Raw genomic sequence first — 288358 nt, forward strand, 5'->3', positions numbered from 1 at the left:
AAATTTCAAAAGAAATTCCAAAGACTTTGAAATAAGATTTAAATTTGATTCTATAGATTTTCTAGATTTGCCAGAATGTTTTTTGAATTTTACTCATAAGTTTGAAGAAATATTTCACAAATATTCTTCGTCGAAAAAACAGAAGCTAAAATGAAGAAATAAATTAATGTATTTATTATTCTATACAATAAAAAATAAATTTGCTTTAACATTGATTTAAATTGTCAGGAAAAAGGAAATAATTTAAAAGGTTAAAAGGTATATGTGTTTAAAAATCCTAAAATAATGTTTAAGGTTGTATTTTTTTCTCTAAAATTGTCTCTGAAATTTATAAGAAGCAAAGTAAAAAAAAAAAATTAATTTATTCAAACAAGTGAAGACCAAGTCGTTAAAATATTTTCTTGGATTTTCAAATTCTATTTGAGTTTTGTCTCTCTTAGGTGTCAGGGTTATTTGCTGTCGAACCCCAAGATGCAGAGATGGAGGCAGGCATGGAGCGAGCAAACATGATTTAATAAAGATACTAAGACAAAATCAAACAAAAGGGTACTAACACAAAACGCGCACGAGGCGGATAACAAAGGGTCTTTAGCATAGAAGCTAGCAAGAAACAAAAAAGGGCCTAGCGTGGAAGCTAGCGGGTAGCAAACAGGAAAAACTGGAAACAGCTAATTGCTAACAGAAACAGCTTACCGCTACGACGACCAGGACAAAATGTAGCACAACAGGTAGTAGCTGTAACAAAACGACACGACACAATAGCAACGACAAAAGCGACATGTGGCAACGACAATACAATGATCCAGCAACTGACACAAGACAAATCTGGTACAAATAGGAGCGGGCTGATTGGCAACAGGTGGGGCCAGGTGCCAATCAGCCTCAGCTGAGGAGGAACACACCACTCAGGGAACAAGACGGGAAGCTGACAAAATAAGAGCACTAGACAGGAACTAAGGACAGGAAATACTAAACATACAGAGGAGAAACGAAAACACAAACTGTCGAGCAAAGCGAGACCAGCTTGCTAGTAAATAAATACAATTTAAAAAAATACAGGCAGCTCACTGGTAAGTGCTGCTATTTGAGCTATTTTCAGAACAGGCCAGCTGGCTACTCATCTGGTACTTACCGGTTACCTGGTGCCCGCGGGCACAGCGTTGGTGACCCCTGCTCTATAGTATCTTTAACCGTGTCCATGTGATGACATAAATTAAGGTATTTTGAGAGGTGAAGTCGGACAAAGTAGGACATCGCTGAAGACCGAGGTGAGAAACGCACGGCCCACATCTGCATTTTAGTCATATATTATGCAACATTCGAAAACAATGCTTCATTTCAGTTCAAATAATAACATACAAAAAGGTTTGTTTGAAATGTACCATTGAAATATATGTTGTGAACTTAGTTTTTGAGAAGTCAACTTCAAATATGCTTATACTTTGTATTTTAGTCGACAAAATAATCTGTAATTTTAGTCGACTAAAATGTTAAAACTGAATTAATTTAGATGACTAAAACATGACTAAAACGAAATTTAAAACCTCTGTCAGAATGAACACTTGTCATGATCCGTGTCCCGGTTCCAGTTTTGTAATGTTCTGTTAGTTTTGTTCTCCCTTAGTTCCTGTTTTGTGCACCCTTGAGTTTGTTTTTGTTACCATGGTTACTTATTATTTTCACCTAGTGGTTAGAGCAGGGGCGCTCACACTTTTTCTGCAGGTGAGCTACTTTTCAATTGAGCAAGTCGAGGAGATCTACCTCATTCCTATTTATAATTTATATTTATTTATTTATGAAAGAGACATTTTTGTTAAGAAGTTAATGGTGTTTAATGATAATACAAGCATGTTTAACACACATAGATTCCTTTCTTTCATGAAGACAAGAATATAAGTTGGTGTATTTGATTCTGATGACTTGCATTGATTGGAATTAGACAGTGGTGCTGATAACGTCCGCATTTTCAAATGGAGGAAAAAAAAAGTCTTCCTTTCTGTCCAATACCACATGAAAGTGGTTGGATTTGGCATCTCATTTGTCCAACTTGCATACTCGTTTTTAAACACTTTGTTATGAGAGTAGCATTTGCGTGTAGCCCTTTAATGTCTGGCAGCAGGTGAGTGACGTCAGTGACTGTGCGGGTGGGCAAGCAAGTGAGAAAGCGGTCGCTGAGGGCGGGGGAGAAATACATTGGCATCAAACTCCGTAGCTTGCTAGCTTGTGCACGCTAGCTTTATGAGACTCTTATTTTGTTAGCACAGGCAGGATGAAACAGGTCTTTTATGGTGAAGACAGGAACTGTGCAGTCGGTCTTTAGAGTTTTGATAGTAGGTACGGAGTCTCTAGAAATAAAATGTGTTTCTCTGCGTCCGCCCTGTTAGTGATTTTTTTCTTAAATATGAGCTCGCAGCAGCCAGCGTCATCTCACAAGATCCTCGGGTGCCGAAAATGTCAAACAACTGACGAAAGTGAAGTCTTGGTATGATTGATGATTGCTCATTTTTATGTCTATTTTTTAATGCCTGGCTCGAGATCGACTGACACACCCTCCGATATCGACCAGTCGATCGCGATCGACGTAATGCCCACCCCTGGGTTAGAGTGTCCGCCCTGAGATCGGTAGGTTCGGAGTTCAAACCCCGACCGAGTCATACCAAAGACTATAAAAAAATGGGACCCATTACTTCCCTGCTTGTCACACAGCATCAAGGGTTGGAATTGGGGCTTAAATCACCATAAATGATTCCCGGGCGCGGCGCAGCTGCTGCCCACTGCTCCCCCCCACTTCCCAGGGGGTGAACAAGGGGATGGGTCAAATGCAGAGGACAAATTTCACAACACCTAGTGTGTGTGTGTGACAATCATTGGTACTTTAACTTAACTTTAACCTGCCTCTGATTGGTGTTCGGGACGCTCACCTGTTTCACGAGCACTAATCAGAGGCAGTATTCAAGCCTGCCTTTGCTGTTCAGTCGACCTGGCTTCATTGTTTGCTTTTGCTACAGTTACGTGAGTATTCCTTGTCTTCTTGCCTTTGCTAAGTGTTAGCCTTAGCTTCCAGGTATTGGCACATTTTTCCCTCTGGCTTGTTTTCAGTTTTTGGTACTTGTGACTTTCGACAAATAAAACCTGTTCCTACCTGCACGTCCTGTCCGGAGTATTCCGTCCGCATCCCGGGAGATCGAACCCCGCAGTAAGCTTCGACCCACCCCACACGTGACAACACTGTTCCTTGCTACGGCATATTTTAAGAACGCTGACATTGTTTCCATAGCAACATCTCTTACTTCCTCCATGAAAAGTCCAATTCTGCCATGTCGTACTTGGTGCTTTGTAAGATTCTGGGTACCAGACAGTACCAATTAACCGCTCACCCACTTATAGAAACTTAACCAAAGCCCACAATGCCTTCATTCAAGAGAGAGCAAAGTTGATCTCTAAGTTGGTCCGAGAGCTCTAGTGCTCCGGTTTCCTGCTTCCATTTGAGGCCCGTGTATTAGCTTTCACTGGCGGTCAGGCCCGCTGAGGCGCTTTTTTCAGCCCTTTTTTATGCGGACCACTTGCCATCTGCTTGATCTGGTCGTGTAGGCAGCTCTGATAGTTGTGAATGGAAATCTTCTGCTCAACTTTCAGCTTCTTTGTGCCACCTGACAGCAGACGGGGGAGAAGAAGAGGGAAACATTCCCCGGGAGAACTGCAGGAGGGGGTTTTGCTGCGGGAGTCGACGTTTTCATGGTCGGGATACTTTGTTCTAAAAGTGGCTCGAGAAACAAAGCCTGAAACAAGCTTTCTCACAGAGTAACATTTCTCTCCACTTTATCTTAAAACATCCCTCCCACTGACAGTATTACATTGGGGGGGAGAGCCAAGATGCCTGTTCCTCGGTGAGGAATGCCAAGGGCCTGTGGGAGAACGCTGGAGGCCAATCTTCCCGCTGCTTTGTCACAACGTTTTTCTTGTCAGAACTTTACATGTACATGGAGTCCCTCGCCTCTCTCGCCACAGTTTGTAAACACAACACCCACCTGACTGACGCCTGCATGCTTTGCCACTGTTGACTTACCACTTGTTTCTCACCACCCGCGTCTCCTTGTCATATTGTGTCGAATGTGGTGCACCAGAGAGTCTGGCAGGTCAAGCTGTCAAATGGTCAACTCTAGTACCATGAGGCCTCCATGTAGAAACTAGGCTTGTACGGTATACCGGTATTAGTATAGCACCGTGATACTAATCAATCATATTCGGTACGAAATCCGCCTCTGAAAAGTACCAGTCCACCATCGCCCCCGTCGTTGTCACGTCATGTCATTGCTGGTCTACGAGCAGATGAGCATGTTCGGCAGCGCACAATCACGGAGTACTTACAAGCAGACACAGTGTGTAGACAAAAAAGAGAGAACGGACGCATTTTGGCTTAAAAACTTACAATAAAGGTGAAATTATAACCCTGAAACGCCCCCAGTAAGAGGTCCTTTAAAGGGGAACATTATCACCAGACCTATGTAAGCATCAATATATACCTTGATGGTGCAGAAAAAAGACCGTATATTTTTTTAACTGATTTCCGAACTCTAAATGGGTGAATTTTGGCGAATTGAACGCCTTTCTGTTTATTGCTCTGGTGGCGATGACGTCAGAACGTGAGGTAATACAGTCGCCATTTTCATTTTCTACACATTACACACATGGGTCTCAGCTCTGTTATTTTCCGTTTTTTCGACTATTTTTTGGAACCTTGGAGACATCATGCCTCGCCGGTGTGTTGTCGGAGGGTGTAACAACACTAACAGGGAGGGATTCAAATTGCACCGAAGATACGAAAGTGTCTGCCGCCAGACCCCCATTAAATGTGCTGTAGTGTCTTTACATTTGACCGGCATAACAGACATGATACAGAGATGTATGGATAACCTGCAGATGCATTTGTTGAGTTTTGTATTTGACTTATGTGCTAATCAGAAATATTTGGTTGCGGCGTGACTGCCAGCTAATCGATGCTAACATGCTATTTATCGGCAGTGCTAAAGCAGACATGGCGCAGAGATGTATGGATAACCTGCACATGCATTTGCAACTATATTACGTTTCCTTCCACCCACATTTAATGCGAAAAAAAAACTTACCAATAGACGGATTTAAGTTGCTCCAGTGTCACGAGATGCGAAAGTCCTGATCGTTTGGTCCGCACATTTTACCGGCGATGCCAACGCAGCTATTCGGCCATGCTATGGCTATGAATAGCGTCAATAGCTATTCGCTCAATAGCTTCATTTTCTTCTTCAATACTTTCATACTCCAACCATCTGTTTCAATACATGCGTAATCTGTTGAATCGCTTAAGCCGCTGAAATCCGAGTCTGAATCCGAGCTAATGTCGCTATATCTTGCTGTGGTATTCCCATTGTTTGTTTACATTGGCAGCACTGTATGACGTCACAGGAAAATGGATAGTGATTTCGAAGATAGCGAAAATAAGGCACTTTAAAACTTTATTTAGGAATATTCCGGGACCGGTAAAATTTTGAAAAAAACTTCAAAAAATACAACAAGCCACTGGGAACTGATTTTTATTGTTTTTAATCCTTTTGAAATTGTGATAATGTTCCCCTTTAAGACAGGGCTAGGTAGCGGCTAACGTTCAGCCCCAGATGGCAGTGTTTTAGCTACTTCTAAATCACTAATCCTGGCCTCCATGGCGACAAATAAAGTACGTTCTTTACAAGTATCATCCCTGCAGGACGAGGAATAGCTAAACATGCTTCACTACACACCGTAGCTCACCGGCGTCAAAATGTAAACAAATCTACACATAATTTCCATTGTAATGATACCAAGTACAGGACCGTATCTAGTCGATACTACTATGATTACCTCGATATTGTTTGGCATCACAACATCTTTTTTCATTTAAAAAAAATGTATGTTATGTTTATAAACTCAGAAAATATGTCCCTGGACACATGAGGACTTTGAATATGACCAATGTATGATCCTGTAATGACTTGGTATCGGATTAATACCCAAATTTGTGGTATACCCATAATGAATAGAAAGCATCCAAACAACAGAAGAATAAATGATTATTTGAGGTGACGATTTGTCCATTATCCAGTTTTCCGCGAACTCCTGGAAAACTGGACAATGGAATCAATGAATGAAGGAGTGAAAATCAGCATACAAAACAATAACATTCCCCCAGTGAAATCATGTTTCAGTTTCAATGTCCATTTGTTGGTTTAAATTCTGACACAATGGTTCTCTTCTTTACACACACCAGTGAGCAACATCTCACACCCTCATATTCACAGAAATCCTCATGTATTTACAAACATAACCATCACTCTTAAGTGCAATCATGTCCAATAAATTTTTTCATCTCGTAGGGAGAACGGTTTAGCTTATAGCACATTTTCCAACTCAGACCGGACAATATAACTTCCCCTTTAAAACTTCAGGAATCACTCTATAAGTTGTTAACCGTATACATTGCTTTCCTTAACATTAGCAATCATACAATACATGTCAAGATACCTTGAAAACCAAAATAATGACAGCCGGGATTTAGGACATCAGCTCAGAGAATTGCGATTACACAGACACAATACACACGTGCTAAATGGTGGCTAACGCCGTCGTCTCCAGGAGCTAGCGTTTTAACTAGAGATGTCCGATAATGGCTTTTTTGCCGATATCCGATATTCCGATATTGTCCAACTCTTATTTATCGATTAACACGTAACATCTACCGCTTTTCACACACACAAGTGAGCACAATGCATACTTGGTCAACAGCCATGCAGGTCACACTGAGGGTGGCCGTGTAAACAACTTTAACACTGTTACAAATATGCGCCACACTGTGAACCCACACCAAACAAGAATGACAAACACATTTCGGGAGAACAGCCGCACCGTAACACAACATAAACACAACAGGACAAATACCCAGAAACCCTTGCAGCAGTAACTCTTCCCAGACACTACAATATACAGCCCCCGCTACCCCCTTCCCCCCTAACTCAACCCTGCCCACCTCCACCTCTTCATGCTCTCTCAGGGAGAGCATGTCCCAAATACCAAGCTGCTGTTTTGAGGCATGTTAAAAACAATAATGCACTTTGTGACTTCAATAATAAATATAGCAGTGCCATGTTAGCATTTTTTTCCATAACTTGAGTTGATTTATTTTGGAAAAGCTTGTTACATTGTTTATTGCATCCATCACAACATAATTAGGCATTATAATGTGTTAATTCCACGACTGTATAAATCGGTATCGGTTGATATCGGTATCGGTAAATAAGAGTTGGACAATATCGGATTATCGGATATCGGCAAAAAAGCCATTATCGGACATCTCTATTTACAAATAGAACAAGCACATTCGGAAATTGTACGAATCATAATGTTGTTGAGTTTTCCACTTACATTTTGGGGTTAATAGTATTCTATCTTTATTTGTCGTTATTTATATTTTCTGAATAAATTATGTGATAATGTTCATCAGTCAACTCATTGGCCTTGATTTTCAATCTATCAAGATAAAAAAATGTATATCAAAATTAAATTAAAGGATGTTATTTATGTAGTTTGATCGTTTTCCTCGACTGGTGCACTAACACCATGTGGTCTATTTTGTACATATGTAGCATCATTTACAAAGATACAAATAATTGCTATTGCGACATCCAGTGGACACATTCAGAACCGTTGTTTCTTTCATTCAAAAATTTCAGGTTAATTTTTATACTTAGCAAAGTCATCCAGCGAGCCGGATAAAACCTGTCCGATGGCCGAAACAAAACTTGTTGAACGCTCGCCTCAACCGCAAGGACTCACTGGTAACCGCCGCTTTGTCCCAGCTCAAGATTGAATTGTAAAGTCAAGGAAGAGATCCAGGCACTGTGTACAACCGGCAACGCTGCAGACATAATAGGTCAACAGGTGTATTAGTAGATGACTTTCCAACAGCCTTTATACAGGCTTGGTGGCCCCTGATTCTGAGGTTGTGCCAAACAAAGCCAAGCTGCCCAGGGACGTCTCTATGATGCCAAAAAACGACTTCAGGGAAAAAGCCGCAAGTAAGACCACTAATATATCCCTGCAGCAAACGGCTACTTTAAAGCACATGACCACAATATAAACTTTTACATACAAATGACCAAAGACAAGAAAGTAGGTGTAGTCCACCAACTAACCAGTGCTTAAAGGCCTACTGAAACCCACTACTACCGACCACGCAGTCTGATAGTTTATATATCAATGATGAAATATTAACATTGCAACACATGCCAATACGGCCTTTTTAGTTTACTAAATTGCAATTTTAAATTTCCCTGGAGTTTCTTGTTGAAAACGTCGTGGAATGATGACGTGTATGCTTGACGTCACGGACTGTTAGGAAATATTAGCGCTGCGCACACACACAGCTAAAAGTCTTCTGCTTTAACCGCATAATTACACAGTATTTTGGACATCTGTGTTGCTGAATCTTTTGCAATTAGTTCAATTAATAATGGAGAAGTCAAAGTAGAAAGATGGAGTTGGGAAGCTTTAGCCTTTAGCCACACAGTGATTCCTTGTTTAAAATTCCTGGAGGTGAAGCTTTACAATGGATCAGAGCGGTCAAGCGAACATGGATCCCGACCAAATGTCAACCAGCAGTTTTCGGTAAGAAAATTGTGGTAAAAAGTCGCCACTTACTGGAGATCAGCTGAGCTTGTGCCGTCCATAATGCTGTCGACGACTTCCATCAGACGCTGGCCTCAAGACACCCGTGGATACACCCTTCTGACTATCAGGTACTATTAAACTCACTAAAACACTAGCAACACAATAGAAAGATAAGGGATTTCCCAGAATTATCCTAGTAAATGTGTCTAAAAACATCTGAGTCCGTCCCAATGCAATCGTGTTTTTTTTTGTTTTTTTCTAGTCCGTTGCTATCAATATCCTCAAACACAAATCTTTCATCCTCGCTCAAACTAATGGGGAAATTGTCGTTTTCTCGGTCCGAATGGCTCTTTTTGTTGGAGGCTCCCATTAAAAACAATGTGAGGATGTGAGGAGCCCTCAACGAGTGACGTCGTCGTCTGCGACTTACGGTAAAGGCAGGGCTTTTCTGTTAGCGACCAAAAGTTGCGAACTTTATCGTCGATGTTCTCTACTAAATCCTTTCAGCAAAACTATGGCAATATCGCGAAATTATCAGGTATGACACACAGAATGGACCTGTTATCCCCATTTTAAATAAGAAAATCTCATTTCAGTAGGCCTTTAAGGGACATACTGTGGCATACAATTAGTGAGCCAAACACTCACTAATTGTCATCTCTGGGATCATGTTTTCTTTAAGTTATGTCCTTTTTGGTTTTTGGACTCTTTTTAGTTCCTGCTTTTTAACTCCCTCGTCTTGTTTCCATGGTTACCCATTAGTTTCACCTGTCATGTCACGCACCTGATTTGTTTTGACTCACGCACCTGTTCAATGACCACAGTATTATTTAAGCCACAGTTGCCAGGTAGTCAGCCTGGCGAGATCACCCTCGTTCACCCTCTACCACCCTCTACACACCCTTGCTCTTTGCCGATGATCCAAGCCCATATCTCGTTGAATGAAAGTTTTTTGTTATTCATGCCATAGTGTTAGTTTTTTTGTTTTCATAGTCAAGTCTTTATACCTCCTCTGTGAGCGCTTTTTGTTTGTTCCTTTTTTTGAATAAAATTAAAATGTCATTACCTTCACGTCGTGTCCGGTCCAATCGCTTTGCACCACGGGAAAACAAACTGCACCCAAGTCCACTTCATGACACTAATAAGCTAGGACAACAGGGATCCTGCTTCAATATTGCTCCAGTCGCTCATTTGGATGATAATAAGAGGGGAGTAATTGACTTCCGTAAAAATGTTATCAAACACGTTTTGTTCCCATTTATTTGCTTTGGTAAAACAAACAAATACAGTATTTGGAGTCTTTCTTACATTCTACTGTATTTTTATGTAAAGTAAATGTTTTTGGCTACATTCTGACAAGCAGACCAGCCAGTAAGCCACGCCGTCATTCTCTCCATCGTCAAGTCAGTTGTCAGAAAAGCCATTGCATCTGTTGACCCTCTGGTTGAACCTCATGTTAGGTTTGTGCGCACATGTCAGGTTCAAACACTGATGACATCTAACAATCAGACAAGAAGCAAGGAACCGTGCAGAGACAGAGTAAAAATCAAGCCCTTTCGCCTTATCTATTTATTAAGAAAGTCCCTATTATGTCACTGTCGCTGAGGGAAGGGGGTAAACTCGACAACTCCAGTTAGACACAATATATGATGATACAAAAATACAAATATGTTGACACTTGATGCTATCGCCCGGTCTCTGCTCTGTCTGATCCCGGAACTCCAACATTTGACAACCAAACAATTAAACAAGGCGACACGGTAAAGAATCTGGGTATTATCTTCGACCCAACTCTCTCCTTTGAGTCACACATTAAAAGCGTTACTAAAACGGCCTTCTTTCATCTCCGTAATATCGCTAAAATTCGCTCCATTCTGTCCACTAAAGACGCCGAGATCATTATCCATGCGTTTGTTACGTCTCGCCTCGATTACTGTAACGTATTATTTTCGGGTCTCCCCATGTCTAGCATTAAAAGATTACAGTTGGTACAAAATGCGGCTGCTAGACTTTTGACAAGAACAAGAAAGTTTGATCACATTACGCCTGTACTGGCTCACCTGCACTGGCTTCCTGTGCACTTAAGATGTGACTTTAAGGTTTTACTACTTACGTATAAAATACTACATGGTCTAGCTCCATCCTATCTTGCCGATTGTATTGTACCATATGTCCCGGCAAGAAATCTGCGTTCAAAGGACTCCGGCTTATTAGTGATTTCCAAAGCCCAAAAAAAGTCTGCGGGCTATAGAGCGTTTTCATTTCGGGCTCCAGTACTCGGGAATGCCCTCCCTGTAACAGTTCGAGATGCCACCTCAGTAGAAGCATTTAGTCTCACCTTAAAACTCATTTGTATACTCTAGCCTTTAAATAGACTCCCTTTTTAGACCAGTTGATCTGCCGTTTCTTTTCTTTTTCTCCTATGTCCCACTCTCCCTTGTGGAGGGGGTCCGGTCCGATCCGGTGGCCATGTACTGCTCGCCTGTGTATCGGCTGGGGACATCTCTGCGCTGCTGATCCGCCTCCGCTTGGGATGTTTTCCTGCTGGCTCCGCTGTGAACGGGACTCTCGCTGCTGTGTTGGATCCGCTTTGGACTGGACTCTTGCGACTGTGTTGGATCCATTATGGATTGAACTTTCACAGTATCATGTTAGACCCGCTCGACATCCATTGCTTTCTTCCTCTCCAAGGTTCTCATAGTCATCATTGTCACCAACGTCCCACTGGGTGTGAGTTTTCCTTGCCCTTATGTGGGCCTACCGAGGATGTCGTAGTGGTTTGTGCAGCCCTTTGAGACACTAGTGATTTAGGGCTATATAAGTAAACATTGATTGATTGATTGATCCCAATGTTCGGCCATGGCAGTCAGCAGGCCGAGTCTGGACACAACACTGATAAAAGGGGCTAGCAATATCTTGGATTGCTAGCTCTGCACAAATACAGAAATACCACTTCAGCATAAATTGACGATACTTTATAGGAACGGCCCTTAAGCATAAAGTTATGATGATAATATATACACAATTATTCTAACAGCACACTCTGTGATTTTAACTCAATTAAAGGCCTACTGAAATGAGATTTTCTTATTTAAACGGGGATAGCAGGTCCATTCTATGTGTCATACTTGATCATTTCGCAATATTGCCATATTTTTGCTGAAAGGATTTAGTAGAGAACATCCACGATAAAATTCGCAACTTTTGGTGCTGATAAAAAAGCCCTGCCTTTACCGGAAGTTGCAGACGATGACGTCACAAGGGTGAGGGCTCCTCACGTCCTCACATTGTTTATAATGGGAGCCTCCAACAAAAAGAGCTATTCGGACCGAGAAAACGACAATTTCCCCATTAATTTGAGCGAGGATGAAAGATTCGTGGATGATGATATTGATAGAGAAGAACTACAAAAAAAAAGGCGATTGCATTGGGACGGATTCAGATGTTTTTAGACACATTTACTTGGATAATTTTGGGAAATCCCTTATCTTTCTATTGTGTTGCTAGTGTTTTAGTGAGACTAAATAGTACCTGATAGCCGGAGGGGTGTGTCCACGGGTGTCTTGAGGCCAGTGTCTGCGGGAAGTCACGGCAGATACAAGGACGGCGCAAACTCCACAGATCTCCGGTAAGAGGTGACTTTTTAACACAATTTTCTCGGCGAAATCTGCCGGTTGACAAGTGGTCGGGATCCATGTTCGCTTGACCGCTCTGATCCATTGTAAAACTTCACCTCTGGGAATTTTAAACAAGGAATCACCATGTGTTTGTGTGGTTAAAGGTTAAAGCTTGCCACCTCCATCTTTCTACTTTGACTTCTCCATTACTAATTGAACAAATTGCAAAAGATTCAGCAACACAGATGTCCAGAATACTGTTTAATTGCGCGATGAAAAGAGACGACTTTTAGCCGCAAATAGTGCTGCGCTAATATTTCCTGACAGTCCGTGACGTCACGCGTCATTATTCCGCGACGTTTTCAACAAGGTTCTGCGTGGGAAATTTAAAATTGCAATTTAGTAAACTAAACCGGCCGTATTGGCATGTGTTGCAATGTTAATATTTCATCATTGATATATAAACTATCAGACTGCATGGTCGGTTGTAGTGGGTTTCAGTAGGCCTTTAACTGTTCAAAAAAGATTGTCATCAGACAGAAAGAACATTTATAACACAGTTTAATGGACAGCTATTTATTGACATTGAGACTGCTTCATCTGCCCACTGGGACCACACATCCCTGGCAAAATCTAATGAATCCGATTCAGCTATGACAAAGACAGCCCTAGAACATGAACACCACATTTAATTATTTGTAGAGTGGGGTCGTAGTGCGCTCCGATTTAGACCATTTTTATCGTGTGTCATTGTTAGAATAATCATGTATATATATTATCATACAACTTTAGTATGCTTAAAGTCTGTTGCTAAAGTTATTAGCTATTGTGCTCTAGCTGCATTATGTCTATCTGTGTAAGGAAAAAACTTCTTGTCTGAGGGGTGGCCTCAGCCGAGATAAGATGTCAGTCCGCAGACGAAGCAGAAACAAGGCAATCACAAGCCCCCAGCACATTCCGTCACGTATTGTGTGTACTGGACCTGCTTTGCATGATATATGTGACCACTCCTTTTAGAGGCGGCCTCAGTGATGTTGACTGTTGAACTCCTGAATAAATAGAGGGACACGGGAGCTGTACCTTAGAGCGTAGGGCGAGACGGTGACTAAGTGTGCAGCTCCATGTGTTCTCCTCATGAGCTAAATTGAACTCTGCCTCTGCATGGTTCCTTGCTTCTTGTCTGTTCAATAGATGTCATCAGTATTTGAACCTGACAGTCATGATGTTCAGAAACCCGCCATGTCTTTGGGTGTTCTTTTGGATTTTGTAAGCAGAGTCTACAGTGGCGGGCCGTGCGTTTCTTACCTAGGCCTTCAGTGATGTCCTACTTAGTCCGACTTCACCTCTCAAAATACCGTAATTTATGTCACCACATGGACACGGTTGGAGATACTATACAGAAACACACTTGCACACTTGCTTATTATGGTATTTATTTATTATTGAATTGTTCACTGTTCTGTTACAGAGAAGAAGGACTTTGGATAAAATTGCTATGGTATGAAAAGGGGTAGGATTAAATAAGACCGGTTCTTCCTATTCCTTTCCGGACGGGCTGTAGTGAAACAACTGGAATTATGTGATGCGTCACATTGTGTTGAAAGCATGTTCGAAACAAACTGAAACTGAACTGAACTGAACACTACTGTGCATTGAATCCCCTAAACAGGGTGTACAAAACGGTCTATTTTTTGGTGCATTTAACATTCAATAAACCCGTTTTAGCAATTAAAAACATATCTTACGTGGTACCGGGAAAATTAAAACAATTTTATGAAACAAATGAAACATGAAAAATTTCAGAAATAAAATATTTGAACTCACAATTTGTATCACCTATTCGACACCGTATACGCCAGTGGTACCGTCGTAGTCAGTAGTTGATCGTAGTCTGTTGATTTGTGTGAAAGTTAGCGGGCAAACCATTTCTCCGGCGGGATAGCTTCCGGTGTCGGCCGACCTCGTCTCACAAGATCTAGTTTGTCTTACGTAGGCTTCTTGAAAATGTTCTTGCCATTTACCGCTTTTAAATGGTCATGTGGGTTGTGCCTGGGTGGCCGAGGTTCTGTACCAGGGCATAGCATAAAAATTATTCATACACAGCTAAGATTTCACTTTTAAAAGTAAAAATTGAAAACACCGTTGCCAAATTTAGATATTTGGTGTCGTTCTTTGTTGACACAGGATTCTTAGCGTTTTGGACCATGTTTGAACTTTTGGCTTGAGCTTCTTTCTGAGTTGTTTGACCATCAAATCCTGCCAAGTTGTGTCTATGCCTCAGTGTGCAGTACGTGTCAAGGTCTCAGATTCCACGAAATTACGACTTCTCATTGCTGACTGTGTAGCAAAAGCACCAATGTTTGACTTCTAGTACAAAATACAGTTCTCGCAATTGCAACACGTATAATAAATCTCGTCTGACGGTTTTGAAACGTGGTTGTCAGACGTCAGGCTAATGAGACGAGCGTCTGGTGGGACAGTTTTTGCAGTTGTATGCCACACTGTCAGTCCTGCAGAGTCCAAAAGGGCTGGTACCCGTCCACGCTCCAGCCCAGCACATAGCATCCACGTGTTGTCCGGCCTGCATCCTTGTGGAGGACTTCACAAATGGTCGAACATACGTGTGAAGGTGCACATGCTGGTCACTTTAAATGTCGCAAGCTACCGCGAGAAAATCATAGTGTGGGAAACAGGAGCTCAAACACACGCTCATGGCGCTCTACCTTTCGGGAAGTAACTTGTTAGCTTTGGACTGCAGAGCAAAAACAAATGTTAGCACTAATTGCTGTAAATATTGAGAGCAGGACCAGACGGAGAGACTTAAATCAAGCTACTTGTCAGCTTTGGGTTGCTGACATAAAAACAAATGTCAGCACTAACTGCCCAAAATATTGAGAGTGGGACCAGAGCGAGAGACATAAATCAAACACCTTTGGCCACTTTCCGATCATCCTTCCTTGGGTTCAGGTAAGGTTTCGCAGTGGTCTCCAACAAAAACAGACAGATTTCCCTGCAACTACACCTGGGAACACTTCACCGTCAACCGCAGGCGACTCGTAATGACTTTGCCTCCACATCTCGTCGCGAGCCAAAACTCTGCTTGGCTTGCAAACCTGATAACCTCAGCGAACAGGAGATGACGTTTGCTCAGTTGACGGTCTTGCAGGTCCAGGAATTGTTCACAAAATAAATAGTGAGCTTTCGAGAACAGTCACTAGTGTCATGGCACTCGCCCAAGCTCAGATCCTTGCAGGAGTTGGCCAGTTCCAAACCATACAGGGTAGAAGTAGCGCTGCCCTAGAGAACAGACGTACTCCTTCATAATACTGCTGACCACCTGCTGGATTCTCCACTTGACCTTTCCATTCTTTCTCTTCACTGTGAGCTCGTCATCGTTCGAACAAAATTACAGTCGGACTCCAAAGCCATTCCCAAGTTAATCCGTCCTTGGCAAATTGACTGAGAAATAGTTCAGCGGAGGTCCCAGCTGTTTAAGCATTGACAAAGAGAATATTGTTAATTGTCCTAATGAGATGAATGTGCTGCTTCAGAAAAAAGGACGTTTACCAGCTGGGAAAACATTGCTGAAGACACTTGGATGGACAAACTACGATATAGGATGGGCTGACCTGAGTGCTTGTGGGCTCTTCAAAGCAAAGTTGAAATAATGCATTCGAAAAATAGCAAGATCTGATCGCTCAGTTACAGCTCATGTTATTCTATTCTGTCTTATATGTGTTTTATGTTGCACGATTGCACCAAGAAAAATTCTTAGTTTTTGAACCTGTTCTCATAAAATGGCAATAAAAACTATTCCGATTCTGTTCCAATAGGCTTTAATATTAAGCTACCAAACAAATGTTTTGCTCAGTATCACGATCACAGTTTTGCTCTTGCTATTGACATAAGTTGATCACTGGAGGACAGGGTCCTCAATTTGTTTAGGGGCAGATTTTTTGGGCAGATGGTGTGAGGGGGGGTCATTTGCTTAAATGGGAACATTATCACAATTTCAAAAGGGTTAAAAACAATAAAAAAAATCAGTTCCCAGTGGCATGTTGTATTTTTTGAATTTTTTTTCAAAATTTTACCGGTCTCCGAATATCCCTAAAAAAAGCTTTAAAGTGCTGGATTTTCGCTATTTGGGATGCGACTATCCATTTCCCTGTGACGTCATACAGTGCTGCCAATGTAAACAAACAATGGCGAATAGCACAGCAAGATATAGCGACATTAGCTCGGATTCAGACTCGGATTTCAGCGACTTAAGCGATTCAACAGATTACGCATGTATTGAAACGGATGGTTGGAGTATGAAAGTATTGAAGAAGAAACTGAAGCTATTGAGCGAATACCTATTGACGCTATTCATAGCCATAGCATGGCCGAATAGCTGCGTTAGCATCGCCGGTAAAGTGTGCGGACCAAACGATCAGGACTTTCGCATCTTGTGACACTGGAGCAACTTAAATCCGTCGATTGGTAAGTGTTTTTTTCGCATTAAATGTGGGTGGAAGGAAACGTAATATAGTTGCAAATGCATCTGCAGGTTATCCATACATCTCTGTACCATGTCTGCTTTAGCACCGCCGGTAAATAGCATGTTAGCATCGATTAGCGTAGCATGTTAGCATCGATTAGCTGGCAGTCAACATCAACAAAACTCACCTTTGTGATTTCTGTGACTTTATCGTTGCAAATGCATCTGCAGGTTATCCATACATCTCTGTGCCATGTCTGCTTTAGCACCGCCGGTAAATAGCATGTTAGCGGCGATTAGCGTAGCATGTTAGCATCGATTAGCTGGCAGTCATGCCGCGACCAAATATGTCTGATTAGCACATAACTCAACATCAACAAAACTCACCTTTGTGATCTTGTTGACTTTATCATTGCAAATGCATCTGCAGGTTATCCATACATCTCTGTGCCATGTCCGTCATCGCCGGTAAAACGTGGAGGCACTTTGGTACATTCAATGGGGGTCTGGCGGAAGACACTTTCGCCTCTTCGGGCCAGTGGTGCAACTTGAATCCCTCCCTGTTAGTGTTGTTACACCCTCCGACAACACACCGACGAGGCATGATGTCTCCAAGGTTCCAAAAATAGTCGAAAAAACGGAAAATAACAGAGTTGAGACCCAATGTTTACAATGTGTTGAAAATGAAAATGGCGGCTGTATTACCGCGGAGACGTCACATTCTGACATCATCCCCTCCAGAGCGATAAACAGAAAGGCGTTTAATTCGCCCAAATTCACCCATTGAGAGTTCGGAAATCGGTTAAAAAAACATATGGTCTTTTTTTCTGCACCATCAAGGTATATATTGACGCTTACATAGGTCTGGTGATAATGTTCCCCTTTAAAAGAAAAAAGGCTGAATAAAACATTATACATTGTGGGGAGGATTTTTTGCCTCTGATCCGATGCAATCCGATACTGAAAATGATTTGTTGCAATTAACTAAAATATACATAATAGTGCTTTTGTGAAACTTGCCATGTTGTATTCTGAATTTGCTAGTATTGTAGTAAATTGGATGATGTGTGGTATTGAATTCTACATGAACACATGGATGACAAAAGTAACTAAACTAAGCAAAAAAAACTACTGTTAAAACTAAGCTGTTGCATATACCGTAATATTGTACATAATCAATCAATCAATCAATCAATGTTTATTTATATAGCCCTAAATCACACGTTTCTCAAAGGGCTGCACAAGCCACAACGACATCCTCAGTTCAGAGCCCACATAAGGTCAAGGAAAAACTCACAACCCAGTGGGATGTCAGTGGGAATGACTATGAGAAACCTTGGAGAGGACCGCAGATGTGGGTGACCACCCCCCCAACCTCCTCTAGGGGAGACCGAATGTGGGTCTAACATAATAGTGTGATAGTCCAGTTCATAGTGGATCTAAAATAATAGTGTGAGTAGTGTGAGAGTCCAGTCCATAGTGGATCTAACTAAATAGTGAGAGTCCAGTCCATAGTGGATCTAACATAATAGTGAGAGTCCAGTCCATAGTGGATCTAACATAATAGTGTGAGAGTCCAGTCCATAGTGGATCAAACATAATAGTGTGAGAGTCCAGTCCATAGTGGATCAAACATAATAGTGTGAGAGTCCAGTCCATAGTGGATCTAACATAATAGTGACATAATCATTGGGATTTCTTATTTTTTATATATTATTAAAAATACAATGATATAATATACATATCAGTATATATTATATACTGTATATATAATATGTGCCCTGCGATGAGGTGGCGACTTGTCTAGGGTGTACCCCGCCTTCCGCCCGATTGTAGATGAGATAGGCACCAGTGCCCCCCGCGACCCCTAAGGGAGTAAGCGGTAGGAAATGGATGGATGGATATAATATGTAAATATTACATATATGTTATATTTTATATTGCTACTATGGTACATTTTTAGTCTACTTTACGCCTTTTGTTTTCGCCCTCTTTTTGTGCCCTTGTGTGCATTTTCATTTCCATCCTTTGTTACTGAGCTATTGTGTGGAACAATTTCCCTTGTGGGTCAATAAAGTTTGTGTAAGTCTAAGTCGATTGGCTACCATGTAAATCAGAGCCTTCCTATATACAGACTTACTTCCAGTGTTTAATAACAAAACTGACCAAAAAACAGGTGTTTGTAAAAATAGGAACAACAAAAAGTAAAAGATCGACCTAATCACTTTAGTACTCTGGAATGCCCTCCCGGTAACAGTTCGCGATGCCACCTCAGTAGAAGCATTTAAGTCTCACCTTAAAACTCATTTGTATACTCTAGCCTTTAAATAGACTCCCTTTTTAGACCAGTTGATCTGCCGTTTCTTTTCTTTTTCTTCTATGTCCCACTCTCCCGTGTGGAGGGGGTCCGGTCCGATCCGGTGGCCATGTACTGCTTGCCTGTGTATCGGCTGGGGACATCTCTGCGCTGCTGGTCCGCCTACGCTTGGGATGGTTTCCTGCTGGCTCCGCTGTGAACGGGACTCTCGCTGCTGTGTCTTGGATCCTCTTTGGACTGGACTCTCGCGACTGTGTTGTATCCATTGTGGATTGAACTTTCACAGTATCATGTTAGATCCGCTCGACATCCATTGCTTTCTTCCTCTCTAAGGTTCTCATAGTCATCATTGTCACCGACGTCCCACTGGGTCATTATTGTCACCGATGTCCCACTGGGTGTGAGTTTTCCTTGCCCTTATGTGGGCCTACCGAGGATGTCGTGGTGGTTTGTGCAGCCCTTTGAGACACTAGTGATTTAGGGCTATATAAGTAAACATTGATTGATTGATTGATATTGTGTGTATACTGATAGTATTCTAGGTTTTGATAGTATTGACACCTAGAATTTTACATTGAATTTCACTTCATTCTTTAGCAGTTAGCTTCTTGTGTCGTTCTACTCGTGTGTGTGTGTGTGTGACATGTTTAGCCATTCCTTTTCTTCTAGTCCTCAAGTGATAACACTACAGGGAAGAAACTTAGTTTATTTTCTGCCACGGTGGTGAGGATTAGTATGTTTCATAAAAGCCTACTGAAATGAGATGTTCTTATATAAACGGAGGGTAGCAGGTCCATTCTATGTGTGATACTTGTAATATTTTGCGATATTGCCATATTTTTGCTGAAAGGATTTAGTAGAGAACATCGATGATAAAGTTCGCAACTTTTGGTCGCTAATAAAAAAGCCTTGCCTGTACCGGAAGTAGCAGACGATGTGCGCGTGACGTCACTGGTTGTAGGGCTCCTCACATCCTCACATTGTTTATAATGTGAGCCTCCAGCAGCAAGAGCTATTCGGACTGAGAAAGCGACAATTTCCCCATTAATTTGAGCGAAGAGGAAAGATTCGTGGATAAGGAAAGTTATCCAACCGTCCGGTGAATCTTCCATGTGAGTACAATCTTTGGGTATGTAAAGTTGTAAACACTGGGTCCCAGCTGCAGTAAAGATCGGCTTGGCTCGGCAGATCATCAGCCAATCGCCGATCAGTTAAAAAAGGCAAATACCGTCCCTGATCTTATCCCAATATCCGGTTCGGGTCTCTAATAAATACACTATATTGCCAAAAGTATTTGGCCACCTGCCTAGACTCTCAGATGAACTTGAAGTGCCATCCCATTCCTAACCCATAGGGTTCAATATGATATCGGTCCACCTTTTGCAGCTATTACAGCTTCAACTTTTCTGGGAAGGCTGTCCACAAGGTTGCGGAGTGTGTTTATAGGAATTTTCGATAATTCTTCCAAAAGCGCATTGGTGAGGTCACACACTGATGTTGGTCGAGAAGGCCTGGCTCTCAGTCTCTGTTCTAATGCATCCCAAAGGTCTCCCGTCCAAAGGCAAAACCTAATAACTCACTTCTAGCTGATTTTGAGAAAACAAAGGAAAACCTATCTATCTTGATGCTGTCTTACAAAGATCTACAAAGTCATCAAACGTATAGATCAGGGGTGCCCATTACGTCGATCGCGAGCTACCAGTCGACCGCGGGGGGTGTGTCAGTCGATCTCCAGCCAGGCTTTAAAAAAGAAATAGACCTAAAAATTAGTGATCATCAATCTTCACCAAGACGTCACTTAAATGACATTCACGGTACCGGAGGGTCTTGTGAGATGACGCTGGCTGCTGCAAGATCATTATTATGAAAATATGACCGAGAACAAGGCGAGAAACACTTTTTATTTCAACAGACTCTCGCGCCGTACCTTCCGTCAAAACTCTAAAGGCCGACTGCACATTTCCTATCTTCACAATAAAAGCCCTGCTTCATGCTGCCTGCGCTAACTAAATACAGAGTCTCGGAAAACTGGCGTGCACAAGCGATCCCTCAGAAAGCTGGCGTGCACATCACTTGTGCACGCCAGCTTTCCGAGACTCTTATTTTGTTAGCGCAGGCAGCATGAAGCAGGGCTTTTATTGTGAAGATAGGAAATGTGCCGTCGGCCTTTAGAGTTTTGACGGAAGGGACGGCGCGAAAGTCTGTTGAAATAAAAAGTGTTTCTCGCCTTCCTCTCTGTCATTTTTTCATAATAATGAACTGGCAGCAGCCAGCGTCATCTCACAAGACCCTCGGGTGCCGTGAATGTCAATCAAGCAAGCTACGGAATTTGCCGCCAATGTTTTTCTTGTAAAGTGTATGGAAGCTGGATGAATTAGATGCCAAAAACCAACCACTTTCATGTGGTATTGTACAGAAAGGACAACTTTTTTTCTCCTCCATTTGAAAATGTGGGCGTTATCATCATTACTGTCTGATTCCAATCAATGCAAGTCATCAGAATCAGGTAATACACCAACTTATATTCTTGTCTTCGTGAAAGAAAGACATCTATATGTGTCACACATGCTTGTATTATCATTAAACACATTTAACTTGTTTACGAAAATGTCTCTTTTATAAATAAATAAATATAAATTATATATATAAATGAGGTAGATCCCCTCGAGTTGGTCAATTGAAAAGTAGCTCGCCTGCAGAAAAAGTGTGGGCACCCCTGGTATAGATGTTTTCTTGAGCTTTCATTTTCTTGCCGATTGAGCCATGGATTGAATCTGCTCTCATGCACGTGTGCCCTTTCTCCAGATATTTTATCACAATCTCGGGTGGGCCCCATTCTGCGTTTGCACATTGGGCAAGAGCCGTGTACAGCGTCCAGTTTTTATTTTGACCTCCACAGTTATCTGCCCAAAAGAGTATGCAAGGGGATGAATAAAGAACAATACATTTAATGAAGGTGCTTGCAACGTCCTGGGCCAATCTTCCAAATATCCCCTCGTGCCATAATATCACATAATCAGGTTGACCGTCGGCCCCCATTCCTGCAAATGTCTCATTAAAGACAATAAGGCGACTGACAAAGAAGCTCCGATTAGTCCCTTGAGATACTAGGTTTTTCTGTTGTATCTACACGGTTATGTGGTAGTTGCTAGGTCCTGCCATGCGCGTAACAGCTTACCTACGGAACAAATTGCAATTTCGCATACACTAATGTAAAGCATATCACCCAGGAACTCCAAAATTATTATCAGCTCAGTTTTGACCAAAATTGAGTCACTGGGTTTTGCCTTTGGACGGGAGAGGTGTTCTATCGCAGTGGTCCCCAACCTTTTTGTATCCGCGGATCGGTCAACCCTTAATAATTTGTCCCGCGGCCCGGGTGGGGGAGGGGGGGGATTCTTTTTTTTTCTTTTTTTTCTTTTTTTCTTTGTCATGAAAAAGGGACGTTTTTGTCATGAAAAAGGGAGGTTTTTGTGGTCGGTGCACTAATTGTAAGTGTATATTGTGTTTTTTATGTTGATTTTTTTTAAATAAAACGTATAAAAAATTATTCTGCGGCCCGGTACCAATCGGGCCACTACCGGGCCCCGGCCCGGTGGTTGGGGACCACTGTTCTATCGAGTTCAGGTCAGGACTCTGTGCAGGCCAGTCAAGTCGATCCACACCAGACTCTGTCATCCATGTCTTAATGGACCTTGCCTTGTGCACTGGTGTGCAGTCATGTTGGAAGATGAAGGGGCCTGTTCCAAACTGTTCCCACAAGGTTGGGAGCACAGAATTGTTCAAAATGTTTTGGTATCCTGGAGCATTCAAAGTTCCTTTTACTGGAACTAAGGGGCTTAGCCCAACTCCTGAAAAACAACCCCACACACCATAATTCCTACTCCACGCCTAAGTGTTTGATTTTATACACCTGTGGGGCCAAGTGATTAGGACACCGGATTTAGATCATTTGGATGGGTGGCCAAATACTTTTGGCAATATAGTGAATATTTGAATGACCAGTCTTTGTGTTATTGTTAACTTATTAGTAGCGATGTCAGACTTTTCTTATGACATTATGCCAGGGGTACGCAAATATTGGAGAAAAGGGACGGCGTGGCGCAGTGGAAGAGTGGCCGTGCGCAACCCGAGGGTCCCTGGTTCAAATCCCACCTAGTACCAACCTCGTCATGTCCGTTGTGTCCTGAGCAAGACACTTCACCCTTGCTCCTGATGGGTGCTGGTTAGCGCCTTGCATGGCAGCTCCCTCCATCAGTGTGTGAATGTGTGTGTGAATGGGTAAATGTGGAAGTAGTGTTAAAGCGCTTTGAGTACCTTGAAGGTAGAAAAGCGCTATACAAGTACAACCCATTTTAAAAGAGGACGCATGGTCAGTTTATGCTAAAAGCAGCTGTTTTTTTTTTTTTATGAAGGTCTGAATCGATCGGAGAGAGTGTAGGTGTTCTTATTCATCTATGGAGTGTATGAAGTTTATTTTTCACTGTGTTTGAAAAAAAAACACTTCAATATTTGTATATTCAAACAGTGTGCATTTTCAAAAGATAAATGATGATGCTTTTGGAGAGGGTGGAGCATGTTTTCACATCCAAGTGGACTTGTCTTGCACGCTCCTGTGACCGGCTAACTCTGAAGTGGCTTTTGGGAGCTGGCTAATGGAAGCCAGACAAAACATTTCAAATGGATGACTGTGTGTGTTTGCATAAGCGCACCTAAATGGTCGCCCCGATGCCAGAGCGCACGAGGACGTACTTGAGACGCAGCGGAAGATAGAAGTGAGTGGGCTGAAAGTCCGTGAAAGCATCTGGTGCAAACTTCATTGGGTACACTAGCTTTCAAAAAATGATTCCTTAACAGAGTTACAGTGGAACCTCTCAAGTCTGGCATAAAACTCCACCACCCACAAAGACCAGCATCTGGCTCCTTGACCTTTAGCAACCCCTATTTGTCAGGTCACTCACCATCTGGGCCAGTCTTGGCCGTCGGGTCGAGGGAGCCTAGCCTCTATTTCAGGGGTCACCAACGCGGTGCCCGCGGGCACCAGGTAGCCCGTAAGGACCAGATGAGTCACCCGCTGGCCTGTTGTAAAAATAGCTCAACTAGCAGCACTTACCAGTGAGCTGCCTCTATTCTTTTTATTTTATTTATTTACTAGCAAGCTGGTCTCGCTTTGCTTGATATTTTTAATTCTAGGAGAGACAAAACTCAAATAGAATTGTAAAATCCAAGAGAATATTTTAAAGACTTGGTCTTCATTTGTTTGAATTAGTTCATTTATTTTATTTACTTTGCTTCTTATAACTTTCAAAAAGACAATTTTAGAAAAAAAATACAACCTTAAAAATGATTTTCGGATTTTAAACACGTGTTCCTTTTTACCTTTTAAATTCCTTCCTCTTCTTTCCTGACAATTTAAATCAAGGTTCAAATATTTTTTTTATTGTAAAGAATAATAAATAAATATATTTAATTGAATTCTTCATTTTAGCTTTTGTTTTTTCGACGAATAATATTTGTGAAATATTTCTTCAAACTTATTATGGTTAAAATAAAATAAAAATATTCTGGCAAATCTAGAAAATCTGTAGAATCAAATTTAAATCTTATTTCAAAGTCTTCAAATTCTTTTAAAATTTTTGTTCTGGAAAATCAAGAAGAAATAATGATTTGTCTCTGTTTGAAATATAGCTTGGTCCAATTTGTTATATATTATAACAAAGTGTAGATTGGATTTTAACCTATTTAAAACATGTCATCAAAATTCTAAAATTAATCTTGATCAGGAAAAATTACTAATAATGTTCCATAAATTCTTTTTTAATTTTTTTCCCAAAAATTCGAATTAGCTAGTTTTTCTTTTCATTTTTTTCCGTTGAATTTTGAATTTTAAAGAGTCGAAATTGAAGATAAACTCTGTTTCAAAATTTAATTTTCATTTTTTTCGTGTTTTCTCTTCTTTTAAACCGTTCAATCAAGTGTTTTTTTCATCATTTATTCTCTACAAAAAACCTTCCGTAAAAGTAAAAAAAATGTACGACGGAATGACTGACAGATATACCCAATTTTCTTATATATATAGATTTATTTATTAAAGGTAAATTGAGCAAATTGGCTATTTCTGGCAATTTATTTAAGTGTGTATCAAACTGGTAGCCCTTCGCATTAATCAGTATTCAAGAAGTAGCTCTTGGTTTCAAAAAGGTTGGTGACCCCTGCTCTATTTCATCACTGATATCACTTTTTTTGGTATTTTCCATATCGTTCACAAGCATTTTGAAAACATGACGACTGATGTATATTTTTAATGTATTCTAACTCATAAATAAAAGTCCACTTACAGCAGGTCTTCTGTTCTGCCCATAAAAAAAAACAATTAAAAAACACCCAAAAAGCGCTAACAATACCTCATTTACATTTCGGGACTTGAATATTAACCAAGTATAGTCATACTAAGGACTCTAAAAAATGGGACCTATTACCTCCCTGCTTGGCACTCAGCATCAAGGGTTGGAATTGGGGGTTAAATCACCAAAAAATATTCCCTGGGCGTGGCCACCGCTGCTGCTCACTGCTCCCCTCATCTCCTAGGGGGTGATCAAGGGTGATGGGTCAAATGCAGAGAATACTTTCACCACACCTAGTGTGTGTGTGACAATCATTGGTACCTTAACTTTATTAGTGATATTGTTATTATGAGCGCTAACGCAGACAAATTATTTACATCACAAGCTTGTGTGCCAATGTTGAAGTCATCGACTGATCAGCTGCTCCCTCGTTTCTTTGCTCGTCCAAACTTTATTGTAGATCATGAATCATGCCTCTCACCTAGATAATAGAAGGGCAATTATGGACGTATTTTGACATGTTGTTACATTTTGACAGCCAAATTAGACCTGGAAAAAGCGAGAACGACACTAAAAGATGCCTGGCTCCACCTCGCTTTTCTTCGCGAGTATCAGGCTTGTCCCTGACAGATTGATTGTGTTTTTGTTTTTCCTCTGTTGGTTGTATTTCCTGTCAGCGCTGTTGTTTTAGTTCTGTTTTTTGTTTGTGTCCCTGAGTGCTGTGTCCCCTCAGCTGTGGCTGACTGGCACCTGGCCACACCTGTTGTCAATCAGCCAGATACTATTTAAACCTGCTTTATCCTCCATTCGGGGTTGGAGTATTGTCCTGTCGTGTCGATGTCAACACTACGTTAAGGTAATGTGTGGAGTTCCCCAGGGTTCGGTCCTTGGCCCTGCACTCTTCAGCATCTACATGCTGCCGCTAGGTGACATAGTACGCAAATACGGTGTTAGCTTTCACTGTTATGCCGATGACACCCAACTCTACATGCCCCTAAAGCTGACCAACACGCCGGATTGTAGTCAGCTGGAAGCGTGTCTTAATGAAATTAAACAATGGATGTCCGCTAACTTTTTGCAACTCAACGCCAAAAAAACGGAAATGCTGATTATCGGTCCTGCTAGACACCGAACTCTATTTAATAATACAACTCCAACATTTGACAACCAAACAATTAAACAAGGCGACACGGTAAAGAATCTGGGTATTATCTTCGACCCTACTCTCTCCTTTGAGGCACACATTAAAAGCGTTACTAAAACGGCCTTCTTTCATCTCCGTAATATCGCTAAAATTCACTCCATTCTGTCCACTAAAGACGCTGAGATCATTATCCATGCGTTTGTTACGTCTCGCCTCGACTACTGTAACGTATTATTTTCGGGTCTCCCCATGTCTAGCATTAAAAGATTACAGTTGGTACAAAATGCGGCTGCTAGACTTTTGACAAGAACAAGAAAGTTTGATCACATTACGCCTGTACTGGCTCACCTGCACTGGCTTCCTGTGCACTTAAGATGTGACTTTAAGGTTTTACTACTTACGTATAAAATACTACACGGTCTAGCTCCATCCTATCTTGCCGATTGTATTGTACCATATGTCCCGGCAAGAAATCTGCGTTCAAAGGACTCCGGCTTGTTAGTGATTCCCAAAGCCCAAAAAAAGTCTGCGGGCTATAGAGCGTTTTCCGTTCGGGCTCCAGTACTCTGGAATGCCCTCCCGGTAACAGTTCGAGATGCCACCTCAGTAGAAGCATTTAAGTCTCACCTTAAAACTCATTTGTATACTCTAGCCTTTAAATAGACTCCCTTTTTAGACCAGTTGATCTGCTGTTTCTTTTCTTTTTCTTCTATGTCCCACTCTCCCCTGTGGAGGGGGTCCGGTCCGATCCGGTGGCCGTGTACTGCTTGCCTGTGTATCGGCTGGGGACATCTCTGCGCTGCTGATCCGCCTCCGCTTGGGATGGTTTCCTGCTGGCTCCGCTGTGAACGGGACTCTCGCTGCTGTGTTGGATCCGCTTTGGACTGGACTCTCGCGACTGTGTTGGATCCATTGTGGATTGAACTTTCACAGTATCATGTTAGACCCGCTCGACATCCATTGCTTTCCTCCTCTCTAAGGTTCTCATAGTCATTATTGTCACAGACGTCCCACTGGATCATTATTGTCACCGACGTCCCACTGGGTGTGAGTTTTCCTTGCCCTTATGTGGGCCTACCGAGGATGTCGTGGTGGTTTGTGCAGCCCTTTGAGACACTAGTGATTTAGGGCTATATAAGTAAACATTGATTGATTGATTGTCGATATCGTTACAGCTACAACCTGTCGTGCTACTACTTGTCCTTGTCGCTGTCGTTGTAGCGGTAAGCTGTTCCTGTTAGCTATTTGTACTTTGCTTTTTCCTAGCTCTTTTGTTTCATGTTTTTTTGTTAGCCATTAGCTGTTTCCAGTTTTTCTTTTTGCTGGTTGCTGTTTTCAGTTTTGGCTATACCTAGTTCCTGGTTTGTGTTTTTTACCTTTTATTTTGAACATTAAATCATGTTTACCTATTCACTGCCTGCCACCATCTCTGCATCTTGGGGTTCGTCACCTACAACTCCTGACAGCGAGTAGTCATTTTTCACCTACAGTCATGGTCAAAAGTTTTACATACCCTTGTAAAGAACATAATGTCATGGCTGTCTTGAGTTTTAATAATTCCTACAACTCTTATTTTTTTGTGATAGAGTGACTGGAGCACATACTTGTTGGTCACAAAAAACATTCATGAAGTCTGGTTCATTTAATAATTTATTATGGGTCTACTGAAAATGTGACCAAATCTACTGGGTCAAAAGTATACATACAGCAATGTTATTATTTGGTTACATGTCCCTCAATTTTTGTTTCATCTAACCACAGAACCGTAGTCTAGAAGGTCTCATCTTTGCCCATGTGAGATGAAACAAAAATTGAGCTGTTTGGCCACAGTACCCAGCAATATTTTTGGAGGAGAAAAGGTAAGGCCTTTAATCCCAGGAACACCACACCTACCGTCAAGCATGGTGGTGGTAGTATTATGCTCTGGGCCTGTTTTGCTTCCAATGGAACTGGTGCTTTACAGAGAGTAAATGGGACAATGAAAAAGGAGGATTACCTCCAAATTCTTCAGGACAACCTAAAATCATCAGCCCTGAGGTTGGGTCTTGGGCACAGTTGGGTGTTCCAAAAGGACAATGGTAAAGGAATAGCTAAATCAGGCTAGACAGAAGGTTATAGAATAGCCTTCCCAAAGTCCTGACTTAAACGTGTGGACAATGCTGAAGAAACAAGTCCATGTCAGAAAACCAACACATTTAGCTGAACTGCACCAATTTTGTCAAGAGGTGTGGTCAAAAATTCAACCAGAAGCTTGTGGATGGCTACCAAAAGTGCCTTATTGCAGTGAAACTTGCCAAGGGACATGTAAGCTAATATTAACATTGCTGTATGTATACTTTTGACCCAGCACATTTGGTCACATTTTCAGTAGACCCATAATAAATTCATAAAAAGAACCAAACTTCATGAATTTTTTTTGTGACAAACAAGTATGTGCTCCAATCATCCATCCATCCATTTCCTACCGCTTAGTCCCTTTGGTGTCCTTTGGTACCTATCTCTCTGTCACAAAAAAATACAGTCGGCATTCTGATGACAGCAGACCTTGCACAGTAAGTGATGTTTTATCATGTCTTTTGGCTCTCAAAAAGTCTTTCATGGAGTTGGGCAAAAAAAGCGAACGTTGTGATGCATTTTTGAAATTATTGTGCTGCCATATGGGAAAAATGATTAAAAAAACACGTGCCTGTTACTACATTACATATAGACGTACAAGGTGTATATAAATGTTTTTAAGGGCTTTATAGTCAGAATAGGGCGACTCCCTTAGGCTCCATTGTAAGCAGACTTTTGATCGCATTTATTTATTATTTAGAATGCATAAAAAGAAATTAAAAACAAGACTCAAAGACACATTACAGGATAAAAAAATTCAAATATAAAACAGTTCAAAGTAATAGAATATAATACAGGAAATATAAAAACAGTATATTGTAAAATACATAATTACACGGTGGAACAGGGGTTAGTGCATGTGCCTCACAATACGAAGGTCCTGAGTAGTCCTGGGTTCAATCCCGGGCTTGGGCTCTTTCTGTGGGGAGTTTGCATGTTGTCCCCGTGACTGCGTGGGTTCTCTCTTCCTCCCACCTCCAAAGACATGCACCTGGGGATAGGTTGATTGACAACACTAAATGGGCCCTAGTGTGTGAATGTGAGTGTGAATGTTGTCTGTCTATCTGTGTTGGCCCTGTGATGAGGTGGCGACTTGTCCAGGGTGTACACCGCCTTCCGCCCGAATGCAGCTGAGATAGGCTCCAGCACCCCCCGCGACCCCAAAAGGGACAAGCGGTAGAAAATGGATGGCTGGATAATAACACAAGACGGGACATTAGAAGACACAGAACGCAAATCTCAGGTTCAAAGCAGATCTGAAGAGGTGTGTTTTGAGAAGGCTTTTGAAGGTAGGAAGGTCTGGGCAGTCACGGATGGGTTTGGGAATTGAGTTCCAGAGGGTGGGAGCAGCGATGGAGAAGGCTCTATCACCCCAGGTCCGGAGCTTGGTTCTGAGTGGAGGGGAGAGGAGGTTGGCATCAGAAGAGCGGAGGCTGGGTGAAGGGGTATGGCGTTGAAGCAGGTTGGTGAGGTAGCAAGGAGCCTGGTTGTGGAGGACTTTGTGGGTGAGGAGGAGGATTTTAAAGTGGATCCGGTGAGGAACGGGGAGGCAGGGGAGTTTCTGAAGGACTGGGGTGATGTGTCCACGGGAGCGGGTGTGGCCAAGCAGGCGGGTGGCAGAGTTTTGAATGTATTGGATTTTATTGAGGATTTTGCAAAATGAGCCGTTGAGGATGCTGTCGCAGTAATGGAGTCTGGAGGTGAGGAAGGCATGGATCAGGGTTTCAGCGGCAGAGAAGGAGAGGAATGGACGGAGACGGGCAAGATTTTTGAGGTGGAAGAAAGCAGTTCTTGTAATGTGGTTGACATGGTATTCAAATCAATCAATCGATCAATGTTTATCTATATAGCCCTGAATCAAAAGTGCCTCAGAGGGCTGCACAAGCCACAACGACATCCTCGGTTCAGAATCCACAAAAGGAAAAATTCACAACCCAGTGGGACGTCAACGTGGATGACTACTAGAAACCTTGGAGAGGAACCCCCTGGCCCTCTTGGGGAGATCGGATGCAATGGACGTCGAGTGGGTCTAACATGATATGGTGAAAGTTCAGTCCATAGTGGATATAACATAATAGTGGGAGTCCAGTCCATGTTGGGGCCAGCAGGAGACCATCACCTCCGGGTCCCGACTCTTGACAGCACACACTTCATCCATGGCCACCGGACCTGTGCCCCCCTCTCAAATCACAATAACCTCTCAAAAGATAATGACTCCGAGGTTGGGGATGTGAGTAGATGGGGACAGAGTGGAGTTGTCGACAGAGAAGTGGAAGTTGTGAGCAGTTTTGGTGAGGGATTTGGGGCCGATGATGAGCATGTCAGACTTGTCACAGTTGAGTTGGAGGAAGTTGGAGTGCATCCATGATTTGATTTCAGTGAGGCAGTGGGTCAGGATGGAGAGAGTTATGCAGGAGATGGATTTTGTGGAGATGTATAGCTGGACGTCTTCTGCGCAGCAGTGGAATTGGAGGTGATAGCGGCGGTCGATGTTACCCAGAGGGAGCATGTCCAGGATGAAGAGAATGGGACCAAGCACCGAACCCTGCAGGACACCTTGTGACAGAGGGGCAGTGGAGGAGGTGCAGTGCAGTAAGATGAGACTTTAAGGTTTTACTACTTACGTATAAAATACTACACGGTCTAGCTCCAGCCTATCTTGCCGATTGTATTGTACCATATGTCCCGGCAAGAAATCTGCGTTCAAAGGACTCCGGCTTATTAGTGATACCCAGAGCCCAAAAAAAGTCTTCGGGCTTTAGAGTGTTTTCTGTTCGGGCTCCAGTACTCTGGAATGCCCTCCCTGTAACATTTCGAGATGCTACCTCAGAAGAAGCATTTAAGTCTCCCCTTAAAACTCATTTGTATACTCTAGCCTTTAAATAGACCCCCTTTTTAGACCAGTTAAACTGCTGTTTCTTTTCTTTTTTCCTCTGTCCCACTCTCCCTTGTGGAGGGGGTCCAGTCCGGTGGCCATGGATGAAGTACTGGCTGTCCAGAGTTGGGACCCAGGATGGACCGCTTGTCCAGAGTCGGGACCCATGATGGACCGTTCGCCTGTGTATCGACTGTGGAAATCCCTGCGCTGCTGAACCGCCTCCTCTTGGGATGGTTTCTTTTTAGCTCCACCATGGATGGAACTCTCGCTACTGTGATGGATCCACTTTGGACTGGACTGTCATGGTTGTGTTGGATCCACTATGGATTGAACATTCACAGTATCATTTTAGACCCGCTCGACATCCATTTCTTTTGGTCCCCTGGGGGTGTGGTTGGAGGGGGTTGCCCACATATGCGGTCCTCTTCAAGGTTTCTTATAGTCAACATTGTCACTGTCACCGACCTCCCACTGGGGTGAGTTTTCCTTGCCCCTATGTGGGCTCCACCGAGGATGTCGTTGTAGTTTGTGTTGTGGTTTGTGCAGCCCTTTGATACACTAGTGATTTAGGGCTATATAAATAAACATTGATTGACTGATTGATTGAGTTGTTTATACTGATGTATTGTTGTCTGACATCCATGTAATGCTTCTACCTGTGAGGATCCGGTGCCCGGATTATAGTTTGTTTGCGTTTTCGATTCACTTGTGTTTTCAGCACCTTTGAGTTTGTGTCTTTCTGTTGCCATGACGGCAGATTACTCCCACCTGCCTCTGGTTAGTGTTCGGTACGCTCACCTGTCCCCCGTCTCTGGGACGGGGGACGGGGGGTACTAGGATGACAGGGGATGCAAAACATTAACAGTGCAATACGTTTTCATAACATGGTCACTACTGCCTACTTTGTCTTGTTATATTCTTATTTTACTGTTATATTGTTATTCCCATTGTTTTTATTCTTTTTGTAATATTTCTCTATTTTGTTTCCTTTTAAACCCCCATTATTTACTTTTAACTTTTTTTTTTAAATTGATCTCAACTCTGTACACTGCTGCTGGAATTTTAATTTAATCAATAAAGTACTGTCTATCTATCTATCTATCTATCTATCTATCTATCTATCTATCTATCTATCTATCTATCTATCTATCTATCTATCTATCTATCTATCTATCTATCTATCTATCTATCTATCTATCTATCTATCTATCTATCTATCTATCTATCTATCTATCTATCTGTTCCCGGGCACTAACCAGAGAACTATTTAGTCCATGCTTTGGAAATGTTATTGTTGTTTAAATGTACTATATAAATAAAGTGGATTGGATTGGATTGATATGCCCTGGCCTCACTCGGTCTGCTGGTTGTGTTTGCTCCCATGCAACAAGTTAGGTTCTCGTTTACGCTCCTAGTCTGTATTGTTATTAGCATCTTTTGGCTATCCATCTTGTTGTCCGTGTTGTGGGCACCACCGCGTCATATTTTTGTCTGCATCTAGAATAAATCATTTCTTCTCACCTGCAAGCCGCTTCCTGACATCCTTCTGCATCTTGAAGAGACGACCTCCGGCATCACAATGCCAGGGCAGCGTAAAACTCCCTGTGGCATTGTGAGATTTACCACCTTTTCTGGACATTTTATAAGCAGTCCTGTAGTGTATCTGCAATGGAACCCACTTTTTTTGCATGCTGAAGGTGTGACCAGGGAGATGCTTTTTATTATTTGATTGAAACAATAGATGTCCCTGCACTATCTTTTCAATCGATCAATCAAAGTTTTGCATTACCGTTAGTTTTTAAGGCAAAATGCATCCATTCTCCCCTTTTTTGTCTACACACCGTGTCTGCTTGTAAGTACTCTGTGATTGTGCACTGCCTAACATGCTCCTCTGCTTGTTAAAGCAGCAATCTCATGACAAGATGACGCGCTGTGATGTGGCAAACCGGTACTTTTCAAATAGAGTATCGTACCGTTTTTGATTCATTAGTACCACAATACTATACTAGTACCGGTATACCGTACAACCGTAAAATCTATGTGTATGTAAATGGTAAATGGGTTGTACTTGTATAGCGCTTTTCTACCCCTTTTTAAGGAGCCCAAAGCGCTTTGACAGTATTTTCTACATTCGCCCATTCACACACCGATGGCGGGAGCTGCCATGCAAAGCGCTCACCAGGACCCATCAGGAGCAAGAGTGAATTGTCTTGCCCAAGGACACAACGGATGTGACTAGGATGGTAGAAGGTGGGGATTGAACCAATAACCCTCAGATTGCTGGCTGAGCCACTCAACCAACTTCGCCACGCCGTCCCAATGTATATGTATATATATATATATATATATATATATATATATATATATATATATATATATATATATATATATGTATATATATACAGTATGTATATATACATACTGTACATATATATGTATATATACATATATAAACATATACAGTATATGTATATTTATGTCTATATATACGTACATACATACATGTATATATATATGTATATATGTATATATATATACAGTATGTATACATACATACTGTACATATATATGTATATATACATATATAAACATATACAGTATATGTATATTTATGTCTATATATACATACATACATAATGTATGTGTATATATATATATATATATATATATACATATATATATATATATATATATATATATATATATATATATATATATATATATATATATAAGTTAAAGTACCCATGATTTTCACACACACACTAGGTGTGGGCGAAATTGTTCTCTGCATTTGACCCATCACCCTTGATCACTCACTGGGAGGTGAGGGGAGCAGTGAGCAGCAGCGGTGGCTGCGCCCGGGAATCATTTTGGTGATTTAACCCCCAATTCCAACCCTTGATGCTGAGTGCCAAGATTTAGTCTTTGGTATGACTCTGCCGGGGTTTGAACTCATGACCTACCCTCTAAACACTAGGCCACTGAGTAGGTTTTAACTGTTAGGTTGAATCAGACTCCTCCGAATGAAATCGGTGACTTAACGACCATTTGAAGACCCCCATAGTGGATAGTACAGCACATCCTCGTTGTCTCCTTCGAGGGGTTGCGGGTTTAACGGTCTCTTTACCCGAGCAAGAACCGTGATCCATTTTGGATCAACTTGCTCCTGTAAGGTTTTGGACGTACATGATTCACTACAAGTCGCTCTGCTTTCGAGCAAAGCACGTAGTACTCAGTAACAAGGGCGTAGGACTTAGGGGTCAATGGTTTGGTCGGAAGCTTTCAGTCAGCCAATGCCGCCGTCAGTGTTTTATTGGCCTGGCGGTGTCTCTCTCACACATACTTCCCATTCTCACACTGCGAGGCCATAACTTCATTCTTGGTGGCGCTCCAAGGGGACTGCTGCTTGGCGGGAGAGGGACCTCATGTATTCTGTTAAAGCAATCAAAGGTCCATTCATTCCTCTACCAGCCCATAGTGCCCAATTCATTTGCAGCCAGTAATGGAGAACCTGTTGTAGTTTTGGTGTCAAAGACTTGAACCTCCCCTTCTGGAGGCAGAGTGGAGCAAGGCAGCCTGGATATTTTGGACCTGCAAAGAGAGCATACAGTGTATGGAGCACATTGACAAGCCTTTTTTATGATGCAGTCTCCCATCATTACTAACATATTAAACACAAACTCCTGAAAATAATTCACGCTGTTGATGGACAACTGAATATTTATCACTTTTGGCTTTTAATGAAAACTGTGTTCTTTCTGGACTTCAATAGTGTTTCTCACCTTCTTTATCAAAGTGCTGATTTTCCTTGGCCGCATTGTAGCTTATTTTGGAGTTGTACACAATACAAAAAAAATCTTACAGTCTTGTGGTGTGACAAAGTTATTTAGCAAAGAACTAAAGAGTTAATCGACAGGCGGATCGGTGCGGCGTCTTCAGTAATGCGGACGTTGTATCGATCCGTTGTGGTGAAGAAAGAGCTGAGCCGGAGGGCAAAGCTCTCAATTTACCGGTCGATCTACGTTCCCATCCTCACCTATGGTCATGAGCTTTGGGTCATGACCGAAAGGATAAGATCACGGGTTCAAGCGGCCGAAATGAGTTTTCTCCGCCGTGTGGCGGGTCTCTCCCTTAGAGATAGGGTGAGAAGCTCTGCCATCCGGGAGGGACTCAAAGTAAAGCCGCTGCTCCTTCACATCGAGAGGAGCCAGATGAGGTGGTTCGGGCATCTGGTCAGGATGCCACCCGAACGCCTCCCTAGGGAGGTGTTTAGGGCACGTCCAACCAGTAGGAGGCCACGGGGAAGACCCAGGACACGTTGGGAAGACTATGTCTCCCGGCTGGCCTGGGAACGCCTCGGGATCCCCCGGGAAGAGCTAGACGAAGTGGCTGGGGAGAGGGAAGTCTGGGTTTCCCTGCTTAGGCTGTTGCCCCCGCGACCCGACCTCGGATAAGCGGAAGATGATGGATGGATGGATGGATAAAGAGTTAATCAGGGAGGATGTCATCAGAGGGCGACGGAGCATTGGGGAGGAGGAGTTGGGGAGAGATGAAGTCTGGGCTACTCTGCTGCCCTCGCCACCCGACCTCGGATAAACAGAAGAAAATAGATGAATGGATGGACTGAGAGCAGGCTTACATAGGGATATTATTATTTTTTTTTTTTAATTATTGATTCCAAAACCATAATACACGATAGTACCATAATACCATAATAGGGACGGCGTGGCGCGGTGTGAGGGTGGCCATGCGCAACCCGAGGGTCCCTGGTTCAATCCCCACCTAGTAGAGATGCGCGGATATGCAATTATATCATCCGCATCCGCATCACCAAAGTCGTAATCCACCCGCCGTCCACCCGAACCAACATTTTATCAGGACCGCACCCGCCCGCCAACCGCCCGCTGAAATTCATCAGAGGTTGCCCGCCCATGCAACTCACAGAGCTATTTAAACCTGTTTCACAGAGTAATGATGACAATTGGAGCCGTTAACGTTCCGATGACTATCCAATAGCGTTCATCCTGATTAAAAGAATATGGGCGTGCTGTGAAGCCATTGACTTAAACATCTTCAACGACATGTAGGAACCGATTGTTGGTCTGGCAACATGGTGTGTGCAGCTTCCGCAATTACACGTTCAAGATTGAAAGGCATACTGGGTGATACAGATTACACTGATGGTTGTGATATAAACAACTTTAGCACTTACTAATATGTTCCATGCCGTGAAGCCACACCCAACAAGATTGACAAACACATTTCGGGAGAACATCCTCACAGTAACACAACATAAACGCAACACAACAAATACCCATAATCCTTTGTATCCGCGACACTCCCTGAATATATTTTACACCCCCTGCGCCCCCAACCCCGCCCACCTTACCGACGCAGGGGTGGGGGGGGTTTGCTGCTAGCGGGGTGTATAAAATAGTCAGGACTTGTCATGAATACAAAGGATTATGGGTATTTGTTGTGTTGTGTTTATGTTGTGTTACTGTGAGGATGTTCTCCCGAAATGTGTTTGTCGTTCTTAATTGGTGTGGCTTCACAGCATGGCACATATTACTAAGAGTGTTAAAATTGTTTATATCACAACCATTAGTGTACTCTGTGTCACCCAGTATGCCTTGCAGTCGTGTGCGTGTTGTCGCCGGAAGCCACACATAGCATGATGCTGGACCGACAAGCAGATCAAACATGTTGTAGTAGGCGACAAAGTCAATGGCTTCATAGCACGCCCTAATACTTATTAACTGGGTGACTACCGGCAGTCATTCAAGAGAATAATAGCGTCTCTTATTGTCTTCTTCGCTTTATGACACGGGTCTTAAATGGCTCTTTGAATGGCAAAGGATACCGATCACAGAACCATGTATATCAAATATTTTCGGATGCTTCAACCGCCACCCGCCCGAATCGAATTAAAATCAATTTTTTCGTCATGTCAACCTTCCGACCCGCGGTTTATCCGCGGACTCCGCGGATGAGACCGCAAACCGCGCATCTCTACCACCTAGTACCAACCTCGTCACGTCCATTGTGTCCTTGAGCAAGACACTTCATCCTTGCTCCTGATGGGCGCTGGTTAGCACCTTGCATGGCAGCTCCCTCCATCAGTGTGTGAATGTGTGTGTGAATGGGTAAATGTGGAAGTAGTGTCAAAGCGCTGTGAGTACCTTGAAGGTAGAAAAGCGTTATACAAGTACAACCCATTTATCATTGATTTATTTAATAATACAATTCCATTTCCAAAACCAAGCAACATTCAGAATAGCAATCAACAGAGCAATTGAGGACACACAAACATGACACAAAATAATCCAAAAGTAGTCAAACAAAAATGAATAGTATCAACAACGGTATCAATATTAAAAATAATTCCAACAAAGCAGTGATTAGAAATCCCTTATTGACATTATCATCACAGCCATTTATTAAAAAAAAAAAAAAAAATTAACTATTGTGTCACAGTGTCACACTTGCATCGCATCTCATAAGCTTGACAACACATTGTGTCCAATATTTTCCACAAAGATAAAAAAAAGTCATATTTTAGGTTCATTTAATAGTTAAAACAAATGTAAATAATGGATCCCATATTCCAATATATGACTCATTATTATGTAAACTAAATGCAGTATTTTTTACTGATATGATCTCCATAGCTTGTGTATACCAGTCAATATGAGTTAATTCTTTTAGTATTACCCTTTATGTTATGATGCATATTAAAAGAAATGCATTTTTACTCGTTCACGATATGTTACTAAATTGTTGCAGATCACCAGGAATACACATTTGCAGTGTCATGTTTTTGCTTCTTTTGTTGTTTTCAACCCTCTCTTTTATTCTCTGACATTCCCACAATAAATGAACAAGAGTTCCCTTAGCTGCCCAATTTTAAACAGCTGAGAAGATGTCAAATACAATCTGTTCAAGATCTTAAATTGACTCAGCTTATTTTTAATGCTTTTAGAGGGCAATATGGCATTTTACCAAATATCATTCCATGATATTTGTCTTTCATCTAAAATGTTCAACAATTTCCAAACACACGCATCATTTGCCTTTCTAGTATTGTCACACCTGGGTGAAGTCTTGTCTGGGTTTTGTTTGGGTTCATGTGGTCTTGTCATTTCCTGTTTTATTTTGAAAGGTTAACTCTCCCTCTCATTTCAGGTCACTTGCTCTTCCTCCTGTTTCACTGGTCTGATGTCTCTCCTGATTGCCTGATTGTGCCCACCTGTGCCACCCTCCCGAGGTGCAAAGCGACTGGATCGGACAACGGTCGAAGGTACAAACATTATTTAATTTTAACACTCAAAAAAGGAAACAAAAAGAAAGGCGCTCACAATGAGGTACAAAACTTGGCTGTGAAAACAAAACTTGCGCTAAGGCAAAACTATGGACATGAACTAAAACTTGCACAATGGCAGAACTATGAACAACTAAAACGAAAACATTTACTGTGACCGAAAAAAGGGTATGAAAAAAGGCAGCATGGATATCATGGGTTTGTCGAGGGTAATAGATGGCGATGTCGCCAGCTGACTACCTGGCAATAAATAAATACTATGGTGATTGAAAACAGGTGTGGCACAGGTGAAAACTAATGGGTTGGCATGGAAACAAAGCAAACAAGGAAGTGCAAAAACAGGAAACAATGGAGTCTTAAGCAAATATTTTGATTAATTTCTTCATTGTATGTGGATTAAAAAGTGCATCTTCCAGTTAATGGCTACTTAAAGACATACTTTTTAATAAAGATGAAATGAGTTTGACTCCATCCATGTTCTATACCAAGGGTCGGCAACCCAAAATGTTGAAAGAGCCATATTGGACCAAAAATATGAGATATAAATTGAATTAAGAGGACTTAAAGGAAACTGAATGACCTCAAATATACCTAAAAATGAGGCATAATGATGCAATATGTACATGTAGCTAGCCTAATTAGCATGTTAGCATCGATTAGCTTTCAGTCATTCAGGGACCAAACATGTTTGATTAGCACTCCACACAAGTCAAAAACAGTAACAAAACTAACGTTACAAGTTTGGTGGACAAAATGAGACGGAAAAAGAAGTGGCATAAAACACGTTCTAGAAAGTCGGAGAAAGTTGTAAATTAGGGGTCTCAAACTCAATTTACCTGGGGGCCAGTGGATGAAGAGTCTAGGTGAGGCTGGGCCGCAAGAAAATATTTCTTATTAAATGTTTTGCATATTCCTCAGCATTAATGTTATTTACGCAATGTGTGTCGTTCCGCTTTTCCTCCCTACAGTAACACGGCGGTCGGCGGATAATAGCCGGGAAAGTACCTGGATAGCGAGTGCAAAAAAGTGACGGCCCCTGGAGTGCTTTCAGGCGTCCTATAGAAATATGTGTAGTAGAGATGCGCGGATCGGCAATTATATCATCCGCAACCGCATCACCAAAGTCGTCATCCACCCGCCGTCCAGCCGAACCAACATTTTATCAGAACCGCAACCGCCCGCCACCCGCCCGTTGAAATACATCAGAGGTCGGCCACCTTTACCACTCAAAGAGCTATTTAAGCCCGTTTCACAGAGTATAGAAGACAATGAGCGCCGCTAACTTTTTCGCGAATATCCAATGGTGTTCATCCTGATGACAAGAATAAGAGCGTGCTGTGAAACCATTGCCTTTCACACCTTCAACAACATGTACAAACCGAATGTTAGTCCAACAACATGTTGTATGCAGCTTTCGCAATCACACGTACAAGATTGAAAGGCATACTGGGTGATACACAGTACACTAATGGTTGTGATATAAACGATTTTAACACTCTTACTAATATGCGCCACGCTGTGAAGCCACACCAAACAAGAATGACAAACACATTTCGGGAGCACATCCTCACAGTAACACAACAGAAACGCAACACAACAAATACCCAGAATCATTTGCATCCGTGATGCCTGCGCCCCCAACCCCGCCCACCTTACCGACGCACGGAGGGGGGAGGGGGGTGGCGGAGTTTGCTGCTAATGGGGTGTATAAAATAGTCAGGAAGTGTCATGGATGCAAAGGATTCTAGGTATTTTTTGTGTTGCGTTTATGTTGTGTTACTGGATGGATTTTCTCCCAAAATGTGTTTGTCATTCTTGTTTGGTGTGGCTTTACAGCGTGGCGCATATTACTAAGAGTGTTAAAATTGTTTATATCACAACCATTAGTGTACTTTGTGTCACCCAGTATGCCTTGCAGTCGTGTGCGTGAGTCTGCGGAAGCCACACACAACATTTTGCTGGACTGACAAACGGTTCGAACATGTTGTAGAAGGCGACAAAGTCAATGGCTTTATAGCACGCCCTAACAATTATTAATTGGGTGACTGCCGGCAGTCAATCTAGAGAATATTTGCGTCTCTTATTGTCTTCTTCGCTTCGAGACATGGGTCCTAAATAGCTCTTTGAATGGTAAAGGATACCGATCCCTGAACCATGTATATCAAATATTTCTGAATGGTTCAACCGCCACCCGCCCGAATCTAATTAAAATCTATTTTTTCGTCATGTCACCCGCCCGACCCGCGGTTTATCTGCGGACTCCGCGAATGAGACCTCAAACCGAGCATCTCTAATATGTAGTATTCATTGTGTGAGGCAATGCAAATTATACAATAAAGAAATCAAATAACGGTTTGAATTGGTCCAGGTTACCGGGGACTGTTATAACTGACGGACAGGTGTCGCGGTGTGACTGCAGCCAGGCACGTAAGAAAACCCTTGTCTCTATGGCAATGTCTCTGTTGCTTTTACTCATTTGCCGCTTTTCCACTAACGCAGGGGTAGGCAACCCAGAATGATGAAAGAGCCATTTTGGACCTAAATAACACAACGCTATGTCGAGCGCCGTTCATATAAAACTTGCGGGCCGCACTAACGTTAAACTTTTGCGTGTCTGAGAGCCCTGATGTAAACAAACCATGGTGAGTTCAAGGACCGCCAAAATTAGTAGGACAAAACGGCGCTCGCCAAATATTAGAATCAGTGAAGCATGTTTAATAGAAACAGTGTGCTTTATAACAATTAAGGAGGTTTGTGTCATGTTTGTCCTCCTGCGGAAACCATATTAAAACAAAAAACGTATTTTCTCCCCTCATTTATTTGCATTTTTTTCATACATTTTCGACAGGAAGCTAAAGTGTCTCAAAAGCCGCGGTTTGCCGACCCCTGTTCTATACTGATTGTCCTTATTAGTGTCACGGGTAGGCTGGAGCCTATTCAAGCAAGCTTCGCACTTTCAGCCCATCGCAGCTCAACTTGGAGATCCTGTGCGATTGCTCGAGCCGGAAAATCCTGTTGTTGATGAAAGCTGATATTTCGCAGGGATGTAGAGGTGTGTTCTTTCAGTGACTTTGGCACAGATTGCGAGGTTTGCATAGGGCGGGATCACGGTTCATTGTTCACCTTTTTTCCATTGTAGAACATGGGTGTCAAACTCTGGCCCGCGGGCCAAATCTGACCCAACGTGTAATTTAATTTGGCCCTTGAGACAACATCAATTTAGCATTAGAGCTGGTCCGCCGGTGTTATACAGCGTCGGTGCCGCTCTAACACCGCATTCACCACTAATACTAATACTTGTCAACCCTCCTAATTTTCCCGGTAGACTCCCGAAGTTCAGTGCCCCTCCCGAAAATCTCCCGGGGCAACCATTCTCCGGAATTTCTACCGATTTCCACCTGCACAACTATATTGGGGACGTGCATTTAAGGCACTGCCTTTAGCGTTCTCTACAACCTGTCGTCACGTCCGCTTTTCCTCCATACTAACAGCGTGTCACATAATATTTGTGGCTTTTACACACACACACACACACACACACACACACACACACACACACACACACACACACACACACACACACACACACACACACACACACACACACACACACACACACACACACACACACACACACAAGTGAATGCAAGGCGTACTTGGTCAACAGCCATACAGGTCACACTGAGGGTGGCCGTATAAACAACTTTGGCACTGTTACAAATATGCGCCACACTGTGAACCCACACCAAACAAGAATGACGGACACATTTCGGGTGAACATCCGCACCGTAACACAACAGAACAAATACCCAGAACCCCTTACAGCACTAAGTCTTCCGGGAAACTTCCAGCAAGCTGACCAATAATTAACGTTTTATTCATGCATTTTCTCTTGCTACTTCAAGGCTTGAATGTTTGGTTCATTCATTATTGTTATTTTATTTTCAAATGTATTATTAGCCTGTGGAAAAAAATTGATATTTACCTCAGAAAATTGCAAATAGATAAAAAGGCATAACATTTTTATTTAAATTTTATTTGATATGCCCTTGATATTTTTTTAATTATTATTATTATTATTATTTGAAACTGGATTTTGCATGTCACTAAAGTTATATAAGCCTTGCTTGTTCAATATTTAATGCAAAACTTGTTTGGGTCCCTATTAAAAAGTTAATTTGTCCAACCCTGGCCCGCGGCTTTGTTCCGTTTAAAATTTTGGCCCACTCTGTATTTGAGTTTGACACCTCTGTTGTAGAATAAAGTTGCGATCAACATGAACCAGAACCCGCTGAGGGTGGTCCAGACATATGCAGAGATACTAAATTCCTTCCAGTTCTTTCTGGACCTCCCACAGTCTGAATAACAACTTTTTAAACTACATATGCAGCTTTCATTCACTGTGCAATACTAGTTATAATAATGATGATAGTAATATCACCATGGCACCGCTTCTTCCCAGTGGGTTGGTTTCTTTTTCCTGGCTTCCTAACAATGTGGGACGGCGCAAAAACAAACACGGCGAAGACATATTAACCTTGACGCCATTGATCTGCACGGAGCATTAACTGAGGGCTTTCACGGAACCACCATGAAATCAATATGAAGCAACGTGGAAGCCAATGTGAAAGACTGCGAGCTGGAAGCCACCGTTTTTTTCCATTTGAAATAAGCGTATCTGTAATTTGTCAGGTGTTTATGTGGGAACATTTTAAAGCGCGTGAAGAATACTTGAAATACTGTGTTTCCACAAAAAGGCAAACCGTGGAACAAATGCAATTTTAAATACTATTCAAGTATTTTTGCATGGAAAACTCTGCATTAGGCTTTCAGAGAGACCCATGAACACATTAAAGTAAACTACACTGCAAAAACTGAAATCTAAGTAAGATGAAATATCTCATACAAGGGTGATATTTGCCTATTTTCTGTCTGATAAGATAATTCTTCTCACTAAGCAGATTTTATGTTAGTGTTTTACTTGTTTTAAAGGCCTACTGAAACCCACTACTACCCACCACGCAGTCTGATAGTTTATATATCAATGATGAAATATTAACATTGCAACACATGCCAATACAGCCTTTTTAATTTACTAAATTGCAATTTTAAATTTCCCGGGAGTTTCTTGTTGAAAACGTCGTGGAATGATGACGTGTACGCGTGACGTCACGGACTGTTAGGAAATATTAGCGCTGCGCACACACACAGCTAAAAGTCGTCTGCTTTAACGGCATAATTACACAGTATTCTGGACATCTGTGTTGCTGAATATTTTGCAATTTGTTCAATTAATAATGGAGAAGTCAAAGTAGAAAGATGGAGTTGGGAAGCTTTAGCCGTTAGCCACACAAACACACGGTGATTCCTTGTTTAAAATTCCCGGAAGTGAAGCTTTCCTATGGATCAGAGCGGTCAAGCGAACATGGATCCCGACCAAATGTCAACCAGCAGTTTTCGGTGAGAAAATTGTGGTAAAAAGTCACCACTTACCGGAGATCCGCTGAGCTTGTGCCGTCCATACAGATGCCTTCGACTCCCCTGAGACACTGGCCTCAAGACACCCGTGGACAAACCCCTCCGACTATCAGGTACTATTAAACTCACTAAAACACTAGCAATACAATAGAAATATAAGGGATTTCCCAGAATTATCCTAGTAAATGTGTCTAAAAACATCTGAATCCGTCCCAATGCAATATTCTTATTCAAGGTATTTTTGGGATCATTGAAGTTAGCTCATTTGACTTGTTTTGAAAAGTCTTGACAAGCCGAATTTTCTTGTTCTATTGGCAGATCATTTTGCTTAGTTCAAGTGAAATACCCCTCATTTTTGTATTTTTAGGGACCGATGTCCCTTTGGGACAGAGGACCCTATTGAATTTCTAACCTTTTATTACTATTCTTTATTATTTTTCCTTGTTTTTTTTAACACTGACTTTTTGCAGTGTCGAAAATAATGTAATTGAACAAACATAAGCGGCATGGCCAGGAACCAACAATGAATGACCGTGACCTTGTTGCTGAGATTTTATGACCTATATTGAGTAAAACACTTCAAGCATGGACAAAAATAAATAAATCATGATGCCGAGCGCATATTATCTCAAGATATTGGCACTAGCATTTACTTAATTTAAGAATATTTTTCAACTTAAGTCTCATTTTTTTCTATCAAGAAAAGCGCACTTGTTATTCGTTAGAATATTCTTATTTTAAGGTATTTTTGGGTTCGTTGAGGTTAGCTCATTTGACTTGTTTTGAAAAGTCTTGACAAGCCGAATTTTCTTGTCCTATTGGCAGATAATTTTACTTAGTTCAAGTAAAATACCTCTCATTTTTGTATTTTTAGGAACCGATGTCCTTTTCGGACGGAGGACCCTATTGAATTTCTAGCGTTTTATTATTATTCTTTATTATTTTTCCTTGTTTCCTTAGCTAATTTAACTTGTTTTGAAAAGTCTTGACAAGCCGAATTTTCTTCTTGTATTGGCAGATAATTTTGCTTAGTTCAAGTGAAACACCCCTCATTTTTGTAATTTTAGGAACCAATGTCCCTTTGGGACAGAGGACCCTATTGAATTTCTAGCGTTTTATTATTATTCTTTATTATTTTTCCTTGTTTTTGAACACTGACTTTTTGCAGTGTCGAAAATAATGTAATTGAACAAACATAAGCGGCATGGCCAGAAACTAACAATGAATGACCGTGACCTTGTTGCTGAGATTTTATGACCTATATTGAGTAAAACACTTCAAGCATGGAAACAATAAATAAATCATGATGAAATTAGTTCAAGTGAAATACCCCTCATTTTTGTATTTTTAGGAACCGATGTCCCTCTGGGACAGAGCACCCTATTGAATTTCTAGCGTTTTATTATTATTCTTTATTATTTTTCCTTGTTTCCTTAGCTAATTTGACTTGTTTTGAAAAGTCTTGACAAGCCGAATTTTCTTGTTCTATTGGCAGATAATTTTGCTTAGTTCAAGTGAAATACCCCTCATTTTTGTATTTTTAGGAACCGATGTCCCTTTCGGACAGAGGACCCTATTGAATTTCTAGCGTTTTATTATTATTCTTTATTATTTTTCCTTGTTTCCTTAGCTCATTTGACTTGTTTTGAAAAGTCTTGACAATCCGAATTTTCTTGTTCTATTGGCAGATAATTTTGCTTAGTTCAAGTGAAATAGCCCTCATTTTTGTATTTTTAGGGACCGATGTCCCTTTGGGACAGAGGACCCTATTGAATTTCTAGCGTTTTATTATTATTCTTTATTATTTTTCCTTGTTTTCTTAGCTCATTTGACTTGTTTTGAAAAGTCTTGACAAGCCGAATTTTCTTGTTCTATTGGCAGATAATTTTGCTTAGTTCAAGTGAAACACCCCTCATTTTTGTAATTTTAGGAACCAATGTCCCTTTGGGACAGAGGACCCTATTGAATTTCTAGCGTTTTATTATTATTCTTTATTATTTTTCCTTGTTTTTGAACACTGACTTTTTGCAGTGTCGAAAATAATGTAATTGAACAAACATAAGCGGCATGGCCAGAAACTAACAATGAATGACCGTGACCTTGTTGCTGAGATTTTATGACCTATATTGAGTAAAACACTTCAAGCATGGAAACAATAAATAAATCATGATGAAATTAGTTCAAGTGAAATACCCCTCATTTTTGTATTTTTAGGAACCGATGTCCCTTTCGGACAGAGGACCCTATTGAATTTCTAGCGTTTTATTATTATTCTTTATTATTTTTCCTTGTTTCCTTAGCTCATTTGACTTGTTTTGAAAAGTCTTGACAATCCGAATTTTCTTGTTCTATTGGCAGATAATTTTGCTTAGTTCAAGTGAAATAGCCCTCATTTTTGTATTTTTAGGGACCGATGTCCCTTTGGGACAGAGGACCCTATTGAATTTCTAGCGTTTTATTATTATTCTTTATTATTTTTCCTTGTTTCCTTAGCTCATTTGACTTGTTTTGAAAAGTCTTGACAATCCGAATTTTCTTGTTCTATTGGCAGATAATTTTGCTTAGTTCAAGTGAAATAGCCCTCATTTTTGTATTTTTAGGGACCGATGTCCCTTTGGGACAGAGGACCCTATTGAATTTCTAGCGTTTTATTATTATTCTTTATTATTTTTCCTTGTTTTCTTAGCTCATTTGACTTGTTTTGAAAAGTCTTGACAAGCCGAATTTTCTTGTTCTATTGGCAGATAATTTTGCTTAGTTCAAGTGAAACACCCCTCATTTTTGTAATTTTAGGAACCAATGTCCCTTTGGGACAGAGGACCCTATTGAATTTCTAGCGTTTTATTATTATTCTTTATTATTTTTCCTTGTTTTTGAACACTGACTTTTTGCAGTGTCGAAAATAATGTAATTGAACAAACATAAGCGGCATGGCCAGAAACTAACAATGAATGACCGTGACCTTGTTGCTGAGATTTTATGACCTATATTGAGTAAAACACTTCAAGCATGGAAACAATAAATAAATCATGATGAAATTAGTTCAAGTGAAATACCCCTCATTTTTGAAATACCCCTCATTTTTGTATTTTTAGGAACCGATGTCCCTTTGGGACAGAGGACCCTATTGAATTTCTAGCGTTTTATTATTATTCTTTATTATTTTTCCTTGTTTCCTTAGCTCATTTGACTTGTTTTGAAAAGTCTTGACAAGCCGAATTTTCTTGTCCTATTGGCAGATAATTTTGCTTGGTTCAAGTAAAATACCCCTCATTTTTGTATTTTTAGGAACCGATGTCCCTTTCAAACAGAGGACCCTATTGAATTTCTAGCGTTTTATTATTATTCTTTATTATTTTTCCTTGTTTTTGAACACTGACTTTTTGCAGTGTCGAAAATAATGTAATTGAACAAACATAAGCGGCATGGCCAGAAACTAACAATGAATGACCGTGACCTTGTTGCTGAGATTTTATGACCTATATTGAGTAAAACACTTCAAGGATGGAAACAATAAATAAATCATGAAGAAATTAGTTCAAGTGAAATACCCCTCATTTTTGAAATACCCCTCATTTTTTGTATTTTTAGGAACCGATGTCCCTTTGGGACAGAGCACCCTATTGAATTTCTAGCGTTTTATTATTATTATTTATTATTTTTCCTTGTTTCCTTAGCTAATTTGACTTGTTTTGAAAAGTCTTGACAAGCCGAATTTTCTTGTTCTATTGGCAGATAATTTTGCTTAGTTCAAGTGAAACACCCCTCATTTTTGTAATTTTAGGAACCAATGTCCCTTTGGGACAGAGGACCCTATTGAATTTCTAGCGTTTTATTATTATTCTTTATTATTTTTCCTTGTTTTTGAACACTGACTTTTTGCAGTGTCGAAAATAATGTAATTGAACAAACATAAGCGGCATGGCCAGAAACTAACAATGAATGACCGTGACCTTGTTGCTGAGATTTTATGACCTATATTGAGTAAAACATTTCAAGCATGGAAAAAATAAATAAATCATGATGCCGAGCGCATATTATCTCAAGATATTGGCACTAGTGTTTAATTAATTTAAGAATATTTTTCAACTTAAGTCTGATTTTTTTCTATCAAGAAAAGCGCACTTGTTATTCGTTAGAATATTCTTATTTTAAGGTATTTTTGGGTTCGTTGAGGTTAGCTCATTTGACTTGTTTTGAAAAGTCTTGACAAGCCGAATTTTCTTGTTATATTGGCAGATAATTTTGCTTAGTTCAAGTGAAATACCCCTCATTTTTGTATTTTTAGGGACCGATGTCCCTTTGGGACAGAGGACCCTATTGAATTTCTAACCTTTTATTACTATTCTTTATTATTTTTCCTTGTTTTTTTTTTAACACTGACTTTTTCAGTGTCGAAAATAATGTAATTGAACAAACATAAGCGGCATGGCCAGAAACTAACAATGAATGACCGTGACCTTGTTGCTGAGATTTTATGACCTATATTGAGTAAAACACTTCAAGCATGGAAACAATAAATAAATCATGATGAAATTAGTTCAAGTGAAATACCCCTCATTTTTGAAATACCCCTCATTTTTGTATTTTTAGGAACCGATGTCCCTTTGGGACAGAGCACCCTATTGAATTTCTAGCGTTTTATTATTATTCTTTATTATTTTTCCTTGTTTCCTTAGCTCATTTGACTTGTTTTGAAAAGTCTTGACAAGCCGAATTTTCTTGTCCTATTGGCAGATCATTTTACTTGGTTCAAGTAAAATACCCCTCATTTTTGTATTTTTAGGAACCGATGTCCCTTTCAAACAGAGGACCCTATTGAATTTCTAGCGTTTTATTATTATTCTTTATTATTTGTCCTTGTTTCCTTAGCTCATTTGACTTGTTTTGAAAAGTCTTGACAATCCGAATTTTCTTGTTCTATTGGCAGATAATTTTGCTTAGTTCAAGTAAAATACCCCTCATTTTTGTATTTTTAGGGACCGATGTCCCTTTGGGACAGAGGACCCTATTGAATTTCTAGCGTTTTTTTATTATTCTTTATTATTTTTCCTTGTTTCCTTAGCTAATTTGACTTGTTTTGAAAAGTCTTGACAAGCCGAATTTTCTTGTTCTATTGGCAGATAATTTTGCTTAGTTCAAGTGAAATACCCCTCATTTTTGTATTTTTAGGAACCGATGTCCCTTTCAAACAGAGGACCCTATTGAATTTCTAGCGTTTTATTATTATTCTTTATTATTTTTCCTTGTTTCCTTAGCTAATTTGACTTGTTTTGAAAAGTCTTGACAAGCCGAATTTTCTTGTTCTATTGGCAGATAATTTTGCTTAGTTCAAGTGAAACACCCCTCATTTTTGTAATTTTAGGAACCGATGTCCCTTTGGGACAGAGGACCCTATTGAATTTCTAGCGTTTTATTATTATTCTTTATTATTTTTCCTTGTTTCCTTAGCTCATTTGACTTGTTTTGAAAAGTCTTGACAAGCTGAATTTTCTTGTTCTATTGGCAGATAATTTTGCTTAGTTCAAGTGAAACACCCCTCATTTTTGTAATTTTAGGAACCAATGTCCCTTTGGGACAGAGGACCCTATTGAATTTCTAGCGTTTTTATTATTATTCTTTATTATTTTTCCTTGTTTTTTAACACTGACTTTTTGCAGTGTCGAAAATAATGTAATTGAACAAACATCTGGAGCGGCAGCATTCAGGAGCCCAGCAGGAAGTCTTGACGAGAGGCTGCTGAAGGATGATAATTGATGACCGGGAAGCGTCGGCGTCCCTGAGGACGCTCTGACCTCAGCAATCATGATTAATCCGTGTGCCGCTCAATGGCTCCCAAATGGCAGCAGGAATAATAAAGGCAGTTTTCAGCGGTATAGGAATGTGCTCACCAAGCCTCTTTGCTTATTTATCTGGAAGAGTGAAGGCACTTCTGTTTCCTGCGCCGTTCTGCATAGGGGTTTTCCTCAGTCTTCCCAATCTATTGAGTGGTTAGTGTTGAGTCTTGCAGAAGTGTCAGCAGAAAATCTCTTTTCTCTCCTCTTGTGTCTTAGGTCTCTTTCAAACACTGCTGTTTGGAGAGCATTCATCATTTGTCCACAGGCTGTCATTCCTTCATGTTTTTGGGACGCTCTACTTTTACAAGCTCCTACCGTGACCAAAGAAAACACATCGTCGAAGCTATTAGGAGTCGATGAAACCTGCCGTGTTGTAACCAAACTGTACGTGAGGGGAGGGTGGAAAAGGAAACCTGCACTTTGATGCGCTTTCCTTACTCTTCAGAAAAGTGGAGGATTATTCATTATTTCATGTGGATCTTAGGGGTGTAACGCTACACAAGAATTTCGGTTCGGTACCTCCCCTCGTTTTAGAGATCACAGTTCGGTTCATTTTTGGTACAGTACCAAAACAACAAAATATACATTTTTTGGTCATTTATTTACCAATTTTGTAAACAATGGCATAACATACATATAGACACAGGGTCCATTGCCAAGGTTGATGTGGTCAACATATCAATCAATCAATCAATGTTTACTTATATAGCCCTAAATCACTAGTGTCTCAAAGGGCTGCCCAAACCACAACACAAACCACTACGACATCCTCGGTAGGCCCGCATAAGGGCAAGGAAAACTCACACCCAGTGGGACGTTGGTGACAATGATGACTATGAGAACCTTGGAGAGGACAAAAGCAATGGATGTCGAGCGGGTCTAACATGATACTGTGAAAGTTCAATCCATAATGGATCCAGCACAGCCGTGAGAGTCCAGTCCAAAGCGGATCCAACACAGCAGCGAGAGTCCCGTTCACAGCGGAGCCGCGGAGGCGGATCAGCAGCGCAGGGATGTCCCCAAGCCGATACACAGGCAAGCGGTCCATCCTGGGTTCCGACTCTGGACGAGCGGTCCATCCTGGGTCCCGACTCTGGACAGCCAGTACGTCATCCATGGCCACCGGATCGGACCGGACCCCCTCCACAAGGGAGAGTGGGACATAGGAGAAAAAGAAAACAAACGGCAGATCAACTGGTCTAAAAAGGGAGTCTATTTAAAGGCTAGAGTATACAAATGAGTTTTATATCAAATAAAAACTAAATAAGATGAGGCTCAGAATGGTTTCTTAACAAAACCTTTCTACATATAAAGTGCTTTTTTTGATTGATTGATTGATTGAGACTTATATTAGTAGATTGCACAGTACAGTACATATTTCGTAAAATTGACCACTGAATGCAAACACCCCAATAAGTTTTTCAACCTGTTTAAGTCGGGGACCACGTTCATCAACCATAGAAGTGGGTCAAAAATCTAGTTTTTAATGCAATACAGCAACCCCCTGCGACCGCGAACGGTACAAGCGGTAGAAAATGGATGGATGGATGGTCTTAAATCTGCTGCTATAAAAACATTTGTTATTGCTTCAGCCCTGCCTGACTCCCCGAGGAGAGGCTGCTTGAATACGGTGGTGACCCTTCAAAAGAGTTAGCAGAAGCGTAACCTACTGCTGCTGAACAATGTCGGCAAACCTCCATCCGCCATTGTTGTATCGCACCGCGCAGCCAAAGTGTTCCCAAACGGGAGATGTTAACGAGGCAGGAGGGTCTTCCAGCTCTGGCTTTTACATGTTGTCCTAGCCCGGTCGCTGCTAGCCTGCCGTGTGTTGTGCCTCCCTCTGCATTGTTTACTCAATCTGCGGTGCACTACCTAATATGTCCGTGTGGAAACTGGTTCGGTACACCTCCGAACTGAACCGAAACCCCCGTACCGAAATGGTTCAATACAAATACACGTACCGTTACACCCCTAATGGATACTGTATGCCAACGGTTCAAAATACACTTAAATGTGGATATGCCGTGCGTTTCCCATCTCGGCCTTTAGTGATGTCCGACTTCAATGATTACCTCTCAAAATACCATCGTTTATATCCCCAAATGACCATTGCTTGAGAAATACTATACAGAAACACGTATATGCACTACTGGTAAAAAACAAGTTATTTTCTGGCGCATTTAAAAATCAACACACCCACATCAGCAATTAAAACATATCTTTATGTGGTAGTGTCAAAATTTAAATAGAAAAATACAAATTAAATGTGAAAAAATAAAATAAAATTACTGTAAATATTTTAACTCCCAGGGCTTCACGGTGGCAGAGAGGTTAGTGCATCTGCCTCACAATACGAAGGTCCTGCAGTCCTAGGTTCAAATCCAGGCTCGGGATCTTTCTGTGCGGAGTTTGCATGTTCTCCCCGTGAATGCGTGGGTTCCCTCCGGGTACTCCGGCTTCCTCCCACCTCCAAAGACATGCACCTGGGGATAGGTTGATTGGCAACACTAAATTGGCCCTAGTGTGTGAATGTGAGTGTGAGTGTTGTCTGTCTATCTGTGTTGGCCCTGCGATGAGGTGGCGACTTGTCCAGGGTGTACCCCGCCTTCCGCCCGATTGTAGCTGAGATAGGCGCCAGCGCCCCACGCGACCCCGAAAGGGAATAAGCGGTAGAAAATGGATGGATTTGAACTCCCAATTTCTTGCACCCATTGAACGCCGTAAAAGCCAGTGGAACCCTTCGTCGATTCGAGTGGAAATGGCGGGCATTTCCCCATTTTTTTTCTCCGACATTGTCTCACAATATGTAGTTTTTCTTTGAATATCTTTCTTGAAAATAGCCTCGCAAATATATATCTGCCACTTAATAAACATTTTGTTCTCCTTCTTTGTGGGTCAACTCTTCCTGCTTCCTGCTAATGACAAGGGAGTATCCAATCACAGTCTCGTCAACATCAGGCTATCTAGATAGGCTACTGTCAACAACTTGTGATCTGATTGGCTATTGCAACTGTCTATCAACTCTATGTGTTCTCAAGTTCATCCGCCAATGGTCCCGGTGAGTATCCAATCACAGGTTGCGTAAATGTCACGTTCAACGTCAGGCCTTACTGACACAACAACTCAATATCTGATTGCCTATCGCAACTGTCTATCAACTGTATGTGCCTGTTCACTTAAAGTGCATTGACTCCTGCATTGTTGATTCTGAAGGCCCGGGGCAGATTTCGTACAGTATGGCAACATCAGCTAGCTGGGGGGGGGGGGGCACGGGTTTGGTGGCCACGGATGAAGTGCTGGCTGTCCAAAGTCGGGATCCGGGGTGGACCGCTCGCCTGTGAATCAGTTGGCGACATCTCTGTGCTGCTGACCTGTGTCCACTCGAGATGGTCTCCTGCTGGCCCCACTATGGACTGGACTCTCACTATTATGTTAGATCCACTACGGCAGTGTTTTTCAACCTCTTTTGAGCCGAGGCAGTTTTTTTGCGTTGAAAAAATCCGGAGGCACACCACCAGCCAAAATCATGAACTCCGTTCACAGTAAAAAGCCATTGTCGCGATTGTTGGATATGACTTTAAAGCATCACTATAGCTCTTGTCCCAAAGTAGGCGTACTGTCACCACCTGCCACATCACACCTCGACTTATCGGGACTTTTTTGTTGTTTTCCTGTGTGTAGTGTTTTAGTTCTTTAGTCTTGCGCTCCTATTGTGGTGGCTTTTTCTCTTTTATTGGTACTTTCCTGTAGCAGTTTAATGTCTTATGTTTCTCCCATCTACTTTGTTTTATCAATCTAGAATATTTCAGTTGTTTTTATCCTTCTTTGTGGGGGACATTTTTGATTGTCATGTCATGTTTGGATACTGCTCCACAGTAAGTCTTTGCTGTCGTCCAGCATTCTGTATTTGTTTACTTTGTAGTCAGTTCAGTTTTAGTTTTGTTCTGCATAACCTTCCTTAAGCTTCAATGCTTTTTCTTAAGGGCACTCACCTTATGTTTATTTTTGGTTTAAGCATAAAACACCTTTTTACCTGCATTGACAAAGCAATTAGCTACCGGCTGCCACCTACTGATATGGAAGAGTATTACATGGTTACTCCTCCGAGCTCTGGACACTCAACAACAACACTTCATTTGCAGGTTATAATTACTGGTTTGCAAAAAAATGTTTTTTTTTTATGTGAAATATGTGAAATTAGATAAACTCCCAAGGCTCACCAGACTGTATCTCACGGCTCACTAGTGGTTGAAAAACACTGCACTATGGAATAGACTCTCACAATTTTATGTTAGATCCACAGATCTAACCGTTCCTTTTCGAGGTCTTCAAGGTTTCTCATTGTCATCCCATTGGGTTGAGTTTTTCCTTGCCCTGATGTGGGATCCGAACCGAGGATGTTGTTGTGGCTTGTGCAGCCCTTTGAGACACTTGTGATTTAGGGCTATATAAATAAACATTGATTGATTGATAAAGAGGCTTCACGGTGGAAGAGGCGTTAGTGCGTCTGCCTCACAATACGAAGTTCCTGCAGTCCCGGGTTCAAATCCAGGCTCGGGGTCTTTCTGTGTGGAGTTTGCATGTTCTCCCCGTGAATGCGTGGGTTCCCTCCGGGTACTCCGGCTTCCTCCCACTTCCAAAGACATGCACCTGGGGATAGGTTGATTGGCAACACTAAATTGGCCCTAGTGTGTGAATGTGAGTGTGAATGTTGTCTGTCTGTCTATCTTTGTTGGCCCTGCGATGAGGTGGCGACTTGTCCAGGGTGTACACCGCCTTCCGCCCGATTGTAGCTGAGATAGGCGCCAGCGCCCCCCGCGACCCCGAAAGGAAATAAGCGGTAGTAAATGGATGGGATGGATGGATGGATGATTGATAAAGATTAAAAACTGCTCAATGCCTGATTTATTATCTTTATTGGTGGGGCCTTACAAATTTCTTCAGATTTAAGCCACTGCAGGAGGAGAAGTCTTTCCTTAAAAAACATCTTAGCAACAATGTGTCAGCATGTTGAGGACTTGGTCTTGGTCTGCAGAATAGGATATAGTAATTGTTCTCCCAATGAATGGTAAAAAAATACAAATACAAGCAAATATAAGTTAGGATGTATTCACTCTCTTTGGACCATATGCCAACTGATGAAACATTTAAAGGAACCTAATTGCCATGACAACACAATTGCCGGGTTTTGACGGATGGATTGTGATTGAGGATGTTAATAACGTGTCAAAGCTACAACTACTGACGTGACTAATGAAGACTGATCATTCCCATTTTTTGTTTTTCTGAAAGTATCCCGCAGGGGAACTCTCACGTTGGAATGCCTAAAAAGTCCCAACATAATTACCAGAACACAATGAATGTGCATGTTCCCTCCACGTCCAGCCAGTCCCGTTAGCGCCTTCGCACAGCAAGAGGCAATTTCCTGTGCTGCCCAGCTGATGAGGTTTGGGAGCGCAGAGGCTGGGTAATTTAATCTCGGAGCTCTTATTAAAAGTGCAGCTGTCGATGGCCAAGCGCCGTATGAGCCCAGTGTGAATTCTTGTGTCGTGGTGCAATCGGGCCACATGTGCCAGCCGGAATGAGCAACAGCTTCCTGTCGGTGTTTTCCGAGTCCATAACGTGCATCAACGCATTTTTAGTCAATGGCTGTATTTGTCTGTAAACTGCAAACAACACGTTTCAAGAAAGAAAAAAAAGTCCCATTTAAGCTAAAGTTTTTTATTGTTTCCTTAAAATAAAAAATATATATATATTAGGGGTGTGGGAAAAAATCAATTCGGATACATTGTGCAATTCAGAATCGTTTCTCATTTGAAAAAAAATAGATTTTTTTTTTTTTTTAACCAATCCAACAAACCACTACACAGCAAAACCACAACAATGCAATCCAATTCCAAAACCAAACCTGACCCAGCAACACTCAGAACCGCAATAAACAGAGCAATCGAGAGGAGACACAAACACGACACAGAACAAACCAAAAGTAGTGAAACAAAAATGAATATTATCAACAACAGTATCAATATTAGTTATAAACCTCATTGACATTATCATGAGACATTTATAAAAAAAGAAAAAAAAAGAACAATAGTGTCACAGTGGCTTACACTTGCATCGCATCTCATAAGCTTGACAACACACTGTGTCCAATGTTTTCCCAAAGATAAAATAAGTCATATTTTTGGTTCGTTTAATAGTTAAAACACATTTACATTATTGCCATCAGTTGATAAAACATTGTCCTTTACAATTATAAAAGCTTATTAAAAAAAAAAAAAATACTACTCTGCGAGCATGTCAGCAGACTGGGGTAGATCCTCCTGAAATCCTATGTATTGAATGAATACAGAATCATTTTGAATCGGAAAAATATAGTTTTTGAATCGAAAAGCGCGTTGAATCGAAAAAATCGATACATTATCGAATCGTGACCCCAAGAATCGATATTGAATCGAATCGTGGGACACCCAAAGATTCGCAGCCCTAATATATATATATTTTATAGTAATTTTTACAAGAGAAAAATAATCTTATGTTAATGTCGTGATCTGTCAGCAGGTCATGTTCTGTTATTTTTTTGTAATATTGATCTCCTAGGTTTTGTATTTAGTTGTGTTCCTAGCTCTTAATAGACTTAGACACACTTTAATAATCCACAAAGGAAATTGTTCCACTCAGTAGCTCAGTTACAATGATGGAAAGGACAATGCAGGTATGAATAGACTAAATATAGCGATATAAAATATAACATAAGTACATAATCTGCGATGAGGTGGCGACTTGTCCAGGGTGTACCCCGTCTTCCGCCCGATTTTAGCTGAAATAGGCACCAGCGCCACCCACGACCCCAAAAGGGAATAAGCGGAAGGAAATGAATGGATATATACATAATATTTACATAATATATGTACAGTATATTATATATACTGATATATTATATTATGTTTAAATCATATATACAATACATAACAATTACCATGTACAATATTACAGTATATGTGACAGCTGCAGCATAAAATAGAGAGGAATTCCAGCAGAAAATAGAACATGGACAATATAAACAAAGAGAAGTAGCTAACATAAAAGGTGTCAGGTAATAGACAGATATCATCTATGGCTGTATGGCAAGATTTGGAAGCTCGGAACTCGCTGATGTCCCAAAGGAGGATGAGGAGATCGCTTCCTTGAACATAGTTTGCAGTAAGCGCTCGGATCAGTCACAGCCTGATGAGACCAACGCCAACAGCGAACGAGGTATGCTCAGATAAACCAACTGAGGCTTAAGCGGGTGGAGGCGCGGGTAGCTCCTCCAAGTAGGGGATCCATAGACGACGGCAGCTCAAGCCTAGCTCGCCCAAGCAGCGACGCCAGCTCAAAAACATTTGATCCATGCAGCGATTCCAGCTGTGCAGCCGGCTACGTCTCCAGCTTTGATATAAATCATCATCACCGACGGTCACTCGAACAAGTATGACGATGGTCGTGGTAGAGGTGTATCCCTTTACGGAGGATGCCTGTGCATGACTTTGTTTAACGTGGGGAGACTGGTTCACAGACAGTCACCACACGATCCGTGACAGAAATCGGGTCAGGGTCCAGTGGCAGGGAGTCCAAGACGACTGGGGAACCCTTTTCTGCTGCAGCCTTCTCCCGCCATCGTAACCGTTGTGGTAGTTCTTAAATCTACCGTCTTCCACCTGCTCCGTCGTTGAGGTCTTCACCGTATCCCTGGCTAGGGGGCAGTCAGGTACTAGGCCTTTGCCAAAGGCCACCTGGGGTAACAGTAGTAAAGGGGTTAGTCTCCGAGTGCCCCAAAACCCTTAGAGGAGTTTCCACTGCCGGATGCACTTTAACGTCATGCCCAGGACGAATGATATATATATATATATATATATATATATATATATATATAAAGAGACGAAGTAGTCTTATGATTTTTCCCACACATACATATATATATATATATATATGTCTGTAAGCACCTTCCGTTGAGAGGGCAATCAGGTTTCTTGCGACAGTTACATTCATTATTGGTTTCAGAGTCGTTTAGTCTGGGGGTAGGCAGTCCTTTTGCAATTGCTTTGTTGTGGTTTGAAATGATTTGTTGTATATATATATATATATATATATATATATATATATACACCTACATATATATATATATATATATATATATATATATATATATATATATATATATATATATATATATATATATATATATATATATATATATATATGTAGGTGTGGGAAAAAAATCACAAGACTACTTCATCTCTACAGATCTGTTTCATGAGGGGTTCCCTCAATCATCAGGACTGCCTACCCCCAGACTAAACGACTCTGAAACCAATAATGAATGTAACTGTCGCAAGAAACCTGATTGCCCTCTCAACGGAAGGTGCTTACAGACATCAGTCGTTTACCAAGCAAAGGTAATACGCAAGGACATTAACACATCCGACACGTACGTAGGATTAACCGAAGGAGCGTTCAAAACAAGATGGAATAATCACAACGCCTCCTTTAGAAACCAGACTTTGCAGAATTCTACAGAACTCAGCAAACACATTTGGAACCTCAAAGACAATAATGTTGAATATTCAATAACATGGCAAATTCTTGCATCCAGCTCACCTTACAACAGTGGTAATAAAAGATGCAACCTATGCTTAAAAGAGAAACTGTTGTACCCAGATGAAGTAGTCTTGTGATTTTTTTCCCACACCTACATATTGCGCTCTACCACGGTATCGAGCACTATTCTCTGGATAATCCAATCAAGACATATATATATATATATATATATATATACAATATCGTACAAATGGTCATCAACTGTAAAGGGAACATTAAATACCTGGGTATGATTATTTCTTCCACCTTTTCAGATCTGAATCCCTTGAATTACTCCCCAATCTTAAAGGGGAACATTATCACAATTTCAAAAGGGTTGAAAACAATAAAAATCAGTTCCCAGCGGCTTGTTGTATTTTTTGATTTTTTTTTCTAAATTTTACCGGTCCTGGAATATCCCTAAAAAAAAGCTTTAAAGTGCCTTATTTTCGCTCTCTCGAAGCCACTGTTCATTTTCCTGTGACGTCACACAGTGTTGCCAATGTAAACAAACAATGGCGAATAGCAGAGCAAGATATAGCGACATTAGCTCGGATTCAGACTCAGATTTTAGCGGTTTAAGCGATTCAACAGATTACGCATGTTTTGAAACGAATGGTTGGAGTATGAAAGTATTGAAGAAGAAACTAAACTATCGAGCGAACAGCTATTGACGCTATTCATAGCCATAGCATGGCCGAATAGCTGCGTTAGCATCGCCGGTAAAATGTGCGGACCAAATGATCAGGACTTTCGCATCTTGTGACACTGGAGCAACTTAAATCCTTCGATTTAAGTGTTTTTTCGCATTAAATGTGGGTGGAAGGAAACGTAATATAGTTGCAAATGCATCTGCAGGTTATCCATACATCTCTGTGCCATGTCTGCTTTAGCACCGCCGGTAAATAGCATGTTAGCATCGATTAGCTGGCAGTCACGTCGCGACCAAGTATGTCTGCTTAGCACATACGTCAACAACATCAACAAAACTCTCCTTTGTGATTTCGTTGACTTTATCGTTGCAAATGCATGTGCAGGTTATCCATACATCTCTGTGCCATGTCTGTCATCGCCGGTGAAATATGCAGACACTCCTGCACATTCAATGGGGGTCTGGCGGCAGACACTTTCGCATCTTCGGGCCAGTGGTGCAACTTGAATCCCTCCCTGTTAGTGTTGTTACACCCTCCGACAACACACCGACGATGCATGATGTCTCCAAGGTTCCAAAAATTAGTCGAAAAAACGGGAAATAACAGAGCTGAGACCCGGCGTTTGCAATGTGTCGAAAATGAAAATGGCGGCTGTATTACCTCGGTGACGTCACATTCTGACGTCATCGCCAAAAGCGCAATAAACAGAAAGGCGTTTAATTCGCCAGAATTCACCCATTTAGAGTTCGGAAATCGGTTTAAAAAAAAAAAAAGGTATTTTTTCTGCACCATTAAGGTATATATTGACACTTACATAGGTCTGGTTATGATGTTCCCCTTTAAAATCAACAGAGGATAATCTGGCGCGTTGGAAGGCACTGCCCTTAAACTGCACATATGGGAGGGGTTCTTACCGTGAAAATGAAGGTCTTGCTTTGGGTTAATTATCTTTTTTTTAATGATTTCCACCAAACTTTCACAAAATAGGATTAAATCACTGGACTTACACATCAATCAGTTTCTTTGAAAAAGTAAACCAGCACAAATCAGCCATAAAACATTACAAAAACCCAAGGAATATGGTGGTCTCCATCCATCCATTTTCTACCGCTTATTCCCTTTCGGGGTCGCGGGGGGCGCTGGCGCCTATCTCAGCTACAATCGGGCGGAAGGCAGGGTACACCCTGGACAAGTCGCCACCTCATCGCATGGTGGTCTGTAACTCCCAATTTTTTCCAGCACTTCCTTGCAAATAAACTACAATACATATTAAAATGGAACAAGCCCATCCTATTAGATCAGGGGTGTCTAAACTTTTTCCACTGAGGGCCACACACAAAAAATTAAACCATGCGGGGGCCGTTTTGATATTTGTCGTTTTCAAATCATAACAAAATATATGGATTCTTTTTTCTTTTTTTTTACCTTTAGGACACCCAGGGACCATAGAGAGTCTCCGTCATTAACATGTTAAAAATAAGTAAAATTATTATTTTTATTTTTTAGGTAACCCTTACAGTAAATCTCTATATCAACTTCAGGTTGATATAAAGTTGAAAAAAAAAAAGGTTTTATGCCTTTTCAGTCAAAGACAACTTTGTTTTTTATAGTAAAACTGAAATATGCAGTATTTCCCCCATTGCCCAAAACATTTAGAAAGCAATGTTTGAGTTGAATTAATTGGAGCCCTAAAAAGATCAATAATGCAGGACACCATTTTTTTAAATGTATTATTATTTATGAGTAATCACAGTTAAAACCATAAATACAATCCCACTAAATATCCTTGGGATCCAAAAGGTCCCCCACTCATAAAGTGATACATTTTTATTATTATTTGTTTTACTTTCAACACTTAAGTTACGAGATCAACTTCAGATATCTCTGTCAATTTTACGTTTGAATTATTATTTTGTTTGTTTTATGCTCTTTTGTCAAAGAAAACCGTTTTTATATGGCAACCACACAATATATGGACATAATATTTTCCACATAAAACATTATAAAGTGAAATAATTGAAGCAACTGGAGCCTTGAATAGGTCAATAATTCATTATATATTTTTTTGTACCTTTTTTTTTTTTTTAGCACTGCAATAAGAGCAAAATACAGAACGACAAAAGAAAAACAAATAGCCTGCATGGCAGCTTTGTGTCAACATTGCAACTTTTCACCGTTAGATTTCACCTCATTCTACTTTTTTTGGTGTTTTTTATTTTTATTTTTTTCAATAGCAATTCCAGAATGTGTGGCGGGCCACTAAACAATTAGCTGCGGGCCATTGGCGGCTTTGGACACACCTGTAGTAGATCAATTAACGTTAGATATTGAACAATCACTTAGCCAGGAGATCCCAATTTCTATCTTGCCCTTTATTAGCCAAATTCTTCAAAAACACAACTACTTTAAAAGTATGAATATTTTTCCACTACCGTTAACAGCTTGTTGGTAATTTTTGAAACATACTTGGTCCTCGCTGACTCCCTACCAATTTACGTCCAATTCTGCTTAACAAGAAATATCATGAATGGAAGCAGTTGTATCTCTTTTAAATACTTAATAACACAGTATGCAATACATCCTAAAATCCATCCATCCATCCATTGTCTACCGCTTGTCCCCTCTGGGGTTGCTGGAGCCCATCTCAGCTACAATCGGGCGGAATGCAGCGTACATTCTGGACAACTCGCCACCTACATCCTAACACATTCCAAGAATATATACAGTACAAATCAAATCTGTAATCAGTCAAGATTCAACAAAACAACACGTGAAAGTAATCTGTGGGAGCGTATGCACCTTTATTTGTGGGTAAGTACCAATGTGTGCGAGTATGTATGTATAGATTAATGTATTTTTATATGTATGAATAATTGTGTGTATGTGAGTACTTATGTGTATTTGTATGTACTCTGGTTGTACAGTATACCAGTACTAGTAAAGTACCGTGGGAATAATTAATACAAAACAGTAGTATACTCGGCCGTAAAAGGGTGGAGTGCCATCTACAGGTTGGGGAGGAGACCCTGCCCCAAGTGGAGGAGTCCAAGTACCTCGGAGTCTTGTTCACGAGTGAGGGAAGAGTGGATCGTGAGATCGACAGGCGGATCGGTGCGGCGTCTTCAGTAATGCGGACGCTGTATCGATCCGTTTTGGTGAAGAAGGAGCTGAGCCGGAAGGCAAAGCTCTCAAATTACCGGTCGATATACGTTCCCATCCTCACCTATGGTCATGAGCTTTGGGTTATGACCGAAAGGACAAGATCACGGGTACAAGCGGCCGAAATGAGTTTCCTCCGCCGAGTGGTGGGTCTCTCCATTAGAGATAGGGTGAGAAGTTCCACATCGAGAGGAGCCAAATGAGGTGGTTCGGGCATCTGGTCAGGATGCCACCCGAACGACTCCCTAGGGAGGTTTCTAGGGCACGTCAGACCGGTAGGAGGCCACGGGGAAGACCCAGGACACGTTGGGAAGACTATGTCTCCCGGCTGGCCTGGGAACGCCTCGGGGAAGAGCTGGACGAAGTGGCTGGGGAGAGGAAAGTCTGGGCTTCCCTGCTTAGGCTGCTGCCCCCGCGACCCGACTTCGGATAAGCAGAAGAAGATGGATGGATGGACGGATGGATGGACTATACTCCCTTTGAAAAATACTGGTTCCCTTTTTTTTAAAACGTCGAGCAATTGCTAGTTTTACAAGCAGAGGAGCATGTTCGGCAGCGCACAATCACGGAGTACTTGATAAATAAACGAGAATGGACGCATTTGGCTTAAAAACTCACATTAAAGGTGACGTTATAACACTGAAGCAACACTCAGCAAGAGGTGCTTTAAAGGCCTACTGAAATGAGATGTTCTTATTTAAACGGGGATAGCAGGTCCATTCTATGTGTCATACTTGATCATTTCGAGATATTGCCATATTTTTGCTGAAAGGATTTAGTAGAGAACGTCGACGATAAAGTTCGCAACTTTTGGTCGCTAATAAAAAAGCCTTGCATGTACCAGAAGTCGAAGACGATGACGTCACCCCTGTGAGGGCTCCTCACGTCCTCACATTGTTTATAATGGGATCCTCCAACAAAAAGTGCTTTTCGGACCGAGAAAACGAGAATTTCCCCATTAATTTGAGCGAGGCTGAAAGATTTGTGGCTGAGGATATTTAATAGCGAAGGACTGAAAAAAAAAAAATAAATAAATAAAGTTAAAAAACAAAACAAAGGCGATTGCATTGTGAGCGATTCAGATGTTTTTAGACACATTTACTTGGATAATTCTGGGAAATCCCTTATCTTTCTATTGTGTTGCTAGTGTTTTAGTGAGATTAAATAGTACCTGATAGTCGGAGGGGTGTGTCCACGGGTGTCTTGACGCCAGTCTCTGAGGGAATTAGTCACGGCAGCAGCAGCACGACAGAAGTTCCGCTGATCTCCGGTAAGAGGCGACATTTTACCACAATTTTCTCACCGAAACCTGCCAGTTGACAAGTGGTCGGGATCCATGTTCGCTTGACCGCTCTGATCCATAGTAAAGCTTCACCTCCGGGAATTTTAAACAAGGAAACACCGTGTGTTTGTGTGGCTAAAGGCTAAAGCTTCCCACCTCCATCTTTCTACTTTGACTTCTCCATTATTAATTGAACAAATTGCAAAAGATTCAGCAACACAGATGTCCAGAATACTGTGTAATTATGCGATTAAAAGAGACGACTTTTAGCCGCTAGTGGTGCTGCGCTAATATGTCCCCTGCAACCCGGGACGTCACGCGCATGCGTCATCATTCCGCGACGTTTTCAACAAGAAACTCCGCGGGAAATTTAAAATTGTAATTTAGTAAACCAAACCGTCTGTCATGATCCACATCTTGGATCATGACATATTCTGGCTTTGGTTCTGTTTATCACATTCTGTCTAGTATTTGTCTTCCTCAGTTCTTTCTGGCACTTCCTGTTTTTTTCCCCCCATTGGCTCACCTGCACTGGCTTCCTGTGCACTTAAGATGAGACTTTAAGGTTTTACTACTTACGTATAAAATACTACACGGTCTAGCTCCAGCCTATCTTGCCGATTGTATTGTACCATATGTCCCGGCAAGAAATCTGCGTTCAAAGGACTCCGGCTTGTTAGTGATTCCCAAAGCCCAAAAAAAGTCTGCGGGCTATAGAGCGTTTTCCGTTCGGGCTCCAGTACTCTGGAATGCCCTCCCGGTAACAGTTCGAGATGCCACCTCAGTAGAAGCATTTAAGTCTCACCTTAAAACTAATTTGTATACTCTAGCCTTTAAATAGACTCCCTTTTTAGACCAGTTGATCTGCCGTTTCTTTTCTTTTTCTTCTATGTCCCACTCTCCCTTGTGGAGGGGGTCCGGTCCGATCCGGTGGCCATGTACTGCTTGCCTGTGTATCGGCTGGGGACATCTCTGCGATGCTGATCCGCCTCCGCTTGGGATGGTTTCCTGCTGGCTCCGCTGTGAACGGGACTCTCGCTGCTGTGTTGGATCCGCTTTGGACTGGACTCTCGCGACTGTGTTGGATCCATTGTGGATTGAACTTTCACAGTATCATGTTAGACCCGCTCGACATCCATTGCTTTCCTCCTCTCCAAGGTTCTCATAGTCATCATTGTCACCGACGTCCCACTGGGTCATTATTGTCACAGATGTCCCACTGGGTGTGAGTTTTCCTTGCCCTTATGTGGGCCTACCGAGGATGTCGTGGTGGTTTGTGCAGCCCTTTGAGACACTAGTGATTTAGGGCTATATAAGTAAACATTGATTGATTGATTGTCATAGTTACCCATTTAGTGTCACCTGTCTCTGCTTTGATCACGCGCACCTGCCCTTGATTATTTATCTCCCTATATATGCCCGCCTCTGTTTGACATTCAGTCTTGGACTCTTGTTTGCTACACGCAACAGCTGACGCCGCTCTTCCAACATTGTGGTAAAATCTATGTTTGTATACTTGTTAGCTTATATGCTATTTTGTTTGTTTATGTCCCTAGCTTCCACGCTAGCGCCCTTTTTTCTTTCTAGCTCCCAAGCTAGTTCTGTTGGTTTATGGTTAGTGCCTTTGTGCAAGTGTTTTTGTTCTTAATTTGTTTTATTATATATATACATTCTTATCCCTACCGTCACGCTGTGTTCCATCTTCCGCTGCACCCACGAGATTACAACTCGTCACCACAATGCCACCGAGACGTCACACCGGCCGTATTGGCATGTGTTGCAATGTTAATATTTCATCATTGATGTATAAACTATCAGACTGCGTGGTCGGTAGTAGTGGGTTTCAGTAGGCCTTTAAAACGTGGCTAGCTAGCTAACGGCTAAAGTCCATCTGCAGTCTGCAGTGTTTTAGCTACTTCTAAATCACTAATCCTCGTCCCCAATGGCGACAAATAAAGTACGTTTCTTACCAGTATCATCCATGCAGGACGAGGAATCACTAAACATCAATCAATCAATCAATCAATGTTTACTTATATAGCCCTAAATCACTAGTGTCTCAAAGGGCTGCACAAACCACTACGACATCCTCGGTAGGCCCACATAAGGGCAAGGAAAACTCACACCCAGTGGGACATCGGTGACAATAATGACCCAGTGACAATGATGACTATGAGAACATGATACTGTGAAAGATCAATCCATAATGGATCCAACACAGTCGCGAGAGTCCAGTCCAAAGCGGATCCAACACAGCAGCAAGAGTCCCGTTCACAGCGGAGCCAGCAGGAAACCATCCCAAGAGGAGGCTGATCAGCAGCGCAGAGATGTCCCCAGCCGATACACAGGCGAGCAGTACATGGCCACCGGATCGGACCGGACTCCCTCCACAAAGGAGAGTGGGACATAGAAGAAAAAGAAAAGAAACGGCAGATCAACTGGTCTGAAAAGGGAGTCTATTTAAAGGCTAGAGCATACAAATGAGTTTTAAGGTGAGACTTAAATGCTTCTACTGAGGTAGCATCTCGAACTGTTACCGGGAGGGCATTCCAGAGTACTGGAGCCCGAAATGAAAAAGCTCTACAGCCCGCAGACTTTTTTTGGGCTTTGGGGATCACTAATAAGCCGGAGTCCTTTGAACGCAGATTTCTTGCCGGGACATATGGTACAATACAATCGGCAAGATAGGATGGAGCTAGACCGTGTAGTATTTTATACGTAAGTAGTAAAACCTTAAAGTCACATCTTAAGTGCACAGGAAGCCAGTGCAGGTGAGCCAGTACAGGCGTAATGTGATCAAACTTTCTTGTTCTTGTCAAAAGTCTAGCAGCCGCATTTTGTACCAACTGTAATCTTTTAATGCTAGACATGGGGAGACCCGAAAATAATACGTTACAGTAGTCGAGGCGAGACGTAACAAACGCATGGATAATGATCTCAGCGTCTTTAGTGGACAGAATGGAGCGAATTTTAGCGATATTGCGGAGATGAAAGAAGGCCGTTTTAGTAACGCTTTTAATGTGTGACTCAAAGGAGAGAGTTGATGACTTTATGCAATTCTTTAGTAAGAAAATGGAAGTCATTAGAAAGGAGATTAAAGACATTGCGTCCCAGCTACAACGGGGTTCTATTAACACTGACACGATTGTATATACGGCATCGTTTCACTACGCTTGTTATATCAACCCGAGTACAGGTGGGACGTTGGTCTGGCGGCAGTGTGCACGTCTGATGTTGCTCACATGTGGTCGACGCAAGTTTGCGCGTTTGCTCAGACTTACGAAAAATAAATAAATAAATAAATGGGTTGTACTTGTATAGCGCTTTTCTACCTTCAAGGTACTCAAAGCGCTTTGACATTACTTCCACATTTACCCATTCACACACACATTCACACACTGATGGAGGGAGCTGCCATGCAAGGCGCCGACCAGCACCCATCAGGAGCAAGGGTGAAGTGTCTTGCTCAGGACACAATGGATGTGACGAGGTTGGTACTAGGTGGGATTTGAACCATGGACCCTCGGGTTGCGCACGGCCACTATCCCACTGCGCCACGCCGTCCCTAAAATAGAGGGAACGTTGCTCGGGTGCGCGATGCTCATATCGCCATCGTACGTAGAGCATGAGAACGACCCGCCCGGGTTAAAGGTCAGCCAGGGAGATGAAGAGGAAACAGGCAATATGCTCGCCATCATTATCCTGCTCTGCTCAATTAGAGCGTTGTTAATCAGGCATCAACTGAAAAGTCACATTTTAGCAAGAATTTGATGTTCCACTTTCCTGCGTGGAAGTTGTTGACGCTGTCTTTGTTTTGTGGGCACAAATGTCCCCAATGAGCTCTGCCAACTTTATTTTGCATCCGTCAGTCAAAATGTCTCAGGGAAGTCATTCTGAGGCTTGCCTTGAAGCTTTAATAGTGTGATTTAAAGTTGCATGTCACAGCCCTGTGATGCTGCTTTCGCGTGTGTGTGGGCGCGCGTGTGTGTGTGCGTGTGTGTGTGTGTGTATAAAGCGCGGAGCCAGGAAACAATCAACACAATTCAATAATCACCTCGCCTGTTTAGACCCAGCATGCAGGGAGGCCCTTGGCCTGTTTATTTTCTTTGTATCGTCTTGCATTTTCTCTTTAATTTCATGGCCACCCTGACATCCTGCACCCCCCCCCTCAACCTAACCCGCACCAATATGCCCCTCCCCTAAAGCCCCTTCACCCTAACCCCTCTCTATCTTATGGTTCTAAAGACCTCCACTCTTCAAATTCCTCAAAGGTCACACTGCTCTCATAGAGTCCACATGCACACACACACACATACTGGTTATCATTTGGAATGGGGACCGAGTTTTTGATCATCACTTGTGGGGACCACCCTTTCTACAGGTTGTGGAGGCATAATAAAAAAAAAAAAAAAAAGTAAAACGGCCACTGCCCAGTTAGCTCATACACGTCTTTAAATCTCTGGATTGATGAAGTAATGTGCTGATCATTCTTACTGGGGACCCTGGGGGGAAAATAGTTAATATGGTTCATGGGGACCAAATTTAAATAATTTTGCATAATTCACACAAATATGTACGTGACTACTGAGGACCATTTAAAAAAAAGAAAAAACAAGTTCAAATTAAGTATGACATGATCCTCAGAATACAGCACTACAGCTGTCCTCTTATGGGAAGTTTCACCACTTAAATGTTAAAGCAAATCCTGCATCTTCTGTGACATTGATGAAAACTGCTATTTAGCAGTAATGAAGTTGTCTGCAACTCCAACCCCCATATATAGAAGGATGAAACATTCTGACTGTGAATCATACCTTAAAAGCCTACTGAAATGAGATGTTCTTATTTAAACGGGGATAGCAGGTCCATTCTATGTGTCATACTTGATCATTTCGCGATATTGCCATATTTTTGCTGAAAGGATTTAGAAGAGAACATCGACGATAAAGTTCGCAACTTTAGGTCGCTGATAAAAAAGCCTTGCTTTTACCGGAAGTAGCAGATTATGTGCGCGTGACGTCACTGGTTGTAGGGCTCCTCCCATTCTCACTTTGTTTACAATCATGGCCAGCAGCAGCTAGAGCTATTCGGACCGAGAAAGCGACAATTTTCCCATTAATTTGAGCGAGGATGAAAGATTCGTGGATAAGGATAGTGAGTGAAGGACTCTAAAAAAAAAAAAAAAATAAATAAATAAAAAAGGCGGGGGCAGCGGGAGCGATTCAGATGTTATTAGACACATTTACTAGGATAATTCTGGAAAATCCCGTATCTGCTTATTGTGTTACTAGTGTTTTAGTGAGATTATATGGTACCTGAAAGTCAGAAGGGTGTGGCCACGGGTGTGGTGACCGCCCGTGTCTCTGAGGGAAGCCACGCAGCTGCAGGAGGACGCAATCTCCGCTCATGTCTACGGTAAGAGCTGACTTATTACCACAATTTTCTCACCGAAACCTGCCGGTTGACATGTGGTCGAGAACCATGTTCACTTGACCGCTCTGTTCCATAGTAAAGCTTCACCTTTAGGAAAGTAAACAAGGAAACACCGGCTGTGTTTGTGTTGCTAAAGGCGGCCGCAATACACCGCTTCCCACCTCCATCTTTCTTCTTTGACTTCTCTATTATTAATTGAACAAATTGCGAAAGATTCAGCAACACAGATGTCCAGAATACTGCGTAATTATGCGATTAAAGCAGACTACTAATTGCTTGGGTCGGGCTGGAAAAAAATGTCCGCTACAACCGGTGATGTCAAACGCACGCAACATCATACCATGACGTTTTCAACAGGATAATTTGCGCGAAATTTAAAATTGAAATTTAGTAAACTAAAAAGGCCGTATTGGCATGTGTTGCAATGTTAATATTTCATCATTGATATATAAACTATCAGACTGCGTTGTCGGTAATAGTGGGTTTCAGTAGGCCTTTAAATCACCTAATGATTCCTAAACACGGCCACCGATGCTGCTCACTGCTCCCCTCACCTCCCAGCGGGTGAACATAGGGATGGGTCAAATGCAGAGGATAATTTCACCACACCTAGTGTGTGTGTGACTATCATTGGGACTTTAACTTTTAACTGTTTTGGCAGGGACTTTTGCTAAGTATACCACACACACACACACACACACACACACACACGCACGCACACAAACAGAGCAGAATGACGCAAGAAGTTAAGGTATGTCAATACCTAGGTTAGTATCAGTATAGAACAGGGCTCTAGAGCCAGATGTGGTTCTTTTGATGACTCCATCTGGCTCTCAGATAAATCTTAGCTGACATTGCTTAACTCGATAAGTAATGAATAATTCCGCTGGGAATCACAGTGTCAAAAATAACGTTCAAAATATAAAACATTCTCATATATTCTACCACACCTGTTCAAGAAGTCACATTTATGGTAAGAAGTATTTTATTTATTGTTGGTTAGCTTCAAAATAACAGTGTTATTAAAAAGAATAAGAGAGGGTAAACTGGGTAACATAAGGCATATTGACAAAGCTTAACCCATTGTTACTATAACAATCTACAAGATTAATATAGGTTGCCTCTCTCTCTTCCCCTCCATCTTTCGGTATTCCTTTTTTTTATTTTATTTTTTTTTTATTATTCTATCTAGCTATCATTATGTATACGTATTGTTGCATTTGAACAACTGTATTGTTGAAAATAGAGGTAAACTATTGGTATTGTTCATGATCAATAGCGCTTTTTCTATTGGTATTTGTTTGGCTCCAGTTTTAGTGTAAAAATGCTCATTGTCATTTCTATATTATTATTTATTTCACTAACTGCTTATTTGCTATCACTTTTACAATCATTTGTGTACATATCGTATATGCTGATGTTGTTCTATTCTTGTTGTTTTTGTTGATGTTTGCTGTTGTTGTTTTTGTCTCTCTGTCTAATCCCATTCTTGTCCCCACAATTTCCCCCTCTGTCTTCCTTTTTTTCTCTTTCTATCCCCGCCTGCACCAAATGATAATATAAATACATTTAATAAAGTCAGATTCAAATAAGGCAACAAGAGAAGTATCCTACACTTCCCTTTTGTAAAGTAAATCTGAACAGCTAATATGGGCATCTACATCAACTATATGATTTGCCTGAGAAGCTAGACAGGACAACAACAACAAAAAAAGGAATAAGAGACTTATTAAACTCTAAAAATGTTGGTCTTACTTAACAATGCAAACATTTAGTTGTATTCAGTCTTAAAAAAATATTATATGGCTCTTACGGAAATACTTTTTAAAATATTTGGCTTGTATGGCTCTCTCAGCCAAAAAGGTTCCCGACCCCTGGTATAGAACAATACTAAAGTAGTTAGATCAATATTTTTTTGTTCGTTTTGTTATTGTTTACAAACTCCGGAAGTTAGTCTCTGGACACAGGAAGGCTTTGAGGGCAAAACTCAAAAGTTTCAAATCCATCTATCCATTCATTTCTACCGCTTGTCCCAAATGGGAGCCAATAATTGTTTTTGCTTATGTTGAGGTATTGTAAACTAGCCTCTTTACTTAATTTTTTTTTCATGTATGTAGCATTCAATACCACACATTTAATACATCATTTATTATTTTCGGGTCTCCCCATGTCTAGCATTAAAAGCATTAAAAGATTACAGTTGGTACAAAATGCGGCTGCTAGACTTTTGACAAGAACAAGAAACTTTGATCACATTACGCCTGTACTGGCTCACCTGCACTGGCTTCCTGTGCACTTAAGATGTGACTTTAAGGTTTTACTAATTACGTATAAAATACTACACGGTCTAGCTCCAGCCTATCTTGCCGATTCTATTGTACCATATGTCCCGGCAAGAAATCTGCGTTCAAAGGACTCCGGCTTATTAGTGATTCCTAGAGCCCAAAAAAAGTCTGCGGGCTATAGAGCGTTTTCCGTTCGGGCTCCAGTACTCTGGAATGCCCTCCCGGTAACAGTTCGAGATGCTACCTCAGTAGAAGCATTTAAGTCTCACCTTAAAACTCATCTGTATACTCTAGCCTTTAAATAGACCTCCTTTTTTAGACCAGTTGATCTGCCGCTTCTTTTCTTTCTCCTATGTCCCCCCCCTCCCTTGTGGAGGGGGTCCGGTCCGATGACCATGGATGAAGTACTGGCTGTCCAGAGTCGAGACCCAGGATGGACCGCTCGCCTGTATCGGTTGGGGACATCTCTACGCTGCTGATCCGCCTCCGCTTGAGATGGTCTCCTGTGGACGGGACTCTCGCTGCTGTCTTGGATCCGCTTGAACTGAACTCTCGCGGCTGTGTTGGAGCCACTATGGATTGAACTTTCACAGTATCATGTTAGACCCGCTCGACATCCATTGCTTTCGGTCCCCTAGAGGGGGGGTTGCCCACATCTGAGGTCCTCTCCAAGGTTTCTCATTGTCAGCATTGTCACTGGCGTCCCACTGGATGTGAATTCTCCCTGCCCACTGGGTGTGAGTTTTCCTTGCCCTTTTGTGGGTTCTTCCGAGGATGTTGTAGTCGTAATGATTTGTGCAGTCCTGTGAGACATTTGTGATTTGGGGCTATATAAATAAACATTGATTGATTGATTGATCTGATTTACAACAAGACTAGCAAATTTTAATGTCAAAAAAATAAGCTTGTGTTATTATATTTACTTCACTTTAGTTACTTTCTATAACACATGTTTACTTCTATAATCTATCGTCAAAGTATTTGATCGGGTCTCAAAATTGAATCGGATTTGAAGGGCTTAAGGGACACCCTTATCTGAGGTATAAAAACACATAACATCCAAATGGTAGCATGAAATCCTGTGAAAATATGATTAGTCCAATCCCAGATTTCTTTTTTTTTGTTGCTGGAATGTGTCCAACTCAGATCATGTGGACCAGATGTTCCATCCACCAGCAGCTGTGCAGGGAAAATGTGAGCTCTCGTACATGTAAGCTGGTAGAAATAATACATAATACAGTAACATATTCAAGACCTATTACACACAGCATGAACATACAGGACAGCTGGAAGGCCTGCGCACTTGTGTGTGTGTGTTCTTCTATTTCTACCCTACTTGAGACATCAACAATATAATATGAGGACCAGTGAACAACTTAGGACCAAAATCATGGTACCAACACGGAAAACCATTGCATCTAATAGAGAACCAAATACTACAGTCTGTGAACATTGCTCCAAAGTTAGTTTTATTTTGTTGATCTAATGTGCATACAAAAGTAAACATTGACAGGTGCAAATGCAGCAGTATATGATAAAACAAGACAGCAGCTAAAGAAGGACTTTCCTATTCATCCCCCCGAAAAAAACCCGCAAGGTGAACAGCAGATTTTTACGACTTCCGGTGCTGATGTAAGACAACCCGCATCCCATATGTGACCACAGTGTCAAGATGGGGGGGGGGGGGGGGGTCGCAGCTTGCTGCGGGGTCGTTCACCCAGGAAGGCAGACGGACTACTCGGGACATGACGTGCAGGTAAAAAAATGATTTAATTTTGACTAAAAAAGGCACTAACAAAAAGCGCTCACTGCGGAGGCACAACTTGGCGAAGGAAACAAAACTAACACTTTAATGTAAACTATGTGAGCATAAAACAAACAACTGTGGCTTGAAAAGAGCAGCATGAACTTTGGCATGAAAAACTAGCATTGACAGAGCATGAAAAGAACAATGACGCCAGGTGGACTGACTGGCAAAGACTAGCTTAAATACTGCCTCTGATTTGTGCTTGGGAAGCAGGTGACCGGGCGAGCAATAATCAGATACAGGTGAACACAATAAGTAACCATGGCAACCAAAACAACCTCGGGAGTCAAAAACATGAACTAAAGGAGTCCCAAACTAACAGAAAATACAAAAACATGATCCAGACCACGGATCATGACACATAGGATGAACAAGTGTGTCCATCCATCCATCCATTTTCTACTGCTTGTCGATTTTGGGGTCGCGCGGGGTGCTGGAGCCTATTTCACCTGCATTTGGGCGGAAGGCGGGGTACACCCTGGACAAGTCACTACCTCATCACCCGGCCAACGTAGATAGACAGACAACATTCACACTCACATTCACACGTTAGGGTCAATTTAGTGTTTCCAATCAACCTATTCCCAGGTGCATATCTTTGGAGGTGGAAGGAAGACGAAGGGAACCCACGCAGTCACGGGAAGAACATGCAACAAGTGTGTGTCGGTTTTAAAAGTGCTCCCCCTCTGGTCAACATATGAAATAACAAGTGTGTGAAAGAAATTGAAATGCGCCCCCTATGGCCAAAATTTATAAAAATAAAATCTAATATGTATATAGAGACATACTGTAATAACTTGAAGTAAATAATGAAGATTAAAAAACAACTACAAACAGAAAATTCAAGAAAAAAAACAACAAACTAAAACATACCTTTTTTATATTTGCATAGTATGTATACATTATTAATGTTGCAAATACTAACCTTTATGTATCTAGAAAGGGTGGTCCTAAAGAGGTAGGCATTTTTCGGAGGTCTCAAGAAGGTAACAAATAGAGGAATGTGTGTGTGTGTGTGTGTGTGTGTGTGTGTGTGTGTGTGTGTGTGTGTGTGTGTGTGTGTGTGTGTTAAAAGCCTACTGAAATGACATTTTCTTATTTAAACGGGGATAGCAGGTCCATTCTATGTGTCATACTTGATCATTTCGCGATATTGCCATATTTTTGCTGAAAGGATTTAATACAGAACATCGACGATAAAGTTAGCAACTTTTGGTCGCTAATAAAAAAACCTTGCCTTTACCGGAGGTAGCAGGCGATGTGCGCGTGACGTCACGGGTTGTAGAGCTCCTCACATCCTCACATTGTTTACAATCATAGCCACCAGCAGCTAGAGCGATTCGGACCAAGAAAGCGACCATTTTCCCATTAATTTGAGCGAGGATGAAAGATTTGTGGATGAGGATATTGAGAGTGAAGGACTAGAAAAAAAATGTAAAAAGAAAAAAAATGATAGGGCAGTGAGAGTGATTCAGATGTTATTAGACACATTTACTAGGATAATTCTGGAAAATCCCTTATCTGCCTATTGTGTTACTAGTATTTTAGTGAGATTATATAGTACCTGAAAGTCGGAGGGGTGTGGCCACGGTTGTGGGAGGAGGTAATAGTTTGCGGTTGCAGGAGGACGCAAGCTCCGCTCATAACTACGGTAAGAGCCGACTTATTACCACAATTTTCTCACTAAAACCTGTCGGGATCAATGTTCGCTTGACCGCTCTGTTCCATAGTAAAGCTTCACCTTCGGGAATTTTAAACAAGGAAATACCGGCTGTGTTTGTGTGGCTAAAGGCTAAAAGCTTCCCACCTGCATCTTTCTACTTTGACTTCTCCATTATTAATTGAACAAATTGCAAAAGATTCAGCAACACAGATGTCCAGAAGACTGTGTAATTATGAGATTAAAACAGACTACCTATAGCTCGGATCGGGCTGGAAAATAATGTCCGCTACAACCCGAGATGTCGAACGCACGCGTCATCATACTGCCGTTTTCAACAATTTGCGGGAAATTTAAAATTGCAATTTAGTAAACTAAACCGGCCGTTGTGTTGCAATGATAATATTTCATCATTGATATATAAACTATCAGACTGCGTGGTCGGAAGTAGTGGGTTTCAGTAGGCCTTTAAGTTGTCATCAAACAGGAGTTATGAATTATTGCCTATTCCGTGTATTATTGTTCAATGTTGGGTCATGTCTATTACTACTACACTGTTATTATTATCACTACTAATGGAAGCGCTAAATTTAATCCGCGCTGTAGACACATTTCTGGAAGTTGTTCCACTAGATGTTGGACTATGTCCATTCGTCAGCCCAGCGGTCACTGATGTTGGACATGTTGTTGTTGTTCTTCCACACCAAACTCCTCCATTGTTGCCTTAATTATGGACGTTGCTTCATGCACTGGGCACAGAAGACTGTCTTTCCCACAAAGTTGGAAGCATACGACTGTCCGAAATGTCGGTGAAGATGAAAAAATAAGTTTTAGGGACCGCTCTTGTTGGTTCATTCATTCATTCAGTAGTGGTTTTACATATGGACCGCATTATGAGGGAGAACAATCATATTCTAATAACCTGCTTGTGTTAGAGCGGATGTTCAGATTTCCTAAGCTCCTGAATGCACCTTGCCGTGATTGTTGGCTATAGAAGTATTGTATTCATCCTGCAGAAAGCGATGGGAAAATGCGCGTAATAGTGCGTTTTTGTTGTGTGCGTACTGGATTTAATTAAACTTGAATTAAATTTGATGCATGTTTTGTTCTAAAATTAAATCATAGAGAAGAAATTGTTAAATAGAATGGACTCCGGCTTATTAGTGATTCCCAGAGCCCAAAAAAAGTCTGCGGGCTATAGAGCTTTTTCATTTCGGGCTCCAGTACTCTGGAATGCCCTCCCGGTAACAGTTCGAGATGCCACCTCAGTAGAAGCATGTAAGTCTCACCTTAAAACTCATTTGTATACTTTAGCCTTTGAATAGACTCCCTTTTTAGACCAGTTGATCTGCCGTTTCTTTTCTTTTTCTTCTATGTCCCACTCTCCTTTGTGGAGGGAGTCCGGTCCGATCCGGTGGCCATGTACTGCTCGCCTGTGTATCGGCTGGGGACATCTCTGCGCTGCTGATCCGCCTCCGCTTGGGATGGTTTCCTGCTGGCTCCGCTGCGAACGGGACTCTCGCTGCTGTGTTGGATCCGCTTTGGACTGGACTCTCGCGACTGTGTTGGATCCATTATGGATTGAACTTTCACAGTATCATGTTAGACCCGCTCGACATCCATTGCTTTCCTCCTCTCCAAGGTTCTCATAGTCATCATTGTCACCGATGTCCCACTGGGTCATTATTGTCACTGATGTCCCACTGGGTGTGAGTTTTCCTTGCCCTTATGTGGGCCTACCGAGGATGTCGTAGTGGTTTGTGCAGCCCTTTGAGACACTAGTGATTTAGGGCTATATAAGTAAACATTGATTGATTGATTGATTAGATTAGATAGTACTTTATTTATTCCGTCAGGAGAGTTCCTTCTGGAAAATAAAAATTTTCAGCACAATCCCATTCAAGATCAGACAAACATTACAGGGAGACAGAACAGGATCGCTGACGGGTCTGCCGGATTCCAGCGCCCCTTACAAAAAAGATGAGATACAGGTAAACAAGGGGGGGGATGGGAGAAAAAAATTAAAGATTAAAATAAAAATAAAAAAATAGTTTCATTTTCAGTAGAAAAAATATAACAAATTTAACATAACTAAAATTTAAACTTGCAATTGTTTTCGACACAGCTTCAACCGGGGATCGAAGCATGCAACTGCCTTAGGGCCGTTCTACTCTATGGTTATCCGGGTTAAACCCCACCTAAACTTGTCCTTGTCCCCACAGACACAATGGTCGTTTAAGACCCCCTTGCCCCCCTACGTCATAGTCACCTCCAGTGTTGATTTGTGTGCAAGTTCTTAAATTTTATTCATCTATACAATATCCATTGTTGTGGTATTTTATTTAACTGGAATCCAGTGTGCTGTGGGGCCCTATTGCAGTGAATCACACCTGAGCCATCATAAATTAATTATATCTTTAAATGGACAGGCGAAAGTAAACAATGGGATAAAGAACATTTTACATCAATCAAATTAGGGATCTCGATATCTGGTCAGGACACTCCTCACTCTTTTGCCTTCATTTTCATTGTCCATTCGTTTTTCAATCAATCAATCAATGTTTACTTATATAGCCCTAAATCACTAGTGTCTCAAAGGGCTGCACAAACCACCACGACATCCTCGGTAGGCCCACATAAGGGCAAGGAAAACTCACACCCAGTGGGACATTGGTGACAATAATGACCCAGTGGGACGTCGGTGACAATAATGACTATGAGAACCTTAGAGAGGAGGAAAGCAATGGATGTCGAGCGGATCTAACATGATACTGTGAAAGTTCAATCCACAATGGATACAACACAGTCGCGAGAGTCCAGTCCAAAGAGGATCCAAGACACAGCAGCGAGAGTCCCGTTCACAGCGGAGCCAGCAGGAAACCATCCCAAGCGTAGGCGGACCAGCAGCGCAGAGATGTCCCCAGCCGATACACAGGCAAGCAGTACATGGCCACCGGATCGGACCGGACCCCCTCCACAAGGGAGAGTGGGACATAGAAGAAAAAGAAAAGAAACGGCAGATCAACTGGTCTAAAAAGGGAGTCTATTTAAAGGCTAGAGTATACAAATGAGTTTTAAGGTGAGACTTAAATGCTTCTACTGAGGTGGCATCGCGAACTGTTACCGGGAGGGTATTCCAGAGTACTGGAGCCCGAACGGAAAATGCTCTATAGCCCGCAGACTTTTTTTGGGCTTTGGGAATCACTAATAAGCCGGAATCCTTTGAACGCAGATTTCTTGCCGGGACATATGGTACAATACAATCGGCAAGATAAGATGGAGCTAGACCGTGTAGTATTTTATACGTAAGTAGTAAAACCTTAAAGTCACATCTTAAGTGCACAGGAAGCCAGTGCAGGTGAGCCAGTACAGGCGTAATGTGCCAGTACAGGCGTAATGTGATCAGACATACATGGCGGACAATAACTGATACAGTCTGCTTTGCCAGTCCAAATGTATTTGCCGTTTTTGTCGTCAGCCAGGTAATACAAAGCACAGGCTATCTTTTTTTTTTTTATCACATCCACGGGAGCTCGCATTCTAGTTGTCTCTCCTTTGACAAATGGACAGAGTTTTTCAGTAAGTAGAATCACAGCTGACCTGGTCATTCGAAAGTTCTTTTGCCGTCTGAGACGTGTTGTATCCTAAATAGCTGCAATGGCACGTTTTCTTCTCCTAAGGTATTCATGTGTGATTTCCACAAGGGTCTCTACATGTAGACGAAGAAGAAACACGGGCATGTCTGGATGACTCGTCTCCATATTCCCAGTGGTTAGCTTCGAGTTACGAAACCGCTTTATTACGTAGCTGGCTGTGGCGCGTTCTTTCTGACGTCACTTCCTGTGTGGGGTGCGGTCTTTCTGGCGTCGCTTCCTCTCCTGAATTCAGTTTGTAAACGATCAATACGTCCATACAAAGCTAAGAGCCGGAGATTCAAGAAATAGACGGCGCACTTACCCTTGTAAAAAATGATCTAAGAAGGGGAACTTTAAACGTTGAATTAGTATGGCCGAAACAGGGCTTAGGCTAAATAATTATTTGTTTAAGGCAGTGGTTCTTAACCTGGGTTCGATCGAACCCTAGGGGTTTGGTGAGTCATCCTCAGGGGTTCGGCTTAGCCTCCGCCACAGAGGTCAAGACACACCCGACTCATCGTGTAAATCATGGGTGTCAAACTCTGGCCCGCCGTTTAATTTCAGTTGGCCCTTGAGGCAATATCAAATTAACATTAGAGCTGGCCCGCCGGTAACACCAAATTCACCGCTAATACCCATACTTGCCAACCCTCCCGATTTTCCCGGGAGACTCCCGAAGTTTAATGCCCTTCCCAAAAATCTTCCTGGGCAACCATTCTCCCGATTTCCACCCGGACAACAATATTGGGAGCGTGCCTTAAAGGCACTGCCTTTAACGTCCTCTACAACATGTCGTCACGTCCTCTTTTCCTCCATATAAACAGCATGCTGGCCAAGTCATATAACATATGCGGCTTTCGCACACACATATGCGAATGCCATGCATACTTGGTCAACAGCCATACAGGTCACACTGAGGGTGGCCATACAAACAACTTTAACACTGTTACAAATATGCGCCACACTGTGAACCCACACCAAACAAGAATGGCAAAACACATTTCGGGAGAACACCCGCACCTTAACACAACATAAACACAACAGAACAAATACCCAGAACTCCTTGCAGCACTAACTCTTCCGGAACGCTACAATATACACCCCCTGCTACCACCAAACCCCGCCCACCTCATTTTCATTTCATTTTCGAATTTATCAACCTGTGGAAAAAGTTAATGTTGATATTTACCTCAGAAGGCTGCAAATAAAAAAAAGAGGCATTATTTTTTTTAAATAACATTGTATTTAACATACCACTGATGTTTTTTCGTTTGTTTTTTGAAAGTTGATTTTGCACTATTACGTTACATAAGCTCTGCCTGTTCCATGGGAGGAAGCCCGAGTACCCGCAAGGGAACCCACGCATTCACGGGGAGAACATGCAAACTCAACACAGAAAGATCCCAAGCCCGGGATTGAACCCAGGATTACTCAGGACCTTCGTATTGTGAGGCAGATGCACTAAACCCTGGTCCACCGTGCTGCCCTATTTAAGCCTTGCTCGTTCAATATTCATTGCCAAACTAGTTTGGGTTCCTATTAAAAGGTTAATTTGTTCAACCTTGGCCCGCGGCTTTGTTCAGTATTAAATATTGGCCCACTGGTGTAAATAAAAACTTTTCCCTATCGCCGTATTATGTCTACCCCCAAACAATGTTCCCTCTAATTTTCCATATGCGTGAGCAAACTCAAGAACTCGTTAAGCATTCAGTGGAGCACATGTGAGCAACATCCGATGTGCACACACACTGTGGCCACAGCAGCAGCACACCTGTCCCAAACCTGACTAAATAACAAGTTCAATGTTTTATTATTACAATCAAATGACAGCATGAGATTATTTTCTAATGCAAGTGTTTTGGCCCACCTACAATGACAATAACAAAAAATATTGTTTTTCATGAGCTGTGTAGTAGTATTGTATAGCTGGGTGGAAAACGAAGAAAAGGAACAGACTTTGCTGTGAAAATGACTTGAGAGTGGGACTTGCCAAGGTGAAGCCACACACATATCTGAACTGGTCTCAAAATGCAACAGCAGAAGCCACACTGATTTGCAAGTGTGTACTTTTTTGTGTTGGTTTTGTTCTTTGAACAAGGTGATGGTCATGCACGCTTCATTTTGTGCACCAGTAAAAAAAAAACAACATACAATTTTGTCTTGAATTAAACAAAAACCCAAAACATTTTATGTTTCACTAAAGAAGGGTTCGGTGAATGCGCATATGAAACCGGGGGGGTTCAGTACCTCCAACAAGGTTAAGAACCACTGGTTTAAGGGGTTATCCGACTTAGTGTAGACATAGCCCAGGGGTCGGCAACCTTCAGCAAACAAAGAGCCATTTGAGCTCATTTCCCCCCATATAAAACCCAACTAGAGCCGCAAACTCTGTTCGATTCCTAAAATTACGATAACACCACTTATATTTTTGTTACACTTGTGCTATAGTATTTATGAAATCAAACACTTGATAAGCAAATCACCAAATTATTTTGAACATTCTAAAAAAAAATACACTTTGCCCTCCCCTTAATAAATTTGAAAAAAATCAAGTCGCGCCGATATTCTGAAGACATACAACTGCGGCATATTTTATTTGACTTAAAAAGGGAAAAGAACAAACTGGTCATCAATGAAAGCAAAATAATCGGTCCATGAAGCGTTAAATGTTCTATTTTTTGATCTGTCCATTGCTAGCTTACCGGGGTTTGACCGCTAAAAACAATACAATTGCTTGATAGCAAGAGATGAAGTACAGAGGCTGTGACATAGGCGAATCCCTTAGAGGTGATGGACAACTGGGCAGCGCCGAGTTGCTTCAGCCTGCCACCATAGCCCCCACTCCCTCCTCTGTGTTGAAAGTCTCCAGATTTATGTTGTAATATATATGTGTGCTTTGCTATGGAGTTTTTTTTCCCACTCCAGACTGGGCCCTCTTAGGAGCCCAGTCTAGATTGCATTTTTTTACTCATCCTCCCCCAGCATTGACATTGTTCCTATCTTTTACGGGGCTCCTTGCGGCCACCCATCAGCGTTCTTGTTCTGTAACCCTGTACACTGTTTGTCTAATTTTGAACGGGTTTGTGCTGAAAACAAAGTTTCATTGTACTTATGCAATGACAATAAAGACCAACCTACCTGCCTTCAATCGACAATATATTAAAATGTTTTATTATCATATGATAAGATACCGGAACTCTCCAAAATAACAACTGTTTGATTAAAAATAACTAAATAAAAGTAATTAATTAAAGGGGAACACTATCACAATTTTAAAAAGGTTAAAAACAATAAAAATCAGTTCTCAGCGGCTTGTTCTATTTTTTGAAGTTTTTTTCAAAATTTTACCGGTCCCCGAATATCCCTAAAAAAAGCTTTAAAGTGCTTGATTTTCGCTAATTGCTATGCGCCTATTCATTTCCCTGTGACGTCATACAGTGCTGCCAATGTAAACAAACAACGGCGAATACCACTGCAAGATATAGCGACATTAGCTCGGATTCAGACTCGGATTTCAGCGGCTTAAGCGATTCGACAGATTATGCATGTTTTGAAACGGATGGTTGGAGTATGAAAGTATTGAAGAAGAAACTGAAGCTATTGAGCGAATAGCTATTGGCGCTATTCATAGCCATAGCATGGCCGAATAGCTGCGTTAGCATCGCCGGTAAAATGTGCGGACCAAATGATCAGGACTTTCGCATCTCGTGACACTGGAGCAACTTAAATCCGTCGATTCGTAAGTGGTTTTTTTGCATTAAATGTGGGTGGAAGGAAACGTAATATAGTTGCAAATGCATCTGCAGGTTATCCACACATCTCTGTGCCATGTCTGCTTTAGCACCGCCGGTAAATAGCATCGATTAACATAGCATGTTAGCATCGATTAGCTAGCAGTCAACATCAACAAAACTCACCTTTGTGATTTCGTTGACTTTATCGTTGCAAATGCATCTGCAGGTTATCCACACATCTCTGTGCTATGTCTGCTTTAGCACCGCCGGTAAATTGCATGTTAGCATCGATTAGCGTAGCATGTTAGCATCGATTAAGTGGCAGTCAACATCAACAAAACTCACCTTTGTGATTTCGTTGACTTTATAGTTGCAAATGCATCTGCAGGTTATCCATACATCTCTGTGCCATGTCTGCTTTAGCACCGCCGGTAAATAGCATGTTAGCATCGATTAGCGTAGCATGTTAGCATTGATTAGCTGGCAGTCACACCGCAACCAGATATGTCTGATTAGCACATAAGTCAACATCAACAAAACTCACCTTTGTGATTTCGTTGACTTTATCGTTGCAAATGCATCTGCAGGTTATCCATACATCTCTGTGCCATGTCTGTCATCGCCGGTAAAATGTGGAGACACTCCTGCACATTCAATGGGGTTCTGGCGGCAGACACTTTCGCATCTTCAGTGCAACTTGAATCCCGACGAGGCATGATGTCTCCAAGGTTCCAAAAAATAGTCGAAAAAACGGAAAATAACAGAGCTGAGACCGAATGTTTGCAATGTGTTGAAAATAAAAATGGGGGCTGTATTACCTCGGAGACGTCACGTTCTGACGTCATCGCAAAAAGAGCCATAAACAGAAAGCCGTTTAATTCGCCAAAATTCACCCATTTAGAGTTCAGAAATCGGTAAAAAAAATATATGGTCTTTTTTCTGCACCATCAAGGTATATATTGACGCTTACATAGGTCTGGTGATAATGTCCCCCTTTAAGTAACCATTATTTGTTGTCATTTTGTTTCAAAGCCGAAGGGAGCCACGGCGGTGGCATGAAAGAGCCGCATATGGCTCCAGAGCCGCGGGTTGCAGACCCCTGACATAGCCTTGCCAAAACCACTAACACTCCACACCAAAAGGGACAGTGGCAATGTTGAGGGAAATCTGCCATCCTAGTCGGAGCAGGAAGGGGCTAGGAATAAGTTTGCATTAAAATGCTATGTGAAGTGCCCTATCATTAATAAAAAAAATAACATCTTCCATGGGCTTCTTCACTCAAAAATTCTTCACATCAGCTAGTTCTACACCATCTGCGCTCTGTGCCTAAAGGTCCGAAAGGTAACTTTGCCCATAAGGCAATAGAAGCTCCAGTGGCCACTGCGTTCATCGACTGTCGGGTTGGACTCGGTGGAGTTCAGCTGCACGGTCATGTTGCAGGGAATGGCGCGCAAAGTTTACACAGAGGTGAAAAAGAGAAGACATCAAAGAAGACGTGGAGCACCTTTTGAGTGTCAGCAGACGCGTGACAGCTGTCAGTCACTCATGCACTCCGCAGGGTGCAGCCCACAGCGAATTTAGCATTACAAGCACTCTTGTTTGTCAGACAGGTGACAAATGAGATGCTCACGTGCATCATTGTTTCCAAATTTCATCTTAAGTCAATATGTCTAAATCAGTGGTTCTTAACCTTGTTGGAGGTACCAAACCCCACCAGTTTCATATGCGCATTCATCGAACCCTCCTTTTTGTTTTTACAAATTCAAGACAAAGTTATTATATGTTTTTGGTAACACTTAAGTATGGGGAACATATTGTTAGTTAAAAAGACTTAACTTTGAGTTTTTTTGGACACTAGGGCAAGGGTCGGCAACCTAAAATGTTGAAAGAGCCATATTGGACCAAAAATACAAAAACAAATATGTCTGGAGACGCAAAATAATAAAAGCCATATTACATACAGATAGTGTGTCATGAGATATAATGTGAATTAAGAGGACTTAAAGGAAACCAAATGAGCTCAAATATAGCTACAAATAAGGCATAATAATGAAATATGTACATATAGTTAGCCTAACTATAGTTAGCATCGATTAGCTTGCAGTCATGCAGTGACCAAATATGTCTGATTATCACTCCACACAAGTCAATAACATCAACAAAACTCACCTTTGTGCATTCATGTACAACGTTAAAAGTTTGGTGGACAAAATGAGAAGTGGCATAAAACACGTCTTAGAAAGTCGGAGAAAGTTATACATGTAAACAAACTATGGTGAGTTCAAGGACCGCTAAAATTAGTAGGACAAAACGCCGCTCGCCAAATACTCGAATCAGTGAAGCATGTTTAAAAAAACAGTGTGATTTATAGCAATTAGGGAGGTTTGTGTCATGTTTGTCCTCCTACAGAAACCATATTAAAACAAAACATATATTTAAAATGTTTTTTTTTCCCTCATCTGTTTCCGTTTTTCATACATTTTTAAAAAGCTCCAGAGAGCCACTAGGGCGGCGCTAAAGAGCCGGATGCGGCTCTAGAGCCGCGGTTTGCCGACCCTTGCACTAGGGGAACATATTCTAAGTCAGTGGTCCCCAACCACCGGGCCGCGGCTCGATTGGTACCGGGCCACAGAATAATTTTTTATTCTTTTTTATTCTTTTTAAATTATTTAACAATTTTTTTTTTTTTTTTTTTTTTTTTTTTAATTAATTCAACATAAAAAAACACAGGATACACTTACAATTATTGCACCAACCCAAAAAAACTCCCTTTTTTATGACAAATTATCAAGCGTTGACGGTCCGCAGCTACAAAAAGGTTGGGGACCACTGTTCTAAGTAACAAAGACTTAATTTAGAGTTATTTGGTTGGGGTTAGGGTTACAGGGTTACAGCCAGGGTTAGAGGGTTAGGGTTATAATAAGCCCATGCCGAATAAGGCATTAATAAGTACTTAATAATGACTAGTTAAGAGCTAATATGTTACTAATTTGCATGTTAATAAGCAACTAATTAATGGTGAATTTATTCCCCATAGGGCAGCACAATGGCAGAGGGGTAAGTGCGTCTGCCTCACAATACAAATATCCTGAGTAGTCCTCGGTTCAATCCCGGGCTCGGGATCTTTCCGTGTGGGGTTTGCATGTTCTCCCCGTGACTGCGTGGGTTCCCTCCGGGTACTCCGACTTCCTCCCACCTCCAAAAACATGCACCTGGGGATAGGTTGATTGGCAACACTAAATTGGCCCTAGTGTGTGAATGTTGTCTGTCTATCTGTGTTGGCACTGTGATGAGGTGGCGACTTGTCCAGGGTGTACACCGCCTTCCGCCCGAATGCAGCTGAGATAGGCTCCAGCGACCCACCGTGATCCGAAAAGGGACAAGCTGTAGAAAATGGATGGATGGATGGTCCCCATACTAAAGTGTTACTATGTTTTTTTTTACTGGTGCACAAAATGAACCGTGTATGAACATCACCTTGTTTGAAGGGGAACATTATCACCAGACCTATGTAAGCGTCAATATATAACTTGATGTTGCAGAAAAAAGACTATATATTTTTTTAACCGATTTCCGAACTCTAAATGGGTGAATTTTGGCGAATTAAACGCCTTTCTATTATTCGCTCTCGGAGCGATGACGTCACAACGTGACGTCACATAGGTAGTCAAGCCGCCATTTTCTCAAACACATTACAAACAACGAGTCGAATCAGCTCTGTTATTTTCCGTTTTTTCGACTGTTTTCCGTACCTTGGAGACATCATGCCTCGTCGGTGTGTTGTCGGAGGGTGTAACAACACGATCAGGGACGAATTCAAGTTGATTTACGTGGCGTGTGCATCGATTAGCACGGCATGCTAATCGATGCTAACATGCTATTTAGGCTAGCGGTATGTACATTTGTAGCTATATTTGCATCCAGCCTTGCCCTCCACCCACATTTAATGCCAAACAAACACTTACCAATCGACGGATTTAAGTTGTTCCAGTGTCATAAGATGCAATCGTTGGTTAGAAGGCGATCGCCGAATAGCTTCAATAGCTATTCGCTCAATAGCTTCAGTTTCTTCTTCAATTTCGTTTTCGCTATCTGCCTCCACACTCCAACCATCCGTTTCAATACATGCGTAATCTGTTGAATCGCTTAAGCCGGTGAAATCCGAGTCTGAATCCGAGCTAATGTCGCTATATCTTGCTGTGCTATCCGCCATGTTGGCATTGTCACGCCAAATTTCTTCCCCTCTACAAAAACTTTCCCCCCCCATTTACTTCTGGGGTCATGATTAATACAGACGTTTTGTTAACGCTATATTATAAAAATGTGAAGCTATATTATACAAATATAACGCTATATTAGAAAAATACAGACGTTTTGTTAACGCTGTATTATAAAAAAATTTAAAAAACAATTTACAAACACAAGCTATGGGATGACATAAGAGGAAACGGGACCCCGGAAGTAAATGCATCATCCCATAGCTTGTGTTTGTAAATTGTTTTGTAATTTTTTCTATAATATAGCGTTAACAAAACGTCTGTATTTTTATAATATAGCGTTACATTTTTATAATATAGCGTTAACAAAACGTCTGTATTAATCATGGGGAAGTAAATGGAGGGGGGGAAGGTTTTTGTAGGGGGGAAAAAATTTGGCTAGATGACGTCACAGGAAAATGGACGGTGGATTTACAGATAGCAAAAATCAGGCACTTTAAAACCTTTTTTCGGGATATTCCATGATGGGTAAAATTTAAAAAAAAAACTTCGAAAAATAAAATAAGCCACTGGGAACTGATTTTTATTGGTTTTAACCCTTCTGGAATTGTGATAATGTTCCCCTTTAAACAAACAAAACCAACACAGTGCATAAACTCACAACAAATTGCACACCTGCAAATCAGTGTGACTTCTGCTGTTGCCGTATCCGTAATACGCTGATAGGGAGAAGTTTTTAGTTTACACGATGAGTCGGGTGTGTTTTGAACCCCTGAGCTCTACTCACCGAACCCCTAGGGTTCGATCGAACCCAGGTTAAGAACCACTGGTCTAAATTATGTCTGCAGATTAGCAAATAAGGCTGGGGAGGGGATGCAACAAACCAACTATTCTTATTGGGCATTCCTCCCAAGCAGGGCGTCAACGTGCAACACGGCGTGCTGTGAAAGGACATTGATAAGATTCATTTATCAACTGCATCGGCCCACAGGGAGCAAAGGTCAGGCTGGGAATGTTGGCTGGATAAAAATAGTTTGCTGCAGCTTTGCTTTGGCCAGCTGAACATGTTTTCATTTTCAAACACACAATTATTTGCTGCCACAGTGAAAGACGGCGTCTTTGTCGCACCGCAGCAACAAAAGCAAGCAATTGTATGTGCTATTGTGTGCTGAGGTGTTGTGTAGCTGCTAGCTCCTAGTAGCCTATGGACTACCATGACTAACTTTTCTGAAAGAGGTAACTAAGAAAAGACCATTTAGGCGCTCTCCTGCTTTGCACAACTAAATGCAGGACTGCTGGAAAAAAGAGCTTTTGTTGGACATTTTAGATGCAAACCAATGAAATTTGGTAACCCATCCAAAAAATCCATCTTCTTCCGCTTATCCGAGGTCAGGTCGCGGGGACAGCAGCCTAAGCAGGAAAGCCCAGGCTTTCCTCTCTCCAACCACTTCGTCCAGCTCTCCCGAAGCGTCCCCAGGCCAGCCGGGAGACATAGTCTTCCCAACGTGTCCTGGGTCTTTCCCGTGGCCTCCTACCGGTCGGACGTGCCCTAAACACCTCCCTAGGGAGGCATTCGGGTGGCATCCTGACCAGATGGCCAAACCACCTTATCTGGCCCCTCTCGATGTGGAGGAGCAGCGGCTTTACTTTGAGTTCCTCCCGGATGGCAGAGGTTCTTACCCTACCTCTAAGGGAGAGCCCCACCACCCGGCGGAGGAAACTATTTTCGGCCGCTTGTACCCTTCATCTTGTCCTCTCGGTCATAACCCAAAGGTCATGACCATAGGTGAGGATGGGAATGTAGATCGACCGGTAAATTGAGAGCTTTGCCTTCCGGCCCAGCGCCTTCTTCACCACAATATGGTAACTGTTTTTGCTGGTATCTGACTTAATCTCGATATCAACAGAAGTGGGTAGAGTAGCCAGAAATTGTACTCGAGTAAGAGTACTATTACTTTAGAGATTTATTAAAGAAAGGAAAGGTTACTGGCAAATTCTGCTTCTCACTTGGCACCACCAAAATACCATCACTCACCGAGGAACCTGTGAAGAGCTTGGGAAAGGTGTTTAATTGCAGCCTGAGAGACGCAGCCTCCACAAGATCGACCAACCAAGACCTGGAGACCTGGCTGACCGTGGTGGATAAGTCTGGCCTTCCTGGCAAGTTCAAGGCCTGGATTTACCAGCACGGGATTCTCCCTCGGATCCTCTGGCCCCTCATGGTGTACGAAGTCCCCATTTCAACGGTGGAAGGCTTTGAGATGAGGGTCAGTAGGTTCCTGCGCAGGTGGCTAGGACTGCCGCGAAGCCTGAGCAGCATTGCTCTATACGGGCATAACAACCAACTGAAGCTCCCCATCAGCAGCCTGAGCGAGGAGTTCATGGTGACACGGTCCAGGGAGCTCCTACAGTATCGGGAGTCCAGTGACCCAAAGGTTGCACAGGCTGGGATTGAAGTCAGGACGGGGCGGAAGTGGAGAGCTGTCGAGGCTGTGGATCTTGCAGAGGCAAGGCTACGGCAAAAGGTTTTGGTGGGAACAGTGGCGCAGGGGAGATCTGGCTTAGGTAGCAGAAGAACACCTCGCTATGACAAGGCGCAGGGGAAAGAGAAGAGGTCACTGATCCTCGAGGAAGTGCGAGCAGGAGTTGAGGAAAGGCGAGCCTGCCAGATGGCGGGAATGCGGCAACAGGGCGCCTGGACGAGATGGGAACAAGTATCAGAGCGTAAGGTCACATGGACCGAGCTCTGGAAAGCCGAACCCCATCGAATAAAGTTCTTGATCCAGGCGGTCTACGATGTGCTGCCAAGTCCATCCAACCTCTTCACCTGGGGAAAGGTGGAGACACCAGGGTGCCCCCTCTGCCAGAGGAGAGGAACCTTGGAGCACATCCTAAGCTGTTGTCCAAAAGCCCTGGGTGAAGGGCGGTACCGCTGGCGACATGACCAGGTCCTGAAGGCCATAGCTGATGCCATCTGCAGGGGAGTCAGTCACAGCAAAAGCCTCCGCCCAGTGAAGAGTACTGCTTTCATCAGAGCTGGGGAGAAGTCAACACCGGCTGCCCGGAACACCTCGTCTGGCCTGTTGGCAACAGCACGCGACTGGGAGCTGTCAGTTGATCTGGGAAAGCAGTTGAAGTTCCCTGACGTGGTTGCTAAAACAACACTAAGGCCAGATATTGTGCTCACCTCAGTGGCCTCCAAGCAGGTAATCCTCTTGGAGCTCACAGTGCCTTGGGAGGACCGTATGGAGGAGGCCAATGAGAGGAAGAGTGCAAAGTACTCTCAGCTTGTGGAGGAGTGTCGGAGCAATGGGTGGCGAGCGATGTGCCGGCCGGTTGAAGTGGGGTGTCGAGGGTTTGTGGGCAAATCTCTCTGCAGGGCCTACAGAATGCTTGGCATCACAGGGGCCAGCCAGCAAAGGGCCATGAAGTTAGTCACAGATGCAGCAGAAGTGGCATCAAGGTGGCTGTGGATCAGGAGGGGAGAGGCGTGGCATGTAGGGCAGTAGCGCTACCTGGACACAGGCTGGGGCCTGATCAACCCTGGCTGGGTCGCCTAGGGGAGGGGGTCTGATTGTTGAAAGACCCGAAACCCCCTGTGATCCTAGGTTACATCACTGAGGATGTGTCCAGTTGCACCATTGGTGTATTTAAAAAGTTACTCAAGTAAAAGTAAGGAGTATTTACTTGAGTAAAAGTAAATAGTATGTTGTGAAAAAACTACTCAAGTACTGAGTAACTGATGAGTAACCTGTTCGTTTAATGATGACGACAACAAGTAATGCACAAAAATATAAAAATAGCAATGAACAAATTCAGAGCAACTAAAATATATATATATATCAAGTAATATATATTTGGTTTTGCACTGTATTGAAACAAATTTTGAAAAGGAACCTCATTATAATATTGGCTAAGTTTTATATTCGTAAATGTAAGTTTCTCAATACCCGACCTGTTTTTTGTGCCTTTAAAAAATATTTAGAACTCTACATTAAAACATTCTACCTATAACAACCAAAAAGCTGTGAAAACAATGATGCTGTGTTCCAAATTTAAAGTTATTTACTGAGATTGAGTGAGCCTATGCTTTGCACTTTGTTTATTTTATATATATTTATATCGTTTGCATTCTATTTTAGTTACTTTGAATTTACAACCCCCTGGCGCTGTTTTGTACGGTTTTTGTACTTACTTTGATTATTATTTTCAACTCTTTGTAAATGTTGAAATTTATAAATAAAGGTTTATAAAAAGAATAATAAAAAAAATGTACAGTTAATCATGTGACCGCCTGGCTCTGTTTGATTGGTGAAACGGAGTCAAACGTCACCAGTGACTGCATTTGATTGGTGAAATGCAGGAATGTGATGGATCCTACTTTGAAGGTCTGTCTGACAAACCAAACAAACAAAGCGTGCATTAACAGATCGATAAAAATCAGTAGCGAGTAGTGAGCTGAATGTAGATAAATGGAGCGGAGTAAAAGTAGTGTTTCTTGTCTATAAATATACTAAAGTAAAAGTAAAAGTATGTTGCATTAAAACTACTCTTACAAGTTCAATTTAGCCCAAAAGTTATTCAAGTAGATGTAACGGAGTAAATGTAGCGCGTTACTACTACCCACCTCTGGATATCAATATTCAATTAATCAATCAATCAATGTTTATTTATATAGTCCTAGATCCCAAGTGTCTCAAAGGGCTGCACAAGCCAAAACGACATCCTCGGTTGAGAGCTCACATAATGGATGGGAACATCCCCAATTGTAAGCCATAATACCAGTTTGGTACGCTCCTCTGTTTTGAGTTCTCGGTTGGGTTTATTTTAGTGCAGTAAGAGTACAAAATGCAAGCTTAGCTTTTTTGTGAACAAGTTGAATGATTTTCAAAATAAAATGTAAAAAAATATTGCAGGTTTTCCCCCCAGCTCACCAATATACTTGGCCAGTGGCATAGTCAATATGATGTCATTGTTTGATTTGCACGCTTGGCAATGAGGCATAGTTTCTTTAATAAGGCTAAACAATTGTGCATACATTTAAAACACATCTGTAAATAGTATGAACATTCACGGTGGCAGAGGGGTTAGTGCGTCTGCCTCACAATACGAAGGTCCTGCAGTCCTGGGTTCAAATCCAGGCTCGGAATCTTTCTGTGTGGAGTTTGCATGTTCTCCTCGTGAATGCGTGGGTTCCCTCCGGGTACTCCGGCTTCCTCCCACTTCCAAAGACATGCACCTGGGGATAGGTTGATTGGCAACACTAAATTGGCCCTAGTGTGTGAATGTGAGTGTGAATGTTGTCTGTCTATCTGTGTTGGCCCTGCGATGAGGTGGCGACTTGTCCAGGGTGTACCCCGCCTTCCGCCCGATTGTAGCTGAGATAGGCGCCAGCGCCCCCCGCGACCCTGAAAGGGAATAAGCGGTAGAAAATGGATGGATGGATATATATTTCTTTGTTTCAATCAATCAATGTTTATTTATATAGCCCTAAATCACAAGTGTCTCAAAGGGCTGCACAAGCCACTACGACATTCTCGGTTCAGAGCCCAGGCTCAAATAGAAGCGGGCTGATTGACATCAGGTGTGGCCAGGTGCCAATCAGCCGCAGCTGAGGGAAAACGGCGCACAGGGAAAAAAACAGGAAACAGACAAAATAAGAGGGCTCACAGGAACTAAAAACAGGAAATACTAAACACAGAGGAAACCAAGACAAATGCAGAGGAAAAAAACTAAAACACAAACAAACTGTCAGTGGCAAGCCTCACAGTTTGCTCCCTAAAGAAATTGCTGGTAATGTTAGTTATTGAAATATGTATTTTCCCAGGATATACTTGATGCCTGTCCTTCCTGGAACAGTTACTGATGTGTGTACGTTTTGTATATTAGCTTAAAAATTGGATCCACATTCTTCTCATATAAAATCAGAGCTCATGTAAACTAAATCATTGCGTAACACCTAAAAAAAAAAAAACTAAAACCCAAATGTCTCCACGCTGGTCTTGCTCCTCCCTGGGTGTCCAGGGTTTGTTGGTGAACTCCTCTGGAAAAGGTCAACTTTGTGGAACGAGGCCGGCGCTGGGAGCCAACACAAGCACAGACGCTGTCCTCCAGGACCGTCCTCTCTAAGTGGACCTCGCTTAGACCCAACGTGCACTTTAAGCTCCGCTAATAGCATGCTCAGCTTTGGCCAAGACAAGCTGTTTTGAGTCCAGCTCTGCCTCGCCAACACGCACACGTGATTTCCCGTGAAAGCACACGCTTTATTTTTTTTACGATCAATTTAGACTTTTGGACTTTGAAGCTTCGATGTTGCCAGGTTGTGCGCTGGCCAGGTAAGTAAGTAAGTACATTTTATTTACAAAGCGCTTTTCACAGATAAAATCACAAAGCGCTGTACAAAACATAGGTGAAGTAAAACAACAATCCATCCATCCATCTTCTTCCGTTTATCCGAGGTAGTGTCGTGGGGGCAGCAGCCTAAGCAGGGAAGCCCAGACTCTCCTCTCCCCAGTCATTTCGTCCAGTTCTTCCCGGGAAATCCCGGGGCATTCCCAGGCCAGCCGGGAGACATAGTCTTCCCAACGTGTCCTGGGTGCCCAAAACACTTCCCGAGGGAGGCGTTCGGGTGGCATCCTGAGCAGATGCCCGAACCACCTCATCTGGCTCCTCCATCCGGCTATACTTTCAGCTCCACCCGGATGGCAGAGCTTCTCACCCTATCTCTAAGGGAGAGCCTCGCAACCCGGCAGAGGAAACTCATTTCGGCCGCTTGTACCCGTGATCTTATCCTTTCGGTCATAACCCAAAGCTCATGACCATAGGTGAGGATGGGAACGTAGATCGACCGGTAAATTGAGAGCTTTGCCTTCCGGCTCAGCTCCTTCTTCACCACAACGGATCGATACAGCGTCCGCATTACTGAAGACACCACACCGATCCGCCTGGCGATCTCACGATCCACTCTTCCCTCACTCGTGAACAAGACTCCGAGGTACTTGAACTCCTCCACTTGGGAGCAGGGGCTCCTCCAGTCCAACTGACTAAAACAACAATTCAATTAAAAGAACGGGGGCAACATCATAAAAAAGGATACAAAGTGGATTAAAAATGAGAGTTTAAAAGGTGCATTAACTAAAAGCTTTACTAAAAACAGAAGTTTTCAAATGTTTCTTAAGATTTTCAACACAGTCAAAATCACGGAGGGACTGGTGCAAGTTGTTCCAGAGTCTGGGAGCTATAGCCTGGCATGCCATGTCTCCACAGGTTTTAAAATGAGTATTTGGGATTGTGACAGACTCGTGCCGTGGGGTTCTTTTTAGGACCGATATAATTGAGCCAAGCGATGTTGCCAGGTTACAATCTTATCTTTATTATTGTTTTAAAGTCTCTCTTTCTCTTTCTTGCCCTGCCTTGCGGCTGTCCTATCCAGCTTTTCAGCTCCTCCTCTGCGGTCCCCAACGCTGTTAATAAAGAGACAGGTGATTAGATAAGCTGATTCCAGCTGAGGTATCCACTCACTTGTCATCTGCTTCCAGCCGGCTCCTGCACATGCCATTCCCGCAGGTGGCGTGGACCACGCCCCTTCCACAGGGATCTTTAAAAGACCGTGGCCTGCAGACCAGAAGCTCCGCCCTGAAGAGTAGGGGCATAACCATACTTGCCAACCTTGAGACCTCCGAATTCGGGATATGGGTGTGTGTGTGTGTTGAGGGGTTGCGGGGGGTGTATAAATGTTCAAGTATTTCTTATACATATATATAATGAAAGTATATCCGTTCGGCCACCGTGTTCAATGGAGAAGTCTGATCTACAAAATTTCAGGCAGCATACCCCTTTCCCTTCGAGCTGTCCTGGATAAATTTTTTTCCAATCATTTAGGAACTTGCGAGCGTACTTCTTCTTCTTACTCGTCATCGCCATATCTCTTCTTCCTTCTTCTGCTTCGTCTCTGTTATGTTTTTGGACATTACTACTTGCAGTAGTTTTAAAGCAATGCTTGATAGATATACTGGCCCCCAGATGTTGTGTGTCAGTGTGTTAACGTGCCGGCTGGAATAAACACATGCTGAGAAACAGCTCCGTGCCTGCCTACTTTATGGCTTGTAGATAAACCTATGGATAAAGGAGACATATATAATTGTCTCCTTTTTAGGTGAGAGAGGACGCTAAAGGCAGGGCCTTTAAGGCACGCCCCCAATATTGTTGTCCGGGTGGAAATCAGGGGAACGGTTGCCCCGGGAAAATCGGTAGGGTTGGCAAGTATGGGCATAACAACTCAGTGATGTACTAAGGAGCCCCACCATGCAACGCACGGAATGTCAGGACTTAAATTGTGACGATCTGTCACTCAATTTCAGTTTGTTTCCTTGTTTTTGTATTTACTTCCCATCAGTGCTCTTATTTTGGTTTCCACTTCTTGCTCGTTCCGCTGAGCACTATGTTTGTGCACTAGCCGGCTGTTGATTGGCAGCTGGTCCACACCTGCTGCCAATCAGCACATGTTCTATTTATGCTTGTCTCTTTATGTTGTGGAACGTTTACATGCAAGACTGCTTCATTTCTGTTTTGAGTAAATTAAAACTCATCTTACCTCCTCTCCGGTTCCTGCATCTTGGGGTCCCAAAAATCTTAAACTCAATACGTACTGGACACTGGCCAAGAGTGGAGTCGGCTGTCTTGGTTGCTTTGTTGGGTCTGCTTCTGTCTCTGGCCATGCTCCCTCATCCCCAGCTGACGATGGCGTGGAACACCGCAGAGGCCACCACAGTGTATATGTTTATTTTACTTTTTATTCATAGCTGTATGTAGAAGTGTCTGGTTGTATCTGCTGCTTTAATGTCTTTAATGTCCTCTGTGTTCTTTGATGTTTGATGTTTCCCTCTTACACACATGGAAGAGGGATGTGTACTATGGCTATGAGTTGTTGTTTTTTTTTTTTTTTTTTCCCTTGGCCTCAGTCTGCACCCCCACTCCAGGGCCTAGGCTAAGACCGATTTTTTTAAAATTTTATTTTAATCTTTTATTCCCCCCCCCATGTGTCATCTTTTTTGTAAGGGGCGCTGGAAGCCGGCAGACCCGTCAGCGATCCTGTTCTGTCTCCCTGTAATGTTTGTCTGATCTTGAATGGGATTGTGCTGAAAATTGTAATTTTCCTGAAGGAACTCTCCTGACGGAATAAATAAAGCACTATCTAATCTAATCTAATCTAATTTGAGTGGAAGCCAATGAAGACTGGATACAACTGGGGTGATAAGGACTGTTCTGGGTGCAGCGGTCAAAAGTCTGGCAGCGGCATTTTGTACGGTCTGAAGTCTCTTTAGCGTTGACTTGTTGAAGAGAGTGAAAAGTGAATTGCAATAGTCAGTGTGAGACAAAATGAACGTGTGAATGATCATTTCGAGATCCAATTTTGACAACAAATTTCTAACTTTAAGAAATATTTCTGAGATGATAAAAACAGTTTTTGGTCAGTTGACGGCAGTCACCCTCCAAAGACCTGGACTGATCCAACACAACCCCAAGGTTTCTGAGGCTGCTTTTAACAAACCTACTCAGTGGCGTAGTGGTTCGATTGTCCGGCCTGTGTCCTGGGCATGACGTTAAAGTGCATCCGGCAGTGGAGGCTCCTCTATGGGCTCTTGGGGCACTAGGAGGTTAACCCCTTTTATTACTGTTACCCCAGGTGGCCCTTGGCAAAGGCCTAGTACCTGACTGCTCCCTAGTCAGGGATACAGTGAAGACCTCAACGGCGGAGCAGGCGGAAGACAGTAGATCAGACCTCTGCAAATTAAGGCCCGGGGACCACATGCATCCTGTTAAGCTTTTCAATCTGGCCCGCCGGACATTCCCGAATAATTTTTTTACATCTTTAAGATGGAAAGTGTAGCTGCCATTATGAAGTGCAGTGATGTTTTTTTAATGACCGTAAGTCTTGAACTTTACAAAGTATTTCAATGGTTGGTGTGACGCATCTCCTGCCTTCATCGTGTGGGGTGCAGTGCCGATCATTACAGGACGCATCATAGCAGGTTTGACTCTCGTTTATTCTTTCAACAAACATCGTTTCTTGCCAGTCTGTCTTGCCAATTTCTGACTTGCTGGCTCTTCCTGCTCGTCGCGGCGCACCATTCGGTGTCCGGGGTGCTGCGTCTGCTGCGGGGGCTCATCTTGATCTGTGTCTCGCTCGTTGTGCTCGTGGTCGTCGTTTGCCGTCGTCTTCTCGCCTACTTCTGCCTCGAGTGTTCCTCCTTCACCCCTTTTATGCTGCAGCAGAAGATGCAGAGATTGAGCACAGGTGTGTCGCTTACGCACCTGACTTGGCTGGCTGCAGCGTCGCTCCGAGTACGTCCCGCCTCTACTCCCCGCCGCATGCCCCGCCTCCTGGCCGCCATCTCGGGTAGGACCGCCGTCCGTCCTAACCCGCTGTCGGCTCGTCGGCTCCGCCTCTCCACAGTTAAAATCTGTGCTTATGGCGGATATACCAGTTACTATGGTAATCTAATTAGTTACTATGGTAATCTAATTAGTTACTATGGTAATCTACTTCACAGTAGCACAGACGAGGCACCAAGCAGCGTGGGCGGGAAGCGTTTCCACAGACGCAGAAGGAGATTTTCACAACAACTTTCCAGAGCTTAGTGCTATATCAGATATATCAGATTGTAGGTGGGTTTATTTTGTACCCTTCGCGTTCATATTTTGCTGTTTGTTGCATTTTTCTTGCGTTTCACTTGATTGTAAAACATTGATCGAAAGGGGATGTGACGCTCATATTTTGTCAATATTCAGTGTTTTATTCTTCATAGAAAAAATGTAAAATTCCATTATGTTTTTTAAGGCGTTCTGTCATAACGTTTTTATCATTCAATCAGACATTATTGTGAAGTTTTGTACTAGTATTCCGAAAAGTAGATATACCGGCCCCCAGACGCATTTTTTTCTCTAAATGTGGCCCCCGAGTCAAAATAATTGCCCAGGCCTGTGGTAGATGTATGAACCACCACATCGGCTGCGATGGTGGAAGAAGGCCCCCTCACATCCATGTGGGCCCAGTTATGGGGAAATAACAACCCAAGACCTCAACGGAGGAACAGGCGAAGAATGACTGCTAACCCTATGGAGCGTCACAACGACTGGGATGGTGGATGAAGGCTGCAGCAGAAAAGGGTCTCCAGTCGTCTCGGACACCATGCCACTAAACCCTTACCCGGATCTGTCAAGGATCGTGTGGTGACTGTCTGTGCACCAGTCTCCCCATGTTAAACATAAAGGGATACCCTCCTACCAGGAGGACCGTCATACTCGCTTCAAGTGACTGCCTATGAAGAGAGTGTCCGCCCTGAGATCGGTAGGTTTTTAGTTCAAACCCTGGCCGAGTCAGACCAAAGACTATAAAAATGGAACACTCAGCATCAAGGGTTGGAATTGGGGGTTAAATCACAAAAAATTCTTCCCGGGCGAGGCCACAGCTGCTGCTCACTGCTCCCCTCACTTTTTAGGGGGTGATCAAGGGTGATGGGTCAAATGCAGAGAGTGTAACAATCATTAGTACTTTAAAGGCCTACTAAAATGAGATTTTATTATTTAAACGGGGATAGCAGGTCCATTCTGTGTCAGTCTTGATCATTTCGTGGTATTGCCATATTTTTGCTGAAAGGATTTAGTAGAGAACATCGACGATAAAGTTTGCAACTTTTGTTCGCTGATAAAAAAGCCTTGCATGTACCAGAAGTAGCAGACGATGTGCGCGTGATGTCACGGGTTGTAGAGCTCCTTACATCCTCACATTGTTTACAATCATAGCCACCAGCAGCGAGAGCGATTCGGACCGAGAAAGCGACGATTACCCCATTAATTTGAGCGAGGATGAAAGATTTGTGGATGAGGATAGTGAGAGTGAAGGACTAGAAGAAAAAAAAAGGCTTGGGCAGTGGGAGCGATTCAGATGTTATTAGACACATTTACTAGGATAATTCTGGAAAATCCCTTATCTGCTTATTGTGTCACTAGTGCTTTAGTGAGATTATATGGTACCTGAAAGTCGGAGGGGTGTGGCCACAGGTGTGATGACCGCCAGTGTATCGGGTGGTAGGAGGTTAGAGGGTCCGCAGCTGCAGGAGGACGCAAGCTCCGCTCCTGTCTACGGTAAGAGCCGACATATTACCACAATTTTCTCACCGAAACCTGCCGGTTGACATGTGGTAGAGAACGATGTTCGCTTGACCGCTCTGTTCCACTTTCGGGAATGTAAACAAGGAAACACCGGCTGTGTTTGTGTTGCTAAAGGCAGCTGCAATACACCGCTTCCCACCTTCATCTTTCTTCTTTGACTTCTCCATTATTAATTGAACAAATTGCAAAAGATTCAGCAACACAGATGTCCAGAATACTGTGTAATTATGCGATTAAAGCAGACGACTTTTAGCAGTGATCGGTGCTGGAAGAACATGTCCGCTACAACCGATGACGTCACGCGCACCCGTCCGCGACGTTTTCAACAGGATATTTCGTGGGAAATTTAAAATTGCAATTAATTAAACTAAAAAGGCCGTATTGGCATGTGTTGCGATGTTAATATTTCATCATTGATATATAAACTATCAGACTGCGTGGTCGGTAGTAGTGGGTTTCAGTAGGCCTTTAACTTTAACTTAACAGATGCACCCAGAGCACCAAGGGAGTTCTTGATCAGGGGGGTCTTTTTATCAGAGTTTCCGTTTCGTTTGAATTTATCTGGAGGAAATTTGAGGACAACCAGGTAAAAGGACAAATGGTGCGGCAGGTCCATGAAGTGACTCGCTAAATCCACATTTCATTTCTTTTATTGAACAAGCACCGGAGACATTCTGAAGCACTTTGGTGACTCACTTGCACGCCCTTTGCGAAGCACAAGTGGCTGAAACAAAACTCCAGGAGCAAACGTTGACAGGTGTCAGTCAAGTTGCCGTGTTGATGTGACTCCTTGTCAGTCACCGGAACACAGCGGAGGGAGCGAGAGGCGCCGAGTGGGCGAAGAGCAGAAAAGGATCTTCTGCATTAAAAGAGCTTGTCGGTGTGACGAGGGAATAGCGAAGGTAGCTGCCGCCTTCAGGTTGCCAGGCGGATCACAGGACGTGGCTGAGGAGGGAAGATGTTCAAGTGCCTCACGTGTGACTCACTTTGTGTCTGATGCCTCACAGCATGAACATGTCAGTAATGACTTGTATTCTCACCTTGGGGAGCTCTTCTTGACTGCTGAACTCACACCTGTTGTTCACATCTGGGAGAGCAGAATTGGAGTCCACCTTTAATTGAGTGGAAGTACGGTCCTCACCGCATTATAGCCAAAGTTGGTTCCAATGATTTGGCTAAATGTGTTATCAGTATGATAATACTTGAATTTTATTTACAGTTTAGTAAAAGGCCTACTGAAACCCACTACTACCGACCTCACAGTGTGATAGTTTATATATCCATCCATCCATCCATCATCTTCCGCTTATCCGAGGTCGGGTCGCGGGGGCAGCAGCCTAAGCAGGGAAGCCCAGACTTCCCTCTCTCCAGCCACTTCGTCTAGCTCTTCCCGGGGGATCCCGAGGCTTTCCCAGGCCAGCCGGGAGACATAGTCTTCCCGACGTGTCCTGGGTCTTCCCCGTGGCCTCCTACCAGCTGGACGTGCCCTAAACACCTCCCTAGGGAGGCGTTCGGGTGGCATCCTGACCAGATGCCTGAACCACCTCATCTGGCTCCTCTTGATGTGGAGGAGCAGCGGCTTTACGTTGAGTTCCTCCCGGATGACAGAGCTTCTCACCCTATCTCTAAGGGAGAGCCCCGCCACCCGGCGGAGGAAACTCATTTCGGCCGCTTGTACCCGTGATTTTATCCTTTCGGTCATGACCCATAGCTCATGACACTGTTATGCTGATGACACCCAACTCTACATGCCCCTAAAGCTGACCAACACGCCGGATTGTAGTCAGCTGGAGGCGTGTCTTGATGAAATTAAACAATGGATGTCCGCTAACTTTTTGCAATTCAACGCCAAAAAAACGGAAATGCTGATTATCGGTCCTGCTAGACACTGAACTCTATTTAATAATACAACTCTAACATTTGACAACCAAACAATTAAACAAGGCGACACGGTAAAGATTCTGGGTGTTATCTTTGACCCAACTCTCTCCTTTGAGGCACACATTAAAAGCATTACTAAAACGACCTTCTTTCATCTCTGTAATATCGCTAAAATTCGCTCCATTCTGTCCACTAAAGACGCTGAGATCATTATCCATGCGTTTGTTACGTCTCGCCTCAACTACTGTAACGTATTATTTTCGGGTCTCCCCATGTCTAGTATTAAAAGATTACAGTTGGTACAAAATGCGGCTGCTAGACTTTTGACAAGAACAAGAAAGTTTGATCACATTACGCCTGTACTGGCTCACCTGCACTGGCTTCCTGTGCACTTAAGATGTGACTTTAAGGTTTTACTACTTACGTATAAAATACTACACGGTCTAGCTCCATCCTATCTTGCCGATTGTATTGTACCATATGTCCCGGCAAGAAATCTGCGTTCAAAGGACTCCGGCTTGTTAGTGATTCCCAAAGCCCAAAAAATGTCTGCGGGCTATAGAGCGTTTTCCGTTCGGGCTCCAGTACTCTGGAATGCCCTCCCGGTAACAGTTCGAGATGCCACCTCAGTAGAAGCATTTAAGTCTCACCTTAAAACTCATTTGTATACTCTAGCCTTTAAATAGACTCCCTTTTTAAACCAGTTGATCTGCCGTTTCTTTTCTTTTTCTTCTATGTCCCACTCTCCCTTGTGGAGGGGGTCCGGTCCGATCCGGTGGCCATGTACTGCTTGCCTGTGTATCGGCTGGGGACATCTCTGCGCTGCTGATCCGCCTCCGCTTGGGATGGTTTCCTGCTGGCTCCGCTGTGAACGGGACTCTCGCTGCTGTGTTGGATCCGCTTTGGACTGGACTCTCGCGACTGTGTTGGATCCATTGTGGATTGAACTTTCACAGTATCATGTTAGACCCGCTCGACATCCATTGCTTTCCTCCTCTCCAAGGTTCTCATAGTCATCATTGTCACCGACGTCCCACTTGGTCATTATTGTCACCGATGTCCCACTGGGTGTGAGTTTTCCTTGCCCTTATGTGGGCCTACCGAGGATGTCGTGGTGGTTTGTGCAGCCCTTTGAGACACTAGTGATTTAGGGCTATATAAGTAAACATTGATTGATTGATTGATATCAAATAAAATTTAAATAACAATGTTATGCCTTTTTTTCTATTTGTAGTCTTCTGAGGTAAATATCAATTTTTTTCCAGAGGCTAATAATTCATTTGAAAATAAATTAACAATAATGAATGAACCAAACATTCAAGCCTTGAAGTAGCAAGAGAAAATGCATGAATGAAACGTTAATTATTGGTCAGTTTGCTGGAAGTTTACCGTAAGAGTTAGTGTTGCAAGGGGTTCTGGGTATGTGTTCTGTTGTGTTACGGTGCGGATGTTCACCCGAAATGTGTTTGTCATTCTTGTTTGGTGTGTGTTCACAGTGTGGCGCATATTTGTAACAGTGCTAAAGTTGTTTATACGGCCACCCTCAGTGTGACCTGTGTGGCTGTTGACCAATAATGCATTGCATTCACTTGTGCGTGTGTGTGTGTGTGTGTGTGTGTGTGTGTGTATGTAAACGCCACAAATATTATGTGACACGCTGTTAGTATGGAGGAAAAGCGGACGTGACGACAGGTTGTAGAGAACGCTAAAGGCAGTGCCTTAAATGCACGCCCCCAATATAGTGTTCCAGGTGGAAATCGGTAGAAATTCGGGAGAATGGTTGCCCCGCGAGATTTTCGGGAGGGGCACTGAACTTCGGGAGTCTACCGGGAAAATTAGGAGGGTTGGCAAGTATGAGTATTAGCGGTGAATGCGGTGTTACAGCGGCACCGACGCTGTATAACACGGGCGGGCCAGCTCCAATGCTAAATTGATATTGCCTCAAGGGCCAAATTAAATTACACGGCGGGCCAGATTTGGCTCGCGGGCCAGAGTTTGACACGCATGTCTTATAGGAAGTTTCACCACTTAAATGTTAAAGCAAATCCTGCATCTTCTGTGACATTACTGAAAACTGCTATTTTGCAGTAATGGAGTTGTCTGCAACTCCAACTACCACATATAGAAGGATATAGAATGGATCTGACTATCATTTAAAAATGTTTTGCCCTTTAGGGCAGTGGTCCCAAACCACCGGGCCGCGGCTCGATTGGTACCGGGTCGAAGAAGAATTTTTAATACATTTTTATTATTATAATTTTTTATTTTTTTATTAAATCAACATAAAAAACACAAGATACACATACAATTAGTGCACCAACCCAAAAAACTTCCCTTTTTCATGACAAAGGAAAAAAAAAATTATCAAGCGTTGACCGGTCCGCAGTTACAAAAAGGTTGGGGACCACTGCTCTAGGGCAGTGGTTCTCAACCTTTTTTCAGTGATGTAGCCCCTGTGAACATTTTTTTAATTCAAGTACCCCCTAATCAGAGCAAAGTATTTTTGGTTGAAAAATAGATAATAAGAAGTAAAATACAGCACTATGTCATCAGTTTCTGATTTATTAAATTGTATAACAGTGCAAAAATAATTTTCATTTGTAGTGGTCTTTCTTGAACTATTTGGAAAAAACGATATAAAAATAACTAAAAACTTGTTGAAAAATAAACAAGTGATTCAATTATAAATACAGATTTTTACACATAGAAGTAATCATCAACTTAAAGTGTCAGGCTTGGACTGTGGGTGTTTGTGCTTCCTCGATGCAAGGATGATGTGGGACGAATCAGGCATGAATGTAAGTACATTTTTATTTGTTACTAAAATACAAAAGGCAAAACAAAAAGCACGCTCGATGGCGGATAATAATCTATGCTAAAACGTTAACAAAAACAGCACAATGGCATGGCTATCTATAAAAAGAACAAAATATGCTAACAATAAACCAAAAAAAACAGCACTTAGGCGAAAGAATACATGGATCTTACGTGGCGTGGTCCAAATTTTTAGCAGCATAGCAAGGCGTGGAGTTTTGTGATAGAAATGTGGCATGAAGCAGAATGCAAAAATCCCAGACTGATGGACAGAAAGAAAATTATTTAAATAGTGGCTGTGATACTTAGGAACAGGTGCGGGACTGAGGGCAGGGGCGTGACTAGGAGGGCAAGGTGAAAACTAATAGGTTGGCATGGAAACAAACAAAACCAGCAAGTGCAAAACGTGACTGATTGTCCAAAATCAAATCAATCAATCAATCAATGTTTATTTATATAGCCCCAAATCACAAATGTCTCAAAGGACTGCACAAATCATTACGACTACAACATCCTCGGAAGAACCCACAAAAGGGCAAGGAAAACTCACACCCAGGGGGCAGGGAGAATTCACATCCAGTGGGACGCCAGTGACAATGCTGACTATGAGAAACCTTGGAGAGGACCTCAGATGTGGGCAACCCCCCCCCTCTAGGGGACCGAAAGCAATGGATGTCGAGCGGGTCTAACATGATACTGTGAAAGTTCAATCCATAGTGGCTCCAAGACAGCAGTGAGAGTCCCGTCCACAGGAAACCATCTCATAACATAACATGACAAAACAAAACATGATCCATAGGTGTGACATAGAGTGCCCTCTTTGGGGGTTGTAATAGAGATCCATCTGGATTCATGAACTTAATTCTAAACATTTCTTTACAAAAAAATAAATCTTTAACATCAATATTTATGGAACATGTCCATAATAAAATCTAGCTGTCAACACTGAATATTGCATTGTTGTATTTCTTTTCCCATTACATTACATTACATTCATATTTTGTCAAAGGATTATTCAATAAATACATTTATAAAGGTATTTTTGAATTGTTGCTATTTTTACAATATTTAAAAAAAAAATCTCACGTACCCCTTTGCATACCTTCAAGTACCCCCAGGGGTACGCATACCCCCCATTTGAGAACCACTGCTTTAGGGGACCTGTTTTTTTAGTCCCCATACCAACAGAGGTCTCCTAAAGGTGTGTAAACAGAGCGATTTCCCCATTAAGTAAGCATAGCCAGAACACACACACACACACACACACACACACTGACAGTGGCTGACGCTAACAAGGTCAAGGCCGCCAATAAAGCTCTCAAATCTGCGACAAAGACTACAACTTTTACGACCTCCTCTAACTGTCAAATGCATCGCGCTGCAGTTTGGATGATTTGCTATCAACAGCAGCTGGACTTCTCTTCAACTTAACCTGCTGATGTTTGTTAAATGAATTCTGGACCACAATTTTCATATTGTAAATGCACCTGGACTGACCTTGTGTCTTCTCCCTGACAGAGCTTTTGTCTTCGGAGCCACAGTGATAGATGTTACCATGTGTGGGAGGACATCACAGGGACGTTGCCTCACGAGATGGTTCGTGCATGATGGACTCAGACAGTACACACAAAAAGTCACACGCAAGGTCCAAGTCCAATTGCCTCCAATACCCATGAAGACCAAAGGAGTCCAAACTTTAGGCCCACTTACTGTAAAACTCAAAGGATGCCAAGGTCATTTTGAGGTTTTCACAGAACAAAGGATATGCTACCAAATAATATTGATCATGTATGTCCCAATCCAATATTGTTATCAAATACACTGTATGTCCGACGACAAGTTTCAGATAATATCGGCTTGCATCTAAACTCTCCGATACAAGTTTCGATAAAACCTCCAATCAGCGCACAGGGTTAGTAATTTCTTGAATTTTAGTCAAGTCATTTAGAAAAGGTACACATGGCAAGCTATAGACTACTACAGGGTTGCAGCTACACAACAGTTAACTACACAATAGCACAAAATCTAGACCAACATAATACATGTGCTTAGTCAGTGCTTCTCAAATATGTTATGTTGCGTCTCCCCTTGGAAGAAGATAATATTTTGACTATTTATGTCAGGTTCAAACACTGATGACATCTATTAAACAAGACAAGAAGCAAATCATTAAACAGAGACAGAATTAAATTTGGCTCAATTTGAGGAGAAACGTCAGGGGTGTACTTTTGTACAGTTTCCAGCAGGCTCCGGCGAAAGATTGTACGCCTTCTCTTTTATTTGGACTTTCCCTGATTACATGGCAACAGCTGTTTCTACGGGACATGGGTCGTAAACAGCCATCGCCTTTGGTTACAGAACGTTTTAAAGAAAAGGTAGTAAAAAAGTTCACAGAAAAGGTCGTAAAACAGTTCACGGAAACGGTCGCCTTGAGGGAGGTCAGCCCTGCTTCTTCTTCGCTTTGTAGTTCTCTGGTCAAGACAATATATTTCTGTTGATTACAATACATGAAAGAAACAGAACAACTTCATGTTGCTTCCCATCCTACAGAGTGGAGTTTTACAAGCCTTCATCTTGGACAGTTCAAAGACAGCTTTTGTCTTCTCGCCGGGATTTCATTTCAACACAAAGTTTTGTGAAAACTTAGATACAAATATTCTGACAATTTTGACCACTTTAACTATAAGTAGTATATTTTTTAAATACAATTGTTAATTATACCCCTGCATAACATTGTAAGCTTACTAACATAAATGGAAACAACACACTGGTATTTCCTTATCTCCCACCGTGGTTACAGTAAAGGCAAGTGCTACATATATATATATATATATATATATATATATATATATATATATATATATATATATACTCGGCCAATATTCAAGGCTCCATTAATGGTACCGTATCGGAAGTAAAAAAGTTGATAGTTGTAATAGGTGTCTTATTGTTGTTATAATTACACTATATTTGATTAATCAATGTTATGTTCACAATATTGTCAAGGCGTGGACCAGTGTCTGGTTTGTTTTCCCATGGTGCAAAGCGACTGGACAGGACATGGCGTGAAGTTAATGACATCTTTTATTATCAACTCGAAAAAAAAAGGAACAAACATAAAGCGCTCTCAGCAGAGGTACAAAACTTGGCTATGAAAACAAAACTATTACTACAACGTAAACTATGGACATAAAACAAAATTTGCAAACTATGGCATGAATAACGAAAACTTACTTGGAACGAGAAAGGAGCATGGATCATCGGCATGGATAACAATGGTGTGTAGAGGTGATGTCGCCAGGCTGACCGCCTGGCAACTACAGGCTTAAATAGTGCTTTGGTGACCACAAAACATGACAAATACAAACCCCGTTTCCATATGAGTTGGGAAATTGTGTTGGATGTAAATATAAATGGAATACAATGATTTGCAAATCGTTTTCAACCCATATTCAATTGAATGCACTACAAAGACAAGATATTTGATGTTCAAACTCATAAACTTTATTGTTTTTTTCAAATAATAATTAACTTAGAATTTCATGGCTGCAACACGTGCCAAAGTAGTTGGGAAAGGGCATGTTCACCACTGTGTTACTTCACCTTTTCTTTTAACAACACTCAATAAACGTTTGGGAACTGAGGAAACTAATTATTGAAGCTTTGAAAGTGGAATTCTTTCCCATTCTTGTTTTATGTAGAGCTTCAGTCATTCAACAGTCCGGGGTCTCCGCTGTCGTATTTTACACTTCATAATGCGCCACGCATTTTCGATGGGAGACAGGTCTGGACTGCAGGCGTGCCAGGAAAGTACCCACACTCTTTTTTTTACGAAGCCACGCTGTTGTAACACTTGTCTTGCTGAAATAAGCAGGGGCGTCCATGATAACGTTGCTTGGATGACAACATATGTTGCTCCAAAACCTGTATGGACCTTTCAGCATTAATGGTGCCTTCACAGATGTGTAAGTTACCCATGCCTTGGGCCCTAATACACCCCCATACCATCACAGATGCTGGCTTTTGAATTTGGCGCCTATAACAATCAGAATGGTTCTGGAGGACACCACATCCTCTGTTTCCAAAAATAATTAGAAATGTTGACTCGTCAGAACACTTTTCCACTTTGCATCAGTCCATCTTAGGTGAGCTCGGGCCCAGCCCAGCCGGCGGCGTTTCAGGATATTGTTGATAAATGGGTTTGGCGTTGCATGGTAGAGTTTTAACTTGCACTTACAGATGTAGCGACCAACCGTAGTTACTGACAGTGGTTTTATGAAGTGTTCCTGAGCCCATGTGGTGATATCCTTTACACACTGATGTCGGTTTTTGATGCAGTACCGCCCGAGGCATCAAAAGTCTGTAATATCATCGCTTATGTGCAGTGATTTCTCCAGATTCCCTGAACTTTTTGATGATTTTACGGACCGTAGATGGTAAAATCCCTAAATTCCTTGCAATAGCTCGTTGAGAAATGTTGTTCTAAAACTGTTCGACAATTTGCTTACAAAGTGGTGACCCTCACCCCATCCTTGTTTGTGAATTACTTAGCATTTCACGGAAGCTGCTTTTATACCCAATCATGGCACCCACCTGTTCCCAATTAGCCTGCACACCTGTGGGATGTTCCATATCAGTATTTATTGCCACCTCTCCCAACTTCTTTGTCACGTGTTGCTGGCACCAGATTCTGAAGTTAATGATTATTTGCAAGAAATAAAAAAAAATGATCAATTTGAACATCAAATATGTTGTCTTTGTAGCATATTCAACTGAATATGGGTTGAAAATGATTTCCAAATCATTGTATTCCGTTTATATTTACATCTAACACAATTTCCCAACTCATATCGAAAGAGGGTTTGTATGTCCCAGGCCATTAAAAAAAAAATCAAGCTTTAGTGGATTCCTGTACGTGAGTACAAAGTACAAAGCATTTCCTCCACTGGCTTAGGCCTCACTTTTTGCTGAGCGTGTTGAAATGTTAGTAAAATGTTTACTAGCTGCTCACGTTGGGTCAAAGTGTCGATATTGGTCAAAGGCTCCAGTGTGTCCGCCTCACAGGATGGAAAGGATACATTAACACACCGCCACACCGAGGCAAAACAAATAAGCAAATATGCCGCTCAGTTGGAGCAAAAGGGGGCGCATGTTGGAGACGTCACCTTTTACTTAGAGCCCGCCTTGACCCGGGACCCTCCCCTGGTCCCGCTGCAGGGACAAAGCCCGCTTCTATACAGATCTGGTCCAGGCGAGCGCGAGGTGGCCTCCATAGTGTCATCAGAGCAAAGTAAAGGGTGGACTTATTGATGGATGGGCGGGTGTGGGAACCGGGACCTCCGAGCCCCCACCATGTCCACTTGTGCAGCAGCAATTTGCAATGCAGATGGAGCGCTGGCGAGCTCACTTTTGGAAAGACTCGCACAAAGAAGACGGCCCTGATGGCAAATGTCATTCTCATTTTGATTCTTGACCCCCTGCTTTTGCAGAACCGCGCCTCCCCTCCATTGTGCCCTTCCCCGGTGGGCCGCTCTCCTCTTGTCGTTAGTGGGGCTGGGGGGGGGGGGGGGGGGAGTGCAACGCTCCTTTCACGCCGACCGTCGTTCACACAATGCGGCTGTGAGGGATAAGAAAGACGTAAAATTAGCGTTGGAAATTCCCTCCTCTGTCGGCTAAGGAGCCAGCGTTGTTAACTGTGAACCCCCTTTTGTGGCAACATTCTAATTTGTCACTAAGCCATTTAGTGGCACTGGTGGCGGCAACATAAATGGATAAAAAAAACAAATAACAAAAGGCGACTGGTGGTCATACTCCTGAAGAGCAGAGAGAATAGACACGTCAACACAAACAGGCACGACATGGGAATGCAATTCAGCGCCTTGCTGACTTTCCAGGATGGGAAATACTTTAAAGACCTACTGAAACCCACTACTACCGACCACGCAGTCTGACAGTTTATATATCCATCCATCCATTTTCTACCGCTTATTCCCTTTCGGGGTCGCGGGGAGCGCTGGCGCCTATCTCAGCTACAATCGGGCGGAAGGCGGAGTACACCCTGGACAAGTCACCACCTCATCGCAGGGCCAACACAGATAGACAGACAACATTCACACTCACATTCACACACTAGGGCCAATTTAGTGTTGCCAATCAACCTATCCCCAGGTGCATGTCTTTGGAAGTGGGAGGAAGCCGGAGTACCCGGAGGGAACCCACGCATTCACGGGGAGAACATGCAAACTCCACACAGAAAGATCCCGAGCCTGGATTTGAACCCAGGACTGCAGGACCTTCGTATTGTGAGGCAGACGCACTTAACCCCTCTGCCACCGTGAAGCCCCATAGTTGCAACACATGCCAATACGGCCTTTTTAGTTTACTAAATTGCAATTTTAAATTTCCCGGGCGTTTCTTAATGAAAATGAATAATGACGTGTATGCGTGACGTCACACACACAGCTGATGTTGACGAATTTGGCGGTTATCCTCCTTTTTCATCGTCTTATTTACTCTCTGTGAAGCACCAGTTCCATTGGCAGAAAAACAGGCCCAGAGCATAATACTACCACCACCATGCTTAGACGGTAGGAATGGTGTTCATGGGATTAAAGGCCTCACCTTTTCTCCTCCAAACATATTGCTGGGTATTGTAGCCAAACAGGTCAATTTTGGTTTCATCTGACCTCAGAACTTTCCTCCAGATGTTCCTATCTTTGTCCATGTGATGCCAGCTGTATCATCTTATGCTGTGTTTAAGTCGAAGTTGTCACGCCCGTAAATCTGGTTTTATGTTTGATCATGTTTTGTTTTGTTTTCTGGACTCTTGTTCTGCTTTTTCACTTCCTGGTTTGTTTTTGTTACCATGACAACTCATCGATTTTCACCTCGCCCTCCTAGTCACGACCCTGCCCCTCAGTCCCGCACCTGTTCCTAATTATCACAGCCACTACTTAAGTTATTTTCTTTCTGTCCATCAGTCTGGGAACATTAACCTTCATTGCATTCTAGGCGCCAGCGCCCCCCGCGACCCCGAAAGGGAATAAGCGGTAGAAAATGGATGGATGGATGGCATTCTACAACCTTTGCTGCTCATTGCTTCATGCCATTGATCCCCTGCCACGCACCTTGCTGTTTATGCCTCCCGTTTTTGTCACAGTAAGTTTTTGTTTGTATTTATGCCTTTGATGGTATCTTTTGTTTGTTTGTAGATAGTATTGCCATTATACTGTTTTCGTTCTAAGTTTTAGTCTAGATGATTATCTGCCATCGAGCGCGCTTTTTGTTTTGCCTTTATTATTGTATTTGGAGTATAAATAATTAAAAGTATGTACCTGAATTCTCGCCTGGCTCATCCTGTAATCCCTCTGCGTCGAAGGAGCACAAACAATCCATGTCCAAGCCTGACAGAAGTGGAGTGGTAATTGTTTTTGGTGACACCTGGTAGTCACAATAACAACGTTAATGTAATGTAATGTAGAGTAAATTGAATGACACTTTTGTTACTGGATACTTTCTTACTCTGCTTTTGAAACGTTGTATTTGTAAGTAATATGCAGCTGTGATTATTTAAAACCTATTTAAAGGGGAACATTATCACCAGACCTATGTAAGCGTCAATATATACCTTGATGTTGCAGAAAAAAGACCATATGTTTTTTGAACCGATTTCCGAACTCTAAAAGGGTGAATTTGGCGATTTAAACGCCTTTCAATTGTTCGCTGTCGAAGCGATGCCCTTTCACTCGTGACGTCACAACTGGAAGCATCCATCCATCCATCCATTTTCTACCGCTAATTCCCTTTCGGGGTCGCGGGGGGCGCTGGCGCCTATCTCAGCTTCAATCGGGCGGAAGGCGGGGTACACCCTGGACAAGTCGCCACCTCATCGCAGGGCCAACACAGATAGACAGACAACATTCACAGTCACATTCACACACTAGGGCCAATTTAGTGTGGTGGCAGAGGGGTTAGTGCGTCTGCCTCACAATACGAAGGTCCTGCAGTCCTGGGTTCAAATCCAGGCTCGGGATCTTTCGGTGTGGAGTTTGCATGTTCTCCCCGTGAATGCGTGGGTTCCCTCCGGGTACTCCGGCTTCCTCCCACTTCCAAAGACATGCACCTGGGGTTAGGTTGATTGGCAACAACTGGAAGCAATCCGCCATTTTTTCAAACACATTACACACACCAAGTCAAATCAGCTCTGTTATTTTCCATTTTTTCGACTGTTTTCCGTACCTTGGAGACATCATGCCTCGTCGGTGTGTTGTAGGAGGGTGTAACAACACGATCAGGGACGGATTCAAGTTGACTTGAGTGGAGTGTGCATCGATTAGCACAGCATGCTAACATGCTATTTAGGCTAGCTGTATGTACATATTGCAACAATATGCCTCATTTGTAGCTATATTTGCATCCAGCCTTTCCCTCCACCCACCCACATTTAATGACAAACAAACACATACCAATCGACGGATTCAAGCTGCACCAGTGTCAAAAGATGCGAAAGTCCCTCATTTGTTTTGCACATTTTACCGACGATAGCGATGCTACGACAGATGGCACAGAGATGTGTGGATATCCTGCGACACTCAAAGCAGATGCATTTCCAACAATAAAGTCAACGAAATCACAAAGGTGAGTTTTGTTGATGTCATTGACTTATGTGCTAATCAGACATATTTGGTCACGGCATAACTGCCGTGACATGCTATTTAGGCTAGCTGTATGTACATATTGCAACAATATGCCTCATTTGTAGCTATATTTGCATCCAGCCTTTCCCTCCACCCACCCACATTTAATGACAAACAAACACATACCAATCGACTGATTCAAGCTGCACCAGTGTCAAAAGATGCAAAAGTCCCTCATTTATTTTGCATATTTTACCGACTATAGCGATGTTACGACAGATGGCACAGAGATGTGTGGATATCCTGCGACACTCAAAGCAGATGCATTTCCAACAATAAAGTCAACGAAATCACAAAGGTGAGTTTTGTTGATGTTATCGACTTATGTGCTAATCAGACATATTTGGTCACGGCATTACTGCCGTGACATGCTATTTAGGCTAGCTGTATGTACATTTGTAACTATATTTGCATCCAGCCTTTCCCTCCACCCACATTTAATGCCAAACAAACACTTACCAATCGACGAATTTAAGTTGCTCCAGTGGTCAAAAGATGCAATCATTGGTTAGAAGGCGATCGCCGAATTCGTCCCCGTTGCCGCTGTCCGTAGTGATATGGCTCAATTGCTTCAGTTTCTTCTTCAATTTAGTTTTTGCTATCTGCACCCACACTCCAACCCTCCGTTTCAATACATGCGTAATCTGTCGAATCGCTTGCGCCGCTGAAATCCGAGTCTGAATCCGAGCTACTATGCTATACCTTTTTGTGCTATCCACCATGTTTGTATGTATTGGCGTCACTATGTGACGTCACAGGAAAATGGACGTCTGGATTTACAGATAGTGAAAATCAGGCACTTTAAAGCCTTTTTTCGGGATATTCCATGATGGGTAAAATTTTGAAAAAAACTTCAAAAAATAAAATAAGCCACTGGGAACTAATTTTTATTGGTTTTAACCCTTCTGAAATTGTGGTAATGTTCCCCTTTAAAGCCACAGGCCCACTAAAAAATGAACTTCAGGCTGCAAATGGCACTTGAGTTAAAGTCTGGACACCACTAAGGTGGCAGTTATGGCAAGATAGAAAACAAAACAGATAGTTTTAGAATGTGTGTTGAGGTGAAGCACACTTTCCTGGAATGATGTCATTCCTCCACTCAATCCGCACACACAAACATGCGTCTTTGCGCCCGAGACGACATGTTTTCATAGCAGCAAGTCGGAGCCGGAGCCAAACAATGATTTATTTTCTCGACTCTATGAGGTCGCCCTGAACACTGTCGGCCATTGTGTCGGAGCAGCGCTTCCATGCGAGTGGCCCAGTTAGCCCGGGAAAGCCCAGTTTTTTCCCAGGGATCCATTACAGCGCACAGTTTGTTTTTATTCCAAAGTTTGGACGAATTCCTGCAGGAGGCGCCAGGATGAAGTCAACGTTCAATGTAATCGATGGAAAATAAAGACGTCTCAGCGAGGCACGTCGTCTTTTTCTTCTTACTGTCACAAGATGTAGGTCAGATGTGGGGGGGAAAAAAAAGCGGAGATGCTTCATCAGCGGGTCGTCCACATGTCCTCGGCTTCGAATATATGAGATTGCAGGACAGTTTGAGTTTATGAATATTATGATATGAGACTTTCACTAATTGACTCCCTGGTTGCCTTTGCTCGGTCAAAATGAGTTAATAATAATAATGATAATGGATTAGATTTATATCGCGCTTTTCTATTGTTATATACTCAAAGCGCTCACAGAGAAGTGGGACTCAACATTCATTCACACCTGGTGGTGGTAAGCTACATCTGTAGCCACAGCTGCCCTGGGGTAGACTGACGGAAGCGTGGCTGCCAGTTTGCGCCTACGGCCCCTCCGACCACCACCAATCATTCATTCACCAGTGTGAGCGGCACCGGGGGCAAAGGGTGAAATGTCCTGCCCAAGGACACAACGGCAGCGACTTTTGATGTCAACAGGTGGGAAGCGAACCTGCAACCCTCAGGTTTCTGGCACGGCCGCTCTACCCACTACGCCATGCCGCTCCGTTCACATCATGACTCACAAACACATTATCCTTTTACACTCATGACGAAGGTCTAACGGTACACCACAGGCACAGTTCGGTACGTACCTCGGTTTTAAGATAGAATAGAATAGAAAGTACTTTATTGATCCCTGGGGGAAATTCAGCACCACAGTTCGCTCACAATAGACAATAATAATAATAAATATATAACATATATTATATAATATATGAATGGTATAAATATATTCTACATATATTCTACATTTAAGTGCAGACAAGGAACATATGCATACTACAGTCTGATGGTTGTCGGTATGAAGGACCTCCTGTGTCGTTCCGTGTTGCATTTAGGGAGTCTGAGCCTTCCACTGAACGTGCTCATTCTATTCGCAAAGTCCGAGTGTAGTGGGTGGGAGGTGTTGTCCGTAATGATCACGGTTCGGTACCTTTTGCGTACTGCAGGGGAAGAAAATGGAAAAGGTAAAACAATTTATTTACCTCCTACATCAGAGGTCGGCAACCCAAAATGTTGAAAGAGCCATATTGAAATACAAAAACAAATCTGGAGCCGCAAAAAAAAAAGCCATATTACATACAGATAGTGTGTCATGAGATGTACATTTAATTAAGAGGACTTAAAGGAAACTAAATGAGCTCAAATATAGCTACAAATGAGGCATAATGATGCAATATGTACATATAGCTCGCCTAAATAGCATGTTAGCATCGATTAGCTTGCAGCCATGCAGGGACCAAATATGTCTGATTAGCACTCCACACAAGTCAATAACATCAACAAAACTCACCTTTGTGCATTCACGCACAACGTTAAAAGTTTGGTGGACAAAATGAGACAGAAAAAGAAGTGGCATAAAACACGTCTTAGAAAGTCGGAGAAAGTTATACATGTAAACCAAGGGTCACCAATGCGGTGCCCGCGGGCACCAGGTTGCCCATAAGGACCAGATGAGTCGCCCGCTGACCTGTTCTAAAATTAGCTGAAATATTAGCACTTACCAATGAGCTGCCTCTATTTTTTTTAAATTGTATTTATTTACTAGCAAGCTGGTCTCGCTTTGCTCAACATTTTTAATTCTAAGAGAGACAAAACTCAATTAGAATTTCAAAATCCCCAAAAATATTTTAAAGACTTGGTCTTCACTTGTTTAAATGAATTCATTTGTTTTTTTACTTTGCTTCTTATAACTTTAAGAAAAACAATTTTAGAGAAAAAATACAACCTTAAAAATGATTTTAGGATTTTCAAACACATATACCTTTTCACCTTTTAAATTCCTTCCTCTTCTTTCCTGACCATTTAAATCAATGTCCAAGTACATTTATTTTTTTTATTGTAAAGAATAATAAATGCATTTTAATTTAATTCTTCATTTTAGCTTCTGCTTTTTTTCACCGAAAAACATTTGTGAAATATTTCTTATTATGATTAAAATTCAAAAAATATATTCTGGCAAATCTAGAAAATCTCTAGAATCAAATTTAAATCTTATTTCAAAGTCTTTTGAATTTCTTTTAAAATTTTTGTTCTGGAAAATCTAGAAGAAATAATGATTTGTCTTTGTTAGAAATATAGCTTGGTCCAATTTGTTATATATTCTAACAAAGTGCAGATTGGATTTTAACCTATTTAAAACATGTCGTCAAAATTCTAAAATTAATCTTAATCAGGGAAAATTACTAATGATGTTCCATAAATTCTTTTTTTTATTTTTTCAAAAATATTCGAATGAGCTAGTTTTTGTCATCTTTTTTTTGGTTGAATTTTGAATTTTATAAAGAGTTGAAATTGAAGATAAACTATGTTTCAAAATGTAATTTTCATCTTTTTCGTGTTTTCTCCTCTTTTAAACCGTTCAATTAAGTGTTTTTTTCATCATTTACTCTCTACAAAAAATCTTTCGTAGAAGGAAAAAAAATGTATGACGGACAGAAATACCCATTTTTTTGTATGTATATAGATTTATTTATTTAAGGTTAATTGAGCAAATTGGCTATTTCTGGCTATTTATTTTAGTTTATATCAAACTGGTAGCCCTTCGCATTAATCAGTACCCAAGAAGTAGCTCTTGGTTTTAAAAAGGTTGGTGACCCCTGATGTAAACAAACTACGGTGAGTTCAAGGACCGCCAAAATTAGTAGGACAAAACAGAGCTTGCCAAATACTCAAATCAGTGAAGTATGTTTAATATTAACAGTGTGCTTTATAACAATTAGGGAGGTTTGTGTCATGTTTGTCCTCCTACAAAAATCATATTAAAACAAAACATATGATTTTTTCCTCTCATCTTTTTACATTTTTCATATATTTTTGAAAAAGCTCCAGAGAGCCACTAGGGCGACGCTAAAGAGCCACATGCGGCTACATGTTTTTTTTTACAATGAAAAAAAAAAAATAAAAAGGTAAAATTCTTACTGAAGTTATATATTTATACATGTATTTAATACTGAACAAGGTTTGTTTTTAGTAAAGTGCAAAAATACAGACAGGTGTGTAACAGTAAGAGTTTAAATCAGGGGTGTCAAACTCATTTTAGATCGGGGGCCACATATACTCTCTGGTAAAATCATGGCACGATAACTTAAAAATAAAGACAACTTGAGATTGTTTTCTTTGTTTAAAAATAGAACAAGCACATTATGAAAATGTACAAATCATAATGTTGTTTTTTTTCTTACACTTACGTGGTACGGTTTAAAGTATTTCTATCTTTAGTTGTCGTTTTTTATACTTTCATCAGTCGACTCATTGTCATGATGGGGTTTTTGCAGTTTGCTGCGGGGTTAGTCCTCCCGAAATGCAGACGGATCACTCTGGACAACGCGTGCAGGTAAGAACATGATTTAATTTTCAAAATACCAAAGTAGTACAAAAAAACGGAACACAAGGCGAAGGCACGACGTACTGATCACACTTGGAGCTAATGCTACTTCTTAGCATGGACGAGGGACAAACAATACTCAGGGAACTGTGGCATGAAAGAAACAATCAATGACGACAGACTGAGCGTGGCGAGCAAGGTGAATAAATAGCTCACTGATTAGTGGTTGACAGCAGCTAAGCGTGGGACCACTAACCAGAGGCAGGTGAACCCAATTAATCCCCATGGTGACCAAAAGAAAACCCAGGAGTGCACAAAAGAGGAACTAAAGGAGTCCAAAACAAATAGAAAATACAAAACATGATCCGGACTTGGGATCATGACACTCATTGGTGTTAATTTTCCATCCACCAAGATAAAAAATAATATCAAAATCAAATTACAGGATGTTATTATGTAGTTTGTTCATTTTCCTCAACTAGTGTACTAACATCATGTGGTTCATTTATTATTATTATTATTATTATTATTTTTACATATTTAGCATCATTTACAAAGATATAAAGAATTGTTATCGCAACATCTAGTGGACACATTTAGGACGGCGGTTTCTTTCATTCAAAAATTTCGACTAGTTTTTATACTTGGCAAACTCATCCCGCGGACCAGGTAAAACCTGTTTGTGGCCCTGATTCGTACATTTGACACCCCTGATCTGAAAAAAAATCTTTTATTAGTCAAAGTAGAGTCGTCCCGAATGTATGTGAAGCGACCGGAATGAGAATCAGCACCTCCAAGTCCGAGTCCATGGTTCTCGCCCGGAAAAGGGTGGAGTGCCATCTCCGGGTTGGGGAGGAGACCCTGCCCCAAGTGGAGGAGTTCAAGTACCTAGGAGTCTTGTTCACGAGTGGGGGAAGAGTGGATCGTGAGATCAACAGGCGGATCGGTGCGGCGTCTTCAGTAATGCGGACGTTGTACCGATCCGTTGTGGTGAAGAAGGAGCTGAGCCGGAAGGCAAAGCTCTCAATTTACCGGTCGATCTACGTTCCCATCCTCACCTATGGTCATGAGCTTTGGGTCATGACCGAAAGGATAAGATCACGGGTACAAGCGGCCGAAATGAGTTTCCTCCGCCGTGTGGTGGGGCTCTCCCTTAGAGATAGGGTGAGAAGCTCTGCCATCTGGAAGGAACTCAAAGTAAAGCCGCTGCTCCTTCACATCGAGAGGAGCCAGATGAGGTGGTTCGGGCATCTGGTCAGGATGCCACCCGAACGCCTCCCTAGGGAGGTGTTTAGGGCACGTCCAACCGGTAGGAGGCCACGGGGAAGACCCAGGACACGTTGGGAAGACTATGTCTCCCGGCTGGCCTGGGAACGCCTCGGGATCCCCCGGGAAGAGCTAGACGAAGTGGCTGGGGAGAGGGAAGTATGGGTTTCCCTGCTTAGGCTGTTGCCCCCGCGACCCGACCTCGGATAAGCGGAAGATGATGGATGGATGGATGGATGGAGTCGTCCCGATGCCAGTATCAGAATGTATATAGATTCTTTTCAATATTTTTCAAAATAAAGGGGACCACAATAAATGCCATTATTGGCTTCATTTTGACAAAAAAAATCTTATGATACAGTACACAAATGTTTCTTTTTGCACTCAATTTTAAAAGATTAGAATAAAAATTAAAAGGCAAAACACTGATGGGCTTTTCTTATAGCACTCAAAGACCAATTTACATGTGTATATATTACACATAGTCCGCCATAATCAAGGATGAAATTAGAACGACATAGAAAAGCTTTATTGGCATTGTATTAAATGCTTCATGATTTATGGTGGCCAATTTTGAACTGTGCTTAGAGACAAATACAATAAAACCATCAAAACGAAAAAATTGGCTACACGTTTAAGACATATTGAGTTGAGTAGAGTTTGCAAGCAACATGTTCGAAAAGGAGTAGGAAGAAGCAGAGCTTATTAAATCCTACCCCTTTTCTTTTACTTAACAGTTGCCAAAACAATATAGTCCATAAGTAATTCAATAAAAATAAATAAATAAATAATTGGTGAAGTAAGTTATATTCCATACGATGAGATAAGTAAGATTATTTTGAGAATGAAAGAATGGATGGATGAATAGATTCAGAATGTTTATCATGATTCTTCTTCTTTGTATTTTGTAAACACTTTAAGTTTGAAGAGTTTCTTGAAGTGGATCATATTAGTACATTGTTTGATTGCTTTGCTTAATCCATTCCATAATTTAATTCCACATACTAATATATTGAAGGTCTTAAGTGTTGTATGTGCGTACAAATGTTTTAAAGTACATTTTTCTCTAAGATTATATTTCTCCTTTTTTGTTGAGAAGAATTGTTGTATATTCTTGGGTAGCTGGTTATAGTTTGCTTTGTGTATAATTTTAGCTGTTTGCAAATTCACATTGTCGTGGAATTTCAGTATCTTTGATTCAATAAATAAAAGGTTTGTATGTTCTCTATATCCAACATTATGTATTATTCTAACTCAGGGGTGGGCATTACGTCGATCGCGATCGACTGGTCGATCTCGGAGGGTGTGTCAGTCGATCTCAAGCCAGGCATTAAAAAATAGACATAAAAATGAGCAATCATCAATCATACCAAGACTTCACTTTCGTCAGTTGTTTGACATTCTCGGCACCCGAGGATCTTGTGAGATGACGCTGGCTGCTGCGAGCTCATATTTAAGAAAAAAATCACTAACAAGGCGGACGCAGAGAAACACATTTTATTTCTAGAGACTCCGTACCTACTGTCAAAACTCTAAAGACCGACTGCACAGTTCCTGTCTTCACCATAAAAGACCTGTTTCATCCTGCCTGTGCTAACAAAATAAGAGTCTCAGAAAGCTAGCGTGCACAAGCTAGCAAGCTACGAAGTTTGATGCCAATGTATTTCTCCCCCGCCCTCAGCGACCGCTTTCTCACTTGCTTGCCCACCCGCACTCTCACTGACGTCACTCACCTGCTGCCAGACATTAAAGGGCCACACACATATGCTACTCTCATAACAAAGTGTTTAAAAACGAGTATGCAAGTTGGACAAATGAGATGCCAAATCCAACCACTTTCATGTGGTATTGGACAGAAAGGAGGACTTTTTTTTTCCTCCATTTGAAAATGCGGACGTTATCAGCACCACTGTCTAATTCCAATCAATGCAAGTCATCAGAATCAAATACACCAACTTATATTCTTGTCTTCATGAAAGAAAGGAATCTATGTGTGTTAAACATGTTTGTATTATCATTAAACACCATTAACCCGTTAACAAAAATGTCTCTTTCATAAATAAATAAATATATATTATAAATAGGAATGAGGTAGATCTCCTCGACTTGGTCAATTGAAAAGTAGCTCGCCTGCAGAAAAAGTGTGAGCGCCCCTGACCTAAATTATTCAATCTCTTTGTAAATGACATTTTTAAAGTTACAAGAGATTTAAAGTTAGTATTATTTGCGGATGATACAACAGCGTTTTGTTCAGGGGAGAACACACAGAGGATAATACAAATAATAACAGAAGAAATGAACAAATTAAAAAGATGGTTTGACAAAAACAGACTATCATTGAATCTCAGTAAAACTAAAATATTGCTATTTGGTAACAGTAGAAGAGAAGGTCAAACACAATTACAAATAGACGGAATAAAAATTGAAAGAGTAAATGAAACCAACTTTCTAGGTTTAATGATTGATGATAAATTGAACTGGAAACCTCATATAAAAAATATACAACATAAAGTAGCAAGAAATTTGTCATTAATGAATGAAGACCAAAAATCACTTCATATTCTCTACTGCTCACTAGTGTTACCATATCTGAGTTACTGTGTAGAAATATGGGGAAATAATTACAAAAGTACACTTAATTCTCTAACGGTTTTAATAAAAAGGATCAGTTAGAGCAGGGGCGCTCACACTTTTTCTGCAGGCGAGCTACTTTTCAATTGACCAAGTCGAGGAGATCTACCTCATTCCTATTTATAATTTATATTTATTTATTTATGAAAGAGACATTTTTGTTAACGAGTTAATGGTGTTTAATGATAATACAAGCATGTTTAACACACATAGATTCCTTTCTTTCATGAAGACAAGAATATAAGTTGGTGTATTTGATTCTGATGACTTGCATTGATTGGAATTAGACAGTGGTGCTGATAACGTCCGCATTTTCAAAGGGAGGAAAAAAAACGTCCTCCTTTCTGTCCAATACCACATGAAAGTGGTTGGATTTGGCATCTCATTTGTCCAACTTGCATACTCGTTTTTAAACACTTTGTTATGAGAGTAGCATATGTGTGTGGCCCTTTAATGTCTGGCAGCAGGTGAGTGACGTCAGTGAGTGTGCGGGTGGGCAAGCAAGTGAGAAAGCGGTCGCTGAGGGCGGGGGAGAAATACATTGGCATCAAACTCCGTAGCTTGCTAGCTTGTGCACGCTAGCTTTCTGAGACTCTTATTTTGTTAGCACAGGCAGGATGAAACAGGTCTTTTATGGTGAAGACAGGAACTGTGCAGTCGGTCTTTAGAGTTTTGACGGTAGGTACGGAGTCTCTAGAAATAAAATGTGTTTCTCTGCGTCCGCCCTGTTAGTGATTTTTTTCTTAAATATGATCTCGCAGCAGCCAGCGTCATCTCACAAGATCCTCGGGTGCCGAGAATGTCAAACAACTGACGAGAGTGAAGTCTTGGTATGATTGATGATTGCTCATTTTATGTCTATTTTTTAATGCCTGGCTTGAGATCGACTGACACACCCTCCGAGATCGACCAGTCGATCGCGATCGACGTAATGCCCACCCCTGATTTAGGTCCTAGTATTGATCCCTGAGGTACACCACAGGTTATATTTAGCATTGTAGAAGTGTGTTCACTGGTAAAACACACATTGTTAAAGATGAAACACAAATTGTAGGAATTTGTTACAAAATGTAGTCATTTCAATGCATTAGTTTACTACGGTTAATATCGTCACGACGTGGAAACGTGGAAGGCAGCTTTGGCGGCGTGACCCCAGGATGCAGCAGATGGGAAGACAGGCGGTGAGTAAAATGGTATTATTTACAAAACAAAAGAAACCCACTCACGTTGGAGTGGGGAAGAGAGCACAGGAAGGCGAATAGTAAAATAAAAGCATAATTCATTAAGCATAGCAATATGCAGGAATAACGAAACGAATGACATAGCTTAGGTGACACAACTACTCAGAGCGAGGGACATGGCAACCAGGACTGCTTTAAGGAAGGGGGTCAACGCTCCCAAATCAGACCATTTTAAGAAACTTCAGGATTTCTTAAACAACTCAGACCCAAGGCAGGTGTGGGAAGGTGTCAGGGCAATTGCAAACTATAAAAAAAAAAACAGCACCTTCTTTCTCTGTGAGAGGTAGCGCCACCTTAGCTGAGGAATTGAATCATATTTATGACGCCTTGACAAGAAAAACACAGACTCAGAAATGCTCCCCCTCGACTCAGACCACACTGCCCCAGTCCTCAGCCCGCATGAAGGAAGACTCACCTTGCGTAACATCAACTCAAGGAAATCAGCCGGATCTGATGGCGTTTTGGGCCGTGTGCTTAAGCACTGCTCGGATGAACTGAGCTGAGCTGGTGTCAACCACTCAGCAAAGGTTGGGGTCACCAACCTTTTTGAAACCAAGTGCTACTTGGGTACTGATTAATGCGAAGGGCTACCAGTTTGATACACACTTAAATAAATTGCCACAAATAGCCAATTTGCTCAATTTACCTTTCACTCTATGTTATTATTAATAATTAAGGATATTTATCTTTGTGGAAATACTGATTATCTTAATGATTTCTCACAATAGATATTTTTGATAACATGTTTTAAAAAAGTTAAAATCCAATCTGCACTTTGTTAGAATATATAACAAATGGGACCAAGCTGTCAAGCCGGGACTTGGATTGTTTTTGCTTCCTCGATGCAGAAATGATGTGGGACGAGTTAGTCATGGATGTGAGTACATGGTTATTTATTTAAACACTAAATACAAAAATAAGCAAACTAAGGGCGCTCACGAGGAGGTACAAAACCTGGCTACAAAATACGAACAGGAAACAAAAACACTTGTGAGATGGCATGAATGGACTATGAATAAGCAAAAGATACTTCCATTTTCTACCGCTTATTCCCTTTTGGGGTCGCGGGGGGCGCTGGCGCCTATCTCAGCTAGAATCGGGCGGAAGGCGGGGTACACCCTGGACAAGTCGCCACCTCATCGCAGGGCCAACACAGATAGACAGACAACATTCACACTCACATTCACACACTAGGGCCAATTTAGTGTTGCCAATCAACCTATCCCCAGGTGCATGTCTGTGGAAGTGGGAGGAAGCCGGAGTACCCGGAGGGAACCCACGCATTCACGGGGAGAACATGCAAACTCCACACAGAAAGATCCCGAGCCTGGATTTGAACCCAGGACTGCAGGACCTTCGTATTGTGAGGCAGACGCACTAACCCCTCTACCACCGCAAAAGATACTATCAAAGATATTCAATAAACAAAAAACTTGCACTGAGGCAAAAATGAAAAAGATCTTACGTGGTCCAAACGGTTAATAGCATGGCAAGGCGTGAAGGTTTGTTCGCAAAAATGCAGGCATGAAGGCATAAGGCAGAATGCAAAGTACCCAGAACAATGAACAGAAAGCAAGTGACATAAATAGTGGCCGTGGTAACTAGAAACAGGTGTGAGAGGCTGAGGATCGGAGCATGACTAGGGGAACCAGGTGGAAATGAATGAGTAGCTATGGTGACCAAGAAAACAAGGAAGTGCAAACACAAAAAGAGTCCAGAAAACAAAACAAAACATGATCAAACATAAAACCAGATTAACAAGCATGACACAAGCTATATTTCTTACAAAGACAAATCATTATTTCTTCTAGATTTTCCAGAACAAAAAATTTAAAAGAAATTCTAAAGACTTTGAAACAAGATTTAAATTGGATTCAACAGATTTTCTAGATTTGACAGAACATTTTTGAATTTTAATCATAATAAGTTTGAAGAAATATTTCACAAATATTCTTTGTTGAAAAAACAGAACCTAAATGAAGTATTAAAGTTAATTTATTATTCTTTGTAATAAAAAAAATTATTTACTTGAACATTGATTTAAATTGTCAGGAAAGAAGAGGAAGGAATTTAAAAGGTAAAAAGGTATATGTGTTTAAAAATTCTAAAATCATATTTAAGGTTGTATATATTCTCTAGCAAAGTAAAAAAATAAATGAATTTATTTAAACAAGTGAAGACCAAGTCTTTAAAATATTTTCTTGGATTTTGAAATTCTATTTGAGTTTTGTCTCTATTAGAATTAAAAATGTCGAGCAAAGCGAGACCAGCTTTCTATTAAAAAAAAAAAAAAAAAAAAAATAGAGGCAGCTCACTGGTAAGTGTTACTATTTGAGCTATTTTTAAAACAGGCCAGCAGGCGACTCATCTGGTCCTTACGGGCTACCTGGTGCCCGCGGGCACCGCGTTGGTGACCCCTGGTCTACATCAACAATAATTCCCATCCCCAAACAGGGCAACTTCTCATGTCTAAATGATTGCAGACCTGTAGCACTCACCTCCATACCTGCCAAATGCATTGAATCAGAATCAGGATTGGAATCAGAATCAGAAATACTTTAATAATCCCCGAGGGGAAATCAAGATTTTCAGCACAATCCCATTCAATACCAGACAAACATTACAGGGAGACAGAACAGGATAGCTGACGTGTCTGCAGACTTCCGGCGCCCCTTACAAAAAAGGTGAGAATAAGGTAAACGCCAGGGGCGCGTTGGTGATTAAAAAAAAATCCCAGTTTCCCCTAGGGCAACAACGTTAATATATGTTTGATGAAACGCAGTTATGTGCATGAGTGTATGTATGTATATGTACTTGTATATGTACATTATGTGTGTATGTATGTTTATACAGTGAATGTATATGTACAGAATATTTATATGTATGTTGTGATGTACAGTGATCGTGCGTGTGGATGTACGAACTTTGAGTACATAGTTATGTACTGTATTTGTGTATGTATGTGGGAGCATAGGTACCTAAGTAAGCATGTATGTATGTATGTATGTATGAATAAGGGTGTGTATGTGAGTATATTTGTATTTGTATGTACAATATATTTGACTCCCAGTGTGTCTGGGAGCCAGAGTACGGGCCCAGCCACCCAGAGAGCCAAACCCACAAACAGCAGGTGTGGCGCCCAGGGAACCAGGGTACACCGGCCCCACGTAGCCAGGCCGGCCAACGACAAGAACCCCAGAGCCCGGCCCACCGTGCCGCCCGAAAGATCCAGCAGCAGACTGACGCGCCCGGCGGAGAACAAGGCACAGGAGAAGCAGGGGACAGCCAGCCCTCAAGCCAGCGAGAGACCACACCTCACACAGGCAGAAAGATGGGATGGCCCGCCCGGGGGGCCTAGAGACTCACTATAACCGGATGGGAAGACTGCCCCCACCCCACCAGCAACAGGCCCCCACGAGCCTACCCCCCACCCCTGGAGAGCATGGCGCGACCCACCCCAGGCCACCCCACCCAAGTTGGCCACCGCAGGACCGCCCAGCACAGGGCCTTGGGAACAGCTCACCCCACCCGCAGGGACTCCAACAATGGAGATGGAATAACCAGCAACCGCCCTGTCGAAATACCCCCTAAGGGATGGGAAAAATAAAATTAAAAAATCTAAATAAATAATAATAATTATATATTTAAAAAAATAATTAAAGGAAGATCACAGACATGCTGACACACAAGGTCATGTTAAACCAAAAATACAAAAAACAAATCTGTCTGGAGCCGCCAAAAATGTCAAGTCTTATATAAGTCTTATAATGAAGGCAACAAATGACGTAAGTGTCTATATTAGCTATAATAGCCTACTATCAAAATCACTATGTGTCACAAGCTGACTCAAATCTTTTTTGACAGAAATGTTGAAATGTAATATTTATTCTACACATTTTTACAACAATAGAAACCATTAGTAAATCAGAGGTTACTCAGAAGGTGAGATAACTCCTGGAAATTACTGGCTCTTAATGACCAAAGTTATAGATGTGTGTGTCCAAGTTAAAGGAAACGGCAGGCTGTCTTCTTTCAATAGATTTCTTGCAATCTTTGGCAAGCTAGGTAATGTTTGCTGTGGTCTGGAACAACACAGCACACAAACAACTATCTGAAATGCAGCCAATATTACATACAGATAATGTGTCATGAGACATGCAAAACTAAATTGTTTACAGAGAGGATAAAAGCAAACGATATTACATGAGCGACTCGTCCAGGGTGCACCGCCTACCGCATGTATGCAGCTGAGATAGGCTCCAGCGACCCCCGCAGCCCCGAAAGGGACAAGCAGTAGAAAATATATGGATGGATGGATAAAAGTAAAAGATTTTACATGAGCGACTTGTCCAGGGTGTACCCCGCCTACCGCCCGAATGCAGCTGAGATAGGCTCCAGCAACCCCTACGATCCCGAAAAGGAAAAACGGTCGAAAAATGGATGGATGGATGGATATTATATGAGCTGAAATATACCTACAAATGAGGCATAATGATGCAATATGTACATACAGCTAGGCTAAATAGCCTGATAGCATTGATTACCTTGCAGTCATGCACTGACCAAATATGCCTGATTAGCACTCCCAACAAGTCAATAACATCAAACGCGCACCTTTGTGTGTTCACGTACAGCACAAAACATTTGGTGGACAAAATGAGACAAAGAAAGAGTGGAAGATTTTACACGTAAACAAGCTGTTGCGTCATAGTCCACACTATGGTGTGTTCAAGCACTGCCGAAATTAGTAGGACAAAAGAATGTTCACCAAATACTCTCATCAGTGAAGAATAAACACAAACATATTAAACAGTGGACTTTCTAAAAATTGGGAAGGTTTGTGTCGTGTTTATCCTCAAACAAAAAACATACTAAAACAAAAAAATGTTTCCTCCCCCCATCTTTTTCCATTTTGAATCCTTTTTTAAAAATGCTTCCGCTGCTCGACCCCCGGATTAACCTAACAAAATTAACAATTGATTACTTTATTATCAAAATAATCAACAACTCCTGCCTGCCCTAATTGCTCTCAAATTGCCCCCCAAACATTTCCCTCTGGTCAAACGTGAAGAGCGCAGTCGAGTTTCTGAGTGACCTGTCAAAGATGCTTACGGCGTAAATAAGTCAGAGCTGAAGAGAATACTTTTGTGTTTCCTTCCACAGACCATCTACTGTCTCGGCGGCTCACGTCAATTACAACAACATATTTGTCTCAATGGCCATTCATCAACCTGATTGTCATGTGGAACACCACTCACAAAAGTACTGGGACATCGCCCGAGCTTCATTCTTCATTTCAGCAATTGTACGCTTCTAATTTGTGGGAACACTTGGGGAAAGACCCTTTAACTGTCTCCAATGCACAAAGGCAGAATGGCATGCTCAGAGGAGTTTGTTGTGAAAGAAAAAGCCCTCTCAAATCTTGAAGAAAGTCCTTTAAAGGCCTACTGAAACCCACTACTACCGACCACGCAGTCTGACAGTTTATATATCAATGATGAAATATTAACATTGCAACACATGCCAATACGGCCGGTTTAGTTGACTAAATTGCTATTTTAAATTTTGCGCCAAAGTATCCTGCTGAAACGTCGCGGTATGATGACGCGTGCGCGTGATGTCACGCATTGTCGAGGACATTTTGTTCCAGCACCGTTCCCAGCTATAAGTCGCTTCCCACCTACATCTTTCTTCTTTGACGTCTCCATTATTAATTGAACAAATTGCAAAAGATTCAGCAACACAGATGTCCAAAATACTGTGGAATTATGCGATGAAAAAAGACGACATATAGCTGTGAACGGTGCTGGACCAAAATGTCCTCTACAATGCGTGACGTCACGCGCACGTGTCATCATGATACTTCCGCGCGAAAATTAAAATTGCAATTTAGTAAACTAAACCGGCCATATTGGCATGTGTTGCAATGTTAATATTTCATCATTGATATATAAACTATCAGACTGCGTGGTCGGTAGTAGTGGGTTTCAGTAGGCCTTTAAGGAGCGTGGAAGCCGGTATTGCCAAAACTCCAACAGGTGTTTATGTTGAAATATGAGCTGCGCACGTTTTAATTGAGACGTACGAGGATTAGATGGAAAAGAAGAATCTCACACTGTGCGGCGGGGGTTGAGGTGCGGGGGTAAGACGGCCGACCTTTGTGACCTGTGTAATAGGCGCATCAGTCAGCAGTCAGTAGGACCCCAATGAAAACATCAGTCACACGCTAAAGGTCACGACCACGAGCCAGGAGGAGGGGTTAGAAGAGTGATGCTGCAGGAAGTCCTCTCAAAGGCCTCCAGCCAACATGACACAACATTGTGGTTAATAATCGTGGTTGCATGAATACAGACGGCAGTGAACATTGTTATTATTTTTGATCAGATTGTACCTCACAAAGTGTCCAAGTTCACTTCTCCCTGCTTTGCCAGTGGACAAATGTCTTGGCAGTGATGTAATCCTCAGGAGAGCAGTTCCGAGTGCTTGTACTGGGATTTGGTCTGGTTCTCTGTGGTAGTGTGTCAAATAGCGTTTTGTGTGTGTGTGTGTGTGTGTGTGTGTGTGTGTGTGTGTGTCACGTCAACAGGTTGGACCGCGTGTGTTCACAGGAAACCAGGAGGACCCCAGGGTTCAATTCTGGGCCTGTTTTCTTTGACTTAGTGAAGCAGCTTAGACGTTTCACGTCTGGAAAAAGAATTCACACAGACCCGCACGGGGGCCAAGAGAAATACGACCGGCAGGAACCTTGGCCTCTTGCCACCGCTTACGGTTCAATATGCTGATGAACATGTAAACGGGAACGTTCTTATGAAATGTGAGTGAAAGCGCGTCTGGTCTTAAAGAGAGCATGGGCATTAAAGGCCTACTGAAACCCACTACTACTCACCACGCAGTCTGATAGTTTATATTAGATTAGATTAGATTAGATAGTACTTTATTTATTCCGTCAGGAGAGTTCCTTCAGGAAAATTAAAATTTTCAGCACAATCCCATTCAAGATCAGACAAACATTACAGGGAGACAGAACAGGATCGCTGACGGGTCTGCCGGCTTCCAGCCCCCCTTACAAAAAAGATGAGATACAGGTAAACAAGGGGTGGGGATGGGAGAAAAAAAATAAAATAAATAAATAAATAAAATAAAATAGAAGATTAAAATAAAATTAAATTAAAAATTGGTCTTAGCCTGGCCCTGGAGAGGGGTTTGCAGACTGAGGCCAAAGGAAAAAAAACAACAACAACTCATAGCTATAGTACACATCCCTCTTACATGTGTGTAAGAATGAAACATCAAACATAAAAGAACACAGAGGACATTAAAGACATTAAAGCAGCAGGTACAACCAGACACTTCTACATACAGCTATGGATAAAAAGTAAAAGAAACATATCCACTGTGGTGGCCTCTGCGGTGTTCCACGCCATCGTCCGCTGGGGATGAGGGAGCATGGCCAGAGACAGAAGCAGACCCAACAAAGCAACCAAGACAGCCGACTCCATTCTCGGCCGCCAACCAACTCTCTGCCAATGTCTAGTCCGCATGGATGAGCGAGGATACGTCCAAGGTGACTGAAGTGTATATATCAATGATGAAATATTAACATTGCAACACTTGCCAATACGGCCGGTTTAGTTTACTAAATTGCAATTTTAAATTTCCCACGAGGTATCCTGTTGAAAACGTTGCGGAATGATGACGCGTGATGTCACGGACTGTCAGGAAATCGCATAATTACACAGTATTTTGGACATCTGTGTTGCTGAATCTTTTGCAATTTGTTCAATTAATGTTGGAGACTATAAAGAACAATGCTGTTGGTGGAAAGCGGTGTATTGCAGCTGTCTTTAGCACCGAGACACAGCCGGTGTTATTTTTTTTTTTTTAACACAGAGCGGTCAAGCAAACATGTTTCTCTACGTCAACCAGCATGTTTTTGGATGGGAAAATTGTGATATATATCTTACCGGAGACATCATTGGATTGTTCGTCCTCCTGCAGTAGCTGTTTAAAAGGCAGCTGTGAGCTTGGCTCCTCTGCTTCTCTCTGAGACACTGCGTGTTCACCGCAGCCATCCGACCTCGAGGTATTTCTTTACAATTGTTACGACTCGGAGTAAGGAGAGGACCCAGATGCAGAGAAGTTAAAAAAAAACAAAGCTTTTATTTTGAAACAACTTTTTACCTCCAATGCAAAAAGTTTTTTACAAGAATAATCAACACGCAGAAAAATAATTCCGAGGATAAACAATTAACTTAAAATCCCTCCACTAAAATAAGGAGGAATACTAATCTAAGGAAATTCTAACAAAAAAAAAATATTAATAAGAATAAACGAGAAGCGCTCCAACAGGAGGAAAAAAGACCAAACGACCTATATATAAACACTAACTATAAATAACAAAAAAAATCACTCAATAAATGAGGCAATAAATTCGAAATTTGGAAAAACAAAAACTCACCAATTAGGAAGACGAAGGATAACCAAGGACGCTCGAAGGAGGAAAAAGTAAACTCAAAATTACAGCAAAAACTAGGGTAACTAGGAAAACAGGAGCAAGACAAGGAGCTAATCAAGGACATGGACATGGACATGGACGCTAGAAAGGCGCGATAGACGAGACGATCTGGCAAAGGACAAACGGAGAAGTGAGCTTAAATAGGATGTGGGAGTGATGGGGAACAGGTGGAAACAATCAGGAATCAGGGATGACGTCAGACTGGTGACACGAGAGGAAGGGCCCGTGGTCTGAAACAAGAGGGTAGCTTTTCAAAATAAAACACGTAAATCACAAGACAGAAAAACCAAGACAAGACTTCCCTCACCGCGGTGTGACAACATTCTCACTAAAACACTTAAAACAATAAGCAGATAAGGGATCTTCCAGAATGATCCTAGTAAATGTGTCTAATTACATCTGAAACGCTCACACTGCCGCAGCCCGGAGCCATCGCTTTTTATTTTCATTAATTTATCTATTTATTTTTTTCTAGTCCTTCACTATCAATATCATCATCCACAAATCTTTCATCCTCGCTCAAATTAATGGGGAAATTGTCGTTTTCTCGGCCCGAATAGCTCTTTCTGCTGGAGGTCCCGTTATAAACAATGTGAGGACGTGAGGAGCCCTCACCTTTGTGACGTCATCGTCTGCGACTTCCGGTAAAGGCAAGGCTTTTTTATCAGCACCAAAAGTTGCGAAGTTTATCGTGGATGTTCTCTACTAAATCCTTTCAGCAAAAATATGGCAATATCGCGAAATGATGAAATATGACACATAGAATGGACCTGCTATCCCCGTTTAAATAAGAAAATCTCATTTCAGTAGGCCTTTAATCACATTAGTATGTGCATGTGAACAGAGTGAATGAGTGATTCCAAACCATGTATGTCCGGGGTGTCACATGGAGAGAAATCTGGTAAAATCATGATAACTCCAGCCATCCATCTTCTTTCGCTTATCCGAGGTCGGGTCGCGGGGGCAGCAGCCTAAGCAGAGAAGGCCAGACTTCCCTCTCCCCAACCGCTTCGTGCAGCTCCTGCTGTGGGATCCCGAGGCGTTCCCAGGCCAGCCAAGAGACATAGCCTTCCCAACGTGTTTTGGATCTTCCCCGTGGCCTCCTACCGGTCGGATGGGCCCGAAACACCTCCCTAGGGAGGCATTCGGGTGGCATCCTGACCAGATGCCCGAAACACCTCGTCTGGCACGATAACTATCTCGGATATTTTAAAATATTTGTCTGCAGAGTAGTGTTGTCTCGATAACAATATTTTGGTACCTGTACCAGTACCAAAATGTATTTTGGTACTTTTCGGTACTTTACGCTATTTTTTGAAATAAAGGGGACCACACAAAATGTCATTTTCGGCTATATTTTAACAAAAAATCTTACGGTACATCAAACATACGTTTCTTATTGCAATTTTGTCCTTAAATAAAATAGTGACCATACAAGACAACATGTCTTTTGTTAGTTAGTAAGCAATCAAAGGCTCATAGTTAGTCTGTTGACACATGCAATAACATATTGTGTCATTTTCCATTTTATTATTTTGTCTACATTATAAAGGCCAAGCTATAAAAAATTAATTATTCATCTACTTGTTCATTTATTGTTAATATCTGGTTATTTTCCGTTTCAACATGTTCTACCTACACTTCTTTTAAAATGTGATAATCACTTATTTTTCTTTTGTTTGAATACTTTACATTCGTTTTGGATGATACCACAAATTTGGGTATCAATCCGATACCAAGTGGTTACAGACTCATACATTGGTCCTATTCAAAAGTCCTCATGTGTCCAGGGACCGGTACTTTTTAGAGGCGGTATGGTACCGAATATGATTCATTAGTATCGCAGTACTTTACTATACTAGTAGAGTATACTATACTCAGTGTCAGGGGAGGCAAGTGAGGCAGTGCCTCAGCTTGCCACCAGGAGGGGTAAAAGGCTAAACTATGAGATGTTCAAAAAACAGAGTAATAAAATAAGTTTAAATATTTCTCTTTTGGTCTATGCTTTCTATGTGATTTTGGTGTGGTTCGTGTATATTTGGATAATGTTCTTGGTCAAAATCGCGGAAATTCTGTGATTCCTGATCAAAATAACGCACCAGACCAGAAGTGAGGCAGACACAGGTGGTGCCTCCACGGCCTCACACAAAGTGTATTGAGCGTGTTCTATCATAAAAAGAACAAAAAACTCCTTCTTTTTAATTAATGAATCAATGTTTATTTATATAGCCTTAAATCACAAGTGTCTCAAAGGGCTGCACAAGCCACAACGACATCCTCGGTTCAGATCCCACATCAGGGCAAGGAAAAACTCAACCCAGTGGGATGACAATGAGAGACCTTGGAGAGGACCGCAGATGTGGGTGAACCCCTCTCTAGAGCGACCGGTGCAATGGACCTCAAGTGGATCTGGCATAATATTGTGAAAGTCCAGTCCATAGTGGATCTAACATAATAGTGAGATTCCAGTCCATAGTGGGGCCTGCAGGGGACCATCCCGAGCAGAGACAGGTCGGCAGCGCAGAGATGTCCGCAAACGATGCGCAGGTGAGCGGTCCACCCCGGGTCCCGACTCTGGACAGCCAGCACTTCATCCATGGCCACCGAACCTGTTAAATGAATGTTTAAAACGTTATTAGTATGTGCGCCTTGGGGTTGCACGGTATACCAGTATTAGTATAGTACCACGATACTAATGAATCATTTTCGGTACTATACCGCCTCTAAAAAGTATTGTTTTTTTTTTATTTTATTTAATTTTATTATATTTACAAACTCAGGAAATATGTCCCTGGACACATGAGGACTTTGAATATGACCAATGTATGATCCTGTAACGACTTAGTATGGGTTTGATACCCACATTTGTGGTATCAGCCAAAACTAATGTAAAGCATCCAAACAACAGAAAAATAAGTGATAATTACTTTTTAACAGAAGTGTAGATAGAACATGTTAAAACGGAAAGTAAGCAGATATTAACAGTAAATGAACAAGTAGATGAATCATTCATTTTCTACCAGTTGTCCTTAATAATGTTGACAAAATAATAGAATGGAAAAATGACACAAAATGTTACTGCTTATCCAACCATCCATTTTTCTACCGCTTATTCCCTTTTGGGGCTGCATATGTCAGCAGCTAAATTAGGAGCGTTTGTTTGCCTGCTTACTACTAAAAGACAAGTTGTCTAGTATATTCACAATTTAATTTAAAGGCAAACTTGCAATAAGAAACATATATTTAATGTACCGTAAGATTTTTTGTTAAAAAAAAGCCAATAATGCAATTTTTTGTGGTGCCCTTTATTTCGAAAAGTATCGAAAAGTACCAAAATATTGGTATTGGGACAATACTAGTGCGCCTATTGATTGGCCTTCGATTAGAATTGCCCAATTTCTTAGTACCCTCTGGCATGGGTGTCAAACTCTGGCCCGCGGGCCAAATTTGGCCCACCGTGTAATTTAATTTGGCCCTTGAGGCAATATCAAATTAACATTAGCATTCACCGCTAATACTCATACTTACCAACCCTACCGATTTTCCCGGGAGACTCCCGAATTTCAGTGCCCTTGCCGAAAATCACCCGCGGCTACCATTCTCCCGAATTTCTCTCGATTTCCACCCAAACAACATCATTGGGTACATCCCTTAAAGGCACTGCATTCAACGTCCTCTACAACCTGTCGTCCCGTCCGCGTTTTCTTCATACAAACATTGTGCCGGCCCAGTCACATACTATATGCGGACTTTAGACACAAACAAGTGAATGCAAACATACTTGGTCAACCGCCATACAGGTCACACTGAGGGTGGCCGTATAAACAACTTTAACACTGTTACAAATATGCGCCATACTGTGAACCTACACCAAACAAGAATGACAACCACATTTAAGGAGAACATCCGCACCGTAACACAACAGAACAAATACCCAGAACCCCTTGCAGCACTAACTCTTCCGGGATGCTACAATACACCCCCCCACTACCACCAAACCCCGCCAAGTCAATGTTGATATTTACATCAGAAAGCTGCGAAATAGGAAAGAGGCATTACATTTTTTTTATTTAAATTTGATTTAATATACCATTGATATTTTTAAATTATTATTATTATTATTTGAAAATCGATTTTGCATGTGACTATAAAGTTATACAAGCCTTGCTCGTTCAATATTCAATGCAAAACTTGTTTGGGTCCCTATTAAAAGGTTAATTTGTTCAACCTTGGCCCGCGGCTTTGTTCAGTTTTAAATTTTGGCCCAGTCTGTATTTGAGTTTGACACCCCTGCCCTATGGTGTCCACGTTTATAGAATCATAGACAGAATTTGCCTATAACACACACACACACACACACACACACACGCACGCACACACACAAATGATTGTTACAAGAGTGATTACATCAGGGGACTCCAAACTACGGTCCGCCATTATCCTATAGGACGTCCAAAATTAAAATATAAATGAATTGATAAAACGTTTTTTTTTTTTTTTTCAAATCTGTCCTTTTCCAGGCACTCAGGCAAATCATACCGCTGGGGTGGTTCCCATGTCTGATACACAGATTTACTTTACAAAAGAGAAATCTACAATACAGACAGAAGGGAAAATTGTGGGTACAAAAAAAAAAGTGCACTCTGCTTTCTGCTTCAGGTTGGTGACAGGATGCTTACTGTCTTCATTATGGTTGGCATGAGCATCTGGAGCATAAGAGGGGTGGGTGATAACTAGGGATGTCCGATAATATCGGCAGTCCCATGTTATCGGCGGATAAATGGTTTAAAATGTAATAGCGGAAATTATCGGTATCGGTTTCAAAAGGTAAAATTCATGTCTTTTTAAGACGCCGTTGTGTACAAGGACGTAGGGAGAAGTACAGAGCACCAATAAACCTTAAAGGCACTTCCTTTGCGAATATCTACAGCTTTTCACACACACAAGTGAATGCAAGCATACTTGGTCAACAGCCATACAGGTCACACTGAGGGTGGCCGTATAAACAACTTTAACACTGTTATAAATATGCGCCACACTGTGAACCCACACCAAACAAGAGTGACAAACACATTTCGGGAGAGCATCCGCACCGTAACACAACATAGACAGAACAGAACAAATACCCGGAACCTCTTGCAGCACTAACTCTACCGGGACGCTACAATATACACCCCCCGCTATCCCAACCCCCAATCACCACCAATCCCGCCCACCCCACCTCCTCATGCTCTTTCAGGGACAGCATTCCCCAAATTCCAAGCTGCTGTTTTGAGGCATGTTAAAAATAAAAAAAAAATGCACTTTGTGACTTCAATAATAAATATGGCAGTGCCATGTTGGCACTTCTTTCCATAACTTGAGTTGATTTATTTTGGAAAATTTAGTTACATTGTTTAATGCATCCAGCGGGGCATCACAACAAAATTAAGCATAATAATGTGTTAATCCCACGACTGTATATATCGGTATCGGTTGATATCGAAATCGGTAAATAAGAGTTAGACAATATCGGGATATCGGATATTGGCAAAAAAGCCTATATCGGACATCTCTAGTGATAACCCAAGGTCAATGGTCTTAAGCAGCAATGGCCAGTCTCATTCATGAGTTTTATATACCATATTTTTTGGACTATAAATCGCAGATTTTTTTATAGTTTGGCCGGGGGTGCGACTTATTCTCAGGAGCGACTAATGTGTGAAATTATTAACACATTACGGTAAAATATCAAATAATATTATTTAGCTCATTCACGTAAGAGACTGGACGTATAAGATTTCATCGGATTTAGCAATTAGGAGTGACAGATTGTTTAGTAAACGTATAGCATGTTCTATATGTCATAGTTATTTGAATGACTCTTACCATAATATGTTACGTTAACATACCAGGCACCTTCTCAGTTGGTTATTTATGCATCCTATAACGTACACTTATACAGCCTGTTGTTCACTATACTTTATTTATTTTAAATTGCCTTTCAAATGTCTATTCTTGGTGTTGGGTTTTATCAAATAAATTTCCCCAAAAAGTGCGACTTACAGGACTGTCTCAGAAAATTAGAATATTGTGATAAAGTCATTTATTTTCGGTAATGCAACTAAAAACATGAAAATGCCATCCATTCTGGATTCATTACACATCAACTGAAATATTGCAAGCCTTTTATTATTTTAATATTGCTGATTATGGCATACAGCTTAAGAAAACTCAAAAATCCTACCTCAAAAAAATTGAATATTTCCTCAGACCAAGTAAAAAAAAAAAGATTTATAACAGCAAAACAAAATCAAACATTTGAAAATGTCAATTAATGCACTCGGTACTTGGTTGGGAATCCTTTCGCACGGATTACTGCATCAATGCGACGTGGCATGGAGGCAATCGGCCTGTGGCATTGCTGAGGTGTTATGGATGCCCAGGATGCTTCAATAGCGGCCTTCAGCTCATTTGCATTATTGGGTCTGGTGTCTTTCAGCTTCTTCTTAACAAAACCCCACAGATTCTCTATGAGGATTAGGTCAGGAGAGTTGGCAGGTCAGTCGAGGACAGTAATACAATGGTAAGTACACCAGTTACTGGTGGTTTTGGCACTGTGGACAGGTGCCAGATCATGCTGGAAAATGAAATCATCATCTCCATAGAGCTTTTCAACAGATACAGCTTCAATAGCCGTATTCCCATGGTCAAGCCAATCCTGAACTCTAGACAACGGAAGTTCCCTCAGTCAGCAATGGTTTGGGGAGCCATGTCAGCTGCTGGTTTTGGTCCACTGTGTTTCATCAAATCCAGAATCAATGCAGCTGTGTACATGCAATGAGTCCTGTATATATGTTTTTTTCCTTCTTTATTATACATTTTCGGCAGGTGCGACTTATACTCCGGAGCAACTTATACTCCGAAAAATACGGTAAATATACACAGGTGATGTGGGGAATGTGAGCACATGCATCACACACAGACTCCATCCAGCAGCAGATATGAGGAATGTTCCTGCAAAGTCGTTAAGAATGTGGTGGAATTTCCGTAAGTGGCATATTAAGGTGAACCGTGTCCTTCACTCATTGTGATTGGGCGGAGAGAAAAAGAATAGGAATGGTGACACAGCAACAAAGGGGTTAATTACTTTTTAAAAGCCTCCACTTAAGCGCGTGTGTTTCTTTTTTAACTGCGAGTAATAAAGTTGCTGTCAAGGGCCATAAGATTCACTCTAAATGTAAATAAGTGCAGGGACGTTTCTCTGCGGGGTCAAGTCCCTAATTAACCCACAGGGGGCGACGTTATTTGCTCAAGGGACGGCGGCAAAGAGAGAAGAAGGCGACTCCAGTCGAGTCCTCGTCTGGCGACCGATGCAGGACGGATAAGGCGGAAAGGAGGAGGTGTGCCGATAAAACTGCTCATTAAGAGTTGAAAGTGAAACAAAACAAGCTGATGGGAGATAAGACAGGACCGACTCTCCTCCTCATCCGAAGGGGGCGCCTTTTATGCGAGAGGCACCGGGAGGGGCAAAAAAAAAAAAAAAAAAGGAAGGTCGCCATCTTTCCAGAGGGAGGATGGCGATGAGGCTTTCGGCAAAGATGGAAAGAGGAAGAAGAGCTGCAGAGGAGATTTGAATCGAGAGCAAAACCGAAGTTCGATGACTTGCTGTCACTATCTAAATTGCATCTTGGAAGCTCCTGACTCTGCGTTTCGATCTGCTTCTGGATAAGCTTCGTGAGGTGAGAAGATTGGAACTCTTTGGCCTTGACCTTTGTCCATTCATGCGAGAGTCTCATGAATCATAATGGCCTCATTAAAGGGGAACATTATCACCAGACCTATGTAAGCGTCAATATGTGCCTTGATGGTGCAGAAAAAAGACCATCTATTTTTTGAACCGATTTCCGAACTCTAAATGGGTGAATTTTGGCGAATTAAACGCCTTTCTGTTTATTGCTCTGGTGGCGATGTCAGAACGTGACGTCACCAAGGTAATACTGCTGCCATTTTAATTTTTAACACATTACAAACACCGGGTCTCAGCTCTGTTATTTTCCGTTTTTTTGACAATTTTTTGGGAACTTTGGAGACATCATGCCTCGTCGGTGTGTTGTCGGAGGGTGTAACAACACTAACAGGGAGGGATTCAAGTTGCACCGAAGATGCAAAAGTGTCTGCCGCCAGACCCCCATTGAATGTGCTGTAGTGTCTTCACATTTGACCGGCGATGACAGACATGGCACAGAGATGTATGGATAACCTGCAGATGCATTTGCAACGATAAAGTCAACGAAATCACAAAGGTAAGTTTTGTATGTTGACTTATGTGCTAATCAGACATATGTGGTTGCGGCGTGACTGCCAGCTAATCGATGCTAACATGCTATACTAATCGATGCTAACATGCTATGCTAATCAATGCTAACATACTATTTACCGGCGATGACAGACATGGCACAGAGATGTATGGATAACCTGCAGATGCATTTGCAACGATAAAGTCAACAAAATCACAAAGGTAAGTTTTGTATGTTGACTTATGTGCTAATCAGACATATGTGGTTGCGGCGTGACCACCAGCTAATCGATGCTAACAGGCTATACTAATCGATGCTAACATGCTATGCTAATCGATGCTAACATACTATTTACCGGCGATGACAGACATGGCACAGAGATGTATGGATAACCTGCAGAGGCATTTGCAATGATAAAGTCAACGAAATCACAAAGGTGAGTTTTGTTGATGTTGACTTATGTGCTAATCAGACATATTTGGTCGCGGCGTGACTGCCAGCTAATCGATGCTAATATGCTATACTAATCGATGCTAACATGCTATGCTAATCGATGCTAACATACTATTTACCGGCGATGACAGACATGGCACAGAGATGTATGGATAACCTGCAGATGCATTTGCAATGATAAAGTCAACGAAATCACAAAGGTGAGTTTTGTTGTTGTTGACTTATGTGCTAATCAGACATATTTGGTCGCGGCGTGACTGCCAGTTAATCGATGCTAACATGCTATACTAATCGATGCTAACATGCTATGCTAATCGATGCTAACATACTATTTACCGGCGATGACAGACATGGCACAGAGATGTATGGATAACCTGCAGATGCATTTGCAATGATAAAGTCAACAAAATCACAAAGGTAAGTTTTGTATGTTGACTTATGTGCTAATCAGACATATGTGGTTGCGGCGTGACTGCCAGCTAATCGATGCTAACATGCTATACTAATCGATGCTAACATGCTATGCTAATCGATGCTAACATACTATTTACCGGCGATGACAGACATGGCACAGAGATGTATGGATAACCTGCAGATGCATTTGCAATGATAAAGTCAACGAAATCACAAAGGTGAGTTTTGTTGATATTGACTTATGTGCTAATCAGACATATTTGGTCACGGCGTGACTGCCAGCTAATCGATGCTAACATGCTATTTACCGGCGGTGGTAAAGCAGACATGGCACAGAGATGTATGGATAACCTGCAGATGCATTTGCAATTATATTACGTTTCCTTCCACCCACATTTAATGCGAAAAAAACACTTACCAATCGACGAATTTAAGTTGCTCCAGTGTAACGAGATGCCAAAGTCCTGATCGTTTGGTCCGCACATTTTACCGGCGATGCTAACGGAGCTATTCGGCCATGCTATGGCTATGAATAGCGTCAATAGCTATTCGCTCAATAGCTTCAGTTTCTTCTTCAATACTTTCATACTCCAACCATCTGTTTCAATACATGCGTCATCTGTTGAATCGCTTAAGCCGCTGAAATCCGAGTCTGAATCCGAGCTAATGTCGCTATATCTTGCTGTGGTATTCCCATTGTTTGTTTACATTGGCAGCACTGTATGACGTCACAGGAAAATGGATAGTGGTTTCGAAGATAGCGAAAATAAGGCACTTTAAAGCTTTATTTAGGGATATTCCGGGACCGGTAAAATTTTGAAAAAAACTTCAAAAAATACAACAAGCCACTGGGAACTGATTTTTTATTGTTTTTAACCCTTTTGAAATTGTGATAATGTTCCCCTTTAACATCAATATGTCACAGCTAAGGTAGCTTGTTTGACAACAAGATCATATTAAAGGCCTACTGAAATGAGATTTTCTTATTTAAACGGGGATAGCAGGTCCATTCTATGTGTTATACTTGATCATTTTGCGATATTGCCATTATTTTGCTGAAAGGATTTAGAAGAGAAAATCGACGACAAAGTTCGCAACTTTTGGTCGCTCATAAAAAAGCCTTGCCTGTACCGGAAGTAGACGCCGATGTGCGCGTGACGTCCCCGGTGTGAGGGCTCCTCACATCCGCACATTGATTACAATCATGGACACCAGCAGCGCAAGCGATTCTGACCGAGAAAGCGACAATTTCCCTATTAATTGGATCGAGGATAAAAGATTTGTGGATGAGGAAAGTGAGAGTGAAGGACTAGAAGAAGAAAAAAAAGACAGGGCAGTGGGAGCGATTCAGATGTTATTAGACACACTTACTAGGATAATTCTGGAAAATCCCTTATCCGCTTATTGTGTTACTAGGGTTTAAGTGAGATTATAAAATCATACCTGAAAGTCGGAGGGGTGTGGTGACTGCCAGTGTCTCCGAGGGAAGACATGAAGGAGCCAAGAAAGTCGCAGCTGCCTCTTTGACAGCTGCAGGAAGAACGACACAAGCTCCGCTCATGTTTACGGTAAGAGCCGACTTAATACCACAACATGTTTGCTTGACCGCTCTGTTCCATAGTAAACCTTAACAACAAACAAAGAAACACCGGCTGTGTTTGTGTTGCTACAGCCGGCCGAAATGCACTGCTTTCCACCAACAGCATTTTTCTTTGTAATATCCATTATTAATTGAACAAATTGAAAAAGATTCAGCAACACAGATGTCTGGAATACTGTGTAATTATGCGATATGTGAGTGGTGCTGGGATAAAATTTACGCTACAAGCAATAACGTCACAAGCACGCGTCAACATAAGCGTCATCATTCCGCGACGTTTCAAACAGGACACTTCGCGGGAAATTTAATATTGCAATTTAGTATGCTAAACCGGCCATATTGGCATGTGGTGCAATGTTAATATTTCATCATTGATATATAAACTATCAGACTGCGTGGTCGGTAGTAGTGGGTTTTAGTAGGCTTTTAAACCATCACTGGTCAGCAGGGTGCAAAATGTATCAAAAAAAACTTCAAAATGAATACAAAACCCAAAACCAGTGAGGTCGGCACGTTGTGTAAATCGTAAATAAAAACAGAATACAATGATTTGAAAATCCTTTTCAACCTATATTCAATTGAATGCACTACAAAGACAAGATATTTAACGTTTAAACTGGAAAACGTGGTTATTTTTTGCAAATATAAGGTCATTTGGAATTTGATGCCTGCAAAATGTTTCAAAAAAGCTGGCACAAGTGGTAAAAAAAAACACAGAGAAAGTTGATGAATGCTCATCAAACACTTATTTGGAACATCCCACAGGGGAATGGGCTAATTTGGAACAGGTGGGTGCCATGATTGGGTATAAAAGCAGCTTTAATGAAATCCTCAGTCATTCACAAACAAGGATGGGGCCAGGGGTCACCACTTTGTGAACCAATGCCTGAGCAAATTGTTTAAGACCAAAATTTCTCAACCAGCAATTGCACGGGATTTAAGGATTTCAACATCTACGGTTCGTAATATCATCAAAAGGTTCAGAGAATCTGGAGAAATCACTGCATGGAGCAGCAAGGCTGAAAACCAACATTGAATGCCCGTGACCTTCGATCCCTCAGGCGGTACTGCATCAGAAACCGACATTAGTGTGAAAAGGGTATCACCACATGGACTCAGCAACACTTCAGAAAACCACTGTCAGTAACTACAATCTGTCGCTACATCTGTAAATGCAAGTTAAAACTCTACTACGCAAAGCGAAAGCCATTTATCAACAACACCCAGAAACACTGCCGGCTTCGCTGGGCCCATGCTCATCTAAGATGGACTGAAGCAAAGTGTAAAAGTTTTCTGTGGTCTGATGAGTCCACATTTGAAATTGTTTTTGGAGACTGTGGTCGTCGTGTCCTCCGGAACAAATAAGAAAATAACCATCCGGATTGTTATAGGCGCAAAGTTCAAAACCCGGCATCTGTGATGGTATGGGAGTGTATTAGTGCCAAGGCATTGGTAACTTAGACTAGATTAGATAGTACTTTATTTATTCCTTCAGGAAAATTAAAATCTATGAAGGCACCATTGATTCAAAAAGGTACATATAGGTTTTTGAGCAACATACAAAAGCAACGTTATCAAGGACGCCCCTGCTTATTTCAGCCAGACAATGCTAGGCCACATGTTACAACAACGTGGCTTCATAGTTTTTGCAATGTGTTGCTGTCATTAAATTTTAAGTTAATGATTATTTGCAATACGTTCCTCAGTTCGAACATTAAAATATCTTGTCTTTGTAGTCTATTCAATTAAATATAGGTGGAAAAGGATTTGCAAATCATTGTATTCAGTTTTTATTTACAAATTACACAACATGCCCACTTCACTGGTTTTGTGTTATGTAGATATATTTCTATGTTCTAAAACAGTGGTTCTTAACCTTTTTTCAGTGATGTACCCCCTGTGAACATTTTTTTAATTCAAGTACCCCCTAATCAGAGAAAAGCATTTTTGGTGAAAAAAAGAGATAAAGAAGTAAAATACAGCACTATGTCATCAGTTTCTGATTTATTCAATTGTATAACAGTGCAAAATATTGCTCATTTGTAGTGGTCTTTCTTGAACTATTTGGAAAAAAAGATATAAAGATAACTCAATCAATGTTTATTTATATAGCCCCAAATCACAAATGTCTCAAAGGACTGCACAAATCATTACGACTACAACATCCTCGGAAGAACCCGCAAAAGGGCAAGGAAAACTCACACCCAGTTGAAAAATAAACAAGGGATTCAATTATAAATAAAGATTTCTACACATAGAAGTAATCATCAACTTAAAGTGCCCTCTTTGGGGATTGTAATAGAGATCCATCTGGATTCATGAACTTCATTCTAAACATTTCTTCACAAAAAAAGAAATCTTTGACATCAATATTTATGGAATATATCCACATAAAATCTAGCTGTCAACACTGAAAATTGCATTGTTGTATTTATTTTTTCTCACAGTTTCTGAACTTACATTCATATTTTCTTGAAGTATTATTCAATACGTATATTTATAAAGGATTTTTGAATTGTTGCTATTTTTAGAATATTTAAAAAAAAAATCTCATGTGCCCTTTGGCATACCTTCAAGTACCCCCATTTGAGAACCACTGTTCTAGAATGTTTAAAGAAGACTTTTTCACAACTGGTCCTGTTCCTTATTTCAATGGACAGCATTTTAGGCACGGCCACGGCTTTGTTGTGGTCCTGAATTTCTCATCAAGCTGTGACCTTATACCGTCAGCAGCTGATGAGTGTCAAGCTTCTGGGAACAGACTTGGAACCTTCACATCTGAGGCCATGTTTATCAGCCAGAAAATGGTGGACTGCATTCTCCGGGTTGGGAGTAGGTCTTACCCTGGATTTCCATCAGATGCACAATGTCTGCCCATACGTTTCAATTCTAGCCAATGTGTCAGTTTCCGCCCTCCGCACAGCACTGGCGTTGCCCTGCCAGTCCGAAGCTCAGAGGCAGAACTTCTGTTTTTACGGGACGTTGGACGACAGGGCATCATGCACAGACACAATATTACTGTAACGTATTATTTTCGGGTCTCCCCATGTCTAGCATTAAAAGATTACAGTTGGTACAAAATGCGGCTGCTAGACTTTTGACAAGAACAAGAACGTTTGATCACATTACGCCTGTACTGGCTCACCTGCACTGGCTTCCTGTGCACTTAAGATGTGACTTTAAGGTTTTACTACTTACGTATAAAATACTACACGGTCTAGCTCCATCCTATCTTGCCGATTGTATTGTACCATATGTCCCGGCAAGAAATCTGCGTTCAAAGGACTCCGGCTTATTAGTGATCCCCAAAGCCCAAAAAAAGTCTGCGGGCTGTAGAGCTTTTTCATTTCGGGCTCCAGTACTCTGGAATGCCCTCCCGGTAACAGTTCGAGATGCTACCTCAGTAGAAGCATTTAAGTCTCACCTTAAAACTCATTTGTATACTCTAGCCTTTAAATAGAGTCCCTTTTTAGACCAGTTGATCTGCCGTTTCTTTTCTTTTTCTTCTATGTCCCACTCTCCTTTGTGGAGGGAGTCCGGTCCGATCCGGTGGCCATGTACTGCTTGCCTGTGTATCGGCTGGGGACATCTCTGCGCTGCTGATCCGCCTCCGCTTGGGATGGTTTCCTGCTGGCTCCGCTGTGAACGGGACTCTCGCTGCTGTGTTGGATCCGCTTTGGACTGGACTCTCGCGACTGTGTTGGATCCATTGTGGATTGATCTTTCACAGTATCATGTTCTCATAGTCATCATTGTCACCGACGTCCCACTGGGTGTGAGTTTTCCTTGCCCTTATGTGGGCCTACCGAGGATGTTGTAGTGGTTTGTGCAGCCCTTTGAGACACTAGTGATTTAGGGCTATATAAGTAAACATTGATTGATTGATTGATTGATAAAATATATATGAAATATATATGGTTTATTTTTTAAATGAAATAATGTAGATCAAATTTTACACCTTGAAACTTTCTGATGGGTGTGAACTAGTGTTGTACGGTATACATGTATTAATATAGTACCGCGATACTAAAGATGCATATTCGGTACTATACCGCCTCTGAAAAGTACCGGTCCCCCACCCCCACACCCATATCGTTGTCGCGTTGTATCATTGTGCGTTTTACGAGCAGAGGAGCATGTTCGATAGCCCACAATCATGGAGCACTTACAAGCAGACAGAAAAGGGAGAACAGACGCATTTTGACTTAAAAACTAATGATAAAGGTGAAGTTATAACACTGAAACGCCCTCAGGAAGAGGTGCTTTAAGACATAGCTTGCTCGTTAGCAGCTATAGTCCAGCCGCAGTCGGCAGTATTTTAGCTACTTCTAAATCACTAATCCTCGTCTCCATGGCGACAAATAAAGTACGTTTCTCCACCGCTAATGACGCCGATCAAGAATGTAAACAAACACTATTGGTGGCTCTACACCTAACATCCACTGTAATGATACCAAACACAGGAGCGTATCTAGTCCATACTATTATGATTACATTGAGATTTTTTAGCATCACAAAATATATATATATTTTTTTAAATGTATATTATGTTTATAAACTAAGGTACCGTATTTTCCGCGCCTCCGCTTGGGATGGTTTCCTGCTGGCTCCGCTGTGAACGGGACTCTCGCTGCTGTGTTGGATCCGCTTTGGACTGGACTCTCGCGACTGTGTTGGATCCATTGTGGATTGAACTTTCACAGTATCATGTTAGACCCGCTCGACATCCATTGCTTTCCTCCTCTCCAAGGTTCTCATAGTCATCATTGTCACCGACGTCCCACTGGGTCATTATTGTCACCGATGTCCCACTGGGTGTGAGTTTTCCTTGCCCTTATGTGGGCCTACCGAGGATGTCGTGGTGGTTTGTGCAGCCCTTTGAGACACTAGTGATTTAGGGCTATATAAGTAAACATTGATTGATTGATTGATAAGCCGCACCTAAAAACCAAAAATGTTCTCAAAAGATGACAGTGCGGCTTATAACCCGGTGCGCCTTATATATGTATTAATATAAATATTTATTTTCATTGAGTTTAGGTTTCGCAACTACGGTAAACAGCCACCATCTTTTTTCCCCGTAGAAGAGGAAGCGCTTCTTCTTCTACGGTAAGCAACCGCCAAGGTAAGCGCCCGCCCACCTGGAAAGAGGAAGCGCTTCTTCTTCTACGGTACGCAACCGCCAAGGTAAGTGCCCGCCCACCTGGAAAGAGGAAGCGCTTCTTCTTCTACGGTACGCAACCGCCAAGGTAAGCGCCCGCCCACCTGGAAAGAGGAAGCGCTTCTTCTTCTACGGTACGCAACCGCCAAGGTAAGCACCCGCCCCCGTAGAAGAAGAAGCGCGCGGCTAATCAGATTCATTTCATTTGTGTGTTTCTCTGTAAAGACGACCACAAAATGGCTCCTACTAAAAGACACGCGTACAACGCAGAATTCAAACTCAAGGAAATAAGTTACGCAGAAGAACACGGAAATAGAGCAGCAGCGAGAGAATTGAACATAAATGAATCAATGGTGCTTAGGTGGAGGAAGCAACAAGATGACCTGCGCTAAGTAAAGAAGACAACACAGAGTTTGAGGGAACAAAGCAGGATGGCAACAGTTGGAGGACAAACTGGAACAGTGGGTAGTTGAGCAGAGAGCAGCAAGCAGAAGTGTCAGCACCATCACTATTCCAACGAAGGCAACAGCGCTAGCAAGCGAACTTCACTTGGATGATTTTAAAGGTGGTGCTTCTTGGTGTTTCCGCTTCATGAAAAGACGCAATCTCTCCATCCGCACACGGACTTCTATTTCACAGCGACCGCCAAAAGACTTTCAAGAAAAGCTGGCTACTTTCCACGCATATTCTAAAAACAAGATAGCTGAAAAAAGATCCGGCCAGGAAGGCAGGATTCATGGAACTGCCGGACAGCAACAGCCGACACTGACTCTGATGACTTCGACGAGACGGACCCCGCCATTTTGGATGCCGTATTCGCCCAATTTTTTAATTAAGACACCGAAGAAGAAAAATTTGAGGGATTTATGGATGAGGAATAACTTCTGAAGGTGAGCTTTAAATGTTTATTTTGTGTGCTGTGACATTAACGTTCGAGCAAAGTTGAGTTATTGATGTTGCTATTGCTCTGCAATATTTTGAGTGTTCCTATTGTTGTGATCGCACATTCGCACACTGGTTTGTATTATTAAAGTTTGACTGACCTATCTGACTGTTTTTTTGACATTCCCTTTAGCGCAGCGTGGGCGCGGCTTATGACACGGGGCGGCTTATAGCGCGGAAAATACGGTAATATGTCCCTGGACACATGAGGACTTTGAATTAATAGGTTCACTCGAGTCACAGATGCCTCAAAAACAATAATCAATAACATTATTACTAACATCCGGAATACAAAGCTCGTGACAGGTGTGGTGCAATCCGATATCACAGACCACTTTCCCATAATACTATTCTTTGACTCTGGCAACCCCCCCCCCACCTCCTAAAGGTAAAACCAAAATACTCAACAATACAACTCTTCAACACCTAAATAATAATCTGCTTGCCAGGCAATGGGACTCTGTGCTTAATTGCACCTGTCCCGATGCTGCATATGAAAATCTGATTAAAATAATTCAGGATGCTATTCAGGAAACAATCCCTGAAAAAACTATCAAAAATCATACCTCAGAAAAAAATCCCTGGATTACAAGGGGGATTTTAAAGTCCATCAAACAAAATAATAAACTCTATAAATGTTATATTTCGAACCCTACCACTGTCAACAAAGAAAAATACAATCAATCAATCAATCAATCAATGTTTATTTATATAGCCCCAAATCACAAATGTCTCAAAGGACTGCACAAATCATTACGACTACAACATCCTCGGAAGAACCCACAAAAGGGCAAGGAAAACTCACACCCAGTGGGCAGGGAGAATTCACATTCAGTGGGACGCCAGCGACAATGCTGACTATGAGAAACCTTGGAGAGGACCTCAGATGTGGGCAACCCCCCCCCTCTAGGGGACCGAAAGCAATGGATGTCGAGCGGGTCTAACATGATACTGTGAAAGTTCAATCCATAGTGGCTCCAAGACAGCAGTGAGAGTCCCGTCCACAGGAAACCATCTCAAGCGGATCAGCAGCGTAGAGATGTCCCCAACCGATACAGGCGAGCGGTCCATCCTGGGTCCCGACGAGCGGTCCATCCTGGGTCTCGACTCTGGACAGTCAGTACTTCATCCATGGTAATCGGACCGGACCCCCTCCACAAGGGAGGGGGGGACATAGGAGAAAGAAAAGAAGCGGCAGATCAACTGGTCTAAAAAGGAGGTCTATTTAAAGGCTAGAGTATACAGATGAGTTTTAAGATGAGACTTAAATGCTTCTACTGAGGTAGCATCTCGAACTGTTACCGGGAGGGCATTCCAGAATACAAAAATTATAGAAATAAATTAACTCATATTATCAGGAAAAGTAAACGCAACTATTATTCTGAACTATTACAAGCATCGCAGGGGGATTGTAGGAGAACATGGAACGTGTTGAATACTGTCTTCAACAAGGGATAGAGGGCCACTGTTGTTCAGGATACAGGGACAAATAGGGCTGATCTTGCCAATAGTTTTAATACCTTTTTTGCTTCCATTGGGGAAAACCTATCAAGTAAAATAAGTCAACCTCCAGGGTATTCCTTTAAATAATTTTTAACAGGCAGCTACCCTCGTTCCTTTTTCATGCTGTCAACTGACATCAATGAGCTTTATACGATTATTATGGACCTAAAGTTATCACATACAGCTGGAGTGGACGGGATATGTAGCAAAATCTTGAAGGCCATAACAAATGTGATCACAAATCCTCTTTGTCACTGTATAAACCTGTCACTTAGTACTGGTATTGTACCCAAAATGTCCAAGGTGGCAAAAGTAATCCCAATTTTTAAATCAGGTGATAAAAATAACATGAACAATTATAGGCCAATTTCAATTTTACCAACATTTTCAAAAATATTTGAGAAAGTGGTCTATAACCGACTGAATGGCTTTCTAGAAAAACTAAATATCCTTGTCCCCTCCCAATAAGGTTTTCATAAAAAAAGCACCACCTGTATGGCTATACTTGACCTCTTGGAAAAGGTCAATGAAGAATCGAAGAAGGAAAATGCGCTATTGGCATTTTTTTGGATCTGTCCAAGGCCTTTGACACAATAGACCTTGAGATCTTATTGCACAAGCTATATCACTATGGTGTCAGAGGGTTACCTCTTGATTGGTTCCGTTCTTACCTTTATGGAAGGCAACAATGTGTATTCGTCAATGATCACAACTCACCCTGTATGACCATGAATTATGGGGTTCCCCAGGGATCTATCTTGGGGCCTCTCTTTTTTACCCTATACATAAATGATTTCGTAAACTCCTCCGAAACTTTTCATAAAATAATTTTTGCTGATGACACAAATTTGTTTACTTCACACAGGGGCCTACACGATTCACAAGAAACTGTCAATTCAGAACTTGTGAAAGTGGATTCCTGGTTCAAATGCAATAATGTAAATAAAACATATTTTATTCTATTTTGTTCTAATAAAAACCGGAAAAATACTGAGCACTGCCATATCAACATTAATGGGCAGGAAATACAGAGAGTCATCATTGGCGAATATCTCAATTTCAAATGTCACATTAGCCATCTGTTAAATAAATTATCCAAATATGTTGGCCTGTTCTTTCACCTTTGTCATTATCTTCCTCTTTATGCTCTACTTACCTTATACAAAACTCTCTTTGAACCACATCTAAACTATTGTAATATCATCTGGTGTAACACCTTCCCTACCTACCTTCACAAATTAGAATCCATGCAAAAGAAAATTATACGGGCCCTGTCAGGGTCCAAGTTTAATGCCCCCACTCGTCATCTATTTCATAAATATCATCTCTTAAGACAGACAGAGTTCAATATTTATCAAAATGCTTGTTTAACCTATCAAGTCATTTACAGGCTGAATCTTAGGCTCTGTAGCTTGGTTCCTATCTACCATCCCCAGCATGCCCACAACACTCCTAACTTAGATCCGATAACAGGTAAACATCGTTTACTGGCTTGTTCCGCTCACAGTGTCGTATGCAGGGGACCAAAGATTTGGAACCAGCTTAATGAGAGCCTCTAGATGCTGTATCCATTCTCCAACTTCAAAAAGAAACTGAAAAATGACCTATTAACCACATATCTTTAATGCCTCATGTGGGGTAGACTACTGTTGGGTTTTGCATGGTTAAATGAATGTATGTATGTATGTGTATGCTTGCTTTAGTACTATTATCTTGTGGTTATCAAATAGCGTTGTTGTTTGTTGTTTTGTTTTTTTGTTTTTTTGTTGTGCTTGCTACCATGTTTAATCTTTCCATGTATACTGTATATTGTCCTTTGGACCCCCTGTCAAAAGCTTCTTCTAGCTTATTTGGGGGACCCTTTCACGTACCAACATCTTTAAATGATGATATTCACCACTATTGTAAATGTTATATGGTATTGTGAATAAACTTGTAAACTTATAAAACTTGTAATATGACCAAAGTATGATCCTGTAATGACTTGGTATCGGATCAGTACCTGAATTTTTGTTATCATCCAAAACTAATGTGAAGTATCAAACAACAGAAGAATAAGTGATTATTACATTATAACAAAAGTGTCGATAGAACATGTTAAAACTGAAAATAAGCAGATATTAACAGTAAATGAACAAGTTGATTAATCATTCATTTTCTACCACTTGTCCTTAATCATTTTGACAGAAATAATACAATGATAAGGATGACACAATATGTCAGCAGACTTATTAGGAGCCTTTGTTTGCTTACTTACTACTAAACGACAAGTTGTCTAGTATGTTCACAATTTTATTTAAGGCCAAACTTGCAATAAGAAAAATATGTTCAATGTACTTTAATATTTTTTTGTTAAAATCAAGCCAAAAACTCATTTTGTGTGGTCCCCTTTATTTAGCAAAGTATCGAAAAGTACAGAAAAGCTCAGTGGCCTTGTGGTCAGAGTGTCCGCCCTGAGACTGGAAGGTCATGAGTTCGAACCCCGGCCGGGTCATACCAAAGACTACAAAAAAAAATGGGACTCATTGCCTCCCTGCTTGGCACTCAGCATCAAGGGTTGGAATTGGGGGTTAAATCACCAAAATGATTCCCGAACGAGGTGCACGCTGCTGCTCACTGCTCCCCTCACCTCCCAGTGGGTGAACATGGGGATGGGTCACATGCAAATTTCACCTCAGCCAGTTTGTTTGTGACAATCATTGGAACTTTAACTTTAACTTTAAAAGTATCAAAAATACGCCAATATCGCAAAATGATCAAGTATGACACATAGAATGGACCTGCTATCCCCGTTTAAATCAGAAAATCTCATTTCAGTAGGCCTTTTAAAGGGGAACATTATCACAATTTCAGAAGGGTTAAAACCAATAAAAATCAGTTCCTAGTGGCTTATTTTATTTTTCGAAATTGTTTTCAAAATTTTACCCGTCCCGGAATATCCCTGAAAAAAGCTTGATTTTCGCTATTTGCTTAAGCCACTGTCCATTTCTCTGTGACGTCACATAGCGATACCAATACAAATTATGGCGAATAGCACAGCAAGTTATAGCGACATTAGCTCGGATTCAGACTCGGATTTCAGCGGCTTAAGCGATTCAACAGATTACGCATGTATTGAAACAGATGGTTGGAGTATGGAGGCAGAGAGCGAAAACAAAATTGAAGAAGAAACTGAAGCTATTGAGCGAATAGCTATTGACGCTATTCGGCCATATTTGCGATAGCATCGCCGGTAAAATGTGCAGACCAACTGATTGGGACTTTCGCATTGACACTGGATCACCTTAAATCCGTCGATTGGTAAGTGTTTGTTTCGCATTAAATGTGGGTGGAAGGAAACGCTGGATGTAAATATAGTTTCAAATGTACATACAGGTAGCCTAAATAGCATGTTAGCATCGATTAGCTGGCAGTCATTCCGCGACCAATATGTCTGATTACCACATAAGTCAATAACATCAACAACACTCACCTTTGTGATTTCGTTGACTTTATCGTTGGGAATGCATCTGCTTTGAGTGTCGCAGGACATCTCTGTGCCATCTCTGTGCCATCTCTGTCGTAGCATCGCCGGTAAAAACCAAACGGGGGACTTTTGTATCTCTTGACACTGGAGCAACTTAAATCCGTCGATTGCTAAGTGTTTGTTTGGCATTAAATGTGGATGGAGGGAAAGGCTAGATGTAAATATAGCTACAAATGAGGCGTAATGCTGCAATATGTACACACAGCTAGCCTAGATAGCATGTTAGCATCGATTAGCATGTCATGCTAATCGATGCATATTCTACGTAAATCAACTTGAATCCATCCCTGATCGTGTTGTTACATCCTCCGACAACACACCGACGAGGCATGATGTCTCCAAGGTATCGGAAAACAGTCGAACAAACGGAAAATAACAGAGCTGATTCGACTCGATGCGTCTGATGTGTAGGGAAAAATGGCGATGTGACGTCACGTTCTGACGTCGTCGCTCAGAGAGGCATAAACAGAAAGGCGTTTAATTCGCCAAAATTCACCCATTTAGAGTTCGGAAATCGGTTAAAAAAATATACGGTCTTTTTTCTGCAACATCAAGGTATATATTGACGCTTACATAGGTCTGGTGATAATGTTCCCCTTTAAAAGTATTTTCATTTGATCTTGAAAAATGGGCAAGTACTGAATTATGTTGAAATCATTTTCCTTGTATCATAAACAAGTTTTAAACAACAACAGAAGTGAAATTACAGAGTGGAACAAGAAGTGAAGACTTTGCAGCGTGACAAATAATGAGGCCAGAAATGTCACCCCGCTGTCAGTCATCCCGCCGCACGCCAGGAGATCAACTTTCTAGAAGATTCTCAACACGGGTTGAGAGTCATTGACAGTGAATGCAAGTAGACTTTGTTTTCTCCATGTGAAGTGTTTTTACGTGCCTTAACGCTGCTGTGACTGATGCGTGACAATCGCACACTCGGTGGACGCTCCTCTCAGCGGGGCGCTGCGGAGCGCTAACGGCAACACGCTGACGCCTCGCCGTGTTTCCTCGCTTCCCCGCCGCCTGCGTGCCGCCTCCGTTCTTTGTTTTGGCGGTTGCATGTCGGGACGTATGATCCCTCCGCACTGACAACGGAGCGTCTTCGCCTCACTTTGGTGTCCTCGCCGGTCCACGTGAGGAGGCGGAGCCTATTAGCTAAACAGAAGCTAACTTCCTCGGTTGGTAGAGTGGCCGTGTCAGCAACTCGAGGGTTGCAGGTTCGATTCCCGCTTCCGTCATCCTAGTCACTGCCGTTGTGTCCTTGGGCAAGACACTTAACCCACCTGCTCCCAGTGCCACCCACACTGGTTTAAATGTAACTTAGATATTGGGTTTCACTGTGTAAAGCGCTTTGAGTCACTCGAGAAAAGCGCTATATAAATATAATTCACTCCACTTCACTCTTTAACTCCTCCCGTTGACGCTGATCCAGAACTGAGCTCATAATTGATAGGTAGGTTGGTCTTTGTTGTCATTGCACAAGTACAACAACACTTTATTTTCAGCACAAACCCGTTCAGGATTAGACAAACAAAACAGTGGTACAGGGTTACAGAACAGAGCGCCCGGTAAAAGATGGGAAAAAGTGAAGTGATTTATATTCATATAGCGCTTTTTCTCTAGTGACTCAAAGCGCTTTTACATAGTGAAACCCAATTTCTAAGTTACATATAAACCAGTGTGGGTGGCACTGGGAGCAGGTGGGTAAAGTGTCTTGCCCAAGGACACAACGACAGTGATTAGGGTGGTCGGAAGCGGGGATCGAACCTGGAACCCTCAAGTTGCTGGCACGGCCACTCCACCAACCGAGCTATACTGCCCCAAAAAAGGTAGATGCTCATGTTTTGTGTTTTCTGTTAGATTTGGAGTCCTTTAGTTCCTGTTTGTGCACCTCTGAGTTTGTTTTGGTTGCTATGTGTGACAGACTTCTCAATCCGCCGTGCGGGTTCCAAGGACCGTCAAGGAAGGACATAGCGGCGGAACGTTTAGACTTCTTTATTTTTCAATAAAGACTGCTTTTCAGCTGCTCCGTCTGGCGCTCGCTCTTCTGCTTGCCTTTATGCTTCGGGCGTCGTCGCCTCTTTCACACTCTCAGACTCTCTCTCTCCGCGTCAGCTTCCCTCTGGCTCCTTCTCATCTCTCCACCTCTTTCTCTGACGTTCACGGCTGTCGCCCTTTTATACAGTGCGAGAGGATTAATCAATTGTCCCCAGGTGCTCGATCCACGCACCTGCTCTTGATTGCGGCGTTGCTCCCGGCGCGCCCCGCCTCGCCACTCGCTTGCCTTCCATGCCTCCTTGCGCCATCTTGTGTGCCCTGCCTCGCTGTCGGACTGCCGGCCACGCCTCCTCGCCGCCATCTTGGGCCGGGCTACGGCGTGCCCTGCCTCGCTGTCGGACTGCCGGCTCCGCCTCTCCACACCATGGTTGCTCATTGTGTTCACCTGTCTCTGATTAGTGTTCGCGCGCTCACCTGCTCCCCGAGCACTAATCAGAGGAAATATTTAAGTATGCAACAGTCACGTAGGTTCATGTCTTGTTTCGAGCTTATGCTAAGTGTTTGCTACATGCACCTGTCAAAGTGAGTTTTGCCTTGTCCAAAATTCCTTGCTGAGTGTTAGCTTCTATGTTTCCTGCGCTAAGTTTTTGTTCTTTAGCTTGTCGTGCGAACGGCACACTTTCATTTTGATTTCTTCAGGAATAAATCATGTTTTTACCTGCACGACATGTCCGGAGTAGTCCGTATGCATGCCTGGGAGAATGACCCCGCAGTAAGCTGCGAAAACCCCGCCGTGACAAACGCTGGGGAAGGATGAGTTAAAAAAATACAATCCAGACTGGGCTCCTAAGGGGGCCCAGACTGGAGTGGGGAAAAATACCTCCGTAGCAAAGCACATACACATTTTACAACATACATCTCGAGACTTGCAACAGAGGAGAGGAAGGTATGGTGGCAAGCTGCAGCTCCTCAGGAGCTGCCCAGCCGTCCATCACACCTAAGGAATTTGGGTCAGGGGCGTTGGACGGGGGTTATGTGTGTGTGGCGTATATTTTTTTGTGGATTCATATGTCTGTGTGTGTGTAATGCTACCGCGTGTCTTTGTTCTGCGGCCTCGGTGTTGTGCAGCCGCTAGTCGGTCCAAAGTCAACAACAACATGTGTGTGTCCACGTGAGACAAGAAGGGAGTTTCTTGTGTCTTCAGGAGAGTCTCTAATCAAGGGAAACAATCCAAGTTAAAATGTCTTGTGTGCGAGTGAAAATAAAATTTGCTTTTCACTCTAAATTGTCTTTGACTGGTCCTCAAAATTCATCCTGCGGGGCAGACAATCTGATGTTATCCAAATCACAATGTCCACAGTTCTTTGCGCATCCTCCAGTCATTTGTGGCATCTTTGGGGTACTTTAAAGACTGCCAGCAACTTCCAAATTTTTGCTTAGTCCAATCAGCAGATACCCTGTTGTCATAATTCCGAATAGGTGGATATCTGATGTCCTGTTTCTGACAGTTTTCTTGAGTTTCTTGTTCAAATTGGGAATTTTTCAATGCCAAGATCTTCAACCCTGTATGTGACTTTGCAGGATTTTGGAGCAGCAGATCTAGAAAGATCCTTCCTTGCCAGGTGCCAGACATCCCGTAGGCACCGAAGAAAGGAGTTTTTTTTTTTTTTGACGCGCCGTGATCTTTTGAGGGAGCCTCACAGAGACCACATGAAAAGAAACTTCTAAGGATGTGGTTTTGTTTGCCGCACGCCTTCCGTGTACCCTCAGGTCTCCTGGTGGATCATAATTTCAGCTAGAAAGATTAAAACGATAACCTTTTTGTCATAAGCATAATAAAGTTATTCTTGTCAACATGATGTTTGATGGTTATCCTGCTTCTCTTCCGCCATGGAGCAGAACTTTTCTCAAGATGTAACTTAAATCAAAAGCTGTCTTGGAGGACAAAACGTTCAAGGTCGCAAAGATAAAGGAACTGCCAGAAATGTTCCCTTCCTGTACGATGTAGCAAAGCGTTCCTTCCTATGTGTGGTCCAGTCAGCATCAAACAGATTTTCCTAAATGAGAAGATGTTGTAAACACCTTGTTTAATGTCACTGTCACGGCTCTAGCGTCGCCCTGGTGGCTCCATGGAGCTTTTTCAAAAAATGAATGGAAAGGGGGAAAAAAATGGGGTGAACATTCTGTTTTTGTTTTTAATATGGTTTCTGTAGGAGGACAAACACGACACAAACTTTCCTAGTTGTTAGAAAGCCCACTGTTTATATGTTATTGCTTCACTGATTAGAGTATTTGGTGAGCGCCGTTTTGTCCTACAATTTTCAGCGACCATTGAACTCACCGTTTTGTGGACTGTGACTCAACAGTTTGTTTACAGGGTTAACTTTCTCCGATGCTGCCACAGAAAGACGGGTTTTAAGCCACTCCTTCTTTGTCTCTTTTTGTCCACCAAACGTTTTACACTGTGCGTGAATGTACAAAGGTGAGCTTTGTTGATGTCATTAACTTGTGTGGCGTGCTAAGCAAGAATATTCGATGACTGCATGACTGCAAACTAATCGATGCTAACATGCTATTTAGGGTAGCTGTATGCACATCCATCCATTTTCTACCGCTTGTCCCTTTCGGGGTAATGGGGGGTGCTGGAGCGTATCTTAGCTGCATTCGAGCGGAAGGCGATGTACACCCTGGACAAGTCACCACCTTATCACAGGGCCAAAACAGATAGACAGACACCATTTACACTCACTTTCACACACTAGGGTTGTCAGTCAACCTATCCCCAGCTGTGTGTACAAATTGCATCATTATGCCTCGTGTATTGTATTTGAGCTTGTTAAACTTCCTTTACTTACGTCCTCTGTGAAATGTGTTTATTTTTGTTTCATGACACATTATCTGTATGTAATATTGGCTGCGTTTTTGATAGTTGTTTGTGTGCCATGTTGTTCCAGACCACAGCAAATGTCACCCATCCTACTAAGTGTCAAGGCGTGGACTATGGTGTGGTTTGTTTGCGACTGGATCGGACTTGATGTGAAGGTAACGACATAGTTTAATCTTTAGTCAAAAAAAGGAACAAACGAAAGGCGCTCACAGAGGAGGTAAAAAAAACTTGGCTATGAAACAAAACTATTACTACAACATAAACTATGGACATAAAACAAAGCTTGCAAACTATGGCATGAATAACAAAACTTACGGGGAACGAGAAAAGAGCATGGATCATCAGCATGGAGCAAGGGTGTGTAGAGGGTGATGTCGCCAGGCTCACTGCCTGGCAACTACAGGCTTAAATAGTGCTCTGGTGCTTGAAAACAGGTGCATGAGTTCAAATGAATCAGGTGCGTGAGTCGTGAAGACAGGTGAACTGATTGGTAGGCATGGAAACAAAACAATGGCATGAAAAAACAGGAACTAATGGAGTCTTGAAGTAATCTAACACAACTAAACAAAACATGATCACAAAGACATGACACTAAGATTGTAATTAATCCATTAGAAGAAGACAGCCTGCCGTCTCCTTTAACTTGGACACAAAAATCTTTACCGTACTAAGACAGTAATTTCCAGGTGTTATCTCACTCTCTGAGAAGTTTTACGAATGTTTTCCAACGTTGTAAAAATGTGTAGAAAAAATATTGGATTTCAACATTTCTTTAAACGAAAACAAAGATTTGTGTCATCCTGCGACACAGGCATTTTGATAGTAGGCTAAAATAACTAATTAGCCACTTACATCATGTGTTGCCTTCATTATAACACTTGATAAAGTCTTTTAAATTTTTGCGGTTACAGATCGATGACTTTTTTCTATTTGTGGTCCAATTTTGGGTTGCCGACCCCTGTCTTAACCTTGGAAAAATCCTGAATGAAATCCTCTGCAGTGGAGGTAAACGTTCTCTTCGTTAACATTTTAAAAGAATTCCAAACTGATCTTTGCAATCCTGGGAAAATTCATTGAATTAAAAAACTCCCGGAGTCGCAACAAGCCACTTCCGAACACGGGGCGCCGTCCCTTCCCCGCTAATCGCATCAAGCATCACATCTCCTTAATTATTAGCTCAAATGGAGAGGAATGTTCCGCCACATCTGTCAGTCTCCGGGGAGCGGTGGCTCCTCCTGAATGCCGTGTTTGTTTCCCATTGTCTTTCCCTGCGGACCCGTGGGATGGGAGCCGCTGCTGCTCATCCAGATGTTTATATGATCGGACAAACACGTCTAAGGTTTCATGGAAGCAGGAAGGATGGGCCGCCTGCAGCCGGCTCAAGTGTTTATCAGCTCCTGCACACTTTGTCAAAATACAGTCCGTCCTCGTTATCTGACCGTTTACTCATTTCCGTGCATTAAGATTATTATCCATCCATCCATCCATTTTCTACTGCTTGTCCCTTTCGGGGTCACTGGAGCCTATCTCAGCTGCGTTTCGGCCGGAAGGTAGGGTACACCCTGGACAAGTCACCACCTCATCGCAGAAGATTATTATTAATACATCAAATATATACATAGTATGAGCACAGAAAACTGTTTACGACCATCTAAATATGTGTTGTTGTTTTTTTTGACATTATTAAAGACCTCTTAACATGAAATAACACTCATCTACTCACCTTTACACGTGTTTATGTACAAAACACAAAACCAGTGAAGTTGGCACGTTGTGTAAATTGTAAACAAAAACAGAATACCATTTTTTGCAAATCTTTTTCGACTGCAAAGACAAGATATTTAATGTTCAAACTAAGAAACTTTTTTTTTGTGCAAATAATCATCCATCCCATCCATTTTCTACCGCTTATTCCCTTTCGGGGTCGCTGGCGCCTATCTCAGCTACAATCGGGCGGAAGGCAGGGTACACCCTGGACAAGTCGCCACCTCATCGCAGAAGATTAATATTAATACATCAAATATTTACATAGTATGAGCACAGAAAACTGTTTAAGACCATCTAAATATGTGTTGTTGTTTTTTTTGACATTATTAAAGACCTCTTAACATGAAATAACACTCATCTACTCACCTTTACACGCGTTTATGTACAAAACACAAAACCAGTGAAGTTGGCACGTTGTGTAAATTGTAAACATAAACAGAATACAATTTTTTGCTAATCTTTTTCGACTGCAAAGACAAGATATTTAATGTTCAAACTAAGAAACTTTTTTTTGTGCAAATAATCATTAACTTTGAATTTAATGGCAGCAACACATGGCAAAAAAATGTGGACTCGTCAGACAACAGAACACTTTTAGACTTTGCATCAGTCCATCTTAGATGAGCTCTGGCGCAAAGAAGCTGGTGGCGTTTCTGGGTGTTGTTGATAAATGGCTTTCGGGGCGGTATAGGTCGGTTGGTAGAGTGGCCGTGCCAGCAACCTGAGGGTTGCAGGTTCGATACCCGCTTCCGCCATCCTAGTCACTGCTGTTGTGTCCTTGGGCAAGACAGTTTACCCACCTGCTCCCAGTGCCAATCACACTGGTTTAAATGTAACTTAGGTATTGGGTGTCACTTTGTAAAGTGCTTTGAGTCACTAGAGAAAAGCGCTATATAAATATAATTCACTTCACTTCACATTTTTACCACTGTGTTACATGACCTTTCCTTTTAACAACACTCAGTAAACCTTTGGGAACTGAGGAGGCCAATTTTTGTAGATTTTCAGGTGGAGTTCTTTCCCATTCTTGCTTGATGTACAGCTTAAGTTGTTCCGTTGTTGTGTTTTACGCTTCATAATTTGACACATTTTTCAATGGGAGACAGGTCTGGACTACAGGCAGGTCAGTTTAGTACCCGCACTTTGGCATTGTGTTGCTAAAAAAAGCAGGGGCTGTCAGAGTTTGTTGGTGACGAACCCCAAGATGCAGAGAAGGAGTCAGGCATTTTGCAGGTAAACATGATTTAATTAAAATACTAGAACAAGAACAAACAAAAGGGTACTAACAAAAAGAGCGCACGAGGCGGATAACAAACTAAAAGAGCTAGCATGGGAGCTAGAAGATAACAAGCCTAGCGTGGAAGCCAGCAGGAGCACAAGGACAAACAAAAGGGTACTAACAAAAGGCGCGCACAAGGCGGAGAACAAACTTGGCTATGAACATAAACATTTACCGTCACATGAAGGAACTATGGCATGAGCAGAGTGAACGGAAGTAGACAAAGCTACAACGACCAGACAGGTAATGGTGACATCGACACGACAATAATCTGGAGGAGAAAACAGGTCTAAATGGTGGCTGGTTGATTGACATCAGGTGTGGCCAGGTGCCAATCAGCCACACCTGAGGGGACACAGCACTCCGGGAGACAAACAGGAAACAGAACCAAAATAAGAGTGCTGACAGGAACTAAAGACTGGAAACAAAAACACATACAGAGGAAAAACTAAGACATAAACAGGGGTGTCCATGAAAAAGACTTTGCTTGGATGGCTACACATGTTGCTACAAAACCTGTATGTACCTTTCAGCATTAATGGTGCCTTCACATATGTGTAAGTTACCCATGCCTTGGGCACTAATGCACCCCCATCCATCACAGATGCTGGCTTTTGAACTTTGCGCCTAGAACAATCCGGATGGTTCTTTTCCTCTTTGTTCTGGAGGACTCGACGTCCACAGTTTCCAAAAACAATTTTAAATGTGGACTCGTCATACAACAGAACACTTTTAGACTTTGCATCAGTCCATCTTAGAAGCCGGTGACGTTTCTGGGTGTTGTTGATAAATGGCTTTCGCTTTGCATAGTAAGTTTTAACTTGCACTTACAGATGTAGCGACCAACTATAGTTACTGACAGTGGTTTTCTAAAGTGTTGCTGAGCCCATGTGAGGATGTCTTTTACACACTGATGTCGGTTTTTGATCCACTACCACCTGAGGGATCCAGGGTCACGGGCATTCAATCGTACATGCAGTGATTTCTCCAGATTTTCTGAACCTTTTGATGATATTACAGACCTTAAAAGGTGAAATCCCAAAATTCCTTTCAATAGCTCATTGAGAAATGTCGTTCTCAAACTGTCCGACAATTTGCTCACACATTTTTTCGCAAAGTGGTGACCCTCGCCCCATCCTTGTTGGTGAATGACTGAGCATTTCATGGAAGCTGCTTTTATACCCAATCATGGCACCCACCTGTTCCCAAATAGCCTGTTCACCTGAAATGGTAACAGAGATGCCATTTTTTTTTCAACCCCAAAATCTTGTTGTTTTAATGTTTTTTTTTTTGTTTGTTCTTAATTTTTTAGTATCTTACTGCATATGGGAAAAAAAAGTAACAAAGTTTATTTCACAGTAAAAAAACTCAATCGGTTGAATTTAAAGGGGAACATTATCACCATACCTATGTAAGCGTCAATATATACCTTGATGTTGCAGAAAAAAGACCACATTTTTTTTAACCGATTTTCGAACTCTAAATGGGTGAATTTTGGCGAATTAAACGCCTTTCTATTTATCGCTCTCGGAGCCATAATGTCAGAACGTGACGTCACCTAGGTAATAAAGCCGCCATTTTCATTTTCTCAAACACATTACAAACACTGTGTCTCAGCTCTGTTATTTTCCGTTTTTTCAACTATTTTCTACAACCTTGGAGACATCATGCCTCGTCGGTGTGTTGTCGGAGGGTGTAACAACACTAACAGGGAGGGATTCAAGTTGCACCACTGGCCCAAAGATGCGAAAGTGGCAAGAAATTGGACGAAATTTGTTCAAAACACGAGGGTGTGGGGAAAGCCGAGGAAATGGTCAGTCGTTTGTTCCGCACACTTAAACGATGAAAGCTATGCTACTACAGAGATGGCAAGATTGTGTGGATATCCTGCAGCACTCAAAGAAGTTGCATTTCCAACAATAAAGTCAAAGAAATCTGCCGCCAGACCCCCATTGAATGTGCCGGAGTGTCTGCACATTTTACCGGTGATGCTAAGGCAGACATGGCACAGAGATGTATGAATAACGTGCCGATGCATTTCCAACGATAAAGTCAACTAAATCACAAATGTGAGTTTTGTTGATGTTGTTGACTTATGTGCTAATCAGACATATTTGGTCGCGGCCCAGTTAATCGATGCTAACATGCTATTTAGGCTAGCTGTATGTACATTTGAAACTATATTTACATCCAGTGTTTCCCTCCACTCACATTTATTGCCAAACAAACACTTACCAATCGATGGATTTAAGTTGATCCAGTGTCACAAGATGCGAAACTTCCGATCATTGGTCTGCACATTTTACCGGCGATGCTAAGGCAAACATGGCCGAATGGCGTCAATAGTTATTCGCTCAATAGCTTCAGCGTCTTCTTCAATTTCGTTTTCGCTATCAGCCTCCATACTCCAACCATCCATTTCAATACATGCGTAATCTGTTGAATCGCTTAAGCTGCTGAAATCTGAGTCTGAATCCGAGCTAATGTCGCTATATCTTGTTGTGCTATCCACCATTTGTTTGTATTCGCATCGCTATGTGACGTCACAGGAAAATGGACGTTTGCGTCACAGATAGCGAAAATCAGGCACTTTAAAGCTTTTTTAAGGGATATTCCGGGATGGGCAAAATTTAAAAAAAAAAAATTCAAAAAATAAAATAAGCCATTGGGAACTTTTTAACTCTTCTGAAATTGTGATAATGTTCCCCTTGAACCAGAAAATCTTGTGTCAATTTTACAGTCGACAATTTGATTGATCATTTGATTTGAAATAACAATTAAAGCAGATATTTAAGTACAGTATTTATCTTTACTTTAACAAAAAAATGTTTGGGAATACATGATAATACAATATTTTGTATTTGATAATATTGAATTTTAAAATATATGCGCATGATTTTTATAATATATTTTGTAAGAAAAGACTATTCATATCGTATTATTTCCAGGCTTTTGCAGGCCACAAAAAATAGATTTGGCCCCCGGGCCTTGAGTTTGACACCTGTGGTCTAGATAGCGATTCTATATTGAAGAAAATGATTTACCGATTATTGATGTGTGCTTTTGAGTTCAACACCGCGCATAGGTTGGCAAAAATAACATAAATGTGGAGGGCACTTACGGGGAAAAACACAACAAACTTGAAGCGACATTTACAGTCGAATCACCTTGTAATCCACACACAGGTAAGTATTTTCCACAACATACAACTCACTCGACGTTATCCCGTTTATTACACGGCTTACTCGTGAAATACTAAATTTGAGACATGATTTTCATCAAAACACGACTTTTATCGGTGATTTTTCTGCTGTTTTGCTTTGACTTTCAGAAATTGAATGGAAAGTTTACATATTACCCTTCAGTCGACTAAATCTACTGTAGTTTTCGTCGACTATAATTTTAATGATATTTCGTCAACTAAAACTAGACTAAAACTAAAACAATTTAAATAACTAAATTATGACAAAAACTAAATTACATTTTAGTCAAAAGACTATGACTAAAACTAAATCAAATTTTGCTGTCAAAATTAACACTGGTTTGATGTTTTGTCAATGTGGAACCATTGTCTCGTCCCTCCTACTGCAATAATTACTGTGACAACTGTCTTTTTATATGCGTTGGACACGCCATCCAACTTCCCCTTTGTCTACGTCAACGGGAGAGGTAAGCGTCAATGCGACGACAGAAAATGTTTTGTCTTGTTAAGCACTTAAGTTCACTTTCTTCATTGTTACATTTGTGTAGGGGCTCGACGATGGCAAAAAGTTATTGACGACAATTGTAATCTGTGTGTTATCAGGTATGTTTTTATTTCACTGTTGTACGTAACTCCGCCCTTTTGTCTACGATAACGGAAAATGGGTCTCGATGATGGCAAAAAAATTGACGACAATTGTATTCTGTGTATTATCAGGTGTGTTTTTATTTCATTGTTGTACGTAACTCCACCCTTTTGTCCACGATAACGGGAGAGGGGCTCGACGATGGCAAAAAGTTATTGACGACAATTGTATTCTGTGTATTATCAGGTGTGTTTTTATTTCATTGTTGTACGTAACTCCGCCCTTTTGTCTACGATAACGGGAAAGGAGCTCGACGATGGCAAAAAGTTATTGACGACAATTGCATTCCGTGTATTATCAGGTGTGTTTTTATTTCATTGTTGTACGTAACTCCGCCCTTTTGTCCACGATAACGGGATAGGCGCTCGACGATGGCAAAAACTTATTGACAATTGTATTCCGTGTATTATCAGGTGTGTTTTTATTTCACTGTTGTACGTAACTCCGCCCTTTTGTCTACGATAACGGGAGAGGGGCTCGACGATGACAAAACGTTATTGACGACAATTGCATTCTGTGTATTATCATGTGTGTTTTTATTTCGTTGTTGTACGTAACTCCGCCCATTTGTCTACGATAACGGGAAAGGAGCTCGACAAAGGCAAAAAGTTATTGACGACAATTGTATTCTGTGTATTATCAGGTATGTTTTTATTTCACTGTTGTACGTAACTCCGCCCTTTTGTCTACGATAACGGGAGAGGGGCTCGACGATGGCAAAAAGTTATTGACGACAATTGCATTCTGTGTATTATCAGGTGTGTTTTTATTTCACTGTTGTACGTAACTCCGCCCTTTTGTCTACGATAACGGGAGAGGGGCTCGACGATGGTAAAATGTTATTGACGACAATTGTATTCTGTCTATTATCAGGTATGTTTTTATTTCACTGTTGTACGTAACTCCGCCCTTTTGTCTACGATAACGGAAAATGGGGCTCGACGATGGCAAAAAAATTGACGACAATTGTATTCTGTGTATTATCAGGTTTGTTTTTATTTCACTGTTGTACGTAACTCCGCCCTTTTGTCTAGGATAACGGGAGAGGGGCTCGACGATGGCAAAAAGTTATTGACGACAATCGCATTCTGTGTATTATCAGGTGTGTTTTTATTTCGTTGTTGTACGTAACTCCGCCCATTTGTCTAGTATAACGGGAGAGGAGCTCGACGATGGTAAAAAGTTATTGACGACAATTGCATTCTGTGTATTATCAGGTGTGTTTTTATTTCGTTGTTGTACGTAACTCCGCCCTTTTGTCTACGATAACGGGAGAGGGGCTCGACGATGGCAAAAAGTTATTGACGACAATTGTATTCTGTGTATTATCAGGTGTGTTTTTATTTCATTGTTGTACGTAACTCCACCCTTTTGTCCACGATAACGGGAGAGGGGCTCGACGATGGCAAAAAGTTATTGACGACAATTGTATTCTGTGTATTATCAGGTGTGTTTTTATTTCATTGTTGTACGTAACTCCGCCCTTTTGTCTACGATAACGGGAAAGGAGCTCGACGATGGCAAAAAGTTATTGACGACAATTGCATTCCGTGTATTATCAGGTGTGTTTTTATTTCATTGTTGTACGTAACTCCGCCCTTTTGTCCACGATAACGGGATAGGCGCTCGACGATGGCAAAAACTTATTGACAATTGTATTCCGTGTATTATCAGGTGTGTTTTTATTTCACTGTTGTACGTAACTCCGCCCTTTTGTCTACGATAACGGGAGAGGGGCTCGACGATGGCAAAAAGTTATTGACGACAATTGCATTCTGTGTATTATCAGGTGTGTTTTTATTTCGTTGTTGTACGTAACTCCGCCCATTTGTCTACGATAACGGGAAAGGAGCTCGACAAAGGCAAAAAGTTATTGACGACAATTGCATTCTGTGTATTATCAGGTGTGTTTTTATTTCACTGTTGTACGTAACTCCGCCCTTTTGTCTACGATAACGGGAGAGGGGCTCGACGATAGCAAAAAGTTATTGACGACAATTGCATTCTGTGTATTATCAGGTGTGTTTTTATTTCACTGTTGTACGTAACTCCGCCCTTTTGTCTACGATAACGGGAGAGGGGCTCGACGATAGCAAAAAGTTATTGACGACAATTGCATTCTGTGTATTATCAGGTGTGTTTTTATTTCGTTGTTGTACGTAAATCCACACATTTGTCTACGATAACGGAAAATGGGGCTCGACGATGGCAAAAAAAATTGACGACAATTGTGTTCTGTGTATTATCAGGTGTGTTTTTATTTCGTTGTTGTACGTAAATCCGCACATTTGTCTACGATAACGGAAAATGGGGCTCGACGATGGCAAAAAGTTATTGACGACAATTAGGAAATAGTTAAAATTGTGAAAAAATGTAAATCAAAGACTTCAACTGATTGTAATGGAATTGATATGGATACGATAAAAAAGGTGATTGATGAGATCTCAGGACCATTAATGTATATTAGTAACCTATCATTTCAAACAGGTACATTTCCAAACAAAATGAAAATAGCTAAAGTTGCACCAATTTATAAGACTGGTGATAAACATCTATTTACAAATTATAGACCTGTTTCTTTACTTCCACAATTTTCTAAAATCATTGAAAAACTGTTCAATAACAGATTAGAGAGTTTCATAAATAAATATAGAATACTCGAAGAGAACCAATATGGATACAGAGCTAATGTTTCAACTTCAATGGCTTTAATTGAAATCACAGAAGAAATTACCAATGCAATAGATAATAAAAAATGTGCGGCAGCAGTGTTTATGGATCTAACTAAAGCATTTGACACAATTAATCACAATATTTTAATAAAAAAACTGGAACGATATGGCATCAGAGGGTTAGTCTTAAATTGGATAAGAAGTTATCTAACGAACAGGAAACAATACGTGAAGCTAGGCGAACATACTTCTACAATGCTAAATATTTCCTGTGGTGTACCTCAGGGATCAATACTGGGACCTAAATTATTCAATCTCTATATAAATGACATTTGTAAAGTTACAAGAGATTTAAAGTTAGTATTATTTGCCGATGATACAACAGCCTTTTTTTCAGGAGAGAACACACAGTGGATAATACAAATAATAACAGAAGAAATGAACAAATTAAAAAAATGGTTTGACAAAAACAGACTATCATTGAATCTCAGTAAAACTAAAATAATGCTATTTGGTAACAGTAGAAAAGAAAGTCAAACACAAATACAAATAGACGGAATAGAAATTGAAAGAGTAAATGAAACCAAATTTCTAGGTATAATGATTGATGATAAATTGAACTGGAAATCTCATGTAAAAAATATACAACATAAAGTTGCAAGAAATACATCAATAATGAATAAAGCCAAATATTTTCTAGACCAAAAATCACTTTATATTCTCTACTGCTCACTAGTGTTACCATATCTGAGTTACTGTGTAGAAATATGGGGAAATAATTACAAAAGTACACTTCATTCACTAACAGTGTTACAAAAAAGATCAGTTAGAATAATACATAATGTTGGATATAGAGAACATACAAACCCTTTATTTATTGAATCAAAGATACTGAAATTCCACGACATAGTGGAATTGCAAACAGCTAAGATTATACACAAAGCAAACTATAACCTGCTTCCCAAGAATATACAACAATTCTTCTCAACAAAAGAAGAGAAATATAATCTTAGAGAAAAATGTAATTTAAAACATTTGTATGCACGTACAACACTTAAAACCTTCAGTATATCAGTATGTGGAATTAAATTATGGAATGGATTAAGCAAAGCAATCAAACAATGTACTAATATGATCCATTTCAAGAAACTCTTCAAACTGGAAGTGTTAACAAAGTACAAAAATGAAGAACCATGATAAACATTCTGATTTTACTCACACATTCATTTTCAAAGTAATCTGACTTATCTCATCGTATGGATTAAAATTTAAGCAATTATTTATTTATTTATTTATTTGTATTGTGATTACTTATTACTTATGGAGTATACATTGTGAATACATTGAGAACAGGAAGTGAACAAAAGTTTTAGCAACTGTTATGTAAAGAAAAGGGGTAGGATTAAATAAGCTCTGCTTCTTCCTCCTCCTTTTCGAACATGTTGGAAAGAGAAACTGGAAATTGTGATGTATCATGTTGTATGCTTGCATGTTCGAAATAAACTCAAACTCAAACTCAATTGTATTCCGTGTATTATCAGGTGTGTTTTTATTTCATTGTTGTACGTAACTCCGCCCATTTGTCTACGATAACGGGAGAGGGGCTCGACGATGGCAAAAAGTTATTGACGACAATTGTATTCTGTGTATTATCAGGTGTGTTTTTATTTCATTGTTGTACGTAACTCCACCCTTTTTCTACTGGGGACGGCATGGCGAAGTTGGGAGAGTGGCCATGCCAGCAATCTGAGGGTTACTGGTTCAATCCCCACCTTCTACCATCCTCGTCATGTCCGTTGTGTCCTTGAGCAAGACACTTCACCCTTGCTCCTGATGGGACCTGTTTAGCGCCTTGCATGGCAGCTCCCGCCACCAGTGTGTGAATGTGTGTATGAATGGGTGAATGTGGAACTACTATCAAAGTGCTTTGGGCTCCTTAAAAAAGGGGTAGAAAAGTGCTATACAAATACAACCATTTACCATTTACGATAACAGGAGAGGGGCTCGACGATGGCAAAAATGTATTGACGACAATTGTATTCTGTGTATTATCAGTAAAGTGCAGCTGAGCAACCCATGGTGTCGGTCGTGTTCCATAAAATCCACACAACACAGAGGAAAAGACCACCGGTTTCAGCAGTAGCCCATAAACATCAAAAACATGCATTTTTTTTTTCCGGGAACCTTCTCCTAAACCAACCTGGCCTTTATAAACACAGCAGAACTCAGACCTGCTTGACACTCAGCATCTAGGGTTGGAATTGGGGATTAAATCACCAAAAATGATTCCTGGGCGCGGCCACTGCTGCTACTCACTGCTCCCCTTACCTCCCAGGGGGTGATCAAGGGTGATGGGTCAAATGCAAAGAATAATTTTGGCACACCTCATGTCTGTGTGACAATCATTGGTACTTCAACTTAAAGGCCTACTGAAATGAGATTTTGTTATTCAAACGGGGATAGCAGGTCCATTCTATGCGTCATTCTTGATCATTTCGCGATACTGACATATTTTTGCTGAAAGGATTTAGTAGAGAACATTGATGATAAAGTTTGCAACTTTTGGTCGCAAATAAAAAAGCCTTGCCTTTACCGGAAGTAGCAGACATTGTGCGCGTGACGTCACTTGTTGTAGAGCTCCTCACATCCGCGCATTGTTTACAATCATGGCCACCAGCAGCTAGAGCGATTCGGACCGGGAAAGCGACAATTTCCCCATTAATTTGAGCGAGGATGAAAGATTTGTGGATGAAAATAGTGAGAGTGAAGGACTAGAGGAAAAAAAAAAGACAAGGGCAGTGCGAGCGGTTCAGATGTTATTAGACACATTTACTAGGATAATTCTGGAAAATCCCTTATCTGCTTATTGTGTTACTAGTGTTTCAGTGACATTATATAGTCATACATGAAAGTTGGAGGAGTGTGGTCACTGCCAGTGTCTCTGAAGGAAGCCACGGAGGAGCCAAGAAAGTCGCAGCTGCCTCTTTGACAGCTGCAGGAGGAACGACACAAGCTTCGCTCATGTTTACGGTAAGAGTCGACTTATTACCATAATTTTCTCACCGAAACCTGCCGGTTGACCGCGCTGTTCCACATTAAAGCTTCACCGTCATCTTTAGGGAATGTAAACAAAAAAACACCGGCTGTGTTTGGGTTGTTAAAGGCAGCCTCAATACACCACTTCCCACCTACATCTTTCTTCTTTGACACCTCCATTATTAATGAACAAATTGCAAACGATTCAGCAACACAGATGTCCGGAATACTGTGTAATTATGCGATAAAAAACAGCCTACTTTTAGCCGTGAACGGTGCTGGAAGAACATGTCCACTACCACCGCGAAGTATCAACAGGATACTTCGCGGTAAATTTAAAATTGTAATTTAGTAAACTAAAAAGGCCGTATTGGCATGTGTTGCAATGTTAAGATTTCATCATTGATATATAAACCATCAGACTGCGTGGTCGGTAGTAGTGGGTTTCAGTAGGCCTTTAACTTTTTTTTTTAAATGTCGTCCTAACTCTGCCACGTCTTAAAACAAAGCAACAAAAGTTTTTATGGCTTCTGTCTGGGATTGGATCTGGGTTTGTGTTGCTCCTACACCCTTAAGTGTTTCCGAGGGAGACCAGGAAGGAGATCTGCGTGGTCCCCATCCCCAACTCCGTCACTCTTTCCAGGGGATTCACCCTCATTAGCAGGACAAGCCAGATGACATCAATTGTTAAACATTTTCTAAATATTTTAATAGTAATTTCTGTATATTACATATGGTGCTGGTTGTTGTTTTTTCCCTTCCTGGACACACTCTCTCCCAGCAGCTTGAGAGAACGTTCCGGGGGATTGCGGTCTTCTGTTTCACTCGTTATTGAGCTGCAGCGGAAAACAGAAGCAGCTTATTTCCTCATCTATAATGGAAAGGGTTGGTGGGACTGCTTGCTGTCTGCTTTAGCCTAAAGCCATGACTCCTGCCTCACCAGCGGTCAGTGTTGCCAGGGGCACTAATCATGCCGCCTGCAAGGCAGTGGCATGTCTAGGAGGTGGCCTGGGGTGGCACGTGCCACCCATAGAATCTTGTAGGCCATCTCACACAGGCCCCTTCTACACTAAAGTTATCCAGCGTAAATCCCACCTAACCTTATCCTTGTCCACACACACTAGAGATGCGCGGCTAGGCAATTATATCATCCTCATCCGCATCACCAAAATCGTCGTACACCCACCCGCCATCCAACCGAACCAACATTTTATCGGGACCGTACCCGCCCGCCAACCCCCCACTGAATTACATCAGAGGTTGGCTACCTTTACCACTCAGAGCTATTTAAAACGGTTTCATTGAGTAATGTAGTCAATTGGAGCCGCTAACGTTCTCGCAACTATTCAATAGCGTTCATCCTGGTGACAAGAAAATGGGCGTGCTGTGAAGCCATTGCTTTACCACCTTCAACAACATGTACGAACCGATAATTGGTCTAGCAACATGTTGTGTGCAGCTACCGCAATCACATATAAACAATTTTAACACTCTTAGTAATATGTGCCACGCTGTGAAGCCACACCAATTAAGAACGACAAACACATTTCGGGAGAACATCCTCACAGTAACACAACATAAACGCAACACAACTAATACCCATAATCCTTTGTATTCATGACACTACCTAAATATATGTTACACCCCCGCGCCCCCAACCCCGCCCACCTTACCGACGCACGGGGGGTGGGGGGTGGCGGGGTTTGGGGTGTATAAAATAGTCAGGAAGTGTCATGAATACAAAGGATTATGGGTATTTGTTGTGTCGCGTTTATGTTTTGTTACTATGAGGATGTTCTCCCGAAATGTGTTTGTCGTTCTTAATTGGTGTGGCTTCACAGCGTGGCGCATATTACTAAGAGTGTTAAAATTGTTTATATCACAACCATTAGTGTACTCTGTGTCACCCAGTATGCCTTGCATTCGTGTGTGTGTTGCCGCCGGAAGCCTCACAAAACATGATGCTGGACTGACAAGTAGATCGTGTATGATGTAGAAGGCGACAAAGCTAATGGCTCCATAGCACGCACTAATATTTAATATCCGAGTGATTGCCGGCAGTCATACAAGAGAATAATAGCGTCCCCTATTGACTTATTCGCTTTATGGCACGGGTCTTAAATGGCTCTTTGAATGGCAAAGGATACCGATCCCAGAACCATGTATATCAAATGTCTTCGGATGGTTCAACCGCCACCCGCCCGAATCTAATTAAAATCGATTTTTTCGTCATGTCAACCGCCCGATCCGCGGTCTACCCGCGGACTCCGCGGATGAGACCGCAAACCGCGCATCTCTAACACACACACACACAATGGTCGTTCAAGACCACCCGGCGCAACGCGACCGAGTACACATGAGCGGAAAATGCGCACGTCATAGTCACCTCCAGTGTTGCTTTGTGTGCAAGTTCTTTAATTAAATTGAACTTATCTGAACAATATTCAGGGTTGTGGTATTTCAATTAACTGGAACCCAGTGTGCTGTGGGGCCCTATTGTAGTGAAGCACATCTGAGCCATCATAAATTAATTACATTTTTAAAGGCCTACTGAAACCCACTACTACCGACCACACAGTCTGATAGTTTATATATCAATGATGAAATATTATCATTGCAACACAAGCCAATACGGCCTTTTTAGCTCACTAAATTGCAATTTTAAGTTTCCCGGGAGTTTCTTGTTGAAAACCTTGCAGAATGATGACGTGTTAGGAAATATTAGCGCTGCACACACACACAGCTACAAGTCGCCTGCTTTAACGGCATAATTACACAGTATTTTGGACATCTGTGTTGCTGAATCGTTTGAAATTTGTTCAATTAATAATGGAGAAGTCAAAGTAGAAAGATGGAGTTGGGAAGCTTTAGCCTTTAGCCACACAAACACACGGTGATTCCTTGTTTAAAATTCCCGCAGGTGAAGCTTTCCTATGGATCAGAGCGGTCAAGCGAACATGGATCCCGACCAAATGTCAACCAGCAGTTTTCGGTGAAAAAATTGTGGTAAAAAGTCGCCACTTACCGGAGATCAGCTGAGCGTGTGCCGTCCATACAGCTGCCGTCGACTTCCATCAGACACTGGCCTCAAGACACCCGTGGACACACACTTCCGACTATCAGGTACTATTTAACTCACTAAAACACTAGCAACACAATAGAAAGATGAGGGATTTCCCAGAATTATCCTAGTATATGTGTCTAAAAACATCTGAATCCGTCCCAATTTTTTTAACTTGGTTTATTTATTTTTTTCTTGTCCTTCGCTATCAATATCCTCAAACACAAATATTTCATCCTCGCTCAAATTAATGGGGAAATTGTCGTTTTCTCGGTCCGAATAGCTCTTTTTGTTGGAGGCTCCCATTAAAAACAATGTGAATATAAGAGGAGCCCTCAACATGTGACGTCATCGTCTGCAACTTCCGGTAAAGCAAGGCTTTTCTATTAGCGACTAATAGTTGCGAACTTTATCGTCGATGTTCATTACTAAATCCTTTCAGCAAAAATATGGCAATATCACGAAATGATCAAGTATGACACATAGAATGGACCTGCTATCCCCGTTTAAATAGGAAAATCTCATTTCAGTAGACCTTTAAAGGACATGTAAAAGTAAACAATGTATTATAGAAAATTTTACATCAATTAATCAGGGATCTAGATTCCTGGTCCCGACAGTCCTCACTCTTTTGCTTAAACCTTCATTGTCCATTCCTTTTTGGTGACTTTATATACTCTGGACCAAGACGTTAAGTCCGCGACAATAACTGATACAGTCTGCTTTGCCAGTCTTCATAAAGTTTTCCCTTGACGGCCAGGTAGTACAAAGCACAACCTAACTTTTATTTTTGATCACATCCACAGGAGCCCGCATTCTCGTTGTCTCTCCTTGGACAAATGGACAAAGTTTTTCGCTCAGTAGAATCACAGCTGACCTGGACATCCGAAAGCTCTCTTGCCGTTTGAGAAGTGTTGTATCCCAAATAGCTGCAATCGCTTTCTCTTAAGGTATTCATGTACAGACGGAAGGAGAAACACAGGCATGTCTGGGTGACTCGCCTCCATATTTCCAGTGGTTACCTCCGAGTTACGAAACCGCTTTATTATGAAGCTGGCTGTGACGCGTTCTTTGTGGCGTCATTTCCTGTGTGTTTCTCATGTCAATTCCTTTCCGAACTCCGTTTGTAAACAATCGATGAGTCCATTCAAAGCTAAGAGCCGGAGATTGAAGAAATAGACAGCGCAATTACCCGTGTAAAAAAATATCCAAGGAGGGGAATCTTAAACGATGGGTTAGTATGGCTGACACGGTGCTAAGGGTAAATAATTATTCGTTTAAGGAGTTATCCGACATACATGGCGGACAGTAACTGATACAGTCTGCTTTGCCAGTTCAAATGCATTCGCTGTTTTTCCGTAGTCTTCCCCCGTCAGCCAGGTAATACAAAGCACACGCTAGCTTTTTTATCACATCCACGGGAGCCCGCATTCTCGTCATCTCTCCTTCGACAAAAGGACAAAGTTTTTCGGCAAGTAGAATCACAGTTGACCTGGACATTCGAAAGTTCACATTCGTTGACAAACATATCCCACCAGGCTGCCATTCTTCCAGGGCTTATGTAAAACCGTCGCCCAACATTGTTATGTTGACATCTGAGATGCGTTGACGTCTGAGATGTGTTATATCTGAAATAACTGCAATCACGCTGTGACAGACTTCTCAAGCTGTCTTGCGGGTTCCAAGGACCGTCAAGGAAGGACATACCGGCGGCACGTTTGGACTTCTTTATTTTTCAAAAAAGACTGCTTTTCAGCTGCTCTTGTCTCCCGCTCGCTCTTCCGCTTTCTTCTCTCTTTGACGTTCACGGCTGTTGCCCCTCTATACAGCGCGAGAGGATTACTCAATTGACCCCAATTGCGCGATCCACGCACCTGATCCTGATTGCTCCTGGTGCGCCCCGCCTTGCCGCTCGCTACCCGTCCACGACCCCTTGCCGCCATCTTGGGCCAGGCTCCGGAGTGCCCTGCCTCGCTGTCGGACTGCCGGCCACGCATCCTCGCCGCCATCTTGGGCTGGGATACGGTGTGCCCTGCCTCGCTGTCGGACTGCCGTTTACGCCTCCCCGCCGCCTTCTTGGCCTAGGCTACGGAGTGAACTGCCTCGCTGTCGGACTGCCGTTTACGCCTCCTCGCCGCCTTCTTGGGCTAGGCTACGGAGTAACCTGCCTCGCTGTCGGACTGCCGGCCACGCCTCCTCGCCGCCATCTTGGGCTGGGCTACGGTGTGCCCTGCCTCGCTGTCGGACTGCCGGCTCCGCCTCTCCACACGCGCGTTTCCTTTTCTTGAGGTATTCATATGTGATTTCCACAACCGCCTTATTTCTTGTGTGGGGCGCTGTATTTCTGACGTCACTTCCTGTGTGGGGAGTGGTCTTTCTGGCATTACTTCCTGTCCGAACTCAGTTTGTAAACGATCGATGAGTTCACACAAAGCTAAGAGCCGGAGATTCAAGAAATACACGGTGCCCTTACCCCTGTAAACTATTATCCGTGGAGGGGAACCTTAAAAGATGGGTGTGGAGAGGCGGAGACGACGGGCCGACAGCAGGGTAGGACAAACCGTGGTCCTACTCAAGATGGCGGCCAGGAGGCGGAGTGTGCGACGGAGCGACGCTGCAGCCATTGGAGCCAGGTGCGTAAAACACACCTGCTCTCAATCTGTGCATCTTCTCCGGCTGTATAAAAGGGGAGAAGGAGGAGCAATCAAGGCAGAAGTAGAAGGAGAGTGACAAAGACCAGCACAGGAAGACGGGCAACTGAAAAAGGAGACCGGCGCGAGCAGAGAAGGAAGCACTGAAAGAGCGACCGACTGACACTGCGAGCGAGTTTATTTGCAAAAATTGAAGAGTCAAAGCGATGTCCTTTGTTAATGATCCATGCAACCCACACGATGGCGGCAGGAAGCCGTTCACAATGGGTTAGTGTGGCTGCCATGGGTTTAGGCTATTTGTTTAAGGAGCTTAATGTAGACAGGGATTTATTCTTCAGGTGAGACACCCAAGTTGTACAGATGTGAAGGCGGAGGCCTGATGAAGTGCAATCTGATTCTGCAGGTTGGAGTTGGTGTCAAATCTTGTTTTAAATTGCACATTAGAGTATGGGATGAACACAATTTCAGTCTGCTGTGTAATTTACTGTTGCTTTGTCTGATTGACAATAAAGTTTGACCTGACTTGACACATACTGTAGCTAACAACCAAATTCAATGAAAAGGCAGTAATGTTACAACTGTACAAGCACAGGGGGAAAAAAATGGTGGGGCATGACGAAGCAGGTGTTCCTTGTATGTGCCTGCCAATTAAAAAGAGCTTAAGAAAAGACCCCCATTTTTTGTACAAAAATGCAATTTATTGTCAGAATGTCATCCAAGAACGTTTTTAAAAGTTTTACTGGAATGCATGTCAATAGATAGATAGATAGATAGATAGTACTTTATTGATTCCTTCAGGAGAGTTCCTTCAGGAAAATTAAAATTCCAGCAGCAGTGTACAGAGATGAGATCAATTAAAAAAAAAAAAAAAAAAAGTAAAAAGTAAATAATGGGGGTTTAAAAGGAAACAAAATAGAGAAATATTACAAAAAGAATAAAAACAATGGGAATAACAATATAACAGTAAAATAAGAATATAACAAGACAAAGTAGGCAGTAGTGACCATGTTATGAAAAACGTATTCCACTGTTAATGTTTTGCATCCCCTGTCATCCTAATACCCCCCGTCCCCCGTCCCAGAGAGGAGTTGTACAGTCTAATGGCATGCCAGTCATCTTCAAGTAAAGTATTTGTGCTCAGGGAGACTTTCTGTGTTTTAGCTCAGTGGTAGTACCTCAATAGAAACATTTAAGTCTCATCTTAAAGGCCTACTGAAATGAGATGTTCTTATTTAAACGGGGATAGCAGGTCCATTCTATGTGTCATACTTGATCATTTCAAGATATTGCCATATTTTTGCTGAAAGGATTTAGTAGAGAACATCGACGATAAATTTCGCAACTTTTGGTGCTGATAAAAAAGCCTTACCTTTACCGGAAGTCGCAGACAATGACGTCACAAGTGTGAGGGCTCCTCACGTCCTCACATTGTTTATAATGGGAGCCTCCAACAAAAAGAGCTATTCAGACCGAGAAAACAACAATTTCCCCATTAATTTGAGCCAGGATGAAAGATTTGTGGATGATAATATTGATAGCGAAGGACTAGGAAAAAAAAAAAAGAAAAGGCGATTACATTGGGACAGATTCAGATATTTTTAGACACATTTACTAGGATAGTTCTGGGAAATCCCTTATCTTTCTATTGTGTTGCTAGTGTTTTAGTGAGATTAAATAGTACCTGATAGTCGGAGGGGTGTGTCCACAGGTGTCTTGACGCCAGTGTCTGAGGGAAGTCACGGCAGATACAAGGACGCCGCAAACTCCACAGATCTCCGGTAAGAGGCTACTTTTTAACACAATTTTCTCACCGAAACCTGCCGGTTGACAAGTGGTCGGGAACCATGTTTGCTTGACCGCTCTGATCCATTGTAAAACTTCACCTCCGGGAATTTTAAACAAGGAATCACCATGTGTTTGTGTGGCTAAAGGCTAAAGCTTCCCAACTCCATCTTTCTACTTTGACTTCTCCATTATTAATTGAACAAATTGCAAAAGATTCAGCAACACAGATGTCCAGAATACTGTGTAATTGCGCGATGAAAAGAGACGACTAAGTGGTGCCGCACTAATATTTCCTGACAGTCCGTGACGGCACGCGCACGCGTCATCATTCCGCGACGTTTTCAACAAGAAACCCCGCAGAAAATTTAAAGTAGCAATTTAGTAAACTAAAAAGGCCGTATTGGCATGTGTTGCAATGTTAATATTTCATCATTGATATATAAACTATCAGACTGCGTGGTCGGTAGTAGTGGGTTTCAGTAGGCTTTTAAAACTCATTTGTATACTCAAGCCTTAAAATAGACCCTCTTTTTAGACCAGTTGATCTAACGTTTCTTTTCTTTTTCTCCTCTGCCCCCTCTCCTTATATGGAGGGGGGGGGGACAGTTCCGGTGGCCATGGATGAAGTACTGGCTGTCCAGAGTCTGGACCCGGGATGGACCGCTCATCTGTGTATCAGTTGGGGACATCTCTGCGCTGCTGATCCGCCTCCGCTTGGGATGGTTTCCTGCTGGCTCCACTATGGACAGGACTCTCGCTTCTATATTGGATCCACTATGGACTGAACTCTCACCGTTATGTTGGATCCACTATTGACTGGAGTTTCACAATATCATGTTAGACCCGCTCGACATCCATTGCTTTCGGTCTCCCTTACGGGGGTTGGGTTGCCCACATGTGCGGGCCTCTGCAAGGTTTTTCATAGTCACTGTCACCGACATCCCACTGGGGTGAGTTTTTCCTTGCCCGTATGTGGGCTCTGTACTGAGGATGTCGTTGTGGTTTGTGCAGCCCTTTGAGACACTTGTGCTTTAGGGCTATATAAATAAAAATTGACTGATTGATTGGTAGTATGCTGGTCACCCACAGAGGTGACGTTGGTTCGAGCCTCACTTGGTGCGATAAGAAAAACACAAAACAGCCGAGAGAGAGAGTACACTGCCAATCACAAACATGGCAAGATGCATGAGAAAGCAAGGAATATTTTCTTGGGTGACAAAGTGTAAAATATTCATTAAGATCATGGGTGTCAAACTCTGGCCCACAGGCCAAATTTGGCCCGCCGTGTAATTTCACTTGGCCCTTGAGGCAATATCAAATTAACATAAGAGCTGGCCCGCTGCTGTAACACCGCATTCACCGCTAATACTCTTACTGGCCAACCCTCTCGATTTTCCCAGGTGACTCCTGAAGTTCAGTGTCCCTCCCATATTTCATCCCGGGCAACAATATTGGGGGTGGGCCTTAAAGGCACTGCCTTTGGCGTTCTCTACAACCTATCGCCACGTCTGCTTTTCTTCCATACAAACTGCGTGCCGGCCAAGTCACATAATACATGCGGCTTATGCACACATACAAGTGAATGCAAGGCATACTTGGTCAACAGCCATACAGGTCACACTGAGGGTGGCCGTATAAACAACTTTAACACTGTTACAAATATGCGCCACACTGTGAACCCACACCAAACAAGAATGACACATTTTGGGAGAAAACCCGCGCTGTAACACAGCATAAACAACAGAACAAATACCCACAACCCTTTGCAGCACTAACTTTTCCGGGACGCTACAATATACACCCCCCGCTATCACCAAACCCCGTCCACCTCAACCCCGCCGCCGAAAAGAGGCATTCCATTTTTATATAAATTTTATTTGATATGCCATTGATATTTTTTAATTATTATTATTATTTGAAACTCGATTTTGCATGTCACTATAAAGTTATATACTGTAAACCTTGCTTCAAGATTCAATGCAAAACTTGTTTGGGTCCCTATTAAAAGGTTAGTTTGTTCGGTTTTAAATTTTGGCCCACTCTGTATTTGAGTTTGACACCCCTGATTAAGATAAATGGCTAATGAGAGGAAGCTAAAGTTTTGGTAGTGAACAATTTTGAGGACTTGGACAGACACACTTAAAAAATAACCTGATTAGTTGGAGTTGTACACTTATCAGTGGAAAAAAGGAACTGGATCCGAAAAGATAACATCATCGTACACACACCCAGAACAACACACCGGCAGCACTTAATCCAATATGGAAATAAACTTCAGCAATATGGAATATAAAAATCTGTAATTAGATCCAGACATCATTTTGTTTGTCCTTCATCAGGAATAATTGTTTTTATTATACAGGGCGAACAATATATTAACATTGAGTCCGACAAAAAACTGCCAATCATTCATTTCAACAGTAGAAGCTTAAATGCTACACCAACATCAAACATTTTTTGGATCAATTCAACGATCCATTCAAAGGGATCGTTATCTCAGAGACTTGGATTGAAGATGAAAAAGGAATAGTCTTTGATTTAGAAGGATATCATCAACAGAACCAACAAGAATGGAGGAGAAGTAGCTGTGTACGTGATGAAGTACTTGCAATACGTGGTTGAAAACATGTCATTTAGGATTGATAATATGTTGGAATGTATAACCATTGAAATATGAAATGGAAAGAGCAAAATCGTATGAATCAGCTCTAAATAGACCTAAGTCAAGCATTAGAATTTTTGAGGACTGGCTTAAGGCAATATTCACTGAAATTAACCAGGAAAGTAATTTTCTTATGTGGTGACCTCTTGGACCCCAATAAGCAAATTAACCTTGACAATTTCACAGATACCATATACAGTGGGGCACAAAAGTATTTATTCAGCCACCGATTGTGCAAGTTCTCCCACTTAAAATGATGACAGAGGTCTGTAATTTTCATCATAGGTACTAGAGATGCGCGGATAGGCAATCATATCATCCGCAACCGCATCACCAAATTCGTCGTCCACCCGAACCAACATTTTATCAGGGCCGTACCCGCCCGGCAACCGCCCGTTGAAATACATCAGAGGTCGGCCGCCTTTACCACTCACAGAGCTAACTAAACCTGTTTCACAGAGTAATGAAGACAATTGGAGCCGCTAACGTTCTTGCGACTATCCAATAACCTTGGATAGTCGGGCGTGCTGTGAAGCCATTGCCTTAGACACCTTCAACAACATGCATGAACCGATTGTTGGTCTGGCAACATGTTGTGTGCAGATTCCGTAATTACACGTACAAGATTGAAAGGCATACTGGGTGATACAGAGTACACTGATGGTTGTGATATAAACAACTTTAACACTTACTAATATGCGCCACACTGAAGCCACACAATACAAGATTGACAAACACATTTCAGGAGAACATCCTCACAGTAACACAACATAAACGCAACACAACAAATACCCAGAATCCTTTGTATCCGCGACACTTCCTGAATATATTTTACACCCCCGCCCACCTTACCGACACACAGAGGGGGGGGGGGGGGGATTGGCTGCTAGCGGGGTGTATAAAATAGTCAGGAAGTGTCATGAATACAAATGATTCTGGGTATTTGTTGTGTTGCGTTTATGTTGAGTTACTGTGAGGATGTTCTCCCGAAATGTGTTGTTTGTCGTTCTTAATTGGTGTGGCTTCACAGCGTGGCGCATATTACTAAGAGTGTTAAAATTGTTTATATCACAACCATTAGTGTACTATGTGTCACCCAATATGTCTTGCAGTCGTGTGCGTGTTGCCGCGGAAGCCACACAAAACATGATGCTGTATTGACAAGCTTATTGTACATGTTGTAAAAGGCGACGAAGCCAATGGCCTCATAGCACGCCCTAATACTTATTATCTGGATGACTGTCGGCAGTCATTCAAGAGAATAATAGCGTCTCCTATTGGCTTCTTCACTTTATGACACGGGTCTTAAATGGCTCTTTGAATGGCAAAGGATACCGATTCCAGAACCATAAATATCTAATATTTCCGGATAGTTCAACCGCCACACGCCCGAATCTAACTAAAATAAATTTTTTCGTCATGTCAACCGCCCGACCCGCAGTTTATCCGCGGACTCCGCGGATGAGACCGCAAACCGCGCATCTCTAATAGATACACTTCAACCGTGAGAGACCGAATGAGGAAAAAAAAAATCCAGGAATTCACATTGTAGGGATTTCAAATAATGTATTTGTAAATTATGGTGGAAAACAAGTATTTGGTCAACCATTCAAAGCTCTCACTGATGGAAGGCGGTTTTGGCTCAAAATCTCACGATACATGGCCCCATTCATTCTTTCCTCAACACGGATCAATCGTCCTGTCTCCTTAGCAGAAAAACAGCCCCAAATCATGATGTTTCCACCCCCATGCTTCACAGTAGGTACGGTGTTCTTGGGATGCAACTCAGTATTCTTCTTCTTCCAAACACGACGAGTTGAGTTTATACCAAAAAGTTCTAATTTGGTTTCATCTGACCACATGACATTCTCCCAATCCTCTGCTGTATCATCCATGTATCCATTTTGGTATGAACTCAACTCATTTGCCCACATATGCGGTCCTCCCCTAGATTTCTCATAGTCATCATTGTCACCGTCACCGACGTCCCATTGGGTGTGAATTTTTCCTTGCCTTTATGTGGGCTCTACCGAGGATTTCGTTGTGGTTTGTGCAGCCCTTTGAGACACTGGTGATTTAGGGCTATATAAATAAACATTCATATATTGATTGATTCTTTTCATAAATGAAAACGGGTCCCACAAACCTGAACACCACACAGAAAAGACGGCTGGTGTAACCAAGGTGGTTTGGCCCCCTACCTTTATTCCATTCCGCACAGGTATGCAAACACTGGCAGTTTGCATATGATTGATTGATTGATTGATACTTTTATTAGTAGATTGCACAGTACAGTACATATTCCGTACAATTGACCACTAAATGGTAACACCCGAATACGTTTTTCAACTTGTTTAAGTCGGGGTCCACGTTAATCAATTCATGGTACAAATATATACTATCAGCATAATACAGTCATCACACAAGTTAATCATCATAGTATGTACATTGAAATATTTACATTATTTACAATCCGGGGGGTGGGATGAGGAGCTTTGGTTGATATCAGAACTTCAGTCATCAACAATTGCATCAACAGAGAAATGTGGACATTGAAACAGTGTAGGTCTTATTTAGTAAGATATGTACAGCCAGCAGAGAACATAGTGAGTTCAGATAGCATAAGAACAAGTATATACATTAGAAGTACATTTGAGTTGTTTATAATCCGGGGAGATGGGATGTGAATGGAGGAGGGTATTAGTAAAGTGTTGAAGTTGCCTGGAGGTCTTGTTTTAGAGCGGTTTTGAAGGAATATGAGGCGAGCTTGACCTAAAAGCTGACCTGAAAGCCCGGGCTGGCTAACTTGGGGCGGTATAGCTCGGTTGGTAGAGCGGTCGTGCCAGCAACTTGAGGGTTGCAGGTTCGATGCCCGCTTCCGCCATCCTAGTCACTGCCGTTGTGTCCTTGGGCAATACACTTTACCCGCCTGCTCCCAGTGCCACCCACACTGGTTTAAATGTAAAAATTTAGATATTGGGTTTCACTATGTAAAGCGCTTTGAGTCACTAGAGAAAAAGCGCTATATAAGCATAATTCACTTCACTTTACTAACTTGGGAGCCAGCACACTCTTGAAGGCGTAGTGGAGTGGGGTGTACACATTGCACAATCACACTGGCTGGCCACAACACGGGGTCCTAGGACATGGAAGCTCCCAAACCAGGACAGGTAGAGACAAGGTGCCTTCAGGAAGTGTTCAAGTGATCCTAAAAACACAGCAACATCCTATCCCATAGTTATGGACTCTTGATCCAAGGATATTTTGCTGCTTTGTGTCCTAAATGTTTGCGACACTCTGTGTGCCGTCTTTGTGGGGACGCTCTGTATTCATGCGTTCTTCAGCTCCTTTAGAGGCTCCAGCGGCCTTGTCATGCAAAGCTGCCGTGTCTTGGCGAGACCCGACATCGCCTCCGAGTGAATAGCGGCCCAGCTGTTGACTAATGGCCCGCATTCAGCGCTAAAACAACACAATGTCGCCACTCCCTGTTGTCCGGAACGTGGGTGGTGGGTGCGGGGTGGGGAGGGGCGGCTGAGTAAATAGGGTGGGGGGTTGGGGTTGTAGCATTGTGAGGTTTGACTGACAGCGGGTCAGCGAGGAGGAGGGTCCCGGCCCACGGACAATGTCTGAGAACAACCTGCCTCTTGGCTGGGATGCTTTTGTGCAGCCGAGTAGAAGCTCCTCACTAACGATGATGTCCGTGTCTCAAGCGGTTTTGAGCTGGGGTCCACGTCAGTTCGTATAAAGTTCTAATGTAACGTTTAATTTTGTTTCCATCACATATACGGTTAGTATGCATATCACAAAGTTTTACTCCATTGTTATAAAAACTTGAAATACAAAGAAAATTGTTGCATAAATGCTGCAGTTCAAGGGTGAGATTGTGGACAGAGTGAAACTCAACTCCAGTTTCCGGAGAAGCCCGATCCCCCTGAGTTGGAGGCTGTTGATTCAGGAGATTAGGATTGTATTCAATAAAGAGCAGTGAGGGAAGGGTGGGGGGGGGGGGCATACGTCAAAGTATCTGCTTACGTTTGGCTCAATTAGCAACACAATGGCACTAGGATTTGCAGTAAAATCAAGTGGGGCTATTTGTCAGCATACATCTGTTAATTATTGGTGTAGATTAGGTTCCAAACAATAATTACCAACTGCAATTAGGCTCAGAGGGAAGGAACTGTCGTTAATTGTGTTTAAAATGCTGACAAGACTAATTAGACACCTCTGCTGCCCCCCAGTAAGACCACAGTCTAATCGACCATGAAGTGACGGCCCACCTATCGTGAAGTTTCTACTTGCCCAGCACGGAAGACAACCATGACAAAAACACAAATAACTGGTTTCTAGAAGCCAATAGGACCTGAGAGATGTCGAAGACGAACGTGAGGCGGCACTTTCAAGACAGACGGCGTTTTGTTACACCTCGTGTAACAAAACGCTCCATGTGTGAGCCTAGGGACGTTCGCTCTCACCCAACGGATACTAAGGCCCTGTCTACATTAAGCCGGATAACCCCTTAAACGTATAATTATTTAGTCTAAGCCCCGTTTCAGCCACACCAATCTATCGTTCAAGGTCCCCCTCCTTGGATAATTTTTTACACGAGTAAGTGCGCAGTGTACCATATTTTTCGGACTATAAGTCGCAGTTTTTTTTCACAGTTTTCATGGCCGACGCCGCTTTGGTCTCCTCGGCATAACAGAAGTGCTCAGGGTTCTGGACCGCATTTCCTTATGCGGTCCAGAATTTCCTTATGCAATCCAGAAAAATGTGTACAAGTACTTTTCCCTACAGCGTGTGGGTTTTCATGTGGGATAATCATATAATGTTTGGCGGTGAACTTTTTGTCGCAAACTGTGCAACCAAAGGGTTTCTCCTTATTATTTCCTCTGCGAGTGGAGCACAATAGTGAGCTGGAGTCCAGAATCCTGAGCACTGCGAGTTATACTCAGGAGTGACCAGTGTTAATTTTGACAGCAAAATTTGATTTAGTTTTAGTCTTAGTCTTTTGACTAAAATGTAATTTAGTTTTAGTCATAATTTAGTTATTTAAATTGTTTTAGTTTTAGTCTAGTTTTAGTGGACGAAATATCATAAGATTATAGTCGACCAAAGGGTAATATGTAAACTTTCCATTCAATTTCTGAAAGTCAAAGCAAAACAGCGGAAAAATCACTGATACAAGTTGTATTTTGATGAAAATCATGTCTCAAATTTGGTATTTCACGAGTAAGCCGTGTAATAAACGGGATAACGTCGAGTGAGTTGTATGTTGTGGAAAATGCTTACCTATTTGTGGATTTCGGGGTGATTCGACTGTAAATGTCGCTTCAAGTTTGTTGTGTTTTTCCCCGTAATCCTCGCGCTGCATTTCTTACACTGCGTCTTGTTATCTTTGACGTCAAATATAAAAATTTCCCCATATGTCCTCTCTCCTCTTCCTCCCCGGCGTTGACATGTTGTCTTCTCAAACGCAAACTACGTTTACATAACTTCCTTATCACGTCGCTCTGATTGGTTCTCTTCCCAACTCCTCCCGCCTCTTCCTGACGAAATGAGTTCCGATTGGATCTCGTCTCTGGCAGACATTTTCGTCTCGTTTTTATTCGTTGACGAATATGTCAATACACCTCGTCATCGTCTTAGTCTACGGAAATTATTTTTTATTTAGTTATTGTCTCGTTTCAGTCAGAAAAAAAAGGTCGTTGACGATAACTATGACGGAAATTTTTCGTCAACAAAATTAACACTGGGAGTGACGTATGTGTGAAATTATTAACACATTACCGTAAAATATAAAAATATATTATTTAGCTCATTCACGTAAGAGACTATACATATAAGATTTCATGGGATTTAGCAGTTAGGAGTAACAGATTAATTGGTAAACATATAGCATGTTTACCAATGCTATATGTTTACAAAATGCGACTGCTAGACTTTTGACAAGAACAAGAAAGTTTGATCACATTACGCCTGTACTGGCTCACCTGCACTGGCTTCCTGTGCACTTAAGATGTGACTTTAAGGTTTTACTACTTACGTATAAAATACTACACGGTCTAGCTCCATCCTATCTTGCCGATTGTATTGTACCATATGTCCCGGCAAGAAATCTGCGTTCAAAGGACTCCGCCTTATTAGTGATTCCCAAAGCCCAAAAAAAGTCTGTGGGCTATAGAGCGTTTTCATTTCGGGCTCCAGTACTCTGGAATGCCCTCCCGGTAAAAGTTTGAGATGCCACCTCAGTAGAAGCATTTAAGTCTCACCTTAAAACTCATTTGTATACTCTAGCCTTTAAATAGACTCCCTTTTTAGACCAGTTGATCTGCCGTTTCTTTTCTTTTTCTCCTATGTCCCACCCTCCCTTGTGGAGGGGGTCCGGTCCGATCCAGTGGCCATGTACTGCTCGCCTGTGTATCGGCTGGGGACATCTCTGCGCTGCTGATCCGCCTCCGCTTGGGATGGTTTCCTGCTGGCTCCGCTGTGAACGGGACTCTCGGTGCTGTGTTGGATCCGCTTTGGACTGGACTCTCGCGACTGTGTTGGATCCATTATGGATTGAACTTTCACAGTATCATGTTAGACCCGCTCGACATCCATTGCTTTCCTCCTCTCCAAGGTTCTCATAGTCATCATTGTCACCGACGTCCCACTGGGTGTGAGTTTTCCTCGCCCTTATGTGGGCCTACCGAGGATGTCGTAGTGGTTTGTGCAGCCCTTTGAGACACTAGTGATTTAGGGCTATATAAGTAAACATTGATTGATGTTCTATATGTTATAGTTATTTGAATGACTCTTACCATAATATGTTATGTTAACATACCAGGCACGTTCTCAGTTGGTTATTTATGCGTCATATAACGTACACTTATTCAGCCTGTTGTTCACTATTCTTTATTTATTTTAAATTGCTTTTCAATTGTCTATTCTTGGTGTTGGGTTTCATCAAATACATTTCCCACCAAAATGCGACTTATACTCCAGTGCGACGTATCAATCAATCAATCAATGTTTATTTATATAGCCCTAAATCACTAGTGTCTCAAAGGGCTGCACAAACCACCACGACATCCTCGGTAGGAAAACTCACACCCAGTGGGACATCGGTGACAATAATGACCCAGTGGGACGTCGGTGACAATGATGACTATGAGAACCCTAGAGAGGAGGAAAGCAATGGATGTCGAGCGGATCTAACATGATACTGTGAAAGTTCAATCCACAATGGATACAACACAGTCGCGAGAGTCCAGTCCAAAGAGGATCCAACACAGCACCGAGAGTCCCGTTCACAGCGGAGCCAGCAGGAAACCATCACAAGCAGAGGCGGATCAGCAGCGCAGAGATGTCCCCAGCCGATACACAGGCGAGCAGTACATGGCCACCGGATCGGACCGGACCCCCTCCACAAGGGAAAGTGGGACATAGAAGAAAAAGAAAAGAAACGGCAGATCAACTGGTCTAAAAAGGGAGTCTATTTAAAGGCTAGAGTATACAAATGAGTTTTAAGGTGAGACTTAAATGCTTCTACTGAGGTGGCATCTCGAACTGTTACCGGGAGTGCATTCCAGAGTACTGGAGCCCGAACGGAAAACGCTCTATAGCCCGCAGACTTTTTTTGGGCTTTGGGAATCACTAATAAGCCGGAGTCCTTTGAACGCAGATTTCTTGCCGGGACATATGGTACAATACAATCAGCAAGATAAGATGGAGCTAGACCGTGTAGTATTTTATGCGTAAGTAGTAAAACCTTAAAGTCACATCTTAAGTGCACAGGAAGCCAGTGCAGGTGAGCCAGTACAGGCGTAATGTGATCAAACTTTCTTGTTCTTGTCAAAAGTCTAGCAGCCGCATTTTGTACCAACTGTAATCTTTTAATGCTAGACATGGGGAGACCCGAAAATAATACGTTACAGTAGTCGAGGCGAGACGTAACAAACGCATGGATAATGATCTCAGCGTCTTTAGTGGACAGAATGGAGCGAATTTTAGCGATATTACGGAGATGAAAGAAGGCCGTTTTAGTAACGCTTTTAATGTGTGCCTCAAAGGAGAGAGTTGGGTCGAAGATAACACCCAGATTCTTTACCGTGTCGCCTTGTTTAATTGTTTGGTTGTCAAATGTTAGAGTTGTATTATTAAATAGAGTTCGGTGTCTAGCAGGACCGATAATCAGCATTTCCGTTTTTTTGGCGTTGAGTTGCAAAAAGTTAGCGGACATCCATTGTTTAATTTCATTAAGACACGCCTCCAGCTGACTACAATCCGGCGTGTTGGTCAGCTTTAGGGGCATGTAGAGTTGGGTGTCATCAGCATAACAGTGAAAGCTAATACCGTATTTGCATATGATGTCACTTAGCGGCAGCATGTAGATGCTGAAGAGTGCAGGGCCAAGGACCGAACCCTGGGGAACTCCACACGTTACCTTAACGTAGTCCGAGGTCACATTGTTATGGGAGACACACTGCATCCTATCAGTAAGATAAGAGTTAAACCAAGACAGGGCTAAGTCTGACATACCAATTCGTGTTTTGATACGTTCTAATAAAATATTATGATCGACGGTATCGAAAGCAGCGCTAAGATCGAGGAGCAGCAACATAGATGACGCATCAGAATCCATCGTTAGCAATAGATCATTAGTCATTTTTGCGAGGGCTGTCTCCGTGGAGTGATTTGCCCTGAAACCGGATTGAAAGGTTTCACATAGATTGTTAGACGCTAAGTGTTCATTTAACTGCTCCGCAACAATTTTTTCAAGGATTTTTGAAATAAAGGGAAGGTGAGACACCGGTCGGTAATTCACCATGAGGTCAGGATCGAGGTTAGGTCTTTTAAGAAGAGGATGAATAACCGCTTTTTTGAATGCTAGGGGAACAGTGCCCGAGGAGAGTGATAAGTTTATAATATTTAGCACTGATGGACCTAATAATACAAAGAGCTCCTTGATCAGTTTCCCAGGAAGAGGGTCAAGTAAACATGTTGTCTGTTTTATTCCATTTACACGTTGTAACAATTCCTCTAATGTTATTTCCTCAAAACGAGAGAAAGTATTTTGGAGGGCAGTATCCGCCGTATATACAATCGTGTCAGTGTTAATAGAACCCCGTTGTAGCTGGGACGCATTGTCTTTAATCTCCTTTCTAATGACTTCAATTTTCTTACTAAAGAATTGCATAAAGTCATCAGCTGAGTGGGTTGAGCTACTGGAAGGAGTCCCTTGTTGGGTTAGCGATGCTACCGTACTAAACAAAAATTTAGGATCGTTTTTATTACGGTGGATGAGATTTGAGTAATATTTAGCCTTAGCTAAGGTAAGCATGCGTTTATAAGTTATTAAACCATCACTCCATGCTTGATGGTGCACCTCAAGTTTAGTCGTGCGCCATTTGCGTTCCAGCTTTCTACATAATAATTTCTGAGCTCTAGTTTCTTCTGTAAACCACGGGGTGCGCTTTTTTGGAGCCTTTTTTAACTTTAGCGGTGCTATGTTATCAATGGTTTCGCGCAGGGCGTCGTTAAAGTTGTTAGTGAGGTTATCAATAGAGCCCACATACTTTGGGAATGGTGCCATTACCGAGGGCAGTAGGTCGGCAAGAGTTGTCGTTGTGGCTGTATTAATGTTGCGGCTGCTATAGCAGTTATTATTATTATTAGTTTGACGAACATGCGTCTGAACCTCGAATTTTATAAGGTAATGATCAGACAATACTTTAGTATACGGGAGTATCGTAACTTTGGAAACGGTGATGCCCCTGACAAGCACTAGGTCTATCGTATTACCGTTGCGATGCGTGGGTTCATTTATTATTTGTGTGAGACCACAGCTATCAATTACAGTCTGGAGCGCTACGCACGGTGGGTCCGATGGGGTATTCATATGGATATTAAAGTCCCCCATTATGATTATATTATCGGCGTGTGTCACTAGATCAGCAACGAACTCTGAGAATTCATTAATAAAGTCCGAATAGGGCCCTGGGGGGCGGTAGATAACAGCCAGGTGTAGAGGCAGCGGTGTGACAGACCTCATAGTAAGCACCTCAAACGATTTATATTTATTATTCATGTTAGGACTAAGGTTAAAGTTTTCGTTGTATATTAGTGCAACCCCCCCACCCCTTTTGAGCGGACGGGCAATATGCGCATGTGTAAAGTTAGGAGGACATGCCTCATTTAGCGCAAAAAAGTCGTTTGGTTTAAGCCAGGTTTCGCTGAGACCGATGACGTTAAGATTGTTGTCTCTGATAATATCATTAACTAACAACGTTTTAGGAGACAATGATCTTATGTTTAAAAAACCTATATTATAGGTAGTGGGCTGTTTTAGGGAGTTTTTGATCAAATTATCCGTAGTAGCAATATTAATAATGTTGTGTTTATTATGCCCAGTGCATTTAGTATAGTTACGACCATATCTAGGAATTGATACGACAGGAATTTTCCGATTGTTTGATTGTTGCTTTGATAAACTGCACGCATCATGGTTAGCCACCTCAGTAAAACACATGTCCAACTCTGAAACACTCAAAGCAGAAAAAACTTGTTCTAATTTAACTGACTCCTTACCCAGACCAGTAGTCTCGCATTTTCCATCTAAATCCGTCTTCGGGATGGAGGAAAGTGGTGTTCTGTGGGGATTAGCCTTCTGCTTTGTTTTTAGCCCCGCTCGGCATCCGCGTTTCCGATCACACCGCTGGCGTCTGCTCCGTAGACGGCCCCCGCTGCTACTAGACTCCCCTGCTTCACAGGCCGCTGGATGTAGCCGCCGATGTATTCCCATGCTAGTTAGCAAGTCTAGCATGCAAGTGTCTATCGGTCCAAAACGGCCCGATGTGTCCACATCCAGAAGTGTCTGGCGGTCGTACGTGATCACGGAGTGACCACGATGTGAGCCAGCCATAAAGTTTGTGGAATTGTCCGGTATTTCTGCCAAATGTTCCATCTTTAGCAGGAGCTCCTCGAGAGCGCAGCCCGTCCGGGCGCCGCCATCTTGGAATTATATGTTGTGCATTTTCGTCAGGTGCGACTTATACTCCGGAGCGACTTATACTCCAAAAAATGCGGTATTTCTTGAATCTCCGGCTCTTAGTTCATATGGACTCATTGATTGTTGACGCCAGAAAGACCACACCCCACAGAGGAAGTGACGTCAGAAAGATGGAGACGAGTCATCCAGACATGCCCGTGTGAAAATGACACCCTTTCCTCTCCCTTATCGCTCCTGCTTGCTTCTTTGCTTTGTCTTAACTTTTTGTTGCCTCTTTTTGCACTGCTTTCCAAATAAATATTGGAACTATTTAACTGGCCTCAACGAAATTGACAAGATCTTGGGTTTAGGGGAACATGCTTGTCGTGACGGAGTGGTTGTTGCTGGACACACGACGGACTCTTGGGAGAAGAAGCAGGACCGCATGCCTGGCGACCCTTTTCTGTAGAGGACAGAAAAGGTATCTACCTATTCGGAATTATGACAACCGGACATCTGCTCATTGGAGTAAGCGTTGCTCTGGTTTGTCGACAAATTGGAAGTTGCTGGCAGTCTTCAAAGTACCCCAAAGCTGCCATAAATGATTGGAGGATGCGGGAAGAACTGTGGACACTCTTGTGATTTTGGATCACATCGAACTGTCTGCCCCGCAGGTTTGAGGACCAGTCATAGACAATTTAGAGTGAAAAGCAAATTTTATTTTTGCTCGTATACAAAACATTCTAACTTGGATTGTTTCCCTGGCTTCGAAACGCTCCCGGAGGACAGTGCAGCGAAGACGCAACAAACTCCATTCTTGTCACTCATGGACACACACCTGTTGTTGTTGACTTTGGACTAGTGACTGCACGTCATCAAGGCCACGGAACAGAGATACACTGTAGGCTTACACACAAACATGCATCCACAAAAATATACACCACACATACATACCCCACACCCCCAATCCAACGCCCTTGATGCAAATCACATAGGGGTGATGAAAGGATGAAAGGATGGTCAGCGCCTGAGAGCTGAGGCCTACCACCATGACCCCGTACTCCCTTCCCTCTGTTGCTAGATATCTTGAGATGTATGTTGTAATATGTATATGTGCTTTGCTATGGAGGTTTTTTCCCCACTCCAGACAGGGCCCCCTTAGGAGCCCAGTGTACATTGTAATTTTTACTCATCCTTCCCCAGCGTTTTGCCTTTTTCGCTATCTTTTACGGGGCGCCTTGCGGCGACCCATCAGCGTTCCTGTTCTGTAACTCTGTGCACTCGAGATGCACGGATAGGCAATTATATCATCCGCATCCGCATCTCCAAAGGCGTCATCCACCCGCCGTACACCCGAACCAACATTTTATCAGGACCGTACCTGCCCGCTGAAATACATCAGAGGTTGACCGCCTTTACCACTCACAGAGCTATTTAAACCTGTTTCACAGAGTAATGATGACATTTGGAGCCGCTAACGTTGTCGCGACTATCCAATAGCATTCACCCTGATTACAAGAATGTGGGCGTGCTATAAAGCCATTGCCTTAGACACCTTCAACAACATGTTCGAAACAGATTGTGCGTCCAGCAACATGTTGTGTGCAGTTGCCGCGTTTACACGTTCAAGATTGAAAGGCATACTGGGTGATACAGAGTACACTGATGGTTGGATATAAACAACTTTAACACTTACTAATATGCGCCACGCTGTGAAGCCACACCAAACAAGATTGACAAACACATTTCGGGAGAACATCCTCACAGAAACCCAACATAAACGCAACACAACAAATACCCAGAATCCTTTGTATGCGGGAAGTTTCCTGAATATACTTTACACCCCCGCGCCCCCAACCCCGCCCACCTTACCGACGCACGGGGGGTTGGGGGGGGTTGCTGCTAGCGGGGTGTATAAAATAGTCAGGAAGTGTCATGAATACAAAGGATTATGGGTATTTGTTGTGTTGCGTTTATGTTGTGTTACTGGGATGATAACCTCCCGAAATGTGTTTGTCGTTCTTAATTGGTGTGGCTTCACAGCGTAGCGCATATTACTAAGAGTGTTAAAATTGTTTTTATCACAACCATTAGTGTACTCTGTGTCACCCAGTATGCCTTGCAGTCGTGTGCGTGTTGCCGCGGAAGCCACACACAACATGATGCTGGACTGAAATGCAGATCATACATGTTGTAGTAGGCAACAAAGCCAATGGCTTCATAGCACGCCCTAATACTTATTAACTGGGTGACCGCCGGCAGTCATTCAGGAGAATAATAGCGTCTCTTATTGTCTACCTCGCTTAGTGACACGGGTCTTAAATGTCCCTTTGATTGGCAAAGGATACCGATCACAGAACCATGGATAGTTCAACCGCCACCCGCCCGAATCTAATTAAAATCTATTTTTTCGTCATGTCAACCGCCCGACCCGCGGTTTATCCGCGGACTCCGCGGATGAGACCGCAAACCGCGCATCTCTACTGTACACTGTTGGTTTGTCTCATCTTGAACGGGTTTGTGCTGAAAACAAAGTTTCGTTGTACTTGTGTAATGACAATAAGACCTATCCTATCCTTAACAGAAGAAAACGCGCGATTGCAGCTATTTCGGATACAGCACATCTCAGACGGCAACATAGACGGTTGAGCGACGAAGAACGGCAGCCTGGCGGGATTTGTTTTTCACAGAGTGTGTTGTGCCAGCTCAACTGTGATTTTACTTAGTAAAAAAACGTTGTCCATTTGTCGAAGCGGAGACAACAACAGACTACGAAAAACAGCGAATACATTTGGAATGGCAAAGCAGACTATTACTCGTTAATGTCCTCAAGTACGACCACCAAGTCCAGCCTACAAGCACAGTGTCCTGAAGAGATATCTGATTGTTGTAAAATGTTCTTTATCACAGTATTTACGTTCACACGTCCAATAAAGATATAATTCATGTATGAGGGCTCAGGTGTGATTCACTACAATAGTCTAACAGCTGATGATGGTGAGGCAAGCAAGATTTACTGTTAAGAGAAATGTGGCAATAGGCTACATTGAATCACAGGGTAAAGACACACTTCTAGGTCAGAGGTGTTCTTAAACGACGGCATTGTGTGTGTCTGGACAAGGATAAGGTTAGGTGGGATTTACCCTAGATAACCTTAGCTTAATGTAGAAGGGGCCCAAAGCCGCGAGTTGAAGACAATCTCATGCAAATATTACTGAAAGCTGTTGTCTTATCAACAACTGACCGGCTTCAACTTCCACTCGTTCATCTCACTGAAAACGTGACCAACACTTACAAGTCCTGCAGGAACATGACAGGATTGGCAGTTTTTTTACAAATTTTTATGGATAAACTGTTTAGACCAGGGGCGCTCACACTTTTTCTGCAGGCGAGCTACTTTTCAATTGACCAAGTCGAGGAGATCTACCCCATTCCTATTTATAATTTATATTTATTTATTTATGAAAGAGACATTTTTGTTACCAAGTTAATGGTGTTTAATGATAATACAAGCATGTTTAACACACATAGATTCCTTTCTTTCATGAAGACAAGAATATAAGTTGGTGTATTTGATTCTGATGACTTGCATTGATTGGAATTAGACAGTGGTGCTGATAACGTCCGCATTTTCAAATGGAGGAAAAAAAAAGTCCTCCTTTCTGTCCAATACCACATGAAGGTGGTTGGATTTGGCATCTCATTTGTCCAACTTGCATACTCGTTTTCAAACACTTTGTTATGAGAGTAGCATATGTGTGTGGCCCTTTAATGTCTGGCAGCAGGTGAGTGACGTCAGTAAGTGTGCGGGTGGGCAAGCAAGTGAGAAAGCGGTCGCTGAGTGCGGGGGAGAAATACATTGGCATCAAACTCCGTAGCTTGCTAGCTTGTGCACGCTAGCTTTCTGAGACTCTTATTTTGTTAGCACAGGCAGGATGAAACAGGTCTTTTATGGTGAAGACAGGAACTGTGCAGTCGGTCTTTAGAGTTTTGACAGTAGGTACGGAGTCTCTTGAAATAAAATGTGTTTCTCTGCGTCCACCCTGTTAGTGATTTTTTTCTTAAATATGAGCTCGCAGCAGCCAGCGTCATCTCACAAGATCCTCGGGTGCCGAGAATGTCAAACAACTGACGAAAGTGAAGTCTTGGTATGATTGATGATTGCTCATTTTTATGTCTATTTTTTAATGCCTGGCTTGAGATCGACTGACACACCCTCCGAGATCGACCAGTCGATCGTGATCGACGTAATGGGCACCCCTGGTTTAGACATTTATGGCTGCATGCTGCAGAAGCTGGTGGCGCTCTACGTGCGATGTGGACTCTCTGGGCTGGTGAACCGCTTTGTCATCTTTTTGATGGTTCGTTTCTCTGATTCGGTCATCCGCTACTTCTCTTTCCCACTAACTTTCCCAGTTCCGGTGGTTGGAAGGCAGGATTTTGTCAATGTGTAGATCGTCTTTAGTCTAATCAGGAGACTTGTAACTCAAATTATGTAAGCAATTTAAAACTTTTACAAAAGGACCGCTTGTATCACAAAATACTAGTAAGTTAAGGTACCATTGTATTGTCCTTTTCATTAAAACCTCGAAATCTCTAAAATACCATATTTCTAGGACTATAAGCCACACTTAGAATTCTTTCTTTTTCTCAAAAATCGACAGTGCGCCTTATAACCCGGTGTGCCTAATGTACGGTAAAAGTTTGGTTGTGCTTACCAACCTCAAAGCCATATAATTTGGTACATGCTGTGACTACGAGATGACAGTCACACAAAAGACATACATGTAGACTGCAATATGACTCAAGTACAGAACACCAAAATGTTATACGTTCCATTAAAAATATAGAACATTACACACGGCGCTCGACAATCCATCAAAATGTTTTAGTACAATTTTGATAAGCTATTAAGGCCGCACCGCTTGATGGATTGCATTGTGCATCAACATATGATAATTATTATGGTGTGTGTATAAGGTAAGAAAAATTATCTGCCGTTTTGTTTCATAATATTATGCAAAAGCAACTTTCATTACTTACTGGTGCCTGCTGATCTCTATTTGGGATCTTCATAAGTCCAGAAAATTAGCGCGAATCCATCTTTGTAGTCCGTGCCGACCCCATAGTCGATACGGTTCTTCTTTTTCTCTATCTTCTTGTTATGTGACATTCATCCTGCGCTTTGGCAATTTCTAATATCAAGTAGTGTAAAGTTCTAACTCGTATCTATCAGTAAACTCGCCATGAAAGCGCTAAAACATACCGGTGTAGTGAGTTTATATTATTCACCCAAGGAACTTTAGTTATTAGAGTTCCGGTCGGACGGTTTTTCACGGGACACATTTCCGGCGTTGTTGCACTAGTGAGCTACAGATGAGGAGATGCTGCTCCGTTATTGATTTAAGAAAAGTCTGAACGTCATTAAAACAGTTAGCGCCATCTTTTGACACTTCTCCCACTCCCGTCCTTGCACGCTACACCGCTACAACAAAGATGACGGAAAATAGACGCTGTTGAATCTGAGCCACGTAAATAGGACCGCCAACAAAACGGCGCATCCGGAAGCGACTGTCAGAAAGCGACTTGAAGATGATCGGTAAAACATAATCTATGCCACATTTTGATTGCGTGTTATGTAGACCACAAGGAAGTGTTTTCATAATAATATGACCAACTTTATTGCGCCCTATAACCCGGTGCGCCTTTTGTATGAAAATAAACCTGACTAGACCCGTCCATCGGCAGTGCGCCTTATAATCCGGTGCGCCCTATGGTCAAGGTTTTAGTACGCAAATCCCCAGAAAAAAAAGCAGTGCTTGATGCACATGTTGAATGTGTGCAAGCTTAGCCCTCAGGAATTTACCAGGATTGACATTCATCCATAAACAACACAACAAAACACTCCAGCTTTGTTTGAAAACAAACTTAAACAAAATTAGCAATGAGATTATTTCTGAGCTTGGAGTAAATAAAGCGACATCCAATGTTGTTTGTATTGAATAACAAATAAAACCCACACAATTAAACTGTGGGACGGCCTTGAGTCTACAAAGCATGATAAGTAATTGAAACAATGCACTAAAGTACATTTGCAGCTAATTCAACGCGTTGAATAACGCCACTTTTAATTAAATGATAACACATTGAAGCAATTTCACTTCTTGAACACTCTCCTACACACGCACACGCACACACACACACACACACACACGCACACACACACACACACACACACACGCACACACACACACGCGCACACCCTCCTCCTTTATATGCGTATTCATAAATTCCATGCATGGGCTCATGAACCTCAACCTTTGTGGAAATGAATATATTGGCATGTATTTGCATAATCCACTTCATAATCCAGTGCAATAGCGCTGGCAGATAAGGGGGAGTAGCCGATGTTTCTCCTGGGAACGCCGCTCACTCACGCAAACGTGGGAACACAGAGGCGCTTTCTGCTCCTATCAGCAGATAACGACAACAAAAAAGACGAAGGCTTTACAAACTTTCCCGTGCTTTCCTGCTACTCGAGAGAGTATTTGGTGGAATATTATAATATTACACTGTACAATTTTCCGTTGTAAATTCACAGCAAATTAATGGCTAACAATTGTGTTGCTTTGCAGTAATTTATTGTAACTGCAGTGCTGTGATTTTATGGTTCATTACAACACATTTACAATAACTGTACCTTCACAGTTGGAATGTTTAGTACAACTATAAACTGCAACTTCACAAATTTATTTTTAGACTTACCATTTGCTCCACTTACTCTACGAAAAGGTACAACATAGTCAATGGAACCTCTTAAAGGGATCAGATAATGACTCCCCCCCCACATTTAAAATACTTTTTTTGTGGTCTACACAACATGTAATAGTGTTTCTTTGGTAAAAATTTAGCATAGCTAAAGTTAACAAACCATCAAGCTGCTTTCTGATGAAAAAAAAATTGAGCCGTTTGGCCACAATTCCCAGCAATATATCTGGAGGAGAAAAGGTGAGGCATTTAATCCCAGGAACACCAGACCTACCGTAAAGCATGGTGGTGGAAGTATTATGATCTGGGCCTGTTTTGCTGCTAATGGAACCGGTGTTTTACAGAGAGTAAATGGGACAATGAAAAAGGAGGATTACCTCCAAATTGTTCAGGATGACCTAAAATCATCAGGTTGGGTCTTGGGCGCAGTTGGGTGTTCCAACAGGACAATGACCCCAAACACACTTCAAAATTGATAAAGGAATGGCTAAATCCGGGCTAGAATCAAAGTTTATTACAGAGAGTAAATGGGACAATAAAAAAGGAGGATTGACTCCAAATTCTTCAAGACAACCAAAAATCTTCAGGCCAGAGGTTGGGTGTTGGAAGCGGTTGGGTGTTCCAACAGGATAATGACCCCAAACACACGTCAAAAAAATGGCAAAATCAGGCTACAAATAAGGTTTTAGAAGTGAAGTGAAGTGAAGTGAATTATATTTATATAGCGCTTTTCTCTGGTGACTCAAAGCGCTTTACATAGTGAAACCCAATATCTAAGTTACATTTAAACCAGTGTGGGTGGCACTGGGAGCAGGTGGGTAAAGTGTCTTGCCCAAGGACACAACGGCAGTGACTAGGATGGCGGAAGCGGGAATCGAACCTGCAACCCTCAAGTTGCTGGCACGGCCACTCTACCAACCGAGCTATACCAAAGTCCTGCACAAACGTGTGAGCAATGCTGAAGAAACAAGTCCACGTCAGAAAACCAACACATTTAGCTGAACTGCACCAATTTTGTCAAGAGGAGTGGTCAAAAATTCCACCAGAAGCTTGTGGATGGCTACCAAAAGCGCCTTATTGCAGTGAAACTTGCCAAAGGACATGTAAGCAAATATTAACATTGCTGTATGTATACTTTTGACCCAGCAGATTTGCTCACATTTTCAGTAGACCCATGATAAATTCTTAAAAGAACCAAACTTCACGAATGTTTTTTTTGACCCAGTATGTGCTCCAATCACTCTATCACAAAAAAAATAAGAGTTGTAGAAATGATTGGAAACTAAAGACAGCCATGACATTATGTACTTAAGATGTGACTTTAAAGTTTTACTACTTACGTATAAAATACTACACGGTCTAGCTCCATCCTATCCTCCCGTAACATATGTCCCGGCAAGAAATCTGCGTTCAAAGAACTCCGGCTTAATAGTGATTCCCAGAGCCCAAAAAAAGTCTGCGGGCTATAGAGCGTTTTCTATTCGAACTCCAGTACTCTGGAATGCCCTCCCGGTAACAGTCAGAGATGCTATCCCAGTAGAAACATTTAAGTCCCATCTTAAAACTCATTTGAATACTCTAGCCTTTAAATAGACCTCCTTTTTAGACCAGTTGATCTGCCGTTTCTTTTCTTTTCTGCTCTGCCCCCCTCTACGTTGTGGAGGGGGTGGAGGGCACAGGTCTGGTGGCCATGGATGAAGTACTGGCTGTCCGGAGTCGGGACCCGGAGTGGACCGCCCGCCTGTGCATCGGTTGGGGACATCTCTCCGCTCGGGATGGTCTCCTGCTGGCCCCACTATGGACTGGACTCTCACTATTATGTTAGATCCCCTATGGACTGGACTTTCACAATATTATGCTAGACCAGGCCTGGGCAATTATTTTGCTCGGGGTGCCAGATTTAGATAAAAAAGTTTATCTGGGGGCCGATACATCTATTTTTAGGAACACTTATACAAAACCTCACAATAATGATTGAAAGCTAAAAACGTTATGACAGACCGCCTTAAAAAACAGAATGGAATTTGAATTTTTTTTTTTTACTGAATGAGACGGTGGAAGAGGGGTTAGTGCGTCTGCCTCACAATATGAAGTTCCTGCAGTTCTGGGTTCAAATCCAGGCTTGGGATCTTTCTGTGTGGAGTTTGCATGTTCTCCCCGTGAATGCGTGGGTTCCCTCCGGGTACTCCGGCTTCCTCCCACTTCCAAAGACATGCACCTGGGGATAGGTTGATTGGCAACACTAAATTGGCCCTAGTGTGTGAATGTGAGTGTGAGTGTTGTCTGTCTATCTGTGTTGGCCCTGCGATGAGGTGGCGACTTGTCCAGGGTGTACCCCGCCTTCCGCCCGATTGTAGCTGAGATAGGCGCCAGCGCGACCCCGAAAGGGAATAAGCGGTAGAAAATGGATGGATGGATGGATGAATGAGACACCCGGAATGTACATGAAAATAAAGAATGTGGGATTTACAATATTAACTATGAATGATAAAACACTGACTATTAAAGGCCTAATTAAATGAGATTTTCCTATTTAAACGGGGATAGCAGGTCCATTCTATGTGTCATACTTGATCATTTCCCGATATTGCCATATTTTTGCTGAAAGAATTTAGTAGAGAACATCCACGATAAAGTTCGCAACTTTCGGTGTGAAGAAAAAAGCCCTGCCTCTACCGGAAGTCGCAGACAATCTCCCGTCCAAAGGCAAAACCCAGTAACTCAATTTTGGTCAAAACTGAGCTGATAATAATTTTGGAGTTACTAGGTGATATGCTTTACATTAGTGTAAGTCAGTTGTTACGCGCATGGCAGGACCTGGCAACTACCACATAACCGTGTAGATACAACAGAAAAACCTAGTATCTCAAGGGTATCTCTAGAAGTGAGTTACTAGGTTCTGCTTTTGGACGGGAGCGATGACGTCACAAGTGTGGGGGCTCCTCACATATTCACATTGTTTATAATGGGAGACTCCAACAAAAAGAGCTATTCGGACCAAGAAAACGACAATTTCCCCATCAATTTGAGCGAGGATGAAAGACTCGTGTTTGAGGATATTGATAGCGACAGACTAGAAAAAAAACAACAAAAAAACGCGATTGTATTGAGACGGATTCTGATGTTTTTAAACACATTTACTAGGATAATTCTGGGAAATCCCATATCTTTCTATTGTGTTGCTATTGTTTTACTGAGTTTAATAGTACCTGATAGTCGGCGGGGTGTGTCCACGGGTGTCTCAGGGGAGTCGACGGGAGCTATGGACAGCACAAGCTCAGCTTTTCTCCGGTAAGAAGCGACTTTTTAACCACAATTTTCTCACCGAAACCTGCTTGTTGACATTCCGTCGTGATTCATGTAAGCTTGACCGCGCTCTGATCCATAGTAAAGTTACACCTCCAGGAATTTTAAACTAGGAATCACCGTGTGCTTGTGTGGCTAAAGGCTAAAGCTTCCCAACTCCATCTTTCTTCTTTGACTTCTCCATTATTAACTGAACAAATTGCAAAAGATTCAGCAACACAGATCTCCAAAATACTGTGTAATTATGCGGTTAAAGCAGGCGACTTTTAGCTGTGTGTGTGCGCAGCGCTCATACTTCCTAAAAACCCGTGACGTCCTGCGTACACGTCATCATTACACGACGTTTTCAAGACGAAACTCCCGGGAAATGTAAAATTGTCACACCCATGGATCATGTTTTGTATCATGTTCGGTTTGGTTTTTTGGACATTTGGTTCTGTCTTTTCACTTCCTGGTTTGTTTTTATTACCATAGCTACTCATTAGTTTCCCCTAGTCACGCCCCGATCATCAGCCTCTCACACCTGTTTCTAGTTACCACGGCCACTATTTATGTCACTTGCTTTCTGTTTATTGTTCTGGGATTTTTGCATTCTGCCTCATGCCTTCATGCCTTCACGCACCCTCGATTACCTTGCTATCCATGACCCTTGTACCGGTCACAGTAAGTGTTTTTGTGTTAGTTATTCATAGTTCTGCCACAGTGCAAGTTTAAGTTTAGTTCATTGTCTTTCATGCCATCGAGCAGTTGTTTTGTTTTCCTGTTTATATTTTTGTAGCCAAGTTTTGTACCTCTTTGTGAGCGCCCTTAGTTTGTTTATTTTTATATTTAGTATTCCTAATAAACAACCATGTACTCACAGTCACGTCTGGCTCGTCCCGTATTCTCCTTGCATCGAAGAAACAAAAATAATCCATGTCCCGGTGTGACAAAAATTGCAATTTAGTAAACTAAAAAGGCCGTATTTGCATGTGTTGCAATGTTAATATTTCATCATTGATATATAAACTATCAGACTGCATGGTCGGTAGTAGTGGGTTTCAGTAGGCCTTTAACAACATATTTTACAATGAACTGAAACGCAACCAAAATGGAACAAACAGTGAAAAAAACCCACCTACAATCTGAGATATTTCCTAGTGACCAAAGTAAGTAATTAGATGACCATAGTAACTATAGTTAGTACATGATGCAAATTCCAAGCATTGAAAGACTTAGTATAGTTGACGACTTCCGGTCATTAGAAAACATCACTGTAAATAATAATTGCAGCTACACTTTCCATCTTAAACATCTAAAACAATAATTTGGGGGAATGTCTGGCGGGCCAGACTGAAAAGCTCAATGGGCCGCATGTGGCCCCCGGGCCTTATTTTGCCCAGGTCTGTGTTGGACCCAATTTTATTCTTTGGCTTTTAACACTATGTGAGTTGTGTGGTCCTCTGTTCTCTGTTGTCCTCTGTGTTTTTTATACACTTTGATTTCTATTTTACTGTTTTAATTGATTTTACCCTTTAAAATAGTTTTTAATCATATTTGTTTTTATATTGTTTTTATTGATTTTATATTTATTTATTTTTTGTTTTTATTCAGTCATTGGTGGAGCGTAATATATATATATATATATATATACTTTTTTTTAAATTTTATTTTATTTATTTATTTATTTTTTTTTACAATTGTTTTTAACATGGCTGTGCAGCACTTTGGAAACGTTATTGTTGTTTAAATGTGCTATATAAATAAAGTGGATTGGATTGAACGACACACTCATCCCGCTGGGTTGAGTTTTTCCTTGCCCTGATGTGAGATCTGAACTGAGGATGATACCTCTGAGTGTTACTCAAGCCTCCTCTCTTCCTGTTTTTAAATCTCTCTTAAAAACATACTTTTATTCCTTGGCTTTTAACACTAAGTGATATCCATCCTGCAATGGCGCCCCATTATCCACCTGCTGTGAACCTGTTTTTATGTTTTATTTATTTATTTTTTTATCATGTTCTGTTTGTGTTGTTTGCTCGGTCCTGTATTATCTTTTAACCTGTCCATTGTACAGCACTTTGGCTCCCCCTGTGGTAAATTTTAAATGTGCTTTATAAGTAAAGTCAATTTGATTTGATTTGTGGCTTGTGCAGCCCTTTGAGACACTTGTGATTTAGATAAACATTGATTGATTGATTCTTTACAAGCGTATGTCAACTTTTAACCACGACTGTACATGAGTAATGCGATCATTTTTTTGTTCGAGTTAACTTGTAGTTTTTGACAGCCCTAATAAATATACTATTTACATCAGGGGTAGGGAACCTATGGCTCGCGAGCCAGGTGTGGCTCTTTTGATGACTGCATCTGGCTCTCGGATAAATCTGAGCTGACATTGCTTAACACGATAAGTAATTAATAATTCCACTTGTAATCAAAGTGTTAAAAATTATGTTCAAAATATAAAACATTAATTTTTAATCCATCCATTCATTTTCTACTTCACCTGTTGAAGAAGTTGCATAATGGTAAGAAGTTATTTATTTATTATTGGTTAATGTGGGGCTTGCAATCCTGGGGGTTCTTCAGACCACCAAGGACCGACATGAGAGCCTGTTTCAGGGTTTAAATATTGTTTTATTTTTAAATAAGACTCTCAGTTGCTTTCCAGCAATTGTCTTTTTCTCTTTCCTTCTTGCTCGCGCTCTGGCTCCAGCCCCAACCCCGTCTCTCTTCCTGGCTGCTGCGTGTACCAGAGCGACAGGTGATTAGATAACAAGGCCTAGGTGGGCCAACTACGGTCCTGGCACACCCCGTTTCGCTGCAGGCCCGCATGCCACGCCCCCTCCACATTTATTTTCAGAATAACAATGTTATTCAGCAAGTACGTGACACAGAAAAGGGCAGATTGATCCATAAATTGGTGGTTAGTATTAGTATGTAATCATTAAAGTGGTTCGATCAATATATGTAGTCTCTCAAAATAATTTAACGGTAGCCATATTCATTAATCTATTTATCTGGCGCAGTGGGTGAGTGGCCGTGCGCAACCCGAGGGTCCCTGGTTCAATCCCCACCTAGTACCAGCCTCGTCATGTCCGTTGTGTCCTGAGCAAGACACTTCACCCTTGCTCCTGATGGGTGCTGGTTAGCGCCTTGCATGGCAGCTCCCTCCATCAGTGTGTGAATGTGTGTGTGAATAGGTAAATGTGGAAGTAGTGTCAAAGCGCTTTGAGTACCTTGAAGGTAGAAAATCGCTATACAAGTACAACCCATTTATTTATTATTTATTTATTACAAAAAATAAGAGACCTGTTATACTCTACAAACGTTGGTCTTACTAAAAATCCACGCGTTCAGTTGTGTTCAGTGTTGAAAAAATAAAAATATGGCTCTTACGGAAATACGTTTTAAAAATATTTGGATTTTTGGCTCTCTCAGCCAAAAAGGTTCCCGAACCCTGATCTAAATGATTGTTCGTATTTGCGTTTGACACACTGCGTGCTTTCTCGGGTGGGCGTGCTGTGTTGTCATTTATGAATCCTGCACGGACGCCGCCTGCTCATTTCGTGGACCGTTTCTCGCAGGGAATGTTTTTTTTTTTTTTTTTTGTCTAAGAAGACATGAGCTGCTGTGAACGGGAATCAGAGAGCAACAAATGAGCAAACACAGCGCAGACTCCGCAGCTCGTCCTCCACGTCACTAATGAGGCCCGTTTTAGCTCGTGTGTGTGTGTGTGTGTGTGTGTGTGTGTGCACCTGTGTGCGTGTATTTTGTGTGGAACGCCTGAATCTTTCGAGTCGGAAGGCAGTGAAAAACTCTCTTAAGTCCTCCAATCTTTTCTAAATTGGCTCACGGGATGACGGCATCTCGCTGCTCCATCCCGCCCTGCCAGGCCGCGGGCATTCCTGCTTTTGTGTGGGTGCGCGTGCACGTGTGTTTGGACAATGGCAACACTTCCTTTTTGGGCTAATAGGCAGGGAGCCCGCGCCATTGTGGCCTGATTAGGACCCCCATTCAAGCTCTCTGGGACTTCTAATTGCCAGGCCTTGTAAGAACCCCCTGCTCCCCCGCTGCTCCCCTACCCTCTGACTACTGTACGACTTAATGAGACACAATTAGTGCCCCCTAGGAGTCCTGGGCCAGGCATTCTCAAAAAGCGGCAGACCCCCAGCAAATGCACACTCGGCGAGAAAGGAGAAGGGGGGCAGGGGGCGGGGGGCAATCCTGACCCTACAAGGTCCACAGCAAGCACAAAAATCTAAATGTTTTTATTTAATGCAGGCTTATAATGAGGCCCCCGAGAGCGCCAAAGGAGTGAAGAGGACGCTTGAATGGGAGAAAGGCCTGCAGCTACAAAAGAGGAAGGAGGACATGCCAGACCAGCAGGAGGAGGGAAAGAAAAAAGGGGACAACTAGACACAGAGGTGAAAAAACACCTCAGGCATTAAAAAGTAGAAAAACTTCACAGGACGTTTCTTCTTCTTCCTCTTCTCCATCGCCTTTGTCAACGCTTCCCATCCTGAAATTTGGAACGCGTGCACGTGTGGGAGCTCTGGAGTCTCCAGAGTTGACCGTGAATTGATTAACGTGGACCCCGACTTAAACAAGTTGAAAAACTTATTCGGGTGTTACCAATTAGTGGTCAATTGTACGGGAATACGTACTGTACTGTAAAGTTTCAATCAATCAATCAATCAAAAAAACTCAATAGTTGCGGTTGATGTGAGCACATTAAGAGATGCGCGGATAGGCAATTATATCATCCGCAACCGCATCACCAAAGTCGTCATCCACCCGCCGTCCACCCGAACCAACATTTTATCAGAAACGCAACCGCCCGCCACCCGCCCGCTGAAATACATCAGAGGTTGGCCGCCTTTACCACTCTCAGAGCCATCTAAACCTGTTTCACAGAGTAATGAAGACAATTGGAGCCGCTAAAGTTCTCGCGATTATCCAACTGGCGTTTATCCTGATGACAAGGATATGGGCGTGCTGTGAAGTCATTGCCTTAGACACCTTCAACAACATGTACACACCGATTATTAGTCTGTCAACATGTTGTGTGCAGCTTACGCAATCACACGTACAAGATTGAAAGGCATACTGGGTGATACAGAGTACACTGATGGTTGAGATATAAACAACTTTAACACTTACTAATATGCGCCACGCTGTGAAGCCACACCACACAAGATTGACAATCACATTTCGGGAGAACATCCTCACAGTAACACAACATTTACCACTGGTGCAACTTGAATCTGTCTCTGTTAGTGTTGTTACATCCTCCGACAACACACCGAAGAGGCATGATGTCTCCAAGGTACGGAAAACAGTCGAAAAAACGGAAAATAACAGAGCTGATTTGACTTGGTGTGTGTAATGTGTTTGAGAAAATGGCGGGTCGCTTCACGATGTGACGTCACGAGTGAAAGGTCATTGCTCCGACATACGAACAACTGAAAGGCGTTTCAATCGCCAAATTCACCCTTTTAGAGTTCGGAAATCGGTTAAAAAAACATATGGTCATTTTTCTGCAACATCAAGGTATATATTGACGCTTACATAGGTCTGGTGATAATGTTCCCCTTTAAGCCAAAGCCCCGTTTCGGCCACACTAAACCATCATTTAAGGTCCCCTCCTTGGATAATTTCTTTCCACGGGTAAGTGCACCGTCTATTTCTCGAATCTCCGGCTCTTAGCTCTGTATGGACTCATTGATCGTCCCTCGTCGGGACCTAGGATGGACCGCTCGCCTGTATCGGTTGGGGACATCTCTACGCTGCTGATCCGCTTGAGATGGTTTCCTGTGGACGGGACTCTCACTGCTGTCTTGGAGCCACTATGGATTGAACTTTCACAGTATCATGTTAGACCCGCTCGACATCCATTGCTTTCGGTCCCCTAGAGGGGGGGGGGTTGCCCACATCTGAGGTCCTCTCCAAGGTTTCTCATAGTCAGCATTATCACTGGCGTCCCACTGAATGTGAATTCTCCCTGCCCACTGGGTGTGAGTTTTCCTTGCCCTTTTGTGGGTTCTTCCGAGGATGTTGTAGTCGTAATGATTTGTGCAGTCCTTTGAGACATTTGTGATTTGGGGCTATATAAATAAACATTGATTGATAAACATTGAGTTCAGAGAGAAAGTGACGCTAGAAAGACCACGGCCCACACTAAGTGACGTCACAAAGAACACGCCACAGCCAGCTTCATAACAGAGTGGTTTTGTAACTCAGAGGTAACATAGAGGTGAGTCATTGCATTATTGCAGTGAAACTTGCCAAAGGGACATGGAAGCAAATATTAACATTGCTGTATGTATACTTTTGACCCAGCAGATTTGTGTCAAGACTTGGACTTGGGTGCGGTTTGTTTTCCCGTGGTGCGAAGCGAGTGGGTCGGACACGATGTGAAGGTAACGACATCTTTTAATATTAACTCGGAAGTACTACAAAAATAAAGGGTATAAACAAAAGGCGCTCACAGCGGAGGTACACAACTTGGCTCTGAAAACAAAAACTAGCACGAAGACAGAACTATGGACAAAAAACCCGAAAAACTTACTGTGACAAGAAACAAGCATGAAAAAGCGCAGCATGGATTGTCAACACGAATAACAAGGGTGTGTAGAAGGTAATGTCGCCAGGTTGACTGCCTGGCAATTACAGGCTTAAAAAGTGATGTGGTGATTGATAACAGGTGCATGAGTCCAAGTGAATCAGGTGCGTGACATGAGGACAGGTGAATACTAATGGGTTGTCATAGAAAAAAAACAGGGAGTGAAAAAACAGGAACCGACAAGAGTGCAAAAACCAAACAGAACATAGCCAAAGCAAACATGATCACCAAGACATGAACATTTGGTCTCATTTGTAGTAGACCAATAATACATTTTTTAAAAGAACCAAACTTCATGAATGTTTTTTTGTGACCAACAAATATGTCCAACCACTTTATCACAAAAAAATAAAGAGTTGTAGAAATTATTGGAAACTCAAGACAGCCAAGACGTTATGTTCTTTACAAGTGTAAAAACGCTTGTGGAAATCACACATGAATACCTTAAGAGAAAGCGATTTTTTGCGACTTCTCAGACGGCGAGAGAACTTTCCAATGTCGAGGTCAGCTGTGATTCTACTATCTGAAAAACTTAGTCCATTTGTCAAAGGAGAGACAATGAAGCTTTGAAAGTGGAATTCTTTACATTTTCGATGGGAGACTGTAGGCAGGCCAGTCTAGAACCCGCACTCTTACTATGAAGCCACCCTGTTGTAACACGTGGCTTGGCATTGTCTTGCTGAAATAAGCAGGGGCATCCATGATAACATTGTTTGGATGGCAACTAATGTTGCTCCAAAACCTGTATGTTTCTTTCAGCATTAATGGTGCCTTCACAGAATAAGTTACCTGTGCCTTGGGCACTAATACACCCCCATACCATCACAGATGCTGGCTTTTGAACTTTGCACCTATAACCGTCCGAATAGTTCTTTTTCCTCTTTGGTCCAGAGGACATGATGTCAACAGTTTCCAAAAACAATCTGAAATGTGGACCCGTCAGACCAGAGAACACTTTTACACTTTGCATCTGTACATTTTGAATGAGCTCGGGCCCAGCGAAGTTGGCGGCGTTTCTGGGTGTTGTTGATCAGTGGCTTTTGCTTTGCATAATATAATTTCAACTTGCACTTACGGATGTAGCGACAAACTGTAGTTACTGACAGTGGTTTTCTGAAGTGTTTCTGAGCCCATGTGGTGATATCCTTTACACACTGATGTCGCTTGTTAATGCAGAACTGCCTGGGCTCAGGAACACTTCATAAAACCACTGTCAGTAACTACAGTTGGTTGCTACATCTGTAAGTGCAAGTTAAAACTCTACTATGCAAAGCGAAAGCCATTTATCAACAACACCGAGGAAGGCGGCCGGTTTCGCTGGACCCGAGCTCATCTATGATGTACTGATGCAAAGTGGAAAAGTGTTCTGTGGTCTGACGAGTCCACATTTCAAATTATATTTGGAAACTGTGGACGCGGTGTCCTCCGGAACAAAGAAGAAAATAACCATCCGGATTGTTATAGGCGCAAAGTTGAAAAGCCAGCATCTGTGATGGTATGGGGGTGTATTAGTGCCCAAGGCATGGGTAACTTACACATCTGTGAAGGCACCATTAATGCTGAAAGGTCCATACAGGTTTTGGAGCAACATATGTTGTCATCCAAGCAACGTTATTGCTTATTTCAGCAAAACAATGCCAAGCCACGTGTTACAACAGTGTGGCTTTGTAGTAAAAGAGTGCGGGTACTTTCCTGGCCCGCCTGCAGTCCAGACATGTCTCCCATTGAATATGTAAAGAATTCCACTTTCAAAGCTTCAACAATTAGTTTCCTCAGTTCCCAAATGTTTATTGAGTGTTGTAAAAAGAAAAGGTGATGTAACACAGTGGTGAACATGCCCTTTCTCAACTACTTTGGCACGTGTTGCAGCCATGAAATTCTAAGTTAAATATTATTTGCAAAAAAAAAATAAAGTTTATGAGTTTGAACATCAAATATCTTGTCTTTGTAGTGCATTCAATTGAATATGGGTTGAAAAGGATTTGCAAATCATTGTATTCCGTTTATATTTACTTCAAACACAATTTCCCAACACATTGGAAAAAAAGTGTTCACAGGGGCATTTTTACCACTGTTACATGGCCTTTCTTAGGAACAACACTCAGTAAACTTTTGGGAAAGGAGACCAATTATTGAAGCTTTTCAGGTGGAATTCTTCCCTATTCTTGCTTGATGTACAGCTTAAGTTGTTCAACAGTCTGGGGTCTCTGTGGAGGAATTTTAGGCTTCATATTGCACCACACATTTTGAATGGGAGACAGGTCTGGACTACAGGCAGGCCAGTCCAGAACCCGCACTCCTACCATGAAGCCACGCTGTTGTAACACGTGGCTTGGGATTGTCTTGCTGAAATAAGCAAGGGCATCCATGATAACATTGCTTGGATGGCAAGTAATGTTGCTCCAAAACATGTATGTGCCTTTCAGCATTAATGGTGCCTTCACAGATGCGTAAGTTACCTGTGCCTTGGGCACTAATACACCCCCATACCATCGAAAATGTAAAGAATTCCACTTTCAAAGCTTTAACAATTAGTTTCCTCAGTTCCCAAACGTTTATTGAGTGTTGTTAAAAGAAAAGGTGATGTAACACAGTGTTGAACATGCCCTTTCCCAACTACTTTGACACGTGTTGCAGCCATGAAATTCTAAGTTAAATATTATTTGCAAAATAAAAATAAAGTTTATGAGTTTGAACATCAAATATCTTGTCTTTGTAGTGCATTCAATTGAATATGGGTTGAAAAGGATTTGCAAATCATTGTATTCCGTTTATATTTACTTCCAACACAATTTCTCAACTCATATGGAAACGGGGTTTGTAGATGAAACAGTTCAGGTTAAACGAATGAATGATATCATTGTGACAGGGCACCGAATTGAACCAAGATCCTACGTGAAAGCTGGGAATAACGGAGCGGAACCAGACGTAATAGTTGCAATATGAGCCAATATTGCAGCGGACATCACTTAAAACAAGTTGTAGGGAAGTGCAGATGTCTAGTGTGATGTCATAGGTCAACCAGAAATTAATTTAACCGCGCTAAAATGAAATAAGTGCCCCCCAGTGTAGGGGAGGCACATGGCGTATGACCTATTGTCGAATTACAGGGTGTGCATGGACACCTGGACTTCACATTTAGGTGTGGAAAATAGAAAAAAAAACTAATTATTTGGGAAATCGGACTAATTTAGTGCATGGAAATAATAGTGACTGAAAAACAAGAAGATTGAAGGTGGCAGAGTAATGGGGTAGAGGTGCCCACACCGATTCTCTTTCAGGGAGCCCAGAATTCTTAGCCATGACCCTGCTCCTCGGTAAGATTGAGACACAAAGTTGTGTAGAAAACCTGAATAAACTGTCATTTTAGCCAAAGTCCACCAGCTGAACTGTGTCCATATACCTGCGTGCATCTTTCTAAACACATCACCACCATCACAAGAATACTCCTTTCTTTTTGATGGAGCAAGATAGTGTTTGTATTGTGTTTGTTTGTTTGTATTCTTGTTATTTTGACTTTCCTTTGTTTACATGCAAATTGGCACTATATATATATTTTTTAGCAGCACTTTGCCTGTCCTTGCTTTAAAATGGACAAAATCTTATGAGTTCATATATTTGTAACAGCCTAATGAGCAGCACATTTACAATTTAAATAAATATTTCTATATGAATCACTTATCTTAATTGTTAGTTCAATCAATCAATCAATCAATCAATCAAAGTTTATTTATATAGCCCTTAATCACAAGTGTCTCAAAGGGCTGCACAAGCCACAACGACATCCTCGGCTCAGATCCCACATCAGGGCAAGGAAAAACTCAAACCAATGGGATACAATGAGAAACTTTGGCACATACTTAAAACTATCTTAAGCTAAATTTATAAACCAATGGCTTAATTACAGCGGCTGAATAAGTGTATGTCTTCTAATCTGATTAGTAGATAAATTGTTAACATGTGACTAGTCAAAATAGTCGTTAGTTGCAGTCCAGAATCCGTCGCTGGTGTCTGTCTGTGAGGATCAGCATAACCATAAGAACCAAAGCAGCTCATCTTGCTCCACGGATACGTTAAAATGAATACGTACCAGTGTTGTCCCGATACCAATATTTTGGTACCAGTACCAAAATGTTTTCATTCAATCAATCAATCAATGTTTATTTATATAGCCCCAAATCACAAATGTCTCAAAGGACTGCACAAATCATTACGACTACAACATCCTCGGAAGAACCCACAAAAGGGCAAAGAAAACTCACACCCAGTGGGCAGGGAGAATTCACATCCAGTGGGACGCCAGTGACAATGCTGACTATGAGAAACCTTGGAGAGGACCTCAGATGTGGGCAACCCCCCCCCCCCCCCCCTCTAGGGGACCGAAAGCAATGGATGTCGAGCGGGTCCAACATGATACTGTGAAAGTTCAATCCATAGTGGCTCCAACACAGCCGCAAGAGTTCAGTTCAAGCGGATCCAAGACAGCAGCGAGAGTCCCGTCCACAGGAGACCATCTCAAGCGGAGGCAGATCAGCAGCGTAGAGATGTCCCCAACCGATACACAGGCGAGCGGTCCATCCTGGGTCCCGACGAGCGGTCCATCCTGGGTCTCGACTCTGGACAGCCAGTACTTCATCCATGGTCATCGGACCGGACCCCCTCCACAAGGGAGGGGGGGACATAGGAGAAAGAAAAGAAGCGGCAGATCAACTGGTCTAAAAAGGAGGTCTATTTAAAGGCTAGAGTGTACAGATGAGTTTTAAGGTGAGACTTAAATGCTTCTACTGAGGTGGGATCTCAAACTGTTACCGGGAGGGCATTCCAGAGTACTGGAGCCCGAACGGAAAACGCTCTATAGCCCGCAGACTTTTTTTGGGCTCTAGGAATCACTAATAAGCCGGAGTCTTTTGAACGCAGATTTCTTGCCGGGACATATGGTACAATACAATCGGCAAGATAGGCTGGAGCTAGACCGTGTAGTATTTTATACGTAAGTAGTAAAACCTTAAAGTCACATCTTAAGTGCACAGGAAGCCAGTGCAGGTGAGCCAGTACAGGCGTAATGTGATCAAACTTTCTTGTTCTTGTCAAAAGTCTAGCAGCCGCATTTTGTACCAACTGTAATCTTTTAATGCTAGACATGGGGAGACCCGAAAATAATACGTTACAGTAATCGAGACGAGACGTAACAAACGCATGGATAATGATATCGGCGTCTTTAGTGAACAAAATGGAGCAAATTTTAGCGATATTACGGAGATGAAAGAAGGCCGTTTTAGTAACGCTTTTAATGTGTGACTCAAAGGAGAGAGTTGGGTCGAAGATAGTACCCAGATTTTCGATACTATTCTAAATAAAGGGCACAACAAAAAATGCTTTATTGTTTTTTTCAACATCAAATCTTACGGTACATTTAACATATGTTTCTTATTGCAAGTTTGTCCTTAAATAAAATAGAGAACATATTAGACAGCTTGTCTTTTAATAGTAAGTAAGCAAACAAAGGCTCCTAATTAATCTGCTGACATATGCAGTAACATATTGTGTCATTTATCATTATATTTTTTGGTCAAAATAATTAAGGACAAGTGGTAGAAAACGAATTATTAATCTACTTGTTTATTTACTGTTAATATCTGCTTATTTTCTCTTTTAACATGTTCTGTCTACAATTCTGTTAAAATGTAATAATCACTAATTCTTCTGTTTTTTTGGGGATATTTTACATTGGTTTTGGATGATACCAGAAATTTGGGTATCAATCCGATACCAACTCGTTACAGGATCATACATTGGTCATATTCAAAGTCCTCATGTGTCCAAAAACATATTTCCTGAGTTTATAAACATAACATACATTTTAAAAAAACTAAAGAAGATGTGATGCCAAAAAATATCGACATAATTGTATAGTATCGACTAGATACGCTATTGTATAATTACAGTGGAAGTCAGGTGTAGATCCACCAATGCCATTTGTTTACATTTTGATGCCGGTGAGCTAGGGTGTGTAGTGAAGCATGTGTAGCTATTCCCTGTCCTGCAGGGATGATACTTGTAAGAAACGTACTTTATTTGTCGCCATGGAGGCGAGGATTAGTTGTTTTAGAACAGTGGTTCATAACCTGGGTCCGATCAAACCCTCGGGGTTTGGTGAGTCAGCCTCAAGGGTTCGGCAGTGCCACCGGCACAGCGGTCAAAACACACCAGACTCATGAATTGATTAACGTGGAGTGGGGCGTGGTTGGGGCGGGGGGCGTGGTTAAGAGGGGTGGCGTATAGTTCACCAACTCGAGTATTTCATATATATATATATATATATATATATATATATATATGTATGAAATACTTGACTTTAAGTGAATTCTAGCTATATATATTTATTTTATTGTATTTATTTACCATGAATTGATTAACGCGGACCCCGACTTAAACAAGTTGAAAAACTTATTCGGGTGTTACCATTTAGTGGTCAATTGTACGGAATATGTACTGTACTGTGCAATCTACTAATAAAAGTATCAATCAATCAATCAAAAAGTATATAAATAAAAGAAATAGTTGAATTTCAGACGGTACCTGTCAAATACACAGTAATAAAAACACAGTTGTTCTACTAACTGTACTGTGCTTGCTTGTCACTAAAAAAAAACAACAACACTTACCTTTCACTATTTGAATAACCTTTGTTCTGCCATTTGCGTATTGGCGAGCAATCTCCGAATCCGGGAACATCCTTTACGGATTTGTTGTAGACATTCGCAAATGAGAACGAGATGTTGCTTCCAGCTATCAGCATAGCCATCTTTGTCTCAGCATAAGATACACCATCGGGTCTCCATTTTGCGAGGTGGCCCATAATACTGGGTTGTGAACGATGCTGCGCTGCGGACGCTTTGTGCTTCGCTGACCGTTCATGGCTGAGTATATCCGTTCACCGTGTTCAATGGAAAAAAAAATGTGTATCACTTTGAACATCAAATATGTTGTCTTTGTAGGATATTCAACTGAATATGGGTTGAAAATGATTTGCAAATCATTGTATTCCGTTTATATTTACATCCACCACAATTTCCCAACTCATATGGAAACAGGGTTTGTAGTTTGGAAAACTGGCTGAATAGTTTTTATTGTGTCTGGATTCTGACCGACGGGGGTCCAGTGGTTTGTGAGGACATGTCAGACGTACGACAGAAACATCAACATTTTTAAGAACCAGAGAACAGCCCAGGCTGAAAAGTATAACAAATATGGCAGCTCAGATCTTCCTGCTGCATGACTAAATGTTTACCTCTTAGTGTTGTCCACAAAACACGTCTTTGTTCAGCGCTGACCCTCTTTAGTGCAGGTTGCAGCCTGTCGCCATTCCAAGTTGGATTTAGACCCTATCGCGTGCGCGCCTGCTAAGTCGAGCGGGACCGGGCCTCTTGACTCGGCCACAAGTGTCCTTACACATTGTGGCGAGCGCCACCGCTGTCGTTTTTAGGCTAGCGTGCCCTGACCCGCATAAAAGTGTTAGCGAGGCCGTAAAACCGCCTCGGTCTCGTAAGTCACTGCAATATAACAATGACCTTTAGTCGTTGTGTTCCTCGCTAAAGCTAAGCAAACATTGTCGAGTGTGATTCCTGGTTTCCATTCAGCCTTCATGATGACGAGGGAGTAAAAGGAGCTCATAAAAAATCTCACTTTAGCAACTGACTCAAACCACTGCGCCTGTAGCTGCCATGATGGAAGTAAAAACACTTTTTATACTTTCATACTTTGTCTTGACAACACCCGGTTGCTTAATATTTAGCAATCTGCAAACAAACCATAACAGGGAATAGTATGTACAAAAGTAATGGCAAGATAATAATTATCACTTTTGACTGAAACTCAGCATTGATTTTATATATTTTATGTTTATTTATGTGCCTGGAGTTTGCAATATAAAAGTTACCTGGTGTAATCGATGTTCGAGTTATACATACAGTGGGGCAAAAAAGTATTTAGTGCAAGTTCTCCCACTTAAAATGATGACAGAGGTCTGTAATTTTCATCATAGGTACACTTCAACTGTGAGAGACAGAATGTGAAAAAAAAATCCAGGAGTTCACATTGTAGGAATTTTAAAGAATTAATTCGTAAATTATGGTGGAAAATACGTTTTTGGTCAACCATTCAAATCTCTCACTGATGGAAGGAGGTTTTGGCTCAAAATCTCACGATACATGGCCCCATTCATTCTTTCCTTAACACGGATCAATCGTCCTGTCCCCTTAGCAGAAAAACAGCCCCAAAGCAAGAAGTTTCCACCCCCATGCTTCACAGTAGGTATGGTGTTCTTGGGATGCAACTCAGTATTCTTCTTCCTCCAAAACGACGAGTTGAGTTTGTACCAAAAAGTTCTATTTTGGTTTCATCTGACCACATGACATTCTCCCAATCTTCTGCTGTATCATCCATGTATCCATTTTGGTATAAACTCAACTCGTCGTTTATATTAGACAAACTACACTGAATTAGTCCAAGAAACTGTAGTAAATACACATTCCAGCAGAAATATACAGAGATTAATCATTGAGGTGGCGACTTGTCCAGGGTGTACCCTGCCTTCCGCCCGATTGTAGCTGAGATAGGCGCCAGCGCCCCCCGCGACCCCGAAAGGGAATAAGCGGTAGAAAATGGATGGATGGATGGATAATCATTAACTATGCACAGTACCTTTATATATATTTAACACTTTTGATGTAGTTAGCATCAGCTTTGACATCGCCAGTGCAATTAGCTTTAGCATTAGCTTGGTTATGTATAAAGTCTTGTCGACTGAAAAGACACATATCATAAAAATATAGCCTTTTAAACATGTTTAAACACTATAAAGATACAATCGGTGGTAAAATGATTTACATAAAGACACTTGTACCTGAGAAGGGAGATGTTTGAGCTCAAATCTGTAATGACTGCAAGGAGGAAGTCAGCTGTCCCCTAGTGTAGCTCCCAGCATAGCACGCCCCCTGCTGGAGCCCTCCAGTACTACAGTGGCTCTTATTAAAGATGGCATTACATTAACATTAGCTCCTTCTTCTTTTCTTCTTTTTTTTGATTGTCACACACACACTAGGTGTAGCGAAATTATTCTCTGCATTTGACCCATCACCCTTGATCACTCCCTGGGAGTTGAGGGGAGCAATGAGCAGCAGCGGTGGTCGCGCCCGGGAATAATTTTGGGTGATTTAACCCACAATTCCAACCCTTGATGCTCAGTGCCAAGCAGGGAGGTAATGGGTCCCATTTTTTATAGTCTTTGGTATGACTCGGCCGGGGTTTGAACTCACAACCCTCAGGTAGGACACTCCCACATAATACAAATTACTGTGCTTAACTGTTGCCAGTAAAAATAAACATGTTTTAAGATTGCAACTATAAAGTATATGAAGAGAAACATATTCAAATCCAGTGCTATTCTTGGTGTATAATGTAGCGTCCCGGAAGAGTTAGTGCTGCAAGGGGTTCTGGATATTTGTTCTGTTGTGTTTATGTTGTGTTACGGTGCAGATGTTCTCCCGAGATGTGTTTGTCATTCTTGTTTGGTGTGGGTTCACAGTGTGGCGCACATTTGTAACAGTGTTAAAGTTGTTTATACGGCCACTCTCAGTGTGACCTGTATGGCTGTTGATCAAGTATGCATGCATTCACTTGTGTGTGTCTGTAAATGCCACATATATTATGTTTTTGTGCATTTAAAACAGACGTGACGACCGGTTTTAGAGGACACTAAAGGCAGTGGCTTTAAGGCACACTCCCAATATTGTTGTCCGGGTGGAAATTCGTTGGATGGTTGCCCTGGAAGATTCACGGGAGGTGCACTGAAATTCAGAAGTCTCCCGGAAAAATTGGGAGGGTTGGCAAGTATGATTGTAACTAGCAAGTAATTGAATTATTTAAGGCATTGTGTCCAAATTTGCATTTTCAGCCTTCTCTTTGTTTTTATTTATTTGCTCTTGGAATGTTGCAAAAATAAGAATTTTTTTTTTTCATCCATCCATTTACTACAGCTTGTCCCTGGTGGTGGTGGGGGAGATTGGGGCCTAGCCCAGCTGAATTTGGGCCAAAGGCGGAGTACACACTGGATAAGTTGTCACGTCATTGCAGGGATACTTGCTGACCTTGAGACGTCTGAATTCGGGAGATTCGGGAGGGGGGGTAGGGGGGTGGGGCATAACACTCCTCTACTCATTGTTGTATTTGAAGTGCAATGCTTTGCAGCCAGTAGCTAACTCTTTGAAGGAGCATAGGTATGGGCGGCATCTGTGACATTTAATTTGCAGGAAAGTAGTGAGTTTAGGGTTGAATTGTTTATCCTCGTTCTATTCTCTGTCACTGTCTTTCTTACCATGCTGAACACCTTCACAGATGATGCGTTGCTGTGTGTGTGGCAAGCAAAAAAGTGCCTCCATCAAATGCACCAGAGTCTGGAATCTTCCATCTCTCCCTCGATCCCCTTCGATCTGTCGTGGATTAACTGAAATTCTTTTTTCCAATCATTTTGGAACTTGCAAGCGTACGTCTTCTTTCTACTCTTCGTCGCCATGACTGTCTATTCTTCGTTCTTCTGCTTCTGTTATGTTTTTGGACATTACTACTTGCCGTAGTTTTGAAGCAATGCATAATGGGAATCCGGATGTTGTGTGTCAGTGTATTAACGTGCCGGCTAGAATAAACACATGCTGAGAAATAGCTCCGTGGCTGCCTTCTTTATGGGTTATAGATACACCTATGGATAGCAGAGACATATATAATAGTCTCTTTCTTGTTTTTTGATTGATTGAAACTTTTATTAGTAGATTCAATACATATTCCGTACAATTGACCACTAAATGGTAACCCCCGAATAAGTTTTTCAACTTGTTTAAGTCGGGGTCCACGTTAATCAATTCATGTTGTGTGTGCAGTTGCGCACTGAGCTCCGAAAGCCGTAGATGTTATAACGCACGGGTGTCAAACTCTGGCCCGTGGGCCAAATTTGGCCCGCCGTGTAATTCCATTTGGCCCTTGAGGCAATATGAAATTAACATTAGAGCTGGCCCGCCGGTATTTTACAGCGGCACAGTAACACCGCATTCACCGGTAATACTCATACTTGCCAACCCTCCCGATTTTCCCGGACTCCCAAATTTCAGTGCCCACCCCGAAAATCTCCCGGGGCAACCATTCTTCCGAATTTCTCCAGATTTCCACCTGGACGGCAATATTGGGGGCGTGTCTTAACGGCACTGCCTTTAGCGTCCTCTACAACCTGTCGTCACGTCCGCTTTTCCTACATAGAAATAGCGTGCCAACTCAGTCACATAATATACGCGGCTCTTACACACACATGCACACAAGTGAATGCAAGGCATACTTGTTCAACAGCCATACAGGTCACACTGAGGGTGGTCGTATAAACAACTTTAACACTGTTCCAAATATGCACCAAACTGTGAACCTACACCAAACAAGAATAACAAACACAAATATCGGGAGAACATCCGCACCGTAACACAACATAAACACAACAGAACAAATACCCAGAAACCGTTGCAGCACTAACTCTTCCGGGACGCTAAAATATACCGCCCCTCCCCCCAGCAATAATTAAAGTTTTACTCATGCACTTTCTCTTGCTACTTCAAGGCTTGCATGTTTGATTCATTCATTATTGTTATTTTATTTGCAAATGTATTATTAGCCTGTGGAAAAAGTTCATTTTGATATTTACCTCAGAGGGCTGCAAATAGAAAAGAGGCATTCAATTTTTATTAAAATTTTATTTGATATGCCTTTGATTTTGGGCTTCACGGTGGCAGAGGGGTTAGTGCGTCTGCCTCACAATACGAAGGTCCTGCAGTCCTGGGTTCAAATCCAGGCTCGGGATCTTTCTGTGTGGAGTTTGCATGTTCTCCCCGTGACTGCGTGGGTTCCCTCCGGGTACTCCGGCTTCCTCCCACTTCCAAAGACATGCACCTGGGGATAAGTTGATTGTCAACACTAAATTGGCCCTAGTGTGTGAATGTGAGTGTGAATGTTGTCTGTCTATCCGTGTTGGCCCTGCGATGAGGTGGCGACTTGTCCAGGGTGTACCCCGCCTTCCGCCCGATTGTAGCTGAGATAGGTGCCAGCGCCCCCGGCGACCCCGAAAGGGAATAAGCGGTAGAAAATGGATGGATGGATGTCTTTGATTTTTTTTTAAATTATCATTATTATTATTATTGTTTAAAACTCGATTTTACATGTGACTATAAAGTTATATAAGCTTTGCTTGTTCAATATTCAATGCAAAACTTGTTTGGGTCCCTATTAATTTGTCCAACCTTGGCCCGTGGTTTCGTTCAGTTTTAAATTTTGGCCCACTCTGTATTTGAGTTCGACACCCCTGTTATAACGTGACTGGCTGTTTATAAGGAGGAAAAGTGGACATGACGACAGGCTGTCCTCACTCAGGTCCAGCTGAAAATCGGGAACAATTCGCGAGAATGGCTGTCCCGGGAAATTTTTGGGAGAGGCACTAAAATTGGGGAGTCTCCCGAATAAGTATGACCGCAGGGCCAAAACTTAATCAGATATTACATTTTTCAATCAATGTGTAATCATTTAATATTGGCTTATTCTGCTGTTACCACAGTGGCTATAAATGTCAGTTACAAGCCAAGCCAGTTGTTCCTTACTGTTGCTTCATCAAACTTTTTATTACTTTCCATTACCAGCAGGGCTTGTCTTGATCTTAGATACAAGCGCAACTAATAATGTACTTGTAATATCATTGAAGGCATTGAAAAGTGAGACATTTCATTGAAACCCGCAGACGAGCGCTGAGGTACTGAGATGACGACACACCTTGCAATACCCATTTCGATTTGATGTACATCCATTTGCAGCGCAGAGCGCTCATCTCACCTCATTGGCACTTTTTTCGTTGGAGTATCAAAGTTATTTATTTTTGGAGCTGGTAACGTCTTCTTTAACGTCTGCCTTCTCATTTGCTGCCGCCCACAAAACAGAACATCTTCTTGTCACTTTCACGCGGATCTCTGTAGGTTTCATCAGCCCTGTGCGCGTCCTAGAGGTGTCAGAACGGGGGCTGTGGAGTGGTTTGTTTTTCTGGAATGTAAAGGAAGGTGACGGGATGCGGGGGTGGCGGTAAAGTACTTTTTAGAGGCGGTATAGTACTGAATATGATTCATTAGTATCGTACTACTATACTAACACCGGCATACTGTACAACCCTAGTCCATATGTTTTACACCATCGAGTGGTAAGCTGCTTCCTTGCTTTCTTTGCTCATGAAAGTTTATTGTAGGTAAGAAATAATGCCTCTCACCTGGATAGTAGAAGGGTAAGGATGTAGTCTGACATGTTAGTGCATTTCAACAGCCAATTTGGACACGAAAAGACACTTGGTTAGGTCTTCAAATCTCATAGCCAATTTTTTAGCGATGGTATAGTACCTAATATAAATTGGATACTATAAGTACCTAATTTGTGAGTCTTTGTCACCGATTCTGTTCATAACTTTTATGGACAGAATTTCTAGGCGCAGCCAAGGCGTTGAGGGGTTCCGGTTTGGTGGCCGCGGGATTGGGTCTCTGCTTTTTAAATGGTAAATGATAAATGGGTTGTACTTGTATAGCGCTTTTCTACCTTCAAGGTACTCAAAGCGCTTTGACACTACTTCCACATTTACCCATTCACACACACATTCACACACTGATGGAGGGAGCTGCCATGCAAGGCGCCAACCAGCACCCATCAGGAGCAAGGGTGAAGTGTCTTGCTCAGGACACAACGGACGTGACGAGGTTGGTACTAGGTGGGATTTGAACCAGGGACCCTCGGGTTGCGCACAGCCACTCTCCCACTGCGCCACGCCGTCCCTTTTTGCAGATGATGTGGTCCTGTTGGCTTCATCTGTAAAGCGACCGGAATGAGAATCAGCACCTCCAAGTCCGAGTCCATGGTTCTCGCCCGGAAAAGGGTGGAGTGCCATCTCCGGGTTGGGGAGGAGACCCTGCCCCAAGTGGAGGAGTTCAAGTACCTAGGAGTCTTGTTCACGAGTGGGGGAAGAGTGGATCGTGAGATCTACAGGCGAATCGGTGCGGCGTCTTCAGTAATGCGAACGTTGTATCGATCCGTTGTGGGGAAGAAGGAGCTGAGCCGGAAGGCAAAGCTCTCAATTTACCGATCGATCTACGTTCCCATCCTCACCTATGGTCATGAGCTTTGGGTCATGACCGAAAGGATAAGATCACGGGTACAAGCGGCCGAAATGAGTTTCCTCCGCCGGGTGGCGGGGCTCTCCCTTAGAGATAGGGTGAGAAGCTCTGCCATCCGGGAGGAACTCAAAGTAAAGCCGCTGCTCCTCCGCATCGAGAGGAGCCAGATGAGGTGGTTCGGGCATCTGGTCAGGATGCCACCCGACCGCCTCCCTAGGGAGGTGTTTAGGGCACGTCCAGCTGGTAGGAGGCCACGGGGAAGACCCAGGACACGTTGGGAAGACTATGTCTCCCGGCTGGCCTGGGAACGCCTCGGGATCCCCCGGGAAGAGCTAGACGAAGTGGCTGGTGAGAGGGAAGTCTGGGCTTCCCTGCTTAGGCTGCTGCCCCCGCGACCCGAACTCGGATAAGCGGAAGATGATGGATGGATGGATGGTAACGCCCGAGTAAGTTTTTCAACTTGTTTAAGTCGGAATCCACGTTAATCAATTCAGCTGACAGGAATAATTATAACTTGCTGTCACGTTTGGTTCAGCTGCCGCAGCGTACGCATAGTGAATCAGCTTGGAATAATGACAAACAGGAAGAAACACCCCACACAAGTTTGTAACACAACAATTCCTCCACAAAAGTCCCCCGAAATCATGCACGTTAACAGAAGTTATGCAGTTTCAAATGAACGCCACTTAACTCACAAACGATGGCGTTAATGGAGTGACTTCACTCCATTGTGGCTCGTTTGCGGCCTGGCATCAAAACACACCTTACTTAAATGTGTTTCAGTTAATTCGGTCTCTTGACTCCACAATAGAATGGAATAGAATAAAATATATCTTTATTGTCATTGTACATTGTACAGAGAACTTGTAAGCAAAACTAATTACAACTGGACGATTGAGCATTACACTTGATCGCTGAGTCTTTTTATTTTACGGAGTATGTGTCACTCAAATATGTCCGTGTGCAACATAAACACAAATAATTGCAATTGTTACAAAATGCACACCCACATGACATGCTAATTAATTGTATTGATTGATATGATATATTTGATATGATGGATCATTTAGAGCAGGGGCGCTCACACTTTTTCTGCAGGCGAGCTACTTTTCAATTGACCAAGTCGAGGAGATCTACCTCATTCCTATTTATAATTTATATTTATTTATTTATGAAAGAGACATTTTTGTTAACAAGTTAATGGTGTTTAATGATAATACAAGCATGTTTAACACACATAGATTCCTTTCTTTCATGAAGACAAGAATATAAGTTGGTGTATTTGATTCTGATGACTTGCATTGATTGGAATTAGACAGTGGTGCTGATAACGTCCGCATTTTCAAAGGGAGGAAAAAAAAAGTCCTCCTTTCTGTCCAATACCACATGAAAGTGGTTGGATTTGGCATCTCATTTGTCCAACTTGCATACTCGTTTTTAAACACTTTGTTATGAGAGTAGCATATGTGTGTGGCCCTTTAATGTCTGGCAGCAGGTGAGTGACATCAGTGACTGTGCGGGTGGGCAAGCAAGTGAGAAAGCGGTCGCTGAGTGCGGGGGAGAAATACATTGGCATCAAACTCCGTAGCTTGCGAGCTTGTGCACGCTAGCTTTCTGAGACTCTTATTTTGTTAGCACAGGCAGGATGAAACAGGTCTTTTATGGTGAAGACAGGAACTGTGCAGTCGGTCTTTAGAGTTTTGACAGTAGGTACGGAGTCTCTAGAAATAAAATGTGTTTCTCTGCGTCCGCCCTGTTAGTGATTTTTTTCTTAAATATGAGCTCGCAGCAGCCAGCGTCATCTCACAAGATCCTCGGGTGCCGAGAATGTCAAACAACTGACGAAAGTGAAGTCTTGGTATGATTGATGATTGCTCATTTTTATGTCTATTTTTTAATGCCTGGCTTGAGATCGACTGACACACCCTCCGAGATCGACCAGTCGATCGCGATCGACGTAATGCCCACCCCTGATTTAGAGGGTTTGTGCTCTGTATATGAATGCATAAATATTTCCAGCTGAGTTTAAATGTAATGAATAGCAATCCAATGATGAATCTGTGTGCTCTTTACAAGATAACATAAAAATATTACATAACATAAAAACTGCATTAGCAAACATATTTGACTTGTTGGTGACTTAAACAGCAGGTGTTGATAAAATTATTTCATGCTCTGAGATGTAACATGATGTTGTGGAGGCGTAAAACCTCATGTGCTAATATATATATGTATTTTTTCCACATCTTTATTTACATAATTACATATCAATCAATCAATCAATGTTTACTTATATAGCCCTAAATCACTAGTGTCTCAAAGGGCTGCACAAACCACCACGACATCCTCTGTAGGCCCACATAAGGGCAAGGAAAACTCACACCCAGTGGGACATCGGTGACAATAATGACTATGAGAACCTTGGAGAGGAGGAAAGCAATGGATGTCGAGCGGGTCTAACATGATACTGTGAAAGTTCAATCCACAATGGATCCAACACAGTCGCGAGAGTCCAGTCCAAAGCGGATCCAACACAGCAGCGAGAGTCCCGTTCGACAGCAAATATCGAAAAGGGTTTCGTATCGATAAAATCTTAATGACATACAGTCATAGCAGAGATGTCCAATATTATCGGCCGGTATATGCTTTAAAATGTAATATCGGAAATTATCGGTATTGGTTTCAAAAAGTAAAATTCATGACTTTTTAAAACGCTGCTGTGTACACGGATGTAGGGAGAAGTACGGAGCGCCAATAAACCTTAAAGGCACTGCCTTTGCTTGCCGACCCAATCACATAATATCTACGGCTTTTCACACACATAAGTGAATGCCAGTCATACTTGGTCAACAGCCATACATGTCACACTGAGGGTGGCCGTATAAACAACTTTAACACTGTTACAAATATGCGCCACACTGTTGACCCACACCAAACAAGAATGACAAACACATTGCCGTTTTCTCCTATGTCCCACTCTCCCTTGTGGAGGGGGTCCGGTCCGATGGCCATGGATGAAGTCTTGGCTGTCCAGAGTCGGGACCTAGGATGGACCGCTCATCCAGAGTCGGGACCCAGGATGGACCGCTCGTCCAGAGTCGGGACCCAGGATGGACCACTCGCCTGTGTACCGGCTGGGGACATTTCTGCGCTGCTGATCCGCCTCCGCTTGGGATGGTTTCCTGCTGGTTCCGCTGTGGACGGGACTCTCGCTGCTGTGTTGGATCCGCTTTGGACTGGACTCTCGCGGCTGTGTTGGATCCACTATGAATTGAACTTTCACAGTATCATGTTAGACCCGCTCGACATCCATTGCTTTCGGTCCCCTAGAGGGGGGTTGCCCACATATGTGGTGCTCTCCAAGGTTCTCATAGTCAGCATTGCCACCGACGTCCCACTGGGTGTGAGTTTTCCTTGCCATTATGTGGGCCTATCGAGGATGTCGTAGTGGTTTGTGTTGTGGTTTGTGCAGCCTTTTGAGACACTAGTGATATAGAGCTATATAAGTAAACAATGATTGATTGAGTGACATTTCGGGAGAACATCCGCACCGTAACACAACATAAACACAACAGAACAAATACCCAGAACCCCTTGCAGCACTAACTCTTTCGATACATACAATATACACCCCCCGCCACCTTCCACCCCCATCCTCGCCCACCTCAACTTCCTCATGCTCTCTCAGGTAGAGCATGTCCCAAATTCCAAGCTGCTGTTTTGAGGCATGTTAAAAAAAATAATGCACTTTGTGACTCAAATAACAAATCTGGCAGTGCCATGTTGGCATTTTTTTTCCATAACTTGAGTTGATTTATTTTGGAAAGCCTTGTTACAATTGTTTAATGCATCCAGCGGGGCATCACCAAAAAAAAAAAAATAGGCATAACAATGTGATAATTCCACGACTGTATGTATCGGCATCGGTTGATATCGGAATCGGTATTTAAAAGTTGGACAATATCGGATATTGACAAAAAAGCCATTATCGGACATCACTAATCCCTCGTAATCAGTGATGTATTGAGGAAAAAGGAAATGTTGTGCTGCGTTTTTTAAATTAATGCTTAAAATGATCAAAATACGTATACGTTAAATGTTATTATAAATGTGCCTGTTACTATGTTACCTATGTACTTACATCATCTATATAAAACCTTACTGGATGTATTTAGATGTTTTTTCTAGGGTGTTATATCAATCAATGCCAATCAATGTTTATTTATATAGCCCCAAATCACAAATGTCTCAAAGGACTGCACAAATCATTACGACTACAACATCCTCGGAAGAACCCACAAAAGGGCAAGGAAAACTCACACCCAGTGGGCAGGGAGAATTCACATCCAGTGGGACGCCAGTGACAATGCTGACTATGAGAAACTTTGGAGAGGACCTCAGATGTGGGCAACCCCCCCCTCTAGGGGACCGAAAGCAATGGATGTCGAGCGGGTCTAACATGATACTGTGAAAGTTCAATCCATAGTGGCTCCAACAGAGCCGAGTGAGTTCAGTTCAAGCGGATCCAAGACAGCAGCGAGAGTCCTGTCCACAGGAGACCATCTCAAGCGGAGGCGGATCAGCAGCGTAGAGATGTCCCCAACCGATACAGGCGAGCGTTCCATCCTGGGTCCCGACGAGCGGTCCATCCTGGGTCTCGACTCTGGACAGCCAGTACTTCATCCATGGTCATCGGACCGGACCCCTTCCACAAGGGAGGGGGGGACATAGGAGAAAGAAAAGAAGCGGCAGATCAACTGGTCTAAACAGGAGGTCTATTTAAAGGCTAGAGTATACAGATGAGTTTTAAGGTGAGACTTAAATGCTTCTACTGAGGTGGCATCTCGAACTGTTACCGGGAGGGCATTCCAGAGTACTGGAGCCCGAACGGAAAACGCTCTATAGCCCGCAGACTTTTTTTGGGCTCTAGGAATCACTAATAAGCCGGAGTCTTTTGAACGCAGATTTCTTGCCGGGACATATGGTACAATACAATCGGCAAGATAGGCTGGAGCTAGACCGTGTAGTATTTTATACGTAATTAGTAAAACCTTAAAGTCACATCTTAAGTGCACAGGAAGCCAGTGCAGGTGAGCCAGTACAGGCGTAATATGATCAAACTTTCTTGTTCTTGTCAAAAGTCTAGCAGCCGCATTTTGTACCAACTGTAATCTTTTAATGCTAGACATGGGGAGACCCGAAAATAATACGTTACAGTAATCGAGACGAGACGTAACAAACGCATGGATAATGATCTCGGCGTCTTTAGTGGACAAAATGGGGCGAATTTTAGCGATATTATTATAGGCAGACTAGAGCGACTTATACTGTAGGCTCCATTGTAAACAGACTTTTGATCGCATTTATTTAATATTTAGAATGCATAAAAAAAGAAAAACATATGTAGGATTGTGAACAATCGGCAAAATTCCAAAAAAAGCCTGGTTCCCCTTTTACTTGAAATCATGAGGCTATTATACATTTATTTTCTTATGTACTCACTGTTACAAACAGCCCTAGGAGAAGAACCATAACTGTGACGTTGCCTTCAATGAAAACTTTTTTTAGACCTTTACTAGAGATGTGCCGGTCGATCAACCGACCATTAGTACTGGGCGATTTCTGTGAAAGAGTATGTGATCGTTATTGCCAATTAATGACTTTTATTGCTGATCATAAAACACTGCGTAGAGTTTTAGTTCCCCGGCTGACAAGCAGCTAGCAGATAATTATGTGTCTCCATACACAGTGAGGAGACGCTCCCCTGAGCTAATAAAAATGAATGGCAAACAAACTGCATTTCTTAGTATCTTCAGTGATGTATTGGGGGGGAAAAAGCGGACGTTGTGCTACGTTTTTCAAATCAAAGCTTAAAATGATCATACAAGGGAAATATTAAATATATAATAAGTGTGCCTGTTGCTATGTTACATATTTACTTACAACATGCATATAATGTCAATACTTGGACTATGAGCTGGTTGTTTTTCCCGAGATGCAAGTGAACTTGGCGTGAAGGTTATTTTAACACTACAACTACAAAAAAAGGCAAACAAAAAGTGCGCACAAGGGCGGAAGTACAAAACTGACTAAGGAAACAAAACTTGCACAATGGCATAAACTATGAACAATAAACAAAAACTTACTTGGCATGGAACTGTAAACATGACATGAAGCAGAGTGGAGATAGCATGGCATGACATGGGTAAAGGTATCGAGGGTGATAGATGGTGGAAAAAGGTGGTAGACGGTGATGTTGCCAGGACGAAGAACAGAAACAGACAGGCTTAAATAGCAGTGACATAATCAGTGAAAACTGGTGCGAGACAAGAGGACAGTTAAAAACTAATGAGTAGTCATGGTGACAAAACAAACCAGGAAGTGCAAAAACAGGAACTGAGTGGCCAAAAAACAAACAGAACATGACTAAAACAAAACATGATCACATAGACATGACATATAAAACCTTATTGGAGGTATTTGGATGTTTTTTCCAGGGTTTAATTTGGCAGAATAGAGCGAATCATAGGCTCTATTGTAAATAGATTTTATACACATTCTGTACATATACATTCACTGCGCAAACATACATATACCGTATTTTTCGGATTATAAATTGCTCCTAAGTATAAGTCTCACCGGCCGAAAATGCATGATAAAGAAGGAAAAAAAACATATATACGTTGCACTGGAGTATAAGTCACATTTTAGGGGGAAATTTATTTGTTAAAACCCGACACCAAGAATAGACATTTGAAAGGCAATTTAAAATAAAAAAAGAATAGTGAACAACAGGCTGAATAAGTGTACGTTATATGACGCATAAATAACCAACTGAGAAGGTGCCTGGTATGTTAACGTAACATATTATGGTAAGAGTCATTCATATAACTATAACATATAGAACATGCTATGCGTTTACCAAACGATCTGTCACTCCTAATCGATAAATCCCATGAAATCTTCTTCCTTGATGTCGCTTCCAAACAACTCTGCCAACTCCAAAGGTATGCGCCGCTTCCTCTTGTCGTTTTCTGCTGCATATTTCACTACGTCTAGTTTGCAATCTGCAGTACACGATTTCCTTTGCGGTGCCATTTTTGTTCAGCCCTTCTCAGTTTTTATAAGTTACCGCCAACGATGAAATGATCCATTTTAATAGCTACGGCAGTAGCATACATCATATAGCAGTTAGCATCATATGACCCACAATGCAATTCGGCCATGACCCTCCCCCGCCAAATTCTTATTGGTTGACGTGTGTGTGACGATTGCTGACATTTTCTTGGTCTCTTCCGCGAATGAGATAAATAATATTATTTGATATTTTACGGTAATGTGTTAACAATTTCACACATAAGTCGCTTCGGAGTATATGTCGCAACCCCGGCCAAACTCTGAAAAAAACTGTGACTTATAGTCCGAAAAATACGGTACACATTCTGTACGTATTCATTCACTGAACAAACATACATATACACGTTCTGTACATATACAAGTACATATACATACATACACTCATGCACATAATCACGTTTCATCAAACATATGTAACATTTTTTCCGTATGGGAAACTGGGTAACACAAAGCTTAACCTAGTGTTACTATAACAATCTACAAGGTTAATAATGGTTGCTTCTCTTTCTTTCCCTTCATTTATCTGCTTTCTTTTGTATCTCTGGTTGTCATTATGTATATGTATTGTTGCATTTGAACAACTGTATTGTTGATAATAGAGCTAAACTACTGGTATTTTTCATTTCTATTGGTATTTGTATTGCTCCATTTGTAGTGTAATCATGCTCATTGTCATTTCTGTATTATTATTTATTTCGCTAACTGCTTCTTTGCTATCACTTTTACCATCATATCTGTTCATATCCTATTTGCTGATGTTGCTCTATTGTTGTTGTTGAGTTGTTATTGTTGTGTTTGCTGTTGTTGTTTTTGTTTCTCTGTCTAATCCCATTCTTGTCCCCACAATTTCCCCCTTTGCCTTCCTTTTTTCCCCCTCTATCTAACCCCTCCTCCTCTGGCCCGGCTGCACCAAATGATAATATAAATACTTTTAATAAAGTCAAATTCAAATAAGGCGACGAGAGAAGTATCGTACACTTCTCTTTTGCAAAGTCAATCTGAACAGCTGATATGGGCATCTACATCAACTATATGACTTGCCTGAGAAGCTGGACAGGACAAAAAACAAACAAAAAACAAAAAAACTTTCAATCGCATTTATTTAATATTTAGAATGCATAAAAACAGAAAAACGTATTTGTTCTTGTCTTACATAAAGATTGTGAATGGTAGGCACAATAACCAATTCCAAAAATGTGCGGTTCCCCTTTAACTTGAAATGACAAAAGCTTGTCCTTACATACACGTATAATGTCGTGGAAGGGTGCGTGTATTAGTAATCTGATATTTTTGTACGGAACGTGGTCCCCATTGCCGGCATTAAGTCAGTGGACCCGTTTCCAGTGAGGCTGCCCTTTGTCACCGATTCTGTTCATAACTTTTATGGACAGAATTTCTAGGCATAGTCAGTTGGTGGTTGCAGGATTAGGTCTCAGCTTTTTGCAGATGATGTGGTCCTGATGGCTTCAACTGGCCAGGATCTTCAGCTCTCATTGGACCGGTTCGCAGCCGAGTGTAAAGCGACTGGAATGAGAATCAGCACCTCCAATTCGGAGTCCATGGTTCTCGCCCGGGCAAGGGTGGAGTGCCATCTTACCCCAAGTGAAGGAGTTCAAGTACCTCGGAGTCTTGTTTACGAGTGAGGGAAGAGTGGATCGTGAGATCCACAGGCGGATCGGTGCGGCGTCTTCAGTAATGCGGACGCTGTATCGATCCGTTGTGGTGAAGAAGGAGCTGAGTCGGAAGGCAAAGCTCTCAATTTACCGGTCGATCTACGTTCCCATCCTCACCTATGGTCATGAGCTTCGAGTTAAGACCGAAAGGACAAGATCACAGGTACAAGCGGCACAAAATGAGCTTCCCTTAGAGATAGGGTGAGAAGCTCTGTCATCCGGGAGGAGCTCAGGGTAAAGTCGCTGCTCCTCCACAATTGAGAAGAGCCAGGTGAGGTGGTTCGGGCATCTGCTCAGGATGCCACCCGAACGCCTCCCTAGGGAGGTGTTTAGGGCACGTCCGACCCGCAGGAGGCCACCGGGAAGACCCAGGACACGTTGGGAAGACTATGTCTCCCGGCTGGCCTGGGAACGCCTCGGGATCCCCCTGGGAGGAGCTGGACGAAGTGTCTAGGGAGAGGGAAGTCTGGGCTTTTCTGCTTAGGCTGCTGCTCCCGCTACCTGACCTCGGATAAGCGGAAGACAAATGGATGGATGGATGGACGTTGGGTTCAGTTCAGAGGCATATCGATTTTGCACATGGCACTTATTAAGTGGGAGACAGGAAGTGTTTACATTGGAGAAAAAAAGCCGTGGAGCGCAGCGAAAACTCTCATGTTAACAAAGACTACAAAATGGAACTTTAAAAGTTCACTTCAAAGAGTATCAAACTTTACGCAGACTGAAAAAATGATTCACATTTCTTACTCTTTTACTTATCTGCATCCTTGCATGTTATTCAATATTAACAATTCCCCTTTCTAATATTCATCCATCCATCCATCCATTTTCTACTGCTTATTCCCTTTCGGGGTCACGGGGGGTGCTGGCGCCTATCTCAGCTACAATCGGGCGGAAGGCGGGGTACACCCTGGACAAGTCGCCACCTCATCGCAGGGCCAACACAGATAGACAGACAACATTCACACTCACACTCACACACTAGGGCCAATTTAGTGTTGCCAATCAACTTATCCCCAGGTGCATGTCTTTGGAAGTGGGAGGAAGCCGGAGTACCCGGAGGGAACCCACGCATTCACGGGGAGAACATGCAAACTCCACACAGAAAGATCCCGAGCCTGGATTTGAACCCAGGACTGCAGGACCTTCGTATTGTGAGGCAGACGCACTAACCCCTCTGCCACCGTGAAGCCCTTTCTAATATTCAATTTGGTTAAAAGATATTTTCATTTCAAAATTCATCGCTGAAAATGAACTGAACCGCGACCTCACAACCAAAGTCCGTACAGTAATTATGTCGTATTGTTTTTAAGTGTAACTGCGTACAGAAAGCCATAAAGACGTCTTGTAAATAATTAACAGCGTCATCTTGATAACTTTCTGTATTTCCGTCATTGCTTCCAATATTTCACAATGAGACCCTGAACGTGTCGTTTTTTCAAAGCGATGAGAACAACATTTTCTTTTGTCTTGCCGCAGAATAAAGCTCCCTGATAGCGGCACTGTGGTGTGAAGGGGTTTCCCACCCTTCCAATAATCATTATCCAGCAGTGGGGATGTGAGACAGTGGCCTGGTTGGCCATTAGCCTCCTGAGAGCGTAGAAGGTGTCAAACATTGACTCCTTCATCCTGAGCTTCGGGTCAGCTCGTCGCTGCGTTATCTTTGGCTTTACGTAACAATTCAAAACGCAAATACAGATTAAAATATTGGGTAGTGTGTAAGCACACTTTACTGAAGTTATTTGTTGCAGCAATTTCTTATTATATTTTCATGTAGTGAATATGAGTGGGAAGGGAATATTCCCAGGATCAATGCGCTTGTACAAACCCCAAAACCAGTGAAGTTGGCACGTTTTGTAAATCGTAAATAAAAACACAATACAATGATTTGCAAATCCTTTTCAACCTATATTCAGTTGAATAGACCAGTGGTTCTCAAATAGGGATATGTTTACCCCTGGGGGTAAATGAAGGTATGCCAAGGGGTACGTGAGATTTTTTTTTAAATATTCTAAAAATAGCAACAATCCAAAAATCCTTTATAAATATATTTATTGAATAATACTTCAACAAAATATGAATCTAAGTTCATAAACTGTGGAAAAAAAATACAACAATGCATTATTCAGTGTTGACAGCTAGATTTTTTGTGGACATGTTCCATAGATATTGATGTTGTGAAGAAATGTTTGGAATTAAGTTCATGAATCCAGATGGATCTCTATTACAATCCCCAAAGAGGGCACTTTAAGTTGATGATTACTTCTATGTGTAGAAATTGTATTTATAATTGAATCACTTGTTTATTTTTCAACAAGTTTTTAGTTATTTTTATATCTTTTTTTTCAGATGGTTCAAAAAAGACCACTACAAATGAGCAATATTTTGTTATACAATTTAATAAATCAGAAACTGATGACAGTGCTGTATTTTACTTTTTTATTTATTTTTTTCAGCCCAAAATACTTTGCTCTGATTAGGGGGTACTTGAATTAAAAACATTTTCACAGGGGGTACATCACTGAAAAAAGGTTGAAAACCACTGGAACAGACTGCTAAGACAAGATACTTGACGTTCGAACTGGAAAACGTTGTCATTTTTTTGCAAATATTAGCTCATTTGGAAATTGACGCCTGCACAAGGTTTAAAAGTGGCAAAAAAGACTGATAAAGTTGGGGAATGCTCATCAAACACTTATTTGAGACATCCCGCAGGGTGAACAGGCTAATTGGAAACAGGTGGGTGCCGTTAATAGGTATGAAAGCAACTTCCATGAAATGGTCAGTCATTCACAAACAAGGATGGGACTAGGAGTCAACCACTTTGTCAACATATGCGTGAAGAAATAGTCGGACAGTATAAGAACAACTTTTCTCAACGAGTTATTGCTAGGAATTTAGGGATTTCACCATCTAAGGTCCGTAATATCATCAAAAGGTTCAGAGAATCTGGAGAAATCACTGCACATAACATTGAATGCCCGTGACCTTTAATCTCTCAGGGGGTGCTGCATCAAAAAGCGACGTCAGTGTGTAAAGGATATCACCACATGGGCTCAAGAACACATCAGAAAACATCTGTCAGTAACTACAGTTGGTCGCTACATCTTTAAGTGGGAGTTAAAACTATACTATGCAAAGCGAAAGACATTTATCAACAACACCCAGAAATGGCGCCGACTTCGCTGGGCCCAAGCTAATCTAAGATGGACTGAGGCAAAATGGAAAAGTGTTCTGTGGTCCGACGAGTCCACATTTCAAATTGTTTTTAGAAACTGTGGACGTCGTGACCTCTGGACCAACTAGGAAAATAATTATCCGGATTGTTATAGGCGCAAAGTTCATAATCCTGCATCTGTGATGGTATGGGGGTGTATTAGTGCCCAAGGCATGGGTAACTTACACATCTTACACCAATAAAACCTCTAAAGGCCTTAGTGGCCACATGCGTGGACAGCACCTTTAGCGCTTATTTTCAAAATGTTGTACACTACTGAATCGGGGTCTTATGCCAACATATGGACACTTTTACTGCTATCTGATGGTGTCAGAAGAGTATAACATACAGTGGAATTTGGAAAAAAAGTGTAAAACTAAAAATTAGCATGTCACTACACATGAAGTACACATTTGTGTACTTATGGACTAAGTACATCATATCAAAATTGATTTTTAGTTTTTATTCTAATTGTTTATTGAATGGATCTCTATCTCTATTAAAGTGAATTATATTTTGTGAATTATGTTTATATAGCGCTTTTCTCAAGTGACTCAAAGCGCTTTACATTGTGAAACCCAATATCTAAGTTACATTATTTTTAAACCAGTGTGGGTGGCACTGGGAGCAGGTGGGTAAAGTGTCTTGCCCAAAGACACAACAGCAGTTACTAGGATGGCGGAAGCGGGGATCGAACCTTCAACCCTGAAGTTGCTGGCACAGTCGCTCTACCAACCGAGCTATACCGCCTGGTATACAAAGGAAAAATACAAAGTACAACATAAGATAAAAAAGCTAGTTAAACCCAGTATTAAAAATTCACGTCATGTAATTAGGGTCCAATAAGCCCAAATAATGAAGAGAAATAAAAAAAGCATGTAAACCAACAGCTTGGGCCTTAAGAGGTAAATGCTGAAAGATACATACAGGTTTTGGAGCAACATATGTTGCCATTCAAGCTACGTTATCATGGACGCCCCTTCTTGTTTCAGCAAGACAATGTCAAGTCACGTGTTCTTCGTAGTAAAAGAGTGCAGGTACTAGATTGGCCTGCCTGTAGTCCAGACCTGTCTACAAATTAAAAAATGTTTGGGCGCATTATGAAGCCTAAAATACCACGACGGACACCCTGGACTGTAGAACAACTTAAACTGTACATCAAGCAAGAATGGGAAATAATTCCACCTGAAAAGCTTCAATAATTTATCTCCTCAGTTCCCAAACATTTACTGAGTGTTGTTAAAAGGAAAGGCCATGTAACACAGTGGTAAAAATGCCACGGTGCCAACTTTTTTGCAATGTGTTGCTGCCATTAAATTCTAAGTTAATGATTACTTAAAAAAAAAAAATAAGTCCCTCAGTTGGAACATTAAATATGTTGTCTTTGCAGTCTATTCAATAGAATGTAAGTTGAAAAGGATTTGCAAATCATTGTATTCTGTTTTTATTTACAAATTACACCACGTGCCGACGCTGGTTTTGAATGTTGTATTAGTAATGGTGTACACACTTAAACAGGAGCATCATGCATTGAACAGCTTCTTTCACTCTCTGGGGCAGGACCACTCAGTACTTTTATAAAAGTGCAAAGGTCATGCAAATAAAGAAATGTTCTCTCTTGATTACAGGTTCAAAAGTCTTGACTCGGATGATGTTTGTAACCTTGTTTACCGTCACCATCGTTGTTTTTGTGGCCTTTAAAAGGAAATAGTACAAGCGGGAAGATTTTTTTACCAGCCTGTTGTCGCACACCACTTTTCCCACTCCTGACAAATTCACCCGAGTCCTGTGGGAAACATTCGGATGGGACATGTAAATAATGTGATTGTGAAAGACATTTTAGTGTCATAGATGTTATAGTTATTTGAATGACTCTTACCATAATATGTTATGTTCAGTAATGCGGACGTTGTATCGATCCATTGTGGTGAAGAAGGAGCTGAGCCGGAAGGCAAAGCTCTCAATTTACCGGTCGATCTACGTTCCCATCCTCACCTATGGTCATGAGCTTTAGGTCATGACCGAAAGGATAAGATCACGGGTACAAGCGGCCGAAATGAGTTTTCTCCGCCATGTGGCGGGGCTCTCCCTTAGAGATAGGGTGAGAAGCTCTGCCATCCGGGAGGAACTCAAAGTAAAGCCGCTGCTCCTTCACATCGAGAGGAGCCAGATGAGGTGGTTCGGGCATCTGGTCAGGATGCCACCCGAACGCCTCCCTAGGGAGGTGTTTAGGGCACGTCCAGCTGGTAGGAGGCCACGGGGAAGACCCAGGACATGTTGGGAAGACTATGTCTCCCGGCTGGCCTGGGAACGCCTCGGGATCCCCCGGGAAGAGCTAGACGAAGTGGCTGGAGATAGGGAAGTCTGGGCTTCCCTGCTTAGGCTGCTGCCCCCGCGACCCGACCTCGGATAAGCGGAAGATGATGGATGGATGGATGGATAATATGTTACGTTAACATACCAGGCACGTTCTCAGTTGGTTATTTATGCGTCATATAACGTACACTTATTCAGCCTGTTGTTCACTATTCTTTATTTATTTTAAATTGCCTTTCAATTGTCTATTCTTGGTGTTGCGTTTTATGAAATAAATTTCCCACCAAAATGCGACTTATACTCCAGTGCGACTTATATGTTGTGCATTTTCGTCAGGTGCGACTTTCACTCCGGAGCGACTTATACTCCGAAAAATGCGGTATTTCTTGAATCTCCGGCTCTTAGTTCATATGGACTCATTGATCGTTGACGCCAGAAAGACCGCACCCCACAGAGGAAGTGACGTCAGAAAGATGGAGACGAGTCATCCAGACATGCCCGTGTGAAAATGACACCCTTTCCTCTCCCTTATCGCTCCTGCTTGCTTCTTTGTCTTGTCTTAACTTTTTTGTTGCCTCTTTTTGCACTGCTCTCCAAATAAATATTGGAACTGTTTAACTGGCCTCAACGAAATTGACAAGATCTTGGGTTTAGGGGAACATGCTTGTCGTGACGGAGTGGTTGTTGCTGGTGTCATGCCCGGCTCTGCCGGTTAGTGTTTGGGGCACTTTGGTCCTCCGACCCGCAGGTGGAGCTGGTCTGTGAAGACGTGCAACATCTCAGAGGGCTGCTGATTGGGCGGCCTATAAAAGGCCTCCCATCAGCATGCTCTCTCTCTCTCTCTCTCGTCCCACAGGCACATTCGTTTGGTGACCGTATGGTCACGGCAACGACGGCCGGGATTAGCACCACACTTGCACCCTTTTGGGACAACACTCATTTACTGATACATTCCTTGGTTAATTCACATTACTGATCACTGATACATGTTGTAAAATAAAAGATCTGTTGGCTAAAATGTACAAATCGGTGTGGTCTCCCTATATGTCACAACCACTGGCTCGTTAGTGGCTGTAACATTAAGGGAGACCACACCGATTTTGGATCACATCGAACTGTCTGCCCCGCAGGTTTGAGGACCAGTCATGGACAATTTAGAGTGAAAAGCAAATTGTATTTTCGCTCGTATACAAAACATTCTAACTTGGATTGTTTCCCTGGCTTCGAAACGCTCCCGGAGGACAGTGCAGCGAAGACGCAACAAACTCCATTCTTGTCACTCATGGACACACACCTGTTGTTGTTGACTTTGGACTAGCGACTGCACGACATCAAGGCCGCGGAACAGAGATACACTGCAGGCTTACACACAAACATGCATCCACAAAAATATACACCACACATACATACCCCACACCCCCAATCCAACGCCCTTGATGCAAATCACATAGGGGTGATGAAAGGATGAAAGGATGGTCAGCGCCTGAGAGCTGAGGCCTACCACCATGACCCCGCACTCCCTTCCCTCTGTTGCTAGATATCTTGAGATGTATGTTGTAATATGTATATGTGCTTTGCTATGGAGGTTTTTTTCCCCACTCCTGACAAATTCACCCGAGTCCTGTGGGAAACATTCGGATGGGACATGTAAATTATGTGATTGTGAAAGACATTTTAGTGTCATAGATGTATGCATAAGCAGCGTGGGTGCCGGAAGCACCCGGTGGGATTGATGGCAACTATCAATTTTTACAATAATTAAAAAAAAAATCAGTCTTGTTGATATCAATACTTGTGCCGAGATTTGTCAGGTTCATATAATATAAAATCGGCTTCCTCCCACTTCCAAAGACATGCACCTGGGGATAGGTTGATTGGCAACACTAAATTGGCCCTAGTGTGTGAATGTGAGTGTGAATGTTGTCTGTCTATCTGTGTTGGCCCTGCGATGAGGTGGCGACTTGTCCAGGGTGTACCCCGCCTTCCGCCCGATTGTAGCTGAGATAGACGCCAGCGCCCCCCGCAACCCCAAAAGGGAATAAGCGGTAGAAAATGGATGGATGGATGGATATAATATAAAAGTCACAAATCGAATTAACAAAGTCTAACCAAGATGTGTCAAGACATGGACTTGGATTTGTTTTGCTTCTTCTACGCAAAGGATGATTGGCACGAGCCAGACGTGAATGTAAGTACATGTTTAATTTATTTAACGCTGTAATTCAAAACAGAAAAACAAAGGGCGCGCACAGTGGCGGAGAACAAATTAGACTACACTTCGAACAAAAACAGCTCAATGGCATGACTATATACAAAGGAACAAAATATACTAACTGTGGCACGAAACAAACTAAAAAACGTACGTGGTATAAACAGAACGACAACAGCGTGGCTAGGCATGAAGGTAGATGAGGGTCAGGTAGAGTAGGATACGATACAAAGTTGCCAGGCCGGGGAATAGAAACCAAATGGCTTAAATAGCAGTGACATAATTAGTGACAGGTGTGAGGGCTGAGTACAGGGGCGTGACTTGGAGACCAGGTGGAAACTAATGAGTTATTATGGAAACAAAACAAAACCAGGAAGTGCAAAACAGGAAATAAGAGTCCGAAAAACAAAACATAATATTACCAACACAAAACCTTATTCACAGGCGTGACAAGATGTTTCATATGACCGATACTGACCTAATGATGCAATCATCTTCACTTTGGACATACTGCACACGAGTGAATGAAGGGCATACTTACTCAACAGCCATACATGTCACACCAAGGATGGCCGTATGAACAATGCCAAAACTGTCATAAACTTGTGCCATTTTGTGAAACAACACTAAACTGTGGACCAGCTCTATACTCTCCGCAGGGTTCTTGAGGGTGCATGGGAGTTTGCCAAACCAGTCTACATGTGCTTTGTGGACTTGGAGAAGGCATTCGACCGTGTCCCTCGGGAAGTCCTGTGGGGAGTGCTCAGAGAGTATGGGGTATCGGACTGTCTTATTGTGGCGGTCCGTTCCCTGTACGATCAGTGCCAGAGCTTGGTCCGCATTGCCGGCAGTAAGTCGAACACATTTCCAGTGAGGGTTGGACTCCGCCAAGGCTGTCCTTTGTCACCGATTCTGTTCATAACTTTTATGGACAGAATTTCTAGGCGCAGTCAAGGCGTTGAGGGGTTCCGGTTTGGTGACCGCAGGATTAGGTCTCTGCTTTTTACAGATGATGTGGTCCTGATGGCTTCATCTGACCGGGATCTTCAGCTCTCGCTGGATCGGTTCGCAGCCGAGTGTGAAGCGACCGGAACTAGAATCAGCACCTCCAAGTTCGAGTCCATGGTTCTCGCCCGGAAAAGGGTGGAATGCCATCTCCGGGTTGGGGAGGAGACCCTGCCCCAAGTGGAGGAGTTCAAATACCTAGGAGTCTTGTTCACGAGTGAGGGAAGAGTGGATCGTGAGATCGACAGGCGGATCAGTGCGGCGTCATCAGTAATGCGGACGTTGTACCGATCCGTTGTGGTGAAGAAGGAGCTGAGCCGGAAGGCAAAGCTCTCAATTTACCGGTCGATCTACGTTCCCATCCTCACCTATGGTCATGAGCTTTGGGTCATGACCAAAAGGATAAGATCACGGGTACAAGCGGCCGAAATGAGTTTCCTCCGCCGTGTGGCGGGGCTCTCCCTTAGAGATAGGGTGAGAAGCTCTGCCATCCGGGAGGAACTCAAAGTAAAGCCGCTGCTCCTTCACATCGAGAGGAGCCAGATGAGGTGGCTTGGGCATCTGGTCAGGATGCCACCCGAACGCCTCCCTAGGGAGGTGTTTAGGGCACGTCCAACCGGTAGGAGGCCACGGGGAAGACCCAGGACACGTTGGGAAGACTATGTCTCCCGGCTGGCCTGGGAAAGCCTCGGGATTCCCCGGGAAGAGCTAGACGAAGTGGCTGGGGAGAGGGAAGTCTGGGTTTCCCTGCTTAGGCTGTTGCCCCCGCGACCCGACCTCGGATAAGCGGAAGATGATGGATGGATGGAACACTAAAAAGCAACGACAAACACATTTTGGAAGAATATTTGCACTGCAACACAACGTAAACACAACAGAATAAAATCCCAGAATCCCCTGCAGCACCAACTCTTCTGGGACGCTACAAAAAAAACAAACGCCATCGGTGAATCTACACCTAACATCCACTGTAATGATATCACGTACAATAGCGTATCTCGTCGATACTACTATGATTACGTCGATATTTTTTAACATCACAAAATGTTCTTTCATTTTTTTAATTTTTTATGCATATTATGTTTATAAACTCAGGTAATATGTCCCTTGACATATGAGGACTTTCAATATGACCAATGTATGGTCCTGTAACTACTTGGTATCGGATTGATGCCCAAATTTGTGGTATGATCCAAAACAGAGGTGGGTAGTAAAGCGCTACATTTACTCCGTTACAGCTATTTGAGTAACTTTTGGGATAAATTGTACTTCTAAGAGTAGTTTTAATGCAACATACTTTTACTTGAGTATATTTATAGAGAAGAAACGCTACTTTTTCTCCGCTCCATTTATCTACATTCAGCTCGCTACTCGCTACTGATTTCTATCGATCTGTTAATGCATGCTTTGTTTTGGATTTTTAGACAGACCTTCAAAGTAGGATCTATCACATGCCTGCGTTTCACCAATCAAATACAGTCACTGGTGACGTTTGACTCCGTTTCACCAATCAAACAGAGCCCGGCGGTCACATGATTAACTGCACACTTTTTTTTTTTATAAACCTTAATTTTCAAAATTTCAACATTTACAAACAGTTGAAAATAATAAAGTACAAAAACAGTAAAATAAATAAACAAATAAAATAAAATAAACAAAGTGCAAAGCCATAAGCTCACTTAATCTCAGCTTTTTGGTTGTTAGAGGTAGAGTGTTTTAATATAGAGTTTTAAATCTTTTTTAAAGGCACAAAAAACAGGTCAGGTATTGAGAAACTTACATTTATGAATATAAAACTTAGCCAATATTATAATGAGGTCGCAAAGGTAAAATTAATTAAAACATTTTTTTTCAATACAGTGTAAAACCAAATATATATTATTTAATAAAAATTATTGTTTTAGTTGCTTAAGAGATATTCCTGGCTCTGAATTTGTTCATTGCTATTTTTATGTTTTTTTGCATTACTTGTTGCCGTCATCATTAAACGAGCAGGTTACTCATCAGTTACTCAGTACTTGAGTAGTTTTTTCACAACATACTTTTTACTTTTACTCAAGTAAATATTTGGGTGACTACTTACTTTTACTTGAGTAATAAATCTCTAAAGTAACAGTACTCTTTCTTGAGTACAATTTCTGGCTACTCTACCCACCTCTGATCCCAAACTAATGTGAAGTATCAAACAACAGAAGAATAAGTGATTATTACATTTAAACAGAAGGGTAAATAGAACATGTTAAAAGAGAAAATAAGCAGATATTCACAGTAAATGAACAAGTGGATTAATTATTAATTTTCTACCACTTGTCCTTAATAATTTTGACTAAATAAAAGAATGATAAATGACACAATATGTGACTGCATATGTCAGCAACTGAATTAGGAGCCTTTTGTTTGTTTACTTACCACTAAAAGACAAGTTGTCTTGTATGTTCACTATTTTATTTAAGGACAAACTTGCAATAAGAAACATATGTTTAATGTACCTAAACATTTTTTGTTAAAATAAAGCCATTTTTTTTGTGGTCCCCTTTATTTAGAAAAGTGCAGAAAAGTAACTAAATACTTTTGGTACCAGTACCAAAATATTGGTATCGGAACAACACTAATACAAACACACCGAGCACCCAGTGGCAGAAATGTTTACCATGAATTAATTAACGTGAATCTTAAAAAATCTGAAAAACTTATTCGGGTGTTACCATTTAGTGGTCAATTGTACGGTTGATTGATTGATTGATTGATACTTTTATTAGTAGATTGCACAGTACAGTACATATTCCGTACAATTGACCACTAAATGGTAACACCCGAATAAGTTTTTCAACTTGTTTAAGTCGGGGTCCACGTTAATCAATTCATGGTACAAATATATACAATCAGCATAATACAGTCATCACACAAGTTAATCATCATAGTATGTACATTGAATTATCTACATTATTTACAATCCGGGGGGTGGGATGAGGAGCTTTGGTTGATATCAGTACTTCAGTCATCAACAATTGCATCAACAGAGAAATGTGGACATTGAAACAGTGTAGGTCTTATTTAGTAGGATATGTACAGCCAGCAGAGAACATAGTGAGTTCACATAGCATAAGAACAAGTATATACATTAGAAGTACATTTGAGTTGTTTATAATCCGGGGAGATGGGATGTGAATGGAGGAGGGTATTAGTAAAGTGTTGAAGTTGCCTGGAGGTGTTGTTTTAGAGCGGTTTTGAAGGAGGATAGAGATGCACTTACTTTTATACCTGTTGGGAGTGCATTCCACATTGATGTGGCATAGAAAGAGAATGAGTTAAGACCTTTGTTAGATCGGAATCTGGGTTTAACGTGGTTTGTGGAGCTCCCCCTGGTGTTGTGGTTAAGGAAGTAATTTGACATGTACTTCGGTATCAAGGAGGTGTAGCGGATTTTATAGACTAGGCTCAGTGCAAGTTGTTTTACTCTGTCCTCCACCCTGAGCCAGCCCACTTTGGAGAAGTGGGTTGGATTGAGGTGTGATCTGGGGTGGAGGTCTAAAAGTAACCGGATTAGCTTATTCTGGGATGTTTGGAGTCTAGATTTGAGAGTTTTGGAGGTGCTGGGGTACCAGGAGGTGCAAGCGTAATCGAAGAAGGGTTGAATGAGAGTTCCCGCTAGAATCCTCAAGGTGCTTTTGTTGAAATGTACTGTACTGTACTGTGCAATCTACTAATAAAAGTTTCAATCAATCAATCAAAGATCGGCTCCTATGGATGTATACATCCATCATCCATCAATGTTCATTTATATAGCCCTAAATCACTAGTGTCTCAAAGGGCTGCACAAACCACAACACAAACCACTATAGATGAATATAACCTGCCAGTGTTCACACAAGGAAATGATGACAGTGTATCCTTCCTCTTCCTCCCAGATTTAGCGGCAGCTAAATAACTTGCGTGAGATAACATCGCAGTAGGGGAAATTCCACCCGTGTTGCCAACTGCTTAGTTTTCTCCCCAGAGCTGGCAACAATGTACGCCTTCATGGGAGCCCGCGCTCAGCGCTTAGGGTCCGCCCATCCCCACGCCGACACCTAACTCCACGCCGGAGCAGCCAGCCTGCTAACGTGGGATTGATGAAACCTAATGACGGTGCATTATTTCTGGTTACACTGTGTGCAACTTCTCTCCTGTGTGACATACTCCGATATTTGTTAAATATATATTTACATATTGTTGAATGATTACCTCTCTGACTGATTATTAGCTTTAGAAAGATGTTTTTCTTGTTTTCTGTCTCGTCATTTGGATCATCTGCACCACAAGCACTTTGCTGTGTGCCTGACCTTTGGGTTTATTTTTTTAATTTACAATTAATAATATGCAAAAGTAGTTCAGACTATTTATATGGCGATTTTGCGTGTACTTTATCAGCTGTCCCCATAGAGACACTCATTTCCCTCTGCATTTATAGCATCATTGGTCCAATGGCGTTTCGGCATGTTGTTGACATGCAGCACACAAATATAATATGTATCAGATTTCTTTGGCGCGATCCAGACAACAGAAACTACTTTTAACATGCATTTTGTGATGGTGTGTCTTGAATGAACCAGCCGCAAGAAAACGCATTTGCAAGAAGTTGACAAAAAATTAACAACAACAAAAAAAAAATGCCAGCAGACACCAACTCCAAACAGCTATGAAATTATAAAAGTCATCGTTAATCAGACATACATATATAAATATATATATATATATAATATATATATATATATATATGTAGGTGTGGGAAAAATCACAAGACTACTTCATCTCTACAGAACTGTTTCATGAGGGGTTCCCTCAATCATCAGGAGATTTTAATGGAAGCATTCACAAACAATGGTTTATATAGGGCACAGAGTGGGTGGGTATGTATATATATATATATATAATACAATTCCCTGCCTGTCAGGATAAACCACAGAAACCCAGACTATATATATATATATATATATATATATATATATATATATATAAATATACATATATACATATATACATTTATATACATATATACATATATATATATATATACATATATACATATACATATATACATTTATATATCTATATATATACATATATACATATATATATATATATATATATATATACAAATATACATATATATTTATATACATATACATGTATATATATATACATATACATATATATATATATATATACATATATACATAAACATATATACATATATATATATATACACATATATATATATAGATATATATTTACAGATATACATATATATATATATACATATACATATATATATATATACATATACATATATATATATATATATATATATATATATATATATATATATATATATATACATATATACATGTATGTATATTATTCCGTTATACAGTGCTCAATGTCGTAGTAGAGCGGAATATACGTTAGGTCAGGAAAAAACACAAGAGTCTATATCGTCCCTATAACCCTGTTTTGCAGGACTACTCAGGACCTTCGTATTGTGAGGCACATGCACTAACCCCTGCCCCACCGTGCTGCCCGTATTATAATAATATTCCGAATTTTATTTGGCATAATTATGACAAAAGTCATAATTTTACTCCAATAATTCCAGTATTTTTCAAGAACACCCAAAAACATTTCAATATTGTGATAAAAGTCAGAGTCACTATTTTGCATTAAAAAGTAGTTTGACATACAAAAGTGATACTTTTAAATAAAAAGTAATAATTTTACGAGAAAATATTGCAATATTACAGAAACAGAAAGAATATAAGAAATTGTTCCCAATTTTATAATAAAAAAGTCAACACTGTGGGAAAAAGACTACTTTTAGTGTCACGACTTGGACTATGACTTGGATTGTTTCCCTGACACAAAGGAAAATTGGCACGAGCGAGACGTGAATGTGAGTACATATTTATTTAAACCAACAAATTACAAACAAAGGAAGCAAACAAAAGGCACGCACAAGGGCGGAGAATAAACTTGACCAAAAAACAAAAGACTAGCACAAAGGCTATAAACTATAAACATGAAACAAAACACTTGCACTGTGACATGAATAAAAAAAACTTACTGTGACTCAGATAAGGGAGTGAGAAAACAGCATGGCTTGGCATGAAGACGGTTGAGGGATATGAAAAGTCGCCAGACTCACTTCCTGGCAACTTCCGGTTTAAATAATAAACATGATAAGTGCAAACAGGTGTGAGACATGAAGACAGGGGCGTGATATTAAGACAAGGTTAAAAACTAATGAGTTGGCATGGTAACGAAGAAAACAAGGAAGTGCAGGAACAAAAAATAAAACCAAACATGACAAAAACAAAACATGATCCCATGGGCGTGACATTTAGTACCTTTTTTTAATCTTTTTTCGTTATTACAGTTTGTCCCTATATGCACATAAATATATATATATATATATTTTTTTTTCTAATTAATTTTAGCCAAAGGGAGCGCATTTCAATTTCTTACACACACTCGTTATTACATATGTTGGCCAGAGGGGGAGCACTTAGCTTTTTTTTTTTTTACACACACTTGTTATTTCATATGTTGACCAGAGGGGGAGCACTTTTAAAACCGACACACAGTCAATATGAAACATGCCACCTTTTTGGGACCACCCTCTATTGGATAGATTTCACCACCAGGGGTGCAAATGAGACATCCGTATTGGGACCGGGATTTTGGTCCTAACTTGTTCACCGGTCCTCATATGGATGGTGCTTTTCCTTGTTGATGTCTCAAGAAGGCTAGAAATACAAGAACACACACACACACACACACGCACGCACACACACGCACACACACACACACACACACACACACCAAAACCATCGCTCTCCGGGCTGACAGCTCTATCTATGTCACAATTGAAGGCTGCGCTGGTGGCGAGGCGCTGCACTAAAGCCCACCTGTTGTCAGACTGATTGCAGCTGACAAAAGGTTAATTACACATGTGTGTGTGCTTTATCAGTGATGTGCCAGAAGCTTCTACACACGGAAAAAACATGCAGTGCGTTTGGGAGCTAGCATAGCACGCCTACCTACACAACACACTGTACACAAATTTAAGTTTTGCAGCTCCGAACAAGAACCCTATGCCTTTTATATATTTACATGGCCATTGTCACTGAAGTAAAAGGTAAAAAAATTCAAGTTTCACATTAACTATGATCAGTAATGCATTATTAATCCAAGCTGGTCAAAGGTCAACTACTTGGGTAAAGGTCTCTTTACTTTTTACCCTTTAACTGATCATTATTGTAGTTTATGGAGAAGCACTAATGATTTTTAAAGCTCTCGCATTCTTGAGGGAAATAGAGGTGAAGGGTCATATTAGTCATGATTTTTTTTTTTTTTTTTAATATCCTGGTAGAAACACAGTTTTCTGCTTGGCTGACAAGCACGCTGTTTGTTTTCTGCACCACAGCGGTTCTGCTCGGCCCGTCTGGGTTTACTGCCAGGCTTTCAGTGCGTCGGCGGACGAGCACGGTTTTGTGTCGGGCGACTCGGCGGTTTCACCGGGTTCTGTCTGGGTCAAGTCGTCACCTCAGCGTGGAATGTGTCAATCATCCACGGAGATGAGCACGCTGTTCGCTTACACGCTTCCCAGAATTCCCACAATCCACTTTTAGTGTCCCGGACACTTCCAGCACCATTTAATGTACAACACACATGATAATGAAGAAAAAAAAAATAACGCAATGGGATTTTTTTTTTTATGTAAACACTTCTTTCATGTATTTATTCCTTCATATTCAAAATGAACAATAACTTTTGTGTTGAGAGCGACTTTTCTCTTCCCTGTGATTTTTTTTTTTTTTTTTTTTCCCTTGGCCTCAGTCTGCACCCCCACTCCAGGGCCTAGGCTAAGACCGATTTTTTAATTTTATTTTAATCTTCTATTTTTTTCTTTCCCACCCCCCTTGTTTACCTGTATGTCATCTTTTTGTAAGGGGCGCTGGAAGCCGGCAGACCCGTCAGCGATCCTGTTCTGTCTCCCTGTAATGTTTGTCTGGCCTTGAATGGGATTGTGCTGAAAATTTTAATTTTCCTGACGGAACTCTCCTGACGGAATAAATAAAGTACTATCTATCTATCTATGTCACAGTATTGTCCGTATATGGAATGATTAAACATGTGTCTCATCCCTTTTTTCTCTTTATTGTCACTGCGCCTTTTTCACTAAGGACTTTAGTCGGACTTCTCATTGGGTGAAATAGTTTTTAGAGCGTTTTCTTTTAAAATACAGTTTACATTTGAGGTTTTCTGTTTATTTTTATGATTGCAGAACAAATTTAGGACAAAGTCCAAAGTGTGGCCAGGCCCCTACATACTGTCAAAATACAAACCCCGTTTCCATATGAGTTGGGGAATTGTGTTAGATGTAAATATAAACGGAATACAATGATTTGCAAACCCTTTTCAACCCATATTCAGTTGTATATGCTACAAAGACAACATATTTGTCGTTCAAACTGATAAACATGTTTTTTTTTAAAATAATCATTACCTTTAGAATGTGATGCCAGCAACACGTGACAAAGAAGTTGGGAAAGGTGGCAATAAATACTGATAAAGTTGAGGAATGTTTATGAAACACTTATTTGGAAAATCCCACAGGTGTGCAGGCTAATTGGGAACAGGTGGGTGCCATGATTGGATATAAAAGCAGTTTCCCAAAAAATGCTCAGTCCTTCACAAGAGAGGATGGGGCGAGGTACACCCCTTTGTCCACAACTGCGTGAGCAAATAGTCAAACAGTTTAAGAACAATGTTTCTCAAAGTGCAATTGCAAGAAATTTAGGGATTTCAACATCTACGCTCCATGATATCATTAAAAGGTTCAGAGAATCTGGAGAAATCACTCCACGTAAGCGGCATGGCCGGAAACCAACATTGAATGACTGTGACCTTCGATCCCTCGGACGGCACTGTATGAAAAACCGACATCAATCTCTAAAGGATATCACCACATGGGCTCAGGAACACTTCAGAAAACCACTGTCACTAAATACAGTTCGTCGCTACATCTGTAAGTGCAAGTTAAAGCTCTACTATGCAAAGCGAAAGCCATTTATCAACAACATCCAGAAATGCCGCCGGCTTCTCTGGGCCCGAGATCATCTAAGATGGACTGATGCAAAGCATTTACCCATTCACACACACATTCACACACTGATGGAGGGAGCTGCCATGCAAGGCGCCAACCAGGGACCCTCGGGTTGCGCACGGCCACTCTTCCGTGGTCTTTCTTGAATTATTTGGAAAAAAAGATATACAATTAACTAAAAACTTGTTGAAAAATAAAAAAGTGATTCAATTATAAATAAAGATTTCTACACATAGAAGTAATCCTCAACTTAAAGTTTCCTCTTTGGGGATTGTAATAGAGATCCATCTGGATTCATGAACTTAATTCTAAACATTTCTTCACAAAAAAACAAATCTTTACCATCAATATTTATGGAACATGTCCACAAAAAATCTAGCTGTCAACACTGAATATTGCATTGTTGCATTTCTTTTCACAGTTTATGAACCTACATTCATATTTTGTTGAAGTATTATTCAATAAATATATATATAAAGGATTTTTTAATTGTTGGTATTTTTAAGAATATTTCAAAAAAATCTCACGTACCCCTTGGCATACCTTCAAGTACCCCCAGGGGTACGTGTACCCCCATTTGAGAACCACTGGTTTAATGGATACAATGAAACACAAATTTGGCGTACAAGGTCAACTTGTTGTTCCACTGTACTGCTACTTTAATGACTTGTTTAACTTGAGGCTCCGCCCCCTCAGCTAAGTTTACTTGAATAGTATTTGTGTAATCTTACAAACTAAGGAAACACAACAAGAGAAGAACCTCCTCATGCCACATACACACACACACACACACACACACACACAAATTCTTGTATTTCTTACCTTCTTGAGACCTCCGTAAAATGGACATATAACGATTCATATTTACAACAATAACATATACAAACTATGCAAATATAAAAAAGGTAAGCCTCCATCCATCCATTTTCTACTGCTTATTCCCTTTTTGGGGTCGCGGGGGGCGCTGGGGCCTATCTCAGCTACAATCGGGCTTTTAGTGAATTATTTTTCTTTGTTGTTTTTGGTTTTAAATGGTTTTTAATCTTCATTATTTACTTCAAGTTATTACACTAAATTGGCCCTAGTGTGTGAATGTGAGTGTGAATGTTGTCTGTCTATCTGTGTTGGCCCTGCGATGAGGTGGCGACTTGTCCAGGGTGTACCCTGCCTTCCGCCCGATTGTAGCTGAGATAGGCGTCAGCGCCCCCCGCGACCCCAAAAGGGAATAAGCGGTAGAAAATGGATGGATGGATGGATATTACAGTAGGTCTCTATAAACATCCATCCATCCATTTTTCTACCACTTATTCCCTTTGGGGTTGCGGGGGGTGCTGCAGCCTATCTCAGCTACAACAGGGCGGAAGGCGGCGTACATCCTGGACAAGTCGCCACCTCATCGCAGGGCCAACACAGATAGACAGACAGCATTCACACACAAGGGCTAATTTAGTGTTGCCAATCAACCTATTCCCAGATGCATGTTTCATATTTATTACAATTGTTGTATACATTTTGGCCAGGGGGGGCGCATTTCAATTGCTTACACACACTTGTTATTACATATGTTGGCCAGATGGGGGGGCACTTCAATTTTTTACACACACTTATTATTTCATATGTTGACCAGAGGGGAAGCACTTTTAAAACCGACACAGTCCATCCATCCATCCATCCATTTTCTACCGCTTATTCCCTTTCGGGGTCGCGGGGGGCGCTGGCGCCTATCTCAGCTACAATCGGGCGGAAGGCAGGGTACACCCTGGACAAGTCGCCACCTCATCGCAGGGCCAGCGCCGACACAGTCAATTTGAAAAATCCCTCCTTTTTGGGACCACCCTAATTTCGATGGACTTCCCCACCTGGGGTGCAAGTGAGACATTTTGTATTCGATCAATCAATTAATCAATCAATGTTTATTTATATAGCCCTAAATCACAAGTGTCTCAAAGGGCTGCACAAGCCACAAGGACATCCTCTGTGCAGAGCCCACAAAAAGGCAAGATGCAATAGTTTCCGTATTCGGACCATGGTTTCGGTCCGAACTTGTTCACCGGTCCTCATATGGACGGTACTTTTCCCTGTTGAAGTCTCAAGAAGGGTAGAAATACATACACACACACACACACACACATGCAGTGTAAACGTGTGTGTGTTTACTCAGTGTGCAGGTGTGTGTGAGTGTGTGGGATGTGTCTCCTGAATGTCAGCTATGTGGGTGTTTATTAACCGGACCACAAACAGAACCAGGCGAGACGTCACTAGATGATCCGCTCCTTGAAAAGGTTCTTTTAGGATTAGATATACACATCAGCTTGTCGCCTCAATGACTTTTCCAGACTTCGCCACTCTCAAAAGGGGCGGGAACATTTGGTGAAAACTCGGCCGAGAACGGAACCTCTCAGCGAGGCGGGTCAAACGCTAGTTCAAACATTTACACTCGAGCTGACGCAGTTGTGTGGGCTAAATTTGGATCAGGATTCCCATAAACGTAAACAAAACACTTTTTTCCCCACTGATATGTACGATCAGTGCCAGAGCTTGGTCCGCATTGCCGGCAGTAAGTCGAACACATTTCCAGTGAGGGTTGGACTCCGCCAAGGCTGTCCTTTGTCACCGATTCTGTTCATAACTTTTATGGACAGAATTTCTAGGCGCAGTCAAGGCGTTGAGGGGTTCCGGTTTGGTAACCGCAGGATTAGGTCTCTGCTTTTTGCAGATGATGTGGTCCTGATGGCTTCATCTGACCGGGATCTTCAGCTCTCGCTGGATCGGTTCGCAGCCGAGTGTGAAGCGACCGGAATGAGAATCAGCACCTCCAAGTCCGAGTCCATGGTTCTCGCCCGGAAAAGGGTGGAGTGCCATCTCCGGGTTGGGGAGGAGACCCTGCCCCAAGTGGAGGAGTTCAAGTACCTAGGAGTCTTGTTCACGAGTGAGGGAAGAGTGGATCGTGAGATCGACAGGCGGATCGGTGCGGCGTCTTCAGTAATGCGGACGTTGTACCGGTCCGTTGTGGTGAAGAAGGAGCTGAGCCGGAAGGCAAAGCTCTCAATTTACCGGTCGATCTATGTTCCCATCCTCACCTATGGTCATGAGCTTTGGGTCATGACCGAAAGGACAAGATCACGGGTACAAGCGGCCGAAATGAGTTTCCTCCGCCGGGTGGGGGGGCTCTCCCTTAGAGATAGGGTGAGAAGCTCTGCCATCCGGGAGGAACTCAAAGTAAAGCCGCTGCTCCTTCACATCGAGAGGAGCCAGATGAGGTGGTTCGGGCATCTGGTCAGGATGCCACCCGAACGCCTCCCTAGGGAGGTGTTTAGGGCACGTCCAACCGGTAGGAGGCCACGGGGAAGACCCAGGACACGTTGGGAAGACTATGTCTCCCGGCTGGCCTGGGAACGCCTCGGGATCCCCCGGGAAGAGCTAGACGAAGTGGCTGGGGAGAGGGAAGTCTGGGTTCCCCTGCTTAGGCTGCTGCCCCCGCGACCCGACCTCGGATAAGCGGAAGATGATGGATGGATGGATGGATGGATCTGTATTTTTGTTTTGGTTTCCAGCAAAACTTTTTTGATTATGAACAAAGTTTGTAGAAAACATGCACCTGACGCAAAGAATTCATTGTGAAAAGTATTGTAGACCATGGTACGGGTCCCACAGCTTGCTTCTTACTGGCCCTCTGGATATTATAAAAAATACAATTTTCCCTATTGGGGTCTTACCACAAGCATATTTTCAGCCCTTTCCTGTTCCGTCACTGATAAGTATATACCGTATTTTTCGGAGTATAAGTCGCACCGGCCGAAAATGCACGATAAAGAAGGAAACAAACATATACAAGTCGCATTTTTGGGGGAAATTTATTTGATAAAACCTAACACAGAGTATAGACATTTGAAAGGCAATTTCAAAAAAATAAAGAATATTGAACAACAGGCTGAATAAGTGTACGTTATATGAGGCATAAATAACCAACTGAGAAGGTGCCTGGTATGTTAACGTAACATATTATGGTAAGAGTCATTCAAATAACTATAACATATAGAACATGCTATACGTTTACCAAACAATCTGTCACTCCTAATTGCTAAATCCCATGAAATCTTATACGTCTAGTCCAGGGGTCACCAACTTTTTTGAAACCAAGAGCTACTTCTTGGGTACTGATTAATGCAAAGGGCTACCAGTTTGATACACACTTAAATAAATTGCCAGAAATAGCCAATTTGCTGAGTGTGAATGTTGTCTGTCTATCTGTGTTGGCCCTGCGATGAGGTAGCGACTTGTCCAGGGTGTACCCCGCCTTCCGCCCGATTATGTGAATGTTGTCTATCTATCTGTGTTGGCCCTGCGATGAGGTGGCGACTTGTCCAGGGTGTGCCCCGCCTTCCGCCCGATTGTAGCTGAGATAGGCGCCAGCGCCCCCCGCAACCCCAAAAAGGAATAAGCGGTAGAAAATGGATGGATGGATGGATACCTTTAATGAATAAATCTATATATATAAAAATAAGGGGTATTTCTGTCCGTCATTCTGTCGTACATTTTTTTTCCTTTTATGGAAGATTTTTTGGTAGAGAATAAATGATGAAAAAAACACTTAATTGAACGGTTTGAAAGAGGAGAAAACAGGAATAAAATGAAAATACAATTTTGAAACATAGTTTATCTTCAATTTCGAACCTTTGAAATTTAAAATTCAACCGGAGAAAAGAAGAGGAAAAACTAGCTAATTCGAATTTTTCTGAAAAAATTAAAAAAATGATTTATGGAACAGCATTAGTCATTTTTCCTGATTAAGATTGCTTTTACAATTTTGATGACATGTTTTAAATAGGTTAAAATCCAATCTGCATTTTGTTATAATATATAACAAATTGGACCAAGCTATATTTCTAACAAAGACAGATCATTATTTCTTCTACATTTTCCAGAACAAAAATTTTAAAATAAATTCAATAGACTTTAAAATAAGATTTAAATTTGATTCTAAAGATTTTCTAGATTTGCCAGAATATTTTTTGGGAAATTTAATCATAATAAGTTTGAAGAAATATTTCACAAATATTATTCGTCGAAAATAATTTTTTATTATTCTTTACAATACAAAAAATAAATTTACTTGAACATTGATTGAAATTGTCGAGAAAGAAGAGGAAGGAATTTAAAAGGTATATGTATTTAAAAATCCTAAAACCATTTTCAAGGTTGTATTTTTTTCTCTAAAATTGTCTTTTTGAAAGTTATAAGAAGTAAAGTTAAAAAAAAAATAAATGCATTTTTTTTTTAAAGTGAAGACAAAGTCTTTAAAATATTTTCTTGGATTTTCAAATTCTATTTGAATTTTGTCTCTCTTAGAATTAAAAATGTTAAGCAAAGCGAGACCAGCTTCCATCCATCCATCCATTTTCTACTGCTTATTCCCTTTGGGGTCGCGGGAGGCGCTGGTGCCTATCTCAGCTACAATCGGGCGGAAGGCCGGGTACACCCTGGACAAGTTGCCCCCTCATCGCAGGGCCAACACAGATAGACAGACAACATTCACACACACATTCACACACTAGGGCCAATTTAGTGTTGCCCATCAATAAAATTTAAAAAAATAGAGGCAGCTCACAGGTAAGTGCTGCTATTTTTTAGAACAGGCCAGCGGGCTACTCATCTGGTCCTTACGGGCTACCTGGTGACCGCGGGCACCGCGTTGGTGACCCCTGGTCTGGTCTCTTACGTGATTGAGCTAAATAATATTATTTGATATTTTACAGTAATGTGTTAAATATTTCAGACATAAGTCGTTCCTGAATATAAGTCGCACCGCCGGCCAAACTATGAAAAAAACTACGATTTATAGTCAGAAAAATACGGTAATGGCAAATTTCCCTGGTCATACACAGTGGTAGAGCTGGGCAGGTTGATAATCTTACTGGGATTGAATCCTGATCGGAAATGTGTCAGGAATATATTCAAATTATTATTATTTTTTATTTTGTTGAATGTATCATTTTGAAATAACAATATTAATCGATCTGTGTTGGCCCTGCGATAAGGTGGCGAGTTGTCCAGGGTGTACACCGCCTTCCGCCCGAATGCAGCTGAGATAGGCTCCAACAGCTCCCGTGACCCCAAAAGGGACAAGCGGTAGGAAATGGATGGATGGAATTATTAAGCAATTTATTTTCCATGCATTTGTTTCAGTACTAAACATGCATCAAAGTAAAGTCCATCCATCCATCCATCCATTTTCTACCGCTTATTCCCTTGTGGGGTCGCGGGGGGCGCTGGCGCCTATCTCAGCTACAATCGGGCGGAAGGCGGTTTACACCCTGGACAAGTCGCCACCTCATCGCAGTCAAAGTAAAGTTTGATTTAAAGTCTGTACAAATTCCATCCATCCATTTTCTACCGGTTGTCCCTTTTGGGGTCGCGGGGTGTTGCTGGAGCCTATCTCAGCTGCATTCGGGCGGAAGGCGGTGTACACCCTGGACAAGTCATCCTCTAATCACAGGGCCAACACAGATAGACAGACAACATTCACACACTAGGGCCAATTTAGTGTTGCCAATCAACCTATCCGGTCTGTACAAATAGTTTCACATAAACATTTTGCATTAAAAACGGTCCTTAAATTCTGCTTAGGCCCCCGATTTAGCCTGGTTTCCCTGGTCCGAGCCTTGCGGTAAGCAAATCATGAGTACATCCCGAAAAAAAATAATCACAGAAGAAAATCGACGTTGAGTCCGCATGTAAAGATTACTTTTCCTTTAAAAAATACGACTAAAAGTGTTTTTCCCGAATTTTTTTTTTCGTGGGAATTGGAAAAAATTGCTCTTTTGATAGAAAAAGTTGCCGACCAAGCACGGTAGAGGAGAGGTTATTGCATGTGCCTCACAATACGATTATCCTGGGTTTTATCCACGGGCTCCGGGGTCTTCTTATGTGGAGTTTACATGTTCTCCCCGTGAATGCGTGGGTTCCCTCCGGGTACTCCGGCTTCCTCCCACCTCCAAAGACATGCACCTGGGGATAGGTTGATTGGCAACACTAAATTGGCCCTAGTGTGTGAAAGTGAGTGTGAATGTTGACTGATCTAAACTTACCCTTTATATTTCTATTTAAGATTTATATTTATATTTAAGTTTTGGATTTAAAATGTCCGAGTCCATGGTTCTCCCCCGGAAAAGGGTAGAGTGCCATCTAGGAGATCTTGCCCCAAGTGGAGGAGTTCAAGTACATAGGGGTCTTGTTCACGAGAGAGAGAAATGTGGATCGTTAGGTCGACAGGCGGATCGGTGCGGCGTCTTCAGTAATGCGGACGCTGTATTGATCCGTTGTGGTGAAGAAGGACCTGAGCCGGAAGGCAAAGCTCTCAATTTACTGGTCGATGTACGTTCCCATCCTCACCTTTGGTCATGCGCTTTGGGTTACGACAGAAAGGACAAGATCACGGGTACAAGCGGCCGAAATGAGTTTCCTCCACCAGGTGGCGGGGGTCTCCCTTAGAGATAGGGTGAGGAGCTCTGTCGTCAAATAAAGCCGCTGCTCCTCTACATCGAGAGGAGCCAGATGAGGTGGTTCAGGCATCGGGTCAGGATGCCACCCGAACGCCTTCGTAGGGAGGTGTTTATGGCACGTCTGACCGATAGGAGGCCACGGGGAAGACCCAGGTCACGTTGGGAAGACTATGTCTCCCGGCTGGCCTGGAGATCCCCTGAGAAAAGCTGGATGAAGTAGCTAGGGAGAGGGAGGTCTGAGCTTCCCTGCTTAGGCTGCTGCCCCCGCGACCCAACCTTAGGTAAGTGGAAGAAGATGGATGGATGGATTTAAGATTTACATTTATGATTTTGATTTAAATCTCACATGTTTACTTAACATTTAGATTTAACTTTTAGAGTCAAAATGTTATCTAAACTTATGTGATGAAAATAAGCTAAATGTGAAAAAAAGTGTGTTAAATGTGAAAAATGTGCCTGCTAGACAAGTGTAACAGAATTTAGGATTTAAATTTACCATTTAGATTTAAGATTGAGATTAAAATTTAAGAGTTAGATTTAAGATTTGGATTTAAAAATTAGATTTAAATGATTGTATTGTACCATATGTCCCGGCAAGAAATCTGCGGTCGAATGACTCCGGCTTATTAGTGATTCCCAAAGCCCAAAAAAAGTCTGCGGGCTATAGAGCGTTTTCTATTCGGGCTCCAGTACTCTGGAGTGCCCTCCCGGTAACAGTTCGAGATGCCACCTCAGTAGAAACATTTAAGTCTCGTCTTAAAACTCATTTGTATACTCTAGCCTTTAAATAGACCCCCTTTTTAGACCAGTTGATCTGCCGTTTCTTTTCTATTTAAATGGTAAATAAATGGCTGTACTGGTATAGCTCTTTTCTACCCCTTTTTAAGGAGCCCAAAGCACTTTGACAGTATTTGATGCTTTTTCTCCTCTGACCCCCTCTCCCTTATGGAGTGGGGGCGGGGTGGACACAGGTCCGTTGGGCATGGATGAAGTACTGGCTGTCCAGAGTCGGGACCCAGGATGGACCGCTCGCTTAAGCAGCGGTTGGGGACATCTCTGCGCTGCTGATCGGCCTTCGCTTGGGATCATTTCCTGCTGGCTCCACTATGGACGGGACTCTCGCTACTATATTGGATCCACTTTGGACTGGACACTCACCATTATGTTGGATCCACTATGGACTGGACTTTCACAATATCATGTTAGACCCGCTCGACATCCATTACTTTCGGTTTCCCATGGGTGGGGGGGGGGGGTTTGCCCACATATGCAGTCCTCTCCAAGGTTTCTCATAGTCATCACCACTGGGGTGAGTTTTTTTCTTGCCCTTATGTGGGCTCTGTACCGAGGACGTTGGTGTGGTTTGTGCAGCCCTTTGAGACACTTGTGATTTAGGGCTATATAAATTAACATTGATTGATTTATTGATTGATTGATGAATCTAACATTTATATTCAACATGGATATAACTTTGGGGCGGCATAGCTCGGTTGGTAGAGCGGCCGTGCTAGCAACTTGAGGGTTGCAGGTTCGATTCCCGCTTCCGCCATTCTAGTCACTGCCGTTGTGTCCTTGGGCAAGGCACTTTACCCACCTGCTCCCAGTGCCACCCACACTGGTTTAAATGTAACTTAGATATTGGGTTTCACTATGTAAAGCGCTTTGAGTCACTAGAGAAAAGCGCTATATAAATATACTTCACTTCACTTTTAGTGTCAAAATTTAATCTAAATGTATATGTGATGAAAATGAGCTAAATGTAAAAAAAAGTGTGTTAAATGTGGGAAATGTGCCTGCTAGACAAGTGTGACAGAATGTTTACATTAAGCACCCAATACCCTGCTTCTTGTTGTGTTGGTGCCCCACGGGGATTGCCACACTGATATCGCCTACAGGCCAGAGTATACTGGTTTCTAATCGCATAATCTAGGTCAGGGGTCTCGGACACGCGGCCTGCGGGCATATTGTGGCCCACGAGACGTTATTTTGCAGCCCCCACCTTAATATGAAAGTTTAATGTTAGTGCGGCCCGCAAGTTTTATATGAATTGCGCTTGACAGTGTTGTGTTATTTGGGTCCAAAATGGCTCTTTCAATGTTCTGGGTTGCCTACCCATGCTTTAGTGGAAAAGCGGCAAATGAGTGAAAGCGACAGAGACGTTGCCATGGAGACGAGGGTTTTCTTACGTGCCTGGCTGCAGTCACACCGCGACACCTGTCCGTCAGCAGAGGTGGTTAGAGTAGCCAGAAATTGTACTCAAGTAAGAGTACTGTTACTTTAGAGATTTATTACTCAAGTAAAAGTAAGGAGTAGTCAGCCAAATATTTACTTGAGTAAAAGTAAAAAGTATGTTGTGAAAAAACTACTCAAGTACTGAGTAAACTGATGAGTAACCTGATTACGGCAACAAATAATGCACAAAAACATAAAAATAGCAATGAGCAAATTCAGAGCCAGGAATATCTCTTAAGCAACTAAAACAATAATATATATTAAATAATAGTAAATTAAAATAAAATAAAAAAATGGCACATTGAGCCACAATAACTTAACAGCACCATAGCCTCAGTAGGCATTCATTGATTTGATTGATTGATTGATTGGATTGATTGATTAAAACTTGTTTTAGTAGATTGCACAGTACAGTACATATTCCGTACAATTGACCACTAAATGGTAACACCCCAATAAGTTTTTCAACGTTTATCAATTACTTAATAAATGACCAAGTCGAGGTGATCTACCTCATATATACATACACACACATATCATACATACACACACAAATCATTTATACACACACATATCATATATATATATATATATATATATATATATATATATATATATATATATTTATATATACAGTATATAATTTATATTTATTTTGTTCACATGTTGAAGGTATTTTAATGAATATACATGCATGTTTAACATATAGATTCCTATCTTTCATGAAGACAAGAATATAAGTTGGTGTATTACCTGATTCTGATGACTTGCATTGATTGGAATCAGACGTCCACGTTTTCAAAAGGAGAAAAAAAGTTCCTCTTTCCTGTCTAATACCACATGAAAGTCGTTGGTTTTTGGCATCTTATTTGTCCAGCTTCCATATACGCAAACTCCGTAGCTTTCTAGCTTGTTGACGCTGGCTTTCGGAGACTCTTATTTTGCTAACGCAGGCGCGATGGAGCGGCGCTTTTATTGTGAAGACAGGAACTGTGCGATCAGTCTTTAGGCTTTTGACGGGAAGTACGGTTGAAATAAAAAGTGTCTTTTTTCCTTTACACTTTTGATTGATTGATTGAAACTTTTATTAGTAGATTGCACAGTACAGTACATATTCCGCACAATTGACCACTAAATGGTAACACCCCAATAAGTTTGTCAAGATGTTTAAGTCGGGTTTTACGTATCACGGTCATGTGACCGCCTGGCTCTGTTTGATTGGTCCAACGTCACCAGTGACTGCATGTGATTGGTGGAACGCAGGCATGCGTAGATTCTACTTTGAAGCTCTGTGATTAACCAAAACAAACATTAATAGATCGATAAAAAAAAGTAGCGAGTAGCGAGCTGAATGTAGATAAATGGAACGGAGTAAAAGTAGCGTTTCTTCTCTATAAATATACTCAAGTAAAAGTAAAAGTATGTTACATAAAAACTACTCGTAGAAGTACAATTTATTCCAAAAGTTACTCAAGTAAATGTAACGGAGTAAATGTAGCGCGTTGCTACGCACCTCTGTCCATCAGTAAAAACAGTCCCAGATAACCTGAACCAATTCAAACCGTTATTTGTTTCATTTGCATTGCCTCACACGATGAACACTACGTATATTTCTATATGACGTCGGATAACACTCCGGGAGCCGTCACTTTTTTGCGCTCGCTATCCCTGTACTTTATCTGCCGACCGCCGTGTTGCTGTAGGGAGGAAAAGCGGAATGACACACATTGCGGAAATAACATTATTCTCCGTGCGTCGGCTAAATACAAATATATTCCACAACCCCAAACATGTCTTTTTCAAAAACCTGCAGCAAAGAGAAGGGTTAGTGATGAGCAAAGACGATTCCAGGAAAGTGGGAGATGCAATATTTCTTTGTTGAGCACAGGGGCACCCAGACGTACCTTATTTGCGGTGCACAAGGTATACAATTTTAGACGTCATTATACAACTAGACATGCTGAGGAGTATGCAACATTTTTTTTAAAGAAATCTTTTCTTGCGTCCCAGCCTCACCCAGACTCTGCATCCAGTGGCCCCCAGGTAAATTGAGTTTGAGACCTCTGATCTAGGTGTAGTATTACAATTTTTCACAAGCTAAACACGATAAAGTGTTTCCATGTGTTTAAGGCGCCGTTTAAACTAAGCCGGATAAAGTTATTCATGGTAAATCCCACCTAAACTTATCCGTGTCCACACACAACAATGCCCCCGTTTAAGACCCCCGCACTCCTCCGTCTGCCGGCGCAACGCCACCTAGTACGCATGCATGAAAAAAATAAAATAAAATCCATCGGAGCGTCCATCCAAGCTCTCCATTAGATGACTTTACTTCACTGTTAGGTTATTTAAAAGAGCTATATTGGTGCGGCCTTTCTGATGTCTCTTCCTGTGTGGGCGTGGTCTTTCTGGCATCACTTCCTCTCCGAACTCATTTTGTAAACGATCAATGAGTCCATACAAAGCTAAGTGCCGGAGATTCAAAAAATACACCGCGCACTTAGACTTGTAAAAATTGGTCCGAGTAGGGGGACCATACTTGCCAACCTTGAGACCTCCGATTTCGGGAGGTTGGGGGTGGGGTGGGGCGGGGGCGTGGTTAAGAGGGGAGGAGTATATAGCTATAACTCACCAAGTCAAGTATTTCATATATACTGTATATATATATATATATACATATATATATATATATATATATATATATATATATAAATAAAAGAAATACTTGAATTTCAGTGTTCATTTATTTACACATACACACAAACACATAACACTCATCTAATCATTGTTGAGTTAAAGGTTGAATTGTCCATCCTTGTTCTATTTTTTGTCACTATTTGTCCAACCATGCTGAACACCCTCTCTGATGATGCATTGCTGTGTGGCATGCGCAAATGTGCTTTCATCAAATGCACTAGAGTCTGGAATCTTCCATCTCTCCCTAGCATGGCCCAAAACCGGTCAATCTTTGCTTCCCGAGGAAGATCTTCACTGCCAAGCAATTGGTAGTCCACTACTTCTTCCCGGATGCTATCCAGGTCCAATCGCAGCTGCGGCTTGGAACTTAAAAGTGTATTTCTTCCTCTTACTCGTCGTCGGCGTCGCCATGGCTGTATCTTCCTCGTTCTTCTGCACTCTCTAAAAGCCGTAGATGTTATTGTCACATATGCATGTACAGTAGATGGCAGTATTGTTCTGTTTAAGAGTGTCACAACTTTGCTGTTTATGGCAGACGAACTGCTTTAAGGTAGACGGAAACGTGACTGCTGTTGTTGTGTGTTGTTACCGTGCTGGGAGGACGTTATTGAAACTGCCTAAAAAATAAACCCACATAAGAAACCAAGAACTCGCCCTCGATCATTCTGCAGTTATAACGTCATTGGGTAGGCTCGCTGTTTATATTGTGGGAAAGCGGACGTGAAAACAGGCTGTCGACACGTCACTCGGGTCCGCATGGAGATGGAGGGGGCGTGGCGTCCAACTCCGCCTGAATTTCGGGAGATTTTCGGGAGAACATTTGTCTCGGGAGGTTTTCGGGAGAGGCGCTGCATTTCGGGAGTCTCACGTAAAATCCGGTAGGGTTGGCAAGTATGAGGGGGACCTTGAACGCAGGTTTCGTGTGGCTGAAACAGGGCTTAGGCTAAATAATTATTAGTTTAAGAGGTTAAACGACTTAGTGTAGACATGGCCTTAAAGAACATACTTTGAGACAAACTAAGTTCAGGTAAACTTATTGAGTGTTAGACTCCAAGCAGAGCATGAAGAACATGAATGAAACCAGCACTGAACTTAAAGCTGGCAATGAAGGAACAGTCAGAAAGTCCAAAGATAATTAGCTACAGAACATGAACAGAACGTGTGATTCCTGTAAAGGACAGCAGAAAAGAACACTGCAGGCTTTCACCATCCCACCTCCCCCGTCAGCAGGCTTCACCAGCAGGTTTCCTCTAAAGGCCCTCAGCATCTCGTAAAACAGAACCGGCACTGGGTGGACACGCTCTTAGTCTGTCGTCACAGCGCCTAATGAATCCTTGCATCTGTTTGGGACCAGAAAGCGCACGGCTCAGCGATAAAATCAGAAGACGTCATGGGCGCGGAATAAAGAACTTAATTCTGAACTAGGCTCAAACGCTTCCAGATCCACATTGGGGACGCCATGAGAACAAGTGGCATTTTAGAAAGGTTTCCACTTTTAAAGCACAGAATGAAGTGTGGGACATAAAGTGGGACAGCTGGATCCGACTTCGTCGCAGATATGACCTTCACCAGCTAGTTCAATCTAGTTGGCATCCACCATAATTCTTGTTAATAGTTTATTTATCTCACTTTAGTGCATTACTTCTCAATTATCTCCTAAAATGCTAAAAAGGCTTAATGAAACCATTTAAACTAAGCTTGATCTTGTATGCAGTACTCCCACCACCCTACAGGGGGCAATAGCGAGGCGTATGTCACAATGAAGCAGCAGTGGGGGAAGTAGAAGAAGATTACTCATTCAACCCTGTAAAAAAAATCTAAATAGATTGCAAAAAAATTGACTTTTAACAGGGACGGCGTGGCGCAGTGGAAGAGAGGTCGTGCGCAACCCGAGGGTCCTTGGTTCAATCCCCACCTAGTACCAACCTCGTCACGTTTGTTGTGTCCTGAGCATGACACTTCACCCTTGCTCCTGATGGGTGCTGGTTAGCGCCTTGCATGGCAGCTCCCTCCATCAGTGTGTGTGTGAATGGGTGAATGTGGAAGTAGTGTCAAAGCGCTTTGAGTACCTTGAAGGTAGAAAAGCGCTATACAAGTACAACCCATTTATTTATTTATTTATTTCAATCAATCAATCAATCAATGTTTATTTATACAGCCCCAAATCACAAATGTCTCAAAGGACTGCACAAATCATTACGACTACAACATCCTCGGAAGAACCCACAAAAGGGCAAGGAAAACTCACACCCAGTGGGCAGGGAGAATTCACATCCAGTGGGACGCCAGTGACAATGCTGACTATGAGAAACCTTGGAGAGGACCTCAGATGTGGGCAACCCCCCCCCCCCTCTAGGGGACCAAAAGCAATGGATGTCGAGCGGGTCTAACATGATACTGTGAAAGTTCAATCCATAGTGGCTCCAACACAGCCGCGAGAGTTCAGTTCAAGCGGATCCAAGACAGCAGCGAGAGTCCCGTCCACAGGAAACCATCTCAAGCGGATCAGCAGCGTAGAGATGTCCCCAACCGATACAGGCGAGCGGTCCATCCTGGGTCCCGACGAGCGGTCCATCCTGGGTCTCGACTCTGGACAGCCAGTACTTCATCCATGGTCATCGGACCGGACCCCCTCCACAAGGGAGGAGGGGACATAGGAGAAAGAAAAGAAGCGGCAGATCAACTGGTCTAAAAAGGAGGTCTATTTAAAGGCTAGAGTATACAGATGAGTTTTAAGGTGAGACTTAAATGCTTCTATTTAAAAACGACTGTACAACAAAGTATGAATGTTGTACCCAGAGCAAGTGCTCAAGTCATTTTTTCCTGTCGGACCTTTCAAACGGCGGACACGTTGATCCAGACAAGCAGCAACAATGGTAGAAGTCCCAGCATGTACAAAAATATACATATTTGTAAGTTGATATTTATGTTGTGTAATGAAATTGCAGACTATGTGATGTCTTTTGCATTCGTGGTCGTGTTGGTATTTGTCTATATGAAATACTTGACTTGGTGAATTCTAGCTGTAAATATACTCCTCCCCTCTTAACCACGACCCGACCACGCCCCCAACCACGTGTAACTTACTCTAATACCATTTTTGGTCACTCTACCCACGTTTGGGGGTCTCAGACATATAGTCTACTTCAATGGACATGAGATACCTATCAAAAACAGCCCTTATGTGACGACTGTCATGCGGCTTCCCGTCGCTCCAAACTGATTGTTTTGTCCTTCACAGTTACTTTTGAGGTAGCTTGACTGAGTCGCCGTCCTGACTGAAACCCAATACGAGCATCGTGGGAGCTTCGCTGCACTAATGTGGCTTACATGCCGCGAGATGAGCGGCCTGTTGTTCCAATCCTGAAGGCAAAGGAGACCCGCTGGCTCCAGAAATGGAATGAGAGAAGAAGCATGGCTGCTTTTTCTTGGAGGAGGTCACAGCATCAAAGTAAGTAGACGTGAGTCACGTGATCGACCATCACGGGATTTGCAAAAAACAGAAAAAGCAAACAGGTTGATGGTATGAATAAATTGAATGAATTATATTTATATAGCGCTTTTCTCTAGTGACTCAAAAGTGCTTTTACATAGTGAAACCCAACATCTAAGTTACATTTAAAGCAGTGTGGGTGGCACTGGGAGCAGGTGGGTGAAGTGTCTTGCCCAAGGACACGACGTCAGTGACTAGGATAGCGGAAGCGGGGATCGAACCTGGAACCCTCAAGTTGCTGGCACGGCCACTCTGCCAACCGAGCTATACTGCTTGTGTGTATACAGTATATATATATATATATATATATATATATACATATATATATATATATATATATATATATATATATATATATATATACATATATACATATATATATATATCCATCCATCCATCCATTTTGTACCACTTATTCCCTTTTGGGGTCGCGGGGGGGGGGTGCTGGCGCCTATCTCAGCTACAATCGGGCGGAAGGCAGGGTACACCCTGGACAAGTCGCCACCTCATCGCAGGGCCAACACAGATAGACAGACAACATTCACACTCACATTCACACACTAGGGACCATTTAGTGTTGCCAATCAACCTATCCCCAGGTGCATGTCTTTGGAAGTGGGAGGAAGCCGGAGTACCCGGAGGGAACCCACGCATTCACGGGGAGAACATGCAAACTCCACACAGAAAGATCCCGAGCCTGGATTTGAACCCAGGACTGCAGGAACTTTGTATTGTGAGGCAGATGCACTAACCCCTCTCCCACCGTGAAGCCATATATATATATATATATATATATATATATATATATATATATATATATATATATATATATGTATATATATATATATATATATATATACCGTATTTTTCGGACTACAAGTATGCCATTTTTTTCATAGTTTGGCCGGGGGTGCGACTTATACTAAGGAGCGACTTATGTGTGAAATTATTAACACATTACCGCAAAATATCAAATAGTATTATTTAGCTCATTCAGGTAAGAGACTAGACGTATAAGATTTCATCGGATTTAGCGATAAGGAGTGACAGATTGTTTAGTAAACGTATAACATGTTCTATATGTTATAGTTATTTGAATGACTCTTACCATAATATGTTACCTTAACATACCAGGCACCTTCTCAGTTGGTTATTTATGCGTCATATAACGTACACTTATTCAGCCTGTTGTTCACTATTCTTTATTTATTTTAAAGGCCTACTGAAACCCACTACTACCGACCACGCAGTCTGATAGTTTATATATCAATGATGAAATATTAACATTGCAACACATGCCAATACGGCCTTTTTAGTTTACTAAATTACAATTTTAAATTTCCCGGGAGTTTTGTATTCGAAACGCCGAGTAATGATGACGTGTACGCAAGACGTCACAGGTTTTTAGGAAGTATGAGCGCTGCGCACACACACAGCTAAAAGTCATCTGCTTTAATCACATAATTACACAGTTTTTTGGACATCTGTGTTGCTGAATGTTTTGCAATTTGTTCAATTATTTTTGGAGAAGTCACAGTACAAAGATGGAGTTGGGAAGCTTTAGCCTTTAGCCACACAAACACACGGTGATTCCTTGTTTAAAATTCCTGGAGGTGAAACTTTCCTACGGATCAGAGCGCGGTCAAGAGAACATGGATCCTGACCACATGTCAACCAGCAGGTTTCGGTGAGAAAATTGTGGTTAAAAAGTCGCTTCTTACCGGAGAAAAGCTGAGCTTCTGCCGTCCATGAAGCTGCCGTTGACTCCCCTGAGACACTGCGCGTCAAGACACCCGTGGAGACACCCTTCCGACTAACAGGTAATATTAAACTCACTAAAACACTAGCAACACAAATGAAAGATAAGGGATTTCCCAGAATTATCCTAGTAAATGTGTCTAAAAACATCAGAATCCGTCGCTATCAATATCCTCAAACACAAATCTTTCATCCTCGCTCAAATTAATGGGGAAATTGTCATTTTCTCGGTCCGAATAGCACTTTTTGTTGGAGGCTCCCATTAAAAACAATGTGAATATGTGAGGAGCCATCAAACATGTGACGTAATCGTCTTCTACTTCCGGTAGAGGCAGGGCTTTTCTCTTAGTACTGAAAGTTGCAAACTTTATCGTGGATGTTCTCTATTAAATCCTTTCAGCAAAAATATGGCAATATCGCAAAATGATCAAGTATGACACAGAATGGACCTGCTATCCCCGTTTAAATAAGAAAATCTAATTTCAGTAGGCCTTTAAATTGCCTTTCAAATGTCTATTCTTGGTGTTGATTTTATCAAATAAATTTCCCCCAAAAATGCGACTTATACTCCAGTGCGACTTATATATGTTTTGTTTCCTTCTTTATTATGCATTTTCGGCAGGTGCGACTTACACTCCGAAAAATTATATTTCCATTCATCCATCCCTTTTTCTACCGCTTGTCCCATTCAGGATCGTTAGGGGAATTTTAAGTCTATATAGCAGGGGTCGGGAACCTTTTTGGCTGAGAGAGCCAAGAAGCCAAATATTTAGAAACGTATTTCTGTAAGAGCCATATAATATTTTTTTTTACGCGTGCATTTTTAAGTAAGACCAACATTTCTAGAGTATAATAGGTCTCTTATTCTTTGTATTAACATTGTTATTATGAAGCTAACTGTGGAGAGGTCGTGGCCTGCGGGCCTGCAGCAAAGCGGGGTGTTGGCAGGACTGGCCTTCGAAATCAGCCACAGGTGTGTAGACGGCCCACCTGGGCCTTGTTATCTAATCACATGTCGCTCTGTTATACTGTAAGCATCAGCCAGGAGGAGAGACAGGGTTGGAGCTGGAGCTAGAGCGCGAGCGAGAACGAAAGAGAAAAATACAAGTGCTGGAAAGCAACTGAGAGACTTATTGAAAAATAAAACAACATTGTAACCCTGAAACAGGCTCTCATGTCAGTGCTTTGTGGTCTGCAGAACCCCCAGGAGGGCAAGCCCCACCCTAACCAATAATGAATAAACAACTTCTTACCATTAACGCAACTTCTTAAACATAAAAAAGCATGAGAATGTTTTATATATTGAACGTTATTTTTAACACTGTGATTACAAGTGGAATTATTCATTACTTATCGTGTTAAACTGTGTCAGCTCAGATGTATCCGAGAGCCAGATGCAGTCATCAAAAGAGCCACATCTGGCTCGCGAGCCATAGGTTCCCTACCCCTGCTATATAGCATAGACTACAGCGCACATACTGCTTAGTATGGCAATTGATTGCTACTGTATTCAGTCCACATAAAAAATGGGCACATGGCTAATTAATATGGTCATTTATTCACGTGTAGTGACTTCAGCTGATAAAGAGAGAGAGAGAGAGACAGAGAGAGAGAGACAGAGAGAGAGAGACAGAGAGAGAGGCAGGCGATGGGAATCACAGCATGAGGTAGGTACCGTCAGCCAACAACTTCATCCATCCATCCATTTTCTACCGCTTATTCCCTTTGGGATCGCGGGGGGTGTTCATTATATTATTTTGATATTAAGTTGACTCAAACTGTGGCCCCGTTTACACTACCTAACCTTATCCGTGTCCACACACAACAATGCCACACCCACATCTGCGGTCCTCTCCAAGGTTTCTCATTGTCATCCCACTGGGTCGAGTTTTTCCTTGCCCTGATGTGGGATCTGAACAGAGGATGTCGTTGTAGCTTGTGCAGCCCTTTGAGACACTTGTGTTTTAGGGCTATATAAATAATCATTGATCATTGACTGATTGGTTTTTCGGTAATCAGACTCACAGCCGACCCGGACATTTGAAAGTTCTCTTGCCGTCCGTTGTATCCGAAATAGCTGCAATCGCCCGTTGCTTTCTCTTAAGGTGCTGGTTTGTAATTTCCAAAAGCGCCTGTACATGTAGAAGTAGGAACAACACAGGCATGTCTGGACGATCCGCCTCCATCTTTGTTATAAAGCTGACTATGGCGCGTTCTTTCTGATGTCTCTTCCTGTGTGGGCGGAGTCTTTCTGGCGTCACTTCCTCTCTGACTTGGTAGGATATTTACAGCGAGCAGTGAACATAGTGAGTTCAGAAAGCATAAGAACAAGTATATAAAAATATTGTCATAACGAGGACTAAGGTGAGGTTTGTTTTCCCGTTGTGCAAAGCGACTGGCGTGAAGGTAATGACATCTTTTAATATTAACTCGAAAGTACTACAAAAACAAAGGGTATGAACAAAAGGTGCTCACAGCGGAGGTACAAAACTTGGCTATAAAAACAAAAACTAGCACAAAGGCAGAACTATGGACAAAAAAGCGAAAACACTTATTGTGGCAAGAAACGAGCATGGATCATCAGCATGAATAACAAGGGTGTGTAGAGGCTGATGTCGCCAGATTGACTGCCTGGCAACTACAGGCTTAAATAGAGGTGACGTGATTAACAACGGGTGCGTGAGTCCAAATGAATCAGGTGCGTGACATGAGGACAGGTGAAAACTAATGGGTTGTCATGAAAACAAAGCAGGGAGTCGAAAAACAGGAACTGACAGAGTGCAAAAAACATACAGAACATAGCCAAACTAAACATGATCACCGGGACATGACACATATCAACCTGTTTGATGCTTCGGAAAGTTAAATAAATAAATGATAAATGGGTTGTACTTGTATAGCGCTTTTCTACCTTCAAGGTACTCAAAGCGCTTTGACACTACTTCCACATTTACCCATTCACACACACATTCACACACTGATGGAGGGAGCTGCCATGCAAGGCGCCAACCAGCACCCATCAGGAGCAAGGGTGAAGTGTCTTGCTCAGGACACAACGGACGTGACGAGGTTGGTTCTAGGTGGGATTTGAACCAGTGACCCTCGGGTTGCGCACGGCCACTCTCCCACTGCGCCACGCCGTCGCTGGCGATCAATTTTGGATCAGATCAGGTAGAGGTTGAGCCGAGCCATGATTTTATGGCAGTTTTAAAATTTAGTAGGGAAGTTCGAATTTGAAGGTCCGTTGGTAGTGCATTCCATTGTGTGGTGTCAAAATAGTAGAATGCATTTTTTCCCATGAAAGTCTTGAATTTTGGGGGGACGAGGTCTGAGGAACTCCCTCTCGCGCAGTACCTGTGAGCATCACTTACTCTGGTGAAATACTTGGACAGGTACTTGGGGACAGTTTCTCCGAGAATTTTGAATACCAGGCACATTGCAATTTGGTGAACTCTTTCCCCAACTCTAAGTCATCCCAGTTTGGAAAAGTGGGCTTGAGTTAGGTGAGTCCTGTATGGGAGGTTGAGCAGGAGTCTCTCCAGCTTGTTTTGGGAAGTTTGCAGTTTTGTTTTTAGTGGCTTGGGGATACTGGTGAACCATGAGGTGCGGGCGTGGACAAAATGACACTGTGTGAATGCACCGGCAAATATCTTAAGTGTATCCCTGTTGATAAACACAGAAGTTCTGCCCCAAAATATAGTTTTATTATTGATTTTGTTGATTGATTTTTAGTGGCATTTTTTTTCCCCCGAGAGAGTGTTATCCAATATACAACCTAAGTATATTACCTTATCTAACATGGCAGAGGCTGTTCACCTTGGAGACTCGCTACGGCTATGGGTACGAGATTTACACCTTCGCCACGTTTCGGCCCCATGGCCTCTAGTCATTCGCTTTACCAGATAAAACTGCATCCTCGAGCCTGCTGTCCTGGGAGACACTTCGGATGGAACCAGCTACTAGATGGTTCAGATAGTCTTTCGCCGCTATACCTAAAGCTCCATTCCTGCGGCTTAATTTGACCCAAAACCGGGAACCTTAACTGGCCCGGACACAGAAAGGATTGACAGGATTGCTGGTGATTATGGTATCTTAGGCTTTAATCGTAAAGCCCGGGGACTTTACAAACCCCATTTCCATATGAGTTAGGAAATTGTGTTAGATGTAAATATAAACGGAATACAATGATTTGCAAATCATTTTCAACCCATATTCAGTTGAATATGCTACAAAGACAACATATTTGATGTTCAAACTGATAAAAAAAAATGTTTTTTGCCAATAATCATTAACTTTGGAATTTGATGCAAGCAACACGTGACAAAGAAGTTGTGAAAGGACGCAATAAATACAGATACAGTTGAGAAATGCTCATCAAACACTTATTTGGAACATCCCACAGGTGTGCAGGCTAATTGGGAACAGGTGGGTGCCATGATTGGGTATAGAAAAAGTATCCATGAAATGCTAAGTAAATCATAAACAAGGATGGGGCGAGGGTCACCAATTTGTAGGCAAAGTGTCACAGTTTTAGAACAACATTTCTCAACGAGCTATTGCAAGGAATTTAGGGATTTTACCATCTACGGTCTGTAAAATCATCAAAAGGTTCGGGGACTGTGGAGAGATCACTGCACGTAAGCGATGATATCACGGACCTGTGATCCCTCAGGCGGCACTACATCAAATACCGACATCAATGTGTAAAGGATATCACCACATGGGCTCAGGAACACTTCATAAACCACTGTCAGTAACTACAGTTGGTTGCTACATCTGTAAGTGCAAGTTAAAACTCTACTATGCAAAGCCAAACCCATTTATCAACAACACCAAAGGAACGCCGCCGACTTCGCTGGGCCCGAGATCATCTAAGATGGACTGATGCAAAGTGGAAAAGTGTTCTGTGGTCGGATGAGTCCACATTTTAAATTATATTTGGAAACTGTGGACGTGGTGTCCTCCGGAACAAAGAAGAAAATAACCATCGGGATTGTTATAGGCGCAAAGTTCAAAAGCCAGCATCTGTGAGGGTATGGGGGTGTATTAGTGCCCAAGGCATGGGTAACTTACACATCTGTGAAGGCACCATTAATGCTGAATGGTCCATACATGTTTTGGAGCAACATATGTTGTCATCCAAGCAACGTGATCATGGACGCCCCTGCTTATTTCAGCAAGACAATGCCAAGCCACATGTTACAACAGCGTGGTTTCGAAGTAAAAGAGTGCGGGTACTTTCCTGGCCTGCCTGCAGTCCAGACCTGTCTCCCATCAAAAATGTGTTGCGCATTATGAAGCGTAAAATACGACAGCGGAGACCCCGGACTGTTTTACGACTGACGCTCTACATAAAACAATAATGAAAAATAATTCAACTTTCAAAGCTTTAACAATTAGTTTCCTCAGTTCCCAAACGTTTATTGAATGTTGTTAAAAGAAAAGGTGATGTAACACAGTGGTGAACATGCCCTTTCCCAACTACTTTGGCACGTGTTGCAGCCATGAAATTCTAAGTTACTTATTATTTGCAAAAAAAAGTAAAGTTTATGAGTTTGAACATCTAAAATCTTGTCTTTGTGGTGCATTTAATTGAATATGGGTTGAAAATGATTTGCAAATCATTGTATTGCGTTTATATTTACATCTAACACAATTTCCCAACTCATATGGAAACGGGGTTTGTACTTAGGTTGTGCTTGGACCCACATAGGGTGGACTCTGTCTTACCCAGGTGTAGTGACAGTTTGTTATCGGACAACAGACAACATTCACACACACATTCACACACTAGGGCCAATTTTTAGTGTTGCCAAACAGCATATCTTTGGAGGTGGAAGGAAGCCAGAGTACCCGGAGGGATCCCCCGGAGAACATTCAAACTCCACACAGAAAGACCGAGGAGCCAGGGGATCGAACTCAGAACCTTCGTATTCATTCTCAAATCAAACAGTGCCCCCTAGTGGCTATAGAGTAAACAACAGGTCAGTGTTGCGCACCAGTTATAAAGTCTTCAATGGATGTTCAGTTGATCTTGTGTAGGGATAAATATATTTCCAGCAAGGTAGATCCGCATCCTGTGAGGATGCTGAGGTCCACGCGGACTTTCCAGCAAACAAGAGTGTGCTTAATGGACGGCAGACTCCCCTGCTGAAGCCATTAAAACGTTGCGAGGAAATGATAGGATCCGTACCCATGAATTTTCTCTGGCCACGGCAGGGAACTCTTGATGTTGATTCCTTTGGCAGACTGCGAGGAGCTGCAGGCTGCATTCGCACCTTCCTGGATTAAGCGGCCGCTGCTGACAGGAGCATAAATGTCAGCACACTGGGCCTCCCCCGGGGGGTCCCGCTGAGAATCTCTGAGTGGGAAGTGACAGATTTATGAGCTGGGGGTGACTAGGTTGTGATGGAATGAAAACCCGAATCATATCTAATCACTTGTTTTTTTAACTCTTGTATTCATCATCCGTCCTGAGAAATATTCGCTCTTTTGCCAAAGACTTGAGGTGACACATCCTTCATCTTATGACCTCTTTTTTTAATCCGCCCAATAATGGAATTTAAGTAGTTGACCATGTTGTAATTAAATTAAGCTCCTCGTGTGCCTCACGGCTCAAACTAACCCTCTTGTTGCTGCCTGGTAAAGCACAGCCTGACCTAAAAATGTGTTTGCAAGCTGCAAGTGAACCCAACTGGTCCTTAGATTATCGTTTCCTTCTCAGGAACATATAGGACTTGTCAAGAAAGAATGCAGACGGTTGTTTGTTTGTGTCTGCTAAAGCGAGGATTGGTCTTCGACTGTAAGTAACTTTCAATCAGGGAGTTTTACGGATCCGCGCAATCAAAAAGTAAACTATGTTAAGTTTTTTAACTCTATGGAATACTTTAAACATGTTAAAGTGTGTTTGTGGATGGGGGCGAGGCCTGCGGGCCTGCAGCAAAGCAGGGTGTGCCAGGACCGGCCTCGAAATCAGCAACAGGTGCGTAGAAGGCCCACCTGGACCTTGTTATCTAATCACCTGTCGCTCTGTATAAGCAGCATCCGGGAGGAGAAACATTGTTGGAGCTGGTGGAGCGCGAGAGCGGGCCTGTCACAGCCACAAAGGACAATTGCTGGAAAGCACTCGACAGAACTGTATTGAACCATAGAACAGGCTCGTGTGGAAATGCTTGGTGGTCCGGAGGATCCACTGGAAGGCGACATCCACAGTATTGTTAATAGGGGGTCCAGACTGAGGCGAAGGGGGAAAAAAACCATCATAGCCACAGCACACATAAGCATGTGTGTAAGAGGGAAACATCAAAGGACATTAAAGACATTAAAAGAGCAGAGTTGATGCAACCAGCCATTTCTACATACAGCTACAAAAGTAAAATAACAACAACATAAAAACAAACAAACATATAGACTGTGGTGGCCTCTACGATATTCCACGCCATCGTCTGCTGGAACATGGCCAGAGAAAGGAGCAGACCCAACAAAGCAACCAAGAGAGCCGACTCCACCCACGGCACCCACTAACTCTCGGCCAGTGTCCAGTCCGCATGGATGAGCGGATGCGTCTAAGGAGACCAAGGTGTCCGATACTTGCTCATTCAGCCAAGACACTGTGAAGCTTGTCCGTGCTCAGCATTTTGTTGCATGAGCTTGTTTGCAGTGCAGGATAAAAGAGCAATAAGGTGCAGAGTGTTTGCATTTACAAAAGGAGGTGCAGATATGAACTGATTTACTGTGCAGATAAATATATTGCACTTTTGCATTTACATCCCCGTTTACGGATTTATGTTATATTTTCTTTATAGTCCATCCGTCACGGCGGGGGTGTCGCAGCTTGCTGCGAGGTTCGTTCCCCCGGGATGCAGACGGACCACTCCGGACAAGGCGGGCAGGTAAGAACAAGATTTAATCTTCAAAATTAAAGACGTATCAAAAACACAAAACAAGCAGATGGAAAACATGCCGATCGCACGGGAAGCCAAAGTTACCTCTTAGCACAGGAAGCGTAAACTCGGAGACAAGAACTACAAACGCTGAAAGGATTTAGTAGAGAACATCGACGGTATTGGTCGCTAATAAAAAAGCCTTGCCTGTACCGGAAGTAGCAGAAGATGTGCGCGTGACGTCACGGGTTGTGGAGCTCTTTACATCCTCACATTGTTTACAATCATGGCCACCAGCAGCGAGAGCGATTCGGACCGAGAAAGCGACGATTTCCCCATTAATTTGAGCGAAGATGAAAGATTCGTCGATGAGGAAAGTGACGGTGAAGGACTAGAAAAAAAAGACGAGGCCAGTGGGAGCGATTTAGATGTTGTTAGACACATTTACTAGGATAATTCTGGAAAATCCCTTATCTGCTCATTGTGTTACTAGTGTTTTAGTGAGATTATATGGTGGTAGCTGAAAGTCGGAGGGGTGTGGCCACGGGTGTGGTGACCGCCAGTGTCTCCGAGGGAAGCCCCGTTTCTCGACGAGGCAAGGCAGCCGGGCTGAGCTTTTTTTTTTTCCCCCTCCACGGTGTAAGCATCCGACGGTTGGTGGCGGCCGGTGGGAGGAGGTAAGAGAGTCCACAGCTGCAGGAGGAACGACGCAAACTCTCCGCTCATGTCTACGGTAAGAGCCGAATGTAAACAAGGAAACACCGGCTGTGTTTGTATTGCTAAAGGCAGCCGCAATACACCGCTTCCCACCTACATCTTTCTTCTTTGACGTCTCCATTATTAATTGAACAAATTGCAAAAGATTCAGCAACACAGATGTCCAGAATACTGTGTAATTATGCGATTAAAGCAGACCACTTATAGCTGTGATCGGTCCTGGATCAGAATGCATCAATCCGTGTCGTCACGCGCACGCGTCATCAGGATACTTCGCGCAAAATTTTAAATTGCAATTTAGTAAACTAACCCGGCCGTATTTACAAGTGTAGCAATGTTAATATTTCATCATTGATATATAAACTAACAGACTGCGTGGTCGGTAGTAGTGGGTTTCAGTAGGCCTTTAAATAGTCCCTCTGATTAGTGCTCGGGAAACAGGTGAGCGTCCCAAGCACCAATCAGAGACAGGTGGAAACAATAAGCACCCATGGTAACTAAAAACAAACAAGTGTGCACAAAAACAGGAACTAAGGGAGCCCAAAACTAACAGAATATAACAAAAACCTGATCCAGGCCATGGATCATGTCACCAGCGAGTTAATCGTTTTTTGAGGGGATTATTATGATGCGTTCAAGAGTCTTATGGCCTGAGGGAAGAAACTGTTACAGAACCTGGAGGTTCTGCTATGGAGGCTGCGGAACCTCTTTCCAGAGTCCAGCAGTGAAAACAGTCCTTGGTGGGAGTGGGAGGAGTCTCAACAGATTTTTTTGAGCCCTGGTCAGGCAGTGGCTTTTTGCAATCTCCCGGATAGGAGGAAAAGGAGTCCTTTTCCACCGTCTTCACCACTCTGCAGAGACTTCCAGTCTGAGACCATGCAGATTTACTTTCCAAAATAAAAGTTTTATACTTCTCTTGTTGCCATTATTATTGTATTTGACCCGATTAAATGTTTGGATATATTTAGTATTTAGCACAGCTGGACCGGAGCAGGAGAAGATCGAAAAATGAAGAAAAAAGTAGACTGCCATGATTGGGCAGCTCGGCTTTTTGTTGCGCTATCTGCTCGCACACCTGATACACATTTCCTCCTAACTACTTATGTTCTCCAGTCCATTCCATTGTTATAAGATGAATACCAGAGTGTAGATTAGCATTGTTCTGTATACCGGTACTAGTATAGTATCGTGGTACTAATGAATCAAAAACGGTACTTGTGGAGGTTTCCCTCCTCGGGGTTCCTCCAAACATGCCCACACTGTTTTATTTTGCAATAACGTCTCTCAGGTGCTTTTCAGCAATTGTCTTTTTCTGTCTCCGGCTCGCTCTCGCTCTTGCTCCAACTCCAACCCCTCTCTCCTCCCCGGCTGCTGCCTTTTAACAGAGCGACAGGTGATTAGATAACCAGGCCCAGGTGGGCCATCTATGCACCTGTCGCTGATCTCGAAACCGGTCCTGACCCACCCCATTTCGCTGCAGGTCTGCAGGCCACGCCCTCCTCCACAGTACTATACTCCGTTTGAAAAGTACCGGTTCGCCATATTTTTTTTTTACAGGGATGACGGCGCGTCGTCGTCACGTCATGACATTGCTGGTTTTACGAGCAGAGGAGCATGTTCGGCAGCGCACAATCACAGAGTACTTACGAGCAGACACAGTGTGCAGACAGAAAAGGGAGAATGGATGCATTTTGGTTTAAAAACTAACGATAACACTGAAACACCCATAGAAGAAGTGCTTTAAAACATGGGAGGAAATTTTGCAACATGCCAGAGGCTGTTCACCTTGGAGACCTGCTGCGGATATGGCTACGGCCTGGCGCGAGATTTACACCTTCTCCCCCGGATTTTCAAGGGAGTTAGAGGCTAATGTCCATCCGCAATCGGCAGTGTTTTAGCTACTTCTAAATCACTAATCCTTGCCTCCATGGCGACAAATAAAGTAAGTTTCTTAAAAGTATCATCCCTGCAGGACGAGGAATAGCTAAACATGCTTCACTACACACCACAGGAGGATACAATAGCTCACCGGCGTCACAATGTAAACAAATGCCACGGGTGAATCAACACCTAACATCCACTGTAATGATACCAAGTACAGGAGCGTATTTAGTCAATACTACTATGATTACATCAATTTTTTTTATCGTCACAAAATATTTTTTCTTTTAAATTCATATTATATTCATAAACTCAGGAAATACATGCTTGGACACTTGAGAACTTAAATTATGACCAATATCTGATCCTGTAACGACTTGGCATTGAATCGATACTTAAATTTGTGGTATACACCAAAACTAATGTAAAGTATCCAAACAACAGAAAACTAAGTGTTTATCACATTTTAACAGAAGAATAGATAGAACATGTTGAAACGGAAAATAAGCAGACATTAACAGCAAATAACCAAGTAGAAAGTAATAATACATTTTTACAGCTTGTTCTTTATAATTTTTGACAAAATTAGAATGGGGAATGACAATATGTTACTGCATACGCCAGCAGACAAATTAGAAGCTTTCGTTTGCTTACTTACAACTAAAAGACAAGTTGTCTAGTATGTTCACTATTTTATTTAAGGACAAAATTGTTCCTCAATTGCAAAAAGAAACAGTTGTTTAATGTACCCTTAGATTTTTTGTTAAAATAAAGCCAATAATACAAATTTTTTTGTTGTCCACTTTATTTAGAAAAGTATCGAAAAGTATCAAAATATATTTTGGTACCGGTACCTGTACCAAAACATTGGTATCAGGACAACCCTGGTACAGATACTAATAATAGCAATCTCCCCTGTTACTTGTGATCTCTATAGTACACATCACTGCCACCTGGTATCCTGACTAGAGATGTCTTATAATATCGTACTGCCGATATGATCAGAAAATACTTTAGTATACGGGAGTATCGTAATTTTGGAAATGGTGATACCCCTGACAAGCACTAGGTGTATCGTATTACCGTTGCGATGCGTGGGTTCATTTATTATTTGTGTATGACCACAGCTATCAATTATAGTCTGGAGCGCTACGCACGGTGGGTCCGATGTGGTATTCATATGGATATTAAAGTCCCCCATTATGATTATATTATCGGCGTGCGTCACTAGATCAGCAACAAACTCTGAGAATTCACTGATAAAGTCCGAATAGGGCCCTGGGGGGCGGTAGATAACAGCCAGGTGTAGAGGCAGCGGTGTGACAGACCTCATAGTAAGCACCTCAAACGATTTATATTTATTATTTATGTTAGGACTAAGGTTAAAGTTTTCGTTGTATATTAGTGCGACCCCCCCACCCCTTTTAAGGGGACGGGCAATATGCGCATGTGTAAAGTTAGGAGGACATGCCTCATTTAGCGCAAAAAAGTTGTTTGGTTTAAGCCAGGTTTTGCTGAGACCGATGACGTTAAGATTGTTGTCTCTGATGATGTCATTAACTAAAAACGTTTTGGGAGACAATGATCTTATGTTTAAAAAACCTATAGTATAGGTAGTGGGCTGTTTTAGGGAATTTTTGATAAAAAATTCGAGGTTCAGATGCATGTTTCCTCAAACTAATAATAATAATAACTGCTATAGCAGCCGCAACATTAATACGGCCACAACAACAACTCTTGCTGACCTACTGCCCTCGGTAATGGCACAATTCCCAAAGTATGTGGGCTCTATTGATAACCTCACTAACAACTTTAACGATGCCTCGCGCGAAACCATTGATAACATAGCACCGCTAAAGTTAAAAAAGGCTCCAACAAAGCGTACCCCGTGCTTTACAGAAGAAACTAGAGCTCAGAAATTATTATGTAGAAAGCTGGAACGCAAATGGCGCACAACTAAACTTGAGGTGCACCATCAAGCATGGAGTGATAGTTTAATAACTTATAAACGCATGCTTACCTTAGCTAAAGCTAAATATTACTCAAATCTCATCCACCGTAATAAAAACGATCCTAAATTTTTGTTTAGTACGGTAGCATCGCTAACCCAACAAGGGACCCCTTCCAGTAGCTCCACCCACTCAGCTGATGACTTTATGCAATTCTTTAATAAGAAAATTGAAGTCATTAGAAAGGAGATAAAAGACAATGCGTCCCAGCTACAACTGGGTTCTATTAACACTGACACGATTGTATATACGGCGGATACTGCCCTCCAAAATAGTTTCTCTCATTTTGAGTAAATAACATTAGAGGAATTGTTACAACGTATAAATGGAATGAAACAAACAACATGTTTACTTGACCCTCTTCCTGGGAAACTTATCAAGGAGCTCTTTGTATTATTAGGTCCATCAGTGCTAAATATTATAAACTTATCACTCTCCTCGGGCACTGTTCCCCTAGCATTCAAAAAAGTGGTTATTCATCCTCTCCTTAAAAGACCTAACCTCGATCCTGACCTCATGGTAAACTACCAACCGGTGTCTCACCTTCCCTTTATTTCAAAAATCCTCCAAAAAAATGTTGCGGAGCAGTTAAATGAACACTTAGCGTCTAACAATCTATGTGAAACCTTTCAATCCGGTTTCAGGGCAAATCACTCTCCGGAGACAGCCCTTGCAAAAATGACTAATGATCTATTGCTAACGATGGATTCTGATGCGTCATCTATGTTGCTGCTCCTCGATCTTAGCGCTGCTTTCGATACCGTCGATCATAATATTTTATTCGAACGTTTCAAAACACGAATTGGTATGTCAGACTTAGCCCTGTCTTGGTTTAACTCTTATCTTACTGATAGGATGCAGTGTGTCTCCCATAACAATGTGACCTCGGACTACGTTAAGGTAACGTGTGGAGTTCCCCAGGGTTCGGTCCTTGGCCCTGCACTCTTCAGCATCTACATGCTGCCGCTAGGTGACATCATACGCAAATACGGTGTTAGCTTTCACTGTTATGCTGATGACACCCAACTCTACATGCCCCTAAAGCTGACCAACACGCCGGATTGTAGTCAGCTGGAGGCGTGTCTTAATGAAATTAAACAATGGATGTCCGCTAACTTTTTGCAACTCAACGCCAAAAAAACGGAAATGCTGATTATCGGTCCTGCTAGACACCGACCTCTATTTAATAATACAACTCTAACGTTTGACAACCAAACAATTAAACAAGGCGACACGGTAAAGAATCTGGGTATTATCTTCTACCCAACTCTCTCCTTTGAGTCACACGTTAAAAGTGTTACTAAAACGGCCTTCTTTCATATCCGTAATATCGCTAAAATTCGCTCCATTTTGGCCTCTAAAGACGCTGAGATCATTATCCATGCGTTTGTTACGTCTCGCCTTGACTACTGTAACGTATTATTTTCGGGTCTCCCCATGTCTAGCATTAAAAGATTACAGTTGGTACAAAATGCGGCTGCTAGACTTTTGACAAGAACAAGAAAGTTTGATCACATTACGCCTGTACTGGCTCACCTGCACTGGCTTCCTGTGCACTTAAGATGTGACTTTAAGGTTTTACTACTTACGTATAAAATACTACACGGTCTATCTCCATCCTATTTTGCCGATTGTATCGTACCATATGTCCCGGCAAGAAATCTGCGTTCAAAGGACTCCGGCTTATTAGTGATTCCCAAAGCCCAAAAAAAGTCTGCGGGCTATAGAGCGTTTTCCGTTCGGGCTCCAGTACTCTGGAATGCCCTCCCGGTAACAGTTCGAGATGCCACCTCAGTAGAAGCATTTAAGTCTCACCTTAAAACTCATTTGTATACTCTAGCCTTTAAATAGACCTCCTTTTTAGACCAGTTGATCTGCCGTTTCTTTTCTTTTTCTCCTATGTCCTACTCTCCCTTGTGGAGGGGGTCCGGTCCGATCCGGTGGCCATGTACTGCTTGCCTGTGTATCGGCTGGGGACATCTCTGCGCTGCTGATACGCCTCCGCTTGGGATGGTTTCCTGATGGCTCCGCTGTGAACGGGACTCTCACTGCTGTGTTGGATCCGCTTTGGACTGGACTCTCGCGACTGTCTTGGATCCAATATGGATTTAACTTTAACTTTCACAGTATCATGTTAGACCCGCTCGACATCCATTGCTTTCGTCCTCTCCAAGGTTCTCATAGTCATCATTGTCACTGACGTCCCACTGGGTGTGAGTTTTCCTTGCCCTTATGTGGGCCTACCAAGGATGTCGTAGTGGTTTGTGTTGTGGTTTGTGCAGCCCTTTGAGACACTAGTGATTTAGGGCTATATAAGTAAACATTGATTGATTGATTGATTGATTGATAAATGCTTTAAAATGTAATATCCGGTATTATCGGTATCGGTGTTGCTGTCCAGAATGGTACATGGACGTAGGGAGCAGTACAGAGCGCCAATAAACCTTAAAGGTACTGCCTTTACGTGCCGGCTGATTCACGTAATATCTACGGCTTTTCACACACACAAGTGAATGCAAAGCATACTTGGTCAACAGCCATACAGGTCACACCGAGGGTAAACAACTTTAACACTGTTACAAATATGCGCCACAGTGTGAGCCCACACCAAACAAGAATGACAAACACATTTTGGGAGAACCTCCGCACCGTGACACAACATGAGCACAACAGAACAAATACCCAGAACCCCTTGCAGCACTAACTCTTCCGGGACGCTATAATATACACCCCCGCTACCCCCCCCCAACTCAACCTCCTCATGCTCTCTCAGGCAGAGCATGTCCCAAATTCCAAGCTGCTGTTTAAAGGCATGTTAAAACAAATAATGCACTTTGTGACTTCGATAATAAATATGGCAGTGCCATGTTGGCATTTTTTTCCCCATAACTTCAGTTTCTTTATTTTGGAAAACCTTGTTACATTTGTTAATGCATCCAGCTGGGCATCACAACAAAATTAAGCATAATAATGTGTTAATTCCACGACTGTATATATCAGTATCGGTTGATATCGGAATCGGTACGAAGAGTTGGACAATATCGATATACTGGATATTGGCAAAAAAGCCCTTATCGTACATTTCTAGTCCTGACCCACTATTTAGAATAGAATAGAATAGAATAGAATATTTGAGAAACATTTTGTAAAAGAAGTGTTGAATGTATTTATTATGTCAGCGTGAAAATATACCTTTTCACGTACTTTAGACCTTTTTACTTTTTTTCTCTTACAATTGTGTGTAAAAGCTTTAAAAAAGCCCCAATGCCGCACTTTGACCCCATTCCCAATCCATATAAGGTATCATGTTTATAAAGCTGTGCGTCTGTGCAGTAGACGCGTGAATCGAGAGGAGATGAAGACGTTGTGTGTTTAATTCTGCCTGACAGCTCGTGACCTCGCCGTGACCTCTGCGATAAACAAAACTAATCCTCGCTCGTGAATCAGACGCAAACAAACTGCGAGTGGGATCTATTTCAGCGGATAAAAGAACCGAATGAGGCTTTAATAACACTCTGCCAGGAGAAGGCTTTCTAATTTAAAGCCCTCGCCGCCGCGGCCTCGTCTGGTTGGTCGCGCCAGTCGGTGGCGAGGAGCGTGACTGAAACCACATGAGATGATGAAGATTGAAGGCCGGGTGTGCAGTCAGGGATGGTTGGCGAGTAAACAGGGTGTGGACGAGCACAAACTGTAAAAATGACGGACTTTTTCTTTTACGTTTTGCCACAGGATGGAATCTACTCGCCAATTACGGGATCCTCTGGTCATGTTTGATTTGTTGCAGACATGTTTACAAAGTTTACACTTGCACAAGTCAACATGCCTGAAAAGGAGCAAGATGAAATATAGCCATGTCTGTTCTGATAATTCATCCACATCCTGTCGAATATGTTTACAACTAATCCATGTTTTTATTACTGTGTTTATAGTTGTTTTTTAACAGGGCAAGTACATTGTAGGACTTGTTAAATGAGTAACGTATGCAGTAATGAAGGAATATTACAGGCCTACTGAAATTAGATTTTCTTATTTGAACGGGGATAGCAGGTCCATTCTATGTGTCATGCTTGATCATTTCGCGATATTGCCATATTTTTGCTGAAAGGATTTAGTAGAGAACATTGACGATAAAATTTGCAACTTTTGGTCGCTAATAAAAAAGCCTTGCCTTTACCGGAAGTAGCAGACGATGTGCGCGTGACATCACCGGTGTGAGGGTTCCTCACATCCTCACATTGTTTGTAATGTGAGCCTCCAGTATCAAGAGCTATTCGGACCGAGAAAGCGACAATTTCCCCATTAATTTGAGCGAGGATGAAAGATTTGTGGATGAGGAAAGTTAGAGTGAAGCACAAAAAAAAAAGAAAAAGCGACGGCTCCAGGCGGCTGCAGTGGGACCGTTTCAGATGTAATTACAAACATTTACTAGGAAAATTCTGGAAGATCCTTTATCTGCTTATTGTTTTAATAGTGTTTTAGTGAAATTGTAAAGTCATACCTGTGAACGCCAGTGTCTCTCAGAGAAGCCAAGGAGCCAAGATCACAGCTGCCTTTTTGAACTGCAGGAGGAAGTCCCATAATCCACTGAAGTCTCCGGTAAGAGCCGACTTAATATCACAATTTTCCCATCCAAAAACTTGCTGGTTGACGTAAAGAAACATGTTCGCTTGACCGCTCTGTGTTAAAGCTTCACAACAAACAAAGAAACACAGGCTGTGTTTCGGTGCTAAAGGCAGCTGCAATCCACCGCTTTCTACCAACAGCATTATTCTTTATAGTCTCCAATATTATTTGAACAAATTGCAAAAGATTCAGCAACACAGATGTCCAAATTACTGTGTAATTATGCGATGAAAAGGGACTACTTTTAGCCGTGTGTGGTGCTGGGCTAATATGTCCCCTCCAACCCGAGACGTCACGAGCATGTGTCATCATACGCGTCATCATTCCGCGACATTTTTAACAAGAAACTCCGCGGGAAATTTAAAATTGCAATTTAGTAAACTAAAAAGGCCGTATTGGCATGTGTTGCAATTTTAAAATGTCATCATCGATATATGAACTATCAGACGGCGTGGTCGGTAGTAGTGGGTTTCAGTAGGTCTTTAAAGAAACTGTCACAATCTGGGGTGCAGCTTGCTGCAAAATTTGTTCTCTCGGAATGCAGAACGGACAGCTTTGGACGACAGCGTGAGGTAGGAGAGGATTTCTTTATCACAAATCATAACCAAACCAAAAACAAGCAAAAAGGAAGCTAAGGCAAAACTTAGCACAGGAACATCAAAACGTAACAGTTGCATACTGCAAACAATGAAGCCACACCCACTGTGGCGAGCAACGTGAATAAATAGCTCTCTGATTAGTGCTCAACAGCAAGTTAAAGTGCAGAGCACTAATCAGAGGCAGGTGAAACCAATTAACACCCATGGTAACCAAAACAAACACCCAAAGCGCACAAAACAGGAACTAAGGGAGTTCAAAACTAACAGAACTTAACTAAACAAAATACGGATCTTGACAGAAACCAAAGAAGATAAAATGCTAGCAAATTTTGAAAATTGATAAGTTTGTAATAAGTGTAATTTTGAAGAAATATAATGCATCCATCCATCCATTTTCTACCGCTTATTCCCTTTCGGGGTCGCGGGGGGCGCTGGCGCCTATCTCAGCTACAATCGGGCGGAAGGCGGGGTACACCCTGGACAAGTCGCCACCTCATCGCAGGGCCAACAAAGATAGACAGACAGACAACATTCACACTCACATTCACACACTAGGGCCAATTTAGTGTTGCCAATCAACCTATCCCCAGGTGCATGTCTTTGGAAGTGGGAGGAAGCCGGAGTACCCGGAGGGAACCCACGCATTCACGGGGAGAACATGCAAACTCCACACAGAAAGATCCCGAGCCTGGATTTGAACCCAGGACTGCAGGAACTTCGTATTGTGAGGCAGACGTACTAACCCCTCTGCCACCGTGAAGCCCCAAGAAGAAATATAAATACATATAAAATAATATAACCATAAATGACGAGTAAATAACTGTTAGAAAAATTATGTGTAAAGTTATCACTCAACTTTAGTATACTTAAAGTCCGTTGCTATAGCTATTGTGCTCAAGTTAGACTTTTGTATCTGTGCAAGGACGAAACTTCTTGTCTGAGGAGTGACATGTTTTAGCCCGCTAGCAGCCAAGAACTTCAAGGACCTCAACGCAGATAAGACGACAGCACGCAGACGAAGCGGAGACAAGGTGAAATCACGAGGCCCCACAGCACATTCCGTCACGTAATGTACGTACTGGACCTGCTTTGCATGATGTATGTGACCACTCCTTTTAGAGGCGGCCTCAGTGAGCGTTTTCCATTCGGGCTCCAGTACTCTGGAATGCCCTCCCGGTAACAGTTCAAGATGCTACCTCAGTAGAAGCATTTAAGTCTCACCTTAAAACTCATTTGTATACTCTAGCCTTTAAATAGACTCCCTTTTTAGACCAGTCGATCTGCCATTTCTTTTCTTTTTCTCCTCTGTCCCACTGGAGGGGGTCCGGTCCGCTGGGCATGGATGAGGTGCTGGCTGTCCTGAGTCAGGACGCAGGATGGACCGCTCGTCCGGAGTCGGGACCCAGGATGGACCGCTCGTCCGGAGTCAGGACGCAGGATGGACCGCTCGTCCGGAGTCGGGACCCAGGATGGACCGCTCGCATGTGTATCGGCTGGGACATCTCTGCGCTGATGATCCGCCTCTGCTTGGGGTGGTTTCCTGCTGGCTCCACTGTTGACGGGACTCTCTCTGCTGTGTTGGATCCACTTTGGACTGGACTCTCACGGTTGTGTTGGATCCACTATGGATAGAACTTTCACAGTATCATGTTAAACCCGCTCGACATCCATTGCTTTCGGCTCCCCTAGAGGGGTAGGGGGGTTGCCCACATATGCGGCCCTCTCCAAGGTTTCTCATAGTCATCATTGTCACCGACGTCCCACTGGGTGTGAGTTTTCCTTGCCTTTATGTGGGCTCTACCGAGGATGTCATTGTGGTTTGTGCAGCCCTTTGAGACACTAGTGACATAAGGCTATATAAATAATCATTGATTGATTGATTGACTGGGGAACTCCTGAATAAATAGAGGAACGCGGGAGCTGTACCTTAGAGCGTAGGGCGAGACTGTGACTAAGTGTGCAGATCCATGCGTTCTCATGAGCTGAATTGAACTTTGTCTCTGCATGATTCCTTGCTTCTTGTCTGTTTAATGGATGTCATCAGTGTTTGAACCTGACAAGAACTGAAAAACATTAGTTCATTTGCCCATGGACACACTTCATCAGATCCAAAGCCTAACCGGAATAAAAATGCTTCATGTGTACACGAAATTCGGAATATTCCAGCTCGATCACACTTTTCGATACTTCTGAAATTTGGGTCGAAATTATCCTTACTGAGCAGGTCTGTGACATCAGCTTTACTTTGCTGGCGGAGTGGGGACTAAATGTAATAGTCTTGGAATGAAGCAATTGTCGTTCTGCTGTCTACCCCCACTCTACATGTACAGAGGTCGCGTCATATGCCGTTGAATTTGTTGCCCTATCTACATTAAGCCGGGTAACTCCTTAAACGAATAATCAATTAGCCTAAGCGTCATGTCAGCCACAGTAAACCATCATTTAAGGTTCCCTTCCTTGGATTGTTTTTTACATTGGTAAGTGCGCGGTGTATTTCTTGAATCTCCGGGTCTTAGCTTTGTGCGGACTCATCGATCGTTTACAAAATGAGTTCGGAGAGGAATAGACACCAGAAAGACCACAGAGGAAGTGAGGTCAAAAAGAACGCGCCACAGCCAGCTTCATAACAGATGCTTGTGGAACTCAAACACGAATACTAGACGCGTTATCTTTAATCTCCTTTCTAATGTGCTCAATTTTCTTAGTAAAGAATTGCATAAAGTCATCAACTGAGTGGGAGGAGTTACTGGGAGGAGTCCCTTGTTGGGTTAGCGATGCCATGTATGAAACAAATATTTAGGATCATTTTTATTGAGGCAGATGAAACTGTGGGGTAGTATTAGTTTTTGCAAAAGTAAGAGTGTGTTTATTCATTATTAATATCAATCCATGCTTGATGGAAAAACTCAAGTATAGTCGCACGCCATTTATGTTCCAGCTCTCTACGTGATAGTTTAAGAGTTCTGGTTTCTTCTATGAACCGAAGGTATGGCTCTTAGGGGCCTTCTTTGCTTATACTATCAATGGCGATGCGTAGGACAAGTTTTAAGTGAGGTTATCGATAGAGCCCACATATTTAGGTGCCATTACGGTCAACTGGATTAAAAAAAACTAATAAAAAAAAACGATAGCCGTAACATTTGCCCAGAATCTTAACGGTCTTTAAGTACCGACCCAGTTAGGAACCAGTCTAAAAAATACCAGTACTGGGAATACATCCCCAGTCCCGATACAATTTCTTCACCTCTGATTTGATACCGATATAGAACCTTGAGTATTGGCTGATATACATACTAATCTGATGGTATATCAGTACAACTCATACATACTTGTATTATTTTGTACTGTGAAATGTTAAAGAAGGTTTCATCAAGTGAGATAATAAAAACAAAAAAACAATTATGGGTATGAAAAACACAAACCTTATGACAGACATATGGTGAATAGCAGGCCTGGGCAATCATTTTGACCTCAGGTTCCAAATTTAGAGGAAAAACATGTGTCTACGGGCCGGTTTTGTTAGGAAATGATCAAGGAGGTGACCCCAGGATGCAGAGACGGGAGGCACGGTTGAATTACAAAAAAGGGAAAAATTTAACAAGTCCAAAAAGTGTGACAAAAGGCGATGGGGCAGAAATGCACACCATGAATACACAAACAAAAACAGGTTCCTCAGTGATCGGTAGGGAAAAGGCCAGGGCGCACTGAGCACAGCATAAAGTCCAACACAGAATCCTTGTTACCTCAGAGACGCTAGGAAACAAACACAAAGAGGTGAGGGATTACAGGACTAAGGAGAGACAACATACCAGGACTGAAAAAATGAAGCAGGCGCACGCACGTGGGAGGTTCAGGAGACAATAACTGGCAAGACCAAGCTGTCAGTGACGAGCTTAAATACCCCTAGGTTGAAATTGGTTGCAGGTGTGACATAGTGTCCGCCCCTCGCTGGGGACTAATGAGCTGAAGGAAACAGACATCACAATAAAAAGGGAAAATGATAAATCACAACAGGTTTATCTGTTTTACGAAGAAGAATACAAAACCTCACAATAATGTCTGATTGAATGCTAAAAACGTTATGACGCCTTACAAATAGAATGGAATTCTAATTTTTTTTTACTGAATGAGACACCCAGAATGTACAT

The sequence above is a fragment of the Nerophis ophidion genome, linkage group LG14, assembly GCF_033978795.1.
Source record: "Nerophis ophidion isolate RoL-2023_Sa linkage group LG14, RoL_Noph_v1.0, whole genome shotgun sequence".
Classification (NCBI taxonomy): domain Eukaryota; kingdom Metazoa; phylum Chordata; class Actinopteri; order Syngnathiformes; family Syngnathidae; genus Nerophis; species Nerophis ophidion.